The following is a 272,774-nucleotide window of genomic DNA, read 5'->3' as shown; positions in this document are numbered from 1 at the left end:
GTTCTTAAAGTAAGGTTTGTCGCGTAACATTTACACGCTAATGGCGGAGTTGACAATTTCTGTTATTTATGTCTCTGATTTTCTGAGTATGATTTCTAATGAAAGGAACGGTTGTATCGTAATTCGTGTAGGTGATGCACAAAAAGTAGTAAGTGGCGAACGGATTTATTTTTACCTATTAATTCTGTATGAATCGCAAATGAAAAAAATCATGTCAGATAAGTCGGTCTTAAAAATCAAAATGGCGACCGTGACAAATCTTTTTATTGTCAAAGTTCTTGGAATTTTATTGCAAACAAAATATTTCTAACGTCAGGTGCTTGTGTTTGTTATCGGTATACAAATGTTCCCTTTGTTTGTTAATTCAGCAGTTTTAGAGGTTTCAGGGTTTTTATAAAACTTTTATTACGGATACCGTCCGACTTGTGGATTTTCCCTTGGATCACGAAATTGAATAAATCTAATGATTAACATTATCTACTTTGATATAGCTGTTTGATTTTCCCGGTTAGTAGTAATTTTATAAAATTTTTCCTTGGGGTCTTATTTTACATAATATACCGTTGTGTCAAATTTCTACAATTATGAAGGCCGGGATTGAGTAAAATTTAAACAAAATATCAGACAATTGCAAAAAAGCCGAATTAACATAGATTGTAACAACTAATTCAAACTCATAAATTTTGGAAGCATATAAGAGGAAATCCAGGACAATTACAAATTCAAACTTTCAAGACCCCGCCTCTCAGTACTCTCAGTACTTTGAGTGTTCATTACATCCCAGATTTCTTTGTTTACCCTGGGAACTTTGAGGTAAGTACAATTCTCTGGCCTACCATACCGTTTAGCTATTTCACCCATGCTTTCTTTGCTAGACTAAACAGAAACAGCTGCATTTACAGCCTTAGCCAAACCAGTCATTTTTTTTGGACCAGTAGCCTCCTCTGGCGTTAATTGTTGGATATCCCAATTATGAACAGAATTGACTTGATCTATGTTCCCAGTATTACTTGGAACTTCAAATGCATCTTTAAATGCTATTTGGGGATCAACACCTACATGGGATAAACTGTTAGGGGAATCAATATAACTAAAATTAAAACCATCCATAGCATAATCATTTCCATCATCCTGATTAAGACTAACAAACTCTGTAGGTCTCGTAATAGTTGCACTTGGTTGATAATGACTACAACTTTGTTCCATAGCATTTTCATTATTGCTAAAACTGCCCGCCTTACATTGATCTATATTCGTCAATTTCTTAACAGATTCAGATAAACACGAAATAGACTTTAAAATCGATTCTATACCTAGTGTTGATATTAATGAGTCAATATCAAGACAGGGTTCGTTTTCCGCTGTCTTGTTTGTAACATGGCGTTTTTAGACGGTTTCGAGCTCGCCTCAGATGCTTTTCTTTTATCTCCAGACAGTACGGGACTTACCCTTCGTACTCTCGGACCTAGTTTGCATTTTGTCAGCATTATCGGGGATAACATCGTTGTCAAAATTATCATCCGTGTTCTCCCCTAGTGACAAAATAAAATCCATATTCGACATAATTCTACCGGCCATTAAACAACCGAAGTGTCAACGTAACGGTAGAGAATACCTGTAAAATTATACAGGTAAGAGAACCACAACTACGTTCTTGGTATACACAACATAAGTTTGAATTTCTGGACTTCGTCCTAGAAACAAGATATTATATATCCTGTCAGGTAGTACACAGGTCTGAGTAAAATTTACGTTATGCCCGCTCAGGAAAAAGAATGATGCCGCACGAGGCACATCGGTTTATATAGGGGCGGTATATACAATGTTGTTACATGATTATACTCTATTGTTAAAATCTTTGAATTGAGATCGTGAATGGTATGCCTCGCTGAACTCGGGAAAGTAATGCTATATGATACCCTCGCAGAGCCGAAAGGCGATATGTAATAGAATGAGGGATTTACATGTATAACTTTGTTTGCAGTCGGAAAATTGTTTTTTCTAAATTTGGCATTTGAAAATTATGATTGCATTCGTGGCGTTACGGCATATATAGTTTTTTTTCCTTTCTTAAACTGTGACCCTTCAGTGTGGCCCAAACTAACTCCATATAATCACGGTTCTGAATAAATTGAATACACACTATCTAAAGTTGTTTGCACTAGGTTGACATTACTTACTTACTATTGGTGTAAAAAGAAAGATTTTTAAAGATTTTTTTCTCTTTACATTCTTAACTAAAACATTGAGACCCAATATGATCCCAATATACCCCTGGGGTCATGGTTTCCAACTCGAGTAAGCTAAAACCAATTAAATAATACAAGAGTAGATTAATGGGAGAAATATACTGATAATTTTTCCGATGTACCTACAGATCGATGACAGATCTTGTCATGTTTTTCTTTATAGTAAATAAATACATTGATTTACATAACCCTTTCATATCTTGTGCAATAACAAGCTGCGTAATATGACTTTGAAGGAGATATCATTTTCTAGTGGCAAAGCTAAATGTATATATTTTTTGCATTTAATTTCATATACGGTTTTAACATGTCTTTCTACCATAGCAAAAGGAAGAGTACAAGTACATTTAATAAAGATAATTAATATGAATTGTAGCATGTTAAATCAATTTACAGGGTCATTGTTTAACTTTAAACTTTTGGTAGGAATGTTATACATATTGCTCCCTGTTTGAACTGATTTTCCATTGTATGATACATGTACATATAACGAGATTCAATATTGAACGTTGTAAAACACAATTGATACACTAAGTTCATCTTCAGTTAGAGATTGACATGTCTTCCACTTATCAGTGTATCATGAATAAAACTGATGTGTTCATGCTGCAAGTAAATAAAATCGAAGGGAAAAACTCACAATTACATACATCCCATGAGAACTTAATTTTTCACCTTTCATTATTAAATGGTGTAACAACCTGTTGTATTTATTTTTGCCACCGGTGAATTTTATTTGCCCATATAAGATGAAGTCGAAGTTTGGTCGTGTAAGGAAATAAATGTCCTGCAATATTGTTTATTTTTTGGCTACTTACCTTAAGATGCTGCAAGAATAACTGACACTTCTCATGTCTAGATATACCTTGATCAACTATTGCTAATCTTGTTGTTGTGTTCTTTGCAGATTTCTGGAACACTCTGCAACAAGTTAAACTAACATTTTGAAGAGACTTGACATAGAAGAAACATAGAAACATAGGCCATTAGAGTTAGACGACTTATAACATGATAGTACTTATTACAGGAGTTGTCAGTTCAATTAACCAAAAAAAAGTCAACATCATGCGTGAAGTATTTTTTAGCTGCAAGAACAACATCAAATGAATTTCAGAACTATCTTTAAAACCGATAAAGGAAATATCTCCATTCGCTCTTTTATTTCGCTTTCATAAAAAAATGTAAACGACTTTAATGTCAAATGAGATGCCATATCTTTGCCAAGAACCTAGTTATTGGAAAAAAGGATGTGTGATTATTGTCAAAATTTAATATTGCTCATTGAAAACTTCGTGGTTCTAAGCATATAAAGACAAACGCAGCAATGTAAAGGCCTTTCGATGCTAAAAAACGGCTGGGAAACGATATTATTTCAATTATCGCAAAAATACTTTGAGCGGGAGTATTTATTAAAATCTATGTAACATTTATTGACACCGATGTTAAACATTGTATTTGATGCATTTTTGTGACGTCATATGTTCTTTGTAATCACGTGACGGGTAATATTGCAAATGATCTATTTAAATCGCATAGGTGTAGGTATTTAATGACATTAAATTATACATATTTTTAAGAAAAATCCTTTGTTAAGTCATATGCTTTGAAGTTCTTGCTTGGGAATAAAAAGATATTTCCTTTATGGAAGATAATTGTTGAAACATTCCACAAAATCACCAAAAGAATGCACATTTATACTATTGAAAAGTGATTTACAAAAAATTGGGGTAAATCCGTAGGTTTCCCAAACACAATTCACAATGGTACTTATGTTCTCTACCAATTTTACGTAAAATATTCTAAAATTGTGTTGATCTTTCAACTGCGCCAAGCTGTTTTTACATGCATTACATTTTCTTCATTCAGTTGTTTACACTTAGAAGGGAAAGTCTCCAAACTACAAGTTTATTAATAGTCTTTTATTTAAAACGAAGTTTTAAAACTGTCGATTATTTGATACCGGTTTTTAATATGAGTGAATTCTGAACGTCTAGCATTAACGGCAGCATTTATGTAAAGGAAACATGCAATTTTATAGTGGTTTGCTATAATTCACTTTTTACGTTATGATACTTTCCCTGAGAACTATCGACAGGAATGCAGATCGGGACGTCAAACATAATTATGACGTCATATCGTATGAAGTACAGACAAGTGACTTTCTACACATCGCTGTAAAATCCATCGGGAAGCCTTAACATGATCGGGAATTTCGTTTCTGTAATTATACTTCATTCTAAGGAGCAATAAATTATTGCTTTGCTGTTGTCCGTACGCCTATATGTCTATTCGTCTGTCGATCAGTCGTTTCACCAAAAGATTCTGTTCTTTTTCTTTGTAAATCTTGCAAATATTAAAATGAAATTTGGTAAAAAGTTATATCATAGGAATAACTGGGTCAAATTCAGTTTTGTGTTCTATCAAGCAATTTTGGAAAGAGTCATGCTCCTTACAGTTAGAAAAGTTTCTTTATTGCAGAAGCAGTTCATTTTCTTCGCAAGGGTTGCACATTTTGAAATGAAATTTGGTACACAGATTTATCTTAATAATATCTGATCAAGTTCTTTTCCAGGTATGATCAAGCAAGATTTGACAGATTTTTCCCCTTGGACTTTAAAAAACACAAAAATTTTTGCATTATACATTTATTTTCTTTGAAGATATTACATATATTGAGACATCTCTTGTTTTATTTTAGTTGTCAATTATTGTTTTAAAGAACAAATGTTACTATTTCAAATACGTTTTTGGGCTTTTGAAAATATTTAACTTCGAATATTTAGAAACTTTTAATCATACGAAAGCGATATTGTTTAACTTTCATACCATATCATGGAATACCATTTCATTCAGCCTTACACTAAATTTCTTAAAAATCTCCCAGTGTTGGATACGATAATCATTGAAATTGCATTCCACAGCATGAATTAAATTGTAAAATTTACATATATGCATGAGGACCAATCTGTGTACATTTTTTTAGCGTGTGTCGACGTGATCCAATATGTCTACACCTTTTTAATTTTCCAAAATGCGTTGTAACATACCCTTATTACAGGCATTAAAATTTTTTGAACTTTCTATATTAAGTATATATTTTTGAATAAATAAAAAAAAATGATCTAAATCAATAAACTATATATAGTAGTACAAGAGAAACAACACAATGTTCTGAAGCATTATTTCGTTTATTTCAAAACTTATAGGTATTGGTATTGATCAGATTTCAAATTATGCTTTTAAACGATCTGATAATACCAACTGCGATTAATTGTCATGTCGTTTCCATAGTAATCTGAACTTGAAACATTCAAAACAAAGCCAAAACTTTCGACAGTGATACCATCTGCTTCGATCGCGGAATAGTTCAGAATCGAATAGTACTCACTGCAACTGTCAGTTTTACTTCCTGAATAGTAAGTGTCGAGGTATTTATAATAACTGACAACATTTTCATTTTCAGTTTCATTCAGATGGCGTGTCGATAATTGTACACGGGCGCCTGATCTACCGCGTATGTATGCAATAAAATATTTGGACAAATTCTCCAAGTCCTCTCTTTCTGCAAATGATGTTACTGTAGCTGTATATTTTGTGCGTTCTCCCATTGCATCCTTTTCTATCTTGACATAGCAGGTGTTTTCAATAAAGCTTGATTTAATAGGGAGGTTGTAGTTAAAGTTTGGATACATTGTAATTGTTTCTCCTTTTGATTTCGACTTTAAGGTAATTCTTCTATCCATGTTGGCATTATTGTTCACCATGTAGACCTCAAATTCATCTACATGTTCTAAAACAGTAATAAAAAGGAGTCTAAAGATGTGTTAATGAAAAAGACATGTTGCAACATTGTTTGGCTTTGGGGAAAAAATATAAATGTTTGTCATTTTCTAGAACAGTAATTAGAATAAATATAGTGCTAAATAATTTGTCAACAGTTGGTATTATTTTAAATGTCTGAAGACAAATACCTCTGGAGACTTCCAGGGTGTCGCCGTTGAATTTGATCTCTGTATCGGAAGGTCCAAAGAAAACAAGAACACACACAGAGAAGCTTTCATTCAAAGGTATAACAGACATTGCCACCGTAGATATTATTGGCTGCAGGGGCATTCTAACAATTTCGGCAATCTAAAATAAGGAAATTTGTTTAGTTTTGAATTTTAGCAATCTAAAATATAGAACCATGTGATTGTTTGTAATTATCATCACCAAAGGCAAAGTAATTTGAAAAAAAAATTATATATTTCAATCAGTTACTACATCTACAACATGATATAGAAAAGGTCTAATTTGTACAGGCCTAGCTCTCATACACAAGAACAAATGTATTGAATAAAAATTTAGTATTTAAAAATCTTTTTCATTGAACATGAACCCAATGATATAGGATAGGATAGGATTATTTTGTCAATTTTCACGATAGCAGCACTGTACCCTCTAAACCTGAACTATCTGAACATATCGTTTTTTCTTATTTCTTATATTGACTGTCACAGATCAGATACACGTCTCTTATAATAGAAACATTTAATGTTACATGTACATGTTTACAGTTTCTTTCATTTTTCCCCTAAAATATGACATGTTTATTGTTACTTAATAAAAGATATTGTTCCCTGTATTTTACCTGATTGTTCACCTTTGCAAAGCTATGTCGGTATATATTATAACATTGTCCTTAAAAATTCACCAATTTGGAACCGTAATGAATAATACTTCACTAATAGTAATTAAAAAACCAAATTTGCTTAGCCGTGGAATCTTGATTAAATGGGAAAAAAAATCAAATTTAGGGTTACTGGCAAACTTTTACCATGATCTTAACGAAAATCAATGTTTCAAATCAAATTAATTTACATTGCACACACAAACTCGCTTTATAAAATCTGCGGATGATCCATGACTAGATCAACTACGAACATTTAAAACTGAACAAAATTGTAGTTAACGAATTGTAAAAATATAAGAAACTTACACAGCTGTAGTTTGCAGACAACATGGCCACTGTTATGGAGACATAAAACCATTTTAATGCCATCTTGTTTTGCTGTGTCTTCAAAAACTTTTACAACTTTACACGGTTAAACACGCCTTCTTATATAAGCCAAATCATTTTATCTCATTATCCAATGACACTCAAACTATGGAATTAACTACTATCATTTTTGCTATCTAAACGGTCATTTTGACGAGTTTCTCTCGCAATTTGAAAACTAAATAGGTGATTTATAATTTAACCACGGGCTTTGACCTCAGATAAAAATATCAGCTGTTTAGACAGACGAGATAGTTAAACGAAAGGAGTAATTATTTGGAATGTGAAATGTCAAAGGACGAATGCTATTTCAAAGTGCATTATTTAATTTCAATAAATAGCAGAAATTTTTTAACTTAAACTGGATTCTAGAGGTCAGCACACCGCGATAATACAGCTTTCAGTCATCAAATATTCCCTTACTCAAGTAGGTTATCAGAGTCTACGTGTACAGTATGATGTAGAATTTAACAACTAATTCATTTCATTAATATATTTTCATTGTGTATTTTGTATAAATAAGTTGTAAGCCTACGTTTTCATTGGCAACTTGTGTAACATAGAAAGATGGATGCAAATCTCTTTAATATACTTGTAGATTTAGATAAAATCTACGTTTATGATACACCAAGGGTGTTTAAAGATGAAAATCACATCTTTCTTTCTCAGTGAATACTTTTCTCTTTTTTTGTTGTTGTTGCAACAATGGTACAACTCCTTCTTAGGGCACGTGTTTATAGTGGGAGAAAGTTTTCATGGTAGATCGGCGATATGGGCGTACCACGTAAAACAGCTGACATGACGTCATATTTATAATAATTTTATCAAACTACCCTCTCAGCTTTGTTACAAAAGAACCAAGAAAACATTGACGCAAGCGTTAATTATAAATCAGCTGCAAAAAATATAATTTTTGTATGAATCATCATTGGTTGGTTACATAAAAAAACATACCACAAAGATGAAAATAACGAGTTGCCTGTACTAATTTCGATGGTATATTTTAATATATTTTCAGCAACACTTTTTGAAGTTGAACATTTTACTATTATTATTAAGAATTGGTTCGTTACTGTAAGCATTACTAACGTTAATTGTATGATCATTGCCATAGTATGAAGTAATGAAGAATATATATATATATATATATATATATATATATATATATATATATATATATATATATATATATAACAAGCACAAACATTGCAATAACTCTCAAACTGACATATACCTGCCCATAGTGAATGATAAAGATATATATAAAGCACAGAGAAATTCACTTTTGTTGGAGCTCCACCATCCGCCCCGACCGAGGCTTGAACTCACGACCTCTGGAACCCATTCTCCTAGCAGTGAGCGGCCACCGCGCTCCCCACTCGGCTACCTAGGCAAGACAAACATCTTGCTTTCGATAACGAACGGAACCTAGCGCGCTGGCCGCGCACTACACAGTCGCTTGAGATACAGGTGGAATACAGTTAAACGACAATCTGAGAGGATCGGAACGATACACAATGCACCGACCACTTGCCTGTATCTCACAGTAGATCACAGTCTATTGACCGGCGGTCCAATAGATCACAGTCTATTGACCGGCAGTTCAATAGATCGCTCTCAAACCTGTATACACATTCAAAATAGGCAAAAATATTTAATTTGTAATAAAACAACAAAAACCCCTTGATTAGTTTTAAGATATAAACGAAAAATAAATAGCTTGCAAAAATTAAAGTTTACAAACCTTTGTTGACCTCAATTGACCTGCCTGTGAATTCAAACCCTGTTTCAGCTGGGCCGTTGAAAGCCCCATTGTACACTCCGTCATGGGCGTCCAGTGATTTGTTGATTGCCAGTATTTGTAGCACGGGCTTCCCGAGTCTTCGCACACTTTCAGCTATCTTAAATACAAAGCAAATAAAATCAACATTTACAGTCAGCTCACGCCTGTTCTTTTACAACAATTCAAATCCCATATCATATTATTCAAATTTCATAGCATAGCATTTGAATCTTATACCATAGCATTGAAATCTAATACAATAGCATACAGTCGCAGATTTTATTATTCGTCATATCATGCCATTGCATACCATAAAATAAAAAAAACAAAGTTATAATAAATCGGCTTGAAACGTTTTTATTTTAAGGGACAAATGTTCACATTGCAGATTAGTGGTTCACTATGACTTCTTATCATTTTACTTCGAAATAGTTAAGGACACTGCTTAGGGAGGCGATTTTGTATATCATTAAGCCCTTTATTTGTTTTCTAATACTATCAAATACAAATATTTAACATTGCATTAAAATCTCATACCATATCATTAAAATCGCAGAGCATAGCATATAATTGTAGAAACAATGCAAAAAATAGCTGTACAAAATTTAGTTCTGCCTATTATATACCAACTAATATCTATAAACAATTATAATAATACCCAAAAATGTAACTATTAGCAAACTTTATTTATTCATCATTAAGCCAGAAAAGAAAGACGGTGATATTTTCTACTTCAATAAATATATTTTTTTAATATTTATCAAGTATAACAAAAATGTTTAAAAAACGAAAACAACAACAAAAACAACGAACACACACAAAAAATAAAAACAAAGAAGAAATTAAAAGCAGAATGTTTTTACGTAAAAATTAATGAAAACAAGTATAAGACATAAAATACTAAACTATGCGTATGTTGACAAACACTACTAAAATGAAAAAAAAAATGGATACATATAAATGTAATACAACTTGCAGATTTATGGTTTGCAGTCAGTACAACAACTAGAGAAAGCTGTGGAAAGAAATGGGTTGCCTCCATCATGTAGCTTTATGACTTTCTGAAATGAAAACAACTTCACAACGTGAGAGTTACAACAAATATATGCAGTTTCATTAATCAAGACAGCTAAATTGCACAGATAAACTTCACTGAAAAAATTTAAACGGAAATGGTGCTGAAAATTGGGTTATACAGAAAAATCCATAATTTCGAAATACAAAATACATGATAATTGTCACTAACACATGTTACTTTGTTCACTAAAAAGTCAACACATTTACCTTATTTATGACTTTGTAAAAATGATTGAGTTAACTGTTCGTGCTATAATTTTAAAACATAAAATATTTTGCAAATTATCAATTTCATAAGCAACGTGTCCCCTGGGCGCCTGTAATGTTATGATATTTTCTAATAGCATGTAACAATGAACAGTCTTGAAAATATATTAAATCAACTAGACCTACAAAACTTTAAAAATTCAATTGTATAAATGACAACTCATTCGGCGAAATTAGCCACACAAATCCTCCATTGACTCTTCAATTACTTATCCAGATAAGGTCTAATTTTGCGTTCGGTGACTTTGATAGATGCCCGTCAAAGGCTACTTCATTCATTTTAAAATGCTATTAAATGCTATTGATAATAGGTCGGTTACATATAATTGGGATAACTTTGAAGTTGAAATGATTGTTACTGCTTTGCAACTTACGAATAACTTACCAATAATAAGGCTCATCTCCCCCCCCCCCCAAAAAAAAAAAACAAAACAAAAAAACAAAAACAAAACAAAACAAAAACAATGTTGATAAAAAGTCGATAAATATTTTTTTAACATGGTTATTGTATTCTTTTTTTTTTTCTAATGGAAAAATAAAATGATTATTTATCACTTTTAAACAAAATTGCATTAGTGTATACTTATAGACTCCTTTTTTGCTTAAAAATTAACTAATTATATAAAGAGTAAAATCATACAGCTGACGATGCCGTTCATAATCATTCTAATCAATCGTGTAACAGCGATTGTTTGGATTTTTTTCTTAATGATGGAAGTTATCCACGAATCGTAGGCTAGACAATTTTATGAAATGATTGCATTGCTGTTCTGCATCCGAATTGACTGGGCAATTAATTTATTTGTTAAAACTAACAGTTGTTTTTATTTATTTTGTGACTTATCAATAAAGTATTCAAACTAATAAAATACCGATTATACCGACGGAACTCTTATAACATGGGCAATAAATTTGAAATATGAGAAATGAGCTTCACAGAAATTCAAAGAATTTAAAGAATTTTTTAAAGAAAAAACAATGATTTTGGTTTGTCAACATTTTTCAATGAGACTACCCCCCCCCCCTTTATTAAAAAACGATGCTACGTGTGTGATTTATGAAATGGGTTGGTTCTGGAGAAATCTGAGTTCATGTAATAACGCCCGGAAGAATAGAAAAGGATATGTTTATAAATAGCATGTTATATAAACTGTTAATATAATTCAAATCTTAAAAATGAAGCAGTGTGATATAGAATGCAGCATTCTAATGGTTTATATCAAGATTAGTTTATTAACACTTGAGCGATATGAATAAAGCTGCAGCATTTCTAAAGGGACTCAAACAAACTTTGGAAGCATCAATTCTTTATTTAACCATAAATGCCTTTTTGTTTTACATTTTCAAATCAAAATTAGAGCATTATATAAATAGTGCCTGTTTGGAACTGTAAGAGTTGAAATTGACAACCCGAGAAAACTATTGTCAAACAACGCGAAGGGTGTCAATTTCAACTCTTCCCCTCCCAAACAGGCACTATTTATTTTATTATACTGAATGTCTCCATTTTAAAGAAAACTTTACTGCATTTATATTGAAATGACGTGAATTCTATGGCGAAACGTACGCGCATAATTTACACACACGTAACAATTGGTTGTGTTACCCGTTGTCAAGTGTGTTGATAACGCTGAGGGTAATAGAACGTATTATCAACTGCGTCTAAACCAATCAGATTCCAGTATTTTACATGAAAGTATAATAATAACACTTGAGCGATATGAATAAAGCTGCAGCATATCTAAAGGGGCTCAAACAAACTGTTGGAAGCATCAAACTTTATTTAATTATAAATGCATTTTGTTGTACATGTTTAAATTGAGGATTTCCCCAGATACATGTAAGACTACCTATCTGAGCTGAGATGCTTTTCACAATGGTATTTGTATTCAGATATAGTAGTTCCAGTAATAGGTAGAATAAAGATCATCACTAAAAAGAGAAGGATTCGATTTAGATGAAACAGTGAAGTGAAAGTTTGTAATAGTAATCTCGTCAGCTTCCAGTGCAGGGTTATTAAGGATGGTGTAATATGTATCTCTTTCAGTGCTGGTATAAAATGTCTTTGCGTATTTGAAATATTTGCTAACTCGCTGAATATCTGGACCGTTGAGATCTTTGGAATATATCTGGGATGCGTCTCCTGATTTGAAGTTAAGATCGAGTACAAAATACTTCTCAAATCCATCTTCATCTGCACAATTCTCCACTCTCGCTTTGTACTTTGTTTGTGTACCATTCTCACGCTTTTCAATCTCAATTTTACAATTGTTCAAAGGAAATGTAGTTTCTCTACGAGCTTTTGAGTTCAGATTGAACAAAATTCGCATGGCTTCCTTTGCTGAATTTGACTTTACTTTCAACATCCGGGAGCCAAACGGGCTGTTTGCCTCCAAGTTAAACTCACTGGTTGTTAAAAGGACTGTGAAAACGTCGTTTTCTTCTGAAATACATGTATACATGTACTTAGTTAATAACAAGATACTTCGTAAATGGATCTAAATATTTCCTTTATTTCACTTATATTTTCAAAATGATGATATTATTTTTTCGAAAATTACACTTAAAATAATGATTTAAAACAGTATACTTCTTTTCTTTTATTTTACAATGTAACTTATTGTGTATCCAATAAACATGTAACTGTTTTATCATATTTACTCTTTTCCGAAACAAAACCAGGGTATAATGTAAACACACAAAAAACAAAAGATCAAGCCTCCTCTATTTTTCAACTATTTAGATAAATCTTTACTTAAATCGTTTTGAACAACAGACATAAAAAAAGAAATAGACACGATATCATTGCAAGCATCGATGAGGTCTTGCATTTTTTGTAATGTGAAATAAGACCTCGACTTTGGTTTTTGACAACCAAACATGATCTAAAAATGAGGGCGCTACTTTCATTCAGATGATTAGGCACTTGTTTGTTTGAGTATAATAACTATGGATAAAAAGGAGCCATATTGGTCCCTTATTTGAGTGGCCAGACCCTTTTTCTTGATATCGAAATAAAAGTATTTTGATTTTGTTCAACAAGTGTATAGAAATTAGCTTACGTTCTTGATATATTTGGAAAAGAAATTCTAGGGGGCCGACTCATACACATCTTACAACAAAACAGAAATGACAATTTACAAACCTTTATTAATCTTCATTGATTGGCCTGAGAATTGAAACTGTGTATCGGATGGAGCGAGGAACACTCCAGTACGGGCGGACAATGTTTCGTTAATTGGGGAAGCACCCAACGCCAAGGTTTGTAGAGCGGGTTTCCCGAGTCTGCGCACAATCTCAGCTTTCTAAAAACAATTAGACTAAATTTATATTAAAAAAAAGAATTATAATCAATAATGCATGTACCTAGAACGTAGCTCATTTTAAGTTCCAGTCCATAGTTTTTAAACCTCAATTTAACAATTCAAAGGAATATAAACTGGAAAATAATCGTCAGAAAAATTACTTAGTAATGAAACACATCAAGAAATTATCAAATTATTTATCAGCAGGATACATGTAAACAGATATCAAATGTCACTTTATAATCATGTCACAACAAAGCCATTTTCAAACTTCAGTTTGTTTCATGCATTACATAAAACGTGACATTTTTGTTTTTAAAGTTAACCTACACAGTTTCAAGAAAGAAAAATCTAAAAAATGCAAAAACGACACAAAACATGGTTAATTTTTTCATTGTTAATGTACAAAAGAAACACGAACACGTTTTCTTTTTCAACGACAATTCCTTTTTATGTTTTTTTTACGTTACCAAATACACCCTTGTGTACAACGTTTTGCCTTGAAAAATGTTCAAAATGTGTTTTTAATCGAGCAGACTATTTAATCCTTTTTCAAATAAACATTCTAGCTATAAGAACGTTAACAATTGATATGTTTCGACGAACAAATTATAAAAAAAATGTATACATTGTTTCATTTAACAAGTGCTACTAAAGCGAAAAAACACGATTACTTATAAATACTGTATATATCACAACTTACAGATTGTTGGTTTGCAGACACTTCAAACGCTATAACGAGCAGAAGAAAAAGTCTGTTTACTGCCATAATGTATATGTCTCTATGACTTTATGAAATGAAAACAATTTTACAACGTAGAAAATGCCACATTTATAAGCTGTCGACTTATTGAAGCAGACGCTTATAACCTTCACTGAACATATTTAACGGCAATATTGTTGGAACGTGATTTCGAAATACATAATAGATGATAATTGCTTCAAACACATGCTACGTTGTTTAATGAAAATGTCAAACTAGTTTGTAGCTTTCCAAAAATAATTGAGTAGACAGGTCATGCTATAGTTTCATAACATAGGTTTTTTTTCCCAATAAGTCAAGTTCATCAGCAACTTTGCCTCTGGGCATCCATAATATAATGGAATGCTAAGCTCTATGGTGCAATGTAGTCCTCAATATTTGTTCCATTATTTTGATGGTTAAAACCTTAAGTAAGATAATTAAACAATGTTGAAAAAGCACATGTATATCAAAGAAGTCTTGAAGAACTGGAAAAAAAATACCAAGACAAACAACGAGCGCAATTAATTGTTTTAAAAAAGTATAAGGTTATAAAAAACGCACGAAAACGCACAAATCTTATAAAATTAGGAAACAAATAAAAAATGCCAGAACATATGTAACCTCCAGTATTCAACCTCGCCGCTTGAAATTACTTCTCTCCTTAAGATCGTTTTATTTATACTGTGTAACTAACATGATTTTAAATTCATTACACGCTTTAAATCAATATGGATTTTGTATTTTATCCAAATCAAGTTTTATAAAGCGTTGACAATATTCCTTTTCATGTTTTCTAAAAGATGTTAAGTTGTATAAGTCAGTTTTGTTGCATCTTTCTTTTGGATTTATTTTCACCGCGCAATATTGGTTTGAATAGCATCAACAAGATACACCTAATAACGGCAACAAAGAACTAACAAAAGGTAAAAAACAGTAAATTCAATGTTTTGTAGTTAGATATAGATGTTATTTCACTCGGGAGACAGAATGTTTAACTCGTCCTTCGCAGTTGTGAATATGTATCTATATAATCCTGTCTCATTCGTGAACTACAACACATTGTATAATTATCTTCGTTTGATCCTCTCCATCTCATGAGCCACATTGTGTGCCGATCGTGGCTTGAGACGATGGTTTTTCGAAAGACAATAAGGACTTGGTTTCCTTATAAGTGTGGGTTTTCAATACATAAATTTCACAAAAAATAGATCGTTTATTTTGGAAATAATTACGCGGGCGTCTGGTGTGACCCGTATTCAAGGCCTGAGTTTATTGATAGAAATGTTCTTTATGTACATACTTAACACTCAGTTAAAAAAGGATGTGTACAGTTTGACCTCCCCAAGTTAAACAAAATAGACAATCAATAATAATAAATTTGATTCAAATCATTGTTATACCAGTTTTACGTTTTTATACGAGTGTGATGACGGTAATTGTATAGATGTTAAAACCGTTAAACAAAATGAAAAGCTTATTCTCATCAGTGCCATTCACAAATAGGATATAATTATTATTTTTTTAATTTTTTATCTTCAGACTGGATGTTTTCAGTATGTGTTCAAAAGTTTTTGGTCAGCTATGCTTATGTCACATTTAAGCCGGTGTTCAGGGGAACAATTTTTCTTTTTTTCATTAAAGGATAAACTTCTTTTCTTTGACAATTATCTTTATATATTTACAATAATCCAACTGTCAATTGAAAAAGCGTCGGCAATAATTCGGAAGTAATTCCAATGTTACCACAGAGTTGAAAGCTTTTGCTATAATATCCATTCATAAACGAAAAAACAACAACATTTTTTTGATACAATGATTGCCACTTTTATAAAGACTCGACTGCAAATGAAGTCCTATGTCATTCATTTTATTGATCATCGGGATCTTATGTTTCCCAACATGCTACACCTGGCGGGTGCCTTACCCATGGTCTTATAGTTGAAAGTATCCTCCTCTACATGGGGAGTAGCCCGTTTTCCAATCTGTATAAAAAAGGAGACAAAAAGTATATTGTTTTATTTAGGTTATAGCAGTTTCATGTATGACATTTTATACACACGGACACTGCGCTACAACATTCTAATCTTAATAGGTGAACGCGATCAAGTCCATACTGATGATCTGACGCACCGTGGTCGGCGGGAGGAGTGTGTGATTATATTTTACGACCCGGAACAGACAGGCTCATCACTGGACCTAATAACACGTTTCTCCATGAGATAAACAAACATGCACTTTCTATATACGAGGGTCAATCAAAAGATACGAAGACAATGTGGCTGTATATCATATATTTTTAGGTCACCTGAGTCACTCAGGTGACCTATTGCAATTGGTCTTCGTCCGTCGTCGTGCGTTGTGCGTCGTGCGTCGTGCGTCTGTGCGTCGTGCGTCGTGCGTTAACAATTTTACATTTTTAACTTCTTCTTGAAAACTACCAGGCCAATCGTTACCATTTTTGGTGTGAAGCATCTCTATGGTAAGAAGAATCTAAATTGTGAAATTTATGGCTCTACCACCCCTGGGGTGCCACGGGCGGGGCCAAATATGCAAAAAAAGCCAAATTTTCAAAAATCTTCTTCTCTACTTCCACACATGTGAGGAAAAACCTGAATGCATGGTTATAATGTCCATGAAGCCCTCTACCAAAATTGTGAAATTCATGACCCCTGGGTCAGGGATTCAGGCTCTAGGGTGGGGCCAATATGGCCAAATAGTAAAAATGTATTAAATCTTAGAAAATCTTCTTCTCTACTACCATATATATTTGTTAAAAACTAAATGCATGATTATGATGTCCATGAAGCCCTCTTCCTAAATTGTGAAATTCATGACCCCTGGGTCAGGGATTCAGGCTCTAGGGAGGGGCCAATATGGCCAAATAGTAAAAATGTATTAAATCTTAGAAAATCTTCTTCTCTACCATCATATATATTTGTTAAAACCTAAATGCATGATAATGATGTCCATGAAGCCCTCATCCTAAATTGTGAAATTCATGACCCCTCGGTCAGGGGTTCAGGCTCTGGGATGGGGCCGTTAGGCCAAATAGTAAAAATGTATTAAATCTTAGAAAATCTTCTTCGCTACTCCCATATATATTTGTTAAAAACTAAATGCATGATTATGATGTCCATGAGGCTCTCTACTAAAATTGTGAAATTCATGACCCCTGGGTAAGGTGTTCATGCTCTGGGGTGGGGCCAATATGGCCATATAGTAAAAATGATTTAAATCTTAAAAAATCTTCTTCTCTACTCCAACACATGTGGGCAAAAAACTGAATACATGGTTATGATATCCACAATCTCCTTTACCTAAATTGTGAAATTCATGGCCCCTGGGTCAGGGGTTCAGGACATGGGGGGGGGGGCAATATGGCAATAAAGTGTTAATGCATATAATGTTTTAAAATCTTCTTCTCTATTCTCACACATCTGTATTAAAAAAAACGACTAATAATTATGTTTACCAGGAAGTCCTCTACTGAAATTTTAATGTTCATGTCCCCTGGGGTATGGGTTTTGACTCTAGGGCAGGGCCAAAATGGATGTATAGATGTTAATGCATATAACGTTAAAAAATTATCTTCTTTACTCCCACACACCTGAAAGGAAAACTGAATTCATTATTTTGTAGACCAGATCTTTTAGTTTTTCACCAAAATTATAGGTTTCACAGTTTGAATTAAATGTGGTTGTCATTACAAATTTATAATATTTCTACTCCAGTATGAAACCAAATTAATTAGATGCATATATGAGACTCCATGACAAGTTTGTGTATTGGATATATGCTACTCAGGTGACCGTTAAGGCCAATTGGCCTCTTGTTCATGAAAGTCATATTTAACAGATTAATCTGTGCACCAACACTTATGTTATTGATATGCGAAGTTTTAGTCCATTTGATGAAACGGTATTTCTGTTACCCCTTTTTAAAAACAACATGTTTTGTCACCACGGCGCACGGTAACGTTCAAAACATGACGTCAATATTAAACACACACAGTTTATAGATAAACCCCATCTTTTTATCACGCTTAGTCTCTTGTGCCTTTCTCCTTACAATTTAAAATTGCTCTGAACCACTTAACATCTCATTTGCACATTTGTTCGAGAATCATAAGTTAGTTCTTCAAAGTTTTCATTTTCTAACCTTCTATCTCTTGATAACGCTAACCCTGAACGTCGGTTGACGTTACTTATTTTTTGACCAAATATTTACAGATATTCTACTCTCTTTAGGACTGTTTTATATTCAAAATACAATGACCACCACCCCCACAAAATTTTTTACAGTTAAGTACAAACTTGCAAATAATTGTTGTGTTATTTTTTGCACCATTGAGCATTTTTACAGCTTGTGTCAGCTTTTTCCTGGGTTAAATCCATTTTGTTTGTACCTCTCGTTGCGCCGTGACGTCCGGCGACGTCGATGTTTTTAGTCAATTCTAAAGAGGACTATCTGTCTTTAGTTACTAATAGCTGTTCGACAAAACAATATTTCCCGTCATTATTTGGAACATAGAATACCAAGACAAAACTTAATTCGAGGTTTCAATATTATTTGGTTTTAAGCCCAATTTATAGATATATTACTTTCAACATTATATGGTTTATTGTTGACATACTGTAAAACGAGAAAATATGGCGCACTACAAATTTGTAGCACCTTTGGCGCAACTGCCTCTGAGCGCTAAAATTAATAGTGCGCCAAAGTTTTTTTATATGTATTAAATTATGTATTAAATTTCTTCAAGTTGCAAAACAATAACGTCAGTCCATTTTTAAGGCTATTTGGAGGTGTTTATTTAAATTTCAGATGCTGTCGGTTCTGTTTGTTTAAACAACTACACAGGTAAACGGTATGGGTTATCGAGTATAGGTGCCTAAACATGGATTGATTAATTCAGTTTTAAATGCTTTTTAGTATCTCTCATTAGCACCTTGAAAATTGGGCTTCTCCCCATGCCACTGCCATTTAGCGCCTCGAGGTGAAAATGTTATTAAGCAATGCATCAAAATGTATATTATATAAACACGTTGTTGATCATTTTTGTTTACAGGTTTACCTTAAGAAACCAATTCATGTAAAATATCGTAAATTAATTACACGCTTACGGTTGTCCTCACATGACTTAAAGATTGAAACAGGGAGGTATGATCATTTAACACGTGATTGTCGAAAATGTGAATCTTGCAACTTAAATGTAATTGAAGATGATTTTCATTTTTTTACTTATTTGTCCATCACTTCGTAGTTTAATAGATAAGTATAATAAAAAATACTAGTCACGAAAACCAAATGTCTATAAAGTTATTGCGTGGACCCTGAGGTCCACGCAGAAAATATATAAGCGAGGTTAAACCGGATGCTATGGGGAAAATTCAGTCTGCGCATGAGCTAGCCTGGTTCCTGTGCGTAATGGGTAGCTAAGGGAACCAGGGGATCTATTCACAAAAAATCGTACGTCTACGATTACACCTTAAACTTACGTCAAACGTACGTTTACGTTTATGGTGCTATTCACAAAAGCTGTCGTAAGATAATAACGTTGTCGTACGTCTGTTTCAGTCGTAAGTGCGTCTAAGTTCTTCGTTACCTACAATGCTCATGCGCAGTGGGCATTGTGGAAAAATGACGTCACGCTGTATTTTCGCTCATTTACATTCGCGGAACTTTTATAGCGCCTTTGAGCACAGATGTATATTATAACGAAGTCACTTCTTTTCTTCACATACGCCTATTTTAATGTTTGTATGTTTACAATTATCGACAGAAAGAAAATCCTTATGTGCCTGACGTTAAAAATATTTCTTATGTACATGTACATGTATTAATATAAAATATTTCCCTGTTTTCTAATAGTGTTATTATATTCCTGGGAATAATTTTGTTGTGAAAAGAAAATTTTTGAACGTCAGACGCATGTGAGAAAATCCAAGTTCTGTATGAAATTTATGTCATGTTTTTAACTTACAAAAAATCTACTGCAGAATTTGTTTGTAATAAAACGTGGCATTTTTAAAATGCTGTCAAAAACACTTTGAGTTTATCGCTACATGTACATTCTACATATGCCGGTTTATTTTGTCTGTTTCGGCGATAATAAAGTTACTTAGTGTTATTACCCAGGTCGGCGTGTCCATTGATAATTTTCCTTTCGATATTGTGAATTTTTTTAAAGGTCGTCTGAAGAATATATGTAATATTTCTTTCATATTTTTTCTGTAGAAAAGTGAATAAGAAGTTATTTAGTTCATGACTTTCATTAGATTTTTATTAAAAATATGACCTAACATGGCGAAATTTGTACATAATTTAATAATCTTGAGATCATGCTTCATTGTATTAATATTTGGCGGTTGACTATTTGGATCTTGTCGTGAGCTGAAGCTCACAATAGGAAAACCAACGTGCAAAGGTATAAATATTTCGGTCTTTTTAATAAGTTTAAAAGTTGTTTCAAAAAAAAAATTGATTTGACACAAATCTTAAAGGCTGGGTCTACCAAAAATAATAAAAAAAATTTAGGGGGACCAGATGGACCCCCCCCCCCGATCCATGTATGATATGTAGTACGCTGATTACATTACATACTGATATCTTATTAGTGTGTATGCATATGACTACTGTTTAACTGATTTAATGCTTTTGTAGGAATAAAAGAAAACGCCCATAGTATCAAATAATTTTCTTAGTTTTAACTAATACCGATTCGATATACCCGGTGTAACGACAAAAAGTGACCCTGTAGAATACTGACCCGGGGGTCAAATTTCTACGGAGAAAACTGACCCAGGGTTAGTATTCTATGACAAGTAGGGTCCTTTTTCTACAGTAGAAAACCATTCCAAACCTGTAGATCTACGACCCCCACACTTTGAAAACTGGCCCAATCAAATTTTGACCTCGCTTAAAAACAACATCAAAAAGTTTCTACTTGAGAAAAAAATAATTGCAGAGACCAGTTAGTGTATACCAACAAACACGAAAGGTCGCAAACTGGTTTGCTTTGTTCAAATTCTTATATCAAATTTCCCCCCATAGGAGAAAACTTGTTTCCTTAATATACAAACAACACGTGCAAGAAACTTAATTCTAATCAAAAGGTAACGATTAACGCTGAGACAAGTTATAAGAGGATGCGATTTTGCAGTGATTCACAAATGACATTATATTATGCTACTGTAAACGTATTATATTTGGCGTGAACGATATTTTGCGGAAATTAGTTTATGAACAAGTCGGTGTAGATTTGAATTCGCGTATTCCTGAATGTGACTATTCTTTTACATATATGTATGACATATAGCGATGTACTTGATTTAGCGGAAGCCGCATTCCGCCAAAAACGCTAAATAGAATACACAGCCAAATGTAATACTTTTACAGTATTTACATGTAATATTTCACATAATAAAATATTGTTTAAATTATTAAACATTACACATGTATGTATTAGACCGAATGCTTTTTACCTGACAGATCATACATTTTGCCTCAAATAAACTGTAAAGGACTTCCCTTCCGGGCTTTCTGTATGCAACATATTGACGATGACTTAATTTTTTACTTATCGGCAAACATATCTCAATAGATGATATACTTTATTAACACTCAGTTAAGAGTTCACTTTTTCAAGAATATTAATAAAATAACCGCTGTTTTTTTTTCTAGATATTCTAGATTGAGTATAAATGCCTGGAACACTTACATGTTTGTGCTAAATCAAAGGAGAGTTTAATGTTAAGTCAGAATATGTCGATATTAATTGCTAGATTCAGATGTCGTTTATACATGTAAGTACTGTGGTTGAATTCAATAGGAGTCAAAGTCAATGCTACATGTAAAGCCCTTTTTAGTGTCATTGTTACTTTGCGATTTGCTATCACTGTTATATACCGAAGTTTGCAAGTACATTTTAATTCTGATTACGATAGTGATCGATTTCAAACTCACACAGAATCATCTGAAAAATATTTCGTTTCTTTGGTTCAATTCTAAATAAGTTTTGGAATTTGTGACGTTTATATTGACTGTATTATTATATTCTATCAAGCATTGCATTTGTCTAACATATATTCTTATTAGTAAACCTGTTGTAACAAAAAAATAATTGTTCTTAGAAAAATCAAAATGGGATGATTCATGCAATCGTGGATTTAAGGAGTGGGCGAATTCAAACTTTTTAAATTCACTCATCAAATTGACCGATAATAGGCCTAGAGCCCCCCCCCCCCTTTGGCAAATATAATTATCCCTCGGATCCCCCTCCCCCACCCATTTTTTTCTTTCCGTTTTTTTTTTCTGCATACAATAAGGGCGTGTTTTTTATTCATTCAGATTTATTATCATACCTTTTTCAGTCATGGTTTGACAATGTAACATATGTCATTCCCCCCCCCCCCCCCAACTCCCCTCCCCTAACCTTTTAAAAAAATTTCTTCTAGATTTGCGCCTGTTTTAACTATCTATTTCTCTAAGGTACGTCTTTTTCTTCTGTTGCCTTGATTTAATGTGAGGGAAACATTTTTTCATCAATGTACTTCAATTAACTAAACGTGACTATATCTTTCATTTCTAATTTGAAAAATTAAATAACAGACTAAGATAACGATGATAAGCAAAAACAGGTGATCGGAAAAGCGTACTCAAGCTAGTTTTTCGAACAATTTAGTATCAAACAGGCAATTCACCCCCCCCCCCCCCCCGGCCCAGCACCAGCACCACCCCTGCATCCACCCTAAAGACAATAATAATATATAGTCGATATTCTACACGATCATTTTTCTACAACTCTTACGGAGAATAATAACCCACAGACCATAATTCCTATGATGTAATCCAAGTATTCTACAACGAAGTGGGTCATTTTTCTACGTAGAAAAATGACCCCCGGTCAATATTCTATGGGGGTCACTTTTCGTCGTTACACCGGCATTGCTGTCGCGTAACATATATCTTTTCCAATATGAGTAAGGTTTTTAATGGTGATTTTGGATTATATACTTGAATGATTATAATTGAGCTTCAAATAAGATTAAGAAATATAAATTTCAACCACTATTATTAAACATATTCTGCAATACGGGATACAAAAGGATCTCCGGCACTGTTTTTTCATGGCAAACCACAGAGCGTTATCGAATAGGAGTTTCTTCTCTTCATTTTGCGTATTACAAAAAGAAGGTAGAATTACCATAACTCAACTATTACGCCAACCCAATAGTAGACGTAAACTTACGACTGTTTTTTGACATAACATCACACGTACGACATTTTGTGAATAGCCAAAATCCTACGAAAAAATCGTACGTCAAACTTACGTCTAAGATTGAACGTACGATTTTCTGTGAATAGATCCCCAGGCTAGCACACGTTTAACTGAATCGGGATCGGGTTTCCGTGCCATATGCACACACAATTATGTTCAATACAAATCAGTACAGAAACAAAGTATACGTTTAAAGAAATGATTGGCATATGATATGAACTATCAGTATTATGAAATAAGTTAATGTTAAGCCGAAACTACAACATGCATCACCTAGCATAATTTGCAATGTTTTTTTGTTTTCCGAATACACATGTAACTTTACTTTTATAGTAGGCGAGGCTAGAGAACTTCCCGATTAAATTTTTTAAGCATTTAAGTATGATTGAATAATTATGTCACTGTATAAAAGTTAAAATCTCAAGAAAAATGCATCAAAATATGAAATTTTTCATTTACACAAAGCCGTTACTGCATAGTTAACAAAGTAGTGCGAATCGTATTGTGTGCGCAAATAGTAGAATTCACCGAATGCCTGATACTATACATGCAAACTTCATTCATAGATAGATCATAATTATTTTAGAAGTATGAATCCTTTAAATTCTGAGATAAAAAGTCAGGGCATATATACATACATGTATACGTAATATAACGTACAAATTTAGTGGTTAAAAGCAGAGGGCTAGAGTCGGTGGAATCTCTGATAATCTTAAGGTTTCACTACAGTATTAAATTTTACTATATATTCTTACCAAAATTGCACAACTTTACATACAGATTAAAAATTCAAAACGAACTTCTGGAGAAAATCCTCTTGACATCTTTTTAAACAACGCTTCATTTACAATTTTCTAGCAAAATACACACGTGCATCCAGCAAGGCGTGAGACTTTGTTTACCTCGGTTACACATGTGCTTGAAAATTAAGCCCGGGCCTTTTCACCCCCCTCCGGAAACAACAAGCATTAAAGATTCAAATGACCTCGCATTATTACAAAAATGGGATAGCTAGACCTCTTACACATTGTTTTTCATCTCATAAAAAAATTCAGCTCCTGTCGCGTGCGGAAACGCTCCCAATTCAAAGGAAAATTCGGGAATTATTTTGGCTAAGCCATGTTTTGAAATACAGTTATGACACCTTAAGGCTTTCACGTTTTCGTTGGAAACACATACAAATGGTCCACGTATTGTAGTCCTTTTTTAAAGGACAGCAACTTGTTCAGTTATTATCTACCTCTAATAATAAAGAACTGTGTAATTTAGGTAAATATTTATGTTATGCAAACAAGCAACACACTCTCCATGTGAATTATCCAAATTGATTATGTGCACTTTGTTTTTCTTACTGTTTATTTAATATGTATATGTTCATATGTATAACCTATGAGACATTTGTCTGAAGGAATAAAGAACTTAAGCGTGGCGATCGTTAACGCTGACAATACATGATTGATCATAATTTCTTTGATCTCTGATTAGTGGATATAAAGAAAACAAGACGATACCTATTTTTGTGTTTTTTAAATGTAAAATTACTGTGAAAAAGATGTTCTCATTGTGATCGAAACTCATGGTAAATGTAGCATTCGATTTCACTTTTAGTTTCGGGACTCTTCTAGTGTTATCCAAGTCGACACGTTAAATTCAAAGTCCGATAACTCAAATTTGTTTACAAACAAAAATTACACATCATCGCCAATAAATGAAGTTTTCATATCTATCTACTGATGATTTATACAAAAGTAAGTGTATTGTTCTCAACGACAGTTTACCGTTCATGCCAATAATACCGTTCATATCCAATAAACAGGACTTATTGAAACATAAATATCTTATCAAAAATGTGAATGTATAACGAACGACTAAACGTTTGTATGCTTCGCTTAGTGACACAGATATTCATCTTCCAAACGACATTCACATACCGCTGTTGCTTGTTAATCTTTGTCCTTTGTCATGGAGGAATGCATTAAGTCATATTTAGTAAGACAACATGCTTCACAACATGACATTCCTAAGATAAATGACACTTGTTCCTGTTGTTACTGCATACCTTCCTCTATTTAAATATCCACTGCACTGTGTAATGAATATGGAAAGGAATGGGGATTAAAATGGAGAAAAACTGCCCGATGCTTTACTTCGTAACTATTGCAGGTATGTATCATGCATTTCATTGGAATCAATGATTTACTCTGCTCTGAATTTGTATTTCATTTTATGGATTTTTGAAATGGTTGACAGTTTGTTATTGTAATATTTTTTTTGTTCCTAGGAATATTTTATTTTATGTCACGCACCATTTTGAAAGTTTTTTCAAATATTGATAGGTACACTTATTACTTTGAATTTGCAAATTTGATAATCTGCTATTACAACAAATAATGCAACCAAATAAAAGTTAACATTCTTGAATGGATATTTCATACATGATCAAAATACTAAAGTACTGATGGAAGTTGATTTGATTAAACAGTATTTATTTTAAAATAAACGAGATGTAAATTCGCATAGCATATAGGTTCATAGCTGTATTTGAATAGTTACATATATTTTTTTCTTATATAAATGCTTGGGCTTTTGCGGCAAACAATCTAAGATATAGACGGAAAACCCTATAAAAACAACATAATATTTCAAGATAGAATTAAAGCCACCTAACTCTAGGATGCATTCTGATCAGTAATCGACACATTTCTGGAAAAAAAAATCAAGCAATTTTTAACAAACAAATAATAAAGCAGTACTACCGCAGTACTGGTTCTTTTTTTATCGCTGATAGTCTGCCCTTGATTACAATAGCTACTGCTGTAAAAATGGCGCTTTGGTATGGCGTGGAATACGAACGTCTTCAAAATTTAAACAGTTCGTATAAAATAAAATCTGTCTAACTTCAAAGTATTTCAAAACTAGTTTCCTTTAAAAACAGTGCTTCTACATGTAAATACATGTACATTGCATCGAACATATTGAATTTTTGCAAGTATGAATTAAGTATTGTAATGGCTTGCATGTAGGTCCAAACACTGTTTCACTATCCTCTTGCCAAAGTAACTGTATAGAAGCGTTAATTAAATCAAATTTCCAAAAACCAAGTGTATGAATTTAATTTCGTGCTTAATCCATTAGACAACATTTATACTATTTTAAATTCATATTCCCGCCTTTTATCCAGCTGTTTATAGAAAGTTATGTGCATTTATTAAATGTCTAGTATTTCATTATAAAATTGTAAGAAAATAGTATCTGCATAAACAGATTTATCTAAATGCTTTTGAAAGGAGGTCTTTTTTCTCGATTTGGTCATTTGCCTTTTACCTTATTCGTAATAAATAACAATTTTATTATCAGGCTCATTTTCTTTGATAAATAAAGTGTATACAGGTTTTCCATTTAGTCACGTCTGCCAGATTAAAAAGGATTTATGGTTAGATGTTTAACTTTTACAATATTATGTTTTATTTGTAGTATTGTCTTTTGTTTCTTTAAAATCATTTTTTTTTATATATTCTAGTGGTGTTTATATCAAATCTACAAGCAAACTCGGACATTGTTTACAATTCAACTGACCAAAGTTTGATAGACTATATTGCAGAAAATGCTGAAATACGATATGACGTTATAAGCAATTTCGTTGACAAGCGGAAAACATTTACATCGAAAATAACAATAAAAAACACAGGCAATCTTACAATTGCCTACAACAATTGGGAGATTTATTTCTACGCAATACGACTCGTTCAACCAAATGAATATCCATATAAGGAAGGATTTAAACTTCACAACTGTAAAATGCGGCTGTATCATGTAGCCGGAAGTTTGTGCAAGTTGTGCCCCGAAAGAAATTTTCGGATGGAGTCGCATGATTTTGTTGAGTGCAAATTGGTAATGAAATATTGGCAGTCTGCCAAAACGGATACGATGCCGAACTGGTATGTTTGGGCGGAGGGACTTACATCTAGGGATATCGAGTCCACGCAGGGGGACACTCTGACCTTTGTGGGACCTTTCGAGAGACCGGAACAGTATCAACGTTATGCTGATGATGGTTGGTCTCCCTTTACCCCAGAATCAAGGTAAAAACAGAGGTCAAGGAATGTTCTTTATCCAAAAAGAATGTTATGAAATAAAGTCACATGTATCAACATGAAGAATAAATTATAGGGTTGCTTTTGATTTTATGCTCCTCAAAAAGGCGTGTGTGGGATAATTACTGAGCCATAGTTTATTGTTTTAACTTCTCTTTTTTAAGTTATCCTGTGTTTTATAGCCCTGAAGAATATTTTTCTTTAAGCTTTTTTTAGTATACATGTACATGCATGTAATTAATTCATTTCTTTGGATTTTTTTTCAGATTTAATAAAAATGATGAGTTGGCAGTCTCCAATGTTTTTGAAAAACTTGTAATCCCAACACCAGTTGAAATGAACATGAAAAGTGGCAGCGTAAAAGTTGATTCATCCTGGACTGTAGTGAATTCAACGAAATATTATAAAGTTGCCAAACTAATTGCAGGTAACATAGATTAAACGTTTTTAATAAAAATCAAATTAACATCGAAATGAGCAAGGAAACATTTAAAAGTAAAATAGACCAGTGATACCAAGAAAATGAAATAAAATGAATTAAATATATACTTTGCCTTCAAGTCAAACACTTTTTTTCATAATATTTAGAGCACTTTGGATTGACAATTCGGAGTACAAAACCACAGGAAAAGTTTATTGATATAACAGAACAACATGATTTGAATCCGTTGAACGTCTCAACAACTGTAAACGAGGCTTATCTGATCCAAATAAGTTCTCAGTATATTACGGTGTCTGCAAGGGCAAAGGCAGGGATGTTTTATGCTTATCAGACATTAAAAAGTATACATCAAGGCGGGAAATCACTTCCATTGTGTGTAATAAAAGACCAGCCTCGATTTACCTACAGGGGGATGCACTTGGATGTAGGTCGGAACTTCTTTTCAAAAGAGGAGATTCTGAAAATACTAGAGACAATGGCGATGTACAAATTAAACAAATTCCATTTCCATTTGACGGAGGACGAGGGTTGGAGGTTGGAAATTCCCGGTATACCTGAGCTTACAGAGGTATATACTGAATATGTTAAACTATGTAGATGTGTTCTCGAACCAAGGTGTCTGTCATCTATCATTTTCATTTAAAAACGACAAACATCCACTGTTTTCAAATAGTTAGTATATTTCAAAAGTAAAAGCCTGGTTGGCTGTTATCTACCGGACGACTGTCATTTGATATATACTTTTTTTCTTAATACAACACAAGAAATGACGCAATTACATATACAAACTGATGTTATCAGAGCTACATGAGCACTGCTTTTTGTTAATCATATTTACTACAGATGAATGCCCGATTTTTTGGTATTTTGTTTTGAGCATACTTCAAGTGTACTTCGGAACCACATAACTTCTAACTAATTTCATGGAATTTTTTTCTATGTTAATTAAGAGAGAAAGAAATAGAGGACAAAATAAAATGAATCTGCAAAATGTTATTCAATGCTAAATGAATAAATTTCAATAGATTGGTTCGAGAAGATGTCATGACCTTAACGAAGACACGTGCATTCTTCCTCAATTGGGATCCGGATCTTCAAAAAACGGTCTTGGTTCCGGATTTTACACAACCGAGGACTATATGGAAATATTAAGATATGCTAATGACCGGAATATTCAAGTCATACCGGAGATTGACATGCCAGGGCATTGTCGTGCAGGTATCAAAGCATTGGAGGCAAGATACCGGAAGTACATGAAAATTGGAAACGAGGTTGAAGCTAATAAATATTTGCTGACAGATTTTGCTGACAAAACACAATATTTAACAGTGCAGTGGTTTTCTGATAATGCTATTAATATCTGCTTGAATTCAACAGCAGTATTTATTCGTCATCTAATTACGTCACTTATTGAGATGCATCAAGACATTCAGCCTTTGAACATATATCATTTTGGAGGTAAGTTAAATGCTGTGTGCAGCTGCCTCTTGTTGTTATATTTGTGTTTGCTTGAGGTCAATAGAGCTTCATAAATTAGAATGACAATAGAAATAATCATTGCTTTTATATAGCTTTTTTTCTAATCGCAAGAGAATTGTTCTCCTATCGGTAGATTATTCAATCATATTAAATTACAACAAATTTAAACATCGTCTCAAAATATTTAATCACATTCAGGGGACGAAGTAGCGGGAGCTTGGAAAGAATCTCCGGAATGCAAAAAGTTTCTATCGAAAAAAGGTCTCAATGATACCGCCACACTTAAGAGATACTTTGCTCATTTCATGTCAAATCTAACTAATGATGAAGGATTGCATATGGCGGTCTGGGCAGATGCTCTCAAAGAAGGAAACGCTCTTTATAATATCAGTGCATTTCCAACCAATCAGTAGGTAGACATTTTAACCGAAATATAAACACTGTCAAAATTGTTTTAAAATGTATAGTGTTTGGAGCGCAAAATCAATTTAAAAATCGAAACAGAATTCATGTTAATGACATACTAGTAATATACAGGTATTAAATCATGTAGTATTATATAAATAGTGCCTGTTTGGGAGGGTAACAATTGAAATTGACACCCCGAGAAAACCATTCTCAACCGACGCGAAGCGGAGGTTGACAATGGTTTTCGAGGGGTGTCAATTTCAACTGTTATCCTCCCAAATAGGCACTATTTATTTTGTTATACTGAATGTCTTTTTTAAAATTTTTAAGAAAATTTTACTGCTTTTATATAGGAATAACGTGAATTCTACAGCGAACCGTACGCGCATAATTTTCGCGCATGTAACATTTTTTAATGTTACCCGTTGCCAAGTGCGTTGCTAACGCTGAGGGTAATAGTAAATATTATTAACTGCGTCTTAACCAATCAGATTTCAGTATTTAACATGAAAGTATAACAAACATGATTTAAGAAATAAAAATATGAAAATCTTCCTTCTGTTAGGAATATTATAGCGTATAATTGGGACAACCTTTGGGAGAGAGGACACGGGGACAAAGCCTATAAACTAGCCAATGCAGGATACAAGGTTTGTGTGTCATAGCCTCATCAACTTGATATTTTACGTACATTGTACACTGTATATTATAAGAAGCTTATAAACTAGCAAATGCAGGATACAAGGTTTTTGTGTCATATCTTCATCAATTTGTATATTGTGCGTACACTGTACATTATAAGAAAATTCATTGTAGAATTACAAATTATGTATTCCGAAATGCATAGGTTTATTTCAATTAAAATAAATTAATAAAAAAAAAAGGTGTAAAGTGATATGAAACGGACATGAAAATATAGTGTAATTGATATGTGTTTGAACTAATCAGCAGTTTTGCACCAATTCTACTTACACGTGGATTTGTAAGCATCGATCATTGCATGATCAAAAAAAGTGTTCGTGTACCTTTTTGCTGTTTGCAATGTAACCTTAATTCCCAGTCTACTGTTAACTGTTAATTTTCCAAAGCATAATACAATATTGAAACGTTTGCTACTTTTGTTGGACATTTGCTTTAAATCAAGGACATATTGAATCTTACCGAAAGGGACCTAGTTTAAATTGTGTGCGTGTTATTTTCAAATTTACATGCAGAATACTTGTGGAAGCATTAGAATTCGTTGAGTTTGTTACTAAAAATGAAAACCGACGCATCTACGATATTAACCCCCCCCCTCCCCCCCCCCCACCCCCGAACGTAAACCCCCTCCCAATTCACGAAAGTTTGTCCCCATGAAAATAAATGATTCTACAGTATTGTTTTTGTTTTTTCTTTTGTTTCAAAATAGGTAGTTCTTTCCCATGCCACACATCTTTATTTTGACCATCCATACGAACCAAATCCAGAGGAGAGAGGGTATTATTGGGCTACCCGTTTCACTGATACTCGAAAGACTTTTGGATATATCCCTGACGATATATTCTATAATGCCGACAAGTCGAGGGATGGTCATCTATTAACCAAGGATCAAATATGTCCAAACAATGAATGTCTAAAGTTAGAGAAACCGGAGAACATCATTGGTATGGTTAACTGTTGTATGTATATGTTGAGGACTGGTCAAAGTGAATTACTTTTACTAAAACATGGTTTTAAAAAGATAATTTCACCATTACATAGTGCTTGCTCTTAAAAAATAAATGTACATAATCGAAGGCATACAAGGTCAAGTTTGGACGGAAACCATACGGACATCCCAGCAACTTCACGAGATGATGTTTCCACGCATGCTCGCATTGGCTGAACGTGCCTGGCACAAGTCAGAGTGGGAGCAAAATCCAGACAAACAGAGGCGGATCATGGAAACAAATAAGGAGTGGGCTTCGTTTTCAAAAGCTTTAGCAGAGAGGGAGTTCCCTAGACTTGACGGCATTGGCATCAAGTATCGTGTCCCCGTACCTGGAGCAAGGTATCGTTGTTTGTAATGAAATGATACAGAGCTTTTGGGCATACCATTACAGATATTTGCCTATATAATTCTTACCAGTCCAACAAATGTTTACTCAACGTATCCTGTAAACTTGATGTTGGCCGGTCTGCCAGTCTACAACTCAATTGTTGGACCGCCATGTCGTAGCTAATGAATATTTGTTTGACCTCGACGAAACATAAATAACCAAAGTGCAACGCAGCATAAATGATTGTTTGCCACCTGTACATGTATTTGCAATTATTGGTGTTCTTGTAGTGAAGGGTACATGTATTACATTATTAATTAAGCTATTAAAGTGAAATGTTACAATTGGAAACTTTTGTTTTATCCAATTATTGAAACACAAGTTGCCCCAATTGACAGTTAAAACTGTTTTGTTATATTTTTAAAACGGATACAAGAAACAGCTCTAATATCAACCAGCAATTTGTCTCGCACTGCCTTTCGACTTTTTAACATCCGCTTGAATCGGATATATATTTATTTGCTGGGACACAGTTGTTTAACATTTTTTTATTTTAAATTCTGTCCAAGTGTAAAAAGATTGCTTTATTAAAACAAACTAGTTAAATGCAATAGTTAAAACAGCCTTAAATCAATTAAACATAGAGTTAGAAATTACTGTATTTTTTTTTTTTTTTTTTTGCAGACGTTTAGTTCAAGTCGAGTGTCAAAATAAAACAATTAAATTTATTTTTAATAAATAAATAAATCCAGGCAAACGATTTCCTGCATTAATCGCTTTGGTATACAAAGAAAGTCGATAACTGCACATATATCTACTTTAAATACATAGACTTCATTTTGCAGGGTCAGTGGTGACGTTGTACAGGTAAATTCGGCTTTCCCAGGATTAGGTTTCCAATATAGTTTGGATAACCAACAGAATTGGTTAAATTTGACGTCACAGGAAGTGCACTTGAAGACAAACATGTACTTTAGAACAAGGTTATGAAAGGCTTTCTAAAAATATTTTTTGATCCAAATGATTTGTGAATAGAATAGATATCAATACTATTAAATGCGTCTTTGAGCGAAAACGTTGATTATTAACGTTCCAAAGTTTCATCAACGTTTCAAAGTTTTGTTTAAACGCTTTAACGTTAAATTGCTGAAATTTATTATAATAATGGTTTATTTTAATGCATTTTTAGATCGGAATTTTTCATTCCTTATGTATTTTTATGTATTTTGGAGTCTTTGTGTAAATTTTGTAAAATCATCAATTTTCGACCTATCAAAGCAATTCACGAATAACTTATTCAATTTATATTGTTTTCTTACAACAGGTCATCGGATGGTAATCGATACAGCCGATCAGTGTACCTTAGAAACGTAATTTCTTCAGATGGAGATCACATGAAACCAATTTGTATTAATATCTTTACTGCTACAATATTTTGTGTCATTAAAATAGTGTTATATTGAGAAAAAACGATGTATTTTTTTATAAAATAAATGTGCCAGTGAAACTATACACATGCAAGGATCATTCTAAAGAAATAAAGTTAGATAATACTCACAATTATCACGTAAACAACTCATTTTTTTTTATTTCTTTTTTCAATGTTGTTCTATTTTCTCAAAATGTGGTAGATAACATTAACCATCGAACGTTGTACAAAAGAAGAAACTACGTCTCACGTTACACTTGTGTTATATAATCCAAATCATTCCAGATAACTTTCTCAGATACAAAACCCTGAGCCTGAACAACTATTTTCTGAACAACCATTTCTTGCATTTGAACATGAATTTTTCTATTACATGTTCGACACCGCATATATCACCTTTGTATGTAATTACAATTTAAGCATTTTTATTTAGAATAACCCGGCATAGTATACATGCATATTATTAAGTCATTTTTTAGCTGCCCGTACATTCAATACGTTTTTAATGATTTAGCAATGTGCAGTTGTTTTTTTTTTAATACATGACAAGAGTAATATTAATTTTTTAAATGAAAATTAATGATTTTTTGTTTAAGTTCTTGTCTTAAAACTTTGTATTTCTTTTGCCACTAACAAATTTGAAGGAGGAGAGGACTAAAAAAGGCAGTGCCTGCTGCCTTACCCAATTCAATATATTATATTGAATAAAATATTGTTTTAATAAAATAAAAATAAAGTTAACAAAGGACTATATATGGTTTAAGCCTAAAATGACCCCCATTAATGAATATTTTCATTTTACTGTAATTCTTTGTTGTATTTGTACAAATATACATTTGAAGATTTTTCATAACTTTCATTTTGATTTCCAACCAAACTTAAACATTAGAATTATATGATGATTTTTATTTAATGTCATTAAAAAAAAATTTCATATACTTCGTGTTTACTAGGGTACATGTACATGCTGATATAGGGCAACTTCTTAATTTTTTTCTGAAATACTTTCATGAAAACTACTTTGTAAATACTTCGAGAATGGTTGTGATCATCAGGTTGATTTATGTAACAAAAGTTTAAGTGTGCGAAACTTTTTTTTTCATGATAAAATACTTCAAAAACAACGGTATGATATATTTAATATATTAATATGTAATATTTGCTAGTAGAAAGCATGCACAGTTCCGCATCTACAAAGAAAAGGAGATACAATAAGTTTGTTAAATTTGCACCGCTTTTGTTTGAAATCGTATGTTTTTAGAATCAAATCAAATAATTACAATGCATTGTCCAAAAGAATTAAATATCTAATATTTAACATAACAATTTTTAAAATTGTGCTCTACGTTGAGATATGCAGTATTAAATAAGCTAACATAATGATATAGCTAACATTATAATAGATACACATAAAGCATTTCCATTCATACACACACATACATGTACACATAGACATATACAAAGAAAAGTATATTTATCTCAATTAAAAATAAGGTAAAAATATTTGATGGGCCATTCAATATTATTTCTTCATTTTATTTGCATACATTATCTTAATTTCGATACATCGATAAATTTTATTTAATTTATCATCTACATATTTTGGTTAAATAAATGACTTACATGTACTACATTTACCACTAGTTATGTCACAGACTTCACATCCAATTCACGACTTACAATCAGCGCCATATTCACCAACTTCGCATCCTAAAAAAAACAATAGTTTTCCAACACTTAAGCTTACTAAACTGATCAATAAAGAACAATCGGAACTAAATTTATTTCTTGTACTTTTATTTAAATACTGACTGTGGACTGGTTTAGACACATCTAATAATCAGTTCTATTATCGTCAGCGTTAGCAACACGCTTGTCAACGAGTAACACAACAAATTATTACGAATAGTGTTACATGCACGTAAATAGTGCGTAAACGGTTCCCCGTTTTAATCAAGTCAGTCTGATATAAAATTAGTATTTTTTTTTCTTCTAAATTTAAACATTCAGTATGATTCGCGAAGGTTATCAATGGTTTTCTCTTGGGGTCAATTTCGTGGATGTTTTCAATGGTTTTCTCGCGGTGTCAATTTCAACTGCTACCCTCTTAAACAGTCACGGTTTTTATATTGACACATCAAAGTAAATTTATTCACACATTTATACACTGTAACGCTTAATTATAATTGAATACATAGCTTTATAGTAATAATATGCAGAGTACCTAATTTAATTTAATGCATTGATACCAAAAACTTCTATTTCACAGATCTCAAGAACAGCCCCTGTAATAGGATCATCTTCAGGTGCGTCGTAGGTACTCTCTACAATGAGGTATCTTGCTGTCAGTTGACAAGGCACCTCCATTATAAATGGGGGCCTGTCAGGATATGTTGTATTGTCAGTGTAACAGCGGGTTCTTTCTGATGTATTCGATTGTGTTGCTGGTATGTCAGACATATCAATATAAAACTCTCTGAATCTGTATGGCTTCCAGTTGTCTAAATTGCCAACCAAACATTTAATTTAAACAAAAAGAATAAAGACACTATAAATATCTCTACTGCTTAAAAACTAAAGATCTTTATGCATTGCCTTAAATATAATTCTTATAAATACCTGTTTTATTCACTAAGACTTACCCGCATTTCTATAATAAATTCTAATTGTATTTATGCTGTATGGTTTTCCAAAATCCAGCTGTAACCAGGCTTTATCTTTGTTTATCTCAGTGTGTGAACAGACTCGATGATCATTTGTAATAGTATCCCCATCATTTGCGAATGTTGCTAAACAATTTCTGTATGTCGAACTCAATGAAATAGCTGTGGTATTTCTTTTTGATAGATTTTCTGAAAATAATATTCGTAAAATCTATCGTTTTGGTCATTCAGTAAATAGAGAGGGAAATATATTAACACTTTAAAAATGACAACATTTGTGTATGTTTTTTTCCAGATGTAACCCTGCTATTATGACTCTAATAAAATCGACGAGTGTTAGAATAGAATACTGGCTCCATATCTACAGCAGCATATATGATCTCCTTCAAAGTTAGAGATATTTAATAAGGAATAAGGAATCATTCTTTGAGTATTATGAGGTGATAATTTTGGTTGGGGCGTGATCCAATCCAATAAAGCCCGAAGGGCTTTATGATAGACTTGATCACACCCCGACCAAAATTATCACCTCATAATATTAAAAGAATGATTCCTTATTACCTTTTTTTAATATAATTTAAAGCCATCGTACGATGAAATAATAAAATATAAATAAGCAAACCCCACTGGCGCCTCAATTTGGCGTCATTTGTATTATGGGTTATATAGTTCAAAATCGATACTTAGTGTTATCACAGGCAAAGACACTGGAAAATGTAAATATAAGTAAATGAAGCTAATTTGTTATTGGTAACACAATAAGAAAACCCTAATGCATCAAGGGCATCTTAAGGAAAGGAAACCGTCTGTCTTTGTGTCCCAGCTGATTGAGTGTATTCAACCTTCAAGTTATGCATCGATTGTGATCAAAACAAGCTTTTGATGATTTTTAAAAATGTACCTAGGATTATTGTTAATTTGCTAAATCATTTTTGAAATGTATTTCCTTTATTAAAAAAGAATGTCAGTTATTGTAATACAATCCTACCGGCCTTGACGTCGGAAGCGAATCTTAAAAAGGTGCGAACTAACGCGACACCCTTGTACATGTACATGTACGTATTGCAATGTTTATTATCATACACATACTCAGCAAACCTGTCGGTTAAAAGCGCACACAACATTTAATATAAAATAGGACCCCTAAAAATCAAGACAGCAGTTTTAAGGAATAATTTTCAGTTAAACATACAATATATCTGTTAGCCAATGGTCACTAGTATAGTTTTACATCCAATCGGATGTGATTATACAAAATAATAAGCAAAGTCTACACTTCACTGGAAGTTGACTTCTGATTGGAACCAAAATAGATCCAAACATAAGGCTTGCTTAAACACTGATCGCTAAAACATTTCAAACATCGGAAAAAATAGTAACTGAAAAATCTTCGACGGTAATTTGCAATGGTAAAACCGTATGCCCCTCTTTTCTGGAGCGGGTGGAAAAAAATCAAATACAACACAATGCCAGAGTTGTTTAGTTTTTAAATTGTATGTGCAAGTACATAAACTTTACAAAAAATAATTATAGGAATAAAAGTAATCATTAAAAGAAACTAAATTTCTTGCTGATGAATGTTTTCAGAAAGTTAAATCTGATGCAAATTATTAAAGGATTTCAGATAATTCTCCTCTTTGAATCATCATCAAATAAATTACATAAAAAATGCTCGTTGCCTATAATAAATAAGATGTCATAGTTAATAATTATGATTTTTATATGTACATTAAATTTTAAAAACAAGGTGTGTATTAATAACTAATAAGTCAATGGGGATATATTTTCCTTGAACATGTATATTAAAAAAAATGAAGTCAAGCAAAACTTGAAAAAGTGACTGTTATAGTGCATCATTATCATCCTATGATTTCTTTAGAATATATATATATACATATATATATATATATATATATATATATATATATATATATATATATATATATATATATATATATATATATATATATATATATATATATATTAGCAAAGCAACTAGCCTCTTTTATGTTAAATAAAATTGAAGGAAAAGTCTTACCGAAGGCATTGACAGCTAAAATTCCTATAAAATACGAAAAATACGAGACAAGTTGCAAATTTTTCATATTCCCTAAATGCAAAACATGTACATCAGGAAGTATAGAGTTATAGCCACCAAAATGCCAACTTCAAAATTGAATTGCTCCTTTAGAATTAGTTTGGATGGATATTTCTAAACCTCGTTTATAATCCGACAAAGATTGTCATTATCTAAATATCCTTATAAACCTTATTTTGAGCGATTAGCAATCTATTTGTTTGGTTTTTGAGACATGCACTATAAGAGACTATAATTTTAGACCATTGAATTTAAAATTAAAAACCCAAGTAAAAGAGATAGAGCAATTCGATAATCACAACGAATACGAAATATGAAAGCAAAAATCAGTCTTTCAATCTATTACGCCATGTATTTAAAAATGTATAATGAATAAACATAACCTTTAAAAAAATAGCTTATTTAATGACAGTTTTCTTTACAACATTTTGTGCAAACCGTATTTCATTTGTATACATGCTCTGAATAGAGCTCTGTCATTCAGTAAGAAAAAAATGTATGTATGAAAGAAAGGAAATTAAAAGCCAACTGCAAATCCCAGGTCTGCTATTGAATTACTTTACAGAACCGTACAGTTGACATTTAGTTTGATGACACATTATTATGAATCAGTCATCGTTTTAATGAATGTTAGACAATTTTTTCTTTTGATTGTCATATTTACGAGGGTCAATCAAAAATACAAAGACAGTGTGGCTGTTTATCATATATGTTTCAGTAAAGTCATAACATATTTATTTATGCAACAATACGTATTTTACCGATATAGGAAGATTCATTACATAACATGAAAAGGTATTTAAGGTATTCCGTTTCCAACGGAAAACCTTGTTCTAATTCTGATGGTAATTCTTCATTATTGTTATTCTTCTTCTATACTTTTTTTTAAACCTTAATAACAATTTTGTTTGTCCGATTTAATTCAAGTTTTCAGGTGTATTGTAAATTAGATTTAGTTTGTAAGTCACAAAAAGATAAGAAATCTTAACTTCGAGTTCGAGTTATTCCTCTTTTTAAAATATTTTAGGGGCATTCTTTTCCGGACAAAGGCTCCAAAATTATCCGTAGCAAATAATCCAAAGTAAGAAATCTTTAAAATTGACACTTTGAATGTTGTTCTTTGATTTTTGTATTTTTGTTTCTTCCAAATTTACAACTTGACTTATATAATCAAAATCTATGTTGTATAAATTGCTAATTTTTACTCAAGTTTTTGCTTCCTGACTTGTTAGTTTGAAATATTTTTTAATTGCATATAGAATAAAAGTTGTGCATAAATCAAAGGGCTTTCATTTGAGACCAGAAAAAAGGGACTGGTCCCTTAAATAAGGGATCTAGGTGCCTGGAAGGTCTCTGCTGTATAACTAAAAACGATACTTGCTACAATAATGATGTCGCTGGAAAAGTTGTTTTTCATTATCTTAGCAATCTAATTGTAATATAGTATTGTTTGGATATTGCGTAATATGCGAGTTAAAAGCTTCACAAGAAGACATGCATACCCGCTTTCATTTTGCTTATAGGGAATAGCTTCCTGTGCGTTATAATGTTTTAAAGTCGCATCTAATACTTTTCTTGTCTAAATATATCCCCAACTTATTACAGACATGCCTTTATCTCTTTTACGAGAGGTCTAAATCTTCAATACTCTGCAGTCTGCGGTTACATTAATACATTGGAAATAGGCATTAACTTATTTTAGAGAGTTAAAATTAATTTTCTGAAGCCCTGATTGATCAGAAGTTAAGGAAGTGTGAAAAGACCTTCTATCAATATCTGTAAGACCCCTGGCAAGTGTAAGGAGAAGCGGGTTGTTTTTTTAAGACTGATTGACAATCCTTTCTTGACTTGAAGAGTTAAAGGAAAACCCCCTCGTTGCTTGCAACGAGGTCGGCTCTAGTTTTGTTAACAGATTTTAAAATCAACATGTTTTATCCCCACGTCAAGATGACGCACGCACAGTTAATAGAAATATCCAATCTTTATATCTCCCTGATCTTTTGTGCATTTCACCATTCAATTAACATCGGCAATATTTCACTTGGCATCTAATTTGTTCGAGAATCATTTCGTTTACAGTTAAGAGAACCCTGAATGCCAAATGACGCTGTTAATTTTTTGATCAAATATTTACAGATATTTTACTCTCTTTTGAATTGTTTGATGTTGAAATTACATTACCACAACCCCATTAAATGTGTTAGAGTTAAACACAAAAGTGCAAATGTTATTTGATTTAATTTTGCCACCATTGACATTTTCACAGTTAGAATAGGTTTTTTTTCACTTATTTTACTATTATTTAGTAACTAACTTACATGGTATAGCAGGTCAAAAAACACACAATACATTTACCATCGATCGCTTGCTGACTCACTGGTCACTATGACCTTAACCCAGTTATTCTCTATTCGCTATGACCAACGAATTTTTAAAAGGTACGTTCCTGATTTAATTTCAACATCAATTCTTTTTAAACAATAAGAAAAAAAATCAGTCCATTAAACTCTTTTATTATTTTAGATACAATACACAAACTTTATGAATAAGATACTAGTAGTAAACATTGATTTTATTTAAAAATGCCTTTTGTTTTACAAATATCTACCACAAAGCAAAAACAGCAATACATCGCGACCTGAAAATCTCTATTAAAGGTGACTAAGTAGCTTTATAATCGATGTATTTAAAAGTATAAAATTGTTTTCATGTTCAAATATATACGTTCACTATCCTTTATTTGTACATTTTGATTTTATTTCGATTTTGGTTAACCTATGTGTGTAGATTTTTTAAAATATACTTTAGATAAAAGACTTTTGATTGCAGGGCCGACGTCCTTAAATGTTGATTTGTCAAGATTGCAAAAGCTTTACTTTTCAATGTCTACTTAATATTTGCTTTTTTAAAAACAGGTGGATTTTTAGGTACATTTTGCATCATGAGATTGATTTCACTAATGGCATCATCACACTTTATGACATTGCTTCATAACAAACATAAAAGAAAATTGAACAAATACATTATATAGGATCGAAATCTTTTTCCATTTTCTGTATAAAAAGGTACCTGACTCGCTTATCTAGTATCTTTAAAATTCGAGCCAGTTACGAATAATTCGATCCTGTGACTAAATGTTTATATAATTTGTCATGGAACCACATCGCTATCTCGTTATGTGTATGATGGTGTTGATATTGGTACCTATAACCAATGCTATGAATTACCAAGTTTTTAAAGCGAAACCAGAGTTGCAAAACAAAGACATTGATGAAATAAATATGACTGAGCTAGACTCACTGTCTGTCATCAGATGCGCTGTTCAATGTACAAATGATTGTGCTTGCTTTGGTTTTAATTCTATTATAAACAACTGCCGCATTTACAAAAATTGCGATTTAGGTGACTCGGTCGCTGGAGATAATGGCTGGACCTACTTTGAAGGTAAGCTCTCTCTCTCTCTTCCTATCTCTCTCTTTTCATCTCGGTCATTGTTTTCTTCCATCTAATAAATTTCTTTATCACTCTTGCTTTAACTTAGTATCACACTTTAAATATTTATTTTAGTTAAATGTTTCACGTTTTGTTTGAGGTCTGAAGTACATCAAAATTAAACTATTGAAAATACATGTACAGGTAAATATCGGTATCTCGAACATGGGATATCTCGAATACCCCGGTTATGTCGAAGTCGGCCGCCGGTCCCGGCCGTTTTCCCTATATAAATATGATTTAAAAAACTACTGATATCTCGAATACGGTTATCTCGAATACCCCGCTTATGTCGAAGTATGTTTACGGTCCCAATAACAAATTTTACCTGGGTTATCTCGAAGTGAAGTCAATTTTCCGGTCTGCTAATCGCACCCCGTATGTCGTGTCCTCGTTATTCTCGCCCGCGGCAATTCACACCTTTTCTCAAGACTGATAGTCTATTAACTCCACGCTTAGCCAGTGCAGCTATCGATGACACGGTAATTGTTATAACAGCTTGGGTATATACTCCGGTGATTGATAAAACAAACAAGTTCACAGCTCCCAAAAGTAAGCACCCCTAACATTACCGATAATATGAATAATGATGCACGCTACTTATAAAGCAAACAAGTTCAAAAACGCTAATGGAGTCGAAGAATTTCGACTTCGGATATCTCGAACACCCGGATATCTCGAAGTTTTTCCGTGGTCCCCCGAACTTCGAGATATCGATATTTAACTGTATATATATTTGAAGTAATATTTTAGGTACAACTGTTCATACCTCTGTTTCACCCGAAAGCTGCAAAATGTTATATATGGACGGAAACACTGTGTCCGGTGTATACACCATTTTTCCATGGGACATCTCAGACCTGAACTATCGACCTTTGCAGGTTTTCTGCGATATGGACACAGCTGGAGGCGGTTGGACAGTAAGATAATACACATAGAAATGTACATGACAGGCCTAAAATAAAAAAAAAATACTTGATATTTATGAAAACAAACCAATCTTGAAAAAAGAAAATGGAATGTTAAAAAACCACAACCCCACCCCCCAAAAAAATAAATAAATAAAGTGAAATTATTGTATGCTCTTTAATAAAAATGTTTCCAAAAATTCGCATACTCAATTTTAGACTGTAAGATGTAAAACACTAACGTAAAAGACTGTGTTAAAGTAGATAACAAGTTTGGTTTCTTTTTAAAATCAAAGGTATAATAAAAAGTATAATAAAGATAAATAAGAAAAGAAAAGAAAACTTAAACATTTCTCATCAAAGGTACAAAGAAAACAAGCATATACAAAGCAGAGATTGTAATATTACGAGAACCTTTTTATTCTTTTCATAAATTTCTTTTCGTTTTTTATTCATAAAGGTTGTGCAGAGACGGCTGGGAAGCACACTTAGATTTGATCGGGATTGGGATGCCTATAAAGTTGGATTTGGTGATCCTAATGATTCTTATTGGCTTGGTAAAACACAGTCTAAATTAGTGTTATTTTAGATGATAAGTGCATTACCTGTTCTGATTAAATGGGTTTCTTTGAGGTAAGCGTCTATGCATACAGAAAATTGATATTTTTTGTTATATTACATGTGTGGTTAACTATGCAATGTCTAAAAAAAATATTTGTAGTTAAGAAATGTATTTTTAGTTTTAATCGATAGCCTTTTTTAATGATGTATATATTAAGGTCAAAGCAAGGAATGTATAATAAAGAAAATATTGTAATAGTAACATTATATATATATAATTTTATACATCTTGTCCTAAAAATGTGACCTGTTTGATGGATCTTGGCCCTTAATAACAGACAACTAGAGAACATCTCGATCGATTTCACGTATTGTAGTGTAATGCATTTAATATTTGTGAACTAGTTCAAGAGAACAGGATTAAAATGTGATTTAAAAAGTGCTTTAAAGACATTTGCAGAATAAAGGTATTTTTCTGAACCTATAATGACTCGATGCATAATTACTTGTTTATGTTTGCGAACAAGTCGTTTATCTTTAACAATAGGAAATGACCCACTACATCAACTTACCAGGAGAAACGTTTCTTTGTATATCTCAATGACTGGTTTGAATGGAAGCTCATTCTACAAAGAGTATCCTTATTTCTTTATCGAATCTGAGGCAACTAAATATAGACTTCACATTGGTGGAACACCGACTGGAACTCTGGGTAAACTTTTATTTTCAATATTTTTTTCGACTAAGAGGTGCAGGTTAGAAATAATTTGATACAAAAAGGTAACTTAATGACATAATTTGGTGGATGTGTCTCTTGCATGTAACCTTATTCAGTACCACACAATCACATACATTCATAGTCAGGTTTTAAATGACAGTTCTCTGCGTATATGCATATGGTGTAAAGCTTACTCACAATAAACGATTACTATTTTGAGCTAGATTTTATTATTAATTATCAAAAAAATAATATCATAACTATCTTTTTAACAACATTATTTATATAAAAACGACGCTATTATCGTGGTTTTGTTTTTACAAAAGAATTTTCACGTATTTTAGCAGGTGAAGGTCTTGTATCAACAACTGATCCCGACGGTGATTTGCGTGGAATGTCGTTCTCAACCTTTGATCAAGATAACGACTTGTTCACAGCATTAAACTGTGCCGACTGGTTTGGAGGAGGCTGGTGGTTCAACGCTTGTCATCTTGCATTCTTGAATGGACCTTTGGCTTCAATATATTGGGGTATTCCATGGTCGCCAGACTTTGTAAATGGACAGTTTCTGACACAAACAATAATGATGCTAAGAGAACATTAGAATACTGCATTCAATATGTAGTCCATAATATTGTATTTCTGAAATTTCAATACAGAATAAAAAAACAAACTATTTCGTATGAGTTTAAATAAATATTCAGTACTTTGTCTGCTATTAGAGGGGTTTTATTGCGAAAAGGACGATTAGCCTAAATGTCGATGATAACCATTTCAATGCTATACTAGTATTGTGTTTGTAAACTGTGTCTTGACAATTTACGTAGCTTTGTTAACTTATATCTAGAACACGCTTTTAAGTTAAAAGGACAGAGTATCCACTATCCCTATTGTCCCTTGGGGACGATATCTAAGCGTTAACAATAAATTCTTGTCAATGAAATATTGTTTGCTACGGACATGAGAACTATTTATAGTAACCATTCGATTTCGTTGCACCCGATTGTACAGCTGAAACTCGTGACCGACGTGTAGTGTTCCCTTCGTTGTCTTTGCATTTTTATGCATCTAATTCTTATTTTATGCACATACTATGTTTGTAAATAATGCATTGAATAGTTAACATGAAGTTAGTACTTTCCTGGTTTGAAAAAAGTGCGTAGAACGTGATAAATTTATCGCGATCGATTTACACAGCTAGGCAAAATGTTCGTCCACACTGGAGATAACTCTTCAGCAAATTACTGTACATTGTTTGTAGGGAAAGCAGTGCTGAAATAGAAATATTAGGGACAGTGCTTATTTACGATTGGTAATCAGCTTTAACGTTTAAAAAAAGACAGTTGGGTATTTTTTTTTCAAAACAGTCCAATCTACGTTTTTAAATGACCCCGGAATTTATTCTACGGGGATATTTTTGTTCTTTACATTGGCATCTATCTGGCTGTCTGTCTGTTTGTTCGTACACGTTTTACATTTTTTCTACAAAACCATGGGGTCAAGTTCAACCTTACTTCACATAACGCATTTTTGGTGAGGGGTAATCACTTTTGGTAGAATGAACAATTAAATAAAATTTCAATAGTAGATAATGAATAGTTTTCAAAAATGTGTTGTTGTTTTCTTTAACAATTTTGTTCTCAAAAAATGTTGACAAAAAAGGTGGATTAAGTATGGAAGCATTATCGGGTATTGTAGGTTTAAGTTTCTTTAAATCACGATCTTCGGCGGTAGAGTGGGACCACAATGAGATATAACAACACATATTTATTTTCGAAAAAAAACCCGCCAGAAAAGCTGTAACTTATGTGGAGGCATCCTTGGGTAAGGTAGATCCAATTTTGTCCCAGGGGGATGAGGGGGAATATTAGTTTATAAAGTCAATACTTACAAGTTTTTATCTGTATAATGACGATTCTATCAAATTCCACAAAAAGAGACATCAAAATAAAAACGTCAACTACTCCTGTAGTTTTGTGAGATAGGAAGTTGTACTTTTGCAGATAAATTGTACATATACCAGAAGTGTGCATTGTGCTAGGATTTTTATTTCTATTGATTTATCTTAAATAGCATCAGGTGCTAAAATTAGATATTTTTGTCAAAATGTTGCATATAGGGTACATATACTCTGCTGTACGGTGAACTCCTTCAAAAGTTTTTATGACGTTTTTAATGCATGTCGTCAAAGAAGTGCATTTTTTTTATTAATAATTATTTCAGGATTTTTAACAATACTGTTTTATATAATGTGTGGTTGTTCTTGCATTAGATGTTGTTACACGCCAGTTTACATTGGCAAGAAATGCGGCGACCTGTAGTTTTGATATTTTTGATCTTAGTAATGGGGTGATTTTTATTTAATTTTTATTTAATGCTAACTCTTTTCAGGACCTTGGTTATAATTTTGTTTAAAAAGATTGGAATCAACCTCCACGTAAAATATATTAAACATTCCATGTCAATATTTAGTCCATATGGGCTGATACTTCATAACATGCACAAAGTCGGGCTTTGCTATAAATAAGCAATTATTAGACGCGCCATATGCTTAAACTTAAAAAAAAATCATATGTAGGTCAATAGATTATGTGTTTAATTTGTTTTCAAATCTTTGTTCTTTACATTTTCTGAAACAACTCGTTTTCTTTTAAGGGAAGGCTTCTTTACGAATATTACAAATTGGTCAATGCAAACATAGTGACATTGACCAGGTACATGCCATATGAAATGCTCGCACTATATGAATCGATGTCTTAAGTTCATTTAGATAATCTAACTTTAGAAACCAAAACGACATTGGCCTTCAAACCACACATTTTTGATTGCTCAAACAATACTTTATCAACCAGGACAACCTTGTACTTTACCAACGATTCAAGATGTTAACTATTTTATGTCAATAACTATCTGGAAGAAATATTCTAGTAGTAATTGTCCCTTAATTAACATATTGTCTGTAATAAAAGATTATAAGTTTTCTAGACATTGGTTTCACTCTTAATTTTTCAAATCCTCGTTTCTCAAGAAGGAATTACATGTATCATTTAACATGCGTTAAAAATTAATATAAGAACAATATTTGCATTTATTTTTTAAAATGTTTCAAGGATAAATCCACACATGTTTGGAAAAATATTCGTTTCAAATAAAGAGGGAGTTATGTAATATTCACAAGATGAACCTCCGCCATTAAGTCAACTAAAAGGTGACTGAAAGGTTACTGAAATGAGGCAGAATTGCACATCTATTCAGTCACATTTCCAGACCATTTAGTTATCATTCAGTTGACTGAATGACAGAGCTTCATCCTGTGATTATATGTGCTAGAAACATGCTTTATTTACATTCCAACATTTATATATTGCAAACTGCTTTCGTTTCAACAAATCTAAATGCATCCAATAATCAGAATTAGGTCAACAATTTTAAATTTGGCTCTGTTTGTAATATTACATTTATATATTACTACGTAGTTTTTTAGTACAGGCAAACGAACGACATGTCGGGCTAACTGCATTTATAGATTGTAACCATGGATAGTTCATTCCAAACAGAAAAGGGCGTCGATATGAAATAAATCAAAGTAAATATTCTGTATTTTGATTGGTTCGTTACCTCATAGCTATTGTTGGTGTAAACCTGGTGTAACGCAGTTAACGAAGACTACGGCAGTGATTAAAGGTAAGAATATGTTTAACTGTAACGAACAATATGTTTCTAATGATTTTTCTTTTTTTCTTTCTTAGAGTTTAAACAGCTTTAGAAGATACATTGAAAGTCTTAAAAACAAGATATAAAATCTATTTATTGTTTATCTATCAATTTTTTTTTTTGGTACCACCAGCATTAAAGAGAGGCAGCTCTCATAAACAGATAAAACGTGCCAGTTATTGATTATTAATTAGGATTGTATGCAAATGTAGAGTACATGTAAAGATGACCTATTATCGATATCTATCAGACCCTGACGAGTTGTATGTAATACGGGATTGTTTAAAGGTTGCTCGCTTGTTTATTGGTTGCGAAAAAATCATTATAAAAAATTGTTAGATGAATTAAATGGTTTCAAAGTTTTATTTTTTTTAAATGAAATTCATCTGCTTGGTTATATTGTTATTGTGTTTAAAACAGTGCAATGTTGATCGAATCAAATTGATTATAGTAAAAGGCACTTCTTGTTGTTAACGCATTTCGGAACAACGCTTTTAATTTTTTAACCAATCAGACAAATTTAATCTTATATAAATAAAAGATGTCATTAATGAACGGCTCTAAAGAGAAAATGTATGCATATTTTTCTTCTAATATGAAACTCAATCAATGCAAAAATTTATGCGTTTGGACTTTCGACATGATTAGCTTTGAATTTTATTTGATAATTAGCTAAAATATGTTTTTACCCGTGTGATATGGATAACAATGTAAAGGAAAGTTGATTTTTTTTAATGTTAAAAAGGAAGCAAAGTTTACATATGTTCAAATTCTTATTTTGTCAAATTATAATTTTAGACAGAACAGATCTACAAAAAAAAAAATTAAATCCATCGTATATTCTAATTTCGATTACGATTTCACTAAGATGTCATTAATTTTACCTTGACTCGTATTGTAGCCTCAACAAGCCTGCAGGCTTCTATAATCAGACAGGACAAAATATGAGGGTTTTTGTCGAAACATCTGCGTTTGGTGTTTGTATTCTTTTTAATATGTTGAGTTAATACTTAACTTGGGGACTGTGTTTATCATGTTTAATTAAAACATGCCTTGTATATAACGTCCTAGACAAAGATTGTAAATTTAGATTCTAATATTTTTGATATTAACTATAACAACATACGGTACTATAAACGACGTTTCAATTTTTTTAGCATTTTAAACATAATGTCGAAAAAAAAACACTAGATGAAATACACGAAAAATAAAAACAAAAAATACGTAAGGATAATAAAAAACTATCACCTTGTTTTGTAATAATTCTAAAAAGATTTTAATATTTTACTTAATTAACTTATGTATTAAAAGTATCAGTTGTTTACATCAGATCAAAATATAGAACCTGAAGAAAAACAATTGATGTTTTGTGAAATATAATTCATTCTCTCATTTCTAGGATTGTGCGAAATTATGTTTTTTTTCTACACTTAAAACTTAGATACGTAATACAAAAAAATGACACACTTTAAATTATTAGCCAACATTGACATTTTCGTGAAAGAAAAATCTGCAAATACATGTATCTGCAAATCGAATTGACTGGAACTCATTTTTTTATAAGTTGGGGTGTTTGTCTTGTTTTCTTAAATTAGATACCATTTTTACTGTATAATTACACATTTGATATCAAATTGAACTATTATGCAGTTGTTTTTATTTTTGGAAAATGAGGGTACCAACGTTTATCTTTGATAAAAATACTTAGCGGTCATTTTGAATGGGTGAACTCGTCATTAATCATTTAAATGATACGGATTTCTGAAGTGCACGAATAGGGAATGCTTGATAAAACAACACTTAAGCCCTCCTTAAAATTATTGATAAAATTGATCATTACACAGACCTCTTCAAAAGTTCTGATAAAATTTATCATTACCCAAACATCCTTTAAATTTTGATAAAATGTTATCATGACCCATAATGTTGCAAATAATTGTTTGTATTCGATATACCAGCGTTTCTAAAAAAGGAAGACAAAACTAATTTAACATTTAATGCGTTAATGAAATTGTATTAAACAAGTTAAATGTCTCATAACATACCATTACATAAATGTTTTTATTTATATTCATTTGTCTTTTATACTAAAAAAAACAACAAATAAGCCACTAATCTTTTTGAAGGTTCCTTATGAAAGCAATGTGCTTATTATTATTTCTGATATTATTGAAAATATTTTTTTTTTCATTTAGTCGTCAAGGACAACGCTAGGAATAGTAGGAACAACAGCCGACGACCTTGTCCCACAGCTAAAAAGAAACAGTTGTTAAATCTAAAAGCAAGTCAGAATGGGTAAAGACATCCTCCTGGTACCTCTTTAAAAACAACTATTAATACATATTATTAAAGCATTTATTTGTCATTCGATAATGAAATTTTGTCCACAATTCTGTATACCCTATTATTCGGTAAAATACAGAGACATTTGTTTAGAATGTATAAAGAAAAAAATTAAAATGATTATATGTAAAAATTAAAAAGAATCATGGAAAAGTAACCTAACTTTTGGATCAGCGCATTAATTGAATATAGTATTTATTTTCTTATTGATTCCACAGACTTTTGATTGTATTGTCTCTCTCAAACTTTCATTTTGTCGTTTTAGCTTTTAATTGTTTGCTGTGCCATAGCAAAAACGACTGGGATAAAAAAGGACATGGTATGGAGACTATTGAACAGTATTATTTTATTAAATATTAAGCATAAAGAAAACAGCTGGGTATTTTTTTTAAATAAAATGCAATATACGATGTAAACAATGTAATTAGATATTTATTCATCATTGTAATTTAAAAGCCGCATCAGTTATTGATAATTGGTACTAAGTTGACCTTCCTAGCTTTTACTTTTTCTGTTTTTTTTATAATCTGGTGTTTAAAGATTCACCTTATCTAGTTTTAACTGAATTTGAATCAGTTCTTAATCATCTGTTAATGAATTCTGCCAAAATTAAAATAGAGTAATACATTAGACTTGTTATTTTGTAATAAAATTATTACATGAGTATTTTATATGTTTTTTTTTTAAATCTGGACAACGTTTTTTTGAGTGAAGATATCAATTCATAAGATGACAGATCTTTGGTAATAAATAAATGAGTTAATAGTAAAGATCAATTCTCGACAAAAGAGGATGTGTTTAATTTTTAGATAATGAATGTAAGATGTTTAAATTGCAGAGTCTTTACCCCCCAAAAATACCAGGAATGAAATTCGCATCGTTCTTCTAGGCAAATCAGGTAGTGGAAAGAGCTCTACTGGAAATACAATTCTTAATAATAATGTTTTCCCTGCGGCTCCAACTGGATCGTCTATTACCTCGAATTGTTCCATAAGAGGGGCAAACCTCTTTAAACGAGACATCCTTGTGGTTGATACCCCTGGCTTATTCGACACAAGCAGCTCCAACGATGACGTCCTAAAAGAGGTTCTCAAATGTATTGTATTAACATCACCTGGACCACATTGCTTTCTTCTAGTGCTGTCCCTTCCGAGATTTACCAATGAAGATGAAAAAACCATTAATCATTTTGGTGATTTCTTCGGAAACGATGTATATCGTTATATCATCATTGTCTTCACGGGAAAGGACAAGTTGGATCGTGAAAAAATGTCATTTGAAAAATACCTTGACACAGTACCACAGCGTCTTAAAACAATAATTAAAAAGTGTAACAACCGCTGCATTGCCGTCAACAACTTGGCAAACTGGTCAAATCGAAAACAACAGGCTAAATCATTGATCAAGATAATCGATGACAATATTTCTGAAAATAATGGAGAATTTTACACTAACGATATGTATTTACATGCTGAAAAAAAATTGAAACAGAGGGAAGAAGAGATCGAAAGAGAACGTACAGAAAAACGTGATAAAGAGATTGAAGAAATAACACACCGATACGCAGAAGAGAAAGAAAAGAGAGAGGAGGAAATTCAACGCTTAAACAGCGAACTTAATCAACTCAAAGCTCCCCGCGAAATAGCAAGGCAAGAAGTAGAGGGAGGCAGTGGCTTTTTCGATGGGGTTGCTAACGTGTTAACAGAAGTAGGGAAACACTCAGTTAACTTTTTACTGAAAATAGACAGTTTTAAATAGACCGTTGTACTCTTTTACAAGTAACATTTTGCTTCATAAGTGGAATGTAGCTACATGTACGACACATACATGTATATACATCACGTTTAAGAATTTGGAATGTACATGCAACATTAAAAAAACTTCCATTTTTAAGGAGCCTTTTTTGATTGTGCACATCTCTGCACAAAGTAGTACATGTAAATTATAGTGCATTAATACTTTTAAAGATAATTTTATTTATCATTCCTAAAATTGAAAATAAAAAGTTAAATACAGATAAAAATGTTTAGATTTTTTAGAGGAAAATGTTTTCATTTGGAACGATGATTTCGTTGTTCGATAGGTGAGAGTTGTCATTGTCCTTTTATGACGTCATAATAAAATGAAGCTTTGTTGTAATATGTCATAAGAAACAATATGGAAGAAAAAGTTTAAAGTTTAAGCCTTCGAAATTTTAAATAAAGACCATGCTATCTACAAACGATTTTTTTTTAAAACTTCATAATGATTTTATTAAACCAATCGACATTTGTAATACTTCAAATATATAGCAACATTTGGTGCATTTTCATATTTTGAGATGTCTCCAATTTAAAGCAGATGTTAGAATTTTTTTAACACTATACATTGAAAATTTCATTATTAATCACATAATTATACATCTGATTATAAGTACTGAACATAACAATTCCCAGTATATTCATACAGCTAGTATACATCGTTCATCGTAGCTAGCATTAACTATATAATTTCTAAATATCACATACTCACTTTTTTAATTTTATTTGTAGACAGATATCTATAAAACTGCGATACAGTATTTTCAAAAACTAGGGAGTACAAGTCTTTAATGCACTGACTGATGTAAACATGTTTAAAAGTTGTAATAAAATCGAAAATTATATCTGTGTATGAACAGTATTGAAAATACTATTTGCTATAATCATTTTAAAAAAATGGCTTCCTTGTAATAATTGATATGATATTGAACCTTCAAATTTATTTCACCTAACAAAACAAAATGCATATAAACATGTGCTGGCCTTTTCGGTTTTTCCTTTTTTTTATCAATATTGCACTAGAAGTTATTTTTCTTTTGAATTGGGCAAGCATTGGAGTTGTCATATTTGTATGTTTCCATGCGTTTATCTCTCGATGTACATTGTATTTACTGAACAGTTTTCACTCCTGATTCGTTAATAAAAATTTGCATATACTCTTTTACGGATTATCTAAAATAATCCCAGTTACATGCATCAGCTTAATTTCTAGACAATGAACTTTTTTAACTTTGTTTTTTTTTTCAGTCAAAAACTTTGGCAATTTGAAATTTATATATTTATGTATGGACCAAATTTGTAAAATGAGTAGACATCAGTAAGTCATAACTCATATATGTTTTTCTTGATAAGATCGACAGCCAAAATTTCATGTTTTTTTGAAAAAGTACTATTGCTATAAACAACCTTTCATTGTTAATTTGGAGCCCAGATTATAGAAAAAAAAATGAATGGAACATAGTTATCTATCCTCTATCAACAATTTCTCACCTTAAGATCGAAGGGTCATGTACTGTGTCATATATATTTCTCTTACTATGCAACTGGTTTAAACTCATCAATTTTAGAGAAAATAAAAAAACCCATAAAAAACCAACAACAACAAAAAAACCAAACAAACAAAAACCATCCCCCCCTAAAAAAACCCCAAAAAAAACAAAAACAAAAGCAAAAGCAAACAAAAAACAATAAAAGTAAACCAACAAGAAGCAGAAAAAAAAAGAAAGAAAGAAAAACCTAAAACGAAAACAGAGCAAAACAAAACAACAATCGGATATGGTAAAAACTGTATGTACAATTGACCACGGGGTTAAATAAGAAGAAACGAATGGGAGTTTGAGATTTGGGACACATTATTTTTAATGCCGTTAGATTGCTTACTGGTAGCATGTTTCGTTCCTGTGTAAAAACCATGGAGGTTGATAAAACTAAACTGCCATCTATTTAGTCATTACAATTTCAAATTAATTCATATTAAAGGTCAATTGCAGCTACTAGTTATCACCATATGTCAAGGCTGGTGATTATTGATGTGCTTATTGTATAATAAACTGCCTAAACTCCTGAACACAATTACTACATTTAGAATCAATGGTTTGAGAAAAGGTCAGAGTTATTTCAAAATAAGGATAATCATATTACATTGTGATGAATACTGCACCAATTTCACATCAAAAAGGGAATCGTGTAGCATTATCATGGAGTTTCACCAGATGTCATTGTTTAATATCATCAGATTTTACAGAATATATATATATATATATATATATATATATATATATATATATATATATATATATATATATATATATATATATATATACGAGACACAAACTGTATTCCACTTTCTTATTCGACACTGCCATGGCGAAAGTACACCTTTCTCTTGTACTATGTATGGTGATTTTGTTTAGCTGCCCTAACAGCAATGCGGTAAGTTTAAATTATTGTGGATAAATACATTTTTAATTTTATCAATGATTAATTCACGGCCAATTCACCACGAATTGGAAAACCTATTTTCAACAACAGGCTGCTAATTATAAAGATACATTCCTTTTACTATTCATCAGATTTACACTATTTGATACTAAGTTAATACAAGTTAAAAACTCTGTTTTTTGGATAATTAACATTTTTATTAAATCACATGTGCAAACGTATTGGTGTAAATTTGTCAATAAGCCATTCCGTTAAGACAGAAAAATTATAACTTGAATGGAAGATGTAAAAAAATAAATGAGCATTGGGCAACCAAAATCGAATCTTTAAAAGCATAGTTCTAACTATACAGATTAATTTAAACAAGCATTAATGAACCACAGCTTGTATGTTTATTAGGAAAGGATAAATGTGAGAAGTGAAAAACCTAAGATTGGTCCAATACAAGTAACAATCACGCGGCTACAAACAGGACGTTTGTGGTGTTCGATCAGATTTTCTGGACCAGTGGACACGCAAGGGAAGATTTACAACCATAGGATCACTATTAATCAAGGTAATAAATATGGCGCCATCTCTACTTTACATGTATATAGATGTCAACTCTTTTGATATTAATTATTATAGACCTACGTTTACTCAGAAGGACAAACAATTACAGTAACGATCATAAATAATAATAATTGTAAAAAAAAAAAAAATATATTGTGCGTTGAAGACCCTTCATTGTAGTGTTAATATTCACTTTCAAAGAAAAAAATATAAATTACAATAATAAACCGTCAACTATCTCAAAAATCCATAAAACGAAATAAGAATTCAAAGCAGAGCAACACGGACGTCCAATTATATAGAGGTAGAATCAGGTGCCCAGGAGGAGTGAGCATCATCTGCTGACTGGTCACACCTGCTTTGAGCTCTTTGTAGTAATCCGAAAAAAACCCCCAGAAAAGTCTGTAGACAATTTGATGAATAATTATGGTCTAACAATTAGAATGAAAAACGTTAGTCAGCATGCGATCCAGTGGAAGACTGTATTTGTTGACAATGTTGTTGCATCGACCATAAAGCTTACGAAAAGATGACTTCAAACGAGACTGTTGGTAGCCCTGATTTAACAACTTGTTTGTCAGTAGCTTGCCTTGCCTTAGAAACTGTTCATACGAAGAACATGCTATTGCGTATATAATTAACTAGATGTAAGAGACAAAAACACCATATGTAGGGGACGAAGGTATATTGCTACATAAGTAAGGAAGATTAACTATAGAAAAATTGAATTCATCGCGTTTATCATAAAGTTTTGTTGTTAGGTTACCATCAATGTCAATTTCCAGTAAAATATCCAAATATGAAACAGATACGCAGACTCTGTGGTATCATTTATTTCAAAGTTACTTGAATATATCGAGTCGACGTAAGTATGGAAATAACAATTGTTAATTAATAATACGTCGTCAAATTACCTGAATACCTAAAATTCAATGACCTATTTCTTGGGTTAATGGCCATTGATCAATTTTCCGTGAAAATTTAAAGAAAAATCACTAAAAAAATTTAAACAGTGATTGATCTTTTTTTAATTAGGAAAATAATACAAATGACTAAACTCCTTTAAAAATGAAATCAATTTCATGAATAGCAGGAGTATTGTAAACATACAAAGCATTAAATTTCATTGAAAATTGTTATATACATTCCAGTCCGAATTTCCTGTATTAGTTTTCAAATCCCTACCTATTTTGATTTAAGTTAACACAAAAGTGAAATATGATAATACTAAAACATCTTTAGCATTAGATATATTATATTGATTGGATTTTGTTGGCATAAAATTGAGTCAAAATTTCCTCTGTTTTGCTAACTGTCAAATTTTGTCTGAATCTAATTCAATTATATTAAAAATGTTGACGTTTGTGTCAACAATAATTCTTTTCGATAATGATTTATGTGTTTTTAACAAATTTTACTCATGTGATTCAATTTTATGGCAATCTGAAAATTTTAACCGTGAGTAAACTACCTCTTAATATATTTATCGAATTAACACTGCCTTGCTACTACAGACACAGACTTTAACTTCAGTCAGAATTTGCACAAGATATGACAATAGTATTATTTCCTTCAAATTGAAATAGAATGCAGTTATAGATGTAAGTTTGTACAAGTTCTCTATCTACTTTTTACAGCAAGGTAGTTCAGCTGTAATACTCTAACCAATGTGTATCTTATGAATGAATAAAATGTAGACGAATTCTTAATTCTGTAATGATCCTCAACCATTTCTCCTTCAATTTAGATACAATAAGTATTCCCCTGTAAATAACTGCTTACTATACATTTACAATGTTAACTTACTCATTCAAAGGGTAATTCATGTTTATGGTAATGTGTCAAAAGACATTTTCCTAAGAAAATACAAGCACTAGTTAAAAAAACAATTGATTTCTAAAGCATATGTACTTAAATGTTTTATGTCAAGATATTACATATTTAGTATTTTTCAAATATAGAGAGATCAATACTCTTTTCTATGATTTAACAAATCCAATATTATTGATATATCAAGCGAATATGTTTATTTTCTCTCAGTTTCAGATACAGAATTGTCATCGGAGTTCGAAGTTTATAAGTATGAAGCCGGTGCGCTTATACTCTGGTCAGACACGGCATCGGAAAGGTTGGAGGTCGTTTTGGCGTTTCTATATATGACAACCGACCAGGTCGATGAGATCATCCCCAGTTGTGACATAAACATCACTAGGTCCGATGATAGAGACACCACAACGTACTCAGCTTTTGTAACAAACTGTATGGCGCCAATTTACGAATCTTTTATCCCCAATGTCACCAAAGACAATAAAAGGGTTGCTTCACGCGATTATTTTGATATTGGACGCCAGGAGACGTCGTCGGTCAATATGACAACCGTTAGTTTCAACAATACTGTAATGAGTAATGACAATGTTGTTTTACATTCATTAATGTTTAGAATCTACAGCTATCAAGACATTCCATTAAAAGGGTTAATGCTTACGTATAACCGGCAGTACACATTACTCTAGCACTGTGTACACTCATGTGAAATATTGTATTAGATTAAAATATGAACGATATCACGTGTCTTATTGTATTTGATAAATGTAGGACAATGTTAAATTGAAGTAAATAACTGACGAGTTATTTCCCTTTGTACTTTTCGATGAAAATTCATTAACTCACGTTAATATTTATTCATTATGATTTACCTGCTAATACATTTACACAACAGGCCTTCAGACGATATGCACACCTTTCTTGAAGAACATGTCTTATTTATGGTCTATGAGAATAATTGGACTTCATCTTACAAACTTAAAACTCCTGTAACTTTTATTTAAACAAAACCTTAGAGGTCACGGAGTCTCTTATTCCGTAAAGAAATCACACACTTCTATTGTCTACAAGCCATTAGGGCTTGGTAAATACGATGTTATTCGCGGTTTAACTCGATCACCTCGCTCTACATCTGCATGTGAACGACAACCAGTAAAATGTTTCCAATATTTCTTTTTTATGTTGTTTGAATATGTACAATATCAGTTAACAAGCTACATTGTCATGAAAATGATACATGTTTTATTCAATGTGGTTTAGCAATCATCATTACATATCACGATTACCTTCATTAAGAAAAGAATTAGCTAAGGCAGCATAAAGGTAATTGGGATTAATAATCATACATATCTGTAAAATCTAACGCTTTATCTACAGCATTGAACAACAAAACGATGGAACGAAAAATATCAGGTACAAATCGGTGAAATCTAACACAGGAACTCCTGCCATTAGGAACCCAGGCTTTGTTCCATTAGAGTACCCGTGCTAATAAACAAACACACGTTTGACATTGTAACTATACTGTCTGATAGGCTAACATGAAAATGAGTTTTTTTCCTTATACTTAAAAGCATCTTAATTGTACATCAAATACGTGATATATATATATATCATCTACAGTGTAAACCCTAAGACCACGAATTTCATTAATTTAAAAAAGTATCATAATTCATAACAGCTTTATGTTATTATTCATGAACCCAAATAGGAGAAAAAAAATCATTACATAGAGTTTTAATGTACTACCAAAAAGTGACACCTTCGCATATGTGGGGAGGGGGAAGGGGGTGTTGTAATTCTTATTCGTAATTCTTATCCTTCAGATAATGTGCATTAATACAAAACAGATACAAAAAAGACAACAACAAAAAATACAAAAGGCAAATTAAAAAAGCGAAAAATAAAATATAAAAACATTGTTGACAATATGTTTAATTCTAAAGCAATCGCATGCTTACCTTAGAATAAAATGCTTAGTTTATTTAATAACTATTTCCTCATCTTTTTACCAGTAATCAGTTCTTATCTTAAGTGTTATACCTAATTCATGAGTATTCAATGACAGAAAAGGCAATCTAAATCTTATTATCTTTTATGATCCTTGATAATGGTTTTAGTTTTACAAAATTATTCTCCTATCAATAATTACTATCAATGATTTTGTTTTTATTCGGAAGCACTCGGGACACATTGCACAATTTTTTACCGTTATTTTTCGGTGTGAATTATTTCGTTTGCAATGAAAAGTCCCCATAAACTTATTGTACGTTGAAACTAGCTTTCTACATAAACAATTAATGTCAGTTACTAATTGTGTCAAAACATATTGTTCAAAAGAAAATAAACGTACCTTTATATAACAAAAAATGACATTAAACAATATATTGCTACAGTATCTTTACCAAATCGAGGATAAACTTCATTTCAAGTTAACACTGTCTCATATATATTAAAATATAGAATAACCAACGTCTTGGAAATTTAAAATTTCGTACACTTATCAGTAATTTTACAATTTCAATACCAAGTAGGCGACAAAATATTTCTTGGTTAGTTTTAGATTCAGAATTGTAATCCGAATTTTTACGTATATGTTATCACCTTTTTCCAAGTTGGAACAATTCAGATTCATTCAAAGTGATAAAAGAGCTTGATATTTAAGTTAGATAACTCTAAATGTTCCAGATTAATTTTATTCGTACCATAACATTACCTTTTAGACAAATTTGATTAGTCTTTTATTGTTAATTCTACTAGCAGTTAGTAAACAATATGCTTGACTTAATGAGGCCATTAGCATCTACGTCATGCAACGTTAGGCAAAGGAGTTCATACCAACGATGTACCGGTACTTTTTTCTATCCCATCTTGTTTATCAACTATATTACATTCATCGTAGGCCAACCTGCAATAACTTTGTAAGTTGGATAAATACCATTAATAAATATCTTCCTATTTCATTTCAGTTTTAAAGTCTACAGGACGAAAACATTTTTTATGATGAAAAAAATACAGTGTTCTAAATTAAAACAGCAAAAAGTAAAGTAAATAGACAATAAACACAAATATATTACTTATGATAAAGAAAAAAGTAAACTTGAACTTCCAAAGACTTAAATGATTTTATATTATTGAACGTAATATGCAATATTGTTGTCTATATTGCTATTTGACTATGATTGGTTATAAATCAATTACTAAAAGTTGTTCCTGAAACAACACGAAATTGAAAATTATAATGATAATAATTATATATTTTTTTATGATTGAATATGTTAATTGACATTTTTTCATACTAGTATAAACGTAAGAAAAATAAATTGAAATGATTAAAGTATTTCTGAAATATCATCGTTCATTCATTTTTTTAAGTTATCGTTGTTGTATTGTGACTAAGTATTTGTGATTACTCAATATATGATTCTGTCACTGACAATGTTACTTGAACGATGTATAAACTTCATGTTTATTGGTTGTAGTAGATGTGTTCTTCTTTTCGCGACGTTATAAATCTGTATAAGGCCTCATGGATTAATTCATACTCCTCCTGAAGAAAAAAAATATGATAAACTTTGAAACTGTGCGTCATGTATATCAAATGTGCAAAATATTATTTTTTTTTTTACAAAAAAAAGATCAATTAACCAATTTCATGCACAATCACAATTATCGTGTTTGTTTTTTGTGAAACTTTTCTAAATAACAATAGGTCACCGATTGATCCATTATTGCACTAGTTGATGATAATTTCTTTTACAAGAAATTCAAATAAGTAAAAAAGGTTTATTATTGCTACTTTGTATAAAAATTATTATTTCAACTATTTTTCACAAAAATGGTTTACCAGAGATATACAAAGTTCAGGGCGTCGTGTTTGTAGGAGTCTGACCGTAGAGAACACGTCTATCTCCTCGTCCATTTTCAGTTGTTGTATCAGGTTGTACACAGCACAGAACACGCCACACAGAGCGGCACCATCCCTTTAAGTATAATACGATTTGGCATAAAAGCACATTATGATTTTATACATTTAAGAGCATCATCAGATATCCGGTTTTACAAAAGAGCTCAAGCCACACAAAGAACAAGGCAAGGTACTGTGTAACCAAAGACATCATGTTTGCTACATATTTATAAATATAATTTAACATATGCATAAATGAAATGAACATATTCTTTACAAAATGTTCCTTTTTTACGAATCAGATTAACAACGAATATAAGGAGCATACCACGTTAACACTGAATATAGATGGTAACAGAAACCGTTTATTGTTAAGTATTAGTAAGTTTCAGTTCGTATTTCGAATAAAGGTTAAACCTGCTGACGACGGTTATTGGGTTGTCTGTTTTAATTTTCTCTACCAATGACACCAAACCAAGAATTTGAGCAGCCGTCTGAGATTCCTTAAGATTAAAGTTATACAATGGTTCCACAAATTCAACCAAACATTCTTTGTCCTCTATCTAAGAAAAAAAAAGACAAAGCTTAGACAGCAATGACTTAAATGACTTAAAAAGTTGATGGACATGCATAACAGTTATACAAATCTGTATTATCATTCCATTCCTTACCCCTTTGTTAGAAATTCTTATTTTTCGGCATCTTATTTCTGTTTTATGTTCTTCCTGAAGTTCAATTTTGAAAGGTCTCAGACTCTTAGCTTTAGTTATAGTTGGCAACCATTGCTCTGCCTGTAATACATCATACGCTATTCTTAAAACACAACATACGACTAGATGTAAATCAGTAATATATGTTTTTTTGGGTTTTTTTAATATCATCTCTTTGTAGATTTATTCTTAGATTTTAAGCTCGTACAGATTCAACACTGCTGAGAGGGTCCATACAGACGACGACTTCCGACTCGTGATCAGTTATGAGTCGCAGGAAATCTACAGCGTCCGCTGGATTCTGATAGTGAGTGATGATAAATTTATCCCGGTTGGTGAAAGACTATCATAAACATTAAGTATATAAATTAAACTTCAGTAAATACTGATGATGGTTATCAATGAGTTTTTTTAGTTATATTGGTTAATAAAATAAATATAAATGTGAACAATATCTTACACAATATTCCAAGTTTTTTTAAGACTTACGGGCATAGATATTGCATTGATGTAATTCCCACGTTTGGAAACGGTTGACGTTAGAAACAGCACGTATTTATCCACTAAAACAATTTTAATTTTATTTCATTACATAAAAGAAAAGATGATGAAGTAGAAAATACTCTTTAAATGTTTCCATGTAATGGTGTAACCATTTGTTTTACTTACAAGGGAGAACTGAGCTTGACATATCCCTGTAATCGGACGCAAGTTCGTAATCCGCTTCTGTGTACTGAGGCTGCAATGTCAGAAGCCGCTAAAATATATTAACATAAAGTGAGAAATACAAACTGTCTTTATTTTTGTTTATTTAAAACAAATATTTTGATTGAAAATTAACCTCGCCAATTGATCTCATAGGCTTCAGTGCCATTTTCTAAGAGTTGATTGATGCAGATTTCTAACTAGTGAACTTCCATTCAAGTCTCTAAAATATGTTTTACAACTATATACGAATACCTGAACATCTTTTCTAATCAAAGAATCATTTGCCGGTAGATCTATTTTTGCAGCTTCCAATTTCTGAAGAAATTCCATTGTATTCTGAATGGGAATTTGAACTTTAAGCATTTCATGGAGAGTCAGATATATTGTCTTGTATTGTTCCTGCAAGGAAAACGTATAGCTTGTAACCTCTATTCTTATTAATATTAAAATAAAAAAGATCAACACCTGATAGATTGGAAACATATGTAATGCTCGATTTTTTTTAGTTTGATAAACTTGTCACTAGTTTTCTATGTTTTTATTTTGTTTTCGCTCAGGGTTTTGGTACAATGTTTATAAAATAGACGAGTTCTCAATTATTTACACAAGTTTGGACCATATTCATCCTTTTTTCTCTCATATCCTTCACGTATTCTGCAATGTTGATTTTGTTATTCCTTTGGCTTTCTTTGTACAATGCATCAACTGCTATGTAGGTTCCTGTTCTTCCGATTCCAGCACTTTACCGATGAAATAGTTCGTCAATTACTTACAGCGTCATAGACATAAAAACAATTACTTGGTTTATTTTTACAACATTCGTCAGAAATGTAGATTTTTAGTATGAAAATTAATAGACATATTAAAAATCTAAACAAGTGTTTTACAACATACATGATGTCGTTTGATATATTAATTCTCTCGTTTCAATTTTATATTAGCTAAAATCGAGATGTGACCTTAAATAATTAAAACCGTGAATATACCTGCAATGTACGATAGTTGGACCTCCGTAGCTGGTACGTTTTGTTCTTTCCACATGATTGTGGAATAGTAAAAGACAAATCGGATCCGGGACACCGTGATCCGGCCAGGCTGTGAAATGGTAATGGGTGACCGTTCTATTCTCATGTTTCTAAAATTTGCAAATGCTTATGCTAAAAGCTGATACAAGTAATGCACTTAATTATTTTGTCAATTTAGATTTCATTAGTCTTTGAACGGCATTACTTTAAAAGCTGCTTTAATCCTAAAAAAAATTCACAACTTTATTTGCAGATCAAATAAGTTAAATCATGATGCCCCCTTTCAATCTAGTCGAATGCTTTAGGTCTGTCAATAGGCCTTAAAAAACTTAATATCATATAAAGGCTTTTGAACAATATAAGAATAACTTACAGTGTACTACATATATTGATGACGTATATGATATACTATGACGAACTTTCTTAATATGTATTCGAAATTTTGGTTGGCATTAGAGGATTGTAAGGCGATGAAAGACCGATTTTAGTATATCTATTTTAGCACCATTAAATTTTCATTTATTTCAGTATGCATTACCAAATGCTCTTGTACAGTTTTCCCTTAATACCTGTCTGTGTTTAACATTCAGCCTACGAATGACGTAATACGCATAACGCCTTTCCTCAGTCGTTTTTAATGTTAAAATGTCACAATCCATGCTTGCCTCCAGGTCTGGCCAATACTGAATACATTTTCTCTTTAAAAACATAATGCATATTTTACATTTTTGTTTCAAATAGGAAAGATTAATACAGTTCGTTTCTAAATATTGTCATAAAAATTGTTTAAAATATTGAAAAAAGCAATTCTCAACAAAAAGCTTATGAGCATTTACCTTGGTTTTTTCTACTAGATTTGTCAACATGACTATTTGTGCTACCTTTTCTTGCCATACCATAACCCAAAAGTCGTTGACAGTGTTTTGTTTTGGTCCTGTTTATGAAATTATGATTAAGCTATTTTTTATCCCTAAGGTATACGATTACTTTTATTGACACGGCAAAACATGACATGAAATATTTTTTTTTTAGAAATATACTACCTTGGGTTGCAATGTAATCATTTTCTTGCCCAATACCCTAAAAAAGTAAATGAAGAGATCGATATTTTCGTTTTAAAAATTTGAAAATTTGTATAACGTAACTATATAGAATTTAACTATTTGTGTTTTAATGAAATTGTACCCACGTCAATATAATTGGCATTTATGTAGTCAGAACACTTTCTTTCAAGTGTAATTCTAGAATGATCATCTACAAATATTAAATTGAAAATAATAAAAACAAAAAACAAAATTAGTTATCTTTGTTTATTATGAGTTTATCGCGAAAAATGTACTCGTATATATCTAAAGTTAAAATTTATATTTTTATTCCCAATTAAATACTCATTAGACATACATACAGGGAAGTATGGTTTTAAATCTGTTTTTTGTTATATTTCCAGGAAGCTTTCCGATATTACACGGATACTGGTCTCCATACAGTAGCGACTGTAAAAAAACACCCTAATTAATACGCTTGTCAAATTTATAACATTAAATGCTAGATGTACCATCAGCTTTTTTTCTTAGAAAAGGTATACCACCATTTTCACATATTTTTCCTAACATAGGCTTTATCATTATACTTACCGCATACTCTTTTTTAAAACCGCTGTCATCGTTTTTCTTGTTTCCTTCAATAACTTTTCCTAATTCAGTTACATCTATATCTATTGTACAATGTTCTTTTATCTGAAATACGTCGTCAATCTGATTTCCTGCGTGTACTTTTTCATTAACAAATGTGTTTTTATCTTTAAATCCATTGCTATTGCTTGCCTTCTTTGAAGTTTTACCATGTGTGCATTTCTTATTTAATGAACTTGGCAAATTCCTACTTTCTTCAAAGTTACTCTTCTGACAGTAAGTTGAAAGATTCTGCATTCTGTTTTGAACAACTAAAACATGAGTTCATATAGATCAAAAATCAAAAATCGATAACAGAAATCAATCTATTCTCATAAACAGATAGGACACATATCCACCGTTCATATATTTAGAAACACAATCGGAAGTACTAACGGTATTGAATTGAAGTTTCTGCCTCATAGTCGTCTTTGTTAGCAGTAGTACGTAACTTCAATGTCTTACTTCGAGTCCTATCATGCATAAACATACATGTACATGTAATATGTGAAATGTATACATAATGTAAAGCATATAAGATGAAATAAATGTTACCTCCTAAACAGAATTTTAATAAGAAGAACAACGACTGCAACTATACTTCTAAGCAGGACAATTATAGTTGGTAGGTTGTTATGCTATAAAGATTATTTAAAGATGATTCACTGGTTGTAAGAGAGGTTAATAAGAAAACAACATTAAAACGAATCTGAGATATGTCAACTTTCAATTTATCTAGATATGTGAATGTTTGTTAATTTTATGCATTTCAGATAACTGTTGTAAAACTGGATTTACGGCGATACTCTAGTCTTGCAATTTTTCAGAAAAATAAAGTTTGATAAAAACAGCATAGCACAAAGTTAACATTTAGTTTACTGTTCACTGGTTTATTTTATATTTCATAAAAAAGTCTTTTAATTTGGTCACAGTGTATGTATTAAAACTGTTTTCAAGACATTGAATAACAAACACATTGACGACAAATAAAGAAAATGAATTTGATGAAAAATAACTGCAAACTAATAACAACTAAAAATAAAGACTGATAATTTCTATGTTGAAACTGTATAATGAAGAAGATACCATATGGCGCATTGTTTTAATCTAATTCTCGGTAGTACGTTTCCTTTGGTTTTGATTTCTTACTGAAATTCTTGCTGCATATTTGTTAAAGCCTCACATCTCATTTTTCAAATACTTGAGAGATAGGTTACTTACTTTTTGGTTGTCAACACATTCCCCGGTTTCGTGATGACAATCTTGATTTAAACACCTAATATTACATTTTTGTGAGCAATTCATTCCAAAGAAAGTCTTTTCACAATCTAAATAAAGAAATGTTACACAAATATCGTATGTTTTCAAAGCATATCTGTACTGACTGTCATCAATTAAAGTGACAACTTTTTGTTAATGTCAATCTTTATTCAAGTAATTCAAGCATTGAAGAGTGCAAATATGCTGGAATCTGATGTGATGTAATCTGGTGTGATATGATTATCTGGAAATACAAAAAAAGGTTTTGATGCTATAAAAAAAAACAAGTCACGCTCAGCATTGGACAAATAAATAACACTAATAAATACAAGCCCTGTGTTCTTGTATACCAAATTTGCACTTATGCTCTAGTAAATAGCAAATATAATAAAATTCGTCCTCTAGAAAATCACACAATGAAAAATAAATGACCATATGTGTATGTCAATGGTAGAATGCACAAAATATCGCATGCAGACAATGAAATCTGAACTTCCGACATTACCATACAACAGATGCTACTATGATTCATGTATCTTTAAATTAATGTACGCATTCCTAGATATATCACTCGTGCCAACATTCTAACACGTTACAGTCGAACAGTTACTGTTTAATCGTTTATAACTTTCGTTTATATAAAACTTTCTGCACAAAAACAATACACAAGTAGATTATATGCTAAACTTACCAAATTAGTTTTTTTCTCGTAGAAACAAATATAGTACACATGGTATGTAGTAGTCAGCACAGAGACTAGAAAAAATCTAACCAACTTGTTCACCGTCGAAAAATTCTAATAACAAAACCGAATCCGCAAATCCAGAATATTATTAAATTCAAACTAAATCCCGGAACATTTTGTATAATGTTAGATTGGCTATTACAACATCATTTGTCGATGTTGTCACATGACCTTGTATAAATTATGTTGTTTACCTTTTTATACAAAATAGAAAATGTATGAACCTTCTTTTACTGAAAAAACAATTCATTATAGAATACAGATTTTAGTATGTGCGACATTGTGACGTTAAAATAGAGCCATTAACGCATATGGATCCTGAACAAGAAAGTTTGCTGTTATAATGCAGAAAAGCACTAACTTATATATTTTTTATTATGATATAACAATAACACATCTATAGTCAAATGTAGTCGTGTACTAAGAGTTGAATACATATTATTTTCATCATTTAAAAAATTCTAACAAGAAAACCGTGTTAAGTAACTGTATTTCACTAATTACAGATCACTACAAAATGATTAATGATACAGTTTGCCACTGAGTTGAAAAGTATTTCAAATTGTTGAGCTACTTACGTGTTTTACGCAGGTCTCCTTGGTAACCATCAACACATCCAGAAAAGCACGTCCCATAGATTTTTTTATTTTTTTTTTAAATTACAAGTAAAGCTACTGATAATGCTCAAGTGTTCTCTTTATTTTGACGTTGCATTACTACACATAAGACAACTGGTTATACCAAGGTGTAGTAGAACTTGGACATAAGAAATTAGATGCGATTTTTTTTACCTTTTGAAATAAAAAAAGGATTAAAAGAGAATTCCTTTTTGTTTAAGACAAAAACATGCCTTGTTTCTGTTGGTATATAATAAATCAAATCATTGCAGAAAATAAATTGTAATTAAAGCATCCGTAATCTGCTTTGGCAATTATTTATGCAACAATTCATTTAATATTTATTTTATGGTGACACATATCTAAATGTACTCCAATAAGTTTTTCCGACACTAATCACAGTAAATGCAATCTACATATTAATGCCATTACTGTTTACGTATGGCTGAACAACACTAACAAAATTGAATTTGCTTGAAAACGTGTACAGTTAAAATCAAAACAAGGTGTGATATCTTGCGCACACAATATATCATTGAATGATTTTATCTTTTTGACGTCGTCGTGTCAATAACTGCCGTCAAGTTGGCAGACAAATTGAATAGCGCGTTATGATAATTTGTCTGCTCAACGAAGGACAGTTATTGACACGACGATATCAAAATTCAATCATTTAAGGCTTATATTTTCATTCCATTACTGTTGAAATCAGTTACTTACTTAAATAAATCAAGACTTATTGCAGATCACGGAGAAAGTAAATTAGTAACAGCAAGAACAGCTGTTTTATAAATCCGGTTTCAACTGTTTATCACATATACTGTTGAGTAGAGATCGATGAGCATGAAAATTTAATCTATGAAAAATAACGCTTTAAGTTTTGATTATAACAATAAAATCAAATTCTTTGTTGAATAATTGTACAACATGCTGTTTTGACAACATGTATGAAATATATTTTAACGGATAACATAGAATTCACTGTTTGGGAACTACAGTGTACTTATGTAGATTAATACGCAGTTATTAGTTGATTTATAGTTGTTGCATTTAGAAGCATTTAGAGATCACATAATTTATTTGAAAAACACAGTAGAATGTAAATATATTTTAGTAAACGTTAATACCTTCATTACAGTAGTTTCCCTTCCAGCCAGGATTACAGCCAGAATCACACAGACCATTGGTATTGTTACAGCCTTTGCATGTGTTGTTACATATGTAAGCACACTCCTGTCCAAAGAATCCGACTGGGCAAACTAATGGCAATGTAAAATACAAATTATGCTCATACATCACGATCTATTTATGCAACTGTTTGTTCAAATCATGTTTCTGTTAAAACAAAACGCTGAACATAGTTTTTAGAGAGGTAAAAGTCTAAACCTATGCATTTTTTTTATTCAAAATATATAATTTAATGATGTTTACCAATTCATTGTGATCCTAAACAGGCCGGTCCATTGGATAATTTTGTTTTCAATTGATTAAGGGTCATAAGGGGAAAACATTATCAATATTTTAGAAGAGATTTCTTTAGGTACTGTAAATTCTTAATTAAACGCGAAGAATTAATATCTGTGTAAAATTGCGAGAATCGTGAATTCTAAAATCTCGCTTTTAATTTTGGGACACATGTAAACTACCTGAAACTATCAGGTGAGGCACGATTGTTTTTTAAAAGTCCATATCAAATTGGTTATGTAGGTTTTGTAAGATTGAAAGTTTCATTTAATTTTACAAAAATAAATATAAACAAAATTTGTGAAAACGTTTGTGTCTGTGCTCGTGACGCATGAAATAGCAAAGTGTATTCATTATAGCATTGAATTATGGTCAGTGTACAGTCTCATAACTGCAGTGGTGTGTGCATACAAATTGAGTAACGCGTGTTGGTGCGTTATGAAAATTTGTATGCACACATCGCTGTAGTTATGAGACTGTATACTTTTAAAAATCATGATTTCATACTTATATTTACATTTTTTTAACTTCTTGCCTTTGTCTGCATATGTGATTTATACCTTACAATTCTTTTTTTATCCTAAGGGTAAATTCATATAAATGGAAGAGCCACAGTAACAGCCACCAGCGTGAACGTTGATTTTCGCTTGTGACGTTGCAGTTTACAAAGTTCAACGTTTGCGACGTCACAATAAAACTCATCATTTTAACCTTTGAGTACCTTGTGTGTATTACAGTGTTATAACTGCCCACTTTACAAACAAAAAATATATGGAACGTAAATATACAAAATTGAACGTCGTAGATTTCAAATGCAAACATAAGGGGAAATATACACTGAATGTAGCTATTGGTCTATTAACGTATTGTCCATGGAGGATCGGTTGGCCTTCTTTTTGATTATTTTTTAGACAAACCATTGCTGTATCTTTGTAGTTAATATCTTTAGCGGAGATTAAAACGAAACTTCTTAATGTCAATAATTTAACAAATAAATAAATATATATATATATATATATATATATATATATATATATATATATATATATATATATATATATATATATATATATATATATATATAATTATAATCACCTGTATTGCAGAAATAGCCTGTCCATCCTGGGATACAACCATAATCGCATAAACCATTGATGTTGTTACAACCTGCACACGTGTCAATGCATTTTTCAGCACAGTCAAGTCCAAAAAATCCGTACGAACAAGCTGTTTGATATAAATAAAAAGACTGTGACTGAATAGTTCGTGTATTGAACCACTGATTTGGTGTCTACATGAACATGTGTTTCAATTTAGATATCTGTATCCTGTACATCTTGATTACAAGGATATTCATGCATTTTACATACGTCCCCTTGATACACTGCACCCTAACAAATTAAACATCTCTACTACTATATTAAAATAATAGACTCGAATTTTTGGGCTTTAATACCGAGAAATCGGAAGATTGCTGTGTTTTGTTTTATATTTTTAAACATCATTGGTACCTGGCTATTACCAATTTGATTTTATTTTTTCTCGATCAAGCTCTGCTAATTAATAATCAACGGAATTTCCTAACAAAAATCCGGAGATCAACTGAATTTTTTGGATTTTACAATTTTGCGCATGCTCATTACATTCACGCTAAATTACAGGAGGCTCTTTAGTTTATGATTCCACAATATAACATTTTCATGGATAAACTCTGAAACTATTATACAAATACGTATACTGTAAATATTAATTGAACATTTGCTATACACCGTATTCTGTCTCTCAAGAAAATACGGGAGATAACTCTTACTCGGTGCATTTATTATGAAAAATCCCGAGAGTTCCGAATATCAATATGGTGTGTAAATATTAAAGGGAGTAAAAAACGTTGGTGAAAAAGTGTTGAATTCAAATAAAATTTTCAGACTAAAGGTATTTACAGCCTCGAAATGGTTTGTTAAGAATAACTTGGCTGTTATTTTTAATGCAGCTACATCAATTTCTTCCAAAATTGTTTCGGAGCGATTCTGCAATTTTTATGCTACTATTATTTTATATTACTGGTAAATGTATATGGGAAGCTTAGCTTTAACTGTGGTGAAGGCCTTCCTCCAAACACAGTTAGATTATTCTAATTAAGCAGAGTGTAGTAAAATTAATAGCATTTTTAGGCTTAAAGCTTGGTTATGTACCTGTCAACAATATGGTGTGTCGATGTATCCATATGGTAAATGTTCGATAACATATTATGCAATGTCAACCCGTGCACTCACGGGTCACAGTCTAGTATTAGAAAGCACTTATCAATGTCAAAACAATCTCTACGTTTTTCTTTGCAGTCAACATCGTACATTCTGTGTTCACAAGATTGAGAAGAACAATTAGAATGTTTTCAAACTTGAATCAACAAACAAATACGGGCTGTAAATATTCTGGGTGCCCAATTCTGGAGTAATTTACCATTGGAATTCTATAAGCTTGAAACATACGAGGCATTCTGGAAGACCCTCAAAACACTGTTGTTTTGAGGGACTAACAATTTCATAGCATCTCTAACATAACCTTTCAAAGCATACCCCTCTTATGCGCAAATTATACAGTGCATAGAAACGTATGTATGTTTTGCGCTCAAAAAGCCAATATAATAATGATAATAATATAATAATAATAATGATGATGATGAGCTAGGTCTATTGTATTAAAGAGCAAACTACAGTTACCAGATATTGTACTAGTTTTTGACTGCAAAGAGATATGGAATAGGTTTCAAGAATGCAGATTGTATGCTTTATATTTGATTCAAACGTTATCGATATTTTGTTGACAAATATAAATTCAAATATGTTTTAAGTCTAAAAATATTTATGGATCCATAATTTTAGATTAGACGTGAAAACTCAGCAAAGCAATTTTATACGTTTTTCTTAAGTCAACACTTTAAACTTTCGATTCACTTTTAACTGGTCAACACATCACAACAAGTCATTGCATAAGAGATAATGCACATTCAGGTTTGTTTTTCCATTTACCTCATTATGCATGAACAAAGATTTATTTTGTTTTGTAATTTAGGCAGATAATTGTGTAATCATACATTATTTATGTTAATGTGGTGTTCAATACTTGAGTTATGATACAGCTAGTGCAAAACCCTAATGGCCCATTGCAGTTGATGCAAATAAAACAGTTTAAAGGAAGAACACTATCACTTAACAAAAAACTTTCTCGGTAGATTTCTACGTACGTTTTACACACAATGTCCCCTGATAACCTGCACTACAGCCGGTGAGGCATGTTCCATTATTATGTAAACACTGATTTACGTCACGACAATGTCCACACTTATCTCCACAATCTACACCATAAGACCCTTCTTTACAATCTAAAAAATATATTTTTTATACATAGTCATACAAAAAAGATAGCTTTATTTTTTTTTACTTATTAAGATAATTATAAGCCTTATTTCGCCATTTCTAAACTTACAATGACGTGAATGTACTTCAAGCACTTCTAAATCCGCACGACGAATGAAAAAAAACCAAACCGAACATATGGTAATACGGCTGCAGACGTGTCTAGTTTCATATAATAATAATGATTGTTTTTTGATCTCTGATAAATTTTAGGTCAATGAACAATATTTTCTAATAGGAAAGGGTTTTTTGTGTTTTTATAAAATTTGCACTGTTAATTTAAAAAAAAATAACATGTTGCTATTGTGCTTTCTAAACAAATAACAATACACTCTCGACCGAAATCCATGAACAGAAATCGACCCTGAAGAATGTTATATTGAGTGATGTTTTTTTCCCGATAATTACAAACATTAGGTCATTTTATCAAGTTTATTGTTTTACAGGAGGAAAATGCTTAAATGAATCGATTTTTGAATTTTTTATATCTATGTTGACGTTAGTTTTGTATATTTTTTTTTTATTATCGGGTTAAATAAGGAATAGGGAATCATTCTTTGAGTATTATGAAGTAATAAATTTGGTCGGTGTGTGATCAAATCCAATAAAGCCCGAAGGGCTTTATGAAAGATTTGATCACGCCCCGACCGAAACCATCACCTCATAATATTCAAAGAATGATTCCTTATAACTTATATTAATATAGTTTTAAGCCATCGTGCGATTAAATATTTAAATATAAATAAGAAAACCCCGCTGGCGCCTGAATTTGGCGTCATTTGTATTATGGGTTATATAGTACAAAATTGATACGTAGTGCTACCACAGGCAAACACACTGGAAAATGTAAATATAGCCGTTTAATATACGTTCTTTGTCATGAATATGAATAATTGCTGGAGTAGCGATTACCCTTTCGAAACTAAAAATATTGTGCTCGAAACTTTGGCAGGAAATCATTTCTTTTCTTTTTTATATCAACAACATATGATTTCACCGTTAACTTTCAAAATACAAACAAAAATTGATTCTGTAAGTTTTATGTCATCGTTCAGTAATTAATTTATTTAAAACGCCTGAAAGCTTTACCTTGTGCTCAGACGCCGTATCTGTTATTCGACATTGATCGAGTTAGTTTTCAAAAGGAAAAATACACCGAATGTAAATAAAAGTAGCCTATAACAATTAAACAAGTTAGTAGTTCTAAGCGTATGAAGAGTATTCATATACCTTTATCTAATACTTAATGAAATATCGCAAATAGTTTTCCTTAACTAACTAAAAATGGAATTGATAGTTAAATATTTACATTCTACTGTGTTTTTCCATTAAATTCTGTGATCTTCAAATGCTCCTAAATGCAACAAGTAGTCAAAGGTCAAATTGACGAGTTTTTGTTATGACGTCACAAACGTTAAACGCTGTAAACTGCAACGTCACAAGCGAAAATCAAAGTTCACGCTTGTGGCTGTTACTGTGGCTCTTCCATTAATATTAACTTACCCTTAGGATAAGATAGGAATTTTAAGGTATGAATCGCATTTGCAGACAAGGCAAGAAGTTAAAAAAATGTAAATATAAGCATTAAATCATGATTTTTTGAAGTATACACTCTCATAACTGCAGCGGTGTGTGCATACAAATTTTCATAACGCGCTAACGCGCGTTACTCAATTTGTATGCACACACCGCTGCAGTTATGAGAGTGTATACTTCAAAAAATCATGATTCAATGCTATAATAAACCTATTTTTAAATCAGAAAAAGAAAATAGGAGAGTGAATGAAAATTCGAATATGCATTGCTGTAGGATTTTATCATAATAATGCCAAAGTAAACAGCACTTATTATACCCATTTTAAAAAATATATTTCAACCACATTGTCCCAAGAATAAGTGTTTGTACTGTATATTGGATGATGCATTTAGACATATAGATGTTTATACAAATTAACTGTGATTATGTTAAGAAAATGATAAAATTACTTTCTCAAATTTATGCATCAATTCTATCGAAGAGAGTTAAATCATATCAAGAGGTAATTATTTTTTTAAATTAATAAATGGACCATGCGTACTTGTGGGTTTGACAAAACCAAATGTATTAAATGATAGTCGCTTATATCTAAAACTAATAAAAATGCCCAAATTTTGCAATATGCTTGTAAAACGACATGATAATGATATATTTTGAAATTGTTTTTTCTCATCTTACATCGACACAAGATCATCGAAAACTGTGATTACCCCTCGTACGTACGCATTTTACAAACTTCCCCCGTAAATCCGGCACTGCATCCTGTCAAACATGTTCCATTGATATGAAAACAAAAGCCATTGTTCCGACAGTGTCCACACGTTTCATTGCATTTATAACCATATGATCCTTCTTTGCAATCTGTAAGTATTTTTTTTTATAAATTCTATTCAACCATATATTTAAGTAACTTATATTATGAAATTATGATGTACAGTTACATTGTCTGAATTTTTTCATTGATTGGTATATAAACGTCATAACTAAAAAAAACGTACGAGTTTTACACAATTTTCCTTGAAAGCCGGCATCGCAGCCAGTTGTACACATCCCGTCTAGATGAAAACACTGTTTTATGTCCTGACAGTGTCCACACTTTTCACTGCAGTTAAAACCGTAGAGTCCCTCGTCACATGCTTTTTAAAGAAAATCAATGACTATTTAGTGCAGTATGCTACTAATAAAAACTTGATTTTGATCTTTTAATAGCTTATTTGTATAATAAATGTAGGTATTCGAACATTGTCAATGCAAATGTTTATAATGAGCTATCTTGCGATTGATTTATGAAGAAAAAAAAAACCCAAAACAAACGAGGAAACAAAAGTATGGCAATGATTGGGCGCATTTAAATGTATGATTTTCATCAATATCGAAACGCATTTCATAAACAAAATACCTTCACGACACCTGTCCCCCTTCCAGCCTTGTTTGCACCCAGAAACACACGAACCATTGACATGGTTACAACCAATGCATTCTTGGTGGCATTGTTCAGAACAGTCTTGTCCAAAGAACCCGTGTAAGCAAACTGGAAGTACAATGATATGCAACCTAAAATCAAATCTGTCTTTCTACATATATATTTACAAAATCCCCAATGTTATTACGAATAACATCCAGTTAATTACATTCCGTTCATATGGATAGGTGAAATGGTATAACAGCTTTAGAATAATAGAATCTTATGTACATTTACCAAACATATTTCTTTTCATTACTATTGCTCAATTTGTACTTAAAAAAGATATATACCATGTTTTACAGTTTTATACACAAGTGTTTATGTGTACACATGCATATTACATGTAAACATTATTGGTCCTATTTATGCAACTCAGCAGATTATCGACGTCTGTGTCTTTATTTAATTAACAATAAGAAATTATGTACCAAAAATTAAACATTTTACTTTTATGCATATGATGACATGTTGCTGTTAAGACAGCTTGTTAGAAAAAGTCGTTTTAAAAATCATCTCAATGAGAACATGTTCATTTATATGCAACATAAATACAAAAATTAAGGAAGTTTACAATATGAATGTACGCTAATTAAAGAACGTTTTTGTATACTTTGTTTGCTCTAATAAACAAGCATTCTGAGAGTATTGCATAAGCAATACACGTCCCCTACCGGTTTGTAGAAATTTGTGAAAACAATGCACTGTTATGCAGAATATCATTTCTTATCGTCTCAACAGACCAACCCGATAACGAACCCGATTGTAATAATAATATATAAAACCCTGTCGATTAAATTTACAACACAATTCTTGACACTAGTTTACTTATTTGTTTGTAAGAAACAATAAAAGGAATGATCCAAGAAATGCATGATATTATTACTGACAACATACTTTCCTCGTTTATTCAATACACACCGAACCCGATAACGAACCCAAACATTTAAGAAAAAATTGAATATAAAAAATTAATTTTCTCGAAAATATGTCAACCAGACGCTACAAAAGTGTAAACTTCATCTGTAGTTTGACATTTTGAAGCTGTTCAACAAATTTCATATTATTCCTCAAACGCATAAAGAAAAAAAAGTGTGGAAAACTGAAGTGGGACAGACAGACGGACGGACGGACAGACGGACTGACGGACGCAGAGGAAAGCTATAGTCCCCTCCGGTGAAAACCGGTAGGGGACTAATAAAAGATAAAAAAAAAAATAGTAAGTGGAGTACACGTCGTGGACAGACTGAATGAACCAACTCCAAATAAAATTTATCTTTAAAAAATAATTAGAAAAAATACAAAAAAAAAAAAAATCCATAGACCACAATCATTAATGATACATAACAAATTACAAATCAAACCTTCATGACAGTAATCTCCTCTCCATCCTGGATGACATCCAGAGTCACACAGACCATTGATGTTGCAGCTATAACAATTATTAGAACATTTACCAGCACACTCCTCTCCAAAATAACCGCGAGGGCATTCTGAAAGTAGAAAGAAATTCTATTTGGAAACGTCTCAAACTTTCTAAAAGTAACTCTTGTTCATTTTATCTGCCTTTTTTACTTTAGTTTCTGTAATGATCATTATAATACGGTGTTGCACATTTTTTATTTTATTTAAAACTTCATATGAATAAAAAGGATTTAAAACAGATGCCGACTTAAACACGGTGTCATTGATCAATGAATAAAATGCAAGTTATATCATATGACTAAACTAACGAAAAAATGAGCATTGCATATTATGTAACCTGGATAATCTACTCTTTAGGCACTCTTGAATCAATGTAGAACAGGAAATATTAAAGGTATACGTGGCGTATTTTTAGTGAATAACAATAAAAAGATCTAATTATATGCGTTATCACTTTATTCAAAGATAGGACTTTCACATAAATTACGCTGTATAAGTCAATCGGATGACAAAAATAAAAAAGATAAAAAAAATAAATTTTATTTTCTTACGCGCCAATGAAAAAATACAAAAGACTTGAACCATCCCATACATCCCGGTCTATCAACAACAATGGCGACGACGAGAAAGGAGGCAGACCGTTAAGTTTGACAGATTGGACAGGAAAGAAAAAAAAGACAAGGATAGAAACGAAGAGACGATCATCATCGGAGACCATGTAGATTGATCGAATAGGAATTAAAGCCAAAATAAACTTAAGTTTCCATCGTGAAGTTTTAGGTGTTTTGCTACTGTAAACGTCTTTAATTCCACGATTTCCTGCGCAAGTACCTTTCAGGAATTATCAGGGATTCAGGGATTATCGAAATCTTATCCTAGAAAAGTAAATCCTGATTGTAAAAAAACTATTATCATTATATTCTTTTGAATAACGTAAAATTAAAGCCTTATTTACGTTAAGTGCTATGAGAATAATAAAACATGTTTGTTTCGAATGTAATAAGCACTGGTGTAAAATGCGCAATTGAAATTTTGGGCATGAAAAATAAGGGGAAAAAAATACATGTAATCTGTAGAAAGTAGTACACCTTTATAATCAATCACTCTTAAAATGAACTGGTCAATATGAAAGCCAATCGCAGACAACGTTATGGTTGTACAGTAGTTTTTGCTCCAAGGAGATGTCCGAGATAATTAATTCACAATAAGCACCCGTGTTTATAATGGCTTCGATAGGTCGGCAGAGATACAAATGACACGAATATTCCGTTATAAACATTTGTTTAATTAATTTATTAATTGCATTAAATTAACGTAATACCCATACCTGCTATTTTTATCGAATTTTTAATATAATATGATTACGATAAACAAGTGGTAACTTTGGCCCCGCTTAAGCACACACGCATCTGTTATGGTGGCCTACACGGAGATGGCGAATGCACGGCTCAATATTCATGGTGGCTTAATGTTCACGGAAAATTGTCTCACCATGAACATAGTGAAATTATAAATACTGCAATGTTTCCCACGTCTACAGTAGTCAGGTTCGTGTTCCATGCCTTCCTTGTCTTCACTATATAAGTCTTGAATATATAATTAGTTATTATTAACCACAAATGAATTTTTGTTTAGAGAACATTTTGAATAAACACTCTCAGTACATGCATCCCTCATGTAGATGGGTATTTATTCCGTTTACCGTGTGGATGATTTTAAAATCGTATTTCATCTTTATTATACATAATCAACAAATTATATTGTTTTACGTTAATGGATATCGGTATTATATTGCTTCAAGTATAATCTGATATAATAATTATCTAATTTAAGGCAGGAACAATGTGGTTCTTTTTTGTAAATAAATTGCTCTTTCATCGTGTTTTTAATGCTGGGTTTTCCTGCATTCATGTGCAGTGGCGTTACAGATGGTAGATCACATCAATATTCATCAGACGTGTAGCAAAATTTAGAGAAAAATAATCAAAAACAAAAAATGTTTTATATGCCAAAAGTTTGTAAAACGTCTAATCATACGAAACAAGATGTTTATTTTACTCACACCCATGACAAACATTTTGGTCTAAATACGCCACATATACCTTTCAATTGAAATATATAAACAAAAAGCAATATTACTTAATTCGCAACGGTGACCTCCGTACCCAGGCATACACCCCTGGCAGGTGCCCGTCTCTATGTGACAGTACCGACAGTTGACGTCCGGACAGGAAATGGAACAGTTAGATCCGTAAAACCCAGTGGTGGGGCATCCTTGAAATAATTCTCAATTTAATTACTTTAGTTTTAAACCTTACAATTCATATGATGAAGTGCGACGTGCGCTTAATGTTATACAAGTATTGAATAGGGTTTGGGGCAGCATTGATTATACAGGTAACTCTCGATGGCTCGAACTTCGATCGCTCGAAGTTCTTGATCGCTCGAAGTGAGCCTAGGGTCCCGATTTTTTTCCCTATATAACTAAGCAAATTTACTCTTGATTTCTCGAACTCTTGATCTCTCGAAACCCTTGATTCCTCGAAGTGAAACTGCAGTCCCGTTGTTCATAATCTATAGTATTTTACTCTCGATACCTCGAAGTCGCTGTGTATCTCGAAGCGCTATACCTAATTAACACCTACCTGGTCATTTAAATGGCTCCAGGCGTTAGACGCGGGACCCGTGTCACAGGTTGTTTATTCAGGCGACACTCGTCATGCAAGGTGGTAATTGTTTAATGATTGACCATACCGATACCTGAACCATTAATACCAACCGTTTTACGATAATTGGGAAACGCAATGAAAATGAAAAATTAATTGAGACGAAACGATAATATTTAGCAATAGTCAAATTTTAGAATTATAAAACTGTAAAACTTATGCTTATCAGCATCATTGTCATTATAATGATTATTGCCGAACAGGTTCTTACAGCTTGCGAAGGACCCGTACAGTGGGAACACTGGGTGATACTCAGTTATCACATTTATGACATGTCGATCGTCTCGCATGCAGTCCAGTAGTACTGAGCAATCTGGTCTTGATAAAATGCATAAAATAAATAATTATTATGAATTTATTCGATAGTTGTTTGTATTGAGTTTTATTAACATCAAGTTCTGTATATTTTACTGGAAGGAAAACGTTGTATAAGCACGTGCGTAAGGTTAGCAACTCAATAAATGGCTAAATCATAACATCCGGTAAAAATAATTTTAAAACTCGTCGGTCAACCCGGAAAATTCCGAACTCTTGAAAACTCGAACTCTTGAAACCTCGAAGTTCTTCCTTGGTCCCAGGGACTTCGAGCTATCGAGAGTTACCTGTATTAGCCGCCAAGGGACGAAATATAGCCCGATGCGAAGCGGAGGGCAATATTTTCGTTCCAAGGGGGCTATTATAATCAATGTTGCCCGAAAACACAGTCAACATTTGTTATGTTATATGGAGAAACAAACCAAAGTTTAAAAAAGTAATTGAAAAAAGATCGCAGTAATTTCTCAGCTCAACAAGGAATTCACGATTTCAATTTAGTACATAGTCTATTTTCAAAATATCTTCAGCATCAAACGGTCATTGGTGATATTCCGCCGCCCGTAAGAATTAACATACATATGTTCAACCTGATTTTACTTCACAGTAATTCGCAAATACTTATATCCGTTATGATAACAAACCGTCACATTGCGCGTCCCTTGTTTACTTGACTTGACCGACTGTCTATTATGACGTCACATTGTTTTAAAAAGTAATTTACGTCATCGTTTACGAATTAACAAACCAGAAGCGATTAATTGAAATAAAGAGAATATTCTCTAGATATTCGTAGCCGGTCAATATTGTTCTGTTGTTGTCTGGGGTCGAGGGTAACAGTTGATCTGTCGGATCGGCTCGCAAACTGTTACCCAAGGCCGAATAACGCGGGCAACAGTTTGCGAGCCGGTCCGACATATTAATTGTTACCCTCGACCCCAGACAACAACCGTTTTGTTATACCCGTTCTAATCAATGACACGTTTTCGCGGAAAGTGACTTCACCGGTCAAAAGTCTTTTTAACAGTCGATTTTAACAGTTACAATTAAACAGTTCCATTCCAATAGTCAAAATGCTGGACTTTTTTTCGTATGGAGTTATAGAATAGTTGTTTTACAGGGGTATAACAATAAACAGAATATTAACCGGTCAATATTTTTCAGACAAGCTAATACGACAATTAGTCACTAATTGTCTATATAGAGTAATATAGTGAGAAAATACAACTGAATATTATACAGTTGTTGACTGGGGTCGAGTGCGACAGTTGACCTGTGAGACTGGCTCGCAAACTGATGCCCAATGCCGAAGGCTGCGGGCAACAGTTTGTGAGCCGGTCCGACAGATCAACTGTTGCCTGAGACACAGTCAACAACTGTTTTGTAATACCCCTCCTAATCAATAAAGCGTTTTCACAGAATGTGACGTCACTGGTCTTTGAACAGATCAAACCCAACAGCTGCAGTCCAACAGTCAAAATGCTGGACGTTTTTTTCGTATAGAGTTATACAGTAACAGTTGTACAGGAGTATAACAAAACATTATATTATAAAGCTTGTGCGATGAAAATTCTAAATATTAAATAATAAAAATGTAATCACCCTCTATTAAATATATATATATATATATATATATATATATATATATATATATATATATATATATATATATATATATATATATATATATATATATATTAAAGAGTAGTCACCATACACCTCCACCTCACAAAGATCGCTTTCAGCAAATTCAGAGTAGCCTTCTGGGTATTTAACATGTTTTAGTTTTTCGTTGTAGTATATAACGTATTGTCCATGCAAGGTACATGTTGTATTAAACACAGCAGGTATGGTGCTCCCAGTAAAGTTGGTGTCCTTAAAACACAGTGTTCCTTGTAATCTGTTTGTTGTATTGGAGACATACACAGAAAATCCCAAAAAGGACCGTGCTAGATAATTCGATGAATCTGATTCAGAGAACGATTTATTTATTAATTAGTACGTGGACAACCTATGAATTTCTTAAATGTATCTATACAATATAAAGAGTTATATATCATGTAAATGGTTAATAGATTTTAAAAAAGAAGATGAAAGTTATTACGGAAACATTGAAAAAACATTTCTAAAAATAATGTTTCCAAGAGACAGTTTTAAATGCAATTATCATAGGTTTCTTCTGATTAATTATACGTTTTTGATACAATGTATTTCAGATATATTATAAAGAAATCCACCAAACTTCTAAAAAGGCAAATTCAAACAGATAAATTTTAAACTAGATATTTATAATAGAATTATTTTTTTGGTTTTATAATAATGTATATTGTATCGTTAAAAAATGCACAAATGGGGAAAGGTGTAAGTACAAGTGAAGCAAAGAAAATTCATCAATTTTATCTGAAATTGAACTCAAAAAGTTTTATTGACTACAATTAAAAACCTAACGGGGCATTGGCACGATTTTGATTTTTGCTCCGCCTCACCTTCTATGGACTTTACCAACCCCACAAATTTCTGTAAAAAGTCGGTAACAAACCTTATAAGTAATATTTGAAAACTTCGTTCTAGTCGCTGAAATGTTTCTTTAATATCTTACATAGTTTATTTTAAGTAACGGGTTCGTTTGTGCGTTTTCTGTAATTTTTCAGGATGGATGATATTTTAGATCAAGGATTGTTTGACAACGTGTAAAGAAGAAATATAGACATTTTGCTATTCTTTTATTTTTGGGGGAGTAAAATGTATTGCGCATTAGCTTGACGCTTAGAAATTTCACGTTAATCTGAAGTCTGTGTTACAAGTCTTGTTTTAATGCAAGGGTTGTAACACCTTTTCTTGCGTGCATGTGTATGTGTAAAGCATAAAAAACATTGTAGAAATTAGGTGTCAACCTTGTTGAAATGAGTTAATTAATGGGTTAATTTAAAATCCGTAGGATGACCAAATTGGCACATATGGGATTAGGTTGTAATATTTTTTTAAATCTTTACATTTTTTAGCAATTTTTTAAGATTTATTTTTTGATTTTTTTCTAACTAGCTATAATGCAAAGTTTTAATCATTCAATGTTCTTTTAGACGAAGCTCAATAACACGCCGGGAGAGATGTGATTAAAACAGCCCCCTAAAGACCTAAACTCAGGCGAGCTTAAATAGTCAACGAAATATGTTTTATTGTAAGAAAATAGAAATATTAAAATAGGTATCTGATTAGAAAAAAAAATATCACTTCATTATTATATGATCAATGTTACATTACGGGAAATGAATCAAATTATAATACCAAAGTTCTTTTCATCCGTCAAGTAATAGATGGTGATGTGATGGATGCTATGGATGTTTGTCAGGTTCACCCACCAGGTGGCGGTTTGACCTCCACTACCTGATACGGCACATTGGCCTCCACTCCATTTCATGTTTGTTCTGCGCCCATCTACAGCATTACTTGCTGCATATGTGTCGTTACCTTGGACGAATGGGGTCTGTTGGTATGCGGGTTTCTTAATGGCAATATTTTCTAATAAAACAAAAATTCTTAGGACAGTGATCAACCTTAGACTCATAAATCTTACAATAAAATATAAAATATAAGCAATGTATTCATTTAATCAAACCGACCGACCTCAGCAATAAAAGTATGATAAATAACAGTCGGGAAGAAGAACCGGCATTTTACCTGTTAACAAACCACACCGTTACAATTTGTGGGGCTGGTAAGGGTGGTTAAGCGATATTTAGAGGTACGTTTAGAAATGACATCTAAAGTAAAATGTCTTAGGAATTTTTTATAAGAAGATCATAACCCCCCCCCCCCCCCCCCAACCACCACCACCACACCACATCCGCAATAACTCAATTTTCACATATAATATTTTCAATTGATTTCTTAATGCTTCAAAGTGAGTGTTTGATTTTTGTGCATTTTAACCCAATTAATCTTAATTAGAGTCTATAAGTTTTCATATACAATTAATACCTATTAAACTCTTGAATTACTTTCATTTCTTTTAAAAATCCGATTGAATCAATGCATAAAAATGCATAAGCATATTCATCAAAGCTCGTTATGGAACAGTTTTATTGTCACTCTGTATTTATATTTAGGAAATCTCTAAATTTACATGATTGTAATCTAATAAGTTTGCGTTTCGTCTAGGTTTTCAACGAATTTATCATGAAAAAAGTTGTATATGAATTATCTTCCGGGTTTGTGCTAACATCGCCTACATTTAAGAGGATCATTAAGAGTAAATTGATCATGTTATTCAATTGCTTATTAACTTTTAATTAAATATTGTAAGTAGAATTCTTGGTACAATATAGGCTTATCTAAAAACTTTTAAATGTACATGATGCATAAAAAGCCGCACTAAAACGTTAAAACAATTATTAAAAAATCAAATACTTTAAACAGCCGACAAAAAAGTCCCCTAATCTCTCGGAATCATCATGGGTTTCATCTCTCTCATCGCTCTCATGTGTGTTGGCAAACGACGTAAAGCCCTAACATAACCCAACAATTGGAACCTAAGAGTTAAAAATAATAACGCGTGTTACCGTTTTTGACCGTGATCATGTAAACTATTTTCCCAATTTAATTTTCACGTTTGTTTGAAGTGTTATTGCATATATGAACCAATATAATATGTTCCAATCTATTTCCTTGTGATGAGCAACTCCGTCACCAATACAAACATGTTGAGCCTGTTTGTGAAACATTTAGATATGTATCATTCACTGATATATGCAAAAAGACATATGTATAAAATTGTGTGGCCTTTTTGAACAAATTGTGACCTAACACGTTCGAAGCATCAACTACTGTATATGCATGGTTGTTACCATTGAATTATGCTGATGGGCTCTGGTATACAATGCTGATTTGAATTCCTTTAATAGAATTAACTTTGGCCTGCATATACTGTATAATAATAAGACTAAATTTCTTTCTTTGATACATGTATTATGAAAATGTAGCAAAGTAATAATAAAATAAAATAAGAGGCACTTTGTTCCGATTATGATGACGTCGTATCTTTCCAATGCCAATGCCTATTTTTTTAATAAACTGTTTTGTTTTACTTTAAAAATGTGTATACATACAGTATTTGCACATAATTAAAAATGTAAAACATTTAATGAGATGGTTTTGCGCAATGAAAGTGACAGGAGATTAAATAAAGATACAACTCACTAACGATGAGGCGATTGAAACACAAAAATTGTAATTCAGCGTTATTTTGTATATATTTTTAAAAATAATTGGAATTTCTAATTGAGTGTGCCTAAATCCAAGTAAATTGAATGAATCTAAGAGCATTCCAAAATTTCATCCATATATAAATAATTTTCAATTACATTTCAGTATCTTCTTTCCCAAGTTAAATGTTTAAAAAGTGTTTTATAATGATGTATACTTTGTATACCTGTTTTGGCATGAGCTGGTGTTCGTACGATAATTAAATGTATCATAATGCTTAATATAGAGCATTAAACATTGCCAAGAGTAAAAAGTATAGGTCTAATTTTGTATAACTGTGAACCTTTCCTATACCCAGGAACAAAAATATTGAATAAATGGTCACTACATATAACATCGACTCAGCGATATTGAACGAATTAAAAGTCCAACATAATAGTTTCAAACAATTAAAAGCAAAATCAGAAAATAGTTATTTGAATGAGCTCGAATATTTTATAAAATAACAGTTAAATAGTTATTTTGTATCTCAGTGTTGTTTATATATCTACTTGTTCTTCAGATTTTTAAAAACATTAAATTATGAAATTGAATTGTACAAATCAATTACATTTTCAAAAGTAATTGAGAGGAATTGATGTTGATTAAAAATGAGTGTAATTGCAACTGATTACAAGATTTTGAATGCATTTAAAATTATTAAATAACGGTTTTTAGAGAATAATCACAACACTGCAATTGTCGTTTTAATTGAAAATCATTATAGTTCAATTTTGTACAAGATATATTTAACCATTCTAGACGTTTATAAAAAATGATGACATACCGTAGCAATGACCAACATCCAAGAAAAACGTGCATAAAATAAACCATGTCTGTCTTTTCATTTTGAAAAATGTTTCTAGACTATCATTCAGCCAATGTCGCCATAGTGTTGAACTGCATAACCATAAATCCGGAAACAAATTATGTTTAGATTAAAAAATGAGAATTTTAATTTTGATCTGTAGTAATTTAAGCCTAATTATGTATAAGGAAGTTCGTGTTATTTGATAATATTTTTTAGTGTTGAGAATGTTTAAACGTACAATGTTCATGTTTTCTTTGCTTGAGCGTGGTTTAGGAGATCAAACAACTTCAACGTTGTACGGAAATTTTAAATTGTAACTACATCTAAGTACATGGGACGAAAATGACATAGAGAGATCAGGATGTTGTAACAAGTATATACTAAAAACTAAATGTTAGATTTTATGCATGAAAAAAAGTTCAATTCTTGTCGTTTATGAAGTTTATAAACGTAACGAATAACCATATGATTGTGATAGGTGCGTATGTACTCAACGAGTGATATCACCACCAATAGTCAAACAATCGACTAATTGGTAAAACGCCGCAATTCCAAAAAAGGAAGAAAAAAAATCGACAGGGATAAATGATAGGGAATGATGCGGGATACAATGAAACTATCAAATGGAATTTGACGTATTTAGCTAAACTCCAGTCTGTTTTATCTATCTTGTCCAGCCTTTTACAGCCAACCAGGATCAAAGATAAATTTCAGAATAAAAATGGAAGTCACTTATTTGTACATTTAATCAGTAAGTAAAATATATTGGTCAGTTTGGTGTTTAGTCACAATGGTTAAAAAGGCATTGCTATGTGTTACTTTATCCATTTCAATATAGTATTAATGTTATATCACACTACAAGATTATATCTGCATAATAAGACTGCGGAATATTAACTGGCAAGATTGGAAATATACAGCGTACGTCAATTTCACTTGTTGCAGTCAAAACATTTGAAATGGGCGGGAACAAATTGACACGGACGTCTGAGAAAACATTGGATTGAAACTGTACGTGTAGTTATAGGAAATGTATTTTCAATCCATCTCAGCATTTCTAACTTGCTATATACATGTTAGTTAAGCGATCGAAAAACATTATATATAGTATCAGCAAAGTGATTGAAAATAAAAATTATTTCACCAAATAAGTATATAATCAGCAAATCTAATACGCAAGGCAAGGCATTGTCCGATGACTTCAGAGAATCAGTCGTCACAAGTCTGAAATCATAGTTCCCATTTATAGGATTAAAGTTATATCCAATAATAGAATATATAAAATGTTTCATATAAGAAGCTTTGCCCTGCGTATAATATATATCCGAATTGGTATCTTTTCACATTTGCTGATTATTTACTTACTGATGAAATAAAATGTTTTTCAACCGCTTTTCTGATACTAATTAAAATGTGTTTCGATCGCTTTGAATTATTTAGCAAGTTAGAAATGCTGAGGTGGAATGAAAATACATTTCCTATAACTTTAGTTCCGATCCAATGTTTTCTCAGACGTCCGTGTCTATTTGGTCCCGCCCATTTCAAATGTTTTGACTGTAACAAGTGAAAATGACGTAAGCTGTATATTTCCAATCTTGCCAGTTAATGTTCCGCGGTCTTACTTGTTTGAATGTTTCTTAGAATAAGTTAAGTAGTGTTTGTATTTGAACGTACTGCCGAGTAAATTATCCATTACTAAACAGTTCATTCTGGTAAACGGAAAAGTTTTCTATGCATTCAAAAGTATTATTCATTTTCAATGTAGAAATAAAGTATGAGAATCCGTAAGTGTTGCAGGATGAACTCCAAGGACAATACATGTTCTCGAAAAGAGAAATCGCGCCTTTACTTTAGCTGCATTGATTTTTCTTAAATCTTTTTTTCTAGAAATTGTGAAGTAATACACATCTTATTATACTGGAACTAAGACGTAAAATTGGCATCAATCAAAAAGGATACGTTCTGAAGTTATTTACCCATAATTATTGTTATGTTGATATATGTTATTAAACTGACATAGTTCATGGTAAACTAGAGAATAATGGTCGAGGCATTGCCTTAAATTCGGCCATACCTGAGGTAGAATCGGTGATATCATTCATCGCTGTAAAACGCATCAAGTATCTAATCGCGTTAAACGAGTTAACGAGTCTCCTTTGCACAGGTAAATATTTACTTTCGTCTATTAGAATTTTAGTTTGATATATTTATCTGGCAAAAACTGATTTTAAGATCGTCTTGTTGTTTTTTTTTTTAATTCATTTATTATAAATAATTTCAACGGTTTTCTTTCCAAAATAATATGATCTTTTTAAAATTGATATAGAGTAGTGCTAATAATTACATGTAAATAAATATAACCAATTGTTAATTATATAGTTGGAACAAATATCTATTTCTTATATTACCAATTCTCAAATCTACAACCTTTAAAGTATTTTTTTTAAATGAACACGCGTTTTTTCCTTGCCCCCTTCCCATAATGTAACAAAGCGTGAAATTTATTCACATGCGAATTAGATAATGTACCCTGATTGCATCCTTACATTACTTACACGAATTAATATTTTCTTTTGTTACAATGAAAAGAAGTAAGTTCTAATAGGTTTGAGTGCTTAAGATACCCCAAGACGAACCATATATGATACTGGTAATCGTGGACATATTAGGCACGATTTACTTTACGATCCGCTGAGCTTTTTTGGGAAACCTTTGGCTGTTAAAGTTTTTTTTAAACATCCCGGCGGGTATCATTATTGTTCTTCAATTTCATTAAAGCATCTGCAAACAATTAAGTACTATGTAAACCGGTTGTTTAAATAATTTGTTTTTTTTATTATCCTATTTTATTGTTTGATAAACAATGTACATTATGCACTAATTATTCACATACATATTCAGAACGGTATTATTAACATTGCTTTCGTAAACCATTTTAGGTCGCAACCATCATTCGAGTCTCAGTTGTATGCTATAAGCAAGATTCAGAAGTCACATACTTTTTATATGTAATTAAAGCTCTTGTTATGTTTTTTTTTTTTTTTTTTTGGGGGGGGGGGGGGGGGTTATACGTTAATTATACCTATAAATGTTCTTTCTTATAGCGGATTTTCTCTATCAGCTTTTTCATTTTCAACGTAAGAAAACAGTTTTTAGCGTGTTTTACATTTGTCACATTTAATTTTAGGTCAAGACTTGGAATTTTCTTTGCAACATTCAAAATGTAAACAAAACATAAACTAAACATGAAACATAAACATGCCTAAGCTTTTTTTTTTACATAATAGAGAATTTTGAGCAACGTACATTTATTTTGCGTTTAACTGACACTCGTATCATATAAGACTAAAAACTGATAGGGCTTAATTGTACGATTACCGTTTTTTATCCTATTTTCCAAACGATCAAGTTACTTCTCTCCGGAAGATTCCTAGTAAGTACATGAACTACATTTGGCTTGCATATATTTGTGTTATTGCTTTAATAAAACTTACTGATGCAGTCTACACTTCGAAATGTATATCTATTATCGCGTTTTATTCATTTAGATTTTTACTTTTGCTTTACCTTACAATAAGGTACATAATGATGATCAGTTTTCTTATCCTCAGAATGATTATCTCTCTGATTATCATTGAATTATGATAATCGCAAAATGCCGTCACACTGGTTTGTTTTTTCTTAAATATTTCATTTTTTTATCTCATGTTTTCGTAGGTCGCACAATAGTCTAGGGCGGATCAATATTAACATGCCCCTTAAATACTTAATTATACTGTGTTGTAAAGAACAACAAATTATGATATCAGAGATGCAAAGGTAGTGATGTTTCATTAATTATCAGGTAACTCAAAGGCAAATAAAAAATTAAGTGTTGAGTATCTAAAAAGACTATTTGATTGTATTTTTTCTTCAATTTTATACTTTTCTGTTCTAAATAGGTTAAAAGGTCTTTGCATTATTATTTTTCATAAAAGAAAACTAACCGGTACATGTACATATAGCAACGAACTGGCGCTATAAAGCTCAGTTATAAAATGGCCTATCTTACTGAGGGGCCCAACTGTTATTTTAGAGTCTTGTTAATTGGTATTTAGGTGGTTTTGTTTCTCGTTGAATATTAGGTCTGTTCCATGTCATTAGCGTTGCTTTACACTTAAACATTTACTCATATGAATTAGTAAATAATCAGGTTTACCAGCTACTTGTAAATATAAGCTTATTCACTTATAAAATAAATAAAACCAACTAAGTTCTATAAACAACAACAATAGAGAAATTTGGCACTTATGCGCTCTGTGTCTTTTTTTTTTTTTTTTTTGGTAATTGAGGCAAGACTAGTATGTAATAATATAATTTTTTTATATTTATAGATTGATTGAATATTAAAGATAAATTGCATATAATTAAATCAAAAACAAAAACAAAACTAATATCTTTAGTGTTTTTTATTGTATTTGCATGGACATTTAAAGTATTTTTTTAAAAATTGTCAGCACCTACAAAATGTAGTGTATCTCGCTTTTTTTAAAACAAAATCTTGCCATGTTTTACATTTCGTACGTAAACAATCCAACTAGAACTAGATGGATTATTACTAATAATAATATCTTGATTTAAAAAAATAATGTTATGAAACTGGTTATATTTTATGCAAAAACCCAGATTTAAAAAATAATACATTTTGTTTCTGTTTTCTTAAAACAGATATAAGTACAAGGGAAACACCCACTCTGATTGTTTGGATTTTTTGGTGAAAGCTTTTCATAATTATTTGAATAAAACTAGTCTTTATTTCAGGTATTCAAGATTGATGAAAAATGGTTGAAGGTTTCTTACAATATGTACATGAAAGTCGTTGTAAATTTCGATTTGAGACAGATAGAACATCAACTGACGAAATCGAGTCTGGGATAAGGTTCTTGATTAACGACATTGTAAAACGCATTGAAAAAACAGCTCCAGAATTCAAGATTTTAGACATAATTCCTATCGGGAGCTCTTATGAAGGGACGAAAAATGAAGCACCTAACGAGTTAGATTTCATGCTGATCTTAAAAGAGTTATCAGGACCTGGCAAACTTAATCTACACCAAGGTTGTTCGGACTGGTATCCACAAATTGAACTTAGAAAAGACGTGAACTTTCCTCGAAAATACATGGTAAATGTCAATTATACAAATAGAGAAAACGAGTATGAACAATTTCTAGGAAGTCCGCGAATTGTTGTCCAAAACTTTTGGAAGAGAATACAACAATTAATCCAAGAAACGACATTTAGAGTTGACACACCACGAGGAAAATTATCTGTAAAACCTTGTGAATGCAGAAAGCTAGTTTTCTCATATATACATGACCTTGAGAATGCCCTTAAAAAACCAAACTACGATCAAGAAGCAGAAAAAGCGATAATATTTAAGGGACATGTTTATATTGGTGTAGACTTAATGTTTGCAGTTGAACATCCACACAAAGCAGATATTCTTGGTCGGCGTGGATTTTCATCAACATTTGAAGATTTACTTTCTAAGAGTAAAAGTCATATCGTTGCAAAGGCATGTCACACCGAAAACGGTGCGAATGGAAAGTGTTGGTTCATTTCATTCCCCGCCATGAAACGCAATCTCGTATACAAGATGGATCAACATCATAAACAATGCTTCAATATTTTTAAATCATTGCTTGTATGTGACATTTCAGCATCTCGAAAAATTATGAATCTTTCGTCCTATGTATTGAAAACTGCATTTTTGTTTCATGTCCATGGCGATAGTAGATGTATAAAGTCGAATCTGTCGGTATGTATAAAAGAAGTCCTTGAATATTTGTCTTCGAATCTGTTTCACATCAGAATGCCATGCTTCTTTGCAAGAGATATGAATACATGGGGACATTTTCTCGAAACGCCTTGTTTTAGTTGAACACCATCTGGAAATTTAAAACGTTTGCCTAACCCGTTTGACTTATGCTGGATAAAACTGATGTTTGAATTTATCAATTACCTGATATCAGCCATCTATGAGAAGAGCATGGCTTGGGCTCCCAAAACGAAAGACGACTACGAAAAGCTACTCTCCAAGTGCAATTATTTCAAGGAAGCGGTCAGTTGCTTAATAAAACAATATTCAGACCGATCTCAAAACGAGGTATACCGACTGGAAGAAGGTCATCGTACTTTAAGTGCATGCAACGATGGATTTTTTTTATGATTATCTTGAGCATCTAAAGAAGTGTTTTGGCTTTGACCTCTTTTTTCTCAAACAAAAACCTGCAAGATAATAAAAAAAAGGTGTAAATAGTATTTTCATTTACAGTATTTAGTGTATATACACTGTATATCTTTTAAACGCCAAACAATTTAGAAATGATAGCGTATGTTGTTTTTAAGTCAATAGAGATCTGCTATTTTTTCTGTGATGTTTAGATTTGGGTGAATCTATATCATGATGTTCTGATTGAAGTTGAAAAAAAAACGAAAAAAAACCCCAGTTTACCTGTAGCATTATTCTAATTCTGGTTAAAACTATTTATATAATTGATTGTAAAAAAATATTAAAATTTGTTTTTTTTCCAGATTTTTAAATTACTTTTAAAGAAAAATGACGTAGTAAACAGAGAGTTGAGCATTAACTATTAAACGAAAATATATAATCATTATAGGTTGATATATTTGCATTTTCCCCTTAAAAATGAAAATTGAAATATAAAACAATAAAAAATATTAACTCTTAATTCAAGAAAAGGAACAAAACAAAACAAAACTAGATATAGTAGAAATCAATCCGAATCAATTTTTTTTCTCTATTATAGTGCACTCAACATTAGTCACCATTGTCCATGACCTGTCCATCTATGACGTCACTTAAGTAGATTTTGTTTGTAAATGTAAATATTGTTATTTTTTCCTTGATAGTTTGCCTTTTGTAAGTATAGAGCACAGGTATGTTATATTATATCATATTATATCATTAGAGTTTGCAAATCCATCCACTAATACAATTGAAAATATATGCAAATGTATATCATTAGTGGTCAAGGTAGTACTTATTTCACATGTTTTTGCCATATCATTAGAGGTTACGATTTCTGACCGCTAATGATAAAAATCTTAAATTATATCATTAGCGGGGGTTAGGTTGTTCGATAATGATAAAATTATGTCATTAGTGGTCCACATTCTGACATAAGTGGTTGCTACAAGGCTCCTTTAAGGTTATTAAAAATCAGTTCATGCAAACTTAGTGTCATTGCCACTATATGAATCGATGTCTTAAGTTCATTTAGATAATCTACCTTTAGAAACTGGAACAACTTTGGCATTCAAACCACAACTTTTTTGTTTGCTCAAACAATGGTTAATCAACTAGGATAACCTTGTACTTAAACAACCATTCAAGCTATTCAATATTTTCTGTCAATATTTTGGGAACAAAAACTATCTGGAAGAAATATTTTAGCAGTAAGTTATAACTTTTTTAAATATTGGTATCACTGTTAGTTATTCAAATCCTCGTTTATCAAGAAGAAAATACATGTATCATTTAACATGCGTTAAAAAGTAATATAAGAACAGTATTTGCATTTAATCTTTAAAATGTTTCAACGATAAGTCCTCACATGTTTAGGAAAATATTCGTTTCAAATAAAGAGGGAGTTATGAAATATTATATGTGCTAGAACCATACATGCTTTCTTTACATTCAAACATTTATATATTGCAAACTGCTTTCATTTCAAAAATATCTAAATGCATCCAATAATCAAAATTAGGTCTACAACTTTAAACTGTATTTGTTTGTAATATTACATTTATTAAACTACGCAGTTTTTAAGGACAGCCAAACGACCGACTTGACGGTCGAACTGCATCTATAGATTGTAACCATGGATAGTTCATATCAAACAGAAAGAGGGCGTCGACATGAAATAAAACAAGGTATATATAACTGTTTCTATTAAGAAAGAGGATTTTCTATTCGTATCCTCTTTTTTTCAGTGCAAAATGAAAAATGAACTCAATGCAATAACAGAAATGAACATGAATTTTATTCATTATCGTTGTTGAACACAACATAAATTGGTGAACTCACCATCTTTTTCACACAAAAGCACATTTTACAGTACCTTTAAACCTTCATACTCAACAATAACAGTTAAATATTGGTGACTCCACCAACTTATTTAATCGTATATCTCACTTACGAATAAACTTGGTGGGTCCACCAATAATAAGATAATGGCGATTCTATTTTTTTAAACAGCATCAACTATCTCATTCACACGGGACCCTGGTGGTTCCACGAAAAATCAATTGCGAATCTGTTTGTACACAGTTTTGTATTTCATTCAAAGATTTGGTGAACCCACCAACAAAGCAATGATAGCAAAACATCTTATAAAACATTTCAGTTTTAAAGAAACCTTAATTGGTGATTCCACCTAAATACAAATTAGCAATAATCGTTTTGTCTTACACATTACTGATTAAATTTGGTGAACTCAACAACATGAAAAATGAAGACAGAATTTCATTATCCAATGCAAATATTTGGTGGATCCACCAAAATGAAATTTTACAAACAAATATAGAGTACAAGGTTGGTGCATTCACCAAAAGTTTCTAAACATTTATCGATGGCATTAAATAAACAGAAACACTGCAACACATGTCAGTTTATATACAAATCAAGAAAGTTGGTGAAGCCACCAAAAAAGATTGACAAAATTTAAAATACCCTACTTGGTGGAACCACCAGATATCAAGTTATACGATTTATAAAAAAAACAGATTACAAAATTGGTGGATTCACTAAAGAAACTCCCAGCCGGTAACAATTAGTTTATCGCTGCTATTGAATACATAATTGGTGGGCCCACCAAAATGAATGCTATGTTCAGTTTACATAAAAGATCAGAAAGTTGGTGCATCCACCAGAAAGACCAACATGACATCATAACTCATAATTGCCTTTAATTTGGATTTACAATGCCATAAAAAAAAGAAATACGTGTAGAAAGACATTTCAAAGGTTGTTGAAATATCATGAAGTATTTTTGAATTATAATAGAGAAACATTTTATTATATTCTTATGATTATTATTATATTCTCTTTTTCATTAAGAATAGACTATTTAGAAAACATTTGAAATATTTCCTGTGCATGTGCGAAAAAATGTTTCGATCTATTCACATCATTGTTTCTTACTGTTCTTATATGGCTTAGTTTTTTTTTCACAGATGATTTGTAGTATTCAATATAACTTATATTATTGACCATTTCCAATCAGTCAAGTGGATTAAAATTCTTCCTTTAAAAATGCCGTTAAAGATGAATGGGAAATGTTTTGGTATTCCTCTTATGCTACGAATTGTGCGACGCTTAAACCATGCTTGTTTATCTCCTTTGGGTTTCTTGTTACATGTACATGTAGGAGAGTCATCCATCCCTATGTAGAACGTTTTCACTAGCGAATCGTTGTTTGTAATCTTGTAGTGAAGTGGACGAGTAAATTTTCTAAAATCACACATACTTTTTTGCATCAGGTTGTGAATGTCATAATCAAATTAAGTTAATAATCATGTTGACATTAAGAAGTAGCTCAATGGGATCATCGAACGTTTCGGCACCATTTCCTCCTCAGTTTTTTAGCATTGTTGCTGAATCATGCAAGAAGTAGCTAAATGAGATCATCCATCGTTTCGGCATCATTTCCTCCTCACTTTTTAGCCTCGTTGCTGAATCATGCATTTACATCCTCATGTGCATAAGAAAAGGAGCACCTAAAAATACATATTTTTTTTTTTCAATCTTTTTAATTAGATCTTCCATAAAGGCAACAAACATTTGTTTCCTATATCAAAAGTGATAATGCATTTCTATTCTTATAAATGTATACATTGTGTCAATAAACTAACGAAGTAACTGCTTACACCCTCTGTATTTTAAGTCGTGTGAGAAATTGTCCTTCGGATAAAATTTCATTTTTGCTTGATCAATACATGTAATTATTATAAAATTAAAAAAAAAAACCCTACTATCATTTTTGAAATAGTATAAATGAAAGTGAGGTAGTGGACACGCTTTGGCGGATCCAAGTTAGTGGGAGTACATAAAAATATATACTTGAAATGAAATAATATTGAATAAATACGCTAAGAGGAAGAGTATTTAGCGAGGACTTTTTTCGTGGATTAACTAACAAAAATCATAGAAGATAGTGTAGGGCGAGTTTATCAAGTTGTGGGCAGATACACTGGATCGGACAACTTACTAGGTTCAAAATCTTTTCACAAAGCATGCTTTAGACTAAGTTATATTTTGTGAAAAAAAACGTTTTTCTTAAACAGTTTACGCTCTTTTATAAACCGCATCGCGGTTAATAAAGCGTAAACTGCCCAAAACCATTTTATATCGTATAAAACAAATAAATATTGAATTCATTCCTTAAATAAAACAACAGATAAAATGTTCATATATCGATAAAACAATGCAAGAAAACGGAACAGTTTTAGCGCCGTTCACCCCATGACATCACAGTTCATCTCGCGCCAAATCGGCTTGAGTGAAAACTCGTTCAGGTGTGAAATCGGGTTTCCCCCAAAATATCTCGAAAACTACTTAAGCAATCACTGAAAAAATTTCAGGATGATGTTTTTACACATATATCTCCATTATATCAATCAAAGTACTGAAGTACTGACGGAAGTTGATATTATCGATTTTCATTTATTTTAAAATCAACTTATCTTGCATGGCAATTATTTTCTAGTCTGTATTTGAATTACGCTCTTTTTTATAACATAAATTTTTGACTTTTCCTACAAGAATTTCGAGAAACCCCATATGAATCATGTTGTGTAATATTTAAACATAGATTTCAAACTACATTTATGTATTAGTAATCGAAGCAATTCTAAAAATTGTATGGATCCAAGCACAATTGATATCGAACTCTAGGCTCGTTCAACCAGACGCTTGGCTGTCTCCGTTGATATCCGACAAGCAAGAGATTTACGGAGACAGCCGAGCGTTTGGTTGAACGAGACTATATTAAACTCTGGCGTAGGAATACATGAGAATATAAAAATATCTTAATTGTTCGTATTATATGAAATCTGACTATTTTCAAAGTGTTTATAGATAAGTTTCCTTGAAAAAAAATGCTTCCGCATACATTCGACGAATTTTTTTTTATTATTTTCAAGAACTAAGCCTTGTCAGCGGTGATGATTTGTGCTTAGGTTCAAACACTGTTTCACTTTCGGTTTGCCAGAGTAACTGCATGGGAGAGTTGATTAAAATCAACTCCCAAAAATTGACCGGCACTGCAGGTACCCTTTAACTTTATGCATCAAAATGTCGCAAAGTTTGATTCATAAAAAACAATTTTAAAAATCACTATGACATTTCATTGTTTTGTGTACACGTCATGCATATTTATTTTCTGTTAACTGGGGAATCAAATTAAAAGTTTTTATTTACATAAGGCCACACGACCAAAACGGTGATATGAGTAACTTTAGCCATGCTGTTAAATTGGAGATTTCTTCCATGCTATTTTTATACTTTATATCCCACCTTTTTCGTATGTCACAAAATTTGCAAAAACTTCTTGTATTAGCGTCAGCCATTTTTTGCAATTAAAAAAAACTAGGCAGTAGCAATCAAATTTGAATATAATTGTTGCGAAAAAGCGAGTACTTGATAATCGCAAAAATGACCAGATATACATTATTGTCATGATTATCCCCCCAGCACAAATTTCAACAATTAACAATCGTCATGAAGTTCAAATTGGTCGTCTGCATAAATAATATTATTTCTTTTCTAGTCCAGCTAATCTTAATTATTTTAATTCAAATTTGTTACTTAATTTAATATTTGGAAGTATATAAATCAATGTTTAACATCAACATTAAATAAATGCTTTCAAAACTACAAAGAATAAATGAGAAAACAAAAAGGTGCAGTGGCTTCTCAGCAAGGCTTAATTAGAAGTCGGAACATTTAAAACAAGGCAAACGAAAATTACTGATACAACAAGATTATTTAGTGTTGACCACATTATCTGACCTCTTAAATATCTTAAATATACTAATATGGGATCCTCAGTGACGTTGAGTTTTATACATAAATGCAGTTTTGGTATATATACTTTACATAAATAACATTTTTCTGTATGGCAATTATATTCAAATGATAGAGAACAGTGGTCATACGTAAATAGAAAGAGCTATGTTCACTTAAATCATATAACGGTTTCGTCTATATCCCAACTACATGTACATGTTTTTATTATACAATCAAGACACCTATTTTTTTATTTTTTTTTTTGGGGGGGGGGGGCATTTTAAAGTTTCATTTGAGATCCATGTTTTATGAATCAGAATATGAAAAATAAATTTTGCAAATAACATTTGCAGTTCATTTCTTTCATAAATATATACAAAGCAATCCACCTTAACAGACACCATCATCAAAACATGTGTTACATGTATAATATTAGAGGAAAATATATTTATGCGTCGGAACCGGGGGGAGGGGCTGAGCCCCCCCCCCCCCCCCACTTTTTTTGCAAAGTTAGACCTAACCATTAGGCAAATAACATCATAGAGGGCTCAGCCCCCCACTTTTTCTCGCAGGAAAGAAAATTGTTCCAAAATTTACCTTGAAAAGATAGAAATATTGAGATACTGAGATGTTGGAGTCCTAGGAATACTACCCCCCCCCCCCCCCCCCCCCACGGATTTGGAATTTCACGATTTGGGAAAGAAATTTTTCGTTGATAAGAATGTTTTTTAGGAACTATAGGTATACCCCCATGGATTAGGATTTTCATGATTTTGGGAATAAGTTTGTTTTTTTTGATTTTTGAGGATTAGTCTAGCCCCCCCCCCCCCCCCCCCCCACACACACACACTTTCAATTTGGTTCCGACACCACTGTATTATTATAAATACCGGTATGCATCACATTAAACTAAATGTGTGCTCTCTTTAATATTTGCAATGTTTTTTGAAGACTACGACGAATTTATCTACCTCGAAGTTATGTAGCTTCATGTCCCAATATTGATGCAATATTATGATTTTTTAAAGGAGGACTATACACATAATCATTACTATATTAAAGGGTCTAGATCGAAGCATATATTCTATTTACGTTTAGTGTATGACAACCTACCTTCGGGTAATGCTTTTGAATGGATCTTTTCAGCTAGTAGATTCATTAACAGGCGCTTGAATATTAGTATTGTGACATCACAGCAACTTCTGAGTCCGAGCGTGTAGAAAATCACAGCACAACACGGAGGAGGCTTTGTAAGGGTTTTCTAAACGGAAAAGAAGGAACATTAGAATAATTTGGCAGTGACGTTGATCCATCTCTTAACATGGTCAATGCAGACGTATTTGACAAATCGCCGAGTGAAATGCCGAGGTTATCACCAATGTTATTGAGATATTTTTCAAAAAATGCACAGCAATAACTACAAATTCCAAATCTAACTATAGAGTAATTTCCCAATAGGCATGATAGGCAATAAATTGTTCTCGACATGACCCGCTATTCAAGAGAGAAACATCGAGAGTAATCTTCCCAATCGTCTGTACATTGACCCATTTTCTCAGCGTCCACATCGTTAGTATATTTATTAGTTGGAAAAAGGAAAATATTCGTGACGAGTAGTCTATTTTCTCTTTATATTTATACTTCAACAATTTAAAAACGTACCTTTGACTTAGAATTTTTCTCCTCGTCATCCATGAATTACATGCAGTAATCGAATACGTTGTTTGTATCATCGAAATGCAAAGCTTGTAAACATCTGAAGCAATTCTATAGCGCGGACAGACCTGTTTATGCTAATACAAAAACGACACAGCATGGCTCCACGGCAACCGTTCGACACTAATTAGGCCGCACCTTAGACCACTCACTCAGTCTAGATTTATTTCCCAATGAACAAAAGACGTGTCTCCTTTCGATATATATCGTGCTCTGCGATCTATCCAAGTCTCTGGTGCTTGCTCTCTCTCAGCCATAAGAAAAGTAATGAAATTTGACTCACGGGTTTGTAAAACTTTGCAAGGCTAACAGGGTTGTTCACATAGAATTTCAACTAACTCACAATGTTATACGAGGATTGTCCCAAAATTCCGTAGATAAGTAGCATTATTCACTCAATAATGAAAATAAAAAATGAAAAGTAAAGAAATTAATATCGTGACGAAAAGTACTTTTCAAATTAAATAATTAAGAAATGAAAAAAGGCTTAAATTTGTTCAGGCTCATTTTTAACCAATAAATAAAATGTTTCATTTCGTGGTAAAATTGCCATGTCAGCGTTTGAGTCGACGCAAAGATAACAACTTTTGTAATGATCTTTAAACAGATCTTAAGGCGATATAAAAGTATATAAAATTTACATAATCGCTTAGAAATGAATTTTGTTAGCAAATAGTCAAGCAACGAAGAAAGTCGTCATACGACATCAAGTGGAAAACAAACCTCCATCGATACACAGTTGTATACAATAATTGATGCAGGACATCGTAAACATGCATGTGGAGAACATGTTCAAGGAAAATGTTTTCTCTGATGTTGTTAAAAAACGAAGCGATTAATCCCATTTCCCCCCATGTAATTTGGGAATATGTATAATAAAGCTTCCGTAAATAATATGACTTATACGTTTATAATTGATCTGAAGTATAAGCCTAATAATTGTAATGGTGTAACCCCCTTTTCTCTCTCTCTCTCTCTCTCTCTCTCTCTCTCTCTCTCTCTCTCTCTCTCTCAAAAACAATAAATAAGAAAAAGTATGTGCAGTATTGTCGATCCTGGCGGTGATTTAGAGAAAGAACGATTCTTCTACATATGGCACAGGTGCTTGAGGACAGGATCGCCCCCCGCCCCCATCGCACCCCCCCCCCCCCCGCCCCAATATCTAGACCCCCTCTGTACATATATGTAGAGGGTCTGATTTTTTAAAAATATTTATTTAACGTAAATTGGGCAACGAATTAATAGATAAGATTAGAAATATGTCATAAAAGGATAATTTAATAAAATAATAATAATAAAGTCCCGGGGGTCTATAATCTTGGGGGGGGGGGGGGGGGGGGGGGGGAGGTCGATCCTGTCCTCAAGCACATCTGATATATCGAAGGTCTGTCGGCATACCAATGTCAGATAGTACTGACGATGAACAAGGAATAGGCAGAGGTTTTATGACTTGAACATGGTCTGTCATTTGTTCATAGTCAACACAGTCCGTGATTTTATTGAAGAAAACATTTAAATTGATTCCTGAAATATTCCAAATTTTTTTTTGAAGTCTCAATGGTTATCGCGTGAGCGCAAACCATTTTCTACATTGTAACAATTGTTTTTATTTCTTAATTGAACAGCAAAAATTATTGCAATCACCTAAATTTGATGAATGATTGAAAACAGAAACAATTTTCGAATCAAAAGGATGTCAAGAAACTTGAATTTGAAGACGCCCATTATTGGCCACCCTTTCTGAAGTATAAAGCTGTACTTACTCGATAAATATCTACCTCTTTCCTTTTTAATTCTTTATCTCTCCCAAAACTTACAGATTTTGATATGTCTATGTGAGCATCTTACGACATGTAAATGCTTCATTTGAATTCTCTCTCTCTCTCTCTCTCTCTCTCTCTCTTTCTTTCTCTCTCTCTCTCTCTCTCAGTCTGGGTGATGGTTAACCCTAGCCCTGACCGACCATTCAGACACAGGGAAATCGCTTCTGTCATCTGCTTGGTCCCCCTGGTTTTGACGAGTGCCGAATTTGTAGTGGAGAATTTCATCAGGGAAAGTGCGATTTCTCCTCTTAGCAAGCGGGTCCCGAATGTTGACATCGAATGCAAATATTGAGGTAAAAGGAGAATTTCATCGGGTAAAATGCGATTTATCCACTTCACGGGGCCCCTGCTTGATACATGTTCACGGAGCAGATTTGCCAGACCATAGTCGCAAAGCCTCTGTGGACAGGCCCTTCTTCCCCGTCTGCCGCCGTATCCGTAGCACCGGCTCTGACAAGACGAGCATCACCACAGAGCCCATGCGGAGTCGGGCGTCAACGGGTACGTTCTGTGTTCGCTTCGGAGGGGGGTACCGCACCCGGAGTCGGGCCAAAAACACCATTGTCTTTGTGTAACCGGTTCGTCCATACTGAAGCAAACTTCCTCCGAGTCAGGATTAGGGTGAGGGTTAAATTGATTTGCTAAATCTGAATAACTTTTTGTCAAGGTCAATTTAAAAAAAAGTTAAATGAAGTTATTCGTGTTCGCTAAATTCTTTTCATTCAATCACAATTTGTTGTACACGGGATCACAACATCCTTTCATCATAGTAAAACACATACACATGTATATACATTGGTGTATCCACACGTGTAACACCTACGCGGGTGTAAGGGATGGGGTGTCTGCCTTAAATGTGAATAAATGAAACAAGGGTTTGCAATTTACCCATTTACATGAGGTCATGAAGTCAGATGCAATATCCGAAGATTTTTTTTTGGTGGATGTTTTGTTTTATTACTTTCCGAACTTACTTTATCATGTTTAATTATATTTCAGAGAGAGAGAGAGAGAGAGAGAGAGAGAGAGATAGAGAGAGAGAGAAAGAGAGAGAGGGGGGGCTTAACTTCGTTTCTATATGAGAAATTCAACGATCTATATGTATGCACAGAAAACTATCTTAACGAACGGGAAATATACCAAGTTAGGGAACACAATTTGGATTTACTCTTTTGTCATCTTTATATTGCATGTTATTCAACGGGGGTTCATTTGCTACATGTGCCTGTACAATATATATTTTACAATGGGATTTACTTAGCTTCCAAAGTCTGTGCTACATTTATTATCGATTTGTCATTTTTCATACATATACATGTAGTTGTTTGTTTAAAAATTGTTGAAACTCCTATGTACATCAGCCGGAATCGGACAGTCGTCCTGATATCACCGATCTGAATCAAAATGTATCTCAGATCTATGATAAATGACGAATCGCTAATTGGGTTTTACTTGGTGAATTAACATTTGGAGGACCACAATCCGATCGAGTGACAATCAGGTTTTAGTACAGCCGGATCGATCGAGTTGTACAGTGGTCCTAATTGGTGGTGCTGCATGTAATTTCATGTCGATAATCGTTCCAAATAAATCCTTTCTGCACTGAGCATTACTAGCAAATGTTAAAGCAATTCAGGAACGGATTATTGGTGCAGATATGTGTACCGGGTATACGATCCACGCCCATTCCGCAACTTTTTTTTATGGACAAGAGGAACATTATGGCAGAAATAATGGATCCTGTGCTTTATGTAAAACCAAATCAAATGAAATTGAGATTTTAAGCGACTTCCTGAAATCCTTTTGACATGTATGCTAGATTTAAAAGCATTAGTAAAGAAGTTTCGAGAAACAATCGTGATCCTGATAATGAAAATCTTGCTCATGGATTGATTCCCAATGACCTATTTTTGTAAAGAACAGTATCCACAAACATAACCTATTATAAAGATTAATGTTTTCCACAATAGCAAAGAGTACTGAGGATATGATTCTTAGCAATTTAAAAAAGAGAAGAGAAATTTATGATTAAGAGGCCCCGTCTCCATCATTAACAGGAACGTAGCATCATTTTTGAAAGTGGGGGGAGGGAAACAGACTCATCCAAAAAATCTTGACAACCCCCCCCCCCAAAAAAAAAAAGGAAGGAAAAAAGAAGACAACATTCCATAATCATGAAAACCCTAATCCGTGGATTTTACTGTTCTCTTCCTTTTTTCAATTTTTTTTTTTACATTTTATATGTAAATTTTAAGAAAAATCATTGTTGCGACAAAAAGCCCCCCCCCCCCCCCCCCATACTACGTCCCTGCAATAAAACTAGATTATATCCCGCACAAGCTCGGAGATTACATGTACATGTATCACTTACACATTAATATGATGAAATGCTTAATATCTTCATTTCTTAAATATTTAGTTAATTTTGTACATATCGTGTCCAATTTTTTTAATAACTTTCTTATCATATTAAAATAAACACAACTGCAAAATGAAAAGTTATAGGAGAGGTTAGGGTTGAAAAATCTAAACTGATAATTTATGTAATATGCGTGGCTATAATTCTTAATTTTTATGCAGCTGACTGAAATTTTTTTAGGTCACTTTTATTTTCATCATTCACCCAAATAAGAATTTGGGATAAAATACTGTTTTGAAAAAAAATTAAGGTAGGGGGTCACCCCTCCCCTTCATCTTCCCCGTTTTATGCCTAAATAATTTATCCATATGTATAAAGACGTATCTACACCATTTGTTTATTGTTTACAAATTATGCATAAGGCGGACAACCAATCTGTCGCAGTACATATTTTTATAGTGGTGGTACAGTCCGCATACTTTCTACTTTCCTACTTGAACGGTGACCATACGGTGAGCGCACTCTGAGCGAACGGTAAGCGCATGCTGAACGGAATTTGGTAAATGCTTATGAACGATGAGCGAACGCAGAGCGCAAACGGGGCGCAAAGTGAACGCAGAGCGCACGGTGAACGATATGTGAATGCTTTGTGAACGCAAGAGGAACGATTTATTTGTAGTGCCTCGGAGATTATCTTTACATTGTATTTCGTCGGTAATCAGAAAAATAGCTTATTTACTTTTACAGTGCTGCTATCGTAAATATTGATAAAACAAGGCTATCCTATCCAATATCTTGCAAATAAAATTTATTATACATGTATTCTATCTTATACCATATCATTTATGTTTTGGAATGACATTTAAATTAAGCCAAATTTAAGACTATAATGGTTTTATCAACGAATAATCCAGTAATGTACTAACTGTCTAATTGTGGTAATTTATCGCTGTATGAAGTCATACAAAAAACAACAACGAAAAATGGACCTGCTAAAGAATGTGTATTTTAGATTCTACGGATTAAAAGTATTATTTAAATGATGTTTTGTATGTATATAAATAAAGTTTTCTTCCACCCTTAAGCAGGTTTTTTTTCCCATTTTGCTGTGTCTCGCAAAGACTGATTCTTTCATTTTGGATGAAAACTGACTGAACGATAAGTGAACGATGAACGAACGGTGAACGCTTTGTGAACGCACAATGAGCGCACGGTAAGAGCTTTGTAAAACGGTGAGCGCGAACGGAGCGGAGCGGAGAGCGCAAGTGAACGCAGAGTGAGCGCACTATGAGCGCACGGTGAACGCACGAAAAAATGGGAAAGTAGTACGTTTCAGGGTAACAAGGACAATATTTTCATCATATCTAAATTGCATGTCGGCAAAAGGTGGGTGCGGGTTCCGAGCACTAGTTTCAGTAACTTTACTATGTGATTTTATTCAGATTAAATTCATTCTCCCCACGCATGACTTGTGTTTCATATATTGAGTACAGATTCCGTTATCTAAATTTTAAGAAGATTCCCCTTCTAATATTTACATGTAGATCTCAGTAAGCCTTTTGCAATTTCCATTTTAATAAAAATCTAATATGCGGCAAATCATATCTGATCGAATATAACATTTATAGATAAAAAAAAAATTATGGTGCATGTGAGAAAACAATACACGCAATTAAAATTTGATGAAAACATGATAAGTATTATGACATGTATACATATATACATGTATATGCATGTACACACCATTGTCTACATTTATCTGAGTAAGAAATGCAAGAAACAAGTATGATATTTTAAAATATCAGATTCACACGAAGAATTGAAATTGAAAACAATTAGTACCATTAAATTCTTCATGCAATTTACTACTGATATCGCCTCTTTATTTGCCTCAGACTTTCTCCGAAACACGCTACCGAACTCGGAAAATCAAGTATGTTGAATTTACATCGAGATCGAGAGTCGCCATTTTTACATGTAAACAAAGTGCACCACAAAAGTAGTAAATTGCATGAAGAATTTAATGGAACTAATTGTTTTCACAGAATTAATTTGCGTATAAATAAGGTAAATTAGTCGAAAACTAGCGCACGTTTTTCTGCGCAATAAATATACAATTTTATCAATGGGTGGCCCTGTAGCTCTCCGGTCTGTCAATATTTCTTTTCCCGGAGAGCTACAGTTCTGCAGCAATAGTCTGTCCCAAGATATTTATCCAGCACATTTGGACGATTTAAAAAAAAATACACATACCTGTGAAAGAAGTGCACTTGTAATAGTTGAAAGGGATAATTTCCAAGATAATTTCATTGACACATTATCAACTGTCACTCAGAAAAATTCACAGGAACGAAAACAGATTCCTTACGGAGATTCATATTGGGGAATGTTTACATCTTTACTCCATTCGGAATACACTCGGAATACATCGCGCAATCTTTCAACGTTATCATCCGGGCTTGCTGCAATACAATATCTCCGTAGACATCACATTTTTAAGCATTGTATTGAAACCTGATACGCTAATAGGGGCGTTTCGACTGAGAAATCTTGGAAATTTTTTATACTTTTGAATGAACATCGTTTGAACCCTGAGGTATTTATAAATATCAAGCAATTAAGCAAAATGTGAATCCAAGATATCTTGGGACAGACTATAGTTATGTACATGAGTTCTGTACCATTACCTTTTAGGATGTTTGAAACTCTCTATCGGAGAATTTTATCCTAAGTAAGGTGACCATGGCTCGCTGATATTTAAAATTGAAAATGGCGCTGATAAAATTATATAAGGCACGCATTTTACTAATTAAACGTATATACGTTGTAATTGTAATGGGTGATCAAAAGTTAAACTAAGCCAAAAAAGTAAATAGAACCATTTTATCAAGGCCTTGGACTTTCAGTAGGACAAAACTATCCATTTCTAGCGTCAAAGGATTAGGGTTAGGGTTAGTCTTAGCTGAAAAGCCAGACAAATCTTGTCGATTTCAAAGAGCCCTACACAACTACCCAAAGCCGAAGCTGTTGTTAAAATGGTTTTAATCGTCATTGGTGAATAAAATAACTCATTTGAAATCTTTGAAAATGAAATTGCTTAACATTCAAGGTTATAGATAGTATAAAAAGATGATCAGCACGTCATACAGTAGTTATCTAGCAGCGAAAGTAACAAAATTATGTGAACTCTCTCTCTCTCTCTCTTTCTCTCTCTCTCTCTCTCTCTCTCTCTCTCATTGATTATTCAGGCGCGAATACAGGATTTTTTCTGTTTTAAAAGGGGAAATACACATGCACATGTATGTGAAAAATAGAACTAAACATTTGGGGTGGCAACGGTAGGAGAAAGCGTTGTAAACCATCCCGGTATATTCCTATATTCCCGAGGAGAGGGGGGGGGGGGGGTCCTAATTCAATACTACTGTACATACTGTTCATGTATGTACTCCTTATATCTCTGCAAGCTCGGATGAATTGGGAGGGGAAAGGGTACATACCACTATAACGCCCCACTGTATCAACCTATAAAACTGTCTTTTAAAGGCAGACTGCACTTTTAAATGCAATGTATTCTGTCTTATAAACTTATCACTTGCATGTTTCTTATTACACATAAGGTGAGTCAGTCACGTTTTGTCCGCCGTCACATTATGTTCGCCATTACAAAATGCCAACCTTTTTTCTAAAAAAAAAAAAATCGTCACGTTATGTCCACCGGCTGACATACATGTAACTATGAAAAATACAGTGACGGCGGACAGAACGTTCATGTGTGCGAATTTTTATTAAAAGCATCAGAGACAATCAATTCTGGCTTTTTTTTGCGAGGGAAAAGGAGATCATGTATCCGTTTAATACATATCTTAAATAAACATCATTTTCATTAAATGAATAAAAATTTATCCAATGATTTATTCTCAAATTTGATATTTTACTTATCGCAGCGTGAAGAAACTGTTGGATTTGATGCAACAGAGAATAAATAAAATGGAAATAAGTATATCATTCATGTACATAAGTATCAGAAGTTGTCCTAAGAATACACAAATATTCAGAAGCACATGGACCTTCATGTAAAATGCGTCATACCCGCCTCTCGAAAGTTTCTTATTTATAAGATACATATAGCTTCATTAACATTCCTGTGGGTGCTCATTCTGTTCATCTCGATCGTATTTTTGTAAGGTACATACTTTTTCCGTAAAGACTTTTTAATAATTGCTTCTAATTTTTGACAATTACATGTATTCAACTACATGTAAAAAGATATATATTTATATTCATTGAGTTATAAGTTACTTTCCAGGATCATGTTTCATTAGAACATCGATCATTGCAACGTATAAATTACGTAAAATTCAGCAATATATCATAACGGAAATTCTATAGAAATTGGTTAAAGTACATGCGTTAGATAGATAGCCTATGTTTATTTGTGTTCATGGAGAAATGTGTTATTAAGTCCAGTGATGAGCCTGTCGACGCCGGGTCAGAAATCTAAATAAAATGCTACTACTGACCACGGTGCGTCAGATCATTAGTATGCACTTGATCGCATTTACTTATTAGGAGGAGAATATTGTAGCGCAGTGTCCGTGCGTATAAAATTGGGGTGCGGGAAACAAGGCTCTCCAGTAGTCATCTGGAAGCTGTCTTTCCGCCTCCTCTTTTATACAGACCGGGACACAGGCTACTCCCCATGTAGAGGAGGAGACATTCCGGAAACACCTTGGCTAGGGCACCCGCCAAGTGTGGGGATGTTGGAACAAAGATCTCGAGGATCTAAATAAATTAAATATCATAACAGTCCATATAACCCCAAGTCGACTTTTATAAAATAGACTGGAGGAATTATGATATAGAAATGGACGTTATGATAAATATCTGAGAATTTCAAAATAATTCCGTGACAGAAGCTCAGCAAAGAGGGAGGTCTTTGATAAAATAATTACAAACACTTGTAAGATCACTTTCTTGGTCGGCACAGTGGGAGGCTACATTTTGTTGAATTCGCCGGGTCTTCACACCAGCGGGAGGATAAACATTGCTGACCTTGTGCAGGACAAGAGGAACCGCGTTTTTGTCTCCTTATCACGATTCAAAATATTATCTATATCCTAGCGACCTTATCTTGTGGGTTTACAATTTGAAATATATTATATCACCTAAATCCACCTTTAAGTATTTTTTTAATGATATTTGAAGAAAGTGCTAAGAATACTAAGTATACATGTGTATTTTTGTTACATACATGCTTATGTTTTCTTAAGTGGCATTTTTCAGCAATGTGAAATGAATGTCTCAGCAAAAAGCAAAGGAACGCTTAAATATTGCTAACTGATTAATTCAAATAAATACAAAAAAAATGTTGTACCAGACACTTAATTCATGATAAGCTTTCAATGCAACGTATGTAGCTATGTTGACTTTGTTCCCTAAACTCTTCATCATCAAATAATACACCCAATCCTCATTCTTTTTTATGCATTCGACTCTTTTTATTTAACAAGTTTTCATTTGGACGGTAACGAAATGTATTTTAGCAAAACGAAAACTATTCAAAAAATCGGGCCCGTATGTGAAGCGGAGAAATCGAACCTTATCCGATGAAATTCTCCTCTTCAAAATCAGCACTTGGTGTCATAATCGGGGCGGCCGAACATTAGGCAGGGGCGGCTTCACTGAGTCTGTATGTAGGTCATGGTAATAGTTAACCCTCCCCAGAGAGAGAGAGAGAGAGAGAGAGAGAGAGAGAGAGAGAGAGAGAGAGAGAGAGAGAGAGAGAATTCTTCACTGCTCTCGGATGTCGTAAAATTCCCACATTGACTCATGTCAAAGTCAGCAAGATCGGAGAGAGAGCTAAAGAAAGATAAAGGTGCATAGATATTTTGCACAGAGAGAGAGAGAGAGAGAGAGAGAGAGAGAGAGAGAGAGAGAGAGAGAGAGAGAGAGAGAAAGTATTGATCATATAAAATTTTCTGTTTATTCTAGGAGTAGAGTGTATATAAAAATGTATGACAATTAATTGTTTGTATCGATTTAATCTTAGATTAAAATTAACAAATTTACCTTTAAGGTTACATGTACTTTATGAATAGATGTATTATGGACTAATGTGGTTGAAATTAGTGGGTCGGAAAAACTTGTAAAACAGGAACAAAGTGATCGCATAATTGAAAAACATTGCGCTTAATTTTAGTACGATTCATCAAATAAATACAGTTAAATGTAGCTAGATATAGTATTTTATTTATTTTTAATTTGAAATGGACAGCACAGTCAACAAATAACGGTAACGGTTGCATAAAGACTTCCTGCTGTGCCTTCCTCTGAAACATTATACGATAAACCAATAGAAGGCTGGGTGAATGCGGCATGCAGAGAACAGTTTACAGTGCGAATGTTCAACATTCTAAAATAGGACATACGGATTAACAACAACGGAATTTTGAATTACCACGAAATATAATAATTCATCTGTTTGAATAATGACCGAAATATTGGATACTGTGTGTGAAAGAGAAGAAATAGATTATATGGATGCCGATGGTTGGATAAATGAAGAAAGAAAAAAAAGAAATAAAGACGACAAATGAAGTCGGCCTAGTTATGGTAAGTCATACATTATACATCAACATGAATACTCGGAATTATTGTGAATATGTTACTTAACCATGTTCACATTGTGAATTAACTGCAGAAAAAGTGTGCAAAGTTATGACGATTGCTAAAATAATGGAAGTTGCAACAGATATATCTGCATCATTGACATGACCTTTCCTTTTTTCTGTGTTCAAGCATAACCTGGCAATATATGCATATTAGTACCTTGTACATGTAACTAAGGGCGTGGGGTAGGGTAAGGATGAGGGGGCAGCAGCCCCCCCCCCCCCCGATTTTTTTGCGCAGTAAAAATCCATATATAAAGAGGGAAATTAAAATGGAGCCCCTCCCCCTTTTTGGGAGAATGTAAAACATTGAATTGAAAGGAAGTTGCTGTAATATGAAGTTATAGATAGATATGCTATATTCGGACCCCCCCCCACCCCTTCCCATGGATAAGGATTTTTATGATTTTGAAAGTTCCTTTTTTTTGCTTGTCAAAAAGTTTTGGATGAGTTTGCCCCCACACACTTTCTAAAACGATGCTACGTGCCTGTAGCTGCTGTCATAATGTTTTTTTAAATATTCAGTGTTTTTGGTTTTATTTGTTTTTAATGTAAGTCTTTAACACGCGCGAAATAAATACTAGACCTATAGATGACATAATCATGTCTCAAAACCATCTTTTTCAAAGAGAAAAGAACAAGAAGGTGCAAATTCTTCAGTGACTGTGTAACGGAAGGTGCACTAATCTATTCCTTCGCCTGACGTAATTAATGGGCTGGGTTAGATATTTATGATATAAAAAAATATAGTCAGCGATATGCTCTCCTTGATATATACCTTTCTTACCTGGCTACCTAATTTCTTCAAACATAATTGAATGATTTCAGCATCTGGATGTCACTTGCACGTTATCAAAAAGGAGATGAAAGTTTTAATGAATATGAAGTTTAATTCTAAAAATAAGATTTATGTACACTCGCACAATTTAAATTCAGTGAGCACATGCAAAGTGGTGACCAATGGAAAAGCTATGTACGGATTTCCATTGAAAAAATTGTTAATCACGAGTGTAAGTAGACATAGCTATTTTTTCTATAGTTTCAGTGAAGTAAAATTTAAATATATAATGCCTAAAAACATTTTCTCATTTACTATACTTTGAAACAAAAATAATCAGGAAAATTGTGAAAAATACAAAAGGAGACAGGAATCATTCTATTTTAACCACTATTTTCGCTTAGCCAATATTACTTACATGTAAGTGAAGTATTGTAGTTTGTTAACATGTATCAATGACGACACTTGATCTGCACGTGAACTAAGCTTACTTTTTTTAGAGGTCGGTTAACGGTTTTTAGAGATATTACGAGGCTTTTAAGGCAAAAACTTGTCTTGAGATATTGAGGGCACTAATCATATCCACAGACCTTGTGAAAGTAAGATTAATCAGTTCAAAAATTAGCTTTAGCTATTAAGATTGCAACGTTTTAGCGCGTAAACAACTATAACTATTATAACTAATAGAAAAGACCCAAAGACGACAAAATCATTCAAAGACAGCAATAAATAAGTAGGATTTTGCATGAATTGCATCGTGTTGCTATATGTATACTCTCTCCCGAGTTTTTGCTTCCACCACGTTTCGCTTGATATTTCAATAATCATAAATACCTCTGATTCCAAACTACGGTTATCCACTAATATAAAAAATGTCCAGATTATCAAGTTTGTTTTGAAACGCCCCCTTTACCGCTTCAAATTTCAAAACACATCCCAAAATAGAAAGTCTACGGGGATTTTGCATTGCATCAACAAGCCCGGATGATAACGTTGAAAAATTGTGCGAGTTATCCTGAGTACTTCCGAATGGAGAAAAGATGTAAACATTTCCCATTATAAATCTCCGTAAGAAATTTGTTTTCGTTCCTGTGAACTTTTATGAGTGAAAAATGATAATTTTGTTAATGAAGATATCTTGGATATTTGTCCTTTTATCGATTTCAACAGCATTTCTTTCACAGGTACAATGTATGTGTTTTGTTTTGTTTATTAAAATCATCAAAAAGTGATGGATGAAATAACTTGGGACAGACTATAGACCCATATTTTGATACAAGCATTGCATTACAAACATTTTCTACCCATTTCACGTTCAACAAAAACCAAATAACCGTTATAATTCGGAAAATGTGCAAAATTGATCGATGGAATTTTCATTCTCCGTGGGCGCCTAGATTCCCGCCGAATGTACATCTTAAAAATTAATATACGCGCAAATGATTTTGTTTTGTCACCTGATACACTCAGTAGGCCAAAATGGTCATACAGTGGTAATATACACGCAAAATGGTTGAAACTTTTCTTATGTATCTCTACTAACACTGCATGAATTTTAAGAAAGACGATAAAGTAGAAAATTAATAATTCAACAACCACAAGGAGGGGTTTCTTATCACAGGGTGTGGCCAGAATCCGCGTTTTCGGGTTATGTTATTTTTTCTGCAATTCCCGCTACATTCATATAACCTATATGAATCATCAAATAAAGCATACCCTCGTTTATGTTTACATCTTTCTTTTAACAAATTGATAAAATGATTGTTAAAGATTATCTAAATCACAATGCATATACATCAGCAAGATGTATATGTACATGCTTATTTCGTGCAGTTTGTGATTTTTTCTAGGTCACTGTAGGTATACATAGCTATAAATTGCAATAAAGGATGACTGCACTTAGCGGCGGGTTTTGGGCCCTTTTTGGTTGCTTCTCTTGCGTTTATTTCTTAACCTAGTATTACTTTTGTTAAAATTTTTAAGGAGTCTAGTCAATTTCCAACATGAATTCTGATTTTAGACTGTGATACATTAAGCTCTAACTATGTTTTTTCCTAACAACTTTCGAAAAAAAGAGATTTTTCGCTTATCTGGGCTTGATTTAACATAGATCACTCTTTCACCATAACCCTATCTATTCTATAAGGTACAGGTATACTATTTAATAATGTTTCAACAATTAGACTACGCCCATGTAAGTACAGAAGACGTTAAAGGGACTTAAACACGATTTCAGATGAACGTTTTGTTTTTTATTTGTATGCATAAAATAGTTTTTTTGTCTACTTTGAACGATTTACCCAGATTTGAATGTTAGAAGTCATGTTACAAACGAGATACAGAGGAAAGAAATCGTTTTTATGTAAACAAAGCTCGAGTCTTATATTTGCTTACATATAATGTAATTTTTGTAAAGTAAAGAAATTACAATTTCTTTGACAAAATAGCTTGAGGAAACAAAATAAACTAATTCAATGTGCTCATAAATAATTTTATCAACAACAAAAAAAAACATTAGATTGAAACTTATATCAATATAATACACATGTAAACAATAACAAGGCTCGAGTTTTGTTTTCAAATTTTAATTTTAATTTTTCATTTAATCCGGTATTATTGCTCTCCGGCCCCTGGATAATTGAGGGGTTGTTTAGTTAAAACATGTATTCTATAGCCATCGTCATGAAACAATACATATGTAAAACTATCTTGGCAGCAAACAAATTAGGAAATATTATTTACTATTATGAGAGACTTGTACTATTCAACATTTATTGACAACATATTGATTATTTCGTCATTATTTGGATACTAAACTAAAACTGAGTACTTAGTTTTCTTATTGCAATTTTGTTCGTGAAATCAACATTTTATTGATTATTCTAAACTTCAACGCATGAAATTAACATTGACAATATTTTCTTTCATTTTCTCTGTACTTGAGCTGATCAAATCAAGTAAAATCATCTTTGTGAAAGTTTATCATATCAAAAAGAAAGTAGATGATTTCTTTTCATTTTCATAATTATCCAGTAAAGTAATTAGTTTTGAACTTCTTTTACAGATCGCTGTGTTGGTTTACGCATAAAATCCCTGTGGCACCACCTCCATCTAGAAGCCTGAGGAGGATAGACAAATTATGCGTATGTCGATAACTCGAGAACTTTTTAAAATATGACCAGAGGTGATTTTGTACGAGAATAATCAACTAAATTATTGAAATGATAATAGTGACGGTGACTAGTTTATTTACAACACCTACCATCAATGGAAATCCTTATAAGTTGCTCCTTGGAGTTAGTAATGATAATTTTTGCTTTTATCTTTTAAAATATAATTCTGTTCTGTCATTGATAATCCCGTTAAAAAGGAAAACTTTTGACAGGAAGAGCAGACTCCGACAAATTCATATTTTTATTTGACAGTGAAAAAAGCTTTTGGGGGATTTTATTTTTGTGTGTGTATGCACCAGGTTTGTAATCTATTTTGGTCAACAAGTCTTCGTAGATCCACAAAGTATATGTAAATTTAAAGTGAAAGTGCTTGTTTTTAGTGAGTCTAACAAGGTAAATTTATTCCACTATTCTGCATCAGCGAAAACTAAAAATATGTTAATGTGATATTTCTGGTGGATTCACCAACTTTCTTCTCTTGTATAAAAGCTAAAATTGTTTTGGTTGCCTTACCAATGCTATATTTAACACAGCGATTTATAAACAGTTTTTAACCTTTTAAAATTCTTGGCGAGTCCACCAATTTGGAACTCTAGTTTCATTTCACATTTCGCACAATTTTATATTCATTTGGTGGATCCACCAAGTATTGAAATAGCGACAACATTTTTCATATTGGACAAGTTCTTAAAATGTGTTCATTGTAGTAGTTATTGATATATTTACATATTAGAAAATTTTACCTTTTTGACTATTGGTGGAATCACCAAACAGTGTTTGCAGAATTGTTGATTTTTAGGCATTCGAAAGGTTTTTGTTTTTGTCATATGTTCTATTATTGCTTTGCTGGTGGGTTCTCCAATTCTTCGAATGAAATACAAAACTGTATACAGACAATTTCACACTTGCTTTTTGGTGGAGCCACCATGGTCCTGTGTGAATGAGATATTTTATGTTGTTCAAAATAATAGAATCGCCAATATCTTATTATTGGTGGACCCACCAAGTTTATTCGTAAGTGAGATATTCGATGAATAAAATTGGTGGAACCACCAGGGTCCTCTATGAAGGAGATATTTTATGCTGTTCTAAATATTGGAATCGCCAATATCTTATTATTGGTGGACCCACCAAGTTTATTCGTAAGTGAAATATTCGATGAATGAAATTGGTGGAATCACCAATATTTTGACTGTAATTGTGGAATATGAAGGTTTAAAGATACTGTAAAATGTGCTTTTGTGTAAAAAAGATGGTGGATTCACCAATTTATGTTGTGTTCAACGACCAAAATGAATAAAAATCATGTTCATTTCTGTTATTGCATTGTGTTCATTTTTCATTTTGCACTGAAAAAAAGAGGACACGAGTAGAAAATCCTCTTTCTTAATAGAAACAGTTATATTATGTATTGATTGGTTTGTTACCTCATATCAATTGGTTTGGTAAACTTGGTATTACGCAGTTAATTGAAGACTACCGCGGTGAAAACAGGTAAGAATATGTATTACTGCAACGTAAAATATGTTTCTAATGAGTGTCCTATATATGTGTAAATCCATGCTTTAAAAAAGTATACTGGTTTGCTGTTTTTGGACAATTTACTTAAATTTGGTTATATTTGCTTTTTTATAAGTCAGTTTATTAATCTTGGAGAATTATCTTATAATCTTGCTGGTTTTGTAAAAGTAAAAATATACCATTGCAAATATAACAGTGTTATGCTTAGTAATTTTATCAAATAAAATCAGTTTACAGTTTGAATTACAGACAATTTTAATTTTACCCTAATTAATAAAAGGGGAAATAATTTAGAATTAATTTATAAAAAACAACCAATATGTGATTTTAGTCTTTTTTTTTTATTTCAAAATGACACATTTAAAGTTTTCAAAGATCTAATAAATCTGGTGTTATTGATTTTAGTAGCTTGTGACAATGAGTTGACTTTTAAATTGCAAAAGTGATACCAAATGCGTATACGTCAATAATATTAGGCACTGAAGAGACGAAAAATGCATATTTTTTCTTTTAAAATGAAACTGAATAAATGCAAAAAATATTGCCTGCAAACTTTCGACATGATAAGTATTTAATCTTATTTGATAATTAGCTAAAATATGGTGTTTTTTTCATTCTGAACTTTAGAACAAAAAGAAACTTTGTTTAAGAAACAAAGTATACATAAGTTTGAATTTATTGTTGCTTAAATGTACTCTTAGACAGAAAAAATTTATGAGAAAAAAATATATCATATTCTGTCACTACAGCTGTGTTACTTGATCAAACTGCATTGCTCTTATGTTTTCTGATTTGTACGATTTCTCTGATATTATTCTTACATTCTTATTGCGAAGGCAGCAAGCCTGAACGTTTTCTTAATCAGGCTGCACAGAACTTGTTTTTTTTTTGGTCGCAGCGACTGCATTTGGTGTTTGTATTCAGTATACACGTTAAGTTAATAATAAGCTTGGCGACTTTTTTTTATCATATTCAATTAAATCGCATGCCTTGTACATAAAGTCCTAGACAGAGATCGTAAACATAAATTTACTTAACCTGATATTAATTAGCACAACCAAATGTACTGTAAATGATGTTTCAAAGTTTTAGGCATTATAAATATAATGCCGATAAAAACACCAGTTAAAATACACGAATAATAAAAACAAAAACTAGTTTAGAATAGAAAAAACAATTTTGAAATGATCAGTGTTTAGGTCATAATTTTTTGCATATTAATTCTTAATATATATTTTTGAGTGTTTAAATTTTTAAAGGTAATATTCATCATCCTATTGTTTTTTTAAGTCTATTTATTAGGTAAATCATTGTTTCACGTCAGAATAACATAAAAAAGCTAGATAAAAATAAGAAATAAAGCTTTATGAGATTTATTTTATCTCCTCTTATAGAGGCACCATTTCTAAGAATGTGCATACAAAGTTTTTAAACACTTATAATTAAAAGACGTAATATAAAATGACACCATTTAAAGTATTATCCAACAGTTATAGTGTGTTTCGTGAAAAAGATTCTGCAACATGAATTAACTTGAGCTCGATTTTGTACAAGTTGGGAGTTGTTTGTTCTTGTTTTCTTAAATGAGATTACTTATTTTCTGTATCCAACAGTATGTCATTCAATATTTGATATCAGGTTAAATTACTACGCAGTTTATTTTCTTGTTATCAAAAATGATAACAAGAAATGAGGGTACCAAAGTTTAACCGTGATAAAAATACTTAGCAGTGATTCAAAATGGGGGAACTTTTAAAAACATAATCATTCAAATGATAACTATTTTTGAAATGCCTCATACAGGGAATGCTTGATAAAAAAAAACCACTTAAGATAAATCCCTCCTTAAAATTGATGATAAAAATGATCATTACACAAACCTCCTTAAAAGTTCTGATAAAATATATTAATTACCACTACACCTTCAAATTTTGATAAAATTTTACAATATCCATAATGCTGCAGAAACATTGTTTGTCATAATTTTCTTTGGCACGCAAACAACTGTATGCATTTTTGAAAACATAATGTAAAGAAAATATTGTTTTGTTTCATTCAAATACGAAATACTCAAACATTCTTCCAGAACTTCATCTTATATTCGATAATAAGCCATTTCTATAAAAAAAAGGAAGACAAAACTAATTAAACATTTAATGCGTTGACGAAATTGTATAAAACCAGTTTATTGTCTCATAAAATACCAATACATATATTTGTGTATTCATATTGCTATGTTATGCTAAAACAAAACAACAGATAAGCTATTAATCTTTTTTATGTTGACTTATGAAAGCATTGTATATACTATTTTTTTTAAAGATTCGAATACTTTTTTTTCCATATAGTCTTCAACGACAACGCTAAGAATAAACAAAAACAATCGAATTGAGGAAATTTCCACATCCATTTGATTGTACTGGGTTTTTTTAAACTGTCACTTTGTCATTTAGCTTTCAATTGTTTGTTGTGCCATAGCAAGAGCGATTCTGGAAGACACTGGGATAAACAAGAAGGACATGGTAGGGAGAGTTTAAACGATATTTTTTTCACATACAATTAAATATCAACCATTAACATACAATCAATTTGTCAAAAGAACAGAATAAATGGATCATAAAAGGCTTATTAGCCTGTTACTGGGTACTGCTTAACTAATGCTATAATTATTTAAGAAAGATGAATAACCATTTCATGACCTTTTCTTGAAATTACCAAGAGGGATGACAGCTAGAATCTTAAGCAATTTTCAACATGTACTACTATCGCTTTTTAAGAATATGTGCTATCAAAAAAATATTTTATTATATTTGTTATTGATGCGCATTTTAATTAAAACTGAGAGATTACATAAAATGTACACAGTGTAATATATAGATTATTGATGATTGTTCGGTTATGATTAAAAAAAACCGCATTTGTTATTGAAAATTGGTACTCAGTTGGTGTTCTCTGCTAATACTTTTCCTGTTCTTTTATAATATGTTGTTAACAGATTCACATTATCTAGTTATCTAAAGTAATAGTTGTTGAATTATGTTTTTGTGAACGTGCATAATTGATGCATCTAGACCTACTTATGGATTTGAAAGACTTTTACTTAAAAAAAAATAATAATAAAGTTACTACTGGTCCTAACTTCCACAAACTTGCATGGATGGTGCGTCTCATGATACTGATGCACCAGACAGGCCTTTAGTCTGAATCTGAGCCATAGGTTTCGGATGCTTGATGAGGTTAAGGTTTTTAGAGATGGTTAAAGTTTTTGATGCAGGTGCTTTTTGTTGATTATATCTTCTTTTCTACTGGTCATTACATCGTTTTGTATGCTGGCGGAGGTTAAGGTTTTAATAACTGGTTAAATTGTTTGCAGCAGGTGCCCTTTGATGATTATATCTTTGTAATTACTTGTCCTAACTTCACCTTACTTGTATGGATGATGCGTCTTATGATACTGATGCACCTGACAGGTGAATCTGAGCCATATTTTTCAGATGTTGAATGAGGTTTATATTTAAATGAATCGCAGAGGTAGCTTCAGATGCAGAGCCTGATCTCCACCATCAAGGATGCTTAGAAAAATATCTTACCTCATTCAAACCTGCTTGATAGATGTGTTTGTTGTTAAATGATAAAACATGATTCCTATGATATAGTATTGTATAATATGATGCAGTATTGGTTTATCTGAAACAATATCATATATATCATACTGTAAGAAGTTATATGAAACAATATAATATTGTTTCTATTTTTTTGTGCATTATTATATGATATTGTATCATGAAACTGGTATGTTTAGTATTGTATATTATTATTATTAGATTAATTATTGTATAATATATAATACCATGTTATAGGATGTAATATTGTATAATATGATATAAATGGATTTAATATATTTTGAAATTACATAAAATGTCAATATGATATTGTGAGATCTTATATTGGATCATACGTTATTGTATAAAATGATATTGTATAAAATATTACTATATCACATGACATTGTATCAGAAGATATGATACAATATTGTATCAAATTACATTTTAATACATAATACAATATCACATTATGTATGAAATATGATACGATATCCTAAAATACAATATCATACTATATTATACAACATAATATTATATGTTTCAATATTGTGATGAATTATGTGGCATGATGTTAAATAATAAAATACAATTATGTATAACACGATACAATATCATATCATATGTTACAATATCATATTGTATCACTACTTATTACAGTATTTTATGGTATTATATGATATATACAGTCAGTTCAAGTTTATATTTTACAACATACACCACAGCATAGCTTAGCATTGAAATCTCATAGCATTACATTGAAATCTCATATCATAGTATTGGAATCTCATACCATAGCATACAACATCATAGAATCGCATTTATCATACCATAGCATACCAAAACATAGCATACAGTATGATTTAAACTGGGTTTTTAAAGGTTTTACTGGGATAAATAATTATCTTAACATTGCATATTGGTGGTTAACTTAAGCTTTTTTATCATTAAACTTCCAAATGTGTAAAACTCTCTTGAATATGGAAGTGTTGTTGTTCTAATCTCATAGCATGTCATAGCATAGCAAAGCATTCCGTATCATTTAGTCATTTATTTCAATTTCTCATAGCATGACATACAAATCCCATAGCATTGCATTGAAATCTCTTAGCATATCATAAAAATTCCATACCATAGCTTAGCATAAATTTGTAAAAGATATGAATGAATGACTGTATTGTAAATATCATATGATACAATATCGTACTTCATAATATTGTATTGATAAATATTGTATCTTATGAGAACAAATAAATTGATCATATGATTAGTATACAATTTTTTAACATATAATGTGGAATATTATGTCAAAACAGTATGAATATCCATGAATATCAAAAATCAATGACTATTATTTTCATGTAATGTAATAAAGGTGGTCTCATACAGGCAATGACTCATAAAAGTGATGGCTCGTCTCGATAAGCTTTGTTATCTGTTATTACCTATGTTTTTTGTTTTAGTTTTTTTTTTAAACTAAATTATGTTGGTTTTTTTTCGGAATGTAATGATATCGATTTTCAACATTAATAATGTTTGGTAATACATAATGCCGTTAAAATTTAAAGAAACATTCTCTACAGAAAAGGTTGTGTTCAATTTGATGAATGTAAGATGTTTACTTGCAGAGTCTCTATCCAAAAGAAATATCAGAAATGAAATTCGCATTGTTCTTCTTGGTAAATCAGGGAGTGGTAAAAGCTCTACTGGTAATACAATATTGAATAAAGACGTTTTCCCTGCTGCTCCCTCTGGATCGTCTATCACGTCTAATTGTACCATGAGGCAGGCAAACCTCTTTAAACGAGACATCCTTGTAGTTGATACCCCTGGCTTATTCGACACAAGCAGCTCTAACGATGACGTCCTGAAAGAGGTTCTCAAATGTATTGTATTAACATCACCTGGACCACATTGCTTTCTTCTAGTGCTGTCCCTTCCGCGATTCACCGATGAAGATGAAAAAACCATTGATCATTTTGGTGATTTCTCCGGCAACGATGTATACCGTTATAGCATCATTGTCTTCACGGGAAAGGACAAGTTGGATCGTGAAAAAATGTCTTTTGAACAATACCTGGAAACCGTACCAGAACGTCTTAAAACAATAATTAGAAAGTGTAACAACCGTTTCATTGCCTTCAACAACTTAGCAAATTGGTCAAATCGAAAACAACAGGCTAAATCTCTTCTCAAGATGATCGATGACAATATTTTTGAAAATAATGGAAAATTTTACACTAACGATATGTATTTAGAGGCTGAACAAATTTTAAAACAGAGAGAAGAAGAGATCGAAAGGGAACGTGCACAAAAACGTGATAAAGAGATTGAAGAAATAATACGCCGATATGCAGAGGAAAAAGAAAAGAGAGAGCAGGAAATTCATCGCGTGAACAGCGAACACAGTCAACTGATAGCTCCCCGGGAAGAAGCAAGACAGGAAGTGGAAGGGGGTGGTGGCTTTTTTGATGGGGTTGCTAACGTTTTAACAGAAGTAGGAAAACACTCTGTTAACTTTTTACTGAAAAGATTCTTTTAAATTTTAGAATGTGTTACAGATACATGTAGTACATGTAATAAAATTTGAATTTTGTTTTTTTAAATAGACAGTTTGTAGTTTTGGATTATGCATGTTTGCACAAAATGTATTAAGTTACAGTGCTTTTTTCAGTAACTATATAATATAAAATACAAATAAAAATGATTTAATTTAAGAATATTAATTATTTGAATGTATTAGTTGTTCATATAAGTTATAAGTTTTATTCCTAATAACATACAATTTAAGGAAAATAGCTATAGTATAATTTTCTAAACCTGCTTCAAAGTGTGGAAGATGACAATTTCCTATATTATAAAATTGTATACAGGTACGCACTAGCATTTTGAGATGACCTATTGAAAGAACCAGACGGTATATTTTCTAAAACTATTCTGAATATCCTAGTATTTGCCTATTATACACAATCTACAGAACACTTTTATTAAACAATTGATTATTTTCAAACATTTGTTTTCCACTTTATTTTATAATATGTCATGATTTTTTGTACATTGAGGAATAACCGTCTGAAATATCACAATTTTTGTTTTTACTTTTTAAATGTGTTTAAGAAATTTGTTCATGTTATACTGTAGAAGCACATTACGATGTATCAGCCTTTAATGATAAAACGCCGCTTAATAATACAAATATCATTAAGCGTTGCGATTGCAACCCCTAATGCTATAAATTCTTGCATTAACAATTGACAACATCAACCACTTATGATAAATCGGCGCCTAATGATACAAACTAACACACTTATTTCTTTTTTATTTAGGCTGTATAAAAGTAGTGGTCTTACAATTGCATTTGTAGTTATTCTGAATGTTGTCTGAACAGCGCTGATACTTCGTCAGCAAAATGAGTGAACGTAGATCGCTTAATAATTGTTCTATAGAATAACTCTTTGTTGGACCTCAATTTACAGTCTTAAAACTTCTGAAACTTTTAATTAAAAAACCTTAGAGGTCACGGAGTCTCGTGATCCGTAAAGAAATCACACACTTCTTTTGTCTACAAGCCAATAGGGCTTGGTAAATACGACGTCATTCGCGGTTAAACTCGATCACCTCGCGCTAAATCTGCATGTGAACGTCAATCAGTAAAATGCTTCCAATATTTTTTTTATTTTTTTAAAATATGTACAGTATCAGTTAACAAGCTACTTTGTCATGAAAAATGCTACATGTACATGTTTTACTCAATGTAATTTAGTAATCATCATTGCATATCACGATTACCTTCATTAAGAAAAGAATAAGCTAAGGCAGCATAAAGGTAAATTGGGGTTGATAATCATACATAATGTAAAATCTACCGCTTTTTCTACAGCATTGAACAACAAAACGATGGAACAAAAAATATCAGCTACAAATCGGTGAAATCTAACACACGAACTCCTGACATTGGGACCACATATTTTTGTTTCATTGAAGTAATCGTTGCTAATACATAAACACACGTTTGGCATTGTAACAAGACTGTCCGATAGGTTAACATGACAATTAGGTTATTTCCTTATAATTAAAAGCATCTTAATTGTACAGCAAATACGTGTTATATATAACATCTACAGTGTAAACCTAAGACCACGAATTTCATAAATTAAGTAAAAAAATTATCATTAATCATTACAGCTTTATGTTATTATTGTGGTTTCATTAATATTCGAGGGTATCAATTTTCGTGGATTCAAAGGAAATCACAGTTTCAAGGATGCTAAAATTCGTGGCCAATGGTTCTATCAATACAACATGTTAGTCGAAATTGCACTTCAATGAACATTTAATTTTGTGTTTTGTGGATCAACTTAACAACGAAATCCACGAAAATTGGTATTCAACGAATATTAATGAAAATACAGTATTCATGAACCAAAATAGGAGAAAAGAATTATTGCATAGAGTTTTTATGTACTTTATCAAAAAGAGACACTTTCGCATATTTTTTTTTTGGGGGGGGGGTTGTAATTATTTTTTGTAATTCGTACCCTACAGATGATGTGCATTAATACAAAACAGGTACGAAAGAAAACAACAACAAAACATAAAAAAAGTTGTATTACCCCCCCCCCTCCCAAAATAAAAATAAGAAAAGAAAGAAGAAAACAAACCAAATTTGACAATATGTTTTATTCTAAAGCAATCGCATGCTTACCTTAGAATTAGATATCTCAACTTGATTATCAATTCTATTACATTTATCGTAGGCCAACCTGCAATATCTTTGTAAATTGGATAAATATCATTAATAAATTTCTTCCTATTTCATTTCATTTTTAAAGTCAACAGGACGAAAACATTTTTTATGATGAAAAAATACAGTGTTCTAAATTAAAACAGCAAAAAGTAATTTGCATTTAAATAAAAAATACACACAAACATATTACTTATGATAGAGAAAAGAAGTAAACTTGAACTTCCACAGACTTAAATGATTTTTCAAATATATATATATATATATATATATATATATATATATATATATATATATATATATATATATATATATATATATATATATATACATAAGTTTTTGTGATTACTCAATATATGATTCTGTCACAGACAATGTTACTTTGAACGATGTATAAACTTAATGTTTATTGGTTGTAGTAGATGTGTTCTTCTTTTCGGGACTTTATGAATCTGTATAAGGCCTCATGAATTAGTTCGTACTCCTCCTGAAGAAAAAAAAAATAAACATGTTATAGTGAAACTGTACATCATGTATATCGAATGCGCAAAATATTGTTGTTGTTGGGTTTTGTTTTTTGTTTTTTTTGTTTGTTTTTTTTTTTTTTTTACAAACGATATCAATCAATTTCATGAATAACCATGACTATCGCCTTTAATCTTTGTTAAACTTTGTTTCATCATTACCTTAGTTGAGGATAATGTCTTTTATTGTAAAAGGCCGGTATAAATTGTTTAAACCATAATTCAAATAAAAAAAAAATGAATAAGTTTACTCTTTTTACTTTATAATAAAGACATTATATCAACAAGCAATCGAAAATTGTTAACCAGAGAGCTACAAAGCTCAGGGCGTCGTGTTTGTAGGAGTCTGACCACAGAGAACATGTCTATCTCCTCGTCCATTGTCAGTTGTTGTATCAGATTATATACAGCACAAAACACTCCACAGAGAGCGGCACCATCCCTTTAAGTATAATAAGATATGGCATATAAGCACTTGTACATGTAGTGCACAAAAAATAATTATGGTGGGCAATTTTTTTTTATATATTATCATTCACACAATCAGAGTTTATACATTTAAGGGCATCATCAGATATAAGGTTTTACAAAAGAGTTCAAGCCACACAGAGAACAAGGCAAGGCACTGTGTAAACAAGGACATCATGTTTGCTACACATACGAGCGGAAAAAAGAAATTGTGCATTATTTAATATATGAATAAAACATTTAAAAGTTACAATGAACACATTTTTTTTTTGATACTATTAACACATGTATTCGTAATACCATGTCATAACACATCAATGTCAACGTCGAATTACGGCAATTTCAGCACACTCGAAAGCCACTGTTATTTGAAATTGAATTAACAAAATTCATAACGCGTGTGAGCACCATTTGTGTTCACGCATGATTGACAGATGCCACTAAAGTGTTCAGAAATGCTTTAGGGATGTTGTTCCAGATGTTGTTTAAATCAGCCAATCGCACTGACTGATTTGGTAAACGGCGTAAACGTCTCTCCATTCCATCCCAGACGTGCTCATTCGGCGACAAATCGGGGGAAACAACTGGCCAAGGCAAGATATTGACATTCTGTTGAACAAACAAGTCCCTGACTACACGTGGAACAAGTGGCCTTGCGTTGATTTCCTGCAGAGTGGTGCGATTTTAATGTCTCTGTAAGAAGGGTATCACATGACGCTGAATAATTTCATCTCGATAGCGTACGCCAGTGAGATTTCCATTGACAATTTGTAGAGGGGTCCTTCCACGAGCTGATACTCCACCCCACACCATAACGCTACCACAAAATTGTCGACGTTGCATAACACAAGCGTCCTGGTAACGCTCCCCAACGCAACGATACACCATACAACGGCCGTCACTGCTATCCAAATGAAATCTGGATTCATCAGTGAACAGAATATTGACCCAGTCCTGTATTCTGAATCGCAGAGTTGTGTGCATCACGCTATTCTGGCGATACGATGACGTTGAAGCAGTACTGGGTGCACCGCTGGACGGCTTGGTCTGATGCTTTGCTTGCGCAGACGATTACGCACAGTTCTTGAAGAAATTGGTCGAAGCCCAGGAATGCTCCGGGCAGTCAAACTTGCTGTCTGGAAACGATTTGTCAGATGCACAAGTCTAATGTGAATACGTCTTTATAATGACTGGATGGTGTTCAGATGAACTCCAAAATGTTTTGCTACAGTATTTTGTGGCATTCCAGCTCGCAGCATCCCAACAGCACGACTACGTTGGTTTTCGTTGAGTCGTGCATGACATAGGGGTAAATTTTGTTGAAACTAAAGTGATTTCCTAACACAAAAAGTGTAAACAAATCCCTTACAGTTCTTATTCCAAACAGTATTGGCCCGTAAAACTCGTGCTTACAAATTTGTCAATAAACAACAGGTGTTCACTAACCATGAAAAAGTCCGTGCACCCGGACGGTTACCATCCGATATTATAAAACACGTTACCATTTTCGAATGTTTGAATTTTATAAATACAAACAATAGATATAAAAAAAATTATACTAAATTTAATAATGCACATTATTTTTTTTCCGCTAATATATTTATAAATATAAGCATAGGAATAAACGAAACGAACATATTCTTTACAAAATGTTCTCCTTTTACCAATCAGATTAACAATGAATATAAGGAGCATACCACATTAACACTGAATATAGATGGTAACAGAAACCGTTTATTTTTAAGTATTAGTAAGTTTCAGTTCGTATTTCGAATAAAGGTTAAACCTGCTGACGACGGTTATTGGGTTGTCTGTTTCAATTTTCTCTACCAATGACACCAAACCAAGAATTTGAGAAGCCGTCTGAGATTCCTTAAGATTAAAGTTATACAATGGTTCCACAAATTCAACCAAACATCCTTTGTCTTCTTTCTAAGAAAAAAAAAGACAAAGCTTAGACTGCATTGACTTAAATGACTTAAAAAGTTGATGGACATGCATAACAGTTATACAAATCTGTATTATAATTCTATTGCTTACCCCTTTGTTAGAAATTCTTATTTTTCGACATCTTATTTCTGTTTTATGTTCTTCCTGAAGTTCAATTTTGAAAGGTCTCAGACTCTTAGCTTTAGTTATTGTTGGCAACCATTGCTCTGCCTGTAATACATCATACAATATATTCTTAAAACACAACATACGATAAGATGTAAATCAGAAATATATGGGTTTTTAAAAAAAAAATTCTCTGTAGATTAAGTCTTAGATTTTAAGCTCGTACAGATTCAACACTGCTGAGAGGGTCCATACAGACGACAACTTCGGACTCGTGATCAGTTATAAGTCGCAGGAAATCTACAGCGTCCGCTTGATTCTGATAGTGAGTGATGATAAATTTATCCCGTTTGGTGAAAGACTATCATAAACATAAAGTATATAAATAAAATTTTAGTCAATAGTGATAATGGTTATCAATGCGTTTTTGAGTTATATTGGTAAATGTTATAGATATAAATGTAAACAATATCTTACACAATATTGCAAGTTTGTTTTTTAAGACTTACGGGCACAGCTATTGCATTGATGTAATTCCCACGTTCGGAAACGCTTGACGTTAGAAACAACACGTATTCATTCACTAAAACAATTTAAATTATTCAACTATTTTGTTATATGAAAAAAAAGCAAAAAAAAAACAAGATGATGGAGTGATAAATAATTTTCAAATATTTCAATGGAATAACGTATTCTTTTTTTACTTACAAGGGAGAATTGAGGTTGACATATCCATAGAATCGGACGCAATTTTGTAATCGGCTTCTGTGTACTGAGGCCGAATTGTCAAAAGCAGCTACAATATGTTTATATAGGCGATTGTTACATGCACTGTGTCTTTATAGAAACAACAATTTTGATAGAAACTTAACCTAGCCAATTCATGCTAAATGCATTATTACATTGTACCATTTTCTAAGAGTTGAATAATGCAGATTTTTACTGAGTAAACTCCCATTCGAGTTTCTTTATCTAAATAATGATACCTAAGTATTCGAAAAGATGTTTTACAACTATACACGAATACCTGAAACTCTTTTCGTATTAAAGAAGTATTTGCCGGTTGATCTGTTTTTGCAGCTTCCAATTTCTGTAGAAATTCCGTTGTATTTTCAATGGTAGTTTGAGCTTTAAACATTTCGTGGAGAGTCAGATATACTGTTTTGTATTGTTTCTGTAAGGAAAGTATATACTGAGTAGTTTGTAACCTCTATCCTTATAAATATCAATATAAAAATGATAAACACCTGTAAGATTGGAAACATATGTATTACTCGATTTTTTTTTAGTTTGAAAAATATGTCATCAGTTTTATCTGTTTTTTTTTTTGTTTTCGTGCCGAGTTTTGATACAATGTTTATATAAATAAATGAGTTCTCAAATATTTACATAAGTTTGGACCATATTCATTCTTTTTTCTCTCATATTCTTTACGAATTCAGCAATGTTGATTTTGATATTCATTTGGATTTCATGATACATGGCATCAACTGCTATGTAGGTTCCTGTTCTTCCAACTCCAGCACTTTTCAGATTAAATAATTAGTACATTACAAAGAGCGTGTTGAAACAAAAACAATTACTTCGGTTATTATTACAAGCATTCTTCAGAAATGTAAAGTTTTGTACGTCTTGGATATATATATACTGTAGTTTCATTTATATTCGTTGAATACCAGTTTTCGTGCATTTAATTGTTAAGTTGATCCACGAAATTAAATGTGCATTGAAATGCAATTTCTATTAACATTTTTTATTGATTGGGTCATTGACCACGAATTTACGTATCCTTAAAACTGTGAATTTCACTTTATCCACGAAAATTGATACCCTTGAATATTAATGAAACTACAGTATATATTCATATATTACACTTCTTTATATTAAAATGCAAATCAACTACTAAAAATAATGTAAAATTCCGAAATAAACTTTGCGGAATGCAACACACCGATACAAAAATTGTACACACAAACATTTTGTCGTTTGATCTTTCAATTTTCTTATTTCAGTTTTATTCTATGAACATACCTGCAATGCACAATAGTTGGACCTCTGTCGCTGATATATTTTGTTCTTGTCACATGATTGTGGAATAGTAAAAGACAAAGCGGATCCGGGACACCGTGATCTGGCCAGGAAGTGTAATGATAATGGGTGACAGTTTTATTCCTATTTTGCTAAAATTGCAAAGAAAACCTCAATGAATCTCTGTTACATGCAATGTATTTTTTACTATATCGAGATTTAAAAAAAAAATTATCCACAATGTTTTTCATTTTTTAAACTAATGAAACACCACATATTTTGATTAATAGTCCGTTCAAGTAAATTATATGTTGATGCCTTCATGATATTTTTTAATTTATATGTTTTCAAAAGCTAAATATTTTGAAGGATTATCAAAAGATTACTAAGATGAAATGTTTTTAATATAAATCAAAAGTTTTTGCATAAGGAGATTCCATGTCGATCATGGACCGGTTGAGGAATATTAATTTTAGCAGCAACAATATTTATTTATTTTTAGTATGAATTACATGTACCAGAGGTTCTTGTACAGAATTGTCTCATTACCAGGTTATGTGTCATTTTCAGCCTACGAATAACGTAATGTGCATAACGCCTTTCATCAATAGTAATCAATGTGAACATCACACAATCCATGCTTGCTTCTAAGTCAGGCCAATACTTAACACACTTATTCTGTAAAAGATAAAAAAAATATTGTTATATGACTTTTCAATTAAAAAATAATAATTGTAATTTTGTTGTTGCCTTTTAAACTGCAAGAATTGAACGGGAATATTTTCGACTTTGTAAGGCTGAACAGTTTTTACCTTGATTCCTTCCATCAGATTTGTTAACATGACGATTTGTGTTACATTTTCCTGCCAGACCATAAACCAGAAGTCATTAACAGTGTTTTGCTTTGGTCCTGTGGAAAAAACCCAATAAGCTCCTAATGTCTGACAAAAATATTAACGCCTTATTTATACGATGAAACATAATTAATATTACCTTGTGTTGCAATGTAAACATTTTCTTGTCCAATTCCCTGAAAATGAAATAAACATCAATTCTTTTCAGCTGAACACCTTCTCATAAACAGTATGTTTATTTTTTTTTAAGTATTCGTGTCTTTTCAATTTATACTCACATCAATATAATTAGCGTTAATGTAGTCAGAAGTTCGTGTTGCTAAGGTTACTCTAGAGTGGTCATCTACAAGTAATTAAAATTATTGGAATAAGATCAATCATATTCATTGATTAACATATTCTTTTTTTATATGTTAAACTATATCTTTTGTTCTTATTGAAGTAGTTGATAGATATACTTACATGGAAATATTGTTTTAAATCGATTCTTTGGTATATTTTCAGGAAGCTTTCCGTTTTCACACGAGTATTGCTCTCCATATGATATGTTCTGTAAAGGAAATCTTTAAATTTTATGAGATCACAGAAATAAATATATGAAAAAAGTATGACGTGAACTTAATTAGATCATATTTTTATATAAAAAAAATATATATAGCTCTTCCTACCTCATACTCTTCTTTAAAACCACTGTCATCATTTTTCATGTATTCTTTAATTACTTCTTCTACTTTAGTAATATCAATATCTAAATTATGTTTATCTCCGATTTCAGTTTCTTCTATCGGATTGTCTGCATGTAGATTTCCATTCAATTCAATAGTTTCGTCTTTGATTGCCCTGCTAATGCTTGCTTTAACAAAAGTGTCATCCTGTAGACATAGCGTTATATCTGGACCTGGTAAATACATGTTTTCTTCCAAGTTACTAGTCTGGTGAAAAGTTGAAATACTCTGCATTCTGTGTGTAACGTCTATATCAATTAATACATGAAAATAAAGATAAAAAACCCACTTTTAAAAATAAAAAACACACACACACAATTACCGTTCAATAAACAAAACCACAATCAGCCATACTAACCATATTGATTAAACGTTTCTGTTGTATAATCGTATCTATTAGATGTTGTACGTAGTTCCAAAGTCTTAAATCGAGACCTGTCATGCATACACATACATTTAGAGATCAATTGTGTAAAACATACAAACAATATCATTAAATTGGAGGCAATAAAAATATGATTAAATTCCATAAATCATTTAAGAAGGCAAATATATAAAACAACTATAACCTCCTGTATACAAATGTGATGAGGAGAACAATGGCCAAAGCGATAAATCCAACGATGACAATAATAGTTGACATTTTCTACAAACATATCAACAGATACTGTTTCGAAAATATATTTATGTGTAGATTAAATTGATATATTATATATGTATATTCTGCGCATAGTGAACGTTTCTTAAGGTCAAGATCTAGTAAATGATTCCAGATTGTCCTTTTGGTGATTGAATCATTATGACGTCATAATTGATTTGAAGAATCGTTTTTCCATACTATACTATATATGCACAATGGGGCAACGTTTAGGCATTCACATTAGTTTCGTTTTCGCTTCATATTATCATTGTTTTATTTAAATATGCTCTATAATATCATGTATGAATATATACTTAAAACTAGGTAACATACCTTTTTGTCTTCAATGCATTCCCCATTTTCGTGATGACAATTATAATTCATACATCTTTTATTACATTTTTGTGTACAATTTATTCCATAGAAAGTATTGTTGCAGTCTGCAATAGGAAAAAAAACCCGAATAAGGTGAATAAGCATTGTATTCATAATCATCTTTTCCTAATAACATATTTTCCCAAACATTCAATGATATATTCGTATTGTCTACAACATGGGCAATATATTGACTAATAATTGACAATATGTCTGCATAAATAACATTGTTTGCTAACATTCAAATGATGTACATTTTTGTCATTTTAAGAAACGAATAAGAACTTCATGGTTACTTGCTTTGCTACACTTATGGACTTAAAGTAGTTTTAACTGTGGATTTGTAAATATACATACGTTTTAAACACAGGTTTCCCTGATAACCCGCCATACATCCAACTATACATGTTCCACTTTTATGGTGGCAGTCGTTCTCACGACAGTGTCCGCATTGTTTACCGCAGTTCATTCCATATGATCCAGTGTTGCAAGCTTTATTATATTCAAAGGTTTGTCATTTTTAAAACCCATTTCTTTAAATTGATTTGACAAGCTTAAGGTTAAGTTGTTTGTTAATTGTTTTTCATCATTTTGTTTTCATGCCTACCTCTTTTCATCGGTCATATTACATAAAAAAAGCTTAAGAATATCTCATTATTAATTAAAATAAATGGAAGGTTTTTTATGATAGTTGAATTTGGCAAAATGCACAATTAATTTTTTTTTTGAAAATTATTATTGTTCAAATGATAGTATAAGTATTCTCTTTTAATCAAAACAAATACATGTACACTTTTCCTATTACTAAACAAGAACTTCCTCGGTAGATTTCTATGTACTTCTTTTACACAATTTCCCCTGATAGCTTATAATAAAAACGTACGAGTTTTGCACAATTTTCCTTGAAAGCCGGCATCGCAGCCAATTTTACACATTCCGTCTAGATGAAAACACTGTTTTATGTCCTGACAATGTCCACACTTTTCACTGCAGTTAAGACCGTAGAGTCCCTCGTCACATGCTTTTTAAAGAAAATCAATGACTATTTAGTGCAGTATGCTACTAATAAAAACTTGCTTATGATCTATTAATAGCTTATTTGTATAATACATGTTGGTATTCGAACATTGTCAACACAAATGTTTGTTTTGAGCTATATTCCGATGTATTTATGAAAAACAAACAAGAAAAACCCAAACAAACTACCCCAAAAAAGTATGCCAATGATAGGGTGCATTTAAATGTATGGTCTTTATTAATATGGAAACGCATTTCATAAACAGAATACCTTCACGACACATGTCCCCCTTCCAGCCTTGTTTGCACCCAAAGACACACGAACCATTGACATGGTTACAACCGATGCATGCTTGCTGGCATTGTTCAGAACAGTCCTGTCCAAAGAACCCGTGTAAGCAAACTGGAAGTGCAATGAAAATCAACCTAAAATCAAATCTGTCTTTCTACATATATAGATACAAAATCCCCAATGCTATCACGAATAACACCCAGTTAATTACATTCAGTTCATATGGAAAGGTGAAATGGTATTACAGCTTCAGAATAATAGTATCAAATGTACTTTTACTAAATATATTTCTTTTCATCACTATCGCTTAATTTGTATTTAAAGAAAGATATAGACCATTTTTTACTTAGTTTTATACACAAGTGTTTTTGTGTACACATACATATTACACGTAAACATTATGGGTGCTATTTATGCAACTCTGAAGATTATCGACGTCTGTATCTTTATTTGATTAACAATAAGAAATTTGGTACCAAAAATTTAACATTTTACTTTTATGTTTATGATGACATGTTGCTTTTAAGATAGCTTGATAGAAAAAGTCGTTTTGAAAATCATCTCAATGAGAACATGTTCATTTATATGCAACATAAATACAAAAATTAAGGAAGTTTACAATATGTATGTACGCTAATTATAGAAGGTTTTTGTATACTTTGTTTGCTCTTATAAAGAAAAGATAAAAAAAAATAGTAATTGGAGTTTACGTCGTGGACAGACTGAATGAACCAGCTCCAAATAAATATCTTTAAAAAATAATTAAAAACAAAAAACCAACATCCATAAACCAAAATTATTGATGATACATAACAAATTACAAATCAAACCTTCATGACAGTAATCTCCCCTCCATCCTGGTCTACATCCAGAGTCACACACACCATTTATGTTGTTACAACCATAACATTTATCGGAACATTTACCTGCACACTCCTCTCCAAAATATCCACGGGAACAATCTGGTAGTAGAATAAATACTAAAACGTATATCATTTGTGACTTATCAACATTAATTTCAAAAACTTGGTTCATTGAATGATATCAAATACGTTAGCAATCCAATGTGTCAAAACGCCACATTTCCTCAAGAAATGATAAAATAAAGTGGAAGTTGCGGTTTTCCTTAAGAAAACTTACGGCAACAGGATTTAACCAAAGAAAACAAAAGTCATAAAAAAAAAGAAAGAACAATAAATATATGTTATACAATGGTTTAACTAAACAAACCAATGCGCACAATAAACGTGTACGTGTTAGATACAAGTTATATCTAAGCGAATCTTACGAAAATGTTCTTGATTAGGGATTATAACGTGTCCTTGTCAATGATTTATATAAAAGTTCTTCATATTATTTCACACTGTCTGTTTTAAATACAATGTTGATTTCACACAAACGTTAAAGTAAATTTTGTTACAAATCTTTAAAATAAATATTCTTTTAATCCATAAAATAAGTGATCAGTGTATTTATCCACTTTAACAAAATATATTTCAGTGGAAACGTATGCTTCTGTATACAGTATTGTCATTGAGTATTCATTTGTAAGGACAGAAACCTACTTTTCTAAAAAATAAAAATTACCAACTAGATGATATCAAATTAAAACGGGTAATCGGCAATATACATAGGCTAATACATGTGTCATTACCAATTCGCAGCAATGCTGAAGTGTTGCAAAACTCAGCTATGGGTTAGTAGCGGTATCAGCTGAATAAAAAATATTCTGACTAAATGTTTCTTTATATACTAAATACATGTATTTCATTCCGTAAATGACAACAGTGATAACCATTAAGTTCGATGCATTTTTGTGACGTCATATATTCTTTTTTTAACGTAATATGCGTATCTTAACAGTGCAAATGAAATAGTTAAATCGCATCGGCGAAGGCGATTAATGACTCTAAAATAGTTTTTTTTGCAGTTCTAGCTGAAAAATTATATTGCTTATTTTACATATTGTTAAAACATGTCCCATTTTTAAAACAAAAGGCATAAAAAAACTTATCAAGATTGATTTACATAAAAGTGTGGTAATCTCTGGGTTGTCCAAGCATGATTTACATGGTAACATTGTTTTATTATTATATTGCAAAGTTTTCTTTAAAAAAATACCGATCTTTCATCATAATCATCTTTCGTTAGCTTAAAAGCCGCTAATATTATCTTAAAGGTGTCATAACAGTATTTCACTGAAGGTTCATGTCAAAACATGGCTGAGCCAAAATAATTCCCGAATTTTCCTTTGAATTCGGGGAGTTTCCGCACGCGACAGGAGCTGATTTTTTTTATGAGCTGAAAAACAATGTGTAAGAGGTCTAACTATCCCATTTTTGTAATAATGCGAGGTCATTTGAATTTTTGATGCGTGTTGTTTCCAGAGGGGGGTGAAAAGGCCCGGGCTTGATTTTCAAGCACATGTGTAACTTCGAGGTAAACAAAGTCTCACGCCCTGCTGGGTGCACGTGTGTATTTTGCTAGAAAATTGTAAATGAAGCGTTGTTTAAAAAGATGTCAAGAGGATTTTTTCCAGAAGTTCGTTTTGAATTTTTAATCTGTATGTAAAGTTGTGCAATTTTGGTAAGAATATATAGTAAAATTTAATACTGTAGTGACACCTTAAACTCCCTAGTGATGTTGAATTCGATATAATATAAACGGTAGTATATATGTAAAGGAAACAAGCGGCTTTATTACTGTTTTAATGAAATTGGAATTTTACGTTAACCTACATTTCCCGAGAACTATGAAAAGGAATGCATATCGTGACGTCAAAGTTAATTATGGTGTCGCGTACAAGAACCTGTAAAATGAATTGGGAATCCTTAACATATACGTAAAAAGTGGAGGCTTGAAGCAAAAAAATAACCCTTCGAATACTTACGGTCACATGTTGGCTCGCTACTTCCGTCAATAATAAGACGAAAATAACAACACATTAAATTGCATAATGTGAAGCAATCATCTAGATTATGCATAATAAAACTATCAATTAATTTTTTGTAAACCCATTATCATTAACAATGCTATGCCTAAACAAACTGCAATATTACTTAATTCGCATCGGTGACCTTCGTAACCAGGCTTACAACCCTGGCAGGTGCCCGTCTCTATGTGACAGTAACGACAGTTGACATCAGGACAGGGAATTGAACAGTTCGACCCGTAAAATCCAGTAGTAGGGCATCCTAAAAACAATAACATTTCTGAATTAATGTGTTGTAAAAACTTAAAAATTAGTTATTTTTAGTATCAATTAGCTAAGTATTCGTTGTGTTTTTTAAAGCAACAACGTGTGCCTAATAACACAATATTTAATTATATACAAAACAAATGCAATAAGAAAGAGTCATCAATCTAAATGGTAAACAAATCATACATAAAACTATAAATGCCTGCCAAAATACGCAGCATTTTTTTTATATATTTTTATTATACCTCTACCAAGCTTGGGGTGAAATACATTGTAAAGTAATGCATCACATTACCATTGCTTCATGAATTAGGGCATAAGAATACCATTACTATTACTTGATTTCTCTGAAGGAGAAATGCAATGCATTACCATTAGTGAAGTTATTCATAATCATCGATTACTTTGTGAAAAGTCAAAGATTAGTTTAAAATTAGTTAAAGGTTTTTGCAAATCTTTTGAATATGAAACACACTTTAACATACCTACAGGTTCTAGTTAACTATCAGGTATAAATTAAGGAGACCGACTTTAGTTTTCATTGCGCATATGTTTGCGCAATCTACTATAAAACAGTGGATTTATACTTCTAATGAACTTTTTTCGATATCATTTATGAAATTGAACACAATTTACAAATAAAGATAAAACAATTGAGATTTTTTAAGGATTTTTTTTTGTATTTTTAAACGATTATTCCGCTGAGCGGTAAGGGAACGTTGCCATTACACTTATATAACGTTGTAATAAAATGAAGCTTTGTAGGCGTTCGCTAGAAGAAATAACATAAAAGAAAAAGTAAAATTTGTATGCCATTGAAATTTTATAAACAGAATTATGCTATCATCGAGGACATTTTTACGGTGGCTGCCATAGGACATATGCTTGAGGTATATTCTTTAAATTCGTGGAAATAAAAGTGCTTCCCACGAATTAAAATTCGTGGCCAGGAAATAAAAGTTGTGGCCACGAAATAAAAGTCGTTCCTACGAAAAAAAAATTCGTTCCCACGAAATTAAAGTCGTGGACATGAAATAAAAGTCTTTCCCACGAAATAAAAGTCATGGCCACAAAATAAAAGTCCTGGCCACGAAATAAAAGTCGTTCCTACGAAATAAAAGTCGTAGCCACGAAATAAATTTAGTTCCTACGGAATAAATAATTTCAAATGAAACTACAATTGAAGAAGTTTATCGAATACATGTAATGTCAAAAAAATCATCTTTAATATTTTATAATTCTTTAAAATAAACATTGCATCTTTAGAGGCAGCACATTGTAACAAAAACAGAAATTTATTTTATTAAATTAATTTTCACTCTCTTATTCCACGGAATTAATAGTAGGTAATGGCCAAACAAACATGAACCAGTTGTGCTCATAATTTCAGTTACTGTAACATTTTACAGCCTTGTCTATATTTTACATTTTATAAAGCACTTTTCAGTAGGATGCATATTGATTTGATAAAGTCAACTGGGCTAAAAATTAATAAGAATTAATTGATTTTTGATTTATTATTTAACGGGTCATATCAGATATGGATTCGTCAATGGCTAAAACGAGGGGTTTTTTTCAATATATTTTTCAACAAACTTTTTATTCCTATCTGAAGTTCTAACAGTAATAAATACAAGTCAGAATAAACAAATAATAAGCTGGTTCATAGAAACAGTTAACTTGTATATTGATCATCTAAAAAGATGAAGTACATTAAAGTAGTTTGTTATACTTTCATGTTAAATACTGAAATCTGATTGGTTAAGACGCAGTTAATAATATTTACTATTACCCTCAGCGTTAGCAACGCACTTGGCAACGGGTAACATTAAAAAATGTTACATGCGCGAAAATTATGCGCGTACGGTTCGCTGTAGAATTCACGTTATTCCTATATAAAAGCAGTAAAATTTTCTTAAAAATTTTTAAAAAAGACATTCAGTATAACAAAATAAATAGTGCCTGTTTGGGAGGATAACAGTTGAAATTGACACCCCTCGAAAACCATTGTCAACCTCCGTTTCGCGTCGGTTGACAATGGTTTTCTCGGGGTGTCAATTTCAACTGTTACCCTCCCAAACAGGCACTATTTATATAATATTACACAGTACTTGTTAAACCCATTCAATTCTCATTTAGTTACAACAAATAAAATTCGTGGAAACGACTTTTATTTCGTGGCCACTTACCATAGACCTCCACTTCACATAGATCGCTTTCAGCAAACTGAGAGTAATCTTCTGGGTATGGAACATTGTATAGTCTCTCGTTGTAGTAGATAACGTATTGTCCATGGAAGGTACATGTTGTATTAAACACATTAGGAATGGTGGTTTCAGTAAAGTTAGTGTCCTTAAAACACAGTGTTCCCTGTAATCTATTTGTTGTATTGGAGACATACAAAGAAAATCCTAAGAAAGACTGTGCTAGGTAATTTGTAGAACCTAAACCTGAAAATGATTTAGTTCACAGTTAGTAAGCGAACAACCCGACTACTAATATTGTCTATACATTCAGAGAAATCAACATAGATCCTTTTAAAGGAAAACAGTTGAAAAAAAAATAACACATCATTAAAAGAATGCCATCAAATGATACAAAATTAAAAGAGTAAGATAATTGTTTTCAAATTGAATGGAATTGTTATGTGTTGCTTCTGATAAATAAATATTATCTATGTCCAACATATATGTTTCTATAAAAAATAAAAAAAATAATTTACTTTGTTTGCATTTTAAAACTGTTTTATGCATCATTAAAAAAGCAAGCAGATTCACACATTGGCTTAAAAACAAAAAGTATAGACTGAAGGACCACAAAAAGCCTGTACAGCAAAACTCGTTTATAACGAATTTCAAAGGACCATAGAAAAAACTTTGTTATAGCCGTAAATCGCTATACTTTTATAACGAATTCGCAAAATATATTATAGCGAATTCGTTATAAGATAATTAAGGGGTTTTCCGGCTAACAGTTTTCTAAACTATCGTAAGTTATAAAATTAGTATTACCGTCATTTACCAAAAATGTCAATATAACCATTTCATTTCAATTTTTAAAAAAATTCCGTATACTATTTGAATTTGAGTATTTTATATATGCATTATAAAATTGCATGTTTCCTCAATGAAGTTTGAAATGGAAAAAAAATCGTTATAAATATGATAAATTACGTTAACATTTTGCGAGCAGGGGTCTTAAAAGTACTTCGTTATAGCCGTAAATTCGTTATAGCCGTGTTCGTTATATACATCAATTTTCTATAGGTTTAAATAAGAAATTTGCCGAGACATGAATAACAATTCGTTATAGCCGTCAATTTGCTATATCTGTGTTCGTTATATTCGAGTTTTGCTGTATATGTTTTCTACCTAAGGCATAGACGTCGTTACTACATTAAATAAAAATCGTATACTGCTCATAAGAAATGATTTTATTCTTTTCAAAAATATCGAATATCAAGGAAAATGGTTCAATAATAGCGCCGCAATTTTCCTTGCTATTTTGCAACATGTCATACAAATTGTTGTATACAGGAAAATAAATAAGAATTAAAAGTTAGCGATGTTTAATAATTCTTATTTTTTCTAGTATAGTCCATAGTACTGATCAGTATTTGTTTTACTGCTAAGTTTGTTTTAAACTTACATTTTGACTCTATTTTTTTTCTAAACGAGTTAATGGCAGACATTTATGCACAATTAAAAAAGGGACAGCTGACTTAAAGAAAGTCTAGTGCATTCTTTTTTTAATCTTATTAATTAGTTTGGTTAAATCAATGGTATCACTAATTCTAGGATTAAAAGGTCAACGGCATTGTTTAAAGACAATATCTTTTTAGCAATCATTTCAATGGCCTTTTAAGTTATACATTTTACTACAGTTATTGCAGCGATCAGAAAGATGCCGCACCATTTTTTTCCAACATACCATGAATTAAAATATCAGATAAAAAAAATTATAAAAAGAAATATGGTTCCCAAATTATTGAATAAATAAGTGAAGTGTATATGTATAATTACTAAAGTTTTAAATGAAGAATGAAAATATGCCGTCTGCCTGTCACCTTAATATGTAGCCTGTGATCTATTCACATGTAAATTTTAACTAACAAATCCGCATGGGTTTCTCGGTACAGCCGTCGGAATGACATATAAAGTATCTCAAGATCAGTGAAAATACAACGCTCTTAGTAGAATAAAATTAACGTTCCTGTTATCGTAAACGTTGCAGAATAACCTCCTAAATCTCGAAATGTTGTCTGAAATGGAAAAGAATCAGCTAACGCTTCGTTTTTTTATTTGGTTTTTTAAACAGCATTTATCGACATCTAAAGTTAGTCTGCAACATTCAGAAAACCTGTGCTTTTATTTAAATCATAAAAAAGTATTTATTTATGGCATAATATAACTAATGTGTCATAGGAGAAAGAGGGTGAGTACAAGTGACGCATAAAATGTTTGAAATTTATTCTACAAACTTAACAGTCACAGTTTAGCTTAATTTTTATCAAAAGTTAGAACTCATGAGATGGTGAGATGATGATTGAATAATTAAAAAATAAACAACAATTTAAAAAGTTCACCAGGGTATAAAGTTGGTTGGTCACGTGATAAAATCCTGTGAAGCCCAAATGGCTTTTCAGTAGATTTGATCAGGTACCAACCAACTTCATATCCCGCTGAACTTTTTAACATTGCTGTTTATTACTTATATTTACGTTTGAAAGGACAAATCGTTCAGAACTGTTAAAATAACCGAGATTTTATATTTACAATAATTCAAGCGACAAGTGATAAGCGCGTGCTTTTATCATTACGACGTCACGAAAACGTTTATACAGAATTGAACGTGTTCGCTTTTTTATAGGTTCATAAAAGGAAAAATATTTGCAAATGTAAATATTTGACACATATATTTGTTTATAGCTGGGAAGAATGCGTTAATTTGTATCTCTTATGTTTTTAATTTGATTGTATTCGTTCAATATCTTAAATTGTTTCGTATAAGTCTGACTTACATTTTTTTTTGTAACAATTAAATGATTTATTCACACATATTACGAAATTTAGAATTCTTAGATCAAATAGTGTTTGACAAGTTGCAGGGTGATATATATATATATATATATATATATATATATATATATATATATATATATATATATATATATATATATAAAGGTACATGTACAAAAAATGATTTAAATGAATATACCCCAGATCCAATTATTCGTCAAGTAATAGATTGTGATGTGATGTATGCTGTGGATGCTTGTCAGGTTCACCCACCAGATGGCGGTTTGACCACTTGCAGATACAGCACATTGGCCTTTGTCCCACATCAAGTTCGTTTTGCGTCCATCAACAGCATTACTTGCTGCAACTGTGTCGTTATCTGGGATGAATGGGGTCTGTTGGTATGTTGGTTTTTTAATGGCAATATTTTCTAATAAAACAAAAAAATCCAAGGACAGTGCTGATGTATTAATTCAAATATCATATCATGAAATATAGAATTTAACTCATGTTTTCATTTGATCTAACTGACTTCAGGAAATAAAATATGCTGAAAATACCGTATATCAAGTTCTTTCCGCGTTAGGTTTTTTCCGCGATTCAGAACCTAGAACGGTATATATAAAATTTACGCGAATCAAATTTTCACTATTTCAAAGTCATAGTAAAAACTTAATTCAAGATTGTTTAAATCTGTGAACTAAGAGGGTAAAGGTATCTAAATTGCCGCTCTTTAGAATGAAAAATTCGGACAATTAAACCATTTACACGATTTCCTTAATGTGAATCAATTACCAATAATTGTTTTCAGAGACGAAAAGATAAAATAGATTAAAAAAAATAATTTACCTTTACAAATACCAGTAGCTCAGGTATAATAAGACATCGGCTTACGTAAGAAAAGCGACTGTTTTAATAAGCTTGTCGATGGATTATTAAACAACGAGGCTTACAATTCTATTATCTGGCGCTTGTCCTCCGATCCCGCAATTTCTACTCTAAAATTACTGAACACAGTTCAATGTACTTTTACATACCTGTTTACTTCATAAAAAAGGAGAGAGCTATAGTATAAGAACACACTTTGTATCAAATTTACGCTGATATATTTTCCGCGATTCGGAAATCTTCGCGAAGAAAGCGGGAATTTAATACACGTAGAAAAAACCTGATATACGGTACGTCGGGACGACGAGCCGCCGTTTTTACCTGGAAACAAACCAAACTGTTTTAATTTACGTGGCTGGTGAGGGTGTTTAAACGATATTTACGTAAAGAAATGACATCTAAAGTAAAATTTCTCAGGAATTTTTGGTACGTTAATCATAATCCCCCACCGCCACCTCAAATCCGCAAGAGAGCAATAATCACAGATAAAAATTTGAAATGATTTCGTATGCTTCAAACGGAGCGCTGTTAAGGCTGCATTTACTTCAATTACTAAGGAATATGTCATTAAAAACGACATACAAATGTGATGGCCGTATATCTCAAAACTCGAATGCAACTTTTTGCAATATGCTATGATTATTACTCTAGTGACCCATGTATTACGACACACAAGTACATATAGAGACATCACGTGTCTATCACGTGACATTGATATTTAGAAACATTTTATTAGGTCACACACATGTTTCAATATCACAAGCGCATATCCATACATTTGTTTCCCCGTTGTACATTTATTATTTTTGTATATATAATCTAAATGTGATCTCCTTCACTTACAAATCACTGCTGCTTTAATGCAATCGAGTTAATTAAAACGGCATATCCAATCAAAGTACTGAAGTACTGAAAGCCTAGCTCTTTTGGTGTGTCTTTATGCATAGTGGGTAGTACAGACTGAAAATCTCTCTCTCTCTCTCTCTCTCTCTCTCTCTCTCTCTCTCTCTCTCTCTCTCATGCTTTTAATGTCGGCAAAGCGTCAGATAGCGACCAAATTTTGTAAGCGGCTATTAACAAAAATATGTCTGTCTAGTAGAACAAAGTTCAACAGTTGCTGCCTTCAATTTGGCAACAAGCGTTATATATTCAATCCCCATTTCTCCTACGCGCAGCAAAATAGTTCACTGAAATTCATGCGCATTTGTGTAACTATTTGGTACAGCGGAAGCTTTTACTTTGACGCTGTTTGGTTTTTTGTTTACTTTTGAAGTTGTACTATTTATGGTAACATTGGCGATTTGCCTGCCTACAGCCAGGACTCTGCTTTCAGCAGAGCCCGGCTAAAAATGCATCCGAAAATTCATCATTTACCGGGATATCACGTCATTTTTCAACAACGAATAAAGTAAATCAGGAGAATGAAACAATACAGCAGCAGTTTTTAGTTACCTCATGACCTTTTATATCACTGTGTAAATTATGCGCTGAAGATGCTATACATAAAGTTTCCTTAGCTCAACCCCTTTTTCAAACGCAGCGCCGATCTAGATTTCGGCTAAGGGCAAATAACTAGATGTAGTAATGCGGGAAATTTGAATTTCATTACGAGCGTTTGACTATAAGTTTTTCTTGAAACTAAACCGTTACTTATGTGTACTTAAAATTCATACAATTGTATATTTCAGGTGCCACCGTGGATCAGATAGTCATCGAGGAAAAAAACGAACCGCTAAAACATCATAGATAACCACGATATTACCACTTTATAATGTTTATTCAGTGACAATCAACAAGCCATGCATTTTTTCATTTGATTTATTTTGTAACTGCTTTGTCAATAAGTTCAATAAATGATGAATAAAATATTATTTTCAGACGTTCTTCTTCAATATTGTTTACATTTACATTACTGGAAGTACAAGGATAAAACAATACCCCCCCCCCCCCCCCGAATAATTGGGGGGGGGGGTCACACATTTTGCACATTAAATGAAAGAAAAAATGTATAAAATTTAACTCATATACAGTATCTTAAACATTTTCTTTTTGATATGGAGATATTGAATAATTACATGATCTACAGCCTTCTTAATCTCAAAGAAAAATATTTTCAATCAAACAATATATACATGAATGATGTGAAGTCTAAGATTTTATATATTGGTCACAAGAACAAATATATAGATTTTAATACATTCATTATTCATTTTTAAAAGGAAATATTGAAGAAATAAAGCACAGTTAAAAAAAAAGTTTAACCAAGCATTCAGGGTTAAAAAATGCATACTCAACTGATTTTAACTATTAAAATTTTAAATATCTTTGATAGTAATTAAAGAAATCAATGCGAATCAAACATTTCTTAGAGAATATATTTCATGATGGCGGTATAACCTTTAGATATTAGTGCATGTTCTTGAAGTTATAAAAAAATAAATTTCTGCAATTTTGCAAAAATCATCATTGCAAGAAACTCAAAGAAAACACAGAAACAACAGGGGAAACAACATCAATAAGAATACCGGTGTTTAACAACAATGTTACTGTGGTCAAAAGGTATGACTTTTACCAGAATGTTATGAACAGGTACCCTCAAATGTATTTGACATCCAAGGCTTTTGCCTCAATTCTTCCTAGATTGCAGAAATATATCACAGAGAGTAAATTTTGAAAAAATTGAAACAGGAATGGGGAAAAAAGCAAGTTTATAGAGAATTTCAATCTGCAGTCATGGAACAAGTTGTCCGAAAGAGAGAAACATATGCACAGATTAATTGACTGCATTTAAAGTGAGGCTATCAATCCAACAATTTCTTCAATGCATTCCTCTGTAAGTGACACTACACAGAACATAATATAAAAAACAAACGACCTTGCACAAGAAATAGAAAATATGCATGCTTCAAGGTTTGTCAATGGTGCTGAACAATTGGTCAAAATGATAGAGCTCATAATGGAAAACACATTTAAAACAAGCATGAAAAAAACCCAGTATCAACTAAATATAAATTGACAGAAAAAGGACCCAGCGAAAAAAACAAAGACAGAAAATAAAATCAACAAAAGAGAGTGGCGAAAAAATTGCTGAAATAATTTCAAACAATGACTGTGAAGTCGCCTCATTTTTAGTTTCAGGCAATTCCTTTACTCAGAGAAACAGAGGTTGCATGAACACATATTTTGAAACCACACAAGCCGCCAGATTAAGAGCTGCCTGTAAGACTAAAAAACTGAAAGCTGGGGTTCAAAAACCAAAAGGACATGTGGGGAGACTCGGAAATTATCTGTTTGACAGGGATGCGTTTCAAAAGTTTATGGAACCCCTTCCATCTGACTCTAAGGTAAGCTGGCGAGACCTAGGAATAAGATTTCAGGTGAAGAACAAATCTGGTTTACGGCCAAGTAACGCAGGACAAGTTTTGATGGAAGCTGCCAAATTCCTGGGAATTGATGTGTCAATTTAACACTGAGAAGAGAATCAGCGGTAGAGACTATGCTCAGCGGATTAGGCGTGCACGGCACAAGCTCATGTACCAAAAGGTTACAATTCCTGCCTCACAACCCATCCGAAAGCTCCATACAGAAATTAGAAGACGGTTGAATAACCAGGAAATATATGTAGGTGAACTGATTGCACCAACAACATATCGGAGAAACCACATAACATCAAGTGGAGACCTAGAGGAAACTGAGGTCAACGTGCATGGACGAAAAATCAACCTAAAACACATCAGGCGTCAAATAAATGTTGAACAGGGCTTACTTTCAGATGGCGGAAGGATGATTATGAAAATCTGGATGAGGAGACCATTCTGGCAAGGTTCAGCAAGCTTAAAAGATCACTGTGCCCAGTGAGCCTATGTCGGCAATTGACGAGATGATGAAAGTTGAATACACCAGAACTTGAAAGTTTGGCATGACCACTCAGACATCCTGAATCATAGTTATGTCAGCTTTATGATATCAGCCCTCTATGACCCCGCAGTTTTTTTAACAGATGAATAATTCAAAGAGAGGTATCCTGATAGAACTCCAGTAGATGTTCAGTCAGCTGTCAAGAAGCCATACCTATATATTTGGGTCAGTCAAAAGCCACCGATGTTGATCAGCTGTCCTACACCTCCACCAGATTGGAAGATATGGATTCATTACATCAGCCAACATGCTTCAAGGAAACAGCAATCTATGATGTTCTTCGCGTTTTCAGTGGAGATGGTCCTGCTAGACAGTTTGAAGCAGGACATCAAATAGGTGGAAACTTCAGCTGTCTTTGTGATATTTCCGTTAAAGAACACCAGAACCGTGAGTGTGCTCTGCGGTTCCATCCTCCAACGCTATCTTAGAGAATGAAGATATTAAAATCAGGAGTTCTCTGGAAGGAATATTCTGAAAGGAACATCAACCCTCTGTGTAACTTGAAGAAGGAAGCCCTTACTGATGAACTTGAAGCAAGGGGTGTTAACACCTATGGAAAGTCTGCGGCAGAAATGAAAGAGAAACTTGTTGAAATTATCCATGGCATTCAAAGACCGCCTGCACTCTTAAAGTAGATCCAGTGTTCTGTGACGTCACACTTTTTTGTAAAACTTTGAATTCTTTAAAAATTGTGCAAGATAGTTTTATTTATTTTATGTGAATATAATCACATGGATGTAATTGGAATTATTGGTAGGTTCAAGATATTTTCGCACTTCATTTCATACTAAATTTCCAAATTTTTATATATTTTATCTATGCAAAGGGGAAATAACTCTTTTTCTGACTTTTCTCTCAGTTGTATGTCTAAATGCTATATTTTTTCTTATTCCAACGATTAATTTTAAAATATTTTTGTAATTTTAGCTTTCTGATAAAGTTGACATTAAAATTAAAGAAGAAAAACAAATTTCTGCCTACAAGATTTTACTTTTAACAAAAAAAAAAACATTTTTCTAATGCTAAAATATGCTTTAGTATGTTTATCTGGCATCTCAAAAAGTGTGATGACATGTATATTTTTTCTAACAATTGATGACATTTAAGTCTATTAAGTCGAAATCAGTTCAGTTTTTCAACTTTCCTCAGAGAATTTTACGAGTATGGAGCTACCTTAAGTAGTAACATTCATTCTTAATCATTGTCCAGATATGAAATTCCATCATGTGAGCCTCTTCACGATTTGAGCAATATTGTGCAAAATTTAATCACGGAGCTTCCAACACACATTGAAGACCACAAGGTGCAAGTTGATTTTGAGAAATTTGCTAAAGCCACAATAGGGGACAAGAATCAGTTAAAGGGATCAGATGCCAGGTTATTTGCTGTAAAGCTGGCCAAATTTGCTCACCAAAAGTTTACAGAAAATGGCATTCCCAAAGAAATCCTCCTCATCTGCACATCACTTGTGGAAATGATATCCATTTGTTACAGCCATCACCATCAAAGGCCTCCAAAGACAATTTTAAGACTCTATAACCAAAGCTTTCTTTTCAGCGTTCTCTGCAAAACAGTAATTGGAACTCCAAAGAAGATGACAACAAGAAAATTTTATGGGTGTCATTTCCACAGCATGACAGTATATGCACCCCAGACTTTCAGAATCTTCTGTCTACGATCTCTCTGATTCCAGAACAGGAGGAGCGATCATTTGGAGATATGCGCAGGATCTCACTGAACACATCAAGCAGACAGTGAGGATAAATCATTGACAACGCAATAGTGAGGTTTAACGCACAAAAACAAAATGACAGGGGAGATAACTACAGAAAACAATAATCAGCTATCAGTCAGCAGGCAAGATCACTTCCAACAGGTGAAGATACAAGATTTCCAATTGAGATGCTGCGGACCCGATCATATTTATTTCAGACCCATTGTGAAAGGATAGCAGATTTCTTGCAAGAAGGACTTGGTGGTCCATGGATGGTGACAACATTGTATTCCATGATGGTCCTATGCTCTCAACACTTTCAAACAGATACTATTACAGACTCCATCAAAATTCTGGACAACTGTCGGTCAAAATGTATGTCAGCATTTGAAAAGGGAGAAATTCAATTGCCATTATTAAAAGTAAAGATATTTGATGGGAGCAAGCCAAAAAAAATTAGGAATGAAAGTAAGTGAACATGAAACATAACTGAACATTAAAAAGATAATTAAATGAAATTTCAAAAATAAATTTCAAATCAATTTATAAAATCTAATTACAAACTAGTAAGAAGTAATTTTTGTAATGCATGTGTGTGAATATATATAAGCATGCTTAATTTATGTTTTGAGTTTATACATCATTTCTATCAACCTTAGGTCTTCTTGCACCAAACCAAGCTCAGTGTCTCATCACAGGAAACTCTGGGCAACGGGCAGATGAGGACCACGAGTCAGAGAGGGAGGAAGAATCAGCCGATTCACAGATGCAGTTAGTCTTAGGTTTAAGCTTACAAAGTTTTACATAATTTGAGGGACACAAACTATAAATTTTTAGCACTTGCACCAACAACAGTTTAAACTAAATGCTATTAAATTATAACACATTAATCATTAGCTCAGATTTAATTAATAAATAGTAAGATTAAATTTGTACATTTATTATAGAAAATACATGTACGCAATTTTATTTTTCGTTTTTGAAGTTATAAAAGCATATCGTATTCTATCAACCTACAGATCTTCTTGCACAAAACCAAGCTGAGGGGCCCCTCACAGGAAAATCGGGGCAACGGGAAAATCTGGGCAACGGGCAGATGAGGACAACGAGTCAGAGAGGGAGGAAGAAACAGCCGATTCAGAAATGCAGTTGGTCTCAGATATAAACCTACACAGTTAAACATAATTTGAAGCACACATACTATAAATCTTTAGCACTTACAAAAACAACAGTAATAACTAAAAATGTCACATGATGACAAATGAATTTCCCTTATGAAAAAATGGTTTCTGATAAAAGATAACCCTATGTCAGCATCCACTGTTTATTCAAAGTTCTTGTAAGCAATATTGAACACAAAAGATGGTCGTACATAGAAGAATGGTGGGAAATTCCACTTAAGCATTTTCATGTACACATGTTTTTTGTATTCTTTCTTCCTGAAATTTGTATTCCCTTACATATCATAATAAACATTACAGATGGTCTTGTGGCAATTGACAGAAGTTCCATTCATACTGAGGAAAACCAAGAGTCAACTAAATACTCCAAGATAGTCGACTTAGGTATGAATGTGTACATAATGAGAGGCAGACAGAAGGATAAAAACACATTTCTTCTTTGCATTTAATGATTGCACACTTTAACACTGTTTACAATAGCAGAGTTAAGATATCCCCTCCCCCCCCCCCAAAAAAAACCCCCCAAAACCAATTAATCAATTTCTTTGATAGAGGGTATACTTTTACAGCAAAGTTATTTACATTTAAAGTAGAATTCAAACACACAAATAGGGTAGTCTCTACCCATCAGAAAATACATATTAGCAACTGTATTGTTAAATCTTACCTAAGTGCATTTGGATAAATTCAACTTAGGTGCTGAAGCATTTGACTGTAATGAGAATACAGCACACGGAACGAAAGTACATGGGGAGACCACTCCTTATACATGTACCTGTACTACACAACACAGGTAGGAGTCTACAAATGAAGAACATGTATCTGCTACGTCGTCAAATTACCAGCTATTTCAATTTGAACTCAAGTTTTATCCAGCAACACAAGTATTAGTTGATCAGATGCAGTCATTGAGTCAATAACAGTTGTGAGATACAAAATAGCACCAAGTCTTTTGTAACCTTAAAGCTATCACTTTTATCACTTCTATATAGTATTACCAATTTAATCAAATAAAGTCAAGATTTTATATTTAGTGATATACAATTCAATGATTTCAGTCATATAGCATGTTTATGGATGCCTCACTTTTTAACAAGGAATTATCAGTAAGCTACTTATTAAAAAATAATATATTTTTTAACTTAAGATCTAAGGTCAGCATGTGAACCAGAGCAGCACATGATAGATGCCAGTCAATATGTAGAGAAGGGTAGTTCAGCTTGCATCTCTCTGCTACAGAACACAGGTAGGTAAACAAATCAAAAAATGATCAGTATATATTATTTTAATGAATGAATAGTTTTTATTTCTGATTTTATAAAATGGTCTGTGCATTAAGGTATAATGTAGAAGACTTACATAATTAAATGTTTTAACGGCAAGGTAGCAAAATTGAAGCAAAATTCCAAGAAAGAAAACATGCCTTGTAACGACTCTTTCAAAGCGTTGTTGATTTAGTGTGTCATTAATTTGTGAAGATTTATAATTCTTGCAAATACATGTATACATCAAAAGCGAATTTGATTACCTTAGGGAGACAGAGTAGAGAACAATTTGTCAAAGTGAAGTCCTGCAAGAGAAATTTAGTTGATGAGAATAGTGGTATGTAATAATGCAGACTTATATTTTAATGAACAAAAATACTATTAATCAATGTTTAAGGTAGCCTATTACACATTTCTCAAATCAGCAAAAAAACATTTGATTATACAATAAAGCATGATGGATAAGATTTATATCTAGGTTAAACAGGTGAAAAAAGATATAATTGATAAAAAATCATATATTCATTTTTTTTTAAATTTTGTTCAGACAATAAGAGCAACATCCCTAGGAGGAGGATTTGAAGTTTGTAATGTATGGTTTACATGCATGGTACTTAAACTATGAGGATATACAAACACATTGACAGATTCAATTTAGCAAAAAAGTTAACCTGCAGTCTTGTGACATAGTGTCTGAAAAAGTATAGGTGTTAAGTGTTACCTATTTTCATAGTATCTTTTATTAAGTAGTGTATACAAATTTAAAAAAAATGACATATTTTATTTTTTTAAGACAAAGAGTCTATGTCAAAGAAGATCCTACTTCTCCTCCCAGAACTTATGAGATATGGAAAATGTATTTTTACTAGATACCAGACACAGCAATTCAATGTTAAACATTAATGATCATCGAATATACTATTATTAAATAACCATTGAACTCTTTCACTGTTTTCATTTCGTAATATTTGTAATCTATTGAACTATACTTTTAAAAGCTGCATGGTCTGATTTTTGGCTACTACTGTATCAAATAATTTTCCACACAAACCAATTATCTTAGAAAGTTATAAACTTTTGCTTATTTACACTTGCAGAATCAATCTCCTTTCAAAGTTAAATTTCCTTATAGGCATACAACCCCCCCCCCCCCCCAAATGTATCATGGGATTGTTTAAGAAAAGGAAACGTTTGGTTTCATCCCCTTAATGTTTCGGCTTATTCCCACCTGTTATGCATCGACTTTAAACAAAACAAACGCCAGAAATATTAGTGAAAAAAATGTGTGAACAAACTGTGCAGGTTTATTTTTGATTAGCTAGAACATTATTCCCATTTAAACTCTATTAACACCTTTGTCAAATTTGTAATACAATCACCATCTCCTTAACGTCAGGGGCAAATTTTAATAGGAGGCGAAATAAGGTAATGCCCTTTTAATGCCGTTTGTTTAATGCTGCTTGACAGAAAAAGCTACTGTAAAGTCTAATATTATACACATACTTAGAATATCTTTCGTTTAAAAGCATCACAATATTTGATGTAAAATTGGACATGGCAACTTCAAATTAAACTCAACTAATTGTTTTAGTTTTTATCAACATTACTCAATCCAATCAAATACTTATGTAAAAGGACTATATATGATAAGGGCCTAAAATGGCCCCCTAAAATGAACATCATCATTTTACTATCATTCTTTGTTTTCTTAGTACAGATATATATGTGATGTGTTTACATAATATTCATTTTGATTTAAGTGCCCACAATTTAGAAATATGATATTGTTGAGACAACCTTTTCCCGCCATTTTTGCAGTTTTAGCGTAAAACAGCTTGTTTTCAAGCAGTTTTTCCTTCCGAAAACATAGAGCGCATTCTTGAACAAATAAAATATTTTAATCAGAGATGTACCTAGCCAAGACTAATAAGTGACAAAAAAATTTTCCTTGTTCAAGCATGCGCTCTATATTTCCCATTCGTAAATAGATAAGAAAAATGTCAATTTTGGGCTGATTTTGATTAAATTATAGAAATGGCGTCACTTCTGACGTCATATACTGCCAGTGTGTGCAAATAAATCAAATAAATAAATGAAAAATATATTTTATATCAACTCTTCTAAAAAATTAGTAAACATTTTATTGTACCCGAAACACTTTAAAAATGGCGAATTATGGGGGCCAAATTTCACTCTTATCATATATAGTTCTTTCCCATTTTTTTATCTCTTAATATAGAGAAAAAGAATTTCTCGTACTATGACAGTAAGACTAACATGGCTACAGTTATGGAAGGTTATGTCAACATTGACAGCAAGAAGTACTTGCGTGCATGATGCAAGTTTAATTAAGGTGATGACAATCTAGTTACAGCTATTAACTACAAGTATGTAAAACCACCTAAAAAGGATATTTGTTGCTTTGAAAAAGTTTTTAATTATCTGCAAGGACAGTCAACGTATCTGACAAACAATTTTTACTATTATTAATTATTGCGTACAATAACATGCATAGATATGAACATGCAAATCACAGGGATGTTTATTATCATGTTTAAATATATCATGTAGAGATCTATACTAGAATATGTTGTGTACTAACACAGTTTGATGGTGTCGTTGATCAAGAACTAATGTGCAAGGTTGTGTATTCATGTATAATATACTGGCTGATGCATGGGGAAGAGCTTAAAGCCGTCGCCATTTGTTTTCGTCTAAAATATTTTAAACAACAAGCGGGATTTAAATGCTCTTAAAGTAACGTTGTTCTTTAAAATATGATATTATATGCCATTAAATTACTGATATATATTATCTTTTGTGTAAAATAAATGATATGGTAGTACAATGGCTGAACTCAGTTGATAAAACTTCATAATTACATTGTATTTACACGTGGTCGTGGGATAACACGTCTTCGTACATCACTGTGATTTCAGCACAAAATACTACGTATGTTCCTAATCACATTGTTTACGTTAGCTTATTAAATGATTTGTCGAATACCTACCAGATATCAAGCATACTTCGACAGCCATAAGCATCGTATCTTTTCAAAAGCTCGAGTCGCACAAGCTCAGCGCACCTGTTTGCTTCCATGCAAGCCATTTCGTTGGCAGCTAAAAAAAGTCGACGTCACCGCTCGATACAAGCGTCGGAAAGGAGCAGATCGGAATCAAACGACATTTCAAGTTTTTTATTGAAAATAGGTAAATGGTGATCCTTTTTACACAGTGAGGGGTTTGATATTTGGTTTGACTCTCTTTAACATAAATCAAACCCCAAAAGGAATCAATTACCGATGATGGAAGTTATTTACGCCAAAAAACATATCTTATGAATATGCATGAGTTCAAAGTTTACTAAAATAAGCCCCGCCTCCAAATTCCAGCCTTAAGAGTCCTGCAAAGTGAATGTTTGATTTTTGTGCATTTTAACCCGATTAATGTTAATTAGAGTCTATAACTTTTGGTATTCAATTAGGATATATTACAACTTATATATTACTTTCATTTATAGTAAAAATGCGATTGAACGAATGCATAAACTTGCCTAAGCATATTCACCAAAGCCCGTTTCAGGAAAGTTTGATTGTTACTCTGTGTGTATATTAAGGAAGTCTCTAAATTTACATGATTGTGCTTTAATAAATTTGTGTTTCATGAAGGTTTTCAACGAAAGTATCCTATAAATGTTGTGTAAGAATTATCTTCCGGGTTTGTTTTAACATAGATTATATTTAAGAGGATCACTTATGGTAAATTGATAATGGTTCATGTATTCATTGCTTAATAGCTTTAAATTAAATATTGTATGTAGAATTCTTGGTACATTACAGGCTTATCTAAAAACTGTTAAATGTACATGGCACATAAAAAACCCACTGAAACGTTAAAGCAATCATTGAGAATCAAATACTTTAAACAGCCGACAAAAAAGTCCACTAATCTCTCGGAATCATCATTGATTTTCATCTCTCTCATCGCTCTCATGTGCGTCGGCGAACGACGAAAGCCCTAGCATAACCCTACAATTGGAACCTAACAGAGTTAAAAATATTAACGTGTGTTACCGTTTTTGACCTTAATCATATAAACTATTATCCCATTTTAATTTTCACGTTTGTTTGAAGTGTCATTGCAAATATGAACCAATATAATATGTTCCAATCTATTTCCTTGTGATGTGCAACGCAGTCACCAACACAAAAATATATTGAGCCTGTTTGTAAAATATTTACATATGTATCAGTCACTGAGATATGCACAAAGACACATGTGTAAAAGTGTGTGGCTTGTTTAGACAAAGTTCGAAGCATCAACTATTTCATATGCATGGTTGTTACAATTGAATTATGCTGATGGGCTCTGGTATACACTGTTGATTTAAATGCATATAATGTATGGAAATAAGACTAAATTTCTTTCTTTGATACATGTATTATGAAAATGTAGCAACAACAAAACAAAAAAAAAATAAAATAAAATAAAAGGCACTTTGTTCCGGTTATGATGACGTCGTATCTTTTCAATGCCAATGCCCATTTTAAAAAAAAAATTTTTTGCTTTACTTTAAAAATTTGTATACATACACCATTTTCACATTATATCAATGTAAAACACTTAATGAGATGGTTTTGCATTTAGCGCAATGAAAGAGACAGGAGATTGTATAAAGATACAACTCACTAACGATGGGGTGACTGAAAGACAAAAATTGTAATTCAGCGTAATTTTGAACATTTTTTTTCAAAATAATTGGAATTTCTAATTGAGTGTTCCTAAATCCCAATGAATTGAGTGTATCTAAAAACATTCCAAAATGTCATCATTTATAAATACTTTTCAATTACATTTCAGTATCCTCTTCCCCAAGTTAAATGTTTAAAAGGTGTCTTATAATGATATATACCTGTTTGGCATGAGCTGGTGTTCGTATGACAGTTAAATGTATCATAATGCTTGATATAGAGCATTAAACATTGCCAAGACTAATAAGTAAAGGTCTATTTTTTTATAAGTGTGAACCTTTCTTATACCCAAGAACAAAAGTATTGAATAGTCACTATATATAACATGGACTCATCGAGATTGAATGAATTAGATGTCCAGTATAATTGTTTCAAACAATTAAAAGCAAAATCAGAAAATAATGATTTCAATGAGCTTCAATATTTTATAAATAACAGTTCAATAGTTATTTTTATCTCATGTTGTTTATATATCAATTTGTTCTTCAGATTTTTTCAAAATATTAAATTATGAAATTAAATTGCACAAATCAATTACATTTTGAGAGAAATTGATGTTGATTAAAAAGGAGTGTAATTGCAACTGATTACAAGATTAGGAATGCATTTAAAAGTATTAAATAACGGTTTATAGGAAATAACCACAACACTGCAATTAACGTTTTAATTAAAAATCATTTTTGTTTAAGATATCGTTAACCAATATAGGCGTTTATAAAAATGATGACATACCGTAGCAATGGCAAACATCTGAGAAATACGTCCATAAAATAAACCAAGTCTGTCTTTTCATTTTGACAAATGTTTCTAGGCAATTATTCACCCAATGTCGCCATAGTGTTGAACTGCATAACCATGAATCCGGAAACAAATGATGTATAAATAAAAAACATGAGAACATTTTTTTCTGACCTGTAATAAAAAATTTAAGCCTAATTAAGTATAAGGAAGTTCATGTCATTCTATAATATTTTTTCCCTATTTTTCATTGTAGTTTGAGAATGTTTTAATGTAAACTTTTTGGGTATTCTTTGCTTGAGCGTGGTTAAACGGATCCAAAAACTACTTCAACGTTGTACAGAACTTTAAATTGTTACTGCCTCTAAATACATGGCACGACAATGACAAATAGAGATCAGGTTTTGTAACAAGTATATATTAAAATCTAAATGTTAGGATGTTAAGAACGAAAAAAAGTTTAATACTTGTCATTGATGAAGTAAGTAAACGTAACGTATTGCCATGTGATTGGTGAATACGTACTCAACGAGTAACATTTACCATAAATAGTCAAACAATCGACAAATTGGTAAAATGCCGCAATTAAAAAACAAAATCGACAGTGATGTGTATGATAGGGAAGGATGTGGTATACAACGCACATATCACATAAAAATTCACGTAATTAGCTAAATTCTAGCCCGTTTCATCTATCCTGTCTTGCATTAAAAAGCAAGCCAGATTCGAGTGTAAATTTTATAATAAAAATTATAGATTAAAATCATCATTGATTAAAATATGTCTGTCGGTTTGGTGTTCAATCACAATGGTTAAAAAAACATTGCTATGTGTTACTTTATCCATTTCAATACACATGCAGTGATATATATTTACGGTGCAACTGTTGGAGTGAGCAAAGCCTATGATGAGATATGTATAACTATACGTATCATCATTATAAATTAATTCTAAAATAGTATGATTTTGCAAATGGATGCAAAAATATATATGAATTTCAATTAAAATTGAATTCAATATAATCTTCTTTTCATTCTCAATACAATTTACCCTACAGTGTATAAGCAATACTTGGAGTTGTTCTTGATGACTTATTATTCTATGAGGACTATAGAACTAGCTTAATCTAAAAAAAATGTCGTTGAAAAGAGAAGAATTTAACAAAATGTTAAATTCGGATTTTTTTTTCTTTTTAATAGTGATTGTAACGTCATAGTAAGTTTTATAGTGTAGTCTGGTAAATGTAACTTGTACCCCCCCCCCCCCCCCACACACACACAAATAAAATCAAATCAAGGGTCAGGAATACATATAGCCGAAATTTACAGAAATCCTCTTAAAATCTATTAAATGTTAACATAAGAGTGCACGTTATCATTGTTTTATATCTTTCAGTGGCGTTTGAAGCAAATTTAAAAGGGAAGGGGCCAGGCATACTTAAACTCTAGACAAGACAAAAAATGAAAAAAATACAAAAGGTATATTGTTATGGTTATGTAAAACTTTGGAAAAAAAACCTGGAGCCACCCCCCCCCCCCCCTTTCACCAACCGGTTTAAGCACATTTATTGTGTCTGTTTCCATCATGTCGTTGACATGATGTTTTCGATCGAAAAACTTTAAAGTAAGAAACAAAAAAAAAAAAAACAATGACAATAACAAAGAACTTGCGTAAAGATGACTTCAAACGAAACTGTTGATAGTCCTGTTACATTAGTGGATTTAGAAAAAAAACAATTCGGGGGATGGGGAGGTCCGAACGATTATTGTGTTTGCCGGGGGGCACTCCGACCCCCCCCCCCCTCCCAATCCGTGCATGCTAACGTGTTTGTCAGTGGCTTGCCTTGCCCTAAAAACTGTTCATAAGAAGAGCATACCCTTGTGTATTGAGAATTGAGAAACAAAAACACCATATGCAGGTGATGAAGGTATATTGATACATAAGTAAGGAGAGGTGATAATAGAAAAAAAATAAGTCATCGCGTTTATCATAAAGTTTTGTTATTAGGCTACCATCAATGTCCATTTCCAGTAAAATATCCAAATATGAAACAGATGACGCAGACTCTGCAGTATCTTTTATTTTAAGTTCACTTGGATATATGGAGTCGACATAAATATGGAAATGACAATTGTTAATTGTTAATACGTCGTCATTATAACTGATTGATTAGTTGGACTGACAATACTGCATATATCCTTAAGGTGATTGAAGATAATTCCTGACTATGTCTGCTTGTCTGTCGCTCTCCTCTCTCTATCTCACCTAAATGATTAACTTCTTGACAACGGGAAGGACGGGTTATTCGTCGAAGAGTGCAATCTAAAAATCCCCTACAAACGGGGAGAGGATTAAAAATTATTAGAGTTGTCTTAAAATTAGGACCCCCCCCCCCTTTGGGCCAATCTCTGATTCATTTAAGTTAACCTTGGTGTATCATGTGTATCATGGTTAGTTTGCTTACCTTGAAAATCCAATACCTGCGGATTTAGCGTCTGCTACAAGCACTTCCGGTATGTATCACGCGTAACTAAAGCATGTTTATGCTCACGGCAATAAAGTGCAGGTTATAAGTTCCGTTTAACTAAATATCTCTTTTATATTTGCATAATTATCATTGTCTGCTAGCATTCACTTAAATTTCATATTTGTTATCTAATTAAAAAAAGTAGGGCTGCGTGGTAACACGCTTTGCTTCTTTAAGGAACTTAAGTAGTTTTAACTGTAGGTTTACAAATACATATATACACACTTACGTGTTTTACACCGGTTTCCACGATAACCCGTCATACATCCAGATAAACATGTTCCATTTACATGGTGGCAGTCGTTGTCATGGCAATGTCCGCAATGTTCACCGCAGTCCATTCCATATGATCCATTGTAGCAACCTTAATTATATTCATTGGTAAATTATTCCTCCAAACACATTTTTCTTTAATTTGTTTTGATCAGGTCAGAGACCTTGTTTTATTTTTACCCATTCTGTTTGCACGCATGCCTCTTTTCATCGGTCATATTACATGAATGAAATAAAATAAATGGTTCTATCTCACATAACATCGATATCCGATATCAGATAATCGAAAACTGCAATCATCCCTACATTCTACAAACTTCTACCGTAAAACCAACATCACATCCAGTCACACATGTTCCATTGATTTGTAAACATTTTTTTTGTAAATAAATAAATAAATAAATATATATATATATATATATATATATATATATATATATATATATATATATATATATATATATACATATTCAATCTTTAAAGTGTAGTGAAATGTGAATTTTATGCTGTATAATGACCATGATTTAAAAAGCGGTACATAAACTTCATAACTAATAATTACTCAGTGTTTTACAGAATTTTCCCTGAAAGCCGGCTTCGCAAACCAGATATATTCAAATACCATCAAAATGGAAACACTTTTTTACGGACATTGCCTACCCTTTTCACTGCAGTTATGACCGTAGAATCCTTCGTTACATACTATTCAATACAAATTGATGACATCTAGGAAGTTCTACCGTTAAAAACAGTGTTAGCATCACCAGCATATGCTTCGACGACTGTGTATCACAAAAAAACTTTCTCTTATCCCAAATCAACTTAAAAGGGATTAAAAAAAGAAAAAAAAAAAGAAAAGAAAACCAGTGATTTATATGTTTCGTTATGTGGATTCACTTAGTTCATTGTCATGTTACATAGTAATCTTTAAACATGATATGCACTGGGTGCTTATTCTTAATACTTACGAAAACCCATGCACAATTTTGCTTAACATCTCGTCTTATTTAACTCATTTACACTCTTCAAACTTATTAATCTCATCTATTAAATACTCTTTCAAAATCTTCGTTCCAACCATGTTTACTAACAATGTTTTGTTGCTATTCAATTTAAATAGATTTCTCCCTTTCCTATGCAGAAATTTGACTTTTCTCAAATTAAAGCTGTCATTTTGTTTTGCTCCAGATACAGCAATTTGACGTCAATAATCAAAGGACAACTACTTTAATTTTGAAAAATATCAAAAGGAGAAATACTTACGATATGCGTTTTCTATATTAAATAATATGAAATGTTGAAATGGGTAGGCGATATGACGGCCATATTTCCAAGTATAAATTCTAACTGAACGGACATAGAAAACTATTAGCCAGTCACGTGCTACATTTAAACCAACGAAACAATGAAATTTTAGTCAAAGGGAAAACTATTTATTTAAGACGAAGCCCACTAGTATCTGGTATGTCAAACTATTGACTACAAAACCTCATATTTTTGTTGTTGTTGTGTGTGCATACCCTCTTGACAGAAGGTTCCCGTCCAGCCTAGTTGACATCCAGAGACACACGAACCATTGATATGGTTACAACCGATGCATGTGCCGTGGCATTTCTTAGCACAGTCCTGACCATAGAATCCGTGTAAGCAAACTGAAAGTTCATTACAAATCATATACATCTCTATGAATGAAAAATTTCCCTTGCTATTTGTCGTCAGTTATGTACATTACATTTACATTTATATAGAAGTGGTTAAACAGTGTGTAATTCAATCGATTTTATTGGCAATATGTATAACATATATAATTTCAGTTCATGTAAAAGAAACCTCTAGCAAACGCTAACAATTAATTCTTTTGTTTGTTTGTTTTTGTTTTGTTTTTGTTTTTGTTGATGTTTGTTGTTGTTTTTTTTTTTTTGGCTCTCCGTATATGTCTTCATTATTTCATTTGAATGTGAATTTTATTGATTACATTTGTTTTGTCTTGACAATGTGCTTTTTACATCTTGTTTTTTTTCCAGACTTCCTAAATGTCGTGTGATAAGAGTTATTTTATTGTGATTAATTTCATACTGAAGAATAAACATTTGATAATGGTAAACATAAAACCAACTATTAATGACATATTAGTAATATAATGACGTCTTGTGATGATATATTAGTTATATAATCACGTCCTTTTGAAGCAATACTTTCAAATATCGATAGCTAAAAAAAGAATAAACTTTTCAGGGTTTTTTAAAAGATTAAACAACACAAAAAAACCCCAATTTTTAGATAATTTTCATTTCAAGGAAACATTTCACTTGATAAATAATAACCATATAGATAAATAAACCTTCATGACAGAAGCCTCCTCTCCATCCTGGCTTGCATCCAGAATCACATACACCATTTATGCTGTTACAACCATAACAGTTATCGGAACATTTTTCAGAACACTCATCTCCAAAATATCCACGAGGGCATTCTGATGGTAGAAAAAATACTAAAACGGACAACTGTTGTGATTTTTCAATACTATTTTCAGAAACTAAAAGAACAAAATTGGTATTTTTTTACCAATGCGATAATTTTATTAACTCCTTTGGCCGTGTGAATATTGTACTTTTCAGGAGCCGAATCATCGTATTGATCGAAAAAAGCTTTATTGTTCTAAGTACAATATTCACCTTGCCTTCATGTCAGACAGTCCTGTGCTTTAACAAAATGAGGTTTACAATATAAGAATACGTATCAAGAAAGTCATAACTCTGAGCGTATCCTAAAAAACCTTTCTTGATTATCAATAATAATGTGAACTTGTGGATGTTTTGAACAAAATTCTTTCGGTTATTTCATACAGCCTGTTTAAATGTTTTTTTTTATACCAACTTTCAAGTTAACATGTACATATTGTTTATTCGTGTAAATTTAAAAAAATAGTTATTCAAGTATCATTAACTATTTTTTTTTCAATTGATAAGCGTATTTGACACTACAACACAATAATAATAACGTATGCTTCTGTATACAGTTTTATGGCACTAACAATTATATTTTTTGGGAACCTCATTCCTCCATTTCTTAAAATAGATAACTTAAAAGATAATATGAACTAAATGTTAAAGCTTATGGATAATGGCAATTTACACGTATATAGAACGTAAACATATGTCGAGACATGCGCCAACACCACAATTAATGACGTTAGGCAAATATATCCTTTTTACATGTATACATACGCCGGTTTGCTAATTATTTCTTTAATTAGAATTTTTTTTTTAATGCGATGGATACTATGAAGACGGAATCATATAGTGGTTGATCACTCCTGAAAAGTTGTTCGTAAAACAAATTATCATTAATAATGCTATGTATAAACAAAATGCAATATTACCAAATTCGCATCGATGACCTTCGTAACCAGGCTTACAGCCCTGGCAGGTACCCGTCTCTATGTGACAGTAACGACAGTTGACATCAGGGCAGGTAATCGAACAGTTCGATCCGTAAAGTCCAGTTGAAGGGCATCCTATAATCAATTATATCCCATAACAATGTGTTGCATTAAGTCTTAGAATAAGTAATATATAAATTTAGAAATAAATTTAAAACCCAATGTCTTTTAAATGAATATTCATCAACATGTGCTAAATATATTATACATGTATTAGGAATGTGCAATAAGAGGGTGTTATCCATCTTATTGATAAACGATTTCAGCTTCCTTAATTAACACCAATGCATTTTACTTTAAACACCTGTCAATAAGTCCAGTAATCATCTTATTATAATGTATGTTTTAAAAGGTGCACGTTTCACAATAGTACATGTATTCTATTAAAAAAATAGCAAAAGTGTTTTGTAATTTTTTTTTGCTGCATTAATTGTGTATAGAATAAAATCATATCATAACATTAATGTATTGTTTATGTTATAAAGACAAACCATTATTTTAATAAAATTATAACATTTCCCTAAGAATATTAAAGGACACTTACCATAAACCTCCACCTCACAGAGATCGCTTTCAGCAAACTGAGAGTAATCTGCTGGGTATGCAATATTATTAAGTCTCTCGTTGTAGTATATAACATATTGTCCGTGCATGGTACACGTTATGTTAAAGATAGCAGGTATTGTGCGTCCAGTAAAGTTGGTGTCCTTGAAACACAGTGTTCCTTGTAATCTATTTGTCGTGTTGGAGACATACACAGAAAATCCCAAAAAGGACACCGTTAGGTAGTTTGAAGGACCTAATTAAGAAGATGATTAAGTTCTATATAAGTTTAAGTTAATAAGTTATTTAATTTAGTACACATAAAACTCATCTACTAATGTTGTCTACACAAACATAGAAATCATTTTAATGAAAGATCGTTTTAAAAATAGGAAAACATTATTAAACAAATTATTTAACGAATGTCATAAAACATTTTCAAAATTAAAAAAAAAGTGCGAAAACGGTTTTCAAATTGACTGCATTTGAATATGTTGCTTCTCATTAATATGACTTATTTATGTAAAAAAAAAACACGTTACAATAAAAAAACAAACATATTTTAACTTCAAGAATGAACATTACAAGCAAAAAAAAATAAAACTAGACTTTTGCCAAGAATCATGGCGTTTTCCCTCCTTTGCATTTTAAAATTGTTTGATTCAATGTAAAAAAAAACAAGCTTATCCAAAGAATGTGTGTTTGGCTTAAGGAACAAGACGCCCATGGGCCATATCGCTCACCTGAGCTACCAAAGGCATATTACAAAATATCTGGATAATGTAGTATAATACATGTATATCCTGGATTAAAGAAACATACCCGTGGGTGTTTCTATGTTTATATTCAAGTACTTTTTCTAACAGGATGATTTAAAGTTATATCACATTCAGCATTGCAGTTCTCAAAACAGTTGTTTATATACGAGATATAAACCTACATCGAACTCTAAACCCCTTTTGAGGCCCAAGAATCCTCCAGGGGACAAATTTTAAAGAATCAGCAGTATGTAAAAATAATTGCATAGAAGTAAAACTTTATATTATGGCATTTCAATTTTCGTGAATAATTTAAATGTTTTCCTTTGTTCAACTGGATCTCCAATGTGGCCCTACCCTACTCCTAGAGATTTTGAGTTTTATCAAATCATCCACACTATCTGAAGTTGCTTTCACTAACTTTAAAGCTTTTCTAGACAAGTGTTTTTATACAAAAAGATTTCAAGATTTTTTTCAACATATACCTATGTAAAAATTTGACAATTCCCTCCCCCTTGTTGTGATTTTATCCTACCCCTGGGGAGTATGTTTTGAATATACTTTAATCTGCATATCCTAGTACGCTTCCTCTAAAGTCTCAGCTTTCCTGGCTGATTTGTTTCTGAGAAGAAGATTTTGAAGATTTTACCTTATACATATTTATGTAAAAATGAGACCCCACCTTGTAGCCACATACTACTCCCGAGGGTCATGAGTTTAACAACTGAATCTATTGTGTGAGGATGATTCCACACAAGTTTTAGCTGTTCTGGCTTAATGGTTCCTGAGAAGAAGATGTTTAAATATTTAATATATCTATATCTATATAAAAATTTGACCCCCATTGTGGACCCACCCTACCCCAGAGTTCCATGATTTTCACAAACTAAAATCTGCACTACTTGCTTCTGTATAAATATTAGCGTTCATGGCCGAATGGTTTCTGAGAAGATTTTTAAATATAAACTTTATCTACTTCTATGTAAAAATTTGACCACCCCCCCCCCCTCATTGTGGCCCCACACTACCCCCCAGGGGTCATGATTTTCACAACTTTGAATTTACACTACCTGAGGATGTTTCCACACAAGTCTCAGCTTTCCTGGCTGATTAGTTTCTGAGAAGAAGACTTTAAAAGATTTACTCTTTATATTCCTATGTAAAACTTTGACCACCAATTGTGGTCCCGCCCTACCCCCCGGGGTCATGTTTTTTAAACTTTGAATCTACATTACCTGATGATGCTTCCGCACAAGTTTCAGCAGTCCTAGCTTAATGGTTCCCGAGAAGAAGATTTTAAAAGATTTACTAATATAGTCTTAGGTAAAAATTTGACCCCAACCCCCATTGTGGGACCACCCTACCACAGAGTTCCATGATTTTCTAAACTTAAAATCTGCACTACCTGAGGATGATTTCACACAGATTTCAGCTTTCCTAGCCAAATGATTCTTGAGAAAAATATTTTTAAAGATTAACTCTATATAGTCATATGTACAAATTTAAAAATTTGGAAATAAAGAGGGTTTACCTTAGAAATATGTAAAGCTTAAAAAATGTAAGTGTCACATTATTCTTGCTTTATTGCTTCCTAAATACAAATGTTGTATTCAGGAGAAAGAATTCGTATTCAATGTTAGCGATGTTTACTGGTTCTTCTTTTTTTTGTATAGTTTATAATACTGTTCAATATATTTTTTTTTACTGGTAAGTTTGTTTTAAACTTACATTCTGACTCCAGTTATTGCCGAGATCAGAAATATACTCCGGCCGTTTTTTTTTCTCCAATATACCATGAATTTAATTATCAGATCAGAAATTTATATATAAGCGTCGCACTGATAAGTATAACTTCCAAACGTGAAAACCATGGCAACAATATGTCTTAGATCTATTCAAAACGATGTGCATTTTCTAAAATTCTATATGCCGATGTTTCAAGAACCTCACCAGCACATTTCGCTATGTGTTTATACAGAAGATAAAAAAACTTGTAATTTTCTTATTCATATGTAATTATTATTATACTTTAAAGAATTATGATTCCAAAACATTTTATAATTAAGTGAAGTGTATTACTTAATTTTCCAATGAAAAAAAATACGTCGTCTTCCTGTCATCCTTATCCGTAGCCTGTTATCGATTCATATTAAATTATAACTTACAAAACCGCAGGGGTTTCAATGTACAGCCGCCTAAATGACCTAGATCGACTCTCAAGATCAGTGGAAATACTACGCTCTTATATTAAAATTAACGTTTTTGTTAGCGTAAATGATGCAGAGCAACCTCTTTAATCTCGAAATGTTTTTGAAATAGAAAAGCATCAGCTAACGCTTCGGTTTTTATTGGTTTTTTTTTTAAAAACAGCATTTCTCAACCTCAACAGTTATTCTACAACATTCATGAAGACCTGTACCTTTTTTTTCAAATCATGATAAATGTATTTATTAATGGCAAAGTATAAATAATGTGTCAAAAAAGAAAGAGTGAAAATGACGCATAAAATGTTTAAAATTTATCCTGAAAGTCAAACTTAAAATTCGCAAGTAACATGTAGAATGCACGCGATAATGATGATTGAATAATTTAGACATATATTTGTTTTAAGTTGGAAATAATGCGTTTATTTGTATTTGGATTGTACGTTTTTAATTTTATTGTGTTCGTTCGATATGCTAAAAGTCTTAATTACACTTTTATGCAATTAAATGATTCATTCAAACATATTATGGAATGTAAGAGGGTAAATTTTATTTAACATTGGGTTCGAGATTCACATTTATAATTTTTTTTATAAAAGTTAAAAATTTGGAAATGAAAAAGTATTTTTATGTTAATATTTTAATTGAATCTGTCCATTGATTGGTCAATTTACGGTATATGCAGTAGGCCATCTTTTGGTGGCATTTTTACCATAGATGTTGATAAGGGAAGACGTGTTGTACCTTTTTCTCTGATAGATGTGAGTAATGATATTTTTGTCTTACATTCATATTAGATTAAATACCTATGTTACAAGTGAATGAATATTCCATTTATAACTATATTTTTTGGAATAATAAGTTTTGTAATTAACCGATCGAAAGTTGTTTATTTCTAGTCAGAGAATCGATGTGATGTTGTCATCTAGTCATTTGTGTATAAGTATGTTTATAGGTTTAATAATAGATGTCCTGATGTTATAATGATTTTAAATGATTGTTTGATGCAAAACGTTTTATTACAATAGTGGTTCATTATCAAGTATGTTTATTTTTTTATAAACTGAGAAGTAAGACCTGATATATTTATATTGAACAGTCCTGTTGTATGATGACGTCACAGTGAACGGAAGTCATGATACTGCATTCCTTACTTAGGTTTGAGAACTGTGTACAATAGTATTACATTATTTATACTTCATATTATTTCTTACTTAGATGTTATGTTGTATGATGAAGTGTAATAGCAAGAGGTTATAAATATTCTTTTTATGAAATCATGTCAAAGAGTTTTTGTATGACTATCATTTTCAATTTAAGATGACTCATTAAATCAAATTGTGTTTGACAAGCTGTAAGGTGATCTAAATGAAGGTACGAAAAATGCTTAAAATGAATATACCCCAGATCTGATTATTCGTCAAGTAATAGATGGTGATGTGATGGATGCTGTGGATGCTTGTCAGGTTCACCCACCAGGTGGCGGTGTTTTGTCCGCTTGCAGATACAGCACACTGTCCTCCGTTCCACATCAGGTTCGTTTTGCGTCCATCAACAGCATTACTTGCTGCAACTGTGTCGTTATCTGGGAAGTATGGGTTCTGCTGGTATGCTGGTTTTTTTATGGCAATATTTTCTAATAAAACCAAAAAATCCTAAGACAGTGCTCAAGTATTGCTTCAAATATCATATCATAAAATATAAAATTTAACTGACTTCGGCAAATAAAATATGCTGAATATACCGTTGTTCGGGTTCTTTCCGCGTCATGTTTTTTTCCCGCGATTCAGAACCTAGAACGGTATATAAAATTTACACGAATAAAATTTTCACTATATGAAAGTCAGGGTGAAAATTTAATTCCAGATTGTATAAACTTGAGAATTAAGAGGGTAAAAGTATCTAAATTGCCGCTCTTTATAATGAAAAATTCTGACAATAAAACCATTTACACGATTTTCTTAATGTGAATTAATTATCGAGAATCATTTTCAGAGACGAAAACTGTCATAGATAAAGAGATAATATATACCGTTACATATACAAGTAGCTCAGGTATAATAAGACATCGGTTTACGCAAGAAAAGCGACCGTTTTAATTAGCTTGTCAATTGATTATTAGATAAACAACGAGGCTTTCAAATCTAGTATCTGGCGCCTGTCCTCCGTTCCCGCAATTTCTACTCTAAACTTATTTATCACAGTTCATTGTACTTTTTACATACCAGTTTACTTCAAAGAAAGGAGAGAACTATATGTTAAGAACAACATTTTGTATCAAATTTAAACTGATATATTTTTCTGCGATTCAAAGATCGTGGCAAACAAAGCAGAAATTGGATACACGCGGAAAAAAACTTGATATACGGAACGGCGGGATAACGAGCCGCCATTTTTACATGTAAACAAACCAAACTGTTTTAATTTACGGGGCTGTTGAGGGTGTTTAAACGATTTTTACGTAAAGAAATGACATCTAAAGTAAAATTTCTCAGGAGTTTTTGGTACGTAAATCATAATCCCCCACCATCACCGCAAGAAAGCAACAATCACAGATACAATTTTTAATTGATTTTGTATGCTTCAAAGCGAGCGTTTGATTTTTGTGCATTTTAACACGATTAATGTTAATTAGAGTCTATAACTGTTGGTATTCAATTAGGATCTATTACACCTTCTGAATTACTTTCATTTGCGATTGAACAAATGCATAAACATGCCTAAGCATATTCACCAAGGCCCGTTTCAGGAAAGTTTGATTGTTACTCTGTGTGTATATTAAGGCAGTCTCTAAATTTACATAATTGTGCTTTAATAAATTTGTGTTTCATGAAGGTTTTCAACGAAATTATCCTATAAATTTTGTATAAGAATTATCTTCCGGGTTTGATTTAACATAGATTATATTTAAGGGGATCACTAATGGTAAATTGATAATAGTATGCATTGCTTATTAGCTTTAAAATAAATATTGTATGTAGAATTCTTGGTACAATACAGGCTTATCTTAAAACTGTTACATGTAAGTGTTAAATGTACATAAAAAAACCACTGAAACGTTAAAACAATCATTGAGAAACAAATACTTTAAAAATCGACGAAAAAGTCCACTAATCTATCGGAATCATCATGGGTTTTATCTCTCTCATCGCTCTCACAAACGACGAAAGCCCTAACATAACCCCACAATTGGAACAGAGTTAAAAATAATAACGTGTTTTACCGTTTTTGACCTTAATCATAAAAGTTATTATCTCAATTTCATTTTCACGTTTGTTTGAAGTGCCATTGCAAATATGAACCAATATAATATGTTCCAATCTATTTCCTTGTGATGTGCAACGCAGTCACCAACACAACCATATGTTGAGCCTATTTGTAAAACATTTAGATATGTATCAGTCACTAAAATATGAAATATGCAAAAGGATATATGTATAGAATTGTGTGGCCTTTTTTGACAAATTATGACCTCACACGTTCGAAGGATCAACTATCGTATACACATGGTTGTTACCATTTAATTATGCTGATGGGCTCTGGTATACACTGTTGATTTAAATTCCTTTTAATAAAATTAACTTTAGCCTGCATTAACTGTATAATAATAAGACTAAATTTCTTTCTTTGAAGCCAATGCCTATTTCTTCAATAAAATGTTTTGCTTTACTTTAAAAATTTGTATACATACAGTATTTTCACATTATATAAATGTAAAACACCTGATGAGATGGTTTTGCATTTAGCGCAATGAAAGTGACAGGAGATTGTATAAAGATACAATTCACTAACGATGGGGTGATTGAAAGACAAAAATTGTAATTCAGCGTAATTTTTTAAATATATTTTTTAAAATAATTGGAATTTCTAATTGAGTGTGCCTAAATCCCAATAAATTGAATGTATCTTAAAACATTCCAAAATATCATTGATTAATAACTACTTTTCAATTTCATTCCATTATCCTTTTTCCATGTTAAATGTACATAAGTGTGTTTTATAATGATGTATACATTGTATACCTGTTTGGAATGAGCTGGTATTCGTACAATAGTAAACTGTATCATAATGTGTGATAAGAGCATTAAACATTGCCAAGAGTAGTAGGTAAATGTCTTATTTTGTACAAGTGTGAACCTTTCTTATACCCAGAACAAAAATATTGAATAAATGGTCACTACATATCACATTGACTCAGCGATATTTAATGTATTAAATGTTCAGGATAATATTTTTAAACAATTAAAAGCAAAATCAGAAAATAATGATTCAAATGAGCTTGAATATTTTATAAAATAACAGTTCATTAGTTATTGTGTATTTCAATGTTGTTTATATGTCTACTTGTTCTTCAGATTTTTAAAAATATTAAATTCTGAAATTAAATTGCACAAATCAATTACATTTTCAAAAGTAATTGAGAGGAATTGATGTTGATATAAAATGAGTGTTATTGCAACTGATTACAATATTATGAATGCATTTAAAAGTATTAAATGATGGTTCATAGAAAATAATCACAACACTGCAATTAAGGTTTTAATTAAAAATCATTTTAGCTCAATTTTGTAAAAGATATTCTTAACAAATCTAGACTTTTATTAAAATGATGACATACCGTAGCAATGACAAATATCCAAGAAATACGTCCAGAAAATAAACCAAGTCTGTCTTTTCATTTTGACAAATGTTCCTAAACTATTATTCACCCAATGTCGCCATAGTGTTGAATTGCATAACCATAAATCCGGAAACAAATGTTCAAATTAATTCTTAATTAGTAATTTACGCCTTATTAAGTACAAGGAAGTTCATGTCATTCGATAATATTTGTTTCCTATTTTCGATTGTAGATTAGAATGTTTTAATGTAACACTTTTGGGTTTTTTTTGCTTGAGCGTGGTTTAAGAGATCCAAAAACCACTTCAACGTTAAACGAAAGTTTAAATTGTGACTGCATCTAAGTACATGGAACGAAAATGACATAGAAAGATCAGGATGTTTTAACAAGTATATACTAAAAACTAAATGTTAGATTTTAAGAATGAAAAAAAAAATATGTTTAATTCCTGTCGTTTATAGAGTTTGTAAAAGTAACGAATTACCATATGATTGTTATCGGTGCATATGTACTCAACGAGTAACATCACCCCCAATAGTCGAACAATCGACTAATTGGTAAAATGCCGCAATTCCAAAAAAAAAAATTGACAGGGATAAATGATAGGGAAGGATGTGGGATACAATGCAACTTTCAAATGAAACTTGACGTAATTAGCTGAGCTCCAGTTGGTTTTTTTTTATCTATCCTGTCCTCCTGTCCTGCATTTACAGACTGCCAGGATCGATGATAAATTTCAGAACAAAAAATTGAAGTCACTAAATTGTACATTTAAATCATCATGCAGTAAGTAAAATATGTCGGTCAGTTTGGTGTTCAATCACAATGGTTAAAAAGACATTGCTATGTGAACTTTATCCATTTCAATATAGTATTAATGTTATATCACACTACAAGATTATATGTGCATAACACTTGTTTGAATGTTTCTTAGAGTAATATAAGAAGTGTTTGCATTTTAATATGCTGGCGAGCAAATTAACATATACTAAACAGGTCATTCTGGTAAACAGTTATGTTATCTATAAATTCAAATTATTTTTTATCAACGATTAAGAAATAAAATACGAGATTCCGTAAATGTTGCAGGGTGACCTTCGAGAACTTTCCGTGTTGTTAGCAGCATTGATTTGTTTTTAGAAATGTGAAGTAATACACATCTTTTTTTACCGGAACTTGGACGTGAAATCGGCATCAATCAAAAATGATACGTTCTGAAGCTATATACCCATAATTATTGTTATGTTGATATGTGTTTTTCAACTAGAGTTTGTGGTAAATTAAAGAATAATGGTCGAGGCATCGCCCTAAATTCGGTCATACCTGTGGTACAATCGGTGTCATCATTCATAGCTGTAAAACACATCAGTAATCAAAAGGAGTTAACGTCACCTTTGCACAGGTAAATATTTACTTTCGTCTATTAGAATTTCAGTGTGATATATTTATCTGACAGAAAATGATTTTACGATTGTCTTCTTTTTCTTTTTTTAATTCATTTATTATATATTTATTATAGATAATTTCAACAGTTTTCTTTCCAAAAAATTATGATATTTTGAAAATCGATATAGAGTATCGCTAATAATTACATTTAAATAAATATAACCAAATGTTAATTCTATTGTTTTATTATTGTATAAAAAAATATTTATTTCTAATATCACCATCTCTCAAATTTACAACCTTTGAAGTATTGTTTTTAAATTATCATGCGTTTTTTCCTCGCCCCCTTTCCATAATGGAACAAAACGTGAAATTTATTCACATGTGAAATAAGTTAATAAAGCTCCAAGGTTGCATCCTTACATTATTAAAGGTTTAAATATTTTCTTTTGTTACAATGAGAAGATGTAAGTACTACTAGGTTTAAGTGCTTAAGATACCCCAAGACGAATTATTTATGATACTGGTAATCGTGGACATATTAGGCACGATTTGCTATACGATCCGCTGAGCTTTTTTTTTTTTGGTAAACCTTTGGCTGTTAAAGATTGTTAAAAAAAAAAACCCGGTGTTTATCAATTTTGTTTTTCAATTTCATTAATGCATCCGCAAACAACCAAAAAACTATGCAAACAGGTTGAATAAAAAATATGCATTAATGCACATGTTGTTACATTTGGCATTAAAGACATCTTGATATTAAGTAATTCTAGGGTTTATAATAAATTAATTAATTAATGACATTAAGCACTAATTATTAACATATATATTCAGAAGGGTATTATTAACATGGCTCTCGTAAACCATTGTAAGTAACAACCAACATTTGAGTTTCAGTTGTATGCTATAAGCAAGATATAGAAGTTAAATACTTTGTTACGTAATGAAGGTTCCTGTCATGTTTTTGTTTACATACGGTAAATATACCAGTAAAGTTCTTTCTTATAGCTGATTTTCTTTATCTGCTTTTTCATTTTGAACGTAGGTAAACAGTTCCCAGTTAGAGTGTTTTTACATCTTGTCACATTCATTTTAGGTCAAGACCTGGAATTGTCATTACAACATTTAAAATTTTAACAAAACATAAAAAACATAAAACATAAACATGCCTAAGGTTTGTTTACTTAACAGGGAATTGTGAGCATAATACATGCAATTCGCGTTTAACTGACACTCATATCATATTGGACCAAAAACTGATAGGGCTAAATTGTACAGTTACCGCTTTTTATCCTATTTTCAAACCGATCAAGTTACCTCTCTCCTGAAGATGTGTAGTAAGTACATGTAGTACATTTGGCTTCCATATATCTGTGTTCATTGTTTTGATAAAACTTTCTGATGCAGTCTACACTTCGAAATGTTTATCTATTATCGCGTATTTTTATTAAGATGACTTTTACTTTCGCTTTACCTTACATTAAACATTCTCTTTCAAAAAGTACAGAATGATGATCAGTTTTCTTATCCTCGGAATGATTATCTCTGTGATTATCATTGAATTGGCATATCGTCGCAAAATGCTGTCACACTGGTTGTTTTTTTTTATATTTCATATTTTTTATCTTATGTTTTCTTAGGTCGTACAATAGTCGGGGGCGGATCAATGTATTCTGTGTTGTGAAGAAGAACGTATTATGATATCAGAGATGCAAAGGTAGTGATGTTTCATTAATTATCAGGTAATTTTAAAGCCACGTTAAAAATTAAATGTTGAGTATCTATAAACACTAATGGAATGTATATTTTCTTCTATTTAATATTTTTTGTTCTAAATAGGATAAAAGGGCTCTTATAGCGTAATTCTTTGCATAAGCATTTGCTTTTATAGAAGAAAACTAACCGGTACATGTAGAATGGAACTGGCGCTATAAAGCCCAGTTAAAAAAATGGCCTAAGTTACTGAGGGGCCCAACTGTTAGTTTAGAGTTTTGTTACTTGGTATATAGATGGTGTTCTTTGTCGTTGAATATTCGGTCTGTTCCATGTCATTAGCGTTACTTTACACTCAAACAATTACTCATATGAATAGGTAAATAAGAATGGCTGTACATTTGCATAATATACGATTATTTAATGTTTGAGCAGTCAATAAGCCCGAATATTTTTCCCGAGGTGCAGGGAACAGTTCAATATGATCTATTGCCCGAGGCCAAAGACCAAGGTCAAAAGATCATACTGAGCTATTCCCTGCATCAAGGGAAAAATACGGGTCTATTGACTGTCCAGGCATTAAATAATTGTTTTATTACCTAGTCCCGATATTCGTTTATAAGGATTATGATTTGTGTATTACAGAAAGTGTTGGTTCCATTATGCAATATAATAAGATTTTTTTTTTTATCTTTCACATGCATTTAAACATCTCCACTTATTACGATAGTTTACACATAAAAGGAGGAGTCTCCAAACCATTAGTTTATAAATGTTAATTAAACACTTATTTAGCCTTTCAGGTTTAAAAGAAATGCACTTAAATATCTAACCTACTTATGAGCAGCCAACTTCCACAAATACTACTAATCAATAAATAAAATCCTTCTTCCTTCTTCAAAGGCTAAACAAATAATCCTAGAACATAAGAAACGTCCCTCCAACAAAATCACCTGTCCAGAATTACTCCCCAAACAGGTTTTGATCCAAAAATAGAATTTCAAGACAAGCCAAACACTATCAAAATACATGTATAAACTCAGGGCAAGTCTCAAAGGTTAAAAATACCATATTATACTAAAATTCAAAAGTAATGAAACAATCATATTTATTTACAAATTAATTGATTAAAACACATATATAACATTAATAATGTATTATTAATAATTTAATTCTATCGTCGGCACCTAAAAAATGTAGTGTATGTCGCTTTATTTGGAAAAAAGAAATTGCCATTTTATACATTTCGTACATAAAAAATCCAAATTGAGCAAGATGGATAATTACTTATAATATTATCTTAATTTGAAGAAAAAAATGAAACTGGTTATATTTTATGTATTTTATGCAAAAACCAAGATTTTTAAAAAATACATTTTGTTTCCGTTTTCTTTATACAGATATAAATAAAAGAGAAAAACCCACTCTGATTGTTTGGATTTGTTGTGAAAGCCTTTCATACTTATTTGACAAAAAACTAGTCTTTATTTCAGGTATTCAAGATTGATGAAAAATGGCTGAAGGTTTCTTACAATATGTACATGAAAGTCGTTGCAAATTTCGATTTGAGGCAGATAGAACATCAACTGACGAAATCGAGTCTGGGATAAGGTTCTTGATTAACGACATTGTAAAACGCATTGAAAAAACAGCTCCAGAATTCAAGATATTAGACATAATTCCTACCGGGAGCTCTTATGAAGGGACGAAAAATGAAGCACCTAACGAGTTTGATTTCATGCTGATCTTAAAAGAGTTATCAGGACCTGGCAAACTTAATTTACACCAAGGTTGTTCGGACTGGTATCCACAAATTGAACTTAGAAAAGACGTGAGCTTTCCTCGAAAATACATGGTAAATGTCAATTATACAAATAGAGAAAACGAGTATGAACAATTTCTAGGAAGTCCGCGAATTGTTGTCCAAAACTTTTGGAAGAGAATACAACAATTAATCCAAGAAACGACATTTAGAGTTGACACACCACGAGGAAAATTATCTGTAAAACCTTGTGAAGGCAGAAAGCTAGTTTGCTCATATATACATGACCTTGAGAATGCCCTTAAAAAACCAAACTACGATCCAGAAGCAGAAAAAGCAATAGTATTTAAGGGGCAGGTTGATATTGGTGTAGACTTAATGTTAGCAGTTAAATATCCACATGTACATGTAGCAGATATTCTTAGTCGGCGTGGATTTCCATCAACATTTGAAGATTTACTTTCTAAGAGTAAATGTCATATCGTTGCAAAGGCATGTCACACCGAACACGGTGCAAATGGAAAGTGCTGGTTCATTTCATTCTCAGCCATGGAACGCGATCTGGTATACAAGATGGATCAACATCATAAACAATGCTTCAAGATTCTTAAATCATTGCTTGTATGCGACATTTCAGCATCTCGAAAAATTATGAATCTTTCGTCCTATGTATTGAAAACTGCATTTTTGTTCCATGTCCATGGCGATAATAGATGTATGAAGTCGAATTTGTCGGTATGCATAAAAGAAGTCCTTGAATATTTGTCTTCGAATCTTTTTCACGTCAGAATGCCATGCTTCTTTGCAAGAGATATGAATACATGGGGGCATCTTCTCGAAACGCCTTGTTTTAGTTGGACACCATCTGCTAATTTAAAAGGTTTGCCTCACGCGTTTGAACTATGCTGGATAAAACTGATGTTTGAATTTATCAACTACCTGAAATCGGCCGTCTATGAGGGAAGCATGGCTGGAGCTCTCAAAACGAAAGACGACTACGAAAAGCTAATTTCCAAGTGCAATTATTTTAAGGAAGTGGTCAGCCGCTTACTAAAACTATATTCAGACCGATCTCAAAACGAGGTATACCGACTGGAAGAAGGTAATCGTACTTTAAGTGCATGCAACGATGGATTTTTTTATGATTATCTTGAGCATCTAAAGAAGTGTTTTGGCTTTGACCTTCTTTTTCTCAAACAATAACCTGCATTAAAAAAGGCGGATATAGTATTTACATTTACAGTATTTAGTGTATATCACTGTATATCTTTTAATCGCCAAACAATTTATGAATTATATCGTATGTTGTTTTTTTGTTAATTGTGATCTGCTATTTTTTCTGTGATGTTTAGATTTAGGTGAATCTATATTATGATGTTTTGATTGATGTTGTAACCCCCCCCCCCCCCGCCCCCAAAAATTAGGAGAAGAAAAAACAGTTTACCTGTAGCATTATTCTAATTCTGGTTAAAACTCTTTAATGATTTAAATTAATTTTAATTTAATTAATATAATTGATCGAAAAAAAAATCATATCATTTAAAAAAGAACATTAAAAATTGGTTTTTATTTCATATTCTTATTTACTTTTTAAGTGAAATGACGTAGTTGATAGAGCGTTAAGCATTAACTTTTTAACGAAAAGATATAATCATTAAAGGTTTATATGAACTGTTTTCCTTTAAAAAATGAAAGTTGAAATATAAAACAGTAAATATATATTAATTCTTATTTCAAGAAAATAAACAAGAAAAACAAAACAAAATATGGAATGAATCATGCTTTTTTTAAAGTGCAGTTTACATTAAATTACACTTAAAAGGTACAATAAAACTGAATTTCAATTCATAAAACAGGCCAAGCTATACCTTACAACATGGAATTTAATTTTAACAACAATGTTAACTCCCATTATCAACTGATATTACTTTTAAATTTTTTGTTGGGTTGCAATGGTATAGGTAGTTTAAAAGATATTAATATATCACGTGTATTTTGTTGTTTTTTTTTTTTAATTTTCTGTGTTGCTTCCTTTTAGATGTATTAAGTTAATGGATTGCTTTACCGTTGCCGTCACTAATCCAGTTCGTTTGTAGTGAAACGTAGTTTGAACGATATATATTTTTCAATAATACATCCACGTGTTACGCATATTATTATTTTGAAATGTCAAATATTTAATCTAAAAGCAATCCTACATATTCTTGTTTTTGCTCTGAACAAAGATGTGAAAGCTTTCATTTTTTGTATAAAATTGTTAGTTTATATGTACATGTAATTATTATAACTAAAACCATGTAATAAACATTCTTTTTAAAGGAATGATTGGCATGTAATATCAATGGTCAGCTATGTTAATGTAATACGACAGCATTAGGCTACATGCAATAAATATAAATATAACAACATTTTTGTTCATTTCCGAAATAGCAAGGCATGAATAAGTTTTACATTTAGTAGTCGAAGTATACTGCCGTTATTATTCGTATGCATTTGTGAAAAAAAACCGTTTTTTAGATCAGTTTGTATGTAACTCAATGCACACGGATAACAGTAACGTATGAGAATCTACGTGTAATTAAAACTTTAAATGAGGTTGCCACTGCATAGAAAATAAAATAGTGCAAGGCGCAATGCGTGCATAAAAAGTGAAAGCCGGATGCCTCATTTGGATATACGACCCCATTTGGATATACCTGGGGTCGGCCGAAGCCGATCACAAAAAAAGTATAAAAGAGGAACTTTTCCTATTATGTAAATACATGTACATATTTCCTCACTAATGGATGCTTTATTGTTGATTATTTATTTATTTCTTTTTATCCTTTCAGACTTTAACAGTGTTTAATCTCAATTGAGCACCATGTTTTGTTTGAATATCAGATTTAATAATCACCTAAGAAGAATCGCGGACTACATGAAATAATCATGATGATGCCACATTGAATTCTCTCAGGAGACGATTTGGCTGGGTTTTTTTTAGAGAACGTATTTATGTACATTAAAAGTCATTTAGTGAATTTTACATACTTTTTATAATTAATTAATTATATATTTAAAACAAAGATGTAAATATAAACAATGGAATGCTTGCTTTGATGATTCATTCGGGTTATGAATGTAGCAATCATTGCAGAAAAAATACATAAGCCGCTAACACGGGTTATGTGTTCTTCCTTCAATGTTACCACCTTCATATCCCGCATGATTCACCAAAGAAAACATTCTATTGTTTAGATATGCATGCCTCGGATATAAACAATATTAATTTGTATATACATAAATCAAAGTCTTAATGAATAACTCTGGCACGTAGGCCTACGCAAACCAAATTGTCACTGGTTGTAGTAGATATTATCACCTTTCCGAGATTCTATGAAGCTCCTCAATGCATCGTGAATCAGTGTGTACTCCTCCTGTAAGTAAACTTTCCATTATTGTATATTCCTGATACCTTTATCACAACTATTTGTTATGCCAACTGTATATTGTTATCTAAATAAGATCATATTTTCCTACATTTTCTTGGAAAGTTTATTTGGTGGTTTAAACTAGGTTTTCAATTTGTTACAAGAATTAAACATTGTATAGAACCCAGAGATGTGAACGAAATATAAAAGGTAAAATATTCACCATTGATGAGCAAAGTTCAGGACGTCGTGTTTGTAGGAGTCTGACCACAGAGAACACGTCTACCTCATCGTCTATTGTCAATTGTTGTATCAGATTGTATACAGCACAGAACACTCCACACAGAGCGGCACCATCCCTTCAATTAACCAAAACAATATGTATAAGATGAATATGCATAATTTGAAAATTACTTTTTAATACAATGTGCTGCATAATAATCAAAAATATTCATGAATCAAAATTGAAATAGACTCATAAAATATCTACCCCTGAATCAATGAATATTGGTTATAAATATTACATTCATTATAATGCAAAAAAACCGGATACGATGCAATACTTCATTACATTAGTATCGCATTTTGTTTGAAAAATACGATAATCCAACTACATAAAAAGTTCAACAGTCGTCTACTTTTAGGTAGATGCACGAGATAAGTATTCGGAAAAACAATATCAGTTGTACAGTCATCGAATGATTAATTAGAACCTATCAATTCTAGTCCCGTAAATCACAGTCCTATTTGCAATTTCTGAATATTTCATTGAAAGTAATAAATTAACAATTTGACAGTCACTGGATTTTAATCAGAAATAAGACTTAAAATAACCAATAACAGCAGTCTTGCAATATCAAATTTACTCTTTTATTAAAACTGCTAATTCGAAAAAAAAATACCAATTAACCAGGAATGTTACGTGATAGAGGTTAAATCGCGTTATATTTTCTTTGATAAATCATTATTCACAACAATGATGTTTTTCTTTTTTTTTCTTTTTTTAAATAGTGTTACATAATCAACTAAAATAAACAATATTTCCATTAATCCCAACCAAACAAATAATGTGTCTTGCACACTGTAAATCTTAAATGTCTTACTTGCTGATGACGGTAATTGGATGCCCTGTTTCAATGTTCTTTGCAAAATTCACCAAACCAAGAATCTGAGAAACTGCCCGAGAGCCATTTGGAGATAACTCATTAACTGGCTCCGCCAGCTCAATTGAATATGTTGTATCGCCATTCTGAAAAAAGAAAAAGAAGGTGAATTGTGCGCATTTTCATTTTTGATATATTACATATCAGAAAGTGATACGGACAATAGAATTAAATTGCTAATTAACGGTATTATATATGCTTACGTCTGTAGTAACTTGAATTGTCCTGCTTTGTATTTCTGTCATTTGCTTACTTCGTAGTTGAATTGTAAAGGGAGTAACGGTTTTTGGGTTGCCTTTAACTGGGGACCATTCATCTGCCTGTTCATGAAAATAGGTTTTCTAATCACCAAATTTGCATTTCAATTTTTGTCTTTAAATTGTGTCAGATGAATAATTTGCATTCGTATATTTTGTAAATATATAAATTGCATTTTCAATATATTATTTTTAGTTAGTCGCCTCCGCTATATTCATTACATCGCTAAATATATATCATATTGTTTGTTTGTTGTAAATGCCATTTAGAAATGTACTAAAAAATTCAGGATTTTTTAAAATAAAACAATCATCTTTAAAAAGTATTGTACGATATGATTTGATACATTTAAATTGTTCTTGTTTAATACAAAACTCGTACATGTTTCTCATTTATTAGAGGTTCCATAGAAACGACCACTTCCGATTCAAAATCAGTGATTAGTCGCAGGAAGTCAACAGCGTCACCTGGTTTGGGGTAATTGGTGATGATGAATGCATTCTGATCACTGAAGGACTGGTGATGCAAAAAGAACACAAAATTCAACAATCAAAAAAAAATATTTAAGGTATTGAGCAGTTTTAAAAGGAGTTAAATTTTTATTCTCATTTAAAAGTTGAATAATCTTTTATGTTTCAACACAAATGTGTTGTTCTTACAGGCAATGTTATTGCATTGATGTAATTTCCACGGTTTGCAGTACTGGACGACAGGTATATAATGTATTTGTCAACTAAAACAAAAGAGAACCTTGGATTAGTATTTTTAGTATATCATATGCATATCTTAAATTAAGATGGGTACAACATGATTTTTAGCTAATCGAATATTAAATATATATGTTGTCGAAATTATAAACAAAAACCTTCATTTACAACAGTAACCTTTTCAGAATATTCGAGTGCATTCAGCTGAAGTATCCTTTTAAACATCTATAATCAGATCATACAATTTTACAGTTACACCGTAGCATGCTTTTCAACTAAATGCGATGATGAATGATAACGAATACTGTATCAAAAGCGGGCGCGCTTGATTTTACCAAAAGGTGTACACCGTGTACACTTTTGTAAATCAAGTGCAAAGGTGTAGCGTTTAGGTGTACACGGGGCGTACACTTTTCTACACCGAGTCAGGGGCATGTGTTGTTGGGTGTAGCACTGAAACCAATATGGCGGACGAATGTTACGATGGAAACTTGGAAAATGATTTTAAGTAATGTAACAGATAAGAAGGCGCATAAAAGTTGTCGTTTGTATGAAAGTCATTAAAATTGAAATGTGTGTTTATTTTTATTTCATTTATATCACAAAAAACCTATTAATTGTCGCAGAACAGCAGATTCTTTGTTAAAACTGCACCCTTTTCCCGTCATATTCATTCTTAACTTCCCTACACCATGTACACTACACCATTGAAGTGGACTTGATATACAATACAAAATTTTTGCACCGGTGTATACCGGTGTACACCAAGTTAAGCTTTATCAAGGGCGCCCAGCATGTACAATTCCACTTACGGGGACGAATCAGTGAATAATCTCTATACTGTAACGCCATTTTGTAATCTTCATCTTTGTAATGTAGGCGAACCGAGAGAAGTGTCTAAAACAGATGAAATAAACCTTGTTTCATTTTAATGATATTGTTTTGATAATGAGATTTTCATTTTCAAAGGCCCAAATAATTGTGTTGATTAAACTGTTATGGAATATATATTTATACAATGCTTACAGTAGTACTTATTCATATGTTTGTTTTTACAGAAAATATACAGAAAAAAGAGGTAATCAATCAAACCTGGTACTCCTTTCTTAGTAAAGAAATATTCACGGGGTTGTCTGCTTTGGTAATTTGTAGTTTTTCAAGAAATTCCGTTGTATTTTGAACGGTAACAGGTGCTTTGAGCATTTCATGGAGAGTCAGAAATATAGTTTTGTATTGTTCCTGAAAGAAAATAATTTTAGTCATTAATTTAAAAAAAAAGACAAAAACCGCAATAACATTTCTGACCATCATTGATTATCTTTAATTTTTGTTTCATCTACTTGTGGCTTTCACATAACTATTGCGTAGATACAAAGTTTAGACTCACGTAAGTCTGGACCATATTCATTCTTTTTTCTCTCATTTTCTTCACGTATTCTGCAATGTTGATTTTGCGCTTTGTATGACCTTGTTTGTGCAAAGCATCAATTGCTATGTAGGTTCCTGTTCGTCCAATTCCAGCACTATTGCAATAAGATGAAAAAAAAATCAAACATAGTTTTTCCGTTGAGATATACATTTCGTTTCAGTTTCTTTGGAGTATTGGTATTAAAAAGCTTTTATTTTATTGTTCTGTGTCTGTAAATCATTTAAAAAAAAGTTTGTAAATTTAACAACATATACATTTATGCGTGTATTGGTATTTCAAAGATAAACTTTAATTAGAACAGAAATCGGTTGCGCAAACGTGTTAAATGGGTTAAGCATATATGTTTCAAAACGAACAAATCACCTGCAGTGAACAAGTGTGGGTACTTTTTTCCTGGTATATTTTGTTCTTGTCACATGATTGTGGAATAATAAAAGACAAAGCGGATCTGGTGTACCGTGATCTGGCCAGGCGGTGTAGTGGTACTGGCTGATTGTTCTACTCTCATTTTGCTGAAAATTCAAATATAATAGTAACTGGTAAAAGAACATTTTTGTTTAAAATTTAGTTCATAAAATTTGCATTCCTATGTTTCTAATTAAAGGACAATTGCCAAGATTTGGTTCAAATCTAATATTACTGTTTTTATTATTTACAATGTTTTGAGGAATATAATTCTTATGTTAAGGTAAAATTTGAGAGTCATGCATAGATTAATGTGCAAGATACAAGGCTCACAATTCTTTGTCATATAAACAAGGCTTGTGTCCTGTATTTGTTTACTTAAGTTCAATATACCAGCATAAAATCTTTTTCAAGCTGATTTTTCTATCTTCTTATTCATTTTAAGCATAAATGAACAGTTCCTATTGTTTGACACATTCAGTTTAGGTCTTAAACATGCATTTTCAATTCAACATTCAAATTGTAAGCAAAAGCGTTGTTTACGTAGCAAAGCATTGTAAGCCCTGTAACTCAAGGAATGATACTCAAATTTTGATTGCCTATTAAAATACCTTACTACAGCATCGTAAACATTAACATAGAAACAAAAATTGACCAAAATCGTGACCATATCGACGTCCGTTTCATTGTTTTTTTCTTTTTGAAATAAAATGATGAAGACAATATACATTACTACGTACATTGATCTTTTTCGAATTACATTTATCGCAAAAACTTACCTTTTTGTTATCGACTTTCACCTTACGTATACAATAGTTAGTGTATTTTCTCTCGTCAAGTGTAATCAGTGAGAAAATATCACAAGTCATTGTTTTATCAATATCTGGCCAATACTGTACACACTTTGCCTGGAAAAATCGATGACGGAAGAACCAACATGATTTTTAAACATGTAACATACACAGCAAATTAAACAAAACAAACAAAACGGAAATCAAATGTCCTGCATCTGTCACGTGATTAAATATTTTGATATTTAAAATGTCTGATTTCACGGATGATAAGGAAGGGAATCATTGAAAAAAAGGTTCTTCATTTACCTTGGTACCTTCCGTTAAATTTGTCAACATAACGACCTGTTCAACGTTTTCCTGCCAAATCATGAACCAAAAGTCCCCAACAGTGTTCTGTCGAGGTCCTGTTTAATCATTTAAAAACAACAATAATGTCTTTCAATTTATATAAGTTCAATTTACAATTAAAAAAAAGTGTAGTTCTAATTTAGATTAAGAAATACCTTGCGCTGCAATATAGACGTTTTCCTCTCCAAACCCCTTTAAGGTACATGCATATAAGTTAATAATAATGCGTGTAACATGTACACAAAGCTAACTATTGTTACAATAATTTGATAAAAAATCATTTTTGTGTTTTTTTAAGGATTTGAGGATTTCATACTCACATCAATATAATTCGCATTGATGTAGTTTGAATGCTTTTTTGCCAAGCATACTCTTGAATGATCGTCTGAAACAAACGTTACATGTATTAATAGTGAAACAAGTATTCCTTTTAAAGGAATGATCGGCAAAAATGCTATATTGATAGCTAGAAGCAATCAACATGATCAGTTTGATGTAAAATAATTAAAAAAGTACTGTATTCTTACAAAATATAGAATACTTTGAATCTGTACACCATAATTTCAACATTATAAACAGTCAACAAATTTAATTTTGAAATAAATTAGGGGAAAACCGTTCGTAAACTCCTTGTCTAGTTTTATATTTTTAACGTAATTATTAAATGTTAATGTATCTTCTTCTTCTTCAGAATACTCCGTAGGGCTCCTTAAAGAGCATTAATACTAAACGTATACAAAGAAAGAGTTGTATTAAAATTATTTTATGCGACTGAAAAACATTGAATGCCATCATAACTTGCTATTGAGGTCGCATTATAACGTAACCTTGTTTATAAATCAAGCCGTCTTCCTAGCTACTTGTATGCAACATCAATAGATCGAGGTCAGTTCATGGAACATCTTCTTATGATTGAGGTCAGTTCATCGAGGTCAACTGCATTACTGAATGAATCTTTCGATCGAAATTCTTACGCGTGAGACAAAATATGCATTCTTGAATTAACAGAACGAACTGTTTTTATGTATGTTTGCATCTCTTAAGGTAAATGAATTGAAATACAACTGAGTAAAATGTTATATATATACTAAACCAAACTTCAAGTTTTTAGAAGAACTTCTTATGCAAGCGGAATGTGTACGCACGTGGACGCATTTGCCGGATGCCTCATATGGACACAACAGTGATCGGCCGAAGCCGATCACAAAAAAACATTCAAGTATGACAAAAACATTTGAATGAAAGTGTATATCCGATAACCACAATCACAATAATAACATACATTAAGGTACAATAATATGATGGTTTCATTAATATTCAAGGAGATCAATTTTTGAGGAAAAAGTAAAAATCACAGTCTCATGGATATGCAAATCCATGGTCAATGACCCTTTCAATACAAAATGTTAATAGAAATTGCGTTTGAATAAACATTTAATTTCATATCAATTGGAATTCAAATAATATTGATGAAACCACTGTCCACATTGCTTATTTTTGTTGGTACCCACAAGGAAATGTTGTTTTAAATCTGTTCTTAGGGATATTTTCTGGAAGTTTTCCAACCTCGCACGGATACCTTTCTCCGTATAAAAGCGTCTGCAAAAGAAACCTTATAAAGCTGTCTATAATGTATATATCTTAAATCAAATTGTGTATTATTAAAAACATTTGAAAACTTTTTTCGTTGAAAAAGATGTCAATAACGATATTTCATTGTCATATACTTTTCTACATGCACATATTCACCGACTGTAGTAATTAAGGTTTTTCATTTAAGCACGTTATAAGAAAAAAAAATCGTTTAAAGTTGCATTTTGATATAATGTTGTTCCTTGTGACAGTTATATTTGATTGACAGATGGTTTCCTTATAAACTGAATTTCTTCATCATTTCAAATTTTACTGTCGCATAACACACATGAAACGCATTTTCGAAAACGTATCGCTCACACAAAATATACACTTGTTTATAATATAAATATATGACTTGATTGACTTGATTCATCAAATAAAACAAAAAGATGTATAAAGTTACAAAAAAGCAAAACACTAGCTGGAATGAACTGTGGCGAAAAAAAAACACCGTGGCGATAATTGTTTTCTTTAAAAAAGTCTTTAAAGTACATGGCTTTCTATACAGTGTACCTACCGCATATTCTTTTTTGAAACCATCGTCTTCATTTCTCGATTTTTCTTCTATAACATTCCATAATTGTTCAATAGCAATATCCATTAGAGGCTCTTCGTTGATGTAAAAATCTCCATACGGATTTTCCTCGTGTATTTTTTCATCAATATCGACATCGTCATCCTTGCATTTTATTCCCTTGTCACCCTTTTCATTGATTTTACCCTTATATTTCGACAAAACTTTGTTTTCATTTTGGTAGATGTTCGAAAGTTTAGGCACTGTAGTTTGAAAAGCTACAACATAAGTTCAATAATCCATTATTTTATACAGACAGATTTGCATTCTCATACAATCATGACAAACTTTCTTCCTTCAAATATATATAATGTACGCAATTTTCTGATAGTTGAATGATAAAACATTTAATTTGAAAAAATAACAATAAACTTGTTCCCATTTTTTTTCTATTCCTTCTTGAACACCATTAACTTAAAAACTAATTGGTCAATGCTTACAGTGATGGACTGATGTGGCTGTCGAACTTGCATCTTCATAATCAGTTTTCTGTTGCTGTCCTGACCCACATTGCACTCTACAATTTATTAAATCCATGGACATTTTTTAAAGGGAAAAAATTGAAAAAATAACTGAAAGTTTGACTGATATTATAACATTCGTTGTCATTTTGTTTCGCTTGCATTGTAAACGATTCTTATTTTAACAAACTTTTGATATGTTGTGTTGTGATTAATTCCAGTTATTTTGTATGAGTGCTGTGATGAAGTTTACCTCCGGTATATAACTATTACAGCGATTATAACAGCTACAGCAATTAACACAGAAATACTTCCGCCTAGGATTGGAATTGTTGGTATATAAGATGTCTACAAAAAATGTGAAAATAACCTTAACACTTTACATATAATTTTGGACTTCTAAAATTGTATTGACGAATCAATATCTACTTAAGCGATGCTATATATTCCTATTAAGAAGTATGCACTAATAAGTTTGTAAGAACAATTTTATTTACGAATCAAAATAAATAATCTTTTCTTACTATTTGCACGAATATAAAAAGGGTTTTATAACACAGGTGGTTAACACAAAAGTGAAATTAATCCTGACTTTGAGCCGCAGAAACATACAACACTAATTATAACGACATTCACATCATAATTGTAACACATGTAAGTTATCATTAAATAGGCAAAATTATGATTCTGGTTTTATAAATATATAAAGAAATGGTAGCAAAATTGCAATGTTTTGCAAAATCGTTATCATTTACAACATATTTAAAAAAAGGAACGATAATGCAATATAAAACACAAGTTAGTAAGTCCATTTCGCAAATTGTATCCTTATACTAACATCTGTTGCGTTGGATTGCTAATTTTCAACCTAAAAAAATGGGGTAAAAAGTACCTGCTCTTGGGTAAGACATTCCCCAGTCTCATGATGACAAGCACGATTGACACAACTTGTATCACACCTTTGTGAACAGTTAATTCCATAGAGATTATATTTACAAGCTGCAACAGAATTCATTATTTATTCCAAAAATTGTATGATAATGTACAAAGAATAGTTCAAGAGGCAAAACAACAGTTCGCATCAAATTTAACAGAGTTGAATCTTCATTAATATCATGCTTAATGAATATTATTTACGTTCAAAACAAAGTGATCCATTGTATCCTGCAGAACATCCTCCTGCACAGAATCCGTCGACATAGTGACACTGGTCTCTTTGTTTACAATGACCACAGTTCTGGAGACAATTCTTCCCATATTTCCCGGAGTCACATTCTATGTTATAAATATGTATGCATATACATGTACTACATAAAGCATAAAATTTAAATATAGAACAGATCGATGCTGTTGTATGAATAGAACCGTGATTTGTATTATTATAATGTATTTTTACAAACATGTACATTATGAACACAAAAAATATGTCCTATTATGACTGTTTAAAATCCTGTGAGTTTATCTGAAATGTATAGAATGGATTGATGCACTTTTATTTTGAATATAGAAAAAAATATGATTCGTATCAAAGTAACATTTTTATACATAAATCATAAAAACAAAAATAAAATCAAGAATAAAAAATATGTATAGTTATGACTGACTTTCCACTGTATCACGTTTTGATTAAAACGGTAAATTTCTTTGGCTATATATAAAAAGTATTAATTAATTTGCTTTGTTGACAGCATATTACGTTGACTACATATGTTCCCTGTCCATCCTGGTTTACACCCCCCGTCACAGCTTCCGGTAAACCTGTCACATCTCCTTGTAACGTTACAGTTTAAACTACACTGATTCGTGCAGTTTTCACCATAGTACCCGAACCGACATTCTAAAATTATTTTAATAGGTGATTTCTCAAATGCAATGTACAAAATATAGGGTTCTCTATTTGAAGGAAACACTAGTTTAACACAAAAACATTTTAAAATGTCATTTTTTAATATTTCGTAAGAACACCTCAATTACTTTATATTTATTCATTTTGTAAGAAAAAAAATCGATGATTTAGAAATTCAAACCTAACCGATTAAAAAAAAAATATGACTAATACTCATAAAATTGCTGTGTTATCTTGTTCATACCTTCTTGACATGTCTCGCCTTGAACTCCTTTGTCACATCCGCGAGGACACCGACCGTTGACATGGTTACATGCCTCGCCTCTGCTACAGTTACCACAGTTTAAACGACATGCCAGACCGTAGGTATGTAATCCACAATCTATATGTGCGTGAACATTTTACGGAAAACAGAATTCAACTCAAGACAGTTTTATTTTGCGATATTCATAAGATATAATAAAGACACCAGAAATTTTGCCAACGTTTAGTTTGATTTGAAAAATACCGTTAATTCATTTTTCAATAACGTATCAAATTATTAGTGCATTTCTGTAACCTTATATTTTCTAATTTTACATATTTTTTAGATATTCTTAGCGCATTTTATATTTAAACAGTCAAAGAAAAAAAATATCTGAAATACAGTATCCTAAACCCATAACCTTGTAAAGGCTCAAAACGTTTTAAAATACATTGCTTTGATGTAGAGATTGCTAGATTTGGTCACCATTGTGAAAGTGTTTTATAAAAGAAAACCTTTTTCCAATATATAGCATCAAGTAATAGAATATTTACTGTGTATAAAACAATTATCATGCACATACCCTGACTACAATTCATTCCCTGATATCCTGGTATGCAGCCAAGGCAACGCCCAGTATTTATGTTACATCGTGTTTCCTGGCAGTTTTGAGGACACTGCAAGTTACAGTTGTCACCATAGTACCTGTAATCCCTGCATCCTACGGAAAATTAGAATGTTATAGAAGATAAGTTCTAGTTTTTTAAGATGAAAATGTTTAATTGTTCTTTAAATAAAGTTACATTTCTTAAAATCGTTTTCATCCAAAAAAAATTTAGTAAAGGTCTATATGCGATATTATGCATTTCTCGCCCACAAAATTAAAGATTTATAGAGAGCACAAACAATTATTATGAAGAATATGAAGTATGTAAAAGGTTATCATCCAAGTGAGGTTATAATGTAAAAATGACATCATGAAAGTATGAGTGTTTTTAGGTTAGGATTAGTGGCAATTATTTGGTCATGTCAAAAAAGTCCTTTAAGGGGTATTGTTCGGTGTAATTTTGGATCGGGTTCTGGATCCGAGCCGTGATGTATTAAGTTAATGTTGTTTCCGTTGACCAAGCCAAAGCCAGTTGCACTTTTTTTCTGCCTTTTGTCCTTGTGGTTTGTCAGGTTTATATGGATTTCCTTAATTGTTAATATACTTTTTTTACTTAAGTGATTGTATATGGTGTTCGAAGATAACAAAATCATTTTATTGGCGCTGGAAGCAGGATTTGTCATCGGTCTTTTCTGGCATGTGTGGTGCTTAGGGGACACCGCGCGGTTTGCTAGTTTTGATTTTTGTGTTATGTTATATGTGTGGTAGGGTAGTCAGTGGATAGCTATTTTGGAGAAAAAGCAAGGTATTAATGGTCACGCTAGGATCAAGAGTTCCCGGTTGTGAGTGGCCTGGGTTTCTCGGCTGGGAGGGGGGGGGGTGAAGTTCGGCAGGATGGTAGCTGGGTCCCATTGGTGTAATATAAATGTCTGGGAGGGATCCATAGGTAACAGGTTGATCAGATGTTCGACTGTGTAACTCCATTCAGACGACCAGGGTACAATGTGGTACAAGGGAACTGGAATCTAAGGTGACGCTCACGAAGGTGGTTAATGATGACAGTGCAACTATACCTACATACAGAGTAGACTCGGCTTTGAATAGCACGGGGGGACTTACCAGGGGAACCCATTGGGTAGGTTAGTTTCGTGGAATCACGGCTGACCCAAGTGACACAATTGTTTTGGGGGCTGACAAGCTACATGGGGATGACAGCTAGTCACAGGGACTTAGTCCCAAGGAGGTCAACAATAGTTAATGTAGCACACCAGTAGGGTGAATGCAGGTTTCCATTCAAGTAACAAAGGGGTCACAGCAACAGTTACTATGAGTGTCATAGTCTTCATATTTATGTCAGTCAGTAATGATGTAGTTTTCTTCAAAAAAGTCTAGCATGGGAAATTTGGGTAGGCCATGATTCAGCCAATTAGGGTGAGATTTATTTAGACCAAAGTGAGGGGGCATGATCCTGCAGGGAACGATTTTACACTAAAAGGGACCATTAAATCTGATATTCTCGAAGGCTCTTCTGCCTTAGAAGGGATCTTACAGGAGGTCAGGGATTAAATAAACTCAATTTTTACTTTAAATTAAAGAGGGTCATATTTTCAAATTGCTTGATTGGTTATTGATTTTCGGTATATCAGGAATCATTGCGTTGTGAATTCTAACCTAAATTGTTGTACTGAAGAGTTTTTGAATATATCGAAAGTTCGTACAAATAATCACGCTCATATCCCCCTGCAAAAAAATGCATCAATGGAAATAAATATATCACCTTACAAATAAAAATGATACGCTTATGTCAATCTTATACCTTTTTTTCTATCTGCTTAACTACTTGCAAGAACATATTTTTTTGTCCAAGTTGATGTTGCAAAAATAAGTTAGTTTTCGTATGGGAGTTTTTCAATTCGTATTTAAATTCTCGATTCCAGTAAATATGTAGTAAGTGGTATCAACCCATGTTATTATAACTTTTGAACACTGATCGAAAAATACATAGAGAGGTAGGTTTAAAGAAAAAAAATCAACATGTTTCTATTTAACAATCAGAAAAAAATTCCAATGATACAACAAAGAGCTCTTTTACAGCTTTGGTTTTACAAAGGTTTGTGTTAAAAAGTGAAATCGTATTAATATTTACCCATAAAAGCTCAATGGAACCTTAAAAAGTCCAGTACTTTATGAACGTTAACTTTTAAATCATATAGGGCATCACGTGGTTAATATCAAAATGATAGAGATTATTTATAATCTAAAACCTGCATGTACAGAAGCCTTTTCTATTCATGTGATTTTCTTAGTATTTGTTAAAACGTTAGCACCTTTATAAAATTAGTATACAGTTATTGAATGTTACATAAAATCCTTCTTTTTATTAAAAATAAATAGGGGGCTTTTTCTGAAAATAAAAATAACACCTTTGGCTGATCATCTGTGTATATGAATTGTCACAATCTGTTCCATTTTCATACAACGCAACGCATCTAATTTTTATACACCCAATAGACTGTAAATTTACAAAAACTATGATGAGTACACATCTTTTTGAAGAAATATGATACAAGTATAAAAGGTACATTTTCAAATATATTTTGTGTGATATTGGCCACTGCTTAGAATTCCATCTTTTAGAAAACTCACCATAGACCTCCAACTCACATAATTCATAATATGCAAATTCTGAATAATAGCTCGGGTAGGTAAAGTTCTCTCTCCGCTCGTTGTAGTAGATGACATAGCGTCCGTGAACAGAACAATTTATCCTTTGGTCCTCCGATGGAGTTCTATTAACAGTTTGTACCTCGTGAAAACAAAGATGTCCGTCATCTTTCGAGGTTGTATTAGAAACGTAAAGAAAAAATCCCGCCATACGAGCAGTATACCCTGTTGGCACTAAAAGAAGACCAATTACAGAAGTTTGAGACTGAAATGGCATAACTTTATATAAAGTCACCAATAAAACACGAAGCAATCTAATAATAACATGAGCACCACTATTGTAGGACGTCTATATGTAAAAATATAAAACGACACATTTAGTCGACACTATAAAATGCGCCAACAGCTCTACCTATACGTATTTAAGTATGAGCTCGCTCTTAAGACTTCATTAACACTGTTTTACAATAAACAGTAAACAAAGGGTGATCCCAGTTTTATAAGAGCTACGGAGCTGTAATGCTTATACACATATTTATTCTTTGGTTACCGTTAAATAAAAAAGTCTTGCAACTTGGATAATATCATTTGTTGAATCAAATATACGTTTGATATTATATCTAAAAATGCAGATTTATAAAGTTTAACACAGCTCTGAAGTTTCTTAAGGCCTTGACTTTAACAGTTTTTCCTAAACATTGGTCACGATAAATCATAAGCGTCGGAACCTGGAGGCGGAGGAGGGGCGCTAGGGGAACTCCCCCAAAATGTTTTGCAAAGTTAGAAATAAATATAGGCACCATCCTTTTTTGGTTGTCAAGATTTCTGACTAGTCTACCCCATCCCACTTTCAATATGCTTACGACGCCAATGTAAATGTTTATAACGGCAATTTAATAAGATATACGTATTTCGTACTTGGAAAATTGTCCGTCCTGTAAAAGATATTGATATGGCTAATGCTGACAACGTCCCCGAGGTCCACTCTCCATGTAGCTGTTTTTCTATTATTTTCTGATATAACACATTGACCGCCAGCTGCACTGCGATCATTATATTTACCATCCACTGCTTTTCTGGCTCTCCAATCTTCAGTGCCCAACCAAGGGTTATCTTCCCACACAGGTCGTTGGCGTGCTAAATTACCTAAAGAAACAAAAAAAATGTTTGTGCAATTATACTATTATTGAGCTTGGAAAAATTTGAGAAAACCACTAAGTACAAGTAAATAAGTTAGTATGGGACAACTCAGTATTCTCTCTCTCTCTCTCTCTCTCTCTCTCGCTCTCGCTCTCTCTCTCTCTTCTGAACGGCAGCTATGTCATAAATCATTCAACCATATGATGAGACAAAAATCAATCAAACAATTTGTCATGACTACTATGAGTCACGTCTTTTTTAAAAGAGTGTACCTAGTTCAAAAATATATGCCATTCTACGAACAAATTTCTTGAAATGCATAGATTACTGTAATCAGTTCAACTCAGTAATTTAATCATTTGTTAAATCAATATTGATTTTAGGGCACTGAAGTTTAAACGATAATATATATATATACATATAATTATGGTTAACGTAATTATTTTCTAAATGATACCAAAACATATTCATTGTGTTTGTTGTTGGATAAGGATTTGTTTTGTTTTTTTTAATTTTGATAATTCAATATACATGTATAGTATTTCAGTTTATCAATCGCTGCACATCTTTGCTTTATGAATTTTTGTTAACAATGTACCAAAAAATCCGTATAATGATGCTTGGTGAGGCTCAAAATAAAGTAAACTTACTCAGGGAGCAGACACGCCATGGGCATATACATATGAGGATGACGATTAAACATTGCATATCTCTCACTTTATTCTGAAAAAAAAAACCCGTTTTAAACCAAATATGAAATAGAAATTGTTGAAATTATTTAAATGTCCAAAAAAAATCTGCTACTTGTAAAATACTTTGAGACTTTTTTTCATAATATATACAATATTTTCTTATATTGTGTGTTTCCCTTTTTTAATGATTAACCACGTAAAAAAAATTGTTAAAATTGTTAAAATTCATGGATTCAAAAAAAATTGAATAGACAATTCAAAACATTTTCTGTATGGTTTCTCAAATAAGCAGAGATAAGCAAACTTTTTACATTGATCTATTAATTGCACAAGTTAACATTAACTGAAAAATGAGGTCTATAGAGATTTTTTTTATCATACACTTACACAAACGTCAGCGTTGTGTTTGAATGTTTGTGGACTTTTACATGTATATTATACAATGCACCACATTTGCAAATTTTGATAAACAGATGTGTCGCTGAAAACAAATTCTATATACACTTTAATCTTCATAGTTTAAGGTAGTCATAAAAAAGAAACATCCGAAGGTATGTAGGACAATAATGATACCAGGGTTTTTTTTAACTGACCTTTTTAAACCAACCTCTAACCGTTGAAGAGAGGTAAGTTACGAAATAGAATTCAGTTTTGTTTTAGATATTGCAAATGATAAGCATGGCGTCATTTTAAATGCTATGTTGCACTCCTAACCCCCCCCCCCCAAAAAAAAAGAGAGAGAGAGAGAGAGAGAGAGAGAGAGAGAGAGAGAGAGAGAGAGAGAGAGAAAGCTTTTTAAACCTGCTAGCTTTCGAAAAATCGTACTGATATGTAATAAGTGTAGTAAGAAAATGGTGTATATATCTTGCAATGCTTACATTGCGAGAGTTAACAAGGATCCCAGCGGAATTTCAACGTTGGAACAAAGTTGTTTCAACGTCAATCAACAGCGCTGAAATATTTTGTACATAAGAGTTAAAGCAACAGTTTGCCATGCTACTTTTCCATTCAATTGTAGAACTCATAACAGCCAGTTCATTTTTTGCATTCTGTAAACTGTTTAAACTACCTTTACCATACTTTAGTACTAATACAAGATAAGATAAGTCAAAAGCTGAAAACTCGGCATTTTGCAGTTTAGAGAGTGATTTTTTTACAAAGTGATCTGACATTTTTTTAATTTGAGAGCAAATCATTCCGGTAAATTTTTGGTTCAAATACTACAATTCCTTTCACTTAGCATAATTATGTTTATCGTAAAAAAAACAAAGACTAACATAGCGAACAAAATGTTATGAGTCATATTCAGATCTCGGATAAACTGTAGCAACTAACACCGAATCAGCAATTTTACGTTGGATTGCATTCTCCATTTTAAACAACAACCAGAAACTTCCTCATTGTGTACGCCAAACTGAATTTTTGTTTTATTACGTAAACACTTAAAAATCGGACAAAAGAGCTAATCTCAACTGTATTCTGTTAAACAGATAAACGTTGTTAGTATTTATGATATTCAGGTATTCAGATGACACTACATGAATTATCTTAGTTTTTCTTTTGAGATATAAAAGAATGAACTCACTACTGATAAATTGCAACGAGATTTTTTTTATACATTAGGATAAAATTTATCTAAGATCTCTCATTTATGTTGAATTATATTTATCTTGAATATTAAACGTTTATCGGTCTAAAAGATCAAAAGACACAAACGACATTTATCTCAAGGTTCAAGGTTGGATATATAATATAGTATCAACAAGGAAGTTGATTTTCATGACTTATTTTTTTTTTTTCGAAATGCGCATTTATGAATAAAATTAACCACACAAAGTTCCACAAAAACTTGATATGACACTTAATGAATAAGTTATCAATAACTAATCAGAATCAAAACGTTATGAACTAAGTTTTAATTTTGTTGATTGTTGAATAATGCCTAGATCAGTGAAAACGTTTTTAAACAGAAAGACAACATTATATGAATCAAATATCTGATGATCTTGTTATCATACTTACAATTACATGTATGCAAGAGTGCTGCAACTGTAATGGTCTGAAGTGCGGGCGTTTCAACTTACAGTCACTTTCCAAGCTGTGCAAGTCAGATCCATTATAGTAGAATGAAAAGAACGCAAAACAGGAAGAAAAATATCTTATGCGAAAGCTTAGACGGCTTATTCGGTATAAGAATAAAGAAATGTCATTTGATTACATATAGCAGGGGTTTAAATTTGAAATATATGTTATGTTAGTGAAGTGCCAAAAAAAGTCGTTCATTTTTTTTTAAAATTTGCACAGTACTTTTTTGCAAATATAAAATATATAGGAATACAATAAACGCAGAAAAATCCGGATTTTTTATTGCACTTTAATATAGCTTAAATGGGTAAAATGTAGAAGATTCGGTACAGAGAACGTATAAAAATCAAATATCATAATGTGTAGAATGATATGATGATTGAAAAAAGTTGAATAAACATTTTATAAACTGTCAAAAGTTGAAGTTTTTCTTCCAGGAAAAATGATACATTTTCCTTTGAAAGATAATAAAGCTGGATTAATTCTGACTAGTAGAAAGCCACTTTTCCTTTGGTTTTAACATTCTACTATTCAAATATGACACCAATACATTAATAGAGATCTTTATTTGTCTACTGGATTTACTCCAAACATGTTAATGCTAGGGAAGGAGATAAGATTACCGACTGAGATTGATTTGGGAGCCTGGACAACACAAGAAAAATTATTTTATCTCACGTAAGTAATGTGGAATTCATACATGAAAGGAAGCACAGAGCACACAGAATTGCCCAGAAGCAGCAAGCGACAAATAGAGTGCTACAACCCGAGGGAGAAAACCATACATACTGGAAACATAGCTTTTTTGCGAAAAAAAGCTTTTTTCCAGCTTCATTTTTAAAAATCTAACGTTATATTTTTAAACTGATGAACGTTTAAAAAATCAACCCCCTACTACCACCCCCCACCCCCCCCCCCCCCGCAAAAAAAGTAATAAAATAAAAGAAATAAAAATGGTTATTAACTGTTACGAATACGATATCTTATTGCTATCATAATAATCAGCTGTAGACGTATACATTATACTATATTCTTGTTATGATAATTCCGTTACATTTGCCCCCTATTTTTTATAAACACATTCAAAAACTTATTTAATTACTTACCAGTAGATTTTCAGCTGTTGCATTTAGAAATAAAACTTTAAGAAGGCATATTTTTATTACACTAACAAGGAAGTGAAATTTAGAATGACTTAACCTAGTCAGTAAAAGTAGTTATGATAATTGACGCATGAGAAAAGCATCAGCTGAATGGCCACACTAATAGAAAAACACACACTCGTATAAAATATCTAAACCCACAAGTATTTCGTGGTACACTTTAAATTAATTTTTTAAAATGTGCTATTACGCCTAAATTCATTTTGAATGACTATTTTGGGGTTTTACAACAAGCACGTAACACATAGTATCAGGGATGGCCAGTGGGGCTTGGCTCTCTCACTTATTCTCGCAACAGACATTTTTCCTAAATTAACATACATAAATTTGGATTAAAGACCATTTTTGGGAACGGGGATATCATAAATGAAAGAGAAAATGGGGAAATTAAGAGTGAAATTGAAGATAAAGAAAAAATACTTAATACCTTCTCCTCCCCCTTCTCCCCCACACGGAATAGTATTTCCATTGTTTAAGATTTCAGGATTTGAGAAAATACCCCTTTATTCTTGTCCAGGCTTGGAGGTTATAAACGCTGGCTCGGGCTCCAGCTCCAACTCTAGCTCGAAATCAAAATCGTACTCCTAGGAGTACGCGATCAAATTTTGAGGTTATAAAAGATTTCGAGTACGTACTCCCGGGAGTTTGTACTCCAATTTTCGAGCTCGTATTCTAACTTTTTGTTATGTGCACAAGCGGCTTTTTTGAAACTCTTCTGTAATGGCGGCGCCCTGCTACATGTATTTATATTGACGACAGGTCTTGAATCAATATAACGGTGAGTTATTACAATACTTTTGATAAAACTTTTTATAATATCCTTTTCCGCGAAATATTTATTCATTAAGAGGTACTTTTTGACAACAAAACGCACCGGGAAATTGTGCCATCGGCTGCTCAGTGTCCTGCAGACGATAGGATTATTTGTACTCATCGCAATATGGCAGAAAAAGACATCGAGAAACTTTGCTTAAAGGAAAGGGTAGACCTTAGCGATAAAAAAACAAGAACAAAGTGGTCTACAGATGAGGAAACGTGTCTTATATCTGCCGTGTTGGACAGGGAGGATGTGCTGTTTGGGAAGTTCAAGGGTCCTGGGGGGAAGTCTGGCGTGGCTAAGAGGAGGCAGGGTTGGGAGGAGGTCGCAGATGCTATAAATGCGTAAGAAAGTTCTAAAAAAAAAAGGTCACTGATTTTATTTTAGAAGCATAAGCCTATATTAGTAGCTAGTTTATCATAATAATGAAGATTGCATTGGAGGTAATTATAAAGAAGGTGAAAATATTAAAATAATGTGTTGCAAACATTATTAGGCCTAAATAAAATAAGCAAAATATGCAAATTAATTTTACTACATTATGTTTAATTTTAATCAATGTTATTATATTTACCGTGTTATGTTACAATAATCTAGTGAATCTAGTACTAATGTATATTTGATGTTATTTGTTGAAATTTTGATTCCCTAAAAAAATTAAAGAATTACTAAACAATACCTCTTTCCCTCAATAAGTTATAAAAGTTTTGATTAAATCATAAGTTCGATCAAAAAATTAACATTTTCCTGACAGAAAACAGAAAATAATTAACCAATAAGAATACATGTACACATGTAGCTAGAACCCATTTTGCTATGGATTTAATTCGAGTAAATTGATATATTTTGGGCAAGGTTAAGAAAATAAGAAAATGTGACAAATGAAGACAAGTTTCTTACACAGACTCAGAATGAGATCTACATCTGTTGATTATGAATCATTAAGGTCATGACTTGAAAAAAATAAGCTTAAATTAACATATATTAACTCTTGTAGACAATTTACCAGCAGCAAGAGGTCCCCAGAAGAGTGCAGAAAAAAGTACGACAATGCTAAACAAAGGAGTATGTTTATTTATACCATATATATGTACATGTATTTAGTACATGTATAGACTTAATTAAAGGCATGAATATCATATTTATTTTAATTAACATGTGTAATTACTACGGCTGGCTGTAAAATATTAAGAAGATTTAAACAAAACATTTAAACATCATCCCATAATTTACCTTAAAATATTTCATTTCATTTTTTAACAGCAAAAGAGAAAATCGATTACCTGAAGAGAGAAGTCAGGAAGACAGGTGGGGGACAAGTGGAACTTGAATTAACAGAAGCAGAAGAAGTGCTTCTTGAGCGACAAAAAGGAAGGCCAAGTCTTTTGGGTCTAGAAGAAGGGTTTGACAGTGATGGTGAGAAAGCAAAACCTAATATTTAAATTTATAAGAATTCACAGAAAATATTAAACAGTCATACACCGATATTATTTAATTCTGGTTGTAATGCGCTTTCTGATTGACTAAAAAATTATTTTATATCATATAAAGAATGTTGCCTACGTCATAGTAAGACTAACGTCAAAAATGTATCAATACGCCTGACGTATTGTTTGAATTTTGTAGAATTTTACGTCATTTTAAAGGTCAAATGACAGTTTTTATCTACGATGAAGAGTAGGAAAATTAAATTATAAGCAATGAATTCAATATTTTTTAGTTTTATGCGATATAAAATCGTTTGAAACAGTTTATGCTTTTTGAAGCGGTTTATATAGTGTAAACTGTCCCAATTCATTGCTTATAATTTAATTTGTCTACTCTTCATTGTAGATAAAAACGGTCATTTGACCTTTAATACCCATTCAATAACTGTTTTGTTATACCCTCCAATACAGCTAGATGCAAGTATAATTCTAAGTACATGTGTACTGGTAGCATTCAGTCATTCATCACAGGTTGTTGAATTCCATTCCACCAGAATGGATGCATGAAAACATTTTGCTAATTTGCTGGTATATAATGACGTTACATATTTATGTTTGGTGGGCAGACCAGCCAAAATAGAAATTGTGAGTCTGTCAGGAGGATGGTCAATTATCTACCTAAAAGTGTTTGATTTTTGGTGGGCAGACCAGCCAAAATAGAAATTGTGAGTCTGTCAGGAGGATGGTCAATGATCTACCTAAAAGTGTTTGATGATATGTTTTGCGATAAATAATTACTGGTACTAGGTAAAGGAAAATTCATATGATTTACCATTATTTAAATTTGGATATTTTCAAATTCTTTATTACAAGCTCTTAAATTATACTACAGGATATAAATGCAGTTTGATAATGGCCACTGCCATCAAGTTCTCTTAAAATACTACATACTAGAGAAATATCTATAAGGGTATTGTGATGTAAATTATCTGCTGAATGACCAATGATTAACATGGATTAAGTACATGGATAACCTTGTTTTAATTTTAGATGTAACATTCACTTGTACTAACAGAGAGACAGAGACAAATAGAAGTCAAGTTGATACAGTTGGTGAGTATTGTTACAATGAAGTTATAAATTTTTCCTATGATATATTGGTATAACATATAAATTTGGGCAGTTCATGCTTTAAACCGCAAATATATTCACTATCATTTGCAGTTAATAAGACGTCTAATTTTAAAAATGATGTTAATCTGTACAAAAATCAAGCTTGATGTCAAGCAGATTAATGCATTATGCAAGCACATCCTTTGACGTGAAGTTGGCAAGTTATGAAAATATAATTAAAGATGAATTTTTGTATAGCCAATCAAATTACAAGGTAAAACCAAAATTATATTACATGTATTGCTCTTTAAAAAAATTCAAATTTTATATATTTTTAATCAACTCTAGATAATTTAAAATACCGTACCTCACTACATTAAGATGCTTTTTAAGACCCTACCTCATTAGATGGTGATTTAATTGTTTTGTTGATTTTTTTGTATCAATCGAATGGTTTGAATATCATTGCAACTCAGTGGTAATAAAGTATCAATATGTGAACTGCAGATCACAAGTTTGAATCGGCCCAGGGCTAGTTCATAAGTATTCAGTTGAATTTTTAAAAATAATAATTTTCATCCTAATATAAATTGCATATATTTTCACCTATTTGAATTTTATATATTTCTTATGCATCATATGTTATCTATCAAAACAATTAACATGTAAGTCTGGTTGTAACACGTTTTCTGATTAAGTTAAAAGTTAAATCCTTCTCCGTGCCATGAAGGCCCATAGGGCCAGCTAGCGCTTATCTCCAGCGAATGAGAGTCATTGACTCCCCTGGATGGAACACCAGTCTGTTGCAAGTTAACTTGAATTTCATTCCTTAAGTCAATTGATTTTCTGCTGATTTGAGAAACTATTTCAAGGTGTAATGGGCCACCTTAACATGATTAAAATACATTTAATACACAACTCTACCCCTTCAATCTTTAAACAAGTCTGTAAAAAAGTGTATTAATTTTATTTTATAATTTTTCAATAACTTAATTATTTCATCAGTTTGAACAAGTAAGTTGAGTGCAACACCCTTCGACTTGTTCCTCAGGTGTAGTCAATTTTTCTTTTAATTCAGCATCAGCTCCATCATCTGTGTCACAGAGGACAGTAAATTCAAAAGAAAAGCAAAGCAGAGGTAAGATTGACTTGTTATCTGTGTCTGGGTCATAATCTTTCAACCTGTTAATTTAATATAAACATATTTTATTGAGAATTCAAATGGATTGGGTAACAGGCAAAGCCCATGTAATCCCTCCCCAAATTACAGTCAAGTAGTGATGTTATAAAATAAGCTATATACTCAAGTAGTATAGTATATGTATTACTAGTTTACAGAGTGATATTTTATTGATATATTTTGTATGCATTAGACAACAGGATTATTGAACTCTAAAATAATAATATTTTCTTAGTGCCTGGAGCAATTATTAAAGATAATACAGTATTATACATAATGTCGATAAAAAAATGTTCCTTATAGCCTTGAAAGATCAAATTGATTTGAAACAAATCCTTCATTAATGCGTTTTATCAGAGCAGAAAATACAAATAAATTTGAATTAATGAAATCATTTAAATTGTCTTTTACATTAGATATATGTCAAAAAATGTATGTTAAAATTTATTTGTAAATAAAAAAGAATTCAACAATGGAAAAAATGTTTCAATGTATGTTCTTTTATTTATACTTTATATTCAGGTAAAGTAAGTTGTTAGGTTTTATGTGTTTATTCAAAACTTTACAACTAATGACGTAAGCACTACTTGTGCACAATATACAGGGTGGCACTAAATACATTATCTAGCATCCCCCTTTCTTTAAAACGAAAGAAAAAAAAATGCACATTTCAATTAAAAGTTCATACTGTTTGTATGTATCTTAATTCATAATGAAGTCCTTGAACTTTGATGGTAATCTGGTAATTCTTGAGCTGCCACGCAATTTAGTTGAAGCATTCACTGCACAATTATTGTCACTTGCGGGAGATGTGATAGTCTCTCTAGAAGATCCAAATGCGGTTTGTGGTTCTGGAGCAATAGGCTGCTTCACACTCTCGTACTGGGGACGTTCATTTGTAATCATGAGTGGATCATCCTCCGGCTTGTAGGGTAAAGGATCTGTTCTTTCTGCATCATGAGCCTCCTTAGTCGGGCGCATCTCTCTTCTGTTTCTACGGTATGACTTTCCATTTAAGTCGATGAGGTATGACCTGTTCCCGGGAGACTGGGTACATGTTCCAAACTGCCAGTATTTATCATTTGGGTGTTTCTTCATTCGAACGTGTTGTCCAATCTGTAGTTCTGGAAGGTCCTTAGTGTATTTGTCATACTGCTGTTTTGAAAGTTGTCTCTTACGCATGATCTTTTCATGGGTATTTGTGCTGATATTTGGTTCAAGTAGAGCAGCGGCTGTTGGTAAGGAATGTCTTGTCCTCCTAGACATCAGTCTTTGGACGGGACTACAATTGATATCCTTTGTAGGAGTGTTTCGCCAATCTAGAATTGCTTTCCAGATATCAATCTTGCTAGAAATACACTTCTTCACTAATTTCTTTGCAATTTTCACAGCAGATTCCGCCTTGCCATTAGATTGGCTGTGATACGGTGATGAAGTAGAATGTTCAAATTCCCAATCACAAGCAAAGGTGTGAAAGTCTGCAGATTTAAACTGAGGTCCATTATCAGAAATAACGGTATCCGGAATCCCATGGCGAGCAAACTGTTGCTTGAAACAATCTATTACGGTCATTGCTGATGTGTCTGTTAGGATATCTAGCTCAAAGAAATCACTAAAATAGTCCACAGTAACTAGATAGTCTTGGTTTTGGTAAGTGAAGATATCAACTCCTAACTTTGTCCATGGTATTTTTGGTACATCATGTGTGATAAGAGGCTGCTTTGATTGTTGGTCCTGCATTTTGTTGCAAGTGCTGCACTTTGATATGAAGTCGCGTAGCTCAGCTGACATATTAGGCCAAAAAACTGCATCTCTTGCCTTCCTTAAACATACTTCAGTTCCAAGGTGACTTGAATGAATTCTACTGAGCATCTCAGGGCGAAGAACTTTTGGTATCACGACTCTGTTGCTCTTATAGATCAATCCATCATGAGCCGATAACTCATCACGTATGTTCCAATAGTCTCTGACTGCTACTGGGACATCTTCTTGACGGTCATTCCAGCCGGTAAGTATGACAGTCTTGAGTGTTTGTAGTACTGGATCACTGTTAGTCATCTCTCTGATCTGCTGAAATCTTCCATGGCTGATCTTTGGAATCCATTCACTTTGATTAATCTGTGAGATTTCTTGTGAAAATGCGTTGAAAATGTATTCGGTATCTGTCACAAAGGCTCTGGACAGAGTGTCTGCTATGTAAAGTTCGCTTCCCTTGGTGTATGTTACTCGTAAATTGTACTTCTGGAGACGAAGTAGCATCCTTTGAAGACGTTTTGGAGCTGCTAATAAGGATTTCTTGAAAATTGTCTCCAAGGGCTTGTGATCAGACTGGACTGTTACAAAGTCTCTGCCATAGATGTATTGATCGAAATGCTCACATGCAAACACTATTGCCAAACATTCTTTCTCAATTTGGGCATAGCGTTGTTCAGTCTGAGATAACGCTCTGGACGCATACGCAACTGGTTGCCCTTGCTGCATTAGAGTTGCTCCTAAACCAACTTCAGATGCATCACATTGAATAGTCACTTCCTCATTCACGTCATAGTACTTTAACACTGGTTCGGTGCTGACTAGTTGCTTAATTGCTTTACATGCATTTTCTTGTTGTGACTCCCAGTGCCATAAGGTATCTTTAACGGTAAGTCTGCGTAGAGGTTCACAAGTTTCAGATAAGTGTGGTAAGTATTTGGGTAGGTAAGTCACAAGTCCAATAAGTCTCTGAACATCTTTAACATTCTTGGGTCGTGGCATCTCGACAACAGCTTTCACCTTATCTGGATCAGGGCACATTCCTTCAGAGGTAAGTATCTGACCCATATACTTGACAGAAGTGAGTCGCAGCTTTAACTTCTCCTTGTTGAGTTTCAGACCTACTTCACGTGCTCTTTGAAGAAGCGCTTGTAGGTGAAAATCATGATCCCTAATTGCATCTTCCATAGTCTCACCAGATCCATAGACCAAGATATCATCCATAATGACCTGTGTATGTTGAAGGCCCTCTAATACTTCATGCTGCTTTCGTTGGAACTCCTCTGGTGCTGATGAGAGTCCAAATGGTAAACGTGTCCAGCGGTATCTTCCAAATGGAGTCCAGAATGTGGTGAGTAGACTGGATTCCTTGTCCAGCTTCACGTGCCAGAAACCTTCTTTTGCATCCATCACAGTGAACACTTTGGCCTTTGATATCTTAGGTAGAATATCATCTACAGTTGGCATTTGGTAATGTGGTCTTTTAATAGCAGAGTTTAAGTCTTTGGGGTCAATGCACAGTCTCAGTTTACCAGGCTTTTTGACAGCAACCATGTTACTAATCCAATCTGTTGGTGATGACACTTTCTTGAGAACACCTCTTTTGACTAGAGATTCAATTTTTTCCTTAATTTCTCCCTTAAGAGCTTGTGGTACCCTTCTTGGCTGTCTCTGTACTGGCTTCACTGTTCGGTCAAGTTCAATGTGGTACTCGCCTTCAAACTCACCGAGTCCTTCAAATACATCCTTGAACTCATCAAGAATTTGTTCCTTGGACAATGGCTTAAATTGTGATGACGTAGTTGTCAGCTTGTGAACTACATTGACAGTCAGTAATCCAAGTTTTTCACAAGCTTCTGCTGAGAGGATAGGTGTCTGGTCCATCTCGACTATATAAAAGTCCAGATTTTCTGTTTTTCCAGACTGGATCACCCGGCATTTCAAGGTTGCAATGCCAAGAGGAATGAGTTTCGATTTCCCTCCGTAGAGCTTTAGTGTCTTCTCGGTAGGTTTCAGTGGGGGTCGCTTGTTTGCATGATTTTAGCGTACTGCCTAAAGTTTATTACGTTGCAGGTAGACCCACTATCCAATTGACAGGTAACATTAGAACTGTTTCCACTAGCACTCATGTGGATTTTTACGAACCACTGTTTTCCAGACGAAGAATTCACAGCATATAGAGAATCAGAGTCCGAGTCACTTGTGTCTTCCTCTTGGATACTGTTTACAGTAGTCTGTTTACAAACTTTTGGAAAGTGATTCTTCTTCTTACATTTCCAGCATGTATGTCCGAAAGCTGGGCTTTTGTCTCTGTCTCGTGGATGTGTGCCTCCACAGTACTTGCACTTAATAACCATTGCACTGTTCTTTGGCTGTACAGTCTTCTGCTGTTTCTTCCCTTGACCTTTGAATGGATGTTTTTCTCTGGGTTTATAGGTTTTGTCTCCTTTTGAACTGACGTATTTAACTTCTGCTTGTTCTGAACTGGCTGTATGACTGGTGTTGTGTTCTAACTTCTGCAGCTGTGATGAAGTTCTTTCGCTTGTCAAACACATTGTTATAGCTTTGTCCAGTGTTAAGTCGGCTTCTCTTAACATTCTGTCTCTTGATGCTGTGTCTTTGGTCCCTAACACTAGACGATCACGTATCATATCATCAGTCATGTTTCGAAATTCGCACGACTTCTATATTAAATGTAAAGTCTACCACACCCACACTACGAAAGACACGAACATACATGTACTTACAATGAACGTATATATAATGCGTGTTTAAGTCTTTAAGACTGTTCGAAAAACTCAAATAATATTTTAAACACAGCCATAAAAAATAAATTTTCTTACGAAATAATTATTCACCAACTCCAGCCCCTCTCTGGGAAAGAATATCCATAATTACAAATTTTTGACAGAGTTTGTGGGAGCTGCTTCCGTGTTTAAAAAATGGACACAAACATATCTGTGTATTCAAGTTCCTGTCAACGTATGTACATGATGTTATTTGCCCTTAAAAAGCAGGTACATACTTAATTATAAAAAAAAGAAATATGAAGCATATCATGTTCAAAGGATTGTTAAGATTTAATATTGATATGTATTGCAATCTATTTTTTGGCATCCTAATAATGTATCTGTCCAAACATACTGCTATAACGAAGCAATTTCAATTTATTTGAGCTTGCTTTACATTATATATGAACTTGAATTAAGATTAATGTATTTTTTTCTTTCTATGCCACGAAGGCTAAAAAAAAATATCCCGATATAGAACTGCAAAACTGCACACTGTCCTAATGCATTCCTTATGTCAATTATGCAACCATCCTAGATCAGGACATTTGTTTTTAAATTCACCATTTTAACAAACCTGTTTTCACTGTAGTTAAGCTATCTCACACCTCAAGGTTTGATTTCATTGCGCATATGATCATTATATTTTAAATGAAAATGATTTTATTTGTTTATTCATAACAGAACATTATTATTATAAAATATGTACACAACATTATCTTTGTATTTTTAAGTTTTGTTTTGTTTACAGATTTAAACTATATACTTCTCAAGAAATTCTTGAGCATGAACATTGAAGAGTGGGATACCTTAGCATAGTGACTCTAAAATCATGGCTTCCGTCAAATATGGATATAAATGAAGTATATTATAATAGGAGATGTAATATAATGCATCAATATAAAAACGGATACATATTTTAGATTATAAGACATTATTAAGAAAAAAGACGATAGAATAAGCATATCACAAAGATCAGCCATAATTTATATTGACGTTACATTCAGTGGTTATCTATGTATTTATATATATTTGGTAAATACTTCAAGATAAAATAATTTAGTGTAAGTCATGTAGATTTAGAATTAATGCTGCTGCAAACAATCTGTATTTATTCAGCTACACACGGTATGTTTATGTTAACTATTATTACTCTTATTTTGATGTTTTAAAGACCTAATAGATAATAGTAGGGCTATTTCAAAAATTGAATTTTACAGACAAGTTCAACGTTGTGTGTGTATATAGTACACCATTTCGTTGACTGAATTGCAGAAGGTTTTCCTGTGAAAAATATATCATTTAATACTTCTTAGTTTATTAAGATATTAGCGCTTCTGATTGGTCGAAAAATAATTGATATTCACATATTTACTTTTCTCTATTTTCATATTTAGTCAACTTTATTTCAACGATTAACATTTACGGCGAGGCTGGTTGTTTTAATTCCTGGAATAATTATAACTAATATAAAAACCTATAAACTTTCAAGGTAACACAGCTGATTTAGTTTGGTAATGATGAGTTAAAATTAATTCACGGACATGATCGGTTATCAGAACAAGCATCGGAAAGCAAAGCTCTGAGTAGTGCACCAACTCCTTCGGCATATTCCAAGCGGCAGATATATCATTTAAGTACCTCGCTGTTATCTGTTTACCACAACATATACAAAAGTCGTACATAAAAACTATTTTTTGTCGACAGGTCCACTATTGCGTCTCCTTGCATGACATCAGCTGCATATTCCAGCGATCTAACTCGCATCAAAACCAGTTTTTAACGAATCTCCCTGTACAGTGAATAATTTCAAAAGCAAACGCATGTATTTTCCTAGCGTTTTCAATTCAGCTTGTTGAGAGTTCAACTATCTTTCTGTGTTAAATCTATTAAAGTCAGCTCAAAAGCTACGCATCAGCTGAAGATGCACCCATTTGGGATATTGTTGCTGTTATTCTTTTGTATTCATAAGCGCTGCTCATTTACAATATTTATATTTTTGATCAATAAAATGTCATTTCACATTTTTTAATTTGAAAATGTTTAATAAAATGATAAGAATGTATCTAAGAATATTTTAATTAATAGACGTATCAAAGGAAAAATTAAACGGAAAACTGTTTTTATCAATGCGCTAGGCGCATTAATGAAAAAGTTTCCTGGTATTTCCTGATCAATACAACAAGAGGCCAATCGGCTACATTGCTCACCTGAGCAACACTATACATCATAAAATCAGCTTTACCAAGTCATATACGAGGATTGTCCCAAAATAGCGTAGACAGAACACATAACTTAAAATCTATTCATCGCAATTTCATTAGATTTCTATGTTTTCTTAAACGGCCCTTTGGCAAACAATACTGAAAATTCAAATATGTACTTTTTTTTTTATTTCTCGAGAAAATGAATAATTAGTAACAACAAGTTTTGTTAGGCGGCGCAATGTGCGACGTCAAAAAATTCCAATCTTAACGTTGTTGCTTCACCCTCCACATCATTTACGATAACATCTAGGTTTTATTTCCAAATATATCTTGAAAAAACCTCTTTGAAAATGTACCCTGAGTACACATTCAACATACATTTCTAGTATTGTTTTTAAAACTATTTACTAATTACAAATTATATTCCGACTCCAAACGTGCCCTGTATTACTTGTCTAACGTCTGTCCTACCGAAATATGTTGTTTAGCATTTTCACGTCCATTTCTATCAGTCTGGCGGTCTGGTTTTTTATTCTCTGTCACCATACTCGTCCAAATGTGTTCAATGTTGTTGGACTACTTATTCACAAAATGCATTTCTAACTGATTTTGTCAATTTCATTTACTTCAAAAGCCACTCAGTATTTGTTTCAAGGTCTATACAATTTGTTTCCCTTACCGCTGCGCCGTCTTAAATGCTGACGTCGTCATTTTATTATTAGTCAACAATTCAATTTCTCACAGAATACGCTATCAATTTTTTAAAAGCTTTGTTATAGCCAAATAAATTCTGGGTATATAATTGAATTGTTAACAAATATAAATGTAATTTTTATTTTAAGTTTTTCATGCGAAAAGTACTTTTCTTCGTAATTTTCATTTCATCATGTTGATTTTAACTTTTCGTTTTTAACATTGCGCCGCAAGTCGAATTTTTGAGTTAACATTCTCTTATTTCTCTTATTTAATATCAAACAATATTTAATTTTAAAACATGATTTAAATGCAAATTACCTAAATCCTTTGTGGCACAAGTATTATCTGTCTGTTTCTTCGATTAACTGAATAACGCCACTTGTCTACGCTATTTTAGGACAACCCCTCGTACAAAAAAAAGTTATGGACAATGTTGTCTAAGAGATCCTTTATTTAAAAAAAAAACATTTTTCCCTTGGTCATTTTGTTTATTATTGATCCCTTTTTGTAACAATACAGTCATTCCACATATTTAACATTACCGTTCTCAAGAAGATCTAAATCAAATGGGATATAAACCTACATCAAACTTGTAAAGCAAAATACTTGTCTTAGGGCCAAAGTCTAAACAATTTTAATCAAACAGCAATATTTCAAAATGCTTGCATATAAGTAAAACATGACATTTGTTTTTGGTCAATTTAAAATGTGGGTTTTTTTTTGGTAAAATTAGACCCCCCCCCCTCCAAATTTTGGCTACACCCTGCTGAAAAAAATGATTTTAACGAATTTGAATCTACACTATATAAGTTTGCTTTCACAAATGTTGGTCCTTTTCCATTCAACGCCTACCCTACTCCTTGGGATCATAATTTGACCAAATTTTGATATACCTTGCTTGATGACACTTCACATACGTTACTGCACCATTTTAGGATGCTTCGACAACAGTTTTTTTTTTAGCTTTTCTGGTCTAATGGTTTTTTAGTAGAATTTTTTTAAAGATTAACGCAATATATTTCTATGTCAAACTTCGACAGCCCATTGTGCCCCCATTTTACCCCCGGGGACCATAATTTGAACAAACTAGAATCTAAACTATCTGATGATGCTTCCATACAAGTTTCAGCTTTATTGGCCAGATGGTTTTTAAGAAGAAGATTTTTGAAAAATATCACTAAAGGACTACGGTATGGTCAAATATCTACCCCGATTTCAACCAATTTTTAAATAGTATCGTATAAAAATAAAATCTTCACAAATCATTGTGTAAAGGATGCCTATAACTTTAATCTTGATTTTAGTCATCATTGCTTATTAGCTGTTTATCTATGACGTCACCTAAATGACCTAATTCCCGCAAATTTGCAAACAAATTAAAATATTCTCATTTTTGCTCTATATTGTGCATTTCGAAGTAAAAAGCGCAGGTCTGCTCAAGTGCAAATTTAACATATACTTTCTTCAGGTAGTTATACACATTATACTAAAAATGGTACTTGAGCAAGCCTGTACTCGATGTTTCTCAGTCGAAAAACAATCGGAAAACACCAATATTTTGCCACAATACATCAAATTATCGAAAAAAGAGCAATCTTTATGTCATTTTTACATTATGACGTCACTGTTGTGATAACTTTTTACACGTATAGTTTTAATATGACTTCAACTATCTTTCACCTTATTTTTAAAGCTTTTTCTAAAATTTGATTTTGGGGGCAAACAATGCATAAAACTGCACATAGTCCTTTTTAATAAATCCTTAATTTTTCCCTTTTTTTCTTCTTTATTTAAAAAAAACAAAAAAACTTGAATCCCTTTTATTCAATAATGGTATGTGCCATGTTTGGTTGCATTGGCTCAGTGGTTAAGGAGAAGAAGTCTAAAATGTAGAAAAAAAACCCTTACAGACTGACGGACAGACAGACGGACCGATAGACGTACGAATTTTGTAATTTGTAGTATATGTCTTCCCTATCCATGATAAAACCCATTGATTTGTATTATATAAAACGTGAAAATGTTCAAAATACACAAACGGTTCTGTAGGTTATATCCCCTTGCTAAGATGTAAATGCACATTCCTGTTTAACGCCATTAAAAACAATTCCCAGAATTGATAAAACCAACAATTATACGCACAGTGTGATACTTTTGTTATTCATTTGTTGTATTCTGTCCTTATTTTACAAACTTGTCTCAATAAAAAAAACCTTATATAATGTAGAATTAAAGTTTAAGGCAATACCCCCTGTAGACGATGGACTGAGAGTAGCACTGAGTGCGATACAGCCCAGCTTTATGTAAGCCCAAAACGTGTATTAGAAGAGGCCTTCACACTTCTAGAAATATTTTCAACAAATAATAATACCGAAAAAAATATTACTTAAAAAATGTATCAGGGCTTATACATCTGGGTATACGTTAACAAGGTGCTTAAAATCATTAAAAAAGAAAAAAATACACCAAATTCTTTGACAAAAATTCAATGAAGCAAAGTTTGATCGATAAAAAACTCCAATATGCATGTACATATTTTAAAATTGCTTTCTAAATGTGCACACGATTGAATTGGAGTAACATAAAAAAAACAAGCTTATGACGCATGGATCTGAATTATTTACTAAAAGGTAAAGTGTAAGGTTTTTCAGTAAAAATATATCTGAATGTATTTAACCATGATGTAATTGTCTTTTGCGTTGTTTGATTTCATCGTAAAACGACTGCAAAATTGCTACACATAGACGTGTATATAGGTTCGTATCCTAAAATTACAAACATGAGAAAGGTACGTTAATCACTTCCTTACACATTTTTATCTCGTGCACTTTTATTAAAAATAAAATTACGCCGCAAAACATTAGACTTTGATTGTATATAGTAAGAAAGCTAGGTAGAATGCGTAGTTATGTAACCAAAGATAAACATCAAAATGCATTGAAATAGAAACGCCCTGTTTGCAGATGCATTAAGACATGACGTATGAAATGCTTGCAAATAGGTTTGGGACTTAAAATACTTCCGTGTTTGTTAAAAGTACAAGTAATTGAGGCTTAAATACGGACACAATTTGTTTGTAAAGAATTTTCATTGTCAATATTAAGGTAAGAATTAAATGATTTCTTTATTTTTTTTATATTAAAGTGTATATTATATAAACATAGCTAAAAAAATAGTACGTTTAGTGCATAATGTAATTATATATACCCTTCTTTCAGGTTACCTTTACATTTTTAATATACGATTATGTTTCAGTAAAGGGCTATATTGATTATAAGATATTTTTTTCAGAAAACTGTGTGTGGCAACGTGAAAGTCATGACTTTTGTTCTTATGTTATTGTGCATGGTTCACGTATGTGCTTTGGGTAAGTGTGAACCTATTAAATTTTGAATAATATTAACTTGAGTAATATTGACAAAACCGCCAAAAAATAAAGATATTTGTAACGAAACGCACAAGTAGCTGACTACATAAAGAGAGATATCTGAGTAATTGTGTCGTAATATTATGTGGATGACTTGACAGAATGTTGATATAAGCATGTCTGGCATATATCCTTAATCTATATATTCAGCTACTTGAGATATGTTGACAAAACAGCCAAAAAAGAATGATATTTGTCACAAAATGCACAAGTAGCTGACTACATAAAGAGAGATATCTGAGTAATTGTGTCGTAATATTATGTGGATGACTTGACAGAATGTTGATATTAGCATGTCTGGCATATATCTTCAATCAATATATTCAGCAACTTGAGTTATATTGACAAAACCGCCAAAAAATAAAGATATTTGTAACGAAACGCACAAGTAGCTGACTACATAAAGAGAGATATCTGAGTACTAGTGTCGTAATATTATGTGGATGACATGACAGAATGTTGATAATAGCAAGACTGGCATATATCTTCAATCTATATATTCAGCTACTTAAGATATATTGACAAAACCGCCAACAAAGAATGATATTTGTAACGAAATGCACAAGTATTTGACTACATAAAAGAGATATCTGAGTAATTGTGTCGTAATATTATGTGGATGACTTGACAGAATGTTGATATAAGCATGTCTGGCATATATCTTTAATCTATATATACAGCTACTTGAGATATATTCACAAAACCGACATAAGATACAGATATTTGTGACGAAATGCACAAGTTGCTGACTACATAAAGAGAGATATCTGAGTTATTGTGTCGTAATATTATGTGGATGACTTGACAGAATGTTGATATTAGCATGCCTTGCATATATCTTCAATCTATGTATTCAGCTACTTGAGATATATTGACAAAACCGACAAAAAAGAATGATATTTGTAACGAAACGCACAAGTAGCTGACTACATAGAGAGATATCTGAGTAAGTGTGTCGTAATATTATGTGGGTGACTTGACAGAATGTTAATATTAGCATGTCTGGCATATATCTTCAGTCTCTATATACAGCTACTTGAGATGTATTTAAAATTGACAGTGATATAGTGCAATGTACATCTTAAGAACACAAATAGAAATCCTTGGTATGTGTTATTTCTCACATGGACAGTAAGAAGTAACTAGAAGCCAAGTTTCTTTCATCTCGTAGCCAGTTACTAGTAGCTAGCTTTTTTTACTTTTCGTAGCCAGTTACTAGTAGCCAGTTACTAGTAGCTAACTTTACCTATCTCATTAAAACACACATTAAGCTATTAACTCTATTAACTCACCGTAACGTTTTTCTGTCACGCTACTTTCGCTCTGGGTAATTGATAACTCTTACTCAGAAATTTAGATTGATAACTCGTATACAAAGTTGTTTATGACATTGATTTAATTAAATAATAATTTGTAATAGTATTAATGGTTTGGAAAGGCACATGACATTTTTTATTTGTTATTTTACAGAAGTGTGCAATCTATGATAAATATTTTTTAGTTTTGAACGAATGTTGTCATAATGTATGCCTCCCTCCTTTACAATGGTGTAATTTTATCTAAGTTTTTGCATAAAAGTTTGACCATTTAATATGACATTGCATGTGTTATGATCTTTTACAATGAGACATATTTGTGGAAAGGTTGAGGAAATTCTATTGAAAGTTTTTTTCTTAATTTACTAGAAAATTGAAATGGAGTGCACACACACACACACACAAACATACACACATACGAAAACACACACGCACGGTAGCGATGATATATCCCCTTCGCAACAAGTTGCGCGAAGGGATAATAAACACGTTTTTGTTTTCGTTATTGTGTCTTATTAGTGGTACATGTATTCCTGTTTTAACATATTAGTATAATAAATGTATACTTAAAAAAAAATCATTTTTCAACAATTCATACCTTCTTGTAACAAACAGAGACATGCACTTTCGACTATGAATTAAATGTCCAGATATTTACTTATTCATGAAGGCTTAATATTCTTTTATATCTGTTAAGAAAATATAGCTTTGAATAAACCTACATGGCAAGCACATCCATGGCCTAATAAAGAAAATGACTATGGGAGTGAGAATGCCGTAGATGGTTTGTACACTGATCGGAGCTATAGGGGAGGTCAGTGTACACTCAACGCTGACGGTTACTACACAGCTGAATGGAGAGTGGACCTGGGGGATGTGTTTAACATCAGTCACATCAATATTTTCTACAGGACGTCTAATCAAAGTATGTTATTCGTTCTTGCTTGCACATGTAAAAAAAAAAGTTTTTCAGCAGCCTTCAAATGAATTGCTTATTTTTTAATTGAAACATGTAGCTAATCATTGAAGAAATACAGTAAGAGATCATTTTGATCAAAATTGTCGGGGCCAATTATTGTGGATTGTTGGTTATTTGCTTATTTGTGGTTTTAAATTTCATTTGTTTGTCCAGTATGTAAATTGGGATGAAGGGGGCTACCCATTAATACAAAAAATCCACATTTGGAACACTACGTTAACACTTTTTAATTCGATTACTTTTTTGTCTCTTTTATTGCATGTATTTTGGTAAACATTCCAATATATTACTGTAAGTCGTTTAAATTCCACGATGTTAAAATTTCACGATTTCTACTAAAGTACCAATTGCGATGGGTTTAAGTCCACGCTGCTTAAAATCAATTAATCAGAATATAAGATTGAAACGTTTTTAAAAACTAATGATATTATTCACGATGAGTTAATTTCGCAAGAAAATATTAATCGCAAAAATAGTGAAATTAAAACCATCGTGATTATTTGCCAATCTACAGTATACGAGTTTAATTGAAAGTGTCGTAAACACAACTGTGTTTTTTTGTTATTGTCAATATGAGTATATTACTTCATTTGAATCAAATAAAGGTCATAAAAGGTCGAACACTTATTTAAATGTAAATTTTATAAAGACTGACTTCGCTCGTCAATTTCTGCCAATATCAAACAATTTAGGAACAAAACGCTGTCAAAAATTAACATGTTTGGTTAATAACATTTTTTTTTAATTTGTGGGTTTAATTTAAAAAGGAGTTATTTTGTTTTGACTTGGTTTTTTAAAATTTGGTTTGGTTATAAGGACTATCAAAATGCATTCCTAGACCATCGAACTTTCCTTTAAATCAATACATAAATGTTATGGAATTATTATCTGCATTTTAGATCCAGGTCCATTTGTCAATCGAATGGCAGGATTTTCTCTTTACATTTCCAATATCACATCTAAAGATAGTGGGCATCTTTGTTACAAAGACGATTCAATAGGATCACCATCAGTGAACCAGACAGTTCCCTGTTTAATTTATGGACGTTATGTCATATACTACAATGAACGTAGTCGCTATAATAACCCCATGTACCTGTCACAATATGCCTACAATGAACTATGTGAGGTAGAAGTATACGGTGAGTATATTCACATGCTTAAATCTTAAGTTTCATGTTAAATTTCACTGGATGAAAAATCAAGTTTTAGCAAAACTGAAACTATATGGAAACCTTGCTGAAACTTGAAGTTGAAGTTTCATGTATAGTTTCCGCAATGCGGAAACCATTATATCGATTCAGCAAGTATCCGTTAGGTTTCAGTCAGCAGAAACTTTAGTCTAAGATTCCTGATGGTTTCCGCAATGCGGAAACTAAATTTGAATCGTGTGAATAGTTGTGTAAATTATTATGGAAATATCAATCAATTTCAGAACATTTCCGCTAGGTTTCAGTATGCTGAAACTTTAAGTTAAGATTCCAAATGGTTTACGCATTGCTGAAACTATTACTAAAATTGATTTGAGTTTAATAGTGATATCATTTATTTTCAACAGGTTTAATTTTAATTCTAGCCTAATGATAATGAATCCGTACATACTAAAATGTATAGTAAGGTTTCAGCGTGACTGAAACTATATGTATACATGTAACTATCTTCAAATGTGGCAAATAAGGCGATTAAGAACCTTACTAAGTAATTAATTGAATTTGAAAAGAAAAACTGATGTCTGATCTTGTTTAATGCATATGATGAAATCATTAATCTTAGGTACTCGGGCACGTGTATACATGTGTATACATTCTTTGTCCAGGTGACCTCCTCTGTGATTTTCCTGTATATTCTGTGTGGATTGCAGGGTTTTTTCTGTCAGGAGTGAACAAAAGACTGTTACATAACATATACACAGTACGGAGCGTGAGATTATAACTGGAGCCCGGCGGGAATTTTTTTTCAAATTGTGTGTACCTGAGTTAGTAAAACTGATAAGTAAATTATTATTATTTAGTAAAATAAATTAATATACCTATTTTGTAAGACTCCTTCTTAAATCATTTCGTTATCATTTGAATGAACCTTGAGGTTCAGTAACTAATTAAGCAAACAAATTAAGGTAAAGTCGTTGTAAATTTTTACAAATCGTACCAAATATTCGTACAACCTGAAGTTTAGAGCTAATTCATTTCTTTTTAAATACCACGCCAACACATGTACACAGGATTTTTTTTTTTAAATTTTACAGTTGATAATAACAAGTAAAACCCATTTGGAGTTTGAGTCTAATATAATAATTGTTTAATTATTTTATTTACATGCATTTCAGACTTTACTACATGTATGACTGTATCATGATTCACTGGCGTCGGAAGCAAATTGAAAGTGGGGGTGGGGGGGTGGGGGCTAGACTAATCCTCAGAAATATTGAGGAAAAACCGTAATTCCCAAAATCATGAAAATCTTAATCCGTGGGAGGGGGGGGGGGGGTATACCTATACTATATATTTCCGAAAATAAATTTCCCAACCCAATTTTTTTTCCCCAATATCATGAAATTCCTAATCCTTGTCGACGGAAGGGGGGGAGGGGGGGGGGGGGGGGGCTAGTATGCCTATTACTCCAACTTCTCAATCTTTCAAGGTAAATTTAGGAACAATTACATTTCCAGCGAGAAAAAGTGGGGGGGGGGGGGGGGGGGCTATATGCCTATTGGTTAAGTCTAACTTTGCACTAAGCTCCCCCCCTAGCCCCCCCCCCCCTCCGGTTCGACGCCTATGTTTTTCGTGCATTTCTATACTTTGTATTTACTTTCTATACTGTTAAATAACACAGATATTGACACATGTTTATGAAACATGCACATGTTACTTTCTGTTATAAGATATAATAAGCATTATTTATAATTTTACTGAAGTTATACGTTATATTACAAAATCAGTTTAAAATCAAGCACTAGCCATGTGGTGCACGTGATTTTAATCCCATTTTTAAAATTTGATTATACATTCGTATACATTTGATGTAGAAAGTATACCAAATAATTAAAATTATATTTTGTTTATATATCAGTCCGACGTGTACGTTTTACTTCCCGGCTTGTTTAACGCGTTTGTATTTTAATTTCATAAGTATTCTTAACGTACTGTTCATCGCATGACCAATCAGTGCACATGTGTAACTGTAAAATAATTGCCATCAATTCATCGTAGTTGTAAATTCACCGTACGGGTGAACTCTGTTAACAGGACCCCGTTAATAGATCGGCATCTAAATATATTTGTGATTTCTGTGTGTTCATGCAGAACCTGCTTTGTGATGAACATAATATTTTCACACCCCTATATTTTGAATAAGAATATGACCATGATGACCGTGCTTAGAATAGCGGTGAAAATTGGACAAGTCAAGACTAACTTGTCAGTAAACTTTATATGGCTCTATCATATTTAGTTTGGCAAAATCATCAGTACATGTAAAAAAAATATAGTTAAAGACAAAATCTGATACATATGTCTCATTAAAACTTGTTTAATTTCATTAGACGTTTGTAAACAAACGGTCGGCCATTTTTTTTTGTTTAATCACGTGTTACAAATACAATTGTAACAAACACACGCCACTTATTTAAAATAAATATACATGTAAAAAGTATACTATTCGGTAAAAAATGATAATTTTGATTAAACAGTATTCATTTTAAACTATCCCAAGATGCACTTTTACAAGATTTAGCGGGTTCTGATTGGTCAGTATTGGCGCACTTTATTATTCCGAGCGAAGGTTAAAATGGACAAGAAGGTGCTGTTGTAAGATGGAGAATTGAGAAGCATTAATAGCCTCTCCAACAAGGAGATAATGCAGGAACGAAGAACTCATGTCAAGGTAACTTAATTCACAATATAGATACTCCCAATAACATTTTCAAGGCTCTAATTTATCTCTCATTTGTAAACGAAATCCCGCGCCATCAAATCAAGATGGCGTCATTTTTTCAAACTTGGTTCGGCGTTTTAATTTTTATTACCGTATCTCTTTTAAATATACGTTTTGGCCAAGTTAACCGTTAACCAACTTTATATGCATGATAATCAAGATTATCCAGGGTATACACATATATAATTATATAAACGTCCCTATTATATGAATGCTTGGTTGGTAAACAAGACGAACAATGAATCTTTCGCACATTATACAATTTACAAACTCTAAATGTAACGAACAAAATTTATTAATTAAATCCGGAAAATGAAATCTTTTACGTTTTTCTTTTTCAGCATTGACAGCATACAAAGTCAATGTTTCCGGTGATTAGTTGCATCCTCTGTTCGGTGATTCGGGTGAATGTTTTGACCAGCTGGACGATGTGAACGCAAGGTATTGCTTTGAAATTGATTATGTTCACCATTAACTTATACATGTGTTGGATGTTTATAATTTACTGTAGTAATTTTTGGGAAATCCAGGTCTAAGTTCTTGAAAAGGAGGTTGATGGGGGGGGGGGGGGGGGGTGAAACACACTTATTGTTGATAAGTTTTTCCATTGTTCAACAAACAATAATTGAATCAAAATGAAAATAACATAGCTTCAAACATAAAATGAAACATTTTAGACCAGATACTACTGTAGTCATTATATGACATAGTTTAAAAAACAACTGGGAACTGCATAGTAGCTTCTGTATTCAGAATTTTATTCAGAATGCTTTTATTACATGTTATGCTGAATGACTTATGTTTATTGTTTAAAAATCCAAATGAAACTTAATTATTCATGTTTAAGATAAATAGAACAGACATAAAGTACAGCCCAGTGAAAGGAACAAGTTCATCGCAAGAAGAAGAATTTTAATGCTACCACTGTCCAGAAGTACTAAGTCTGCTGTAGCCATGATGTGATCATATGAATGCTTCACCGGTCTGGACAATGCTCGAAAGTCCCCCAAAAAGGCCTATTTCCATAAACTACGACTCGGGTTACATCAACAACAGCCAAGGACACTCCTTATTGATTCGAATGGACACATCTCAACGACCCGACTAAACCTCTGCAGAACAAGACTTTTTAACTGTAAAGTATTCTCATTTCAAAAAACCTATAAACTATAATAGTAGTTTTTTTATATGATCAAATACCAGTATATTACAATGTCTGTCTGTAAGCTAGAATCTTAGAAAATCACATGGTTTTGACTTATTAAATGATTGATTAGACCTTGCAGATATTAATTTTCATTTTCTTAAATAATTTGTTATACATGTGTATTTGCAAATATTGCATAAAATATTAGACTCCATGTAACATATATCCTCACACCTCCAAGTTGATAAGTGTTAACTACTTTTTTTTCCATTTTCTTTGTTTAAACATTTATTGATAACTTAGTTTTTATTTGCAGCAATATATGAAAAATTAAGAAACCAATCTTAAATGTAAAAACACTGCATTAGGAGATGAATGCATGGGTCATAGAAATGATAAAATACACCAAACAATATTCAATTATGTCGTATATGAAAATATATAAAGACAACATATACCCCATGTAATTACAATTTTTATATAAAAAAATTACTTGGATGGAAAGTTGTTTCCATGTGGGTTTTATTTTAATCTGTGTTATGTAACTAATATATAATTGGAATTAGCTTTTATATCATAAGTAAAATGCTGGTATTGATGAGAATTGTAAGGTGAATGATTTGTGTGATACTTTGTATTTTATACATTCATGCTACAAAAAGCAAGTACATGTACATGTAGTAATACTTGTAATGTATAAACAATGTATATTTTACTTCATGTTTTGGATTTAAAAATATTAATGTAGATAAAGTAGTGAAATGTAGGAAGGTAAACCGTGTGTAAAGAAGAATATTCATCAGGAATGAAGTGTGTTGCAATCAGCATAATTAATTAAATGTGTACATCATACTTTTGCACATGATTTGACAGACTGCTCCATTGTTAGCTTTTTATTGGCCAACAAGCTTTTCATATCTCCCTCTGGGTCATCTATTAAATACTGAAAGGCTTATGATATTAAAATCTGATCAGTTGGTACATCATGGGTGGAAATGAAAAGTTCACTTTGGACTTAATGGATTATCAGAAAAATGATATCAAATCCTGTTCTATTGTAAAACATTAGATTATATTACTAACAAAAAAAAAGGTTTATCCCAACTTGTAAGTGAGTCACTTTGACCTCATTTTGGAATTTATTGACATATTCAAATCAAAACTGGGTCATACCTCTATCGTCAACTACTATCTTGTAGTGTATTTTTTTTTAAAGATGGATACATTAGACTTTTAAAAAATATTTTATGGTGTACATATTCATTGTAGTTCAAAACAAATTGAGACAAGTGTATCATGTTCATGTAACAGTGAAGTTTTCTTTGTTTATTCATGTACGTGCAGTTTTTTTGTAAATTGCATTCATATTTTTAAAAAAGTAAGATCTTTGTTGCATTTTTAAAGGGAGATTTGATAGGCATTTAATCGAGATGAAAAAAAAATACAAATGTAAAGATTTCTATGGGAGTTTTTTTTCTTGTGCAATTTTATCATTTTTTAAATAAAAGTCCCTAATAAGGGAATTGCCATATGGATGTTTTTTCATTATTGTATCTTGGCTGTATTTTATTTATTATTGGAAACAATTTCAGATTTTTGAACAAAATAAATTTGGAACAGCTTGAAATTGTTTTGTTTTTACATAAAGTAGAAACCTTGCTCAGCTTTTGTGAAAGCAAAAATATAAAAAGTGTCAGTAAGTTTCAGTTGCGGAAACCCTTTGTAAACAATATGTTTCCCAATTGTATATGGAGGTTGAAACTATGCAGAAACTTCAAGTTTCAGTAAGTTTCCGTCGCGGAAACCATTTGTAAACAATATGTATCCCAAACGTATATGGAGATTGAAAATATGCAGAAACTTCAAGTTTCAGTAAGTTTCCGTTGCGGAAACCATTTGGATTCATGGACAGCCTAAGTTTCAGCACTGCGGAAACTTAATGAAACTTGAAGTTTCCGTGCTGAAACCTGTCGGAAACTTAAAGTACTTAAGTTTCCGCAGAATGTCCAAAGGGTTTCCGCAGCGCTGAAACCAGATATTTCATCCAGTGTTTTGTTCAAACATTTATTTTCCGTTGACAATTTGATTTTAATAGGACATCACGGGAGCTATGGTGATTGCTGTCGGAACCCATGCCCTCATCACTGTCTGGATAGAGAGTGTGACGCATATACAGGACACTGTCGAGGTTGTTTTCCAGGAAATTATACTCAATCGTGCGAAAATACTAAATGTAGTTTGAATTTTCTAAAATTATTGAAACCCTATTACAGTTTAAAAATCTTTTGTTTTCTATTCTTTTAATTAATTGATTGATATGTCATGTACTTTATACTGTTCCTCTTTCTGTTCATGTATGAAACCATTTTAATTGTAAATTTACTCATTATGGAGTTTCTTAAAACACAAAAGCAAACCTTTACTTACAATCTGCATGTCTTGATTGAAGGCAAATGTGATACCACATTGGTGTTTATTACTTATATTCGCGTTTGAAAAAGACAAATTGTTCAAAACTATGAGCTTAGCAGTTTGTTTATAATAATGCAACGATAACTAGGATGTGCGGTTATCAATGTGACGTCTTTAAAAAATTAACACAGCTATAAACGATTTTGTTATTCTTTAGATTCAATTAAGGAAACATATTTGCAAAAGCAAATGTTACTTTTAAACAAGCTGATTTTGTTGTTGTTGTTGTTGTTGTTTATCTATTGCCTCCCAATTGGGTTTTGATTTATTCGTCAATATTGTTTGGTTTTTTAGCTCACCTGAACCGAAGGTTCAAGTGAGCTTTTCTGATCACCCGTTGTCCGTCGTCCGTCCGTCCGTCCGTCTGTCTGTGTTCACGAGAGAATATTTATTGGGTTCAATTTATGTCATTGGAACACTTATTGGGTACTTTTGACTTATTGGGTATACCCAATAATCCAATTGCTTTCATTGTGTTCCAGAGACATTTACTGGGTATTGGATAACACAAACCCAATAAATGTTTGTCTGAGAATTGTCTATAAAATCTAGTCCATCTAATGGACTTTACTGTTTGTTGAAATCAAATTCTTTCGGGATGCCTTTGGTTTTATCATCAACAATGAAGAATTCAGAAGAGTTCCAAACAACTATGACATGTGATAAGATTATCCAATCAGAAAGTAGCAATGGCTACTGAAACAGATGCTAGATGAACATATCACCTGGAACTAGAGAAAACTCATTCAAGGCCATATTGCTATCTGGATAAGAATGTAAGTTATTTTTAAGTCTTATATATTTCTTTTCTTTTCATATTTTTAAAGATATTGACAAAATCTATTTTAATCATAAACAACACTACTGATGAATAATAATTAGCCTAAGTACCCAACAAGTTTGTCAGTGTTTCTTGTGTTTGTTATAAAGAAGTTTTATTGTAAAACTTTCCTTCAAGAAGATTTTTTATATCTGCTAGTTTGTTTTTGGCATAAAGTTTCATTTCCAATCGTTTTACATGTATTGATTTTAGAGTTTTAAAACTGGTCTTTAATGTATGTAAACAAATTCATTGCACAATCCTTGTTTACATTACAAAGCCTTAAATTGTGTCACAGTGAACTATCTTGATTAAAACTTAACAACTGATAATCATTTCGATTAATCATTTTAAATGCCTTATTTGTGCATTCAAAATAGCAAAATAAATTATGACTAAAATCGTGACCATGTCAATTTTATACTTTATTCATAGTGATTAATTGTTTAGTTAACTTTTTGTCTTAAAAATTGACATTGTTTCAATGATTAAATTTCTTTGCTGTTCCAAATCAACTATATAACCACTTCTTGGGGTCTAACATAGAAACATTTCGGGAAAATTGTAAATGGTAATAGATTGAAAATACAGGTAAAATCGGTATCTTGAACTTGAGGTGACTTCAACAAAATTTCGAGGTATGTATCCAGGGGTTCAAGATATCTTAAGTGGCTTTCTGATTAATTCCATTCTTATATGAATTATTAAATCAATGTTTCGTTTTAAATATGACTTAAAATTTTTGATTATTAAATCAATGTTTCGTTTTAAATATGACTTTAAAATTTTTGTCACTCGACAGTTTACAATTTGCAATGGGATGAAGCACTTACCATGTAATTACTGAAATTTATCACGTATAAAATGAAAAATACGGCTTGAAATTTAACAAATAACACATATGGTTTTTATTATCTAGCTAATAATACACACAGTATATTTTTGTATTTGTTGTGTTTGTGAAGCTAATGTATTTTATATTAATTTATTGTGCTCATCAGTCCTCATATCTAGTAATTATATTGAAAAGTGAAAACATTTCACATGTATGATAAACCATAGTCACTTCACAAGCTGTGTATTCAATATGTCCGTATACAGTACTTGTGTTTTATTAAACACATTTACGATAATCATGGCTGTTTTTAATCTAAATTTTATAGATATGTATAAAGGTGGTATGGGATGGGACATCTGTTGATATTACTGTGGATTCAAGTACATTTATTAATTATAATTAGAATACTTTCACCGGTTTAGAATTTTCAAATTTTACAATATTTAACCCCAAAAAAAAGCTTTTGAAAAAAGATGTGCCCCACACCACCTTAAATGCCCAAAACACACAAGCAGCCATCTTAATAAACTACGTCTCGCATTATTGAGGTAACAATAGTTTTGAAAGGTGTAAATATTGCCGTGGGCAGACGTGTGAAGTAATGATACCATGCAATTATGATAGGGCAGCTGTTAAAAATAAATGACTCCACTTTGAGATAAATCAGGTAAAATTAGCGTTTCAGCTCTTCAATATACCTTACATAAGCAGGGTATTCGAAAATATGTACCATATTCGAGATATCAGGAGTTTTTAAAATCATTACATTTATGTAGAGAAAACGTTCGGGACCGAGGGTAGACTTCAACATAAGCAGGGTATTCGAGTTATCCCTTGTTCGAGCTACCAATATTTATCTGTGATATTAGATTCATTTGTATGGGATCTTTAGAAACCTAATGGCTATATGTTTATAATATTGGGTGCAGTATAAGGAAAGTTGTATGGACCTCTTTGAACCCCAAAATGAACAAATAAGCTATACATATACTTTTTCTTTTTTTTTTGTAGAATCATGTTATGATGACCCATTTGGTTTAGCAGAATCATGTGATGATGACCCTATCGATTTAGCACCTGGAAGTAGAAGTCAATTAAGGCTGGTAAGTCAATACATGCACGATGTATGTACAACATTTGTGTAATGTATGTTTTATGATGTATATTTAGTATGATTGTACCTCACAGGCACCTGCATGATGTAATATATCTTTTTCATATAATAAAAAAAATATACCCTATACCTAAAAATACACAATTAAGGTACACATCGCTGCCATCTAATAGCTTGGATTAATTTATTTAAAACTAATACTTCAGTCCGATTTTAAGCCTGAAACTCAATCATAAAACTATTTTTGATCCTCTTGGTTTTGCAGTCTTTCATATACATTTAATTAAACTCCATTTCTAAATGACCATACTAGGAGACAGGCTAAGTGCCGTCACTAAGACCTTTCCGAGTTTTCTCTGTTTCTTTATGTCGACTACCATTTATATCGTGTTCTGGATCAGCGTTCAGCATGAACCTCTTTGTTGTTATTAAATTCACATTAACTCCCTTGATTATAATTATTTTGGTTAATATATTCTGGTTCGGGAGAGAATTTGTTTTATTCAGTGATATCATAATTGACATTAATTTCCCCGCCGTAATGTTATGTTTCATTGATTCTCATTGGTTAATCATAAAGTGTTGACCAATGAGATTTCGGCTTTTGTAGTGTGCCATATTTTCTTCGGAACATATTGGGGGTCTAGTAAATAGGTGAAAAAAGGAACAATCAATGTCCTGGAATTCCTTAGCGAGAAAATGTGTGTTTTTTCTAAATTTGATGTGTCCTTTGGGATGCACTTATAATGAAATAATGCATCCTGAGCGAAATTTGTGCATATTTTACGCAGGAGGCACATCAAAATGAATCAATGTACATTGTATAAAGGTAAAAATTCTTTTTCAAGGTGATTTTTTTTATCTGCTTTATCTTGAACATAAAAAAACAATTCCTAGAGCTTATCACATTGAGTTTAGGTCTAAACCTGGAATTTTCTTGTCAAAATTGTAAAATGTAAACAAAAACAAGACCTGAGCTTTGTTTATTTTGAGTTCAATATCTTGCTCGATAACTGACACTCAAATTTTGGTTGACTATTAGAAATGCTTTACTGAAGGATATTGTAAATATCAATAACGGGAAAAAAATCGTGAGAATGCCCCTTTAATACATCAATTAAACGTTTTTCATTTGATGACCTTGTGGCAAAAATATGTTTATGGATTTTTAAACATTATTGGGAACTTGAGCTCGATCAAATACCAAACCCGAATATGAAAACTGTTTGTATATATAAATCATTTTTTGATACATAGAATTTTATGAATGCCAGTATTTATATCCACTTCCATTGTTTTTACTTGATTCAAAATCAACGCCTTTTGAATTGTTGGTATCTGTATCATTGCTTTATTTGGAAGGGATTACCCTAAGTATGACATTAAAATGTCAACTTCTGTCCTCTGTTTAATCATTCATCCCATTAAGCAGTAGATGCAGGATGAGGGGTCATTTTCATTGTTGACAGATGAAATGCATTGATTTGGTTGAATTAGTTGAAGCTTATATAGATGTCGAACGACCATTTGAAGATGGAGAGTATTGCAAATTAACTTTATCAATGAATTTCCACCGAAATTCCTGCAGGTATGACTGTCCTAGAAAAATCCAAAATGGCGGCGAGGTGCACCTTAATTGTGTATTATTAGAGTATTTTTTTATTACAAGAAAATTATATAAGGTCAAGTGCCTGTGTTATAACTTAATAAAAAATCCGAAATATTTCTTTGTTGTTGTAGAATCACATGATGATGATGATCAGAGCTATACTGACATCTGGACAAAGAGCAAAAGTGGAGCCCTGGATTCACAGTTTAAAGGTAAACCGTACTGTTCACAAAACGAAACGTACAGTGCAAAAAGTGTGCAATATAATTTATGCAAGACCCGCCCCAAAAATAGGACTGATATTATCGCTGACCAGATAAGTTCAATATTTTTCTAGATTTTAGTTATAAGGGATTAAATAACACATATTAAAATTTAACGCTAATATTTTTATTAAAACTGTTACAAAAATGTTTTAATCTTATTCCCTTTCTTAGACCTTAATCTTTTCTTTGCATAGCGCCATGAACTTTCAATACGTGTACACGTGTATGTTGTAAATTGTGAAATGAACAGGTGTCGGGAATCGATCAACTAACAAATCAGTTTTTCCTTCAAATAATAAACTTATCATACATATATAAAGTTGTTGGTTGCTTTAACGCTCATTGAATCATAACGTGTTACTTGGCTTTCTTGTGTATATTAAGCTTAAGTCACGATCATTTCCTGTGAATAGTGATTAACTAACCCAGGGTTCAAAACAACATGTCCTCGGGGGTTTTCACACCTGTTCAAGACAAAAGAAAAACTACAAAATTGCGTACGTCTTCGTCTAACCCGTACAGCATGCCTATTTTCGATCTTCTGTCTTACAGAAGAGGCAAGAGAGAGAGAGAGAGAGAGAGAGAGAGAGAGAGCTTGTGTAATTATATTACTTAAATTGAAGTTTTATCACTAAACCATTGTTTCGCATTAGGTTTTTATATTCGGTCTTTTGAGTGGGATTTTATTTCAGGACTCCACGTGCTTCGCCTCTCAATCAGTTTAAGTATGGCAGATCACGCCATGCGCCGCGTACTACTTGGCTCCTCCTACATAGCTACATGTAGAAGAAAATTATCGAATGAAATTGTTTTAGTTTTATGTTTACTTTCTTAAATCCTCATTTTAAAGAGTGCTCCTATTTGAAATTATTCAACAACCATTTCCTTCCGAATTCATAATTATAACTCATGTACTGGTGATGAGAATTTCTATCTATCGCTGTCGTATTTTTATTTTTTTTTGTTACTAGATAAATTCTTAATATGTTTATCACTTTTAACATTCAATTGTTGATTGCCGTGAAGTTTCCGTGTCCTGTTTACAACAAGTATTTGAGTAAAAAGGTACATGAAATATAAACAGGTTAGCCAGCGTTTGTAAAATGTCAGCTAAATCGCATGCATACAGTGAAGAGCGGACACTTGTCCAACAAAATGATAAATATCACCATTAAAAGCTATTAACTTATTGTGTGTATCCAGTTGTGTACATGAAAATTTATCGTAAGAAATATGGTACATGTACTTGCATAGTTTAACTGAATTAACAAAAACTTATAGTCATATTTTGACTATACACGCGATATTATTTCAGGTAAGAGAAGTGATTACAGGTTACATGTAGGTGTGATCTGTGTATACGAACAAGAGCAGAATATCATAGAATCACTATTCAAATGAATAAAAATCCGTGTCGAAAAACTTTAAAACAGGTACTTTCAAGATTTCTAAACTGAAATTCATTGTTTATTTTAAGTTGTTTAAATTGCGTGTATTTTTACATTGTCAATTCACCAGGGGAATTTGATCGGCAACAGAACGCAATAAAGAATGATCAGATGAATTATGAATAAAAAAATAGAAAGATGCTTGTAAATATAACAACTAGCCGAAAATTAAGACAGCGAGAAGGAAATTAAAGAAATATCGAGAAAAGTCTGGGCAATTTTTCATAGCAATTTTAAATGGATTTGAAATATTTTATGACTTCAGTACATGTATAGAAATAATAATTTTAAGATGCTTGTTATCGCCAGATCGCTGAATTACATGTAACAAACACATGTCGGATTATAGTCAAACAGTTCTTTTAATCTATTTTAATAATTGCATATATCTAAAATCAAATACATGTACGAATATTAACAGACTAATCAAAATTAAAACTACCCTCTGCTTCCCGTTTTTCAGTAAGTACACGTTTCACGCAACGTATCAAAATTGAGATAATGGATGGCAGTTCTGATTTTAATTAGATTGATATACATTTGTAATATATTATATAAAGAAAGAAAAAAGGCTCGTTATAATTACCACCTTGCTGAAGTCAATCGGGCAAAAACTAAAGAAAATTATATCGAGAAAAATCAAAGCGTTCAGGCCACGCCTACCTCATTAATAAAGCACGCAACCCCTTCACAAAGCATGCAGCTATTTTTAGCAAAGCATACCGTGCAAGAAGCGAACCATACCGTTCACAAAGCGAACCGTACTGTTCAAAAAGTGTACCGAACCAAACCGGGCAACTGGTGTAGTAGCACGTTTCCGGGTCTTTAATATTAGTTTGCATTGTAAGGGAGTTGCATTTAATGCCTGGTAGGTTCCAATTCTATGTTTAAGATTATAGATGTGCATTAAATTTGCGTAAACAAATCTGTTTAGTATGTGACATGACTACGTAGATGTACATATGCACACTTTAATATGTAAAAGCCTACCATGTTGCTAAATCCATAAAACCTATCCTTGTTAATCATAATCAAAGTATTGAATGAAATTATCTGTAATCATTTTATGTAGATAATTACATGTATTTATCTATTCATACTTTTGAAACAATAGATCAATTTTTGGGGGTGGGGGTTGATATTGAATGTTTGAAGGGGGGGGGGGTGTTGGTGTTGGTCTTTAGGTTGTACAAATGTGTTGTGCATGACGATGTAGTTGTTTGTTGTCTAGCTGATCTCTCTCTCTCTCTCTCTCTCTCTCTCTCTCTCTCTCTCTCTCTCTCTCTGAGTTTTAAATACATGGCTGATTTTGACATGAAAATGCAAATGCATACTTGCCAACTGACCCGATTTCGTCGGGTCACACCCGATTTTTCAACCCTTCACCCGATTATTTTTTATGACCCGGCGGGTCATGCTTTTCACCCGATTTTTGTCGAACAACCCGAAAATCTCCCGATTTCCGGATTTGGTTCGTAAATTACGTTGCGCGTTTGACTTCCAGTAATGAACCCAAGCTGAGCTTGGATTTACGTAATGCGTAAACAATGCCGAAGGCTATAACAGACACATTAAGTGTAATTATTATCGTGAGTTGTTTTGAAAAAGCGAAGGTTTAAATTATTAAGTGTGATGGCTTCCAATAAGAAAAGGTATTCATCGGGGCCAGCGGAATCAAAACCAACAAAAAGAAAACAATATTTTTGTACCTATCAACATATCTGGGAAAATGAATTCCCATAGGTAAAACAAAGTAGTCGAGTACAATGATCTGACTAAACATTCAAAAACGCTAAGTCGTCACTCATGTATAGAATGCTTTTTAATACACAAAAGTCTTCCAAGTCACTTACAACTTTCATGCCATCACTTACAGAGTTCAAAAGCAAGGTTAATGACTAGCAGAAACTCTTTTTGCATTTTTTTTTTAGCTGAACACAATCTACCATTTTCTGTGTCAGATCACTTTACAAAATTCAAAATCAGCAACTGTTAGTTAAAATGCTTTTTTGCAATTAAGTATTACACATTAGTTTTAACACATATTTCTATTGTATATACCGGGTACCTATGAAATGCATGATAAATATGTCGTGAATGTCGTTACGCGCTATGACCAGATTTTTTACTTTCCAAATCTGGTCATGACCAGATTTTTACATGTTGGAGGTTGGCAAGTATGCAAATGTTGGGGATAGTGTTTAATACATGTAGAATTAAATTCAAAACATTTCATTTTAGATACCTTGTAAATTGAAGTGGATCGAACTTCATCAAAGATTAAAACACAACAATGAGACACACTAGATGTACCAGTAAGTAAAATTTATTTTTGTAACAATGATGTCTAATTACACTTGTCCAAGTTTGAAAGAAGGAACCTGTAAAAACTATATATTCAGTATTTGACATGCAGATAATTACTGGGAAACTTTATATTGATTATACATATTTCACAGACTTAGTGGGTATTTTTATTCTTCTAGATTTTAAACTCTAGTTAACTGACTCTTTTCCATAGGATATGTTTTTCTATAAATGTTACCATGGTTGTCATATAGAAGAGTAAAAGAAACCTCCTTATTAGCAAGTTCCTTTTCCTTATGACATATCTTTAATGGGTTAAGTAATGGTGCATTTCTTCTGAAACTAGGGTTAAATAAAGTTCAGCAAATATTACACTTACATGAGTAAAAACAATTCATCACTATGACATCTTTATGATGTCATATAGGTGAGGTAGTCTCAAGCTTGCATCAAAATGGAGCAAGAAATGAACTAAGGGTTTCACAATATATAGTCATTTAACTATTTTATTTACAGACCAATACCTATATGTAATACATGTACATTGATGGATACTAGGAAAATTCTTATACTTTTATATTTTACCTTTTCATATGGTGTTTGAAAACAATTCCTTTTTGTAACTAAAGAAAAACTCATTATTTGTGTGATAAATTTTTTATAAAATCAGACATTATTGAGTTTTTTCATTAGAATATGAACAAAATAAATTTGGTAAAATATTGAATGTTTATGTTTTACATGTATTTTTATCTTTGAGATAAAAGTTTTCTCAATATATGTTTTTTAAGAACATTGAATGCTAATGAACTAGATGTTGTTTAATTGAATTTTGACTGGACAATTTTGTTCAGATTTAATGCATGTGTATCAATGCTGCAAAATCCATAATTATGTATTGATTTTTTCCCAATTTGGAATCATGGTTCTGTATGGTGTCTGGAATGAATATGTATAAGCTTAGAATTGTAAATAACCACAATGACTGTTTCATATTGGGTATATGCCTCTAACTATTTTTAGAATCGGTAGGACAAGAAAGTAGTTCCTTTAAGCAAAATAGTTGCTAAATTGCAGAGTGTATATACATTTACTCGGACATTTGAAATCGGAATGCTTGACACATGTTAGAAAAAAGGATTTGCAATTTTAAAACCAAGTTTCATAATTAAATTATCATTTGAAGGAAAGAATTGAAATTGTTTGACGTACACCCTTTCCAAAACTGTGAAATTCCCTACTTTTACTTTTATTTCAGTACAGACTTCACACCATAAAATTTTAACAGAAAAGAGGCAATTCGATGAGCTTTCATTCAAGAGGTCCCTCGTTGTTGAACGAAAAATAGGGCTGGAGCTATGAACAGGAACGTTTACATTACGGCCTATGGAAAATGCATCAGTGGACTATACTCAGGCATTTCATGTGGATACGAAGGTAGCGAGCATTGCAGGAAAAATACACAGCTAGTGTTAGAAAGCATTTAATGGGGTTTACCATCAGAAAAATCTGGTAATTGAAGTGGTGAAATGACGGGCGGCTGCCAAAAGGGTACCCCCTTTGTCTGGACAACTCATACAGTTTTCAAGATATAAAGGTTTTTTGTTTTGCAGATCAATTGTATATATAATCGAAATATGCATTATTGCTAGGATTTTAACTTTTGTAAATTTTTGCAAAAAAAAATCACTTTTTTAACTAGTCAATCTTTTGTGCAAATAACTCCTCCCAACAGTTTTGAAGATAGGGATATCTTAATTTTGCAGATTACCGGAAATTGTACAGTTGATATCTCAACCCCCATAAACTTGAAATGATGACCAAATATCTTAAAAACAAATAGGATTTCCACCCCTAAACAATAAATATTCTTTTTCATTGTGTAGGTCATGACCTTAGAGGGTGGTTAAGAAGATAAACATTTACAATTTTCTTCAATACAGAATGTTGATACAGGAAAAACATTCGATATTTTTATATTATATATTATAAGAGTAAAATGGTCAAACAAGAGATAAAGGAAGTAAGGGAATATTTTTCAGACTGTTGCACATCAAATACACTCCCATGAATGAAAATGTGCCCAAAACTTACAGAATGTAACTAAAATGGCGAAAAATATTGTGGAAAAGGATATGGGAGACCATAAAGAAAAAATATGGAATGACCTTAAAAGAGTAAATTTGCACTTTTGATTGAGTTATGTCTTAGTGTACATATATTTGATGATATTGTTATTATATGTGTGTGTGCTCATAGAAAAGAACATCATGCATATGCATTGTAATACCAGTAAATATAGTATTGAAATTGTTGATCATGTTAAGATTTTCAAAGTTTATGATGAGTTACAGAATGTAAATTGTAATTCCACACATACAAAAATCGTTGTCACTGTTTTAAGAAAAAAACCAAACTGTACCAGTATGTGGATATGAACATTTTTTGAATATTTTTGGATGTGTATTTTTTATGAGTCAGACAATAACTGTTGAATATTTAAACTTTCTCTGCATTTTTGAATGCGAGCTGAATATTATGCCAGTTTAAAGGTCTATGAAATGGTCTGTTTGATCTTCTTAACCATACATGTAAGATGTCTGACAATCTTTCTGTAAGATTTGATAAATTTGTTTCAGTATAATTTGTGTACATGCATTTGTGTAAATTTCAAGAAAAGATTTAATGCCATCAAACTCTGCCATGCATTTTGTACCAGTAATTGAAATACATCTTCAAAATTGCATCCCAGCAATATTGAACTTTGGTGAAGGAATACATACGACTTCAAAAAATATCTAAATTGTTCGTACCATTTAAAATCTGACTATTTTCAAGGTGTTTATAAATAAGTTTCTGTGAAAAACAATGCTTCTGAATACATTACAACAAAATTATTAATTATTTCCAAGTACTAAGTCTTGGCAGCAGTGATGATGTGTGCATAGGTCCGAACACTGTTGCGATTTAAGGGTAAAATGGCTGATGACATGGAAAGTGTTGATTTTGGGCTGACAGATGTTGTTAATTTGTATTTTTGTGTAAAATAAATTAACGCTAGCGAGCAGCGTACCTATGTGACACCACTACTTGTTGTTTTTATTCATTTAGCACTTTATTATTTTATATTTGGACGAACGTAGTGAGGGAAAATATAAAGGGTTTTTTTTTACGTGTCACAAAATTTGCGAAAATGGGAGAGATATGTAATATTTTTAATTTTAATGTTTAATTTCAGTCATTTCTTGCAATTTGAAAAGTTTTTAAAAGAAAATAATACAGGATATTATTTCTGTGAATTTAAAAAATTAAGATATAAAAGTGGTCGCTAAATTACATGTAGATCATTGAAAAAATTGCGGTATTGCATACATGTTGCAAAGATAGTACTTTAATTAACTCAGATGTTTCCCTGAATTACATTGTTGGCTAAAATTGCACATTTCTGTATTACCCAGTAAGCCACAAACTTTTCCATGCTTTGTTGGGTAAATGTAATAAGGAATAAACCCCAAAAAGCATGGGCAAGTCTGTGACTTAATGGGTAATGGATACTAGTATAGGTATTTACCCCCAAAAACAGTGACAGTGTTTTACTTATTGTTTTACTTATTGGGTTATTATAAGAACAATACCCAGGAAAGCATGGAGAAGTGTAAGACTTATAAGGTATAACCAACCAAATAATGGACAAGTCTGTGACTTATAGGGTATTACCCAACAAAGCATGGGCAAGTCTGTGACTTATAGGGTATTACCCAACAAAACATGGACAAGTCTGTGACTTATAGGGTATTACCCAACAAAACTTGGACAAGTCTGTGACTTATAGGGTATTACCCAACAAAACATGGACAAGTCTGTGACTTATAGGGTATTACCCAACGAAACATGGACAAGTCTGTGACTTATAGGGTATTACCCAACGAAACATGGACAAGTCTGTGACTTATAGGGTATTACCCAACAAAACATGGACAATGATCAATGCTTACTTGGGTAATACCCTATAGGTCACTTTATATGGTAATCCCCATATCTATGACCTAGTAGCCCCCCACTTTCTTTAATGTTCCTAATCAAATAAATTCCCATACTAGAACAAAAACATTAAAACAAAGTAGGTCACAGGCCTGTTGAGTATTACTTTATCTAATCTAGTAACACATGCTTTGTTGGGGTACTGTAATAATAGACTTTAAAAATTACTATTTTATGCTTTGTGAATTATTCAAAAAAATTTCATGAATTAAATAAAAATAATCATCTTAATAATTTTATATCAAAAATGCATGGTAATATCTAGAATTATGTACCCAAGAAGATGATGGACATTTGTTGATACCCAATACATCTGCAAAGAAATTTAACCCAATAAATGTGTTCTCGTGTGAAACCATGTCATGTACCCAATAATGATACCCAATAAAGTTTTGGACATTAAGTACCCAATATATGTCTAAATGTGTGTCTGTCTGTCTGTCTGTCCGTCCGTCTGTAAACTTTTCACATTTTCAACTTCTTCTCAAAAACCACTGGGCCAAATTTAACCAAATTTGGTACAAAGCATCCTTATGGAAAGGGGATTATAAATTGTTAAAATAAAGGGCACAGCCCTTTTCAAAAGGGAGATAATTGCGAAACAGTGAGTATAGGGTGCATGTCTTTAAAAATCTTCTTCTCAAGAACCACTGCACCAGAAATGCCAATATTTACACAAAAGCTTGTATATATAGTGAAGATTCTAAATTGTAAAAATCGTGACCGTCGGACCAAAACTGGGGCCCCAGGCGGGGTTCAAAGTTTAACATAGAAATACATAGGAAAATGTTTAAAAAATCTTCTTCTCAAGAACCACTGCACCAGAAATGCCAATATTTACACAAAAGCTTGTATATATAGTGAAGATTCTAAATTGTAAAAATCGTGACCCTCGGACCAAAACTGGGGCCCCAGGCGGGGTTCAAAGTTTAACATAGAAATACATAGGAAAATGTTTAAAAAATCTTCTTCTCAAGAACCACTGCACCAGGAATGCCAATATTTACACAAAAGCTTGTATGTATAATGAAGATTCTAAATTGTAAAAATCGTGACCCTCGGACCAAAACTGGGGCCCCAGGCGGGGTTCAAAGTTTAACATAGAAATACATAGGAAAATGTTTAAAAAATCTTCTTCTCAAGAACCACTGCACCAGGAATGCCAATATTTACACAAAAGCTTGTATGTATAATGAAGATTCTAAATTGTAAAAATCGTGACCCTCGGACCAAAACTGGGGCCCCAGGCGGGGATCAAAATTTAACATAGAACTACATATGAAAAATGTTTAAAAATTTTCTTCTCAACAACCACTTCACCAAAAATGCCAATACATACACAAAAGGTTGTATATATAGTGAAGATTGAAAAAATCGTGACCTTCGGACCAAAACTGGGGCCCCAGGAGGGGTTTAGATTTTAACATATGTAGGAAAATGTTTTAAAATCTTCTCAAGAACCATCGTGCAACTGTTTGGGATATTACTATGCATACATGTACATCCTTAAATAATGTAGATTCAAAAAATTGTAACTCCCGGACAATTGATGGGCACCAAGAGGGGTTCAAAATTTAAACATTTTAAAAAACAAAGGAAAAGTTTAAAAATTTTCTTCTCAAGAACTACAATGTTTTAGTTAGTGGAATATCTATGCATGCATCCTTCGCTTAGGTAGATTCATAATTCGTAAAATCGTGACCCCCGGACCAATAATGGGGCCCCAAGATGGGGTCAAAGTTTATTATAGAAATATAAAGGTAACAGGTTAAAAAATCTTCTTCTCGAGAACTACAATGCTTCAATTTGTGAGATTACTATCATGCATACAACCTTGGATAATGAAGGTTCGACAGTATTAAATTAGTGACCCCTGGACTAATACTAGGGACCAAAGATGGGTTTAAAGTTAAATGAAGAAGTACCGGTATATATGGAAAATGTTTAAAAATCTTCTTTTCGAGAACTACAATGCATCAATTTGTCAGATAACTACGTAAGCACCCTCAGATAGTGTAGATTCGAAATTATAAAAGCCGTGACCTCAATCTAATACTGGGGCCCCAAGAGGTGTTCAAAGTTTAGCGTAGAAATATAGAGGGAAAATGTTGAAAAATCTTTTTCTAGGGAACTATAATGCTTCAGCTTGTGAGATAACTATGCAAGCATCCTTAAATAATGTAGATTCCAAATAATTAAAACTTTAGCACTGGACTAATACTGTGGCCCCAAAAGGGGTTCAAAGTTTAACATAGAAAGATATATTGAAAATGTTTTTAAAAAGTTCTTCTCGAGAACTATAATGCTACAGTTTGTGAGATTACTATGCAAGGATCCTCAAATTGTGTAAACTCTAATGTAGTGGAACCAAGAGTTATCTTTCTTAATGTTCTGTACAGTCTGAGAGTTATTCCTCTTGAAGTGGAACTCTTCTACGTTCAGTTTTTCAGGTTGTGTATGTGCGGTCCCACCGCAGTGCTACACATTTTCATTCCTATGTTACTATTTATGTTGTTCAAGCCAACCATAAACCTCGGACCATTACTGGGTCCCCAGAAAGGGGTTCAATGTTTAAAATAGAAAAAGCATATGCTACGAAATGTAATGTTACAAGGAACTGCTGTTCAGGTGAGCGATGTGGCCCATGGGCCTCTTGTTTTAATTGGTTTAGTATGATAACATTTAATCACCGTTCCTTACTTGAAACGGCACAAAGAGATAAGTGAACAAAGATGAATAGATTAAATCAAATACAAAACACACCAAACAAAACAAACCCAAAAAAACCCCATAAAAAACATACGAAAAAACCCCAAAAAACTATGTACTGCATTCAATCCAGTATACATTTTGACGATTAATTATAAATAATTAGGACTAAGTGAAGGTTGAAAAATCAAATCAATTAGTATAAAAGAAATTGAAATGAAAGAAATCTAAGATGTATGTCACGCATAAAAATACTACACGTGTATTGTAGAATGTATGATAGGATACTATGGCAAGAACTGCTCAAATAAGTGTAGCACAACCTGTAACGTTTCTGAAAGATGTGACAAGATTACAGGGCGTTGTGATGGCGGATGTAAACCGGGATGGACAGGAAACACTTGTGATCAGATGAAAAGTGTGAATATATTTTTTTTTCTTATCCTAATTTTAGTATATTATCGCTCTATGATTCTAATTATGTTTTGTAAAATCATTGAGTTTGTGTATGCTGTATTTTAAAATTTATATTTTTTATAACTTGAATGTACATTTAAAATTAAGGGTGCGTCTTTTTACCCCAATGAACCCCAATGATACCCCCAATGAACCCCAATGATACCCCAATGAACCCCAATGATACCCCAATGAACTTTGAAATACCCAAATGATACTAAGTATGTTCATAATTGATACACTTAATGAGTTTTATGTAACAACATGTTACACAAATGAAATTTCAACTACGTGCCGTTTTTTCACCGATTGGGCCATATCTTGTGATGGGAAATTATTAGAATTTTTTAAGCTAAAATTTGACTCAAAGATTGACCTGTAATTATGTATTGATGGCTCCGGAGCTTTGGTCATTTGTGTTAGTTCAACATAACTTTAAGAAAAAGAGACATATCGATTCTTTTCCATTAGAGAAAGACTTCAGTTTTTACTTCTACGTCTTTACGAATAAATGATGAATGCAGAAAAATGAAGGTTGAATGAGATAACCCCCTCTCTCCCCAACTGCTTTTTAATTTTGCTCCCCAATTGCTTTAACTTCTTATTTTGGACAGTAATAAAAAATTATAGAGAAATTTGACATTGGAACAAATTGAATATATCATCCATTTCAGTGTGGATTTTTTAAAACCCTGCCAGCTCCTCTACATATTCAACCATGGTTTGGATTTTTTATTTTAATTTTAAAGAATAGTTTTAAAAAAAAGAATTAAGAAAACTTTCGGTCAAAAATGAACAAAAACAAAAAGGAAAAAAACCACTTGATATTAATTATATACATGTACGGTGTTTATTCACACGCTTGCGCGGAAGATCTTTTAACTATGCACACATTTAGTTTCATTGGGGTATTAATATTTCAAAGTTCATTAGGGTATCATTGGGATATAATTTGGTATCAAAGGGGTATCATTAGGTGTATTTGGGTATCATTGGGGTAACATTGGGGTAACATTGGGGTATCATTGGGGTTCATTGGGGTATTGGTATCATAGGGGTATCATTAGGTGTATTTGGGTATCATTGGGGTAACATTGGGGTTCATTGGAGTATCATTGGGGTTCATTTGGGTATCATTGGGGTTCATTGGGGTATCATTGGGGTTCATATGGGGTTTCATTGGGGTAAAAAGACGCACCGAAAATTAATGGTTTGATTTTATTGGAAATTTTAAAGAGGCATTAGATATAAAGTCTATGTTAAACTTCAAAATGTTTTCGATTTTACTTTGAGAAAAACTGTTCACTGCAGGTAGACTGTTTACAGTTTTGTCTTCAAATTCAATACACATATACATGTATACCGTATAACGGGTAATTTTTAATGCTGTTATATTTATTTTACAAATTTGTCATAAAATAGGGTGATTTGAATTTTTACGCGTAATTTTTTTACGAATCGGACATGTCCGTAAAAATTAAAATCAACTGTGGTAATAGTGGGGGGAAATTTTCACCGTGACTTTGTTACAGTTAACATACATACAAATCAGAAAATCGTTTTTCTGTTAACGATTCCTTATATCTATGATTGTGTTTATACATTTACCTTTATTTCATATGTGATATACACTTTACTTATTCCTGTTTATCTGGGTATCATCATTGATGTACACCATGTGCTCGTCTCAGTTCGATTTACTGGGAAAAAAAGAAAGACAACTATATTTCAAATTTTTGTTCTCTCTTTTTCTTTCTCTCCCAACCAAAAAAGACATCTAGCTACTAACGTGGCATTATACGTAGTTTTAAAAAATACTCAAGACTGAATAGAAAGATCTGAACTGTTATCACAACGTGACCAGAAACGCTCAAATATACCTACATGTACAGCCGTCAGGGACTGAGCTGAAGGTCATGAACATTATTCTCATACGTACGATGTAGAAAATTTACGTGCTGTGTTTTTTTTTACTTCTGTGAAAATTTATGCGTTTAATTATTACGGATTTATAAAACTCACGTAGCAGCACGTAAAAAATACCCGTTATACGGTATATATATATTTTAATTCTTAATCAAACTTTGAACATTTTAAGTGTTTACAGTAAAATAAATGGCGACACATATATTTAATTTCGCTTGCAGATTATCATTAAACCAAGTAAACTTTTACAGTTCGTAATGTTATAACTGTTGTGAAAGTAATTCCAGTATATTTGGTAACATTCCCAAGAAAAAACATTTTTTTTTGTTTTATAAACTCAACACAGAAATTATATCTAGTTGCGCAACTTTCCTTATTAGATAATTGTTATTGTTTTAATGATATTGTGTGCATGACATGTTCGTATACCTTTAATTAAGAGTGCAAAGATGGCTATTTCGGATTTGAATGTCGCAGCAAATGCGGTCATTGTTTAGAAGCCAATCATTGTCATCGCACCAACGGAAGTTGCTTGAATGGATGTTCACATGGATACAGAGGGGACTATTGTAACGAAAGTTTGTATTTTCTTCTGTTTTGCTTACCCTTTCTGATAATAAAATCATATACCTGAGAAAACAATATACCTAAGGAACACGTTGCTCTACAACTTGATGAGTTGGTGTGCCCTTTGTCATATCATTATGATATAAGTGACAAATCAATGTATGTTGTTTCACAGCATGCCCCTCCGGATTATTTGGATTAGACTGTACAAACCGATGCAACACTTACTGTACTGGAAACGAATCTTGTGATCCTGTTACAGGGATATGCAATGAAGGCTGCAAAAAAGGATGGAGTGGCCTGATGTGCGGTTTAGGTATCATTTCAAAACTTGAACGTTATTAAATCCGTTAAAATGTAAATTCGAATAAATATGTGCATACAGTTCGTATTGTAATTGCTTAGCTTAAAAATGATAATAATATGGTATAAGTATTGGTAAACTCATACTGTTTTATTTAGACGTGTCCAGCAATTGGCAGTTGTGTGGTGACAACACACCTATTGTAATTGGTGTTGTTCTGTCAATTGCAATTGTGCTTTTTGGAAGTGTTATCAATTTCATCTTCTGGAGAAGGAAAACAGGTACTTCGATAACATCAAATTTACGTTCAATTCGTATGTACTATACGAGACCTAATCTAATTCCTGTATGTTTCGGTCTGAGACGTTTTTCTTAAGAGTGAATTCAAACATAAAAATCCCTTAGACGTACCTCCTCTCAACACAGAAGTTCCGGGTACTAGCTCTTGAGAGGGCGGTCATATTGATTTGTTGTCCTTAAAGAACTTCTTACATATTTAATTTTGTACAGGTTGAGTTTCAATAGTTGCAACAGAATAATATATTTGTCATTCCAATCATTTTGAAACCATATTTGTCAAATATAAGTTTGTTTTAATTACATGCTTACCGTAAATACAATATTTAAATCATGATTGGGAGTTGAAATTTCATTCTTTTTAATTAAGGAACAGATCACCTGTTACAACTAACTGATATGGACACATATGATAACTTCAAGTATATAGGAACAAATTTGGAAATGTCTTTTTTTTCAAAATAAATTTTCGATTAAAATATAAAAAAATATATTTTATTATTTTATTAAGCACATGCATAAAATTCATATTTCTCGAAAAATGTTGATGAATATTTTACGAATGCAAAAACAAAAATGAAATACATAAATTAAAAAACAAAAACAGAAACAAAATAACCATCATATTTATCTCCCATATAAAAGCTTGTCAAATGTTCAACTGGTCATAATTAAGACCATGAAAGTATTTAATATTTTTTTTTAAATGTCAATAATTCCATTTACCGACAACACATTTTATGCAAAAAAATACAGATGAATAATTTTTTTCATCTTTTAAAGTAGAAACTATATTGATTCCAACTCATAAGATTAAAATTATTATTTCTCTTTACAGCGATAAATGCGCATACGAGGTAACTTTGTTTCTCTAAAATTTACATCAGAAAATTTTATCATTAAAGAAAATATGTATGTCAATATTAATCCTCTGACTACATGTAATATTGATAAATTAAGAAGTGATTGTGTGTTTTAATTATTTTGACTTTATTAATATATTTTACCAGACATAACAAGTATGATCCAAAGACCGATAATAAAGGTATTGAAGGTATTACATTAAAATATTTTCTTCTCATTTTTTTTTTAAGATTCAGCAATAAAATACGATCCGTTGATCATTTAGTAATTATAATAACTGATAGAATTATTCAAAGAAATATATATAAGTAAAAATTATTTCAAATATTAAAATTACAACAACATAACATTATTGATAATGAATTGAGTAAGTTTGACAAGTTTTCAATACATTCTCTTTTCTTTACCTAGATAAATCCAACAATACATGTACATCACAACGATATACAGAACTCGGAAAAGTCATCAAGTCCAGCAACTATGATGAACTTCACAATTATATGTCTGTGGAGTAGATGGAACACATTTTAAATGAATTGTATATAGTTAAACGGCTGCTATCGTGCTTGTGGGTGTCGTTTAGATTATATTTCTCAACGCTTTATACAAACAAAAAATTAAGATCTAAGCTTTTTGATATCATCGACATTTTTTTCCTTAATAAAAATGGAAGTCGTAAGAATGCTTACCTCTATGTAGTTTCTGGAAATCAAGTTTTCCAACAATCTGTTTCCCATGAATTCCCATAGGTACCATTTGTGTCCCATTGTCAGCAGATCTATTTTCGTATTCTTATGAAGCAGAATTTGTACGTAAACGCTGTAGCCTTCAGCTCAACACTCAGGTATATCGACGACGTATTATCAATTAACAATTGTTATTTCCATACTTACGTCGACTTGAAATATCCCAGTGAACTTGAAAAAAACAAGTATTTCTTTTTAAAGGAATGATCTGCAATAATGTTATATTGATAGCTAGAGGCATTCAACATGATCAGTTCGATGTAAAATAAGTTAAAAAGTACTGTATTTTTACAAAATATAAAATATTTTGAATCTGCACAGCATAGTTTTATTATTAACTGTTAACAAATTTAATTTTGAAATAATTTTAGGGACACCCGTTCGTAAACTCCTTGTCCAGTTTTATATTTTTAACGTAATTATTAAATGTTAATGTATCTTCTTCTTCTTCAGAGTACTGAGTAGGGCTCTTCAAAGGGTATTAACACGTATACAAAAAATGTGGTATTACATAATTTAATGCGACTGAAAAACATTGAATGCCATCATAACTTGCTATTGAGGTCGCATGATAATGTAACCTTGTTTATAAATCAAACCGTCTTACTAGCTACTATTATCGACATCAATAGATCGACGTCAGTTCATGGAGCATCTTCTTATGATTAAGGTCAGTTCATCGAGGTCAACTGCATTCCTGAATGAATCTTTCGATCGAAATTCTTACGCGTGAGACACAATGTGCACTCTTGAATTAACAGGTCGAACTGTATTTTATGTATGTTTGCATCTCTTAAGGTAAATTGATTGAAATAAAACTGAATAAAATGTTATAAAAATACTAAACCAAACTTCAAGTTTTTATAAGAACTACTTATGTGTTGTCTTTTGTTAAATTTTGAAATTCTTCAGAAATATTTGTGTACAAGTTAACCACTCTGAGTTAAGTATATCCGGTAATCTTTTTTGGTACAAGTTAACTATATCTGGTCAATCACTCACTTCCTGTCAGCCTTACTGACCAGTCCGGTCTCACTTTTGTCTATCGACTTCAATCTTGTTAGATGCGTGCCTCGAGCCACTAAGTAAGTCTTTTTTATTGAAGTAATTGCTTAAATCTGTCAGTATTTAATTGTATTTTTGAAGTATAGTTACAGATGGAAATTTTATTATGCACATAAAACATTCTCAAAAGTATGGCACGCCATTATGGTCTTTAAAGTAATTTACATATTTTTTCTATGAAGTAAGGTTCTATATTTTCCTATTTAGTAATTTGTTATTTCTATTTGTTGTAGTTTTTTACTAATATTATTCACGACGGCAACGTTTTCCACACAAAAAAAACTATGAAACTATGAAACCCGTGTTTCATAGACACCTGCACCAGGCAGAATAGTAAAAAATTAGTGAATTCGTTTGGCATGTCTGCTGCGGATCGACGGATACGGAAACTCACACCCAAAGGCCTCGTCATGTTCAACGAACAGTGTGAAAAGCTGAAAAGTAAAAGCGATGAAACCTGCTCAGCTATGTTAAGGGCGTCCATTAAAAAAATAGCGATATTTATCACATAAAATGTTAGCCTTTGAACAATCTTGGTATTCTACTCCAAAAAATTGTTAAACAAAGTGATATTTTATCGATTATACAAATTAAGTAATTGTTATCGCATGAGCAATTTTTGAGTCTCTTGGGAATACCCTGTCACGTGATACTGCTAAAAATAGATGAACCAGGGATAATACGAAAAAATGCAAAGTGCAAGGGCATAACATAAACAAATATAGTTATTTCTGTTTCTAACTTGTTAAATGAACCTTCAAAATTTCGAAAAGTGCTGGGAGCTTAAAATATTCAAGTAAGAACAATTATTAAATTCAATGTAAACAGTGTATGAACAGCAATTTACTGGGATTTCCCGCAATTAACGCTTATTTATATGAAATGCGTGTTGAGTTTGTAATTTACACATTTATGTTTCATAATAATTTATGTTACTATGCTGGTGAATAAATTCTTTTAATGTATAATAAGGTTTACTTGTAATCATTATTGATATTTTAGAACTAATTAAAGAAAGTAAGAAGAAACAATATATCAATATTATCAAGAATTTATTTTAATAATCAACTTTACAAATACTATAGAGATTGCTTTTCTGTGACAAACTGTTCAACAATTAAGACTAGTGTTTTCTGTTTTTTAGTTTTTTTCAGTCATAATGTGGAATTTATAGAAATTGACAATTCTTCTTGCACACTACATGTTCCTCTCTTCTGTCTTTTTGATATTAGGAGGTAGTCCAGTTGATAAGAAAACCAATACCTGAAATGATGAATATATATCAATTTCAAATAACATTTCAATAGATATCAATGCAAATTATTATAATAGGTTACATTAGTATCATTATCAATATGATATTAAAAAACAACAAACTATACATGAAGTTGAAGTTAGTGAGTAAAAGAAATATTTATATAGTACCCACTTTTATCAACATCCCCAGAAGTGTTTTCAGTGGACCATCTACTGCCTAAGTAACCCTGAAAATGAATAATGTGTCATAATTAGCAAGCTATTGTGTTAAAGATAACATGAAAATGAAACATTACTCTATTTTTGGGCATATTAATGGCGGTTTCAATTTCAGTGATATTACAACAGGCATAATCAAATGTTTATTCTTTAAAATGTGTGGAAATTCAGTTTGAACACACTTTAATTTTGTCTTAAATAAAATTAATTATATCTTTATAAAAGAAGGCTGAAAAAAATAACATATTTCGATTTACTTAAACAACATTACAGTCTTGTCTATAATCATTCCAGATCCTCACAGTAATCTTTGTAGTGCTAGCACATACAGTGTTTGGCCATGGACTTTTTATTGTGTACTTTGAACATGGAGGAAATGCGATCTAATATTATCGCGATATGAGACCAGTAAAAAGCTACAATGAGCCTCAATGCTCTTTATGATCAAAACTAGCGAAACGCAGAACAATTACTTTGCTTGACTGAGTCACCAAACTGATGTTTGAACACAATATTACATGAAAAACAAATGTAAACAAGTAAACAAAATCGAAGCCGAGGAATTTCACTTCGTTTCCGTTCCATCCAACAATATTAGATAATATAAAATAATATCTAGGGGAAGTACAGATAAATCCTACCTTGTTCAGTTGATTCCTATGCCGATTTCTGTCAACGCTGGTTGTAAACGAGTTAAATTCCGTGATATATCACTGAATCCACATGTTTATTCTGATCACAGCTGCAAGCGCCGATGTGACGTAGTCAGCCTCGACACGTCATCAGACGACTTAGGAATTTCGTGATTTCGCGAGATATATAGAATGTTTTATGATTTTATTTCAGTACACCTTTCTTGAACCATTCAAACCCAATAATTAATCATATTCATTTTGGTAGATGTTTTTTAATTACCGAAATACGCATATCTCGTAAAATCTCATGAATAAGGGGCGGGGCTTATGCAAATTTTTCTAAATCACACGTGGTAGAATTCTTAGACCTTCCTTAACATAGCTGAGTGGGCGGAAGTGGAGGATGCTCTTGTAACATCTGGAACATGCGCAAAGGACTTCCACAAAAAAAGAGAAGTAGAACGTTTAATTTCTGTGAAATTCAAAGATTTCTGTATCGCTAGCGAAGACTATAAGAAATATCTACTTTCTCTTACAGAGAAACTTGTTATATGAATTAGAAGTTTCAATGAACAAATGTTTTTCAATTGTAAAAAGAACAAGTGATGAGTTGAAGGAAACCAAATTTGAACTCCTTGAAACACTAAGTCATGTGTCGTCTAATATATCAAGTTTTCAAAGAGCTATAGCGCAAGCTGAAAGAGCGAAACTAGAACTGATCAAGAAAGAAGGTGAGCTTTTAAAACAAAAAACTGATATCGAAGCAAAAATAAGTATCGTCAGACAGGAGAAAGAAATCATCTCAGCAGAAGCGGACTTCACAGAAGAAGAAAAGATTGATCTTCCGATCTACTCAAGGGAACAGATGACGAGTGCGTTTATCCTCAAACACGACCATAACCCATCAAATACCGAGGATGGCCACATTCAACAAAATCAACCATATTTTGAACAGAATCCACCAATCAGTGTTCAACATCAAGAGGCGGATGACCGACATCCAGGATATCTAAATGCAGTTAATCAAGGTTGTGTTCCTTCAATTCCAATTCATCAAATGCATCAATTGTGTGCGCCTTCTAATTCAGTGAATCCAGTTTGTTCTACCTCGATTTCAGTGCCTAAGTCTGTGCTTCTCAAAGTTCAGTGTCTCAAGTGAATGTTCCTTTAAATTCAGTGTCTCAAGTGAATGTCTCTTTAAATTCAGTGTCTCAAGTGAGTGTTGCCTCAGATGCGTGTTCCACATTCAGTTGATCAACGGAGTACTCCATTGAATGTAGCTTCTTAAGTGTTCGTTCCCTCGAATTCAATGCGTCAAATTTGTGTTACTACAAAATCATTGCCTCATGTATTTACCGCTCCAAATCAGGTACCACCACGGACCGACAACACTTCGACAATGGCCGACTTTTCAAAGTTTTTGCTACGCAAGGATTTTCTACTCACAAGATTCACCAACTTTGATGATCGTCCAGAAAATTTCTTGGAGTTCTTCATTCCGGAGTGTTATACTAGAACTTGGTGTCACAGAGTTTGAAGAAATGGATTTACTTGTGAAATGGTTGGGTCCAGAGTCGTCAAAGTTTGGGCGCACACTGCGCTCCGCAAACAACCGCAATCCTAGCCTAGGTGTAAAGCGTATTTTGGATAGACTGAACGATAAATATGGGAGACCTGAGATGGTGGAACATGCTCTAAAACAGAAACTACACTCGTTCCCAACCTTCACAAATAAAGTTCATGCCAAATTGTACGATCTCGTGGACATTTTCACCGAAATTGAATCGGCGATGACTAACCCAAAATACGCAATTTGTCTGAGCTACTTCAATTCATCTACTGGAGTATTACCCATAGTTGCCAAACTACCAATATCTCTACAAGACTAGTGGACCTCTCAAGCAGCTGGATATAAAAACAGAATGATGTAGCATTCCCTCCATTTTCCTTTTTCGTCGAGTTCATCCGTGAAATGTGTGAAATCCGTAACGATCCTGGACTTGTATGTCAATCGTCCACAAACACAAACATGGCATACAGCAAACCTAGACCTATTGGCGCAGTCACTTCTCGTAAAGTTGAAATTGTATCATCAACTCCGTCAACACGTTGTCCCATACACAATGCTGGACATTCTTTGAACGAATGCCGTGGCTTCAAAAGAAAATCACTACGTGAGCGTCAAAACATTCTACGTGATAAGAAATTATGTTTCCGATGTTGTGCCTCACATAGTCATGTGTCCAAAAATTGTACAGCGGACATTAAATGTGATATTTGTGGTAATCCTTATCATGTCACAGCGATGCACATTGATCGTCGTCCTTCAAAACCCGAATCCCCTACACCAGTCTCAACAGCAAAAACTGATTTAAGCAATGGCTGGGAGTATGAAGAAGGAAAACATGGTAGTCGTTCATGCGGGAAGATCGTTTTAGTGGACGTCTTTTGTCAAGCTAATCCTGCGAAAGTTACCCGTGTTTATGCAACAATCGATGACCAGAGCAACCGGACGTTGGTATCCCCTTATTTGATAGATCAACTCGGCGTTACAGGAGAATGTAAACCCTACACGCTTACGTCAAGCTCCGGTGTAACGACAGTCACTGGACGCCGTGTGAACGGATTATGTGTCAAAGCTTTGGATGGTACAACTACATTCAACTTACCGGAAGTCATTGAATGTGATTCTATTCCTAGTGAACATCTTGAAATACCTACTCCCAAAGTCGCTCAATCACAACCGCATCTACAATGCATTGCACCTTTCATACCACCCCTAGATCGGAATGTGAATGTTGAACTGCTCATAGGACGTGACTTACCTGATGTACATCATGTGCGCGACCAAATTACTGGCAGCCAACGTCAACCCTTTGCTCAACGTCTTCCACTAGGATGGGTCGTCATCGGTGAAATTTGTATTGGTAAAGTTCATCCTCCAAAGGAAGTGAATGTAAACAAAACGCATATTCTTAATGACGGAAGGTGCACCACCTTTCCAGTGTGTCACAACAATATCAATGTCAAGGACAATGATGATGACATATTCATACGAACACCATTTGACAACAAGATTGGACCTTCTGTTGAGGACCGCAAGTTTGTAGCTCTTATGGACGCAAAGTTCCACAAAGACACTGATGGTTTTTGGTCCGCACCATTAACTTTCAAGGAGTCAAAACCAGTGATGCCTAACAATTATTCACAGGCCTGGAAACGTGCTTTGATCTCAACACAAGTTTAAAGAAAGATCATCACAACACTTCTTTGCATTCATGTCAAAAGTCTTAGCTAGTGGGGCAGCAGAAGTTGCTCCTTCCAACATACCTGGGGAATGCTGGTATTTACCCCTTTTTGGGGTGTACAATTCGAAAAAAACCGGATCAAATCCGAGGAGTATTCGACTCGTCGGCTGTGTTTCAAGACGTTTCATTGAACAGTGTGTTAATGTCTGGAGCAGATTTAACAAACAACATTGTTGGAATCCTCATGCGTTTCCGTGAAAATGCGATTGCTATCAGTGGTGACATTCAGCAAATGTTTTATGCATTTCGTGTTCATGAAGAACATCGTGATTACCTCAGATTCTTTTGGTACGATGATAACAACTTTGAAAACCCTTTAATACAATACCGAATGAAAGCTCACGTTTTCGGAAACACACCATCTCCAGCTGTTGCCACCTATGGACTTCGAAAAGCATCATCTTTTGGGGACGATGATGTTCGTAAATTTGTTTACAACAACTTTTACGTCGATGATGGACTGCCGTCTCTTGCTACAGACTCAGAAGCAATCAACCTGATGAGAAAAACACAAGCAACACTGAAAAACAACGGAAACATTCGTCTCCACAAAATCGCTTCAAACAGTGTGAATGTAATGAAATCATTTCCTATAGATGACCTAGGAAGCGATTTGAAGGAACTAAATCATTGTGCAGACATATGCAACTTACCTGTACAACACAGTTTAAGAATGCAGTGGGACTTAAACTGTGATATGTTTGTGTTCAAAATCTCTAATGCTGAAAAACCTTACACCCGCAGAGGCCTTCTATCGACAATGAACAGTATCTTTGATCCCATGGGATTTATTTCTCCAGTCACTATCAATGGAAAAATTCTACACCGTGAACTTGTATCTCCTGGATGTCACTGGGATGAACCACTTACGGAAGAACATTTGAAAAGATGGCGAATCTGGATTGATTCATTACAATCTGTAAATAACTTCAGAGTTCCCCGAATGATTGTAGCCACTTCCATTTCTTTGGCTCATCAAGTGGATGTTCATGTCTTTTCAGACGCATCAGAACATGCGATAGCTGCGGTGGCATATCTTCAAGTGACAGATGAATTTGGAGAAACTTCTCTTGGATTTCTAATGGGAAAATCCAAACTGGCACCTCTGAAAGGTAACACAATACCGAGACTCGAACTGTGCGCAGCAGTTCTCGCCACAGAGTTAGGAGAAGCAGTTTGTGACTACTTGAAGATTCCTCAAGATCGATTTCATTACTATACTGACAGTAGAATCGTCTTGGGTTACATTTGTTACAAAACCCGTAGATTTTTTGTGTATGTTACAAACCGTGTGGAAAAAATTCACAAAGTCTCGTCTCCGTCTCAGTGGTCTTACGTCTCAACTGACAAAAATTCAGCTGGTGTTGCAACAAGATATTCACATACAGCAATTACCACGTCTCTACAGCGCTGGATAACTGGACCTCATTGGTTGAAAAATTCTTCGGATATGATCAAAACTGTCTATCCTCTCATCAATCCTGAAACTGACAAAGAAATCCGCCGCCAAGATGTTATTTCTAGCAAAACTCAAATTACAACTGAGATCGTCTTTGACTCCCGTCGTTTTGCTAGATTCTCGACCTGGAAAAATCTCGTTGTGGCCTTGAAGACTTTGAAACGTTTTGTCAGAGATAAATTTCAAGTGAGCAGTAAAAGTGAAGACGAACGAGATATCTACAGAGAAACCGAAATGTTTATCATTAAACAAATTCAACAGGAGTCGTACAGTAAGGAAATAGAAAACCTGAATAGTGACCAACCAACTCCCAGAAACAGCAAAGTGTCACGACTTGACCCATTTCTTGATTCATTCGGAGTTCTGCGTGTTGGAGACTTAACCTAAGTTATGAGTTATCTCTGGGAGAGAAGAATCCAATCCTCATTCCAAATCAAAACTACGTAGCAAAACTTCTTGTACTCCACTTCCATGAAGTTATTCGTCATCAAGGACGCCATCTAACCGCCGGGGCCATCAGAGCAGCAGGATATTGGATAACGGGTTGTAAAAGACTTGTGTATTCCATTCTATCCGATTGTGTAACGTGTCGTCGACTTCGTGGCAGCCTTGCTTCACAAAAGATGGCAGACCTACCTAAGGAACGACTAACCCCTTGTCCTCCATTTATCTACGTTGGTGTCGACTGTTTTGGACCTTTGGATGTTGTCACGCGTCGAAAACGTGGTGGTTCTGCGAATTCTTAACGATGGGCCGTATTGTTTGCATGTTTATCATGTCGTGGTGTCCACATAGAAATAATTGAGGGGATGAGTACATCGTCATTCATCAACGCCTTACGTCGCTTTACATCTATTAGAGGAAAAGTGAAAGAGTTTTATTCAGACAGAGGGACTAATTTCATTGGTGGAACTCGTGAACTTGGAATAAATGCTGTTTTTGTAGAAGACCCCTCGATAAAATCCTTCTTACAGTTGCAAGGAGCACACTCCGTTCTCTTCTCACATGGGAGGCGCTTGGGAGCGCTTAATTGGTGTAATCAAACGGATCATTAATTCAATCTTACTGGATTCTAAGCACACCAGAATTACTCATGAAGTCCTCAGCACGTTTATGGCTGAAGCGACAGCGATAGTCAACGCCCGTCCACTGGTACCTGTATCCACCGACCCTGAAGCACTTTGCGTTTTGTCTCCAGCTGTTTTACTTACTCAAAAAACCGTTGATTCAAACGAGGATTTTAAAAATCTCAGTGTCAGCGAAGATTATAACATTCAGTGGAAATTTGTTCAGTCTCTAGCGGAGAAATTTTGGTGTCGTTGGAAAAATGAATACCTGCAGAGTCTACAAGTGCGACGAAAATGGAAAGTCACTCGAGATAACATCCAAGTTGGTGATGTCGTTCTTTTGAAGGACCGTGATGCACATCGCAACCATTGGCCGACAGGACTTGTTGAAAGAGTGTTTCCTAGCAAAGATGGACTTGTGCACAAACTTGAAGTTCGCGTTATCAAATATGGACAGTCGCGTATTTATGTGCGTCCGATTTCTGAAATTATATTTTTGTGTCATTCCATTTAATGCTTATTGTGTCGTGACAATTTACAAAAACAGTTTCATGAATAACTTTTTTTGTGAACAGAGTACGGTATATGCAAATAAGTGATATTTTCATATCAGACGGGGAGTGTGTTGTCTATTGTTAAATTTTGAAATTCTTCAGAAATATTTTTGTACAAGTTAACCACTTGTTAAGTTAAGTATATCCGGTAATCTTTTTTGGTACAAGTTATCTATATCTGGTCAATCACTCTCTTCCTGTCAGCCTTACTGACCAGTCCGTTCTCACTTTGTCTATCGACTTCAATCTTGTTAGATGCGTGCCTCGAGCCACTAAGTAAGTCTTTTTTTATTGAAGTAATTGCTTAAATCTGTCAGTATTTAATTGTATTTTTGAAGTATAGTTACAGATGGAAATTTTATTATGCAGATAAAACATTCTCAAAAGTATGGCACGCTATTATGGTCTTTAAAGTAATTTATATATTTTTTCTATGTATGAAGTAAGGTTCTATATTTTCCTATTTAGTAATTTGTTATTTCTATTTGTTGTAGTTTTTTACCAATATTATTCACGACGGCAACGTTTTCCACACAAAATAAACTATGAAACCCGTGTGACTTTTGTTTGCGTTGTGCGTTGTGCAAGGTTAGCTATCTGCCTGCACCAGGCAGAATAACTTATGCAAGCGGAATGTGTGCGCACGTGGAAGCATTTGCCGGATGCCTCATATGGACACCACAGTGATCGACCGAAGCCGATCAAAAAAAGATACCTCAGAGTCTGCGTTATCTGTTTCATATTTGGATATTTTACTTGACATGGACATTGATGGTAACCTAACAACAAAACATTATGATATGCGCGATGACTACAATTTTTCTATAGTCAACTTTCCTTACTTATGTAGCAATATTCCTTCATCACCAGCATATGGTGTTTTTGTCTATCAGTTGATTCGATACGCAAGGGCATGCTCTTTGTATGAACAGTTTCTAAAACAGTACTATCAACAGTCTCGCTTGAAGTCAGCTTTTCGTAAGTTCTATGGTCAATACAACGACCTTGTCAGCAAATACAATCTTCCACTGGGTCGCATGCTGACTGACGTTTTTCATACTAATTGTAAGACCATAGTGAATCACCTAATTGTCTACGGACTTTTCCGATTTGTTTTCCCCGTTCCATCTTTAGGAACGTACATATGAAAACATACTTCTATTTAAAATGAAAACTTAAAAAAAATATAAAAAAAAATCAATAACCACGCGCATATAAGTCTTCTAATACAATCTGTGTATGTGATTAGTTTCGTTAATTTGTTTTTATTTTTTTAATAATGGAATACATTTATTTTCTCTAGGATGCTATTTTATACACTTTGTATTATCTTTACTCAGTCGGTGATAAATATCTATTTTGTCTTGTTTGATTGGGTGAACGAAAGCATTATCGTTCTCCTTTTATTTTATGTGGTCAGGGGAATTATTCTTTTGACGGAAGATTGTCGAGTCCTTAAGAAATATTTATCCTTCTTCCAATTTCAGACGATTCTTTTGCATAAATGTTGATTTTTGTCTTTTTTAAGATCATTTTTTACATTAATACAATTTTGAATAATTTTGAGATTTAGATGCGTTATTGTAATCTATATTACCTGTATAGTTGTTGAATCTTCTTTAATACATACATGTAACTGTTCTCAATTCTCCGATTACCTTTTTTTCTATTGATAGTTTGGTTGATGATAATTTAAAGTAAAAAGAAACTCAAACCCATCATAGCTAGTAGAACATTTCAAAAATTCGATATGCTCTTGTGTTGTGCCTATCAAGGTACTTGTTTGAGCTTCATAATGTAGTTTACTTAGGCAAATTAATAAGACTATTTCGATTGAAACGATGTGTTATTTTAAACATAGTCCCAAAAAATAAATTATTTATGGATAGCACTCCCCCCCCCAAAAAAAAACGGTGGCGTATGACACTGCTAATCAACATGCTAATAGAATTTGCGTTGACTGATTTTCTTAGCAGTCTTTTAGGAACCCAGGAACTATTTTTTTTATCGGTGATAATAACATTAATTATTATTCTTTATTTGCACAAGACATACATCTTATGGCATGAGTTATTTCATATACTTAATAACAATATTGAAATAATGGTATGGTACATGAACATGTCAAGTAAATTGACAATGTATATACAATAAAATTACTAACAGGCGAGAAAAAAAAGAAAACCAGAGAATTTTTCTTAATTATCATTAATATTGAAAGCTAGATGGAGATACTCCCCCAAATTACACAGTTCTTTAAAATTTTGAACACTTAATAATTGTATAAATTTGTTTACAGACGGTTTTTTTCCAATAATATTTCTTAATATATTTTACTCGGATTTCTCTATACTGTCGGCATTTCAAAACAAAATGGAATTCATCTTCACTATCTGAACAAAATTTACATAAGCGTCTTTCCTTTGGTACATTAGTGCGTCGTCCACTTTCAGTTGCAAGTGTATGAGATGACAATCTAATTCTTGTAATTTGTTTGCTAAATGTAGAAGGTATTGATTTTGTTAAATTATTGTAATGAAAACTGATCAACAATATGCTTGTAAAAATAACATCGAGATAAAGAATAAATCTGTTCTACAAATTGTTTGGTAAAGTGATCAATGATTCTGTGCTTAATTAAAGGAAAATAGGTTGCACAATTTATATATTCCTGCTCATACCATATATGTCCTAGACCTATTTCAAAAAGTTTATTTTTAATTACACTAACCCAATTTTCAGCAGGTGCCAAAGACGATTCACATTCATTATACAGTATTTTGTAACAGAACTGCAAAATACAATTCTGACTTTGTAACAATTTGAACCAAAATTTGAATATTCTAAACATTCGTATAGTTTTCATAGGTAGCCTCCCAGTTTCAAAATATACAATTGCAGTGTTTGTATTCTTCTTCACACTTAAAACAAATTTAATATATTCAAATGCACTTTTTCTATATCATTTGCAGCATGCATGCCCCAAATCTGACAGCCATAATTCAATATACTAGCAATAAATCAAAGTATCAAAAATTGACAGCATTGTTTTTGTGTTCAGGTACAATTGACTTGTTTTTGACTTTAAAGAAAACATGGCTTTTCTCCCTTGGCTCGCCAACTATTTATGTGTATTGTTAAACTTTCCATTATATTGTAACAAAAGGCCTAGGTATATAAAGCTATCGACAACCTCAATTGGCTCGCCATTTAAATGCCAACTTTCATTATTGTGAATTTTTAACTCTTGAATTTGTATTGGTATGCTACCTTTACACAAAAATTCCATTTCAAAAGCATTCACATATAATGAAAACAATATTGGAGATAACACTTCTCCCTGCAAAAGTCCTGTGTTATTTAAAAAAAACTCATATAACTTTCCCGCTGAATTAACACATGATTTCATATTATTATACATACTACGAATAAAATTCAACAATTTTCCTCTAATACCAACGTTAGACAATTTTTCCCATAATTTCAATCTTTCAACAGTGTCAAATGCTTTCTTAAAATCAACAAAACAACAATACAACCTTTTTTTTCTTTCTTATTGACATATTAATAATAGTTGAAAGGCTAAATATAGCCCCAGCTGTACCTCGTTTGGGTTGTAATCCAAACTGTGCATCAGTGATTACATCATTTGCGTCAGACCATGTTAACAATGCTTGATTCAAAATAGATGTGAATAATATACAAAAGCAACTGACAAGACTAATGCCTCTATAATTATTGGGATCTAATGCATCACCCTTTTTAAAAACTGGTATTATAATACACTGTGCCCACATATTGGGAAAAAAACAGAAGACAATATTCTATTAAATAATCTTGGTATAATTGGAACAAGATAATCTTTAAACTCAATGAAATATTCATTAATTAACAAGTCAGTACCATGCGATTTTTCTTTTTTAAACGTTCTATAGCATCGACAATTTCTTTTTCTGTGATTGGACAGTCTAGTTCCTCAAAAATAGGAACAGCGTCTGTACAGTCTGTACTTTTTTCGGACGCGTTCATGGCGTGCGCGATATTTTTAAAATTTTCATAAAATACACTTTGATTAATATTTGTCTGTTGCCTTTATTTCTCTCGGAAATTTCTGTAGAAGGCTTTCAGGTTACTTTTACGTAGGTAGTCCAGCATGTTTCCCTCCGCTTGTCGACACTGACGTTTGAGCCTTGGTGTCAGGACTTTGTATTCTATTTTCGATCGTAATAAACATTCATGGGTTGATTCTGTTTTGTTGCGATTGAAAAGAAACCGGTCACGCATGTACGTATTGTACTTTCTCTGAGCTTCGGCGGTCCACCAAGGTTTGTCAATGGCCGTCACGGTTGAGTAAGAAGTTTTGCGATGCTTGTTTACAGGTTTGATTTTTAATTCGAAAAATGGTTCAAAAGCTTTGGAGAGCTGTGAGGTAAATTGGTCGACGGCTGTATCGATAGTATTCTGACATTCCACGTCCACACTTTCCGAAGTAATATTCAAATTTTCCAAACAAGAAAGAAGTACGCCTTTGGCCTCGTCATAATAATCCGGATTCCATCTACATTTACGGGATGTATGTAGATCAGACTCTAATGTAGGTTGCTCGAATTCTTCCATAGAGCACTGGAGCTCAACATGTAATATTGCGTGATCTGAGAAAGTAGTAAAGCTAGACAAAATAATTTTTTTCTGTTATATCAAACATATCAGGCGTAGATATAAAATAATCAACAACACTTAGTCCTCTACCTCCACAGAAGGTATAATCTCTATCCAGTGCATGTTTGTGTCCATCATTTAAGATTTGTAAGATGCTTGATTTGCACAAAGATGGAGTTTGGATCCATATTCATTTAAAACTTTATCCGGGTTAATACGAACAGGTAGTGGTTTATCAATTTCATACGTTAATAATTCAAAAACGTCACTCAGTATATCGCAGTTGATGAAGTCATTACAAAGAAATCGTCTCTGTTTGATGTCATTGCGTTTATGTCCCCTAAAAGAATGACTTTACCTTTGGACAGATGTGTGGTTTTTTGAGACTCCCGTTCATTGAATATGTCACAGTCATAAACACGGTGAAAAAATAAATTGTTAGGATGGATATAAACACATCCTAAATATAAATCACTATTTAAACTGCATAAGGAACCGTGGATTTTCGGGACAAATGCACTTTACCGGTACGTAAAAAATACATGGAAGTAGCACGTGCTCTTCCTATATAATAGAGTCACGCTTTAGCGTGACGATTTCGCTAAAACGGCAATAAAATAAAAAAAAACCTTTTTTTGATTTCCTCGTCGTTTTTTATGTTAATAAACTTCGTTTAATAACGAAGTTAATTAATTAAAGGGACATGGTCACGATTTTGGTCAAATTTTATTTTTCTGTTTTAATTATTTACAATGCTTTATGACTGCATTTCAAGTGAGCAAATGAAATTTGGGTGTCCGTCGATGAGTTTTAAGCAAGATACAGGGCTCACAATTCTTCGTCATGTAAACAAGGCTCGTGCCCTGTTTTTGTTTACATAGGTTCAATATACCAGTAAAATATCTTTTTCAAGATGATTTGTCCATATTCTTATTCTTTTGAAGCATTAATAAACAGTTCCTAACGATTAGCACATTCATTTTAGGTCTTAAACTGGAATTTTCACTTCAAAATTCAAAATGTAAACAAAAGCTTTGTTTACATAGCGAGGAATTGTAAGCTCTGTAACTCGCTTATAACTCAACAAATGACACTCAAATTTTGGTTGCCCATTAAAAAATCCTTATTGAAGCATTATAAACATTTTAATCGAAAAAATAATTTTTGACCAAAATCGTGACCATGCACCTTTAAAATCAAAAGCATTTTAAAAACAAACCCTCGCTATGTTTCTGTCGTTCACATTCCAAAGTCGTGACGTTGTTAAGCACGTGATTAATTGGAGGTTATTGATTGGTTGAGGTAAGTGACGTAAACAAGAAAAGTTTGACATTGAATCAGCTGAGTGAGATATCATGCCTTTTGTTTACGATGATTTGTATGAAATTTGTCGAGAAAAACGATTTTTAATTGATTCGCTTCAAGAGTTAGGACTTTTGGGGAACTTTAGTGGTATATGTGACTCTTGTAACGTTGGCACAGTGAAACTTGTTGAAGATAAATCTTTCGGTAAGGACGGTATCGTGTGGCGGTGCAGCAGCAGGCATTGCAACAAGAAAACTTCTGTCCGAGAAGGATCGTTGTTTTTCGATGTTGAAATGTTGAACCTGGGACAATCATTTTATCAGATTGTTGGAAGGCATACTCTTCATTGAAATCCGAAGGCTACCAACACTTAACCGTCAACCATTCCATAGAATTTAAAAACAAGGAAACAGGAGCTTGCACCAATCTTATTGAATCTACTTGGAATGCAGTTAAGAAATCTCCATCCCAAAACTGGAACTCAAAAACAACACTACGACAGCTATTTGATCGAATACTGCATCAGAAAAAAATATTTGAAAGAAGCCAACGCGAAATTTCTCACTTTCCTAGAACTCATTAAACGCGTTTACAAGTGCCAAAAAAGACGGACTTTAGCCAATTTGACACAAAACAACCAGGTAGATCAGTTGGATGCCAGCACGGATTTATTTGAAGACTAAGGTATGTTTATTTATTTATATTTTACAATATATTGGGGGCTGCCGCCCCCAAGCCCCCGCTTGCAATGCAAAATGGCGGCGCCCATCACTGTGTATACGTTGCTATGTTATTTCGCCGCTCCGGGTCACGTGCGGATCCATTTACAAAATGGCGGCCGTACCGGTAAAATGCAGTCTATCCGGATTTTCAGCCATATGATTGTGTCATATTGGTTATTCACAAAAGTAACAAATTTATGGAACTTTCTACGGACTAGGAGTACAGTTCCTCCTCCTTGAATACTTTTACTTTTCTGCTAGGAAAATATAGCTGTCAAAGCCTTCTATATATTCATTGTAATTTTTTTCTAACCAACATTCGGTAAGCAGTATTATGTCGTAAGTTAAGATAAAATATCTGTAATCTTGGATGAGAAACCACCATTAATGTTCCATGATATACACTTCAGAGAATCAATCTGGGGATTCTCCGGTTTGTTCTACATTCTTGTGTCCTCTAGTGTAGTTGTTTTCCTTTTTCGTCGTGCCTCTTTCATAATAGGAATTAATTGTTTCCTCTTTTCCTGTGCTTTTTTGGGGAACTGTTCTTGTATTTCAAAGTGTGTTCCTGCTAAACGCTTTGTCTGTTCACGTACTTTTTCTCTCATTCTGGATGTACTGAACTTCACCACAATTGGACGAGGGTTTTCACTTTGAATATTTCTTTTACCCAATCTATGGGCCCGTTCAATATGTTGTCCTACTTCTTTTATTCCCAGTTCTGCCTCGCAGAAATCATCTATTAAGTTAGGGCAGTTCTCCCTGTTTTCGCCTCGATATTCTGCTAAACCAAAGAAAAGTAGGTTATCCCTCATGCTTCTACATTGTAGGTCAGTTATTGTGTCGTCCATATAGGATTGGACTCTTTGTATCTCGTTGATTTGCCCTTTGACCTCTTCGGTTGTTTTTCTTAAGGCTCCGATATTGTTACCAATGTTCCCCGAAGTTTTCTTCAGATTGTCTAGGCCCCCCTCTTCAGAATTCACCCTCTGTGTTAGTGCTGCTATTGAAGCGCTTATTTGATTCAAGTTTTCAATTTTTTGCTCAATATGTAGAAGTCTTGTGAATATTTCGTAGACCCAGTCTGGCCGATTAAGGGTGTTCGAATGGGCCGGAGGTGGCCTTAAAAAAGATTCTGTTTTTTTTTTCACCTCATCGTTTAATGTTAATAGATGCCGAGACTCACCATCATTGATCACGCTGCGCTCACTACCCTCTCTATTAACTTCGCTCATTAGCTCTCCGGCTCCGGTAGCCATCTTGGGTGGGTCTTTGTTTGGACTTTTGTATGCTTTGTATCTGACATTTTTTGTCGGGTTGCTGTTTTTCCTCTTTCGTTAAGACCTATTACCATAGGACGAGTGAGGTATAATCTACACATCTACACATCAAATTACCCATACACGACACAAATCACTAGCTTTTGCCGTAAACTTGATTCTCCGGTAGAATTGTGCGTCCGCCATGCACCCATACCACGTGATTTTCATGAATTGAACATTATGATCGTTTTGAAGCATAAATATATACATATATTGGCTAAACATGTAAATAATATATTTTTGTGGGCTGCGAATGAATATTATCTTTAACTTGCATTGCACGCTTCGGATTATATTTGAAATTTTTAGCTTATATGAGGTTTTTAAAGATAATCATTAAAGTCTGTCCCAAGTTATTGCTTCTATCGCTTTTTGATGCTTTTGAATAAAAATACACATACCTGTGAAAGAAATACAGTTAAAATCGTTAAAAGGGAATATATCAAAGATATCTTCATTGATCAATTATCCCTTTCCACTCAGAAAAATTCACAGGAACAAAAACGGATTCCTTACGGAGATTTATAATGGGGAATGTTTACATCTTTTCTTCATTCGGAATACACTCGGAATACATCGCGCAATTTTTAAACGTTATCATACGGGCTTTTTAATGGCTATTGCAATGCAAAATCTCCGTAGACTTTCAATTTTGGGATGTGTATTGAAACCTGAAGCGGTAGAGGGGGCGTTTCAAAACAGATAATATGGACATTTTTTATATTAGTGGATGAACGTAGTTTGAGCACAAACGTATTTAATGTTATTGTAATATCAAGCAAAAAGTGGTGGAAGCAAAAACTCGGGACAGAGTATAGTTTGGTACTCGATAATGGAACACTATACCTTACAATTGTTGGACCCCAACCTCCGTTAATAATGAAATACCTTAACCTTGAAAAGAGTTACACTATTCGTGATCTACTTATTTCAAAGTCCATATATTCATGTTTTTCGTTGTCACAATGGACACCGTGTCTTTGATTTTTTATTCTATTTTGTAATATATCCATCTGCTTAAATTAATTAAATATCAGAGATATCAATTATAGATCGGGTTTGTTACTGTATTTAGATAGGGATATTCAGCGAACTTGTGTGGTAGGCTAACGAATATGTTTATTTTGGATGTTCCCAGATGTCACCATTTTAATATGTTTTATGGTGAAACTAGTGTGGTTAGTTTGGTAGGTATATATACAGGGCGTGGGGTGATTTTTGCAAGAAGAGCTCTGGACGCCGTGCAGTATTTTTTCCCCTGCTGTGTACTCTTGTGTCTTCCCTGCTGAGTGATCTCGGTAATATGAAGCCTGTGCCAATTTATTTAGCTTTGGCGTTGCAGGACCTGGAAGCCTACATTGATTTGTTCTTTAATGCCACAACTCAGTAAATTTGACCATATTTTTGTCGGCTGATGAATTGTATTGTTATGTATAAACTAATTTGTCTAGAACGTGTTTGATGATATTTTAAACTATAAGAACGTATTCTTATGTGTACTTCAATGTCGTCATCTTTCTTGTTTTTAAAGCAATAGGGTTTAAAGGGTTTGCATAATTATAATTTATTAGAAAACCGTGTAGTATCCGTAGATGACCAATTTCGATTCTTATTTCAATGTAAGCCTGAATAATGGGACGGGATATGATGTAAAATTGCGAGGCTATAGGTGGAGCGAGGTGGGTTGTAATGAACCGAGGTGGAATGTGGAGGAGCGATGAGGCCAATAAATGGGACTATGGAGGGCCGTGGAGAACTATAATGTAATATTGTCTTTGTACATATGTAGATAATTTATTGTGTGTGGTTTAATTTTTGTGTTTTTGGTTGGGGGGGGGGGGGGGGGTCTGGAATGTTTTTATCCATTGTTGTTTTAATTGGATAACAGGAGTCGATAAATGAAAAAAATAATAAACAATCGATAGACATTAAAAGAAACACATTACAATAGTTCAGTTGTTACTTTCGTTGCCTCTCAAAATAAGACTGACTTGCTTTTAGGTGTTTTGTGTTCCCCTGATATTTTCTTTATCATTCGATCGTCTTTACTACTTCAGCATTTCAATTCGTCCCAGCTCTCTTACTCGAAATTTTACCGTTGTTTACATTGGTCATCTCGGTTCTTTGATCCAGCATAATGTTAATAGAAAATCACATCAACTAGTTTTGAATATATTATGTCTAATGCGTTTGCATATAAAAAAAATGCACATATTGTAATGAGAAGAAGAATATAAGTAAATTACTATTACTATACTGATACTAAATCAGTTATCAGCTAAACTTAATGGGATCTCTAAAATTCTAAATCTTATTTCTAATAGTTTGTTGATTTTAAATATCTCTGCATGAATTTTGTAATGGCTGCGTCCTTATTTTTTCTAACTGTGATATAGAACATAATACAACTATTTCAAGTGCTGCTTAGAACATCGTGTTTATATTGATGACGAGTAATTCGACCATATATCGGCTTTGTTGTTATAATGTAACAAAAATAAAGAATTGTTTCTTTTGTTTATTTTTTCATTGATATATGAGTTTCAACTGCACCACAAATCCTATCATGTACAGTTTGGTTTATTTTCTTCACTTTGTGCCATTTACTGTGCAAATACAAACTGGGAACTGTTTAACATGAGTCATTTTATATTTTTAATATATTAAGTCTTTTTTATTTACTGAAGGTAAAAATATGTAAAATAATATGTACAATGATAGTTTCTACTTATACACTATTATGCAATACAGTAAATGAACGTTTTTTAGTCGTTGCAGATGACTGAGATACCGCACCTCAGTGAAAGAGTTGTATATACCCAAAATCGTCATTTAGCCGATAACTGGTTTTGGACGATACCTGATCCATAACCAGTAATGTGGTGGCCATTTTAATGTTTTTATGTATTGTTTTGTTTCCTTTTTTTAACTGTTCTATCTTACTTTTTATTATATTTTTTTTTCATTATCTTTTTGAATGCTACAATGTTAATGAATTGATATAGGTCAAGATATTCTTCTAGTCGTTATAAACCAACAATATTTATATGTCAGACACATTATCAAGTGGAGCTTGTGTAAGTTTACTAAATTTGAAGTATGCATCGTGAGGTATATTTTAAAATGGTAGTCCATAAGGAATGCATGTACCATTTTGCTGCAATTCTAGTAAAGTGTATGTACATCGTCCATATGTTGAATATCAGAATTCTTCATGAAAAAAAAAATCTCTGAATTGCCTACTTGTTGTTATTTGGGTAAAAAAACCCTGCCAAAATGAAATGTTGGTATTTACACAACAATTCAGGCTCTTTTGTCTTTACTCGGAAACACTTATCTTATTTCACTTGTTAGTGAATGTATAAGTTTCAGCTTGTAAATATCTGACAAGGTTGTCACCACGTGTAAGCTTCAGTGTCGGTAATTGGAGAAGGGTTCGTTTTGAGCGTGTTTGAGTTCCAGCGAGCTTCACTGTGAATTATCCTTTTCGTTTGAGTACTGTAAATTCCTAATTAAACGCGAGGGATTTACGTCCGAATAAAATTTCGCCATTATTTTCTAAGAGTGTGAACTATAAGAAATGTGGATAAATGATTAGCGTTCGCGATTTAATATTCTCGCGATTTGATTCAAAACAATGGGATCGCGGAAATAAGTCCTTGCGCAATATTAGGAATTTACAGTAATATTTTTGTTAACAACATTGAATAAGATACTCATGATTGTTCATTTGTATGAATAAGTTGTCCATACTTCTTATATTGCCTAATATTTGTGAATGTATTACAGCAATATTTTCAGATAATAGTATTCATGTAATCATTGTGGAATTTTTGCTGCAATTGCATATATAAATATATCTTTTCTGTCTGTCCGAATTATACAGTCGTTGTGTTTTTACATATGGGCAGTGCTACTTATTATTGTCTTCTTTGATTATGACGTCATTAGTGATGGTATTTTATCACGTCCCGGAGATACGTCACTTTATTTTGTATTTCTAATCTTGAATCTAATCTTTAGCCACGTCATCATCAAGGTAGGAATAAATTTGAATGACTAGATAAAAATCGGATAATTATTTGAAGTGTTTTACGGAAGTTTTTATTTAAAAGGAACATGTGTTTCACAACATTAACGTTTGAGACAACCGAAAAATGAAAAGTATCATTGGTTTGTTCAACAAGGAAGAAATATCCTTTTATCTGAAATTTATAAACTTCCTGTTAAAAAAAATAGAAAGGTTAAGGTATTTTGTATTTAAGACATTTGATAATTTGGGATTTACAGTGTATGGATTATGGATTATGTTCTGTGTGTTCTAAGTGTTTGATCTGACTGGATGAGAGAGGAAATCAACATATTTATATCTGGAGGTTATGCAATTTTTTTCAATCATTTTATTCTTTATAATTTAAAGAAATCCTTCATTAGCAGTTACATGGCGTTATTTATTGATTTTAATAGTTTTACATGTAAGTAGTTTTAGGCACATTCAAGGTGTGTGTTTATATTGTGGTATACTTCTCTAAATCAATGAAGGAAAATTTATCTTCATACAATGCTTTACAAATACTCGTAATTTAAAAGACAAATAAATATGAATCGTTCTATCCACTGCATGTTACTTCTCAGAACATTATGAACACCTAAATCATCAGACTGGCTAATTCTTTAGACTCGGAATGAAATCAAAAGTGAGAATTTTAATGCTCTATGGAAGTTGAACATGAAGATTGAAAATGTTTTGAACGTCGCGCGATTGAAATATTTATCTCAATTTTTTTTATTTTAAAAGCTTAAAGGTGTTCAAAAGCATCCTGCATAAGTGCTACATTTGTTTACAGACAAATGAACACTAGACGACTTGTAAACAGGTTTCGGTCAATATACATCCTGGTTTAATGACTATTGAAATACAACAGTCTTATGTTTTGTTTCATAACAAAATATTTTACCAAAAATTTCCTTGTAAATATTTAAGTCAGCATGTTACAATTTAACTTAAAATTTTACTATAAAAGATGTATAAAAGATGTTTAACTAATGTTTTCGGGAAAATAAGTTTACGTGTATTGCAAATTTTAAATACTTTTTTTTCGTTTTATTTGTAATTTTGATTGCACATTTCTTATATATGTATGTGATCTCTAGTTCTGTTTATAGTATAACAACGGATATGACGATTTTTATTTACAGAGAAAATTTTACTATAAAAGATGTATAAAAGATGTTTAACTAATGTTTTCGGGAAAATAAGTTTACGTGTATTGCAAATTTTAAATACTTTTTTTTTCGTTTTATTTGTAATTTTGATTGCACATTTCTCATATATGTATGTGATCTCTAGTTCTGTTTATAGTATAACAACGGATATGACGATTTTTATTTACAGAGAAAATGTCTAATGTGATGCTTATCATCGAGGCTCAGGTTTTATTTTCTCTGGTTCCTGTCTGTGCTTTCGGTGAGTGCATATCTTTTGTTTGTTTGTTTTGTTTTGTATAGTTTTTGGGTTTTTTTTTGCTTGAGTTATTTGTTTATATTTGCAGGATTTTTATTAAGTTTATTATTATATTATGTCTGGCTAAAATAGCAACTCTTATACTTGAACATGTATGATTAACAATTTTACGCGCATGTTTTGAAAAGGCTATGATATTTGTTACATGTGCCTCAACCAAATTTCATATATGGTTATACCGTACATGTTAGTTAGTGATTTGAACACCATGTTTACGTTGTCGTGCATATAACATTTTAAAAAAAATGCAAAAAACAAATAAAAAATTATGTATTTTAAACAGCAAAAATATCAATTGATTGTTGAATATAACAAAGTTTCGGTAATTACTCGCTTGATACGTTTAAATACATTTTTCGCGAATACTTCTCAACACGACGGTTGTGATCCTTACAATAAGCAATTCATGTAAAGAGTGTGTTTTTTTTGCCGTTTTCCAAATTTTAGCTTTAACAGCATCACGAAATATGTAAATTAACTATACCGCGTTGTTCATTTTGTTGAAGGTACTTTGGTTTACTGTAAACGTGTTATATTTGGCTATGTTTTCTATTTAGCGTTTTTGGCGGACTGCGGCGTCCGCTAAATCAAGTTCATCCCCAACTGTAAAAAGTAAAAGTAGAAAAATATATACTTTCAGAAATGCGCTAAATTAAATCTACGCTAACTTGTTGAAAAATCATATTCCGCCAAATATCGTACACGCCAAATATAATACGCTTATTTTTTTAGGGGGGGGGGGGCTATGTTTGTTTGTTTGTTTCACACTTGTTTTAAAGGGATATGGTCACAACGCTGGTCAAAAATTATTTGTTTTCTGTTTTTAAAGTTAATAAACGAATGCTTCAGTAAGGTGTTACTATTGGTCTACCAAATTTTGAGTGTCAGTCGTCGGGAGATACAGATCACACAATTATTATGCGAGATACAGATCACACAATTCTTTGTCAAGTAAACAAGACTTAGTTTAACTTTGAATGTTAAAATGAAAATTCAAGTTCTGAACAAAACTAAATGTGATAAACGCTAAGAACTATATTTTATCCATAAAACGAATCTAAACAGACAGAAATGGGATTTACATTTTTTTTTAGGGTATATAGAATCAATGTAATCGAAAACAAGGCACGAACGTTATTTAGAGGAAAATTAATTGTAAACCCTGATTGTTTGTCAATGACTTTACGACTTATCATAAATTTTTGGTTGATCATTTGAGATCATGTTTATAGCAATTTTAAACACCATAAATAAAAATGACATTTGACCGATATCATGACAATGTCCCTTAAATAATTGTTACGAAAACGATGCTGTCCGTTAGCAGTGATTTTTTTTCTATAATGTTCCAGTTTTATTGACCTGTTTTAACATTTGCTCAAAACGTGAGGTCAGTTAGCTGATCAGGGCTTAAGAAAAACACTTTTGTTTTCCTTTATGTGTAATACAGATACATGTACCTAAGACTAGTCCAGCTATTTACTAATTCATAAAGGCTTAGTATTCTTAAATATCTGTTTAGAAAATCTAGCTTTGAATAAACCTACGTGGCAAGCACATCCATGGCCTAATAAAGATAATGACTATGGGAGTGAGAATGCAGTGGATGGTATGTACACTGATCGGAGCTATAAAGGCGGTCAGTGTACAATCAACGCTGACAATTACTACACAGCTGAATGGAGAGTGGACTTAGGGAATGTGCTCCAAATCAGTCACATCAGAATTTTCTACAGGACGTTTAATCAAAGTATGTTGTTCTTGAATGCACATTTTAAAAGTGTTTAATGAGCCTGCAAATAAATCGCTGATAAGCTGTCCTATTCAGTACCGATCGAACCCAACCAAACATAAAGTAAACCACAACTAAACCCTGGGTTTACTTACCGGGTTTACTCTGGGTTTACATTTACTAGGGCAGACTGAGGGTAAACCCCAAAGTAAACCAAGAGTAAACACCGAGTAAACCCGGAGAAAAAACCCCGATCAGAAGTAGACCCCTCAGGCAGACGCTACATGGGTATTTGGAATATACAATGGGTGAGAATTACAGGCTGTGAGATAATTAGATAAAAGAGAGGTATGCTTCACATTGCAAAGTTTAGAGAGGACTAAAAAAGCAAACCGCGAGTAAACCCAAAATTGAACCCCAAGTAAATCCCTATTAGACACAAATTTTTAAACCTAACCCCGGAGTAAACCCACAGTAAACCCGAAAGAAAATCCCTCGGTTTAGTTGGGGTTAACTCTGGTGTTAGATTTGATAACACTATATCGGTACTTTAAAGCTTGCTCGGATTTACACCTACAATAATCATACATATGGGATTATTTGGGGTCAGCTTGTGTGCATTGTTGGTAAATGGTTGTTGCTTCAACGTGAAGTTATATATTTGTGTCGGCGTCTCTTTTCTGTTTCATTTGGAAAGTAAGTAAATGTGTGTGTGTGTGTGTGTGTGTGTGTGTGTGTGTGTGTGTGTGTGTGTGTGTGTGTGTGTGTGGTCTACCCATGAATACCAAGAACATTCCACAGTAGGGACACTATACTAAAATTATTTTAATTCTAGGACATTGTTTTTTCTTTTATTGCATGTGCATTTTAATGTATCTTACATTGAGAGTTTAAACAACAATGTCGTTAAGACAGTTGTGTTTTGTGTGGTTGTCAATTTGAATCCATTAATTCATTTTAATCTCCAACTAAAGGTCAATAAAGGTCGCACGCATAGTTAACTGTTCATTTTATGGAGGTTGATATCGCTCGTCAATTAGATTTAGAATTAAAACAATGTCAAAAACTAATATGTTTGGTTTATAAACAACGTGTTTCTAATTTTAGTCTAATTTAGTTTTTTAATCAAGTAAGAAACCATTTTTTTTTATTTTTTTTTTGAAAAACGTGTCTGCGTGATAAGGATTATAAATTTCCTTAAAACAAGGAAATAAATGCATACATGTAATACAAGTGTTATCTATATTTTAGATCCAGGTCCATTTGTCAATCGAATGGCAGGATTTTCTCTTTACATTTCCAATATCACATCTAAAGATAGTGGACATCTTTGTTACAAAGACGAAACGAGAGGATCACCATCAGTGAACCAGACTATTAATTGTTCTATATATGGTCGTTATGTCATATACTACAATGAGCGTAGTCCTAGTAATAATCCCGATTATCTGTCACCATATGCCTACAATGAGTTGTGCGAGGTCGAAGTATACGGTGAGTATAATTATACACATTTTAAATATCTTAGATTTCATGCTTAAGTTTAATATATCAATTCTATATTGATTCGTTGACAATTTGATTTAAATAGGATATTCCGGGAATTCTGGTGATTGCTGTCAGAATCCATGCCCCCAAAACTGTATGTGTGACGCATTTACAGGCATATGCGAAGGTTGCATTCGAGGATATTACGGACAATTTTGTACATCTGGTTTGTTTTCATTTGATATATAACAACAATTAGTTGCATTGCCAGATCGAGGAAACACTTAAGTTTTAATATCATATGTAAATTGCAGACATACCATTCATTATAAAAATAAAAAAAAGAACCAATAACAATACGATTACAGTGTTGATTTTCAACATATGTTTTCGTTCAAGTCACAGCTAACGTAAAAAATCATACCACATCATCTTTTCGCGAGTATGTATAGTTTTGTTACATTTAATAATATGATATATTGTCACCTTTACGATTTCAAGAGCAATATGCGCATGCATATCTTATTTAAATAATCTATCTATATATCACACTTTTAGTTTGTTTTATCCTCGCATTTTAAAATAATTGACATTACCATTTAATATCGTTTTTGCTCATTACGGGCCGCCAGATGTTTTGTATTTAATATACATTTTAGATATTGTAACTGCGTTTCGGCGGGATAGTTTTTGTTTTATAGAATTAATATCATGCTTATTTTTATGAATTAAAAGTAAATTTGCATGTAGAAATGTGTTTTATGCCTTTAAAAAATATTTGTTTTTGTTTTCTTTGTAAATGTAAAGTAGGTCATAGGCTCTCGTGTTAGACACGTTTTTATCGAGACTATAATCTTTTCGGAAAACTTCGGAGTTTTTATTTCTTTTTAAAACAATGTATCGGGATCGGTAAACGGGACATACTAAAGACTTGAAACACTAAAGACCTGAATGACATGAACTATGATAAATGACATATTTGAATTCTATGTTTTGCGTCAAATAAAATGACTTTTGTTTGTATTTATTATATTTCCATGTGAAATGTGGTAGATAAACATAATGAAATATCATGAAATGACATCCATATCAATTTTTTACTTAAAATATGAAAGATCTGAAAATTTGAAATGACCTGAAATTTGAGCTGACTTCATTTGTTTTTAATTCTTTTCAGAACCTAATGCAATTAAATAACCATGATTACCAAGTTTAAAATTTGTAATTCCATCTGGGAAGAAAATATCTGGCATATTTTTTCCTTAAAATTGTGCAGTTTCTAAAGAACCACAGGGGCCAAGCCCGTTTTACATTAATTTCAATGTAACCATAAATAAAGAAAGGGGTAGAACTCTTTCGATGAAAATACATGAGGTTTCGCACAGTCAAGGGAATGTTCGTCGAAAAAAAGGATGTGTATCAAGAAGATCTTGTGCGTTTGGTATTGCGTTGTACATCTCGTGATTCGTTACCATTTCAAAGCAGGTTCAAACTCGCAGTTCTGTTTCAAAACGGTTATCCCCCGTCATACAGTCATTTCATGCATATCTTTTACAATTTAATGCTATGCTATAAGAGTTCAATGTAATGCTACGAGGTTTGTATGCTATGCTATGAAAAATTGAAATGGAGTGTTTAATTATATGGTATGCTATGCTATGCTATGATATTTGAACAAAAACGCCTCCATACACAGAGGAGTTCCACACATTTGGAAGTAAACTGATAAAAAGACAAAGTTAACCACTAAACTGCAAAGTGAGCACTTGTTCTTCCAAATAAATACATTTCAAACCGAGTTAAAATCATGTTGTATGCTATGCTATGGTATGCTATGGTATGATATGACGAATGAGATTCTTTGAGATTGTATGCTATGGTATGAGGTTTCAATGCTATGCTTTGAGATTTCAATGATATGCTATGCTATGGTACAAGCTGAAAGTTGGTCATCTGAGGCACGATGGCGGATTTCATTTTTAGGTAGAATTTTCAGTTCTCTCCCGCATACAAACTTTATATTGTCTAGACTCCCCTTTGAAGCCCGAATTACAATAAATAATTTTAAGATATTAAGATAGGAGTCAAGTCGTTAAAAATAGAGAAAAGTTATATATGTATGATATATGATATTATGATATTAGGTTTCTTGACTCACCAACATTTAACTTGAAGGATGGTTTCACAAAAAAGAGTCCGATTTCGGCTTTTATTTATATAACATTTAGGGGGGGGGGGGGTTAGGGGCTAGGATATTTTTAAAAAAAATATACACAATTATTTATTTTCATTTTCATCAATATTTTTTTCCGAAATAATTATAAAGTTTATGTGCCATATATTTAAACACCGCGCTGATTTAGACTTTAGGATTTCAAATTACATTTACTGTAAAATATAACTTATTATAAATAGTTTTGTACATACCTCATCCAATCTCAACAAAGGTGCTCTAAAAGAACATGGGTCGTTTTCTCCGGAAAAAAAACCCCAGATAGTGCACGTATATTTAAGGAAATTTTAAATTTTAAATTTTAGAATTAACAAACTGGCAACAGATCCTCGTACATTGACGATGAGGATAACTTTGACAATTTTATAACTAACAAGGTTGACAGGTAATGTTTGAAATATCATGACATGCTATACGAGACGGTCCAGAGGGGATGTTATATGACAGCTTTGTGTATTTCTTTATTCTGCACCCTGCTAGTCCGCACCACAGGTAACTAACGGACTCATCTATTATACCGCTACGTGTCAGGTGAATAATTAGATTATGACACGCAATTTTACACACATTAAACTTATAAACAACTTAAACATAAACTTACTTACATGGTGCTTTAAGTGGCATATGACATATCTACTATGTAATATAATAATTATCAGACGAGTATATAATTTGGAGTTGTCTTTCTTGTTTGTTGCATTATTAAAATTCCCCGGATATTTATTCTAGTGTAAGCATATATTTTAACAACAACAGTTTTTAAGACCAATCAGAGAAGAATCTAGGATCCCAGGGGCTTATTTTTGCTTCTTGGGCGCTCCCGGGTGCTATTTTATAATCCCTGGCGTTCTCGGGCGCTCCCGGGCGCTTTTTAGTGAAACTCTATCAAACGCACGCTACTTACATCCAAAACCCCCGATAAAATTCCTTAAATACTCTCCACACTAAACTTTAATTCTGCATCCACATTGACTTTTAATAGGGACAACCATTTTGACGTCTTCGAAAAAGACTGATTCTGAGTGGACCACCAGGAATATAAATCAATGAAATTGAGTTTAACATTAGCTTCACAATGGCCGGCTTTTTCATGAGTTGATGTTGCTGCAAAATAAAGTTCATTTTTGAGAGTATTAGGGAATATTATCGGAATTTGAGGATGTAAGTAGCGTGCGTTTGATGTGAGATTCCTCAAAGATAAGTGCAAATCTTTCTTGACTTGTTGAAATACTGTTGTTGTCATAAGCAAAATCCCATCATGAGTCATGGACCGGTAGATGTCCGAGTACAAGAAAACTGGCGACTTTGAGAGCATAATGGCGTATAACTCCGCCATTTTAGACCCATCAACTGGAAATTCGGCATGATTGGATTTCAGGCATCACTTTTCTGAAAACTACACGCATATTGCAAATGTTATATAAAATTATCGCATAAGCCCCTAACTCCGTCACTTTCGGGAAATTCCGCGCCGTTTGTTATCAAGTGCGATTATAACGTCATTTTAGGCACAACGAAATTCTGCAATCGAATCATTATTCGTTAGACATGTCAAATTTCAAGATGCGTCAAAAACAGGTAACAAATATAGCTTATTTTATGTATCTTTAATTTTTTATGTGAAATTGCTAAGTACTTTTTCTTACTGTACTATAATGCCGATATTTTCAACATGCGTGTCTCCATGTTCAGTATCATACGTCAGTCTCATAAAGAAAGACCAATGTATTTTTATCACATAGAAAAACATGTTATACAGGACAAACAATGGCTTTTTTTACTCAACAGTTTATTCAATACACTAAATGTTGGCGATTACGTTGGCGTGCGCATGGTGACGTTATTGCGTAAAACAGACATCGTAAAGATGATGGAGATACATGTAATAGAAATGATGCTAGCCTTCAAAAAATTTGATAAATGCTGGGGGGAAAAA

General features: G+C 32.4%; 12 protein-coding genes, 7 long non-coding RNA genes and 1 other non-coding gene across 20 annotated transcripts; 13 read left to right on the top strand and 7 right to left on the bottom strand.

Moving 5' to 3' along the window:
• Positions 1-12,177: 12,177 nt before the first annotated feature.
• On the bottom strand, positions 12,178-14,578 carry LOC109617052 (uncharacterized). The gene is made up of 3 exons (XM_011418078.4): positions 14,423-14,578; positions 13,560-13,719; positions 12,178-12,857 (listed from the first exon to the last, which is right to left on the bottom strand). Exons 1-3 carry the CDS (start codon positions 14,486-14,488, stop codon positions 12,304-12,306), a joined length of 780 nt encoding a protein of 259 aa, XP_011416380.3. The 5' UTR covers positions 14,489-14,578; the 3' UTR covers positions 12,178-12,303.
• Positions 14,579-25,768: 11,190 nt separating this feature from the next.
• Positions 25,769-33,760, top strand: LOC105320220 (beta-hexosaminidase). Its single transcript, XM_034463186.2, has 11 exons — positions 25,769-25,907; positions 27,265-27,826; positions 28,105-28,265; positions 28,427-28,848; positions 29,306-29,738; positions 29,958-30,168; positions 30,733-30,817; positions 31,576-31,810; positions 31,944-32,196; positions 33,031-33,168; positions 33,510-33,760. Exons 1-11 carry the CDS (start codon positions 25,853-25,855, stop codon positions 33,646-33,648), a joined length of 2,694 nt encoding a protein of 897 aa, XP_034319077.2. The 5' UTR covers positions 25,769-25,852; the 3' UTR covers positions 33,649-33,760.
• A 976-nt stretch (positions 33,761-34,736) lies between these two features.
• On the bottom strand, positions 34,737-38,501 carry LOC105348372 (uncharacterized). The gene is made up of 4 exons (XR_010711741.1): positions 38,316-38,501; positions 36,257-36,466; positions 35,864-36,115; positions 34,737-35,324 (listed from the first exon to the last, which is right to left on the bottom strand). It is a non-coding gene; the product is annotated as an uncharacterized lncRNA (long non-coding RNA).
• A 2,977-nt stretch (positions 38,502-41,478) lies between these two features.
• Positions 41,479-44,658, top strand: LOC105339483 (ficolin-2-like). The gene is made up of 5 exons (XM_034464919.2): positions 41,479-41,819; positions 42,621-42,787; positions 43,236-43,332; positions 43,884-44,048; positions 44,399-44,658. Exons 1-5 carry the CDS (start codon positions 41,528-41,530, stop codon positions 44,656-44,658), a joined length of 981 nt encoding a protein of 326 aa, XP_034320810.2. The 5' UTR covers positions 41,479-41,527.
• Positions 44,659-47,592: 2,934 nt separating this feature from the next.
• LOC105348373 (GTPase IMAP family member 7-like) lies at positions 47,593-52,608 on the top strand. Its single transcript, XM_066078252.1, has 4 exons — positions 47,593-47,738; positions 49,964-50,063; positions 50,377-50,430; positions 50,950-52,608. The coding sequence occupies exons 2-4, from the start codon at positions 50,060-50,062 to the stop codon at positions 51,867-51,869; spliced, it is 978 nt and encodes a 325-aa protein (XP_065934324.1). The 5' UTR covers positions 47,593-47,738; positions 49,964-50,059; the 3' UTR covers positions 51,870-52,608.
• A 1,624-nt stretch (positions 52,609-54,232) lies between these two features.
• Positions 54,233-57,404, top strand: LOC105348375 (uncharacterized). Its single transcript, XR_010711739.1, has 3 exons — positions 54,233-54,343; positions 54,752-54,908; positions 56,945-57,404. It is a non-coding gene; the product is annotated as an uncharacterized lncRNA (long non-coding RNA).
• Positions 57,405-60,101: 2,697 nt separating this feature from the next.
• LOC105339512 (receptor-type tyrosine-protein phosphatase mu) lies at positions 60,102-85,848 on the bottom strand. The gene is made up of 30 exons (XM_066085686.1): positions 85,741-85,848; positions 82,998-83,231; positions 81,425-81,679; positions 78,814-78,948; positions 76,614-76,742; positions 75,187-75,318; positions 74,786-74,923; positions 74,511-74,648; positions 72,079-72,216; positions 69,930-70,061; positions 68,490-68,629; positions 65,970-66,161; positions 65,304-65,386; positions 65,145-65,221; positions 64,713-65,020; positions 64,484-64,571; positions 64,268-64,332; positions 64,122-64,158; positions 63,915-64,012; positions 63,648-63,776; positions 63,040-63,188; positions 62,658-62,793; positions 62,306-62,452; positions 62,015-62,102; positions 61,835-61,908; positions 61,554-61,688; positions 61,307-61,426; positions 61,053-61,198; positions 60,576-60,711; positions 60,102-60,278 (listed from the first exon to the last, which is right to left on the bottom strand). The coding sequence occupies exons 1-30, from the start codon at positions 85,799-85,801 to the stop codon at positions 60,198-60,200; spliced, it is 3,921 nt and encodes a 1,306-aa protein (XP_065941758.1). The 5' UTR covers positions 85,802-85,848; the 3' UTR covers positions 60,102-60,197.
• Positions 85,849-93,714: 7,866 nt separating this feature from the next.
• LOC117691148 (uncharacterized) lies at positions 93,715-100,428 on the bottom strand. Its single transcript, XR_010715197.1, has 3 exons — positions 99,498-100,428; positions 98,949-99,096; positions 93,715-95,545 (listed from the first exon to the last, which is right to left on the bottom strand). It is a non-coding gene; the product is annotated as an uncharacterized lncRNA (long non-coding RNA).
• A 9,400-nt stretch (positions 100,429-109,828) lies between these two features.
• On the top strand, positions 109,829-115,668 carry LOC117685388 (uncharacterized). The gene is made up of 2 exons (XR_010715200.1): positions 109,829-110,345; positions 114,244-115,668. It is a non-coding gene; the product is annotated as an uncharacterized lncRNA (long non-coding RNA).
• A 5,329-nt stretch (positions 115,669-120,997) lies between these two features.
• On the top strand, positions 120,998-123,368 carry LOC117687777 (GTPase IMAP family member 7-like). Its single transcript, XM_066089220.1, has one exon. It carries the CDS (start codon positions 121,025-121,027, stop codon positions 122,015-122,017), a length of 993 nt encoding a protein of 330 aa, XP_065945292.1. The 5' UTR covers positions 120,998-121,024; the 3' UTR covers positions 122,018-123,368.
• Positions 123,369-124,546: 1,178 nt separating this feature from the next.
• Positions 124,547-162,880, bottom strand: LOC105317817 (receptor-type tyrosine-protein phosphatase epsilon). The gene is made up of 25 exons (XM_066089217.1): positions 162,655-162,880; positions 136,257-136,391; positions 134,028-134,159; positions 133,177-133,308; positions 132,772-132,909; positions 132,246-132,380; positions 131,847-131,953; positions 131,443-131,519; positions 131,232-131,308; positions 130,817-131,121; positions 130,611-130,698; positions 130,427-130,491; positions 130,288-130,324; positions 130,107-130,204; positions 129,844-129,972; positions 129,298-129,446; positions 128,656-128,791; positions 128,294-128,440; positions 127,975-128,062; positions 127,776-127,849; positions 127,493-127,627; positions 127,252-127,371; positions 126,998-127,143; positions 125,050-125,185; positions 124,547-124,706 (listed from the first exon to the last, which is right to left on the bottom strand). Exons 1-25 carry the CDS (start codon positions 162,761-162,763, stop codon positions 124,626-124,628), a joined length of 2,976 nt encoding a protein of 991 aa, XP_065945289.1. The 5' UTR covers positions 162,764-162,880; the 3' UTR covers positions 124,547-124,625.
• Positions 162,881-172,886: 10,006 nt separating this feature from the next.
• Positions 172,887-176,502, top strand: LOC117687122 (uncharacterized). Its single transcript, XR_010715196.1, has 3 exons — positions 172,887-172,959; positions 173,263-173,339; positions 174,829-176,502. It is a non-coding gene; the product is annotated as an uncharacterized protein (transcript).
• Positions 176,503-177,470: 968 nt separating this feature from the next.
• LOC105318430 (receptor-type tyrosine-protein phosphatase epsilon) lies at positions 177,471-194,370 on the bottom strand. The gene is made up of 27 exons (XM_066089212.1): positions 194,353-194,370; positions 193,433-193,505; positions 192,561-192,788; positions 191,625-191,876; positions 188,955-189,092; positions 188,372-188,509; positions 187,978-188,118; positions 187,419-187,556; positions 187,174-187,280; positions 186,535-186,629; positions 186,261-186,337; positions 185,764-186,038; positions 185,123-185,210; positions 183,932-183,996; positions 183,767-183,803; positions 183,570-183,667; positions 183,249-183,377; positions 182,428-182,576; positions 182,023-182,158; positions 181,728-181,874; positions 181,448-181,532; positions 180,588-180,661; positions 180,310-180,444; positions 179,874-179,990; positions 179,611-179,756; positions 178,731-178,866; positions 177,471-178,513 (listed from the first exon to the last, which is right to left on the bottom strand). Exons 2-27 carry the CDS (start codon positions 193,488-193,490, stop codon positions 178,433-178,435), a joined length of 3,270 nt encoding a protein of 1,089 aa, XP_065945284.1. The 5' UTR covers positions 193,491-193,505; positions 194,353-194,370; the 3' UTR covers positions 177,471-178,432.
• Positions 194,371-197,471: 3,101 nt separating this feature from the next.
• Positions 197,472-201,252, top strand: LOC117688276 (myb-related transcription factor, partner of profilin-like). The gene is made up of 5 exons (XM_066085681.1): positions 197,472-197,883; positions 198,537-198,604; positions 198,803-198,955; positions 200,017-200,079; positions 201,158-201,252. The coding sequence occupies exons 1-5, from the start codon at positions 197,663-197,665 to the stop codon at positions 201,250-201,252; spliced, it is 600 nt and encodes a 199-aa protein (XP_065941753.1). The 5' UTR covers positions 197,472-197,662.
• A 10,482-nt stretch (positions 201,253-211,734) lies between these two features.
• LOC136275752 (uncharacterized) lies at positions 211,735-247,354 on the top strand. Its single transcript, XM_066085677.1, has 14 exons — positions 211,735-211,807; positions 211,995-212,070; positions 214,144-214,371; positions 215,325-215,567; positions 221,601-221,693; positions 237,401-237,547; positions 239,952-240,089; positions 240,254-240,394; positions 240,541-240,663; positions 241,518-241,536; positions 241,690-241,733; positions 241,955-242,054; positions 246,063-246,493; positions 246,915-247,354. Exons 2-14 carry the CDS (start codon positions 212,022-212,024, stop codon positions 247,352-247,354), a joined length of 2,196 nt encoding a protein of 731 aa, XP_065941749.1. The 5' UTR covers positions 211,735-211,807; positions 211,995-212,021.
• Positions 218,195-219,918, top strand: LOC136276640 (uncharacterized). Its single transcript, XR_010715183.1, has 3 exons — positions 218,195-218,307; positions 218,700-218,799; positions 219,206-219,918. It is a non-coding gene; the product is annotated as an uncharacterized lncRNA (long non-coding RNA).
• Positions 222,278-230,931, top strand: LOC109619173 (uncharacterized). The gene is made up of 4 exons (XR_004598214.2): positions 222,278-222,753; positions 224,647-224,738; positions 226,490-226,570; positions 230,314-230,931. It is a non-coding gene; the product is annotated as an uncharacterized lncRNA (long non-coding RNA).
• Positions 247,355-248,915: 1,561 nt separating the features above from the next.
• On the top strand, positions 248,916-250,619 carry LOC136275750 (uncharacterized). The gene has a single exon (XM_066085670.1). It carries the CDS (start codon positions 248,916-248,918, stop codon positions 250,617-250,619), a length of 1,704 nt encoding a protein of 567 aa, XP_065941742.1.
• Positions 250,620-258,979: 8,360 nt separating this feature from the next.
• Positions 258,980-259,798, bottom strand: LOC136275749 (uncharacterized). Its single transcript, XM_066085666.1, has 2 exons — positions 259,726-259,798; positions 258,980-259,320 (listed from the first exon to the last, which is right to left on the bottom strand). Exons 1-2 carry the CDS (start codon positions 259,796-259,798, stop codon positions 258,980-258,982), a joined length of 414 nt encoding a protein of 137 aa, XP_065941738.1.
• Positions 259,799-264,117: 4,319 nt separating this feature from the next.
• On the top strand, positions 264,118-267,129 carry LOC136274154 (uncharacterized). Its single transcript, XR_010712463.1, has 3 exons — positions 264,118-264,237; positions 265,257-265,328; positions 266,908-267,129. It is a non-coding gene; the product is annotated as an uncharacterized lncRNA (long non-coding RNA).
• The last annotated feature ends 5,645 nt before the right edge of the window (positions 267,130-272,774 follow it).

Source organism: Magallana gigas, chromosome 1 (assembly GCF_963853765.1).
Source record: "Magallana gigas chromosome 1, xbMagGiga1.1, whole genome shotgun sequence".
Classification (NCBI taxonomy): domain Eukaryota; kingdom Metazoa; phylum Mollusca; class Bivalvia; order Ostreida; family Ostreidae; genus Magallana; species Magallana gigas.
This window is presented reverse-complemented; position numbering and strand designations above follow the sequence as displayed.

What these genes read in the sequence shown, in the direction of transcription:
- LOC109617052 (XM_011418078.4), bottom strand. Translation starts at nt 14,488, where the DNA reads ATGGCAGTAAACAGACTTTTTCTTCTGCTCGTTATAGCGTTTGAAGTG. An exon ending in TGTCTGCAAACCAACAATCT is followed by an intron (nt 13,720 to 14,422) that starts GTAAGTTGTGAT and finishes AATTGTTTTTAG; the next exon opens with AAAGCTGAGATTGTGCGCAG. An exon ending in ATCAATGAAGATTAATAAAG is followed by an intron (nt 12,858 to 13,559) that starts GTTTGTAAATTG and finishes CATGTATTTCAG; the next exon opens with AAGAAAACGACGTTTTCACA.
- LOC105320220 (XM_034463186.2), top strand. Translation starts at nt 25,853, where the DNA reads ATGGGGATTAAAATGGAGAAAAACTGCCCGATGCTTTACTTCGTAACT. An exon ending in GAAACCGGAGAACATCATTG is followed by an intron (nt 31,811 to 31,943) that starts GTATGGTTAACT and finishes ACATAATCGAAG; the next exon opens with GCATACAAGGTCAAGTTTGG. An exon ending in GTCCCCGTACCTGGAGCAAG is followed by an intron (nt 32,197 to 33,030) that starts GTATCGTTGTTT and finishes TTCATTTTGCAG; the next exon opens with GGTCAGTGGTGACGTTGTAC.
- LOC105339483 (XM_034464919.2), top strand. Translation starts at nt 41,528, where the DNA reads ATGGAACCACATCGCTATCTCGTTATGTGTATGATGGTGTTGATATTG. An exon ending in CAGCTGGAGGCGGTTGGACA is followed by an intron (nt 42,788 to 43,235) that starts GTAAGATAATAC and finishes TTATTCATAAAG; the next exon opens with GTTGTGCAGAGACGGCTGGG. An exon ending in TAATGATTCTTATTGGCTTG is followed by an intron (nt 43,333 to 43,883) that starts GTAAAACACAGT and finishes CTTTAACAATAG; the next exon opens with GAAATGACCCACTACATCAA.
- LOC105348373 (XM_066078252.1), top strand. An exon ending in CTGGGATAAAAAAGGACATG is followed by an intron (nt 50,431 to 50,949) that starts GTATGGAGACTA and finishes TTTAAATTGCAG; the next exon opens with AGTCTTTACCCCCCAAAAAT.
- LOC105339512 (XM_066085686.1), bottom strand. Translation starts at nt 85,801, where the DNA reads ATGAAAAGACAGACATGGTTTATTTTATGCACGTTTTTCTTGGATGTT. An exon ending in AATGTGTTGACAACCAAAAA is followed by an intron (nt 65,387 to 65,969) that starts GTAAGTAACCTA and finishes TAATCTTTATAG; the next exon opens with CATAACAACCTACCAACTAT. An exon ending in CCAATAACCGTCGTCAGCAG is followed by an intron (nt 60,712 to 61,052) that starts GTTTAACCTTTA and finishes TTATACTTAAAG; the next exon opens with GGATGGTGCCGCTCTGTGTG.
- LOC117687777 (XM_066089220.1), top strand. Translation starts at nt 121,025, where the DNA reads ATGCCGTTAAAATTTAAAGAAACATTCTCTACAGAAAAGGTTGTGTTC.
- LOC105317817 (XM_066089217.1), bottom strand. Translation starts at nt 162,763, where the DNA reads ATGCACGGACAATATGTTATATACTACAACGAGAGACTTAATAATATT. An exon ending in TTAACGCTAATTATATTGAT is followed by an intron (nt 130,325 to 130,426) that starts GTGAGTATAAAT and finishes TTTCATTTTCAG; the next exon opens with GGAATTGGACAAGAAAATGT. An exon ending in CCAATAACCGTCGTCAGCAG is followed by an intron (nt 125,186 to 126,997) that starts GTTTAACCTTTA and finishes TTATACTTAAAG; the next exon opens with GGATGGTGCCGCTCTCTGTG.
- LOC105318430 (XM_066089212.1), bottom strand. Translation starts at nt 193,490, where the DNA reads ATGCAATGTTTAATCGTCATCCTCATATGTATATGCCCATGGCGTGTC. An exon ending in TACTAAGAAAGGAGTACCAG is followed by an intron (nt 181,533 to 181,727) that starts GTTTGATTGATT and finishes CATCTGTTTTAG; the next exon opens with ACACTTCTCTCGGTTCGCCT. An exon ending in CAATTCAAGTTACTACAGAC is followed by an intron (nt 179,757 to 179,873) that starts GTAAGCATATAT and finishes TTCTTTTTTCAG; the next exon opens with AATGGCGATACAACATATTC.
- LOC117688276 (XM_066085681.1), top strand. Translation starts at nt 197,663, where the DNA reads ATGGCAGAAAAAGACATCGAGAAACTTTGCTTAAAGGAAAGGGTAGAC. An exon ending in GTCGCAGATGCTATAAATGC is followed by an intron (nt 197,884 to 198,536) that starts GTAAGAAAGTTC and finishes TAACTCTTGTAG; the next exon opens with ACAATTTACCAGCAGCAAGA. An exon ending in CGACAATGCTAAACAAAGGA is followed by an intron (nt 198,605 to 198,802) that starts GTATGTTTATTT and finishes ATTTTTTAACAG; the next exon opens with CAAAAGAGAAAATCGATTAC.
- LOC136275752 (XM_066085677.1), top strand. Translation starts at nt 212,022, where the DNA reads ATGACTTTTGTTCTTATGTTATTGTGCATGGTTCACGTATGTGCTTTG. An exon ending in AGGGGACTATTGTAACGAAA is followed by an intron (nt 240,090 to 240,253) that starts GTTTGTATTTTC and finishes GTTGTTTCACAG; the next exon opens with CATGCCCCTCCGGATTATTT. An exon ending in TCTAAATGCAGTTAATCAAG is followed by an intron (nt 246,494 to 246,914) that starts GTTGTGTTCCTT and finishes TCTACTCACAAG; the next exon opens with ATTCACCAACTTTGATGATC.
- LOC136275750 (XM_066085670.1), top strand. Translation starts at nt 248,916, where the DNA reads ATGTCTGGAGCAGATTTAACAAACAACATTGTTGGAATCCTCATGCGT.
- LOC136275749 (XM_066085666.1), bottom strand. Translation starts at nt 259,798, where the DNA reads ATGGCTACCGGAGCCGGAGAGCTAATGAGCGAAGTTAATAGAGAGGGT. An exon ending in GCGCAGCGTGATCAATGATG is followed by an intron (nt 259,321 to 259,725) that starts GTGAGTCTCGGC and finishes TTGGTTTAGCAG; the next exon opens with AATATCGAGGCGAAAACAGG.